At 40.0% G+C, this 288,358-nt stretch overlaps 8 protein-coding genes and 2 long non-coding RNA genes across 14 annotated transcripts; 5 read left to right on the forward strand and 5 right to left on the reverse strand.

Moving 5' to 3' along the window:
* Window positions 1–1,672: 1,672 nt before the first annotated feature.
* On the reverse strand, window positions 1,673–28,384 carry LOC128484567 (guanylate cyclase soluble subunit beta-2-like). The gene is made up of 17 exons (XM_053461010.1): window positions 28,281–28,384; window positions 27,536–27,704; window positions 27,077–27,150; window positions 23,122–23,216; window positions 20,966–21,126; window positions 19,447–19,546; window positions 16,852–17,033; window positions 10,780–10,891; window positions 10,494–10,597; window positions 9,605–9,821; window positions 9,088–9,408; window positions 7,277–7,425; window positions 6,770–6,916; window positions 5,381–5,535; window positions 4,125–4,342; window positions 3,924–4,034; window positions 1,673–2,222 (listed from the first exon to the last, which is right to left on the reverse strand). Exons 2-17 carry the CDS (start codon window positions 27,536–27,538, stop codon window positions 2,080–2,082), a joined length of 2,292 nt encoding a protein of 763 aa, XP_053316985.1. The 5' UTR covers window positions 27,539–27,704; window positions 28,281–28,384; the 3' UTR covers window positions 1,673–2,079.
* Window positions 28,385–34,089: 5,705 nt separating this feature from the next.
* On the reverse strand, window positions 34,090–61,640 carry XRN1 (5'-3' exoribonuclease 1). 3 transcript variants are annotated; one of them, XM_053459475.1, is made up of 43 exons: window positions 61,442–61,640; window positions 57,960–58,192; window positions 57,116–57,213; window positions 56,601–56,710; window positions 56,388–56,498; window positions 55,754–55,839; window positions 55,430–55,517; window positions 55,168–55,336; window positions 54,356–54,423; window positions 53,497–53,631; window positions 52,732–52,792; window positions 51,725–51,827; window positions 51,305–51,394; window positions 50,226–50,382; window positions 50,006–50,125; window positions 49,384–49,553; window positions 49,070–49,190; window positions 48,514–48,609; window positions 48,255–48,358; window positions 47,387–47,518; window positions 46,967–47,129; window positions 46,366–46,479; window positions 45,102–45,200; window positions 44,393–44,508; window positions 44,102–44,248; window positions 43,933–44,022; window positions 43,711–43,846; window positions 42,700–42,756; window positions 42,128–42,260; window positions 41,830–41,899; window positions 41,499–41,724; window positions 40,982–41,062; window positions 40,357–40,428; window positions 40,015–40,129; window positions 39,729–39,778; window positions 39,195–39,296; window positions 38,784–38,912; window positions 37,445–37,568; window positions 37,028–37,209; window positions 36,669–36,782; window positions 36,011–36,125; window positions 35,255–35,415; window positions 34,090–34,692 (listed from the first exon to the last, which is right to left on the reverse strand). In XM_053459475.1, the coding sequence occupies exons 1-43, from the start codon at window positions 61,514–61,516 to the stop codon at window positions 34,405–34,407; spliced, it is 5,211 nt and encodes a 1,736-aa protein (XP_053315450.1). In that variant the 5' UTR covers window positions 61,517–61,640; the 3' UTR covers window positions 34,090–34,404. The 3 variants fall into 3 exon arrangements, with proteins under 3 accessions (XP_053315450.1, XP_053315449.1, XP_053315451.1); XM_053459474.1 differs by having other exon boundaries at window positions 40,982–41,065; window positions 61,442–61,639; XM_053459476.1 differs by lacking the exon at window positions 35,255–35,415 and having other exon boundaries at window positions 34,521–34,692; window positions 40,982–41,065.
* A 2,196-nt stretch (window positions 61,641–63,836) lies between these two features.
* LOC128483486 (uncharacterized) lies at window positions 63,837–64,382 on the forward strand. Its single transcript, XR_008351076.1, has 2 exons — window positions 63,837–63,968; window positions 64,027–64,382. It is a non-coding gene; the product is annotated as an uncharacterized LOC128483486 (long non-coding RNA).
* On the reverse strand, window positions 64,081–93,456 carry ATR (ATR serine/threonine kinase). The gene is made up of 47 exons (XM_053459696.1): window positions 93,344–93,456; window positions 92,002–92,093; window positions 91,351–91,500; window positions 90,078–90,961; window positions 89,452–89,639; window positions 89,061–89,246; window positions 88,710–88,918; window positions 87,223–87,375; window positions 86,241–86,439; window positions 85,670–85,923; window positions 85,348–85,535; window positions 85,036–85,136; window positions 84,382–84,553; window positions 83,836–84,006; window positions 83,384–83,578; window positions 82,474–82,659; window positions 81,837–81,929; window positions 80,795–80,925; window positions 80,384–80,527; window positions 80,144–80,237; window positions 79,718–79,843; window positions 78,866–79,072; window positions 78,626–78,739; window positions 78,185–78,300; window positions 77,279–77,399; window positions 76,349–76,486; window positions 75,637–75,841; window positions 74,804–74,982; window positions 74,450–74,614; window positions 73,985–74,076; window positions 73,621–73,712; window positions 72,984–73,161; window positions 72,387–72,563; window positions 71,905–72,064; window positions 71,596–71,769; window positions 71,153–71,295; window positions 70,695–70,792; window positions 70,360–70,592; window positions 69,561–69,695; window positions 68,622–68,828; window positions 67,880–68,023; window positions 66,978–67,128; window positions 66,230–66,386; window positions 65,815–65,968; window positions 65,067–65,218; window positions 64,474–64,579; window positions 64,081–64,254 (listed from the first exon to the last, which is right to left on the reverse strand). Exons 1-47 carry the CDS (start codon window positions 93,403–93,405, stop codon window positions 64,081–64,083), a joined length of 7,950 nt encoding a protein of 2,649 aa, XP_053315671.1. The 5' UTR covers window positions 93,406–93,456.
* Window positions 93,457–99,532: 6,076 nt separating this feature from the next.
* Window positions 99,533–130,556, forward strand: PLS1 (plastin 1). 2 transcript variants are annotated; one of them, XM_053460675.1, is made up of 16 exons: window positions 99,533–99,594; window positions 108,595–108,710; window positions 113,014–113,177; window positions 114,259–114,388; window positions 114,522–114,654; window positions 116,655–116,736; window positions 117,073–117,238; window positions 117,404–117,546; window positions 117,990–118,082; window positions 118,211–118,406; window positions 122,599–122,677; window positions 122,987–123,101; window positions 124,713–124,846; window positions 125,892–126,015; window positions 129,213–129,337; window positions 130,146–130,556. In XM_053460675.1, the coding sequence occupies exons 2-16, from the start codon at window positions 108,641–108,643 to the stop codon at window positions 130,279–130,281; spliced, it is 1,890 nt and encodes a 629-aa protein (XP_053316650.1). In that variant the 5' UTR covers window positions 99,533–99,594; window positions 108,595–108,640; the 3' UTR covers window positions 130,282–130,556. The 2 variants fall into 2 exon arrangements, with proteins under 2 accessions (XP_053316650.1, XP_053316651.1); XM_053460676.1 differs by lacking the exon at window positions 99,533–99,594 and adding an exon at window positions 102,803–102,929.
* A 57-nt stretch (window positions 130,557–130,613) lies between these two features.
* On the forward strand, window positions 130,614–132,140 carry LOC128484339 (uncharacterized). The gene is made up of 2 exons (XR_008351144.1): window positions 130,614–131,086; window positions 131,200–132,140. It is a non-coding gene; the product is annotated as an uncharacterized LOC128484339 (long non-coding RNA).
* A 9,812-nt stretch (window positions 132,141–141,952) lies between these two features.
* On the forward strand, window positions 141,953–165,067 carry TRPC1 (transient receptor potential cation channel subfamily C member 1). Its single transcript, XM_053460680.1, is given in 14 exon segments — window positions 141,953–142,017; window positions 142,019–142,203; window positions 144,809–144,966; window positions 145,458–145,559; window positions 145,768–145,970; window positions 146,311–146,442; window positions 146,787–146,982; window positions 150,025–150,361; window positions 153,365–153,504; window positions 154,170–154,313; window positions 157,477–157,652; window positions 161,712–161,913; window positions 162,880–163,074; window positions 164,496–165,067. Coding segments are annotated over 14 exon segments (2,454 nt in total). The 5' UTR covers window positions 141,953–141,961; the 3' UTR covers window positions 164,724–165,067.
* Window positions 165,068–169,741: 4,674 nt separating this feature from the next.
* PCOLCE2 (procollagen C-endopeptidase enhancer 2) lies at window positions 169,742–192,407 on the reverse strand. The gene is made up of 9 exons (XM_053460678.1): window positions 192,252–192,407; window positions 189,096–189,204; window positions 183,005–183,260; window positions 182,312–182,436; window positions 181,154–181,290; window positions 179,702–179,856; window positions 174,425–174,508; window positions 172,635–172,802; window positions 169,742–170,288 (listed from the first exon to the last, which is right to left on the reverse strand). Exons 1-9 carry the CDS (start codon window positions 192,326–192,328, stop codon window positions 170,158–170,160), a joined length of 1,242 nt encoding a protein of 413 aa, XP_053316653.1. The 5' UTR covers window positions 192,329–192,407; the 3' UTR covers window positions 169,742–170,157.
* Window positions 192,408–238,183: 45,776 nt separating this feature from the next.
* On the reverse strand, window positions 238,184–239,911 carry PAQR9 (progestin and adipoQ receptor family member 9). Its single transcript, XM_053460679.1, has one exon. The coding sequence runs from the start codon at window positions 239,611–239,613 to the stop codon at window positions 238,561–238,563; it is 1,053 nt and encodes a 350-aa protein (XP_053316654.1). The 5' UTR covers window positions 239,614–239,911; the 3' UTR covers window positions 238,184–238,560.
* Window positions 239,912–255,819: 15,908 nt separating this feature from the next.
* Window positions 255,820–276,732, forward strand: U2SURP (U2 snRNP associated SURP domain containing). 2 transcript variants are annotated; one of them, XM_053460672.1, is made up of 26 exons: window positions 255,820–255,926; window positions 259,973–260,074; window positions 260,790–260,904; window positions 261,367–261,503; window positions 262,533–262,600; window positions 262,757–262,851; window positions 263,361–263,393; window positions 263,485–263,567; window positions 263,738–263,903; window positions 264,197–264,408; window positions 265,409–265,452; window positions 267,264–267,368; window positions 268,276–268,346; window positions 268,860–269,019; window positions 269,411–269,573; window positions 269,801–269,880; window positions 270,219–270,306; window positions 270,480–270,611; window positions 271,087–271,243; window positions 271,376–271,471; window positions 271,575–271,641; window positions 272,190–272,349; window positions 272,689–272,799; window positions 274,249–274,361; window positions 275,040–275,225; window positions 276,339–276,732. In XM_053460672.1, the coding sequence occupies exons 1-26, from the start codon at window positions 255,882–255,884 to the stop codon at window positions 276,475–276,477; spliced, it is 2,928 nt and encodes a 975-aa protein (XP_053316647.1). In that variant the 5' UTR covers window positions 255,820–255,881; the 3' UTR covers window positions 276,478–276,732. The 2 variants fall into 2 exon arrangements, with proteins under 2 accessions (XP_053316647.1, XP_053316649.1); XM_053460674.1 differs by lacking the exons at window positions 255,820–255,926; window positions 259,973–260,074; window positions 260,790–260,904; ... (5 more) ...; window positions 263,738–263,903; window positions 265,409–265,452 and having other exon boundaries at window positions 264,202–264,408.
* The last annotated feature ends 11,626 nt before the right edge of the window (window positions 276,733–288,358 follow it).

The raw sequence follows: 288,358 nt of genomic DNA on the forward strand, positions 1-288,358 counted from the left end.
CTGTGCCTCTAATCTGTATTGTCTGCACCTCACGTCATGGCAAAATAATATCTTTTGTATTTGCCATCTCAATGCTCACAACACACCAATCTACATTTCATCTCTTGACCAACAGCCTTCAACACATCTAACTTACACTCTGACATTGCATTCTGGAAGGCATCGCACTTACCTGAACCCAGCCCCCCTCAACCCTTTTCAATTTTCTGACCCATTCTGAACACTTCTGTCAATTTAATCCTGAAACTCCATCTCCTATATCTCTGCCCTTATATCCAAATACCCTAATAACTGTCCTCTTCACAGGAATACAACTTGTGTCTGACTTGTTGCTTCTTCTCACTCCTGCTCCACATAGTTTTGGTCATATAGTGTAGCTATAGATACAAATAACGCCTAGATTTTGACTTAAAATTCTTTATTAGGAAACATTGAGCAGACAAAATCTACATATTTGATCCAGCTTGGAGTTCTGTGAAGAGCTTACATCTCTAGCTGCCTTTTTGGTTTGCATCCAAGGTTTTGCAGATGTTATATATAACATACACACACAAAATACATAATCCCTGGAATTAAACCAGGGACTGGGAAGTTTTATCAAATCTCAATGATACTTCAATATAAAATACTCCAAGACAAAATACACAGCCACCTTGTACATTGTAGGAAGAAGATTGAAACTTTTTACGCTAGAAAAAATATTTGAGAGCTCTTTACCCACATTTATTTACAAGTTAACAAACGATTCATAGGGCTACCTTATTGCCACTTACGCAGAACATCAGGAATTATCAAGTACTAACAAGAACAGATAAGGTTAGGAAACCCATAGAACATAGGTTAGTATAATACATAGAACATAGACCAAGGAATAATTACATTACAGTTCCAAAACATTACAACTACTTGTTGAATAGAAGAGCTTATTAAGTTGGCTAGGAGCAGGAGAACTTGGAATAAGTTCCCATGAAGCAGTAATGAACTTGCTTTCTCATTGTCATAATATATGTTGAGATAAGGCGTTATTACAATTGGCACATAACTCTGAACTCATCTTTTGTGTCCTGCTAGGATCAGAACTGAATATCTGGGTTACAAAATGTTACACGCAGTAATACAACAAGGGTAGTCGGTGTACACCGTGAGAGTTTCTACTTTCTGTATGTTGGATGTTGTATACAGGTGTCTGTTCCATCAGAAAGTCAAACATTTTGAATTTAAGACACTCTTTTTAGGTAAAAAGGTCCTAGCATATGTAACAACATAAATAAAGGAAACAAAGAGTTTTGCTATAATTTCCAGACAAGAGTAGATTACATGTTACAAAACATAAAGTAGGCACTTTCTATTGCTATGGGCTTCAATAGACAATAATACACTTTATAGGACATAATCAAACAGAATGACTTGTCTCGGTATATATTAGGAAATAGCTACAACATAACAGACATATAAACACAGGAGCAGCCGCTTATTTGGAAAACAAAATCCCCCCAAACTGCTTTTTGGTTTATTTGGTCATTTGGTCCTATTACCATTTATCACGATAATACTTTTTGTCTGTAGTCATTGTCTGCAGTAAAATATTAATACCCCATAGACATTTAACATGAAGATCAACAGTACATCACTAAACACAAAGACTGCAGACTGAGAGCTCTAGGCTTATCCGCCACGTAGTATTAATCATATCACACTGTGTGTTATATATTGACACAAAACAAAAGCATTTAGTTTAAGTGAGATACGTTTAGAAAACTGACACACCCAGATCCCATCTATTCGTTCTGTTCAAATTTTATTTTAGCTCATTCACCAGTAGCCTTTGGTCTAGGTGTGCTTTAGATGTATCTCCATTCCTATTCCAGGTGAGCTAAAGATGTTCCTTTAACTGAAATTAAAGTGCTTATTTCACTTCTTAATAATCTGGTAATTGGAAGCTGGCGTTCAGCCTGTGCTGGTGGTACATTTCTGTGTGAGATTCATGTGTGATGCGATGCTGGAATCGTGAGACCAGTGGCCATCTTGTATTTACATTGCTTACATGTGCTCCTAAATCCTGCCTGCTTAGGGAACAGGTTAAAGCAAAAGGCAGAAATGTGATCTAACATTCCCGCTCTGTATTCCTTTTCCTGTGACTACTCCGCTGTTAGAGTGATTGCCTTCCCTAAACTTCTGGTCACTTTGAGGGCTCCCATTTCTTCTAGAATCTTGCAGTTTCCCTGTAATGAAACATTGTCCAATCATTACTAAATGCACAGCAATAAAAAGTACAATACATAGACGTTGTCAAGATGTGTTCATGTATGAAGACACACAACACAATACAGAATAGACTTGTACATTCAGATTCATACAAACTTCATCTTTAGCAAGTGTGGCCTAATCTATGCATTTGTACGAGTATCTGAAAACGAGGAGGGACTCCCAACAAAACAAATAAGAAAGAATGTAAAACCTCTGAATATTCATTACCCATTGGATGATTCATTTGTCCATTTTGGTGCCATTGGAACCTGTTCTGCTGTTCTATCAGCAGGGAAAGTGTGAAGAGATTGTGTGCAGGATAGTACAGAATAAGTGATTGATAGAAGTAGCCAATACAATATCGCAATGGGAAAGGGAAGTCACATTGTTTATAGCTGTCACAATGGCTGTCCATCCTCGTTCTACTTACAACCTGGAACACAATGAGGCCTTACCATGCAATAGAATACACTTGAAACTGTTCGGGGGGCTGGTAGAGGAGCTGGCAGGCAGCATGCAAGCCACCATGGACACCTCAGTGTGGCTAACATCAGAAATGCTTATAGCCTGGGCCCCCATGCCACTCCGATCAGCTGACCCCATGTCAATACATGCGGATAATACCATACAGTAACATATACTGACTAAAACTTTATATACATACTTACTCTAGGACAACAGTAAAGTTCACATACATAAACATTTATACAACACTGCCTCTCTGCTTAGTGGTGTTACAAAAATGCCAAGGTCCCCTGCGAGACATATGGTTGGGATCCCCAAGCTCCTCCTAAACACACAGTAACATACTAATACACACACGTATATATATTTACACCTACTGGCTTACACACACATACAAATACATACGTAATGTGGTCATATGCAAAGATATACAGTAGTGCACGGCCAAGAAACAAAAAATCACCAAAATGAATTTTGTTCGTTGCGCACACATTTGATTTAGAATATATCAGAGTTATCCTCAGTACATATTGTCTTCTAAACTGATATTTCAGTAGATCACAAAAAATACTAAAACAGTGTACACAGATGTTACTTGGCATTCTGAACATAAAATAAACAAAGAACACAATACACATATTCATATCATACAGCTTTTGAATGAGGGAGCAAATGGACATTTTTCTAGTTAAATAAACAGCCATGATATTTATCTAAATGCATTTTCATTGATGCAGTAGGTTAGGGACCACACTGCTTATATTAAAATATTTGCCCCTTCCCAATTTCTTCATGCAGAAGATGTTTTTATGTATAGAAGGGAAAAGCTTTCCAACCCTACCCGGCCCTATGTTGAAAAGGAATCGCCCCCTTAGTTAAAAAATCAACCAAATAATCAAATTTAATTCATAGCTGGGTTCAAAAATTGCCTCCTAAGCTTCAATGCTGCCGCATCACTCTGGTCTTCGGTAATCCAAGTTTAAGTTTAAAAGGCAAAATGATCATTAAAAAAGTTACACAACTAGAAATGTCCGTCTTTCCCGTGAGAAAAGGTAAGTGAGGGCAAACTTTTGAACAGTAGTGTAAACCGTATATATTTATATATACAGTATACATATATATATATATACATATACACAATGTCATTGATTGGTCATAAAAATCATACACATACTTTCTTTGCAGGTCCATTGTAATGTAAAATAATGTACCTGTCAATACTTTCGTATTTGGATTGCTTTCCTTGTTGCTTATCTCTGGGCTATCGGCGTATTGCATTGGTACGGCAGGAAGCATTTCCTGGATAAAGTCTTCTTTTTCATCTGTATGGAAAAAAGATAGACTGCATTTACTGTACATAGACTGCAAATTTAATAACTGAGCATCACATTTGTCAATTTATCCAGGTTTACCTGGAGGGCAGCTCATTTGCAAGTTCTCCTTACTGAATTCATCTTGCAGTGGTTGAGAAGGTTCCCAGCCTGAATCCGTTACCTTTACTGGACGTCCTAAAATTTCACTTTCCTTTGCAGTTAAATTCCTTATCAAGAAATATGTGCGCATTTTCCCTTTCCCTTTCACATCAATCTCCCCCCGTTCAGTTATTTCAAATTCTTTATTTTTAAGGCACCTGCATTAAAAGAGATGGTGGTTTGTTAAACACATAGTAGATAAAGTGTATTACATGTAATTATTTATTAGCTTAAAACAGATATTGTCATATTTACTGATAAAAAGCTCAGAAGCCTGGGACACAGTACTATGATTAGACATATGGAATGGGGAAATGGGGCATATTGTGGATAATCTGGAATTCACACTATTCTAACTAGAAACCCACAATGAGATCCTGGACAGCAGTCGCATTTGATCATTCTCTCACTATTTTCATTTCACTATAGCACTGCAAACTCATTCTTGCACTGATGTGATTTTAACCTGCCCACAAAAACATGCTTGACAAGGAACTATATGACATGCTACAGTATGTTATGTCCCCTATGTTATGTGTCACTATGAGATGTATCACATCACTGTTGTATGATGTGGTACCAATGTATTGTCTTTAAAACAAACTCATTAAAACAATCACTAAATTAAGAAAAACTATGCACAACCACAACTCCTACCACCTACTGCAGGTAATAAAGACCCGAGAGAATATGGTCTACTACCTGTGCCTATGAGCCAAACCAAGGCCAGTGAAGAAGTTGCATTAACCTCATTTAGCGCCTGAAGGGAGTAATAATTTATCAGTAATTGTAACTGATTACGTGTATTATAAATGTATTTATTTATGTAATTATTAAGCAGCAAAGCATTCCTTAGAACTCCTTTAAATGATGACGCATCCATTATTTAGAGTGGTATCTATGTTTTTTTCTCCAGGTATTTCACGGCTGTTGCTACCTTCATCATGGCGGGGAGAACTGACAAGTGTAATGCGTGTGTAATGCTTTCTCTGCTAGCGGCACGGTTTTGGATTAAGCCCTGCTCGCCTTTTATACAAGTTAAAGTAACATGAAGTAAAGGGGGAATAGAGTAAACGGCTCTCCAGGGTGTTTCAAGAAAGACTGTAGAACAATCATCTTAAAAGGAATACTTTGAAAGGACTATTTCTTTAATGAAGGTTATAAAACAGTCAATAGTTCCAAGCAGTGTTTTTTACCTATAGGTGTATGGGCTGAGGTGAATTTTACTGGGAACCCCATGGCTTTCCATACGAGAAGCTGTATTCACGGTATCTCCAAACAAACAATATCGAGGCATCTTTTCTCCAACTACTCCGGCTAACACAGGACCAGTGTGCAGTCCAACTCGAATCTATGTGGAAAATAAAACAACCCCAAAAAGATTGTGTCCATTATATAAAATGATTCCGCCACCACTGAGCTGTTCATTCTACAGCAAAGTATATCCAGTCAAAATTGAGGCCTGCTGAAAACTCCCACGGGCTCCACTGTATTACATCATTCATTTTAATCGTGCAGAAACAACTAATTCCAGAAACGTTACATTATAAAAGATCGGAAAGTAGTAGACAGTGGATAGAAAACCATGTGTTTCTCTATGTTTTTTCTAACAGTGTCCCCATGATGTGGAAAAAGGGGCAGCTAATGCGATGATTAGTTATAATTGTAAAAAAAATAATGTACAGTTTGTACAACCCGGGGTTATTTTATTTAAAGATTAACCAAATACATGATTTTGTGTCTGAATGTATAATATCACCCGTCTTAAAATATAAATTATGAACTAGTATCGATTTGCCTGTTAGATGGATTTGCATATGGACTCTAAAGCGGACCTATCCCCCTTAAATCTGTAGATGACCATAACAGGTAAGTACGACGGTTTATAGATACACTGGGCTAGCAAAATTGCCAAGAAAGTGCTTAAATAAAAATATAAAACTTGAAGTCTGGGGCTGTCAGTGGACACTTATGGCTGCTAAAACGCATGCTCACGGAGCCAGAATCCTCTAAACGGTCACCAACACATACTGACTCCGTGCTGTGAAACTGTGAAGAGGATTGCCGCCACCTATACACTGACTGTAGTCCGCTGTGGTCGCAGCCTGTTTTATGCTAAATTATGCTAACATTGAATAATGAAATAATGAATAGCCATAATTTTGACAAACACGTCTAACAGTAGAACAATAAAGTTTGATTCCAGAATACAGTTAAGTAAAGATGAATACCAAGAGGCGGCATCATATATAAAGTATATCATTACATATCATAACATTTCTTTTACTGAAAAGTTCTGCAAGGATTCTTTTAGGTTAGTCCGAAGAGTGGCTAACTCAAAGTGCACTTGATATTTTGAGCACTATTAAACTATACATTGTCATTTTTCAAATACGATTGCACCTAAAGAAACTCCAAAGAGTAACATTAATCACCTTATTCTTTTCCAAACAATGCTCTTCAAAGTGCTAAGTGGCTAAAATTACTATTAGCCTTGGGATATTTTCTGTTGATTGACACATTAACATTAGAAGTACACAGTAGCCCAACAAAGATAATGAACTTAGCATGTTTAGTTAACTTACTTGAATGGGTGTTCCGGTGACTGGATTCCTTACTTCTGTCGCCATGAGTATCATTCCCAATGCAAAGTTTGCAACTCTTTCTGCGTGAGTAGAGACAGGTATGGGGACACCACCCACCACCATGTACGCATCTCCAATGGTCTCTACCTTTAAGACAATATCCATGACATCATTTAAGTTATTCAGCTTTATTTTATTGTAAGAACGCATTATCTGAATCCAAATCCAATATTTATTGCACATGTGCATATCTAAGTATAGCAAAGTAGTTTATTTTTTATATGAAACTGTGTTACGGATGCCACTGTTCATATGTCATTTAGAATTGAGTACATAGATACTTGGCGATACAGTCTACAGTAGCAGAGTTACAAAAATTGCATATTTTATATTCTATTCATCATATTTAGTTAATTCATATTATTCATTTTTTATAAGTTGATTCAACTTAAACTCTCTCTTGCTCTTAATAGCAACTTACGTGTAATAATGGCAAAGAACAAATACCTTGTACACATCATGAACGGTGGTTAATCGGTCAAAGCGAAGATACATAGAATTCAACATGGAGACAATCTGGATGGGCTCACACTGCGCACAAATGTTGGTAAACGTTACAACATCACTAAATAGTATTGTGCACTCCTTGAATTCCCCTGTGAAGAATTAAATATGTTTAAAACAGTGATGTATTGCCATCTTGAGTATGTAATTACATTTCTTTCACAAAATAATATACTTGCCTTCCATGCCACGTCATAGTTATCAATTATGTGAAACACAGTTATCATGCATGTACAGTATTTGATTCTGGTTTTGTACAAAGCATCAGGAAACATGGCAAAAGGGACTGTTTGTCCTGATGTGTGTCTGATCAAATTTAGATGAATGATCTTTAGAGTGTTTAGAGTCTTATGTCATGGGATGAAACATAAGAGGTTTCCAAAAAGTATACAGCAAGGGCCAAACAAGAATGTCAGAGGTCCACGTCAGACCATAGGTCAGACAACAATATAAACAGGCACATTTTATATGGACAGACTAAATGGTTCTTATTGGCTGTCACATTCATGTTTCTGTTTCTATTAACTCAATTCAAGTCTATTGAGTTCAAACTAACCAAAATATTGTAATTGCAATTGTCCAGATGTAGATGGAACTCTATGATCACTCCATGGATGACAGAGGCAGACTAGCATATGGGTTTGTTTTGACTTATTCAAACATGGCTGGACCTGACTGACCTGGAAGGTGAACACTGTTGGGGGTGCATAACACAATTATAGTTATATTGCCCTGCCATAGATGCCTGGCAGCACATACCATGTACAAGCAGGAGTGGAGCCAGGTAGCAGATAAGCTCACATATAGTGTGATGTCAGAGCAGTGTGAGAGAAAGTGAAAACAAAAGCATGTGTGTGTTTGTAATCAAATATAAGAATTAGAAGGCTTGGGGAGTACGTGGAAATGGAATAAGGGGCTGTGGGGCCATTTTACTGTAGATGAGCTCCCAACTGGCCTATTTACACTATGGACGCTGTGCGGGCTTAGCACAACCTCCATAGACTGTGTATCTTTAAGATACAGTGCACTGGGATATGACATCATATAACATTATTGTATTGGAGATGCCGACCATGGAGGTGGAGGGTTCTGGGGTGCTTTACTATTTCGAGCCTAGGGCATCCCCAAAAGGTAAATGCAGTCTCTAGTCCAGAAAGTGTCATCCCTCTCCAGGTACATGGAGCAGGCAGCCAATATGGCTGCTTGCTACCATGCTAACCAATAATGCTGGACAATGTTTTAAAAACATTGTTTTAAAAGCCAGCATGTTGGAAGCTGATCTATTATGAGATCAGCTGGCTGACATACTGATAAAAAAAACTATGATCCATGTTAAAAAGCTGGTAGAAAAATGATCCTTGTCGGCATGGTTCCCCCTCCCACTTTGCTTGCATCTCCCACTAAAATAGACATACACATTTATTTAAACACATTTGTTTATTTATTGATGTTTAATTAAAGCAATTCTGTTAATTACCTATTTTGAACCACAACGCTCTTTAACTATTGGCTAGATGATTTTTAGCAAAAAGAATATATAAGGGATATAATGAGTTAAAATTATATGATGAGCTCATTTATCCATTGAGACATCAGAAGATTTTATGATGTGTAATTCCAGTGTGATTTTGTTTATATTTATCTCACTCAATATATTTTGTAGTCAATATATACAAACGAAATTGAAAATAATCATCAGCTATTCAGAATCAATGCTTAGATGCTTCTTTGGAACAGCAAATCAGTTTGTTTACCTGCCTCCACTCTTTTGCCCTCCTTCAGTTGGTTGGCCACATGCCTTGGAAGCATAGCATAGAGCAGAGCTTCTGTTTTCTTCTTCTCTTCCTCTAAATGCTTGGACAAAATGCGTAGCTCCTCTTTCTTCCTCTCCAGCTGATTGGAAAGCTCCATCTCAGCCAGTCTCTGTTGGTTCAGCAGAATCAGGTCCCTTGTTACATCGTGTGGCGCTATGTCAGAGATATGCATCTGACGCTCCTCCAGCTCATGCAAAGAACGTAACAGAGGTGAGCACAGGTACAGCATACACTGAAGGCTTTCCATCCATATCATTTGTCCTAAGTACGAGAAAATATACAATATTACACATATGAATGACTGTGCGGGCTCTTCGATGCGGCATTGAAAGATGAAGTACTAGGGAGAGAGAGAATAGGTCTTTAGAAATTAAAACAAACAGAATGTTAAATATAAACTCTAAAAGAAGCATCTATTAGTTTTCATGTCTAAACTCTAGAAGTTTAGTAAACATACCTCTCAGCTCTAGCATTGGCCGATGTTTCCAGGACTCTGGCATCATCTCTCTCTTTGTCCGGAAGACAAACTGACTATTGATGAACTTTCGGATGTTAGATATTGTTAACGTGACTTCTGGATGCACTGTGCTGAAATACTGATCCAGTCTTATTCCCATTATCTGGATGCCTGGGACAATCCTTTGAATACTCACACCGGCTTGCTTTATCCTAAGCTTCAAATTTAAACATAAGGACATTAGAAAGTAAATAAACACACAAAAAAATCAATGGTAATTATTATACCTACTGTCTTTCACACAGAATGGTTTCTAATACATCATTTATAAGTTTTTTTCAAAACTTTCTAATTATAATGTCCACAATAATTGAGTCTGGGACTTAATGTTCTGATGACTGTGTTGTTTAGTGCTTGGTAAATTAGCCAAGCAAATTGTTTCTTTAATATACTTTTTCTGAAGCCACAGCAAATTAAGCAACCTCTTAACGATTTCTAGAAGCGTATTTTGTAAAAATTGCCAGGGGAATTTTAAGTACACCTGTGATCTATTTAACTAACAGTATCTTCTAACAGAGTATCTGGAATCGCCTGCAAAAGTGATACAAATGCCCAGATGCCCTCGGTACAACATGACACTGATATGAGAAAAATATTACCTTTACATGTATGTTAAAAACCCTACACAATGTTATATTAGATGGGTCATTGAACTGGAAACCAAATGTTATTCATCTCGTTAAAACCAATTAAGGTTTAGATGGGTTATTAAATTGGGCCCAATGTGTGTTAGCTCTTCTACAGGAAGAATACAATCACATAATGGATCCACTGTTCATATTATTCTAAACTAAAAGTCACTATTTTTGTTCAAATGAGAGCCTCTTACCTCCTCGTCGAACACTATATGAAAAGGGAGTCCATTGCAAAATGTTTTTACATCCACCCAGAGGTTATTTGGATAAACCGGTAAAAATCCCCTTAGCATTTTACCTAAAAACAAATGTGTAAAATTGTGAATTTACCTTACCAAAATACACGCAATGCAAAGAAAATTAAAGCAATATATCATATTTATTGTTCCCAATACATTGTATAACGCAAGGCCACAATTTAAATAGATAGATAGATAGATAGATAGAGCAATAGACAAGCAAATGCCTTAAAAATATTACCCTTTCCAAGCTGAACAATTCCTCGTAGTGTTCCCCAGTGATTCTTCTTTATAGGACATACTGAGACGTAGTTAGTTCTGTCTCTAAATTTGTTAAATGCCTTTTCAATGTCCTGTAAATGGATTTCAAGGATAGGAATACAAAAAAACTCAGTTCATCCACAGTCAAACATCATAAATATGACAAAGTCTGATCATAATTTGAAATCAATGGTATTGCGTCAACTATTGATTTCTCACCCACTATGCAAAGGTGTGTTATGTTTGTAGTGAGCTTGTTGGTGTAGTGTCCGCAATTATAAGTGTAAATTCTAACTATTACTCTAATTTACTGGAACTTGGTTATTATTTCATTTTTCTCTTAAATGATCACACCTGTATAAGAACTAGGACTGATGCAAGTAGAAATGTCCATAGAGACACGGGCGTAGGAACCGGGGGGGACGGGGGGGACAGATCCCCCCCAGGAAATCATGCGGGGGGGACCGATAATAGAGCAATCCCCCCCAGTGCCCTCGGTGCACAGCTGCCCGATCAGCAGCTGCAGCGTGCAGGACTGGTTGGGGATTTCCCTAACCAGTCCAACACTTACCGGTGTGCTGTCTGTCACTGAGTGCCGGGCGATGGGATATGACGTTTATATCCCAGCCCCGGCGCTCAGCAGAAACAGCTCTGCGCAGCTGCACTGCACTAGAGCGGCAAACCACCAGAAGGGGAGGAGGAAGAGCAAGCAGAAAGCAGAAGAGAAGAAGAGAAAGGTAAGAGATGTGCAAAACGAGGGGGGGGGGTCTGATGTGCAAAACGGAGGGGGGGGGGTCTGATGTGCAAAACGAGGGGGGGGGTCTGATGTGCAAAACGAGGGGGGGGTCTGATGTGCAAAACGAGGGGGGGGTCTGATGTGCAAAACGAGGGGGGTCTGATGTGCAAAACGAGGGGGGGTCTGATGTGCAAAACGAGGGGGGGTCTGATGTGCAAAACGAGGGGGGGGTCTGATGTGCAAAACGAGGGGGGGTCTGATGTGCAAAACGAGGGGGGGTCTGATGTGCAAAACGAGGGGGGGGTCTGATGTGCAAAACGAGGGGGCGGTCTGATGTGCAAAACGAGGGGGCGGTCTGATGTGCAAAACAGTGTATATGTGTATGGGCAGTGTATATGTGTATGGGCAGTGTATATGTGTACGTGTGTATTGGCAGTGTATACGTGTATGGGCAGTGTATACGTGTATGGGCAGTGTATACGTGTATGGGCAGTGTATATGTGTACGGGCAGTGTATATGTGTACGTGTGTATGGGCAGTGTATATGTGTATGGGCAGTGTATATGTGTACGTGTGTATGGGCAGTGTATATGTGTATGGGCAGTGTATATGTGTACGTGTGTATGGGCAGTGTATATGTGTATGGGCAGTGTATATGTGTACGTGTGTACGCGTGTATGGGCAGTGTATATGTGTACGTGTGTGTGGACAGTGTATATGTGTATGGGCAGTGTATATGTGTACGTGTGTATGGGCAGTGTATATGTGTGTGGACAGTGTATATGTGTATGGGCAGTGTATATGTGTACGTGTGTATGGGCAGTGTATATGTGTATGGGCAGTGTATATGTGTACGTGTGTGTGGACAGTGTATATGTGTATGGGCAGTGTATATGTGTACGTGTGTGTGGACAGTGTATATGTGTATGGGCAGTGTATATGTGTACGTGTGTGTGGACAGTGTATATGTGTATGGGCAGTGTATATGTGTACGTGTGTATGGGCAGTGTATATGTGTATGGGCAGTGTATATGTGTATGGGCAGTGTATATGTGTACGTGTGTGTGGGCAGTGTATATGTGTATGGGCAGTGTACGTGTGTATGGGCAGTGTATATGTGTATGTGTGTGTATGGGCAGTGTATATGTGTACGTGTGTATGGGCAGTGTATATGTGTATGTGTGTATGGGCAGTGTATGTGTGTATGGGCAGTGTATATGTGTACGTGTGTATGGGCAGTGTATATGTGTACGTGTGTATGGGCAGTGTATATGTGTATGTGTGTATGGGCAGTGTATGTGTGTATGGGCAGTGTATATGTGTACGTGTGTATGGGCAGTGTATATGTGTACGTGTGTATGGGCAGTGTATATGTGTACGTCTGTATGGGCAGTGTATATGTGTACGTCTGTATGGGCAGTGTATATGTGTGTGTATATAAGGAGTGTATTTGTCTTATAGTGTATACGTCTGTGTAAGTATGTGCAAAGGCAGTGTATATTTATGGGGAGGCGTGTGTGTGTGTGAGCAGTTTATGTATGTTTGGGCAGGCGTGTATAAGGGTAGTGCATATGTGTGAGTACTGGCAAGTGTGTATGTGCAGGCAATTGCAGTGTATGTGTGTGTTTTTGTGGGCAGGCATGCGTAAGGGCAGTGCATATGTGTGTATGGATAGTGTATATGTGTGTATGGATAGTGTATATGTGTGTATGGATAGTGTATATGTGTGTATGGATAGTGTATATGTGTGTATGGATAGTGTATATGTGTGTATGGATAGTGTATATGTGTGTATGGATAGTGTATATGTGTGTATGGATAGTGTATATGTGTGTATGGATAGTGTATATGTGTGTATGGATAGTGTATATGTGTGTATGAGCAGGCATGTCGTACTTAAAGGGAAGATTATGATTCCCTGTAACACATGTTTAACTCAGGGGCACCTAGGGTTAAATCCAGGCCTATTTCTGGTTAAAATGAGTATGTGTGTCACTGTATGTCACAGCATTCGGACACAAGAGAATATTTCGGGGTGCTACTTGGTCTGGGGCATCACTAATACAAAGCGCCACGTGTTAAATCTAGGGGTAGGCAGAGTAAGTGAATGATGTGTGTGAATGTGTGTCTGGGTGTGATAGTGTATGTTTGTGGGTTTGTTATTGTGCACATCTGTTTTTATGGGTATGATAGTATGTTTCCAGGTGTGTTATGGTGGGCATGTGTCTAGGTATATTAGGGTGGGAATGTTTTGGGGTGTATTATTGTGTGCGTGTGTATGTTATTCAAGTGTTTAAGTGTGTGGATATGTTCCTGTGTGCATGACGTGTTAGGAGTCTTAGATGGATCCTTCAATACATCATAGTAGTCTCTGTGGCCGTGTCCAGTGGGGTCCATCTGTGGTTGTAAGATTTTTCTGTTTCTGTGGGAATTTTCTCCCATTCATCCAGTAGAACGTTTTATGAGCTGTAGGTGATATACCTTTTTGGACAGCACTATGCTTCTAACTTTGTGGGGACAGTTTTGGGGAAGGTCCTTTTCTATTCCATCATGACTGCCCCAGTGTACAAAACAAGGCCCATAAAGGCATGGCTGCAAAAATTCCCCACAGAAACTCTCCAAAATCTTGTGGAAATCGTTCCCAGATGAGTGAAAGCCGTTATAGAGGCAAAGGGGGACCAACTTCATATTAATCTCTATGTATTTATAATGTGATGTCATAAAGTCCCTGTTGGTGAAATGGTCAGGTATACCCTACCAGAAAAAATGCTATCCCCCCCAGATTTTTAGGGGTTCCTACGCCCATGCATAGAGACCCCTGTCCAGTGGCATCACAATACCAGTCCCTTGGGAGCAGGACTTCAGCATGAAGAAGACATCTGCTGGGGTAAAAAGAGATTGTCCAAGCGTCTCTTCATGCTCAGAACTCTCCAAGGAACATTCTATTTATTTTAGTGAAAAATACAGCACTTTGTTCTTAATATCTGAAATCAGTGCTGAAAATAAATATTAAATCTATTCTTGTAATGCCGGGGGAATATTGTGCTTTTCATTTTGCACTTTTATAAATTGCTTTGCAAAAGTTAGGTACCATACCATAAGTGTATAAAAGGTAAAGTAAGAAAACCAATATGGCGGATTATGTGCATAGCTCCCAATATTTCAAATTAATACATTCTGACACATTTGTTTTAAGGGTGAAGGGGATACAAAGATGTTTTATGTCATCCCATGTATATTATATGGCTTATTGACACAATTTACACTGAATTTAATAAATTACAGTAATTATTCTTTCTAATGCTTAAGTAGACATCATTGGGACTTTGAAGACTGCAAAACACTATAACACACTAATATCCCCAAACATCTGTAGCTCCTAGAAAAATTCTATAAGCGGAGTCCCACACAGGTATGCGATGGAGGTATGTTAGTATATCTGTATACCTAGATGTTTGTGTTATGACAGTATTCATTAATAATGAACCCATTATTTTGTATAATAATGTTTTTTGGGGTTTTGGGGTGCAGGGTAACTTCCGTTTGTGTGCAAAAAATAGACAAGCCTCATCTCACTTGGTGAATATTCTTGTACTGTATGTTCAAGCTTAATCATTGTAACAAAATGCAGGCCATTTATCACTAATATTCAACATAAACATATCAGTACTCATTGCTACCATCTGGAGCTCCAAGCTACCCTATATCTTTCATCAATATCTTCCATATTAACCTGGGAAGGTTGGTGAGGCAAAAATGAAATATGTATTTAGCAGAATATATTCTGCATTTCTTTTCCATTTATGATGGCTTTGGGGTATTGCGCAATGTGTTTCTAGCTCACTCCATTTGATACACAAATGATTCACTATATTGAAATTCAAAGCCAAATCCGTACTCCAAATCAAATGGAAATAGTGCAGCAATGAGAAATAACAAAACACGCATTCTAAAAATATCTAATGTTAGGAGCCAATAATGCCAATAAATCTAAAAGGGACCCAGGTGTCACAAGTTTAATTATGCATTGTTGGGTGATTAGTTAGCCTACAATGTGTGTAAGAAGCGCGCTGAATGTGCAGCACATGGGATGCCCAGATTGCATCTGTTTACAATGTTTCAGAAACACTGATGTGAAACAGAGATGTCTGACATTTTTTCCCGATAATAATTTGTATGCCATGTCGTCTCTCCTGAAATAATAAACATTTTCACTGATCATCTTACAGTTTGAGTTGAGAGAGAGCAAACGAGATGTACACAAAAGAATTGGCACTACTCGGTCTTATTCATTAATTTATTGGCCAACATTTCCCTAAATCATTGTAGCCTTTCAAATGTCATCTGTACAAATGTTAATAGCACGCACCTCAATACTTTGGGCCTGAATTAGCATTTGCAGGTTTGTTATACACAAATGTATGTTTTTTAAGGCATTTGAAATTACTGTGTCATAGGTACTAAGAAATAAACTACAAAGCTTGTTGAATGTAAGCTCACAAAAGCGAGATATTATTTGTGATTTCAAATTTATCCTACAGCTCTGATTGTAAAGCTCTACAGATTCTGCTGGCGCTATATAAATCAATGTACTGTCATGAAGTATTACAGCTATTTTGAGCATGTTATAATATGAGACTTGTGTCTCTCTTTAAGAGGATCAGTCCCATTTTTGGCACTCAAATCCCTTTGTTCATCTTTCTTCACCTGATATCTCTGTTTTCTAGAATCCCACAGCTTTTGCTGGGTAAGAGTGGATCACAGTATTTTTCTGCCCTGATAATCTCCATAGTGCCCGGTATAAATAGCAGAAAATGTTCCTAGAAATGCTTAGCTCGGTTATATAAACAGCTATCCACAGGTAGCAAAGTGACATAAAAGTTCAGAAGGATCAGGTCATACAGTGTTGTCCAACCATAACCAAATCTAACCCAGGACCTTCTTCTTCTCCTGGTAACTGAGAGGAAAACGCATTGAAGGCGCACTGATTTTGCTAATAGCCGTGGCAGACCAGTCAGGTGTTATGGCTCTAGAGACAGTCCTTTCTGTATGTTTGGGTATTTTACCTAATAATTGCACACCTGAACTAATACAGCTATAGAAAAGAACTGATGAAGACCTTGCTAAGATTTCTGAATCCTCACAATAGATATTCAACAGATAAAATATATATATATATATATATATATATATAGAATCGATAAAAATCACAACTGAGGAGTGTAAGAATTTTCCAGCTTTATGCTCTGAAAATATGAAACATAACGGCATGGTATTTGGTAATAAACATGTACGTGGTTGCTTTTATTGGAATACCTGTTTGTTAACTTGATGGGAAGAAGGTATCTGCTTGGGTTTGGGTGGAAATGCTGGCCTCTGAGTGACCAGAAACACAATGTGTTCTTTCTTCCCTGTTCTCTCTTCTTCATCTATTTGACTAACTATTTCCATTGAAATTTCAGTTTTGAAAAAATCCATTGCTACTGCCCCCATGATACCTAGAAATAATGTACAAAACAGACATATTTAGTATCACTTGTTGTGACAAGGATTCTCTTGTGAGCCGTAAGGAAAATAATTATAGATATAATCAATGGAATCAAAGCGACCTCTTCAAACCCGCCATTGTGCTAGAAAGTTAAGGACCATATATATATATATGTATGTATATATATATACATAAAATCCATCATTATATAGAATCCACATAAATGCTCTGTAAATGCTTGAAAACAGGTTTTCTGGATTAATTGAACACAATTAATGTTGCCTGTGTCAACTTTTACTAAAACAAGTCACTTAGACAGTTAACAGAAATTGTAACTTTACATAATTTTAAAAATCTATATTATTACAGTGGTTCTATATTTGTGCTTTAACTATTGTTGGAATAGTTACCATCGACACTGCATTATTGTCAATAGCGCCATTAATCATTTTTGGAATAGTGGTGATGCATATAAATACATTTTTTTAATGATTTTATTTTAATATTTTGTCTGAAACATACAGCAGAAGGAAATAAACCCATGATTAAGGCTGGTTACGAAAATGATAATTTTCGCTGATGGAAATAATTAAATCATTACAAATTTTTACATTTAATTTAACTTTTTATCTTGAATAAACTTTTTGTGTTTAAGCCTATTTATTCCAACATTTCATACTTTGCCTAAGCTGTTTCGGCATTCCATATAATGCCCAGTAATTCTATGAAATGTTCAAGTTCCTATTCATACAATCTGCATGGAAATCTTCCTGTCAGTGACAAAACTGATAAATTTAAGTTAGTAATTATTTTGTCCTCTTTGCTTAAAACCTCGGAAGCCTCAACGATCTATTTTAGAGATAAACATATTTTCAGGACACGTCGTGAGTGATTCGTTCTGAGGAAGCTTTACAGTCCCTGTAAGGTGACCGTTCTAAAGCTTTGTATTGTGAAACTCTAATGAAGTTGTTAACATTAAAAAGTAAAATAAGTGACACAACAATGAGAACAACAACCCAGTAAATGCCTTACATGGCAGTTATTCTCCTAATTAAAGCAATAAATAATGAATATACCCCGTGTTGCCATGTGACTACCGCAGAGACAACAGCATGCCATAAAATATGAGCCATTCAAGGAGGAGAAATTAAGTGCATTAATATCATTTTTTTAATTGCGGATACAAAACAAGAATTAACTTAAAGAGGCCGTGTTCATGTGCTACCCCATATGCCCTTATGATATAATTTGGCCCTTGAGATCCCTACTTGGCAACTATACAGTTACTGAATCACTATTTATTATACATACTAGATATAAACTGACATAGATGACTCAGGAGGGGGCATTTTGGTACATTTTGGTGTTAGCCCTGGGGCATTTGTTAAGGTATTTTGTTCATCTGGGAGACTAATCATATATCAGAGTTCAGGGCTATTTAAGGTAATATTGAGACTGTATTTTCTATGCGCACGCACATTTTTAAGGAGTGTTGTTTTAAGTTCTACTCTTGGTAAAGGACAGCAGAATCCAGGAAAATATATGTTTTATGAATTATAGTCTAATTATCCCAGTGAGAATGTGCAGATTAATAGGTGTAAAAAATGTTAGTGTGCCAATGGAATAACACGTTATATGGCATGTCAAATACCACATTCAGTGCCATGTCCCCCTGGGTTTAAATTTTCTGACTTAAATTTCACCCTTTGATCAAAAAAAGACAGGGGCGTTTAGAATAATTAAATAGTTTATCCTACCGAGCAGAGATGGCACTGGGCAACGTGCACAACAGCAGGGGTAATCTATTTCAAGCTCCTCTGCCTACAATTTCATTTAAAAACCAGGTCCGCTGTGGCATGACCACACTGGCAGTGTGCTCCTAGATATGACGTGACATTGCGCTACTCTCAGGAGATCACCATCGAGCAGTACTATAATCCCAAACAAGGGTAGCCAGAGCAGGAATAATAGAATTATCTGTGTACTGTAAAGTGGGGCTACTACAGCATCAACAATGAATATGAACGACGGCAGTGCCAGTGATTTATATCATTCAGATGATACAATGTCCCATTGAGGGTAAGTATTTAGCACCCCCAGGAAGATTTTCGTGGATGCCCATGTGCAGTATGCAGTTCGGCGATATGACCTAAACCTCAACAGGTATACTGGCAGTAGAACTGGGACCTTCCTCTGTATACGGTCCCAGATGTCAAAACCTCCCTTTACATGATGTCATGAATGGCTAGCTTTCCACCAAGGTTGGTGGAGAAAATTTGGGGGAATGTAGAATAAGTCAATGAGAAGGCACTAAGTCAGCGGAACTGATTGGGATATGGTTTGCCTCCATGGCAAATCCAAAACACCGCCAAATAGGATTAGTAGAATATTATCACATGTATTGGAGTTAAAATGCATTGTACCTGGAACAATGTGGCATAAGCCTCTTCTGTCTGAATAATAATGTAAATGCATGGATCCATCATCATTCATCTCCACTCTAAAAGATGGGGCATTCATAGCCTGTAGATAAAACAAATTCACCATAGTAACCGTGAGCAAATGTTAGCTTTCCAGTCATGTGTGTCTGCCTACCCATCCATTAATCTATCACATCTATGTACAAGTGTGTGTTTGTAATGTTTATACTGTATAATATGACACCAGTGCCATGTTCATGTGTAAATGTGTAAATGTTGACTGGGTGACATGATAAAGTTTGACTAATCACATTTCAGCGTCTTTTGTTGGTTTTAGTAAAAATCTAACACTATGTTTTTTAATGTATCTAGAGCATGGTCATTTCTAGAACATACTCAGTGTCACTGTAACAGCCATGAAATATCTGGTAAAATATGTATAACCCACATATGAGTTATTTAAATACAATTATTTAGGCATATTGGGCATAAAATGGGACTGACGCCATTGATGTTCTCATGCTGGATTAACCGTATACTGTAGGTGGCCACCTCAGGTGCTACAATTAAGTTCTATTTTAGGTTTGTAACATGTTTTGCTACAAATAGGTCCTATTTTATGTTTGTAACATGTTTTGCTACAATTAGGTTCCATTTTATGTTTGTAAGCAAATTAATGCAGTAGGGGGCCACCACAGACGGTGCCTCAGGGTGCTAGAGACATTAGGTCTGGCCCTGGTTAAAGAGTCATACCCATCACTTGGGAAATCAGGATAATGCTCCTCATCTCTGATAAAAGGCACGACAATCACCTTGAGTAATCTAAGTTCAGAAATTGCTCAAAGCCGCGTTTAGGGTAAAGGATGGGGCCCTCATCCACATCGGCTCATAACAACCTAAAACTGGCTACGTGCAGGACGAGGAACTTTTAAGTCAACATTACAGTAAGCCATTTATTCTAGTTCAGAGGACTTATCTTTTTCATATAAATCATATTATACTATTAAGAAATGAGATGTCCAGGCCCAATGTTCTGGAAAGATGTAGTCTGGCAGATCAAAGGCGGATGCAATGTGCATTCTCATAAATATATTAACTATATTCAGAATTTTTTTGATCATGTATTCATGATGTCCCTTATGTGCCCTAGACTGGCTCTTTCTTGGCAAATGCTTGCAGGTTACAGGTAGTGCATAAATCACATGCACTATTTATGCTGACAAAAGAATGGCGCAGTATTCCCTTTCCATGATACAACCATAAAGGTATTGGTAGGTTCACACGAATAATTCATAATTGAACCGAGGAACAATATTGATTTGAGATGCAACAGGTAAAGAGATTGATCCCCTAGCTTCTCCAACACATTAGAAATTAATTAAAGTAAATTAATTAAGAAAGGTTACAGCGCTCACACACCATGAAATAAAAATGAGTTTGTGAAGCAAACGTTCGGGCCAAAATGGTCTTCGTCAGAGTAAACAGAAAGTAGGCCATACTGATCAGTAATCTCGTCACTTACCTGGTAGGAGAGAGACAGATAACTGTGCAGAGCATCGAGGTTTGCTATAAATTCATACAGGTTTCCACCTAATGTCCTCAGCATGTGGTCATATCCAGATTTTTTACAAAACTCAAAGAAATACTCGCCAAATTGCTTCAGCACAGCCTCTGGTGAAACACCTTTAGAAAAACATATTTATTTTACAGGTATAGCAGACAGACATACCATATGTCACTTTACCCAGCGTAAACAAGTATTTCTTCCCAGTGTATGTGTGATGTGAATAATACCGTACTGGACGTCATCTCCCAAAGGCTTCGATCACCAGCTACAGGTCTGTTTAGAGTTCTGGGTCAATGGTCCGAGACACCACATGGCCTGTCACGCTGTCAGCCTGAGCTGGGGTCAAGTAGACAGCTCTGGAGATGCTCAAGGTAAAAAATGTACATATATATATATATATATATATATATATATGCACTACCTTTCAAAATATTTGGGGCTACTTAGCTGTTTTCATGGAAAACAAGGACATTTCTATGTGTAACATATTTGCAAAAGGGTTTAATAATGATCAACTAGTCTTTTAAACTTGGATTAGTGAACACAATGTCCCATTGGAACACAGGAGCGTTCTAAAGGGTCTCTGATGGAATACGAAGATATTCCATTAAAAAAAACAGCCGTTTCCTGCTACAATAGTCATTTACAACATTAACAGTCTCTACACTGTAGTTCTGATCCATATCATGCTATTTTAATGGACATATTTTGCTTTTCTTTCAAAAGCCAAATCATTTCAATGTGACCCCAAACGATAGATGTTGGGGCTTTCTACTGTGATATCCTATAGATGGGAAAATTAGGTGAATGCAGACGAATGAGAGGAGGTAAAAAAAAATTAAACTTATAATGATAAACTTGTTAAAAATATAATTTTTCCCAAGAAGTGAGATTTAAACTATATTTGTGGAATTTCTGGCTTTAAAGTATACTTGTAGCTTTTCCAAATTCCAAGACATAATGATACTTTAAGATGAAAATAACCCCTATATTGTATTATTAGAAACTGCCTTTATTTCTATGCCCGCAAGAGCAGCCATCTTAACTGACTTCTACAGGATTTGCATGATTTTTCCTCCACATTAAGTAACTCTTTTTGTCTCCGACGAGGAAATAAAGAGAAGGAATGGCATTCAGGCACTTCATGTTATATTATTATTATAAAAGGTTCTTCCCCTACTGGCTACTGAACGTGCCGAGGTAAAATGACTTGGAACATTGAAATAATAAAACATGTTCTGCTTGTGAAATAAAAGTCATAAGATGGGCAGTTAAGACAAATACACTTCATGATGCTAAAATGTGTGCAGGCAGCTAGGCGGATGATTTAGCTGGGGCTACAAACACATTGCTATGAAGCTAAATACTCAATGAGAGAAATTAATGGGTACGCAACTCCCCATTTTAATGCATACTGGGGTCTTGTCCCATTTTCTTCCCCCTGCTTGTATCTACTTTGTATTGGACTAGGTAAGCCAAACCCATCTACTAGATACAGTGGGAGCATATTTATGTATGCTTTCTGCTTTCAGTAGAGACAGGCAGAAGGAGGAGATAACTAGACAGAAGGCCCATTTTCTAACTCCCATACAAACAGTGATTTGCATGCAGTTAAATGCATTGGACTATGCTTTTCACTTCTTGGGTGTCTATGGGGTATACAAGTGGTATGGCGGGTGTACTTTCCAGGGGCTTATAGAGTGTATAGAACAATTAAAGTTGCAGTGGGAGTAATATGAGTTTTAGGCCCTTAAATATTACTTGCGATGTTTCTGGCTGTGTATGTATACTTATACACACGATCCCCATGGGCTTCCCGAAAGCATTGTTACTCTACATGTACACACAGCGATAGTACATCACAGGAAAGGTCTGTCATACAGATTTACCGCACTTTTCAAATTAAGCGGTAAAATTATTTCTCTCCGGTGTTTGGTCCCATCGTTCAAAAAATTTCACACAACAGTGATTTATTGTACAAAACTACATGGCTATACATTTCCTTTGTTTGTGTTATTTTCTGTGTCATTAGACCATCATATTTTAGTAGCAATATCCAATTTACTAAGTCTTTCTTTCTAACATCATATCTGAGTAAGAGTCCGACTTACCCAACATCTGGCAGGCCTTGTCAACTAACTGCAATGTTATTTCATCTTTGTAGACTTCATATGTCATAAACGTGTCTTGCACTCCTGTTTTAATTCTGTACGAACAACATGAATCATTTATATGAACAAACATTTCTTTCAACAATCAGACACGGATAAGAAATGATGATGCCAAAATATGGAAATTTACTATCTTTCCACAACGACATTTTAATGGTTTCAACATTTATACAATCTTGTGCCTTAGAAGATAATGGAAAACAATAGTATCATATATTTAGAATGTATCCTTCATCCCCATTCCCTGTATACTTACAATATACTGGATGGAAGCCGCGACGCTTAGGATATATTGGTCTATTTACATAAGCTGTGCATTTGTTTCAAGGCTCTTTATATGTGAAATCTGAACAGTATTAAGTTTATTTAGTGAAATTAGTACTATTTATTCATAAAATGCACCAGAATGGCAATTAAGATGTTTCGAGGTTTTCCTAAGGTGTCATATTGACATATGGTTAGCTTAACATATAATTTAACAGCAGATAAGAACCATTCGCCCATCTAGTCTGCACAATTTTCCTAATATAAAGGCTCAAACCTTAATCAATCCTTCGCCTTGTGTTAGATTCAATATAGCTTTCTGCCTGTCCCCTGTATGTTTAAATCCCCTCACTGTAAAAGGCTCTACCACTTCTGCTAGGAGGTTTTTCTATCTATCTAACAGTCATGTAAAACTTCCTCACACTGCATTTTCCCCTCTGTGTTTCTTTTGCCGCATCTAATAATGCATGTTGCCTCCCTGCCCTTAGCTTTATATTTGCTGATTACAAGAATTCAGTAGTCACAAAGTATTTATTTATTAAGAGTTCTGTTCTAGGCACCCACCCTCCTCCTAAAAATCACGAAACTGGCAAAATAGGCTAGAAATGGCCATTAAGAAAGAGGACATATGGCATGAGGGGAATTCTGTTTCCAGGTCTTCTTCACCTTTTTTATGTAAGCCTAACAAAAAGTTTCACCTCCAACTGGGCTAATACTTGATTGATTGATTGATCCACCAGAGAAGTATCTTTAGGGTAACATCTGTGTTTCTGGTTTGCAACCATTCATTGTTTACCTGTATACGTTATTCTCTGATACTGAGTTTATTCTTTTACTTTTATTGCTGGTTTCCAGCCGATGTAAAAACACACCATTTCAGACAGGGGAGGCTAGCGCCTTCCTGCCGGGTGTCCCACACTAGCACATTCACACACACTATAATGCATACACACATTTACACATAAACACTCACTATAATGCATACACACATTCACACATACACACTCACTATAACGCATACACACATTCACACTCACTATAATGCATACACACATTCACACATACACACTCAGATTAATACACACATTCACACATACACACTCACTATAATGCATACACACATTCACACATACACACTCACTAAAATGCATACACACATTCACACATACACACTCACTATAATGCATACACACATTCACACATACTCACTCACTATAATGCATACACACATTCACACATACACACTCAGATTAATACACACATTCACACATACACACTCACTATAATGCATACACATTCACATATACACACTCAGATTAATACACACTAACACACACTCACTATAACACACAATAACACCTCATTACTCACACTCTTGGAGCTCTTCCTCATGGCTGCTCATACACTGCCACGTAATGTCAGGTTACGGGCCCCCACGGCACCCCTCACCTCCACGAGTTGGCAAGTCCAAAGCAGACTTTGAAGAATTTTGGACCAGCATTGGGGGGCAATTGGCACTCTGCCCTGTGGACCAGCCTTACCCAGATTTAAGATGTTAAATTTAGGCTAATATGTGTATATTTTATTGTGAAGACAGATTTTGGATAGTGTTTTAAAAGCTCACAAAAATATAAAATCAGTGAATGCAAACAGGTGTTATAGAAAAGATTCCTTATTGCATGTTAACAATAATTACTGATTGTGGCTATCAGTTGGTTGTAACCTTGTAACTTAATTGTTACTTATAACCATAAAAATCTTTGGTCACTGTGAGTCCCATAAAACTTGGGGTCCCTGACACTTGTTTACTCTTATTCTTGGGCTCCGTATTCACTTTCATGACCTGTGTCTCTAATGACTTGGAACGACTTCTGTTTCATTGATTGCCAATGAAATAATATGCTTCAAAAATTAAACGACAGGATTTGGGTCCACAACTCCAGAGTAAATGATATTCAGACTACGTATAGAAATACATGAATTTACCCTGTAGGTGAACGTTTTACGTGCTTCACCACCAAAAATGACGCTTAGTCATACACTAGGTTGCGTCTGTTCTTAAATAGCGTTTATCCAAAGTGCTCCATGATTTAAGGTGTCACATACATAATAAAAAAATTGCAATATGTATAATATATAACTCATGAAATGGCCTCCTATATCAGTTCCATAAGAGAGTTATAATCGATGAATACAGGTCACATAAATAGAATTAGTATCTAATTGGAATAATTATACAGTTCTAGCAGAAAAAAAAACCCAAAACAAATAACAATAAAAATGAATAAAAAGTGCAGAGTGGTCGGGCGATGCGGAGGCTTTGGATTACATGTGTTGCGAGCCGAGGAGAAATGGTTTTCAGTTTGGAATTTTAATGAAATAACATGGACGGAGTGCGGTGGGTTTGGTAGCTAAAGAACAGCAAGGTAGCAGACATAGGAACTTATCCCTTAAACAGCGAGTCTGTGGTTGAGTTGAGACCTTAGGTTGATACCATATTACATCAATGAGATGCCCTTTCAAGGTTTAACTTATTATTCAATGAGAAAACCTTTGGGCCTGTGTCTTCCTTAATATACCAGGAACTCTCCATATGTGATATGGAGTCTCCAGAAATGGCAGCTAGTTACCCTCTGCTCAGTTCCCCAGGGGTTCTTTCTACATTCCTTCATTTCTGTCCCTTTTCCTGTCAATCTATGAGTACTCATAGATTATCCTCCAGCCCTGCCTTTACTCCTTACACATCCTAAATGGAGACCTCCTAGATAACATACATGTGAATTTCCCAACTATGTTCATCATGTAAACCCTGTGATTTGAAAGCTCAAATTCAGTCCTTCTACAAACGCAGTGAATAGACAACATATAATGGGATTTATGTCATCTGAGACACAGCTACCCAATGCAAGGAGTGCGAAGCAGCCACATCCACCGGAGTCACATGGTGCTGTCTCTGCTGGGCCTCCTAACTCATTACATCAATGAAAATGTCATAGAATCTGTTATAAGATGATACGTAGCTGGTACTAACAGCACATTTTAAATTCCTTTACTGTATACCCACTGAACTCATCCATTGTTTCTGGGAATATGCATGTCACGCGTATATTCAATATCATACCTATCAAATCCCACAACAAAGAATAGTAATAGTCACTTTAGCCATGGGCACGTCTACCAAAATCCAATATGTCAGCATTCTGGCCATTTAAACTGGTAAAACAAGCGGATAGATTGTAAATGACAGGCGTGTTTTAAAACAGACTCTTGACAGCTTGAGGCATGGAGTGTTTTAAAATAGGCAACTCCAAACCATCGTTGCTACAGACATGCCTTCTGATATCAAAGGAGCATTTACAGCAACATCTACAATCAGAGTAGACCTGGCAATAAGTCCAGCCTAGTGGCCCAAGTATCCCTAACACATTTCGCAAACATCATTCGCAATATGAACCATTCAGTCCTCTCCAACAGTTTTACACAAAGGGAATCAGTGTGTGAAGAAGCAAATAAAGGATCCAATTATTGTTTAATCCTGTCTGACGTTCCCTGGTGGCTGTGTAAGGAACTGCATGTAAAAAACATTCAAAACATCAATAATATGTGTAATAAATATAAAATCACACATAACCTTAGTAATTCCCATGTTTCTTCACCATATTTCTCTATCACCAGAGACTTCAAGCAGGTGTTAATAAACCCATACTGAAAGAAAAGGACAAACCTTTGCTTAGAGATGAAACACTAACCTTAACATTGTGGATGCAATACATATATAATTTACAATGTATAAATCAGAATACATGCATTATGGGCAGGCACACAAAGGTTAAATGTTAAAAATCCCTAAATGAAACAGATTTTTATTAATGTATTCATTGGGATTGTAAATCAATAGAAATACCACTTTGTATAAAGCAACTCTATTTAGGCAACTGTCAGCATGCAGCATAAACACATTAACTGATGTGATTCTTTTACAGAATACAGTTCTTCTTTTATAGTTATGGGGCACCTGCTCCATTTGTCCTTTAACTTATCATTTATATGGGTCAACAACAACACACACTACGTCTTTTTTAAGACTTACCATTTTATGGTTATTTTGCTGTGTCCTCTTCTGCACATGAATACAAGATCCAGATTAATGTATTCCCCATACGTCCATCTCCCAATAAAGTAATCTTCAGGTTTGGGTCGTTCTCTTGCATTCTATCATTTTCATTCCACATAGTCGATTAAAGCCATCTCATTGTGACCTGAAAACAATCAAAATTGGTTGATCATACTTGAATTATTGGGATCAGACATGTTGTAGGTCAGGCATCAATGATCTCCCACGTGAACTTCTGGTAGGATCCCACAGCAATCCTGTAGCTATTGATTGGTTCCAAGGTAATCTATCAGTGAAGATTATGAAGATCCATGAGGTTCTGTCTAGGTGAGGAGCTCCTTCTCGCCGATTTGCGATGGGTGTGCAGGTCTCTGGAAGGCAATCAGTTGAAAGCATCTGTTGGGGTGGCTTTCTTTGATTTCAGTGTCTCTGTCCAGAGTTGGTGGTGCTGAAATTCTTCATTTGTCTTTAGACACTGACGCTGTCTGCACAAGCAGTCTGTGTTCCTACCAGGAGGAGATGGAATATCTCCTTCACGGTGATGCCTTTCATTCAATTCTAAGCCATTTATGCAGGTCACAGTCTGCTGGAGATCCTTTGACATGTGGATAATGCGTTCTTCTCCCCCATCTGCTTTCATTGGTAATAGTAATCAATGGGAACAATAATCATGCAATAGAACACAGTGACAATTTACAGTGATACATGTCACATTACCTACCTGTCTAAAGAGCTAGCTATTTAAAATCAGGGATTAGGAGGGGGAGGAAAACAGCAGAACTGTGCAATCCTTCCAAACACCTTGTCATATTGTGGATGGTTTAGGAATGTCCTCTCCCTGCAGCGTCACCCTGATCTCCTTGCTAGACTGTGATGCAGAAGCACTTTCTGCTATAAAGATATATTTCAGATTTGTAATAAAATCCATAAAATCTATAAAACCATTTCCAGACATCAGACAGGAGAAGCAGACACATTAGACTCCCATCTTGTCATTGTGTATAATTGTCTTCAGCAATGTCACTAGAGTCACAGCTGAAGATTGCATTCATTTATTTTTCCTTTATACCCTACAATGTAACTGATTGTGCATCTGAATCCACATCATGGGGGTATACAACGCAGACAATAGGAACAATGACTTTTATTTTCTCCGCTATTATAGCCCCTATGATAAAACTTTCAGCACTCTTATCCTATGTGTTTATCAAAACGACAACATCATCATTCTCATCATCGTCTCATTCTCCCCAGATGCAGTATTAAAAGATCTGAAATAAACAAGCTTTGTAAAACAAAAGATATTGCATGAAAAAGAACCAAAACAAAGCAAGGAAATATCTAGGAATTTAGTAATTTGTTTTGATCCCCTGGGTTTGGAGTCTATCACTGGAGATAATCTCCCGGATTTGAATAGCACTACCCATGTACATGACAGTTGACAATTCAGTATTGAATGTTATCTGGTAGATCAACCTGGCAGCTTTATATAGGCACATATTGTATGCCTAGGTTATTACACTATGCATTATTACAAAGGTATTGACTCTTTCAGTGACTGCAGGGAGGAAACTATTGAATGCAATGTGTTTGAGCTGATCATTCCTGGGGTACAATTGAATACATGTCAGGGGTAACTCCCTTGGATTTAGTAACTGAACCCAAGCACCCTGAACAGCGCCTGATGGTAACTTGCTGAATTCAGATGCGCTTAGTATGATTCCCATTAGCTTTGTGGCAAGATCCTAACCAGAAAACCTAGTCTCTCATGTGTGGTGACTCTGCTCAACTATGTTCTTCCAAGTTTCACTACCTGATTTTGGTTGTGAAACTTGGCACCATAGTCTGTGCTGGATTAGAATTAAACCCCCGGATTTCACATTACAATAAAAGGACTAGGGGACTCAAATGTACATAATTACTTCATGGCAACCAGGGCAGTGCAAGCCATAGGCTCGCATATCCATCAGGTACTGCCCTCATGGGCAGAAATAGCATTTTCCTACCCACCTCCCTGATATGTTATGCGATGCTTTGTGCCACTGTTCTGTGATGAACACAGAGGTCATATCTTTTTTCCAATTTAAGCATAAAAGGCAATATCGTGTGTCCTGAGTAATTCATAGGCATGTAGTAGCAGTCAGACATGATACCTTTGGAAAACGAGCAGTGAAGACATTTTGTCAACAGCCTTTGCAGCCTGTCTATGCGCTCTTCTTCGGGATTCTGGAAGCAGAGTCTGCTTTAAAGGGTCTTCTCTGCCCTGGCACAGGCCTCCCAACCTTATTTTTGCTATAAATGCCACGGGAGGAACTAATTCTCTTGTAAGAAAATTGGCCATGGATATATTACTGGCAACAAAGTCACTGATTGCCAGAAGTCAGAAAACACCTAAGACTCCTACAATAGGGCAAGTGGTGTAAAGGAACAGGACGAGAACGAGTATGTGGCCCATTTGGCTACTAACTCAGTGGCCAACTTAAGAGTGTGGCGTTTGTGGCACCTATATGTCAGACAGAAGGCATGAGGGAAGCAGAGGGGAGCATGGGGGGAGGAGCTCCTCCCGGGGACCCAAGGCCATCACCCCTCACACTAAATGGGGCAAAGAAGCCAATTCCAAACATCTTGGAGGGCTAACCACAGTTCTGTGGTTTAGGCAGCTTCTCCTCCCGTGTTTTTGTGAATAGTTGAGTCACTTACTTCCATGTGGGAGGTATGGATTTTTGGCTGCAAGTCCACTTCTGAGCAGACTTCTCTGGACAATAGATGGGTGTACCAGGGTCCCACTGGGTTCTACCGATGCACAGCTGATGGCACTGCCAGTTGTGACGGGAAGTAAGCATGAGGTGTCTTTCATCTGTTGCACTAAATTTACTTGACTGACCACTTCCTATTTCTTTGTGCTTCTTTCAAACAGCATGACAGAACAAATGGAAACCTTGTCTGCCTTGAAAGTTCTGCCTGGGTGAGACCTTGCTAGCACAGTATAGCTACGTTGTGTCTTATTGTTGTTGCTTCTTCTGCAGCCTCACTACAGAGTTTGTCTGTTCCTCACCCAGTTTTATTCCTCCTACACCACTGCTTCTGTTTCAGTTATTTATTGTGTTTCGAACAACGTATTGATGATTATTAGCACATGTTTGGAATAATTGTTTAGTCATATGCCTCACTATATGCCTACATAGAAGTGCAGGTGTACATAGAAGAATTGATGCTGTTTTGATGGCAGAGATGGTCACACCAAATATTGATTTGATTTAGATTTCTGAAAGCATTCTTACTTTACAGCACTTTTCTTCTGACCTGCCTAAAACATTTGCACAGTACTGTATAATAGAATATTTTATACAGCTTGGATTATTAAAAAATAAAAAATCTTGTATCTACCGAACAGCCAATGTTGAAAATAGAGAATGAACTCTTAGTCCTAGATAGGATGTGGCAGATCTCGGAAGGTTGACCCATAGATTTGCAGAGGAGACGACCAACTCGAATCATTGACTCCACTTTCCATTTTGAAGAGGCATGCTCTAACCAGCTTCTTCAGCAAACGAGAGTTGATCTGATTATTTATAACGCACAGTAGCAGCTAGAAGAAGCCGTTTTTCTGCAGTAGCCAATTTTTCTTAATGTGCATGTCAATTCTCCTCAACCTCAAAAAAAATGCCATTGAAAAGGGCAAATGTGACCAGATCATTCTAATTACCTAATAATGTTATGTTTTTGCGAGAGAATTGCTTTAATTACCCCAGCGCTATTTAATTTTTTCCAAATTCAAACGTTTTCAAATTCTGAGCACAGCAACAGAGTTTATTCGCTCATGTGTGCACTTGGCCTTCTTTCATTATCGCTGTATATCTAGGCAATGATGTCACTTAATTTGACTTTGCCTTTCATTAAATATTGTCCTTCAGATCTGGAAACCCATCCCTGCTAGAAAGCAATTATCTCATGATAGGGCTTGTTAGGGTATACAGTCCAAAAAGACAGCGCATGAATTATATTTATCATTTCTTCCTCCGAATGCTGTAGCAATGAGACGCTCAGAGGCGATATGTATACAAATCATGGATAATTATTAAAAACAGGTAAATGACATAGCTGCAGAGCATATTATAATATCCTAGTACATTGCAAAACATACAAATGTAGTTGATCAGGGGTATGTTGCATATAGAAACACAATATTTGATGGCAGATAAGAACCATTCGGCCCATCTAGTCTGCCCGTTTCTCCTGCTGTAAAGAATGAGACCTTAGTCAGTCCTTGGTCTCGTTTTCAGATTCAGCATAGGTTTACGTCTATCCTATGCACGTTTAAACGCAAGGTTTTGTTTACACAGTGCGTTATCTTCCTCTGCAAAGGATACACCACAAAAATGGAAAAATAAAGGAGAATAGGCAGGGGCATGCTAACTAAATCCAGTTCTATACATTGACATCTCTTGACACGTAATAAAGACAATATTACACTTCGTTATATTTTACCATATTTACAGTAACAACCTTGCAAAGCTCAGCTAATGTACATAAAACAGGGATTGGTGTAAATAGCACTATGCACAAGGATTTCTAAATACACACAAAGCCCATTGGAGTGCATTTAGGAGAAATCCGTTTTGACGCAGATCCTATACTCAGGAATATTTATAACCCCCCATCTCAAGCAAGCAGATTTTCAGGCTTTTGATCCTCCTCATTAGTATTTGCAAATTAATCCTATTCTTACCCGAATACACATGTAAGTAAAAGTTATTTGCCAGCAGTGAAACCTCCACCACTCCACATCATGCAACAGCACTTTGAATGACGTTACTAAAGCGCTGCGGCTAGGGTCCAAAATTATGTTAAAATGTGGGAATGCAACCCGTGGTGGGATAACGATTAGCATTCATGGCTTGATAACTTGTCTTAGAAACTTAGATTATATATAATTTAGCAGATCGATGGCGTAAGCGCCATGTGGCGAGTAAAGCAGCCAGATCTGACTAGCAGGGAAAGGACTGACCAGCCAGGGACACACTAAATAAATACAATTCAAAGTTATCCGCCAGCCACCTACCACTGTAACAAACATTGACATTAAAAGGGGGAACATGAAGCTATTGCCATACCTTATCTGGCCAACCAATTATAGAATGACTTCAATTCTAATCACTCATCTTTCTAAGGCTGTCTTCACATTTAATCTCTTCCCCGATATATTGTCGTTATTCACCATGCATGATCCAGCGCTATCAGAAGCAAGGCTCAGGACTGTAACACTAAGTTTAGGGACCAATGATGTTTATAGTAAAATAAAAGACATCTCTATTGGATGATGTATGTATATCAGACCTGTACTGGCAAGAGACGTTATAGTCCTACGGCTGTAACCACCGAATGTTTAGAATAGAAAATGAAAGGTACTTTTTTTAAAAAAAACAAAAAACATATAAAAGACATAAGTAGCAAATGTGTATAAATGAGATAAATGATCGTAAGACAGAAGAAAGGGTTATTTAAGTATTAGTACATAAAGGAGGCAGGGCTCGGTGCCATTGCATATACATTGACTTTAATTGTACAATTCGGCAGTAGACATTCTGTTTTGAAATGTTCAAAATGTTTTTTGGATGATTTTGGCTGCAGTTACATGCCATGCCTGAACCGCACTCTATATTTATTTATTTCAAACATAATAAATCGCCAGCACTTGCTACTTTGAAACATCTTTATAAAAAAAAAAAAAAAGAAAAAAAAAAAGTTGAAACCATAGAGAAATGGGCACATAAAAGTCTTCCGTTCTGTTATAATAAAATACTGTTCTGTATAAGATCCGATGAAAAATTCCAGTACTTAAAAAAGATCCCATTTGGGGGGGGGAAGCAATTCATAAAAGCATTTTGCAAACATAAATATTGGCAAAGTTGGTGGAATATGTGAGGAATACGCATGGATTCTAAACACAACGTAAGCCGGGCCAATTATGTACATTTTCTCAGGCAGAAGCACCAGGCAATGAAAAGCTGGACAACGTACGTTCTTCCAAATTCTGCTGAAAAACAACTCCCATAAGTGTAAGCCGATAACCCTTTAAACATGGGGATCATGGGAACTGTAGATCAACAACAGCTGAAGGGCTGTTTATTTGCCCTGTCTTGGTGTAGAATGCAATGGTCCATCATAAAGGGAGATAAACCATACACAAAATAAAAATAAAACATACGAATCTCGTTTACAATATTCCTCCACAGAATGGGTAGCCAACAGATAGCTTCTCCGGTTATTATGAGAATACAATTCCCATTGTGCAGCTCACACCTCCCAGCGGAGGATGCTTCTCGAGCATCATGGAAATTGTATCCCCACAGTAGCCAGAGAGCAATCCACAACATATACATCAGGTACGTTCCCTGCTTAAAAAACCTGTTGATTAAAAAAAAGGCAAATGAATGATTAACTTGATATTAATAGACGATACTTGAAGTTGTTCTTGGGAAACAACTCCATGTCCTCAGCGTCACGCATAATTCTCTTTTAAAGAAACAGACTGAGTGTACATTATACAAAGCTGAAGACTTGTCTTGCTTGAATATTAACACCGCAAACTGTACTGTTTTGGTATATATATGTATCATTTTCCTCCAGATGCATTCTAAAGTGACTCTAGTGCTCAAAGAGTTAATAAAATCCAATTGTGAAATGACTGTTCAAATGGGGCACAGGGGTCATTATTAACCTGTAGATCAAGAGCCACCGGACAAAATGACTTTAACATACTAGACAGAACCTCCTATCGTAGACAGCAATATTAAGGCAAGATTACACAGTTGGTGAGAACCGGGCACTAAAGACGGCCCTATTTATTGTCCCTTTGGAGCATTAAAATTGACGGCCAGTTTTCTTGGTTTTCGGCGGTTGCCCGAGCCTGGGGCGGATTTGCTGTGAGGAGACGCCGATGAAGCTCCTTTGTCCATAGCCGGGTTGTGAGTATTCTGGGGAGATGCCAGAGAGGACGAAGACATTTCCAAGACTGGCTGGCTGCCGACGTCAGGCACCGATTGTTGATCGTTGCTTAAAGGACCCTGGGCAGCATTTGAGGGCTCCCTGAAGTCAGAATGTTTATTGACTGCTACCCTTTGTTTGGTTACCTTTAAAGGGTAAAAATGCATGAGATGAAGTTGCAAAAAAAACAAAAAAAAAAACCAAAAAGATTTCTTAGCAGAATTACAAAGGACACGGAGTCTAAAGAACATCACTTATCAACTTCAGTCACCCAACAGACAACCCCACGCCTCTCCCAACAGACAACCCCACGCCTCTCCCAACAGACAACCCCACACCTATACCATTCATTCCAACACCCCACCAACACAAGCAAATCTGCTTAAGATTCCTTTACTGTTTTAGGTTTACGACAGTATATCGGTGTGAGTGTGTGAACCTGTAATGTACACTGTTACTAATTTAATGCATATTCAATGCATATTAAACATGGCCTATCACCCAATCAGGCTGCTGATCGGGCCACCTCTGAAATAATTCCTGTAGGGTTACAGGAAGGTAAGGCAGCTAGGATGATTATAGCTTCATATAAATAAATAATTTATTCCAGATCTTACCAAGTTCGCAGTGTGCCGCTAAAACCAATGACAAAAGCATTTGGCATAAAAGTCCCAGTTACAATATTTTATTGATATGAAATGCTCTTACCTGAAGTGGTATAAACTGGTTATGGCTGCCTGTCGGCAAATGCCCCACTATAGGTGCGTTACTAGGATAGGAGCCCGGGTAGAAAGATTTGTTTTGAACTGGCATTGTGGGTCTCCATGATGCTGCGCCATAGACATGGGGTGCAGAGGAGATTAAATTTGCTGCACAAACAAAAACAAAACAAATGATGTAAATATATAACACCGGTGACTTAACTCAAATATTTAGAACCGCAGGTTTTCAAATCCTAAAGACTCGCTAATACATATACCTGCCAAGGGGGAAAAATAATCTAGGGGAGGTGGGTGCAAAACTAGGGTCTTCTTTAGAAGCCCTGGAGGCTTTCCACCACCAGGACGAAGCCCGGGTTTACAAAAGAGCTCTACTTACGCTCAGGGTTAACCTGTAAAGCACACAGGCCCAAAGCTCTAGAAGCCTGAGGTTAAGGTAAAACATTGTTTTAGAGAACTTCTGGAAAGAATAAAATGCCAGAAACACGGAGTTTCTTTTGGAGAGTAAACTAAACCCACGTATGTCAAGGGTACCAAGTGGTTTAAAACAATTCTTAATCGCGGCTGACAGCAACTCTGGCCAAATGCAACGTGCTGCTGATATTACCCATGCCATGCACAATGGCTTAGAAAATAGTTTATTTTCCAAAACATCTTATATAGCAGAAAATGCAATAGTCTATTCTAGAACATATACATATCTATATACGCACATATACACATCTAACTTCTAACCATAACTTACCTGAAGGCTGAGGGAATACCGGAGGAATCGGTCCTGTTGGTAGAGCGCCCCCTAAAGCTTGGAAGCCGGGAAACAGCGGTGCTGGTGGTGCATACGGGAAGTTTATTCCAGTGCTCTGTACAAACCAAAAAACAAGACTTTACTGTGTGGAACACCAAACCGCAGATTCCATTGGGCCCATCTATTCTGCCCATATTCCCCGATGTAAAGACTCAGACCTTAATCAGTCCTTGGTCTCATCTTAGATTCAGGATAGCCAAATGCCTAAGCCATGCATTCTTATATTTCTACCACTTCTGCAGGTAGACCGTTCCACTTATCCACCACACTCTTAGTATAGTTAATTTGTGTCATGAAGGGTAAATCCTATCCGCTTCAATCATATTCTGTGCATATACACGATCGTCAGAGCATTATCGGAATAGAGCCCGACAACGTTTGTTTTGATCTGAATATCTCTAGTTTCAGAATCGTGCATTACTGGATTTCACACGGTGCTTAAAGTGTCACATGTGTGATCAGTACTTTTCAATACCAGCTAGTCACTAAAATTGTCAAGCGCTTTTGGCAGGTCAAATTGGGCCAATCATTTGGATCCTTCTCACTGCAGAGTATAAGACTGTGAATGAAACATACAAGAAATCACTTCTTCACTCACCAGTCTCTGCAAAGCAAACAAAGCCGCTTTCTCCTTGGCTTCATTCTCCGTATGGCATTGAGGGCCGTGTGTGGCAAAACCATTTGACAATTTCACTTGACAAACCGCCAAACCCTGGGGGGAAAAAAACAGAACACACCATCCACATTATAAATAAAAGCTAATACAATGAATGAAACGTGAAGGCAAGAAGAGGGCACTGAGAGGTTTGCTTTAACAGAAGCAAAATTGTTGAAGGTGTTTTTCCCACCTACTCTTTTAAACCTCAATTAAGCATTTGAAGCATTTCACTTAACACTACATACTGGTTGGATACAGAGGGAAATGGAAGCGTATCAGTCGTATGTATTACACTTCACCTGTGGGGTTCGTAGAAACGAGAACTCTGGTGGATGGATTCCAACTGCACCGCAGATACGCGTAAGCTCCGACACCGGCGTAGACAGAGGAGGTAGCGAAGGAAGAAGGGGCTGGCGTAACAGCTCTGGGTTAGGTGCGCTGAAACACGGCCCGGGTCCAACAGGCCTGGTCATGCGCACAGCTGTGAAGTAAGAGAATCATCATATTGATGCACATCTCTGCTCAGGCATAACACGAATGTGCCAGATTTTACATTCTCTATAAACACAGATAGGAATCTATATACTTCTACCATAAAACATCCCCTAAAATGTACTCCTTTACTTTAGCATGAAGCCAGTGGAGGATCACGTGAAATTACACTCAAACACACATGTAGGAGATGGTCATGTCTGACACATGCCACTAGTATGTACCTATCTGCTTGGCTTGCTTGCGCTGCACAGATGCTGAGGGGGGATTGTTCTTCGCCTCTTTGTGCTGCTCTGAAGAATCGGAACTATCGATTTTCAAAATCTCTTTCAACATTTGTGTTCCTTTCTAAACCATGATGTAAAGAAAAAAAAAAAAAAAAAAAACATGAGTGCGGGGGTGATGGATAATTATATATATTTTTTTTAACACACAGATATCCCAAGGGCTAAGAAAGTTATTTATGAACGGACCCGCTAGCCCAGAACTATTACACCTTCCCTTTGGTATTCTCTTCCGGCGATGGCACAAAATATCTGATCTGGGAAGGATTCGAGACACACACTTGCCTTTTTTTGCCACATACCTTGGCAGAAGAATGGATAGGGGGTAAAATAACCCTTGTGAATAAAACTTTGTGTCTACTTTTTGTGAGGTGACTTTGGAATCTGAAGACTTTAAGACATAAAAAGGACAGGGCATACTAGCTTAAAAATGCTTCAGCCCTTTAAACACTAAATATGCTTCTTTGAGCATTAAATACATTGCTGTGTTGTACATAGTAATGTTGTGTAGGTTTGAAGAAAACGGGAGAGGGTGAACATGATTTTGTTGCAATAAACCTGGACGCTGCCGTTGTTGTTGTCATTTGTGATATTTTGGATGGCTTTTGCTGCTCAAACATCACACTGAGCCGATTCTTTATGGCACAGCCAAATCTCGTTTATCTGATAAAGTCCTTCCCTTCATAGATCATCATTAGTCCTAGTGTCCGTCTGTGTGACCGAGCAATTCTATTGTTTACCACAGGCAGTATAAGCAGTCTTTGGAAACTTTTGTATCACGGCTTACCTTTAAACCGTTCAAAGTACCCTTTTGTTATGAAATGTTGGAAACGATGCAGACTCTTACCAATAATCAACTTTAATAAGTATGCATCAGTTTTGGTAATGCGATTCCATATGCAGGCAGCAGAAGTGTTAGAGCTGTGATAAGCTTGTGAAATTCATTATTAATGAAGCCTGTTTTACCCCACATCATATTATTAAATCTATTGATAAGCTGCTACAGAAGGTGGTTTGACCGACTTCAGAGGCCATCAGCGTATGGACAACCTGCACAACGTTATCTCAAGGGAACGCAGAGCTTTATAATCCATGCAAGTGTTTACGTGTACTTACCGTGAAACACACTTATAGCATATCTAGATCTATAAGCCTTAAAAACCCAGTCAGACACAACAAGTAGGACGCGGTATAATCATGAAATCATACAGAATGCTGCATCAGTATTGTCATACTAATTAGCAGTAAATTAATATTTCAGTTGGATATATATACAAACCAAAGCAAAAGACTGTGGGGACAAGTGCTCCTCCGTAGCCTCCTTTGTCTCCGCGGGGCATGTAGATGGCCTCTGTTCTTCTTCGCCAATCTTCAGGGATGCGATGAGGTTTTCAAATTCATTCTTTTGCTAATAAAAGATAAAATCAGAAGATCTCTGAAATACACGCTCTCCGTAAACTAAAATCTCCTTACATTACATCTACACAATAGCTTTAGACTATGACCTCGCTCTCCTTTCAAATCCCATACCTGATATAACAAGAAATTATAAATCAAAAAGGAGAATACAACCTGGTTTAAATATCCACCCCCCAAAAAAAACCCAAACATGTTATTTAAATAAAGAAACACAAGAACAAACGATAAAACGCATTTCCGAAGTTAATGTAGCAACAGCAGTGCTCATTACCTTCTCTTCCACGTGGCTAGGATTATCTCTTTCCGCCCGATTCTCAGCGGGTAGCTCGTTTCTCTTTAAAAGCTTCACCTGTTTAATAGGCTCAGAGGGATTCTGTAAGACGGAAGCACAACTCGCAAATGCACTCTTTCCAAAACATTAACTACTAGGAGCATGGCTGTATTTCTCACTTCACACATTTGTGTAATTTCAGGAGTTGCAAACTAGTAATTAAGGTGTTAAAGGCCCTTGGAAACACAGTAACAGACTTCCCCGCATTAATATAACAACTACAAACATGGCTGCTGTGCACATACCCACGATAGAACAGTATTTTGGGACTGAATAGGCGAGGGAGAATGTGTGAGCAGTGCATAAGCAGCCATATTAGAATGCAGTCGTAACCAGCAAGAGGTGGAAAGCTATTATACGACTACAATGGATTTTACTTATTGATCATTTTGATTACCAGCGGATATTCTATCTGACATACAAGTGCAACCTTGGATTTGGAACAGAACAACGTCTGTGATAAGAAGCACATACCTGCTTCTTTAGCGTCTCTTGCTGTTGGCTCTCGGTTTTTGTCCCGAAGGCTGTAACACATTAGATTAATCAGATATTGTGATTTCCACTATTGCTTTTCAAGTCACATACGTACAATGCATGCGAAACATATGTTTGTATCATGGTTTGGTAAATGTAGCAATTATACATGACTCTCACCAGAAGAAGCAGAGGCCATATTACGCTTCTCACCGTCTGCATATGCCACCATTAACACGTGATCAACATACTCTAAATAGAACGATGTGGGGGTCTTTCCACTTACCTTTTCTTCCAGACTCCTGCTTCCTTTGCTGGCACTTGGAAGTGTTCTCTGCATAGCCCGACTTGTGATATTGATTTGCTTGTCCAAATTTGTTTTCCTGAGGTAGATTTGCACCCTAAAAAAAAAAATAAAAAAAAATGCTTTTTTCTTTCCCAGTCACAGCTGCCATCCTGTCGCAGTAGGTCTATTGTGTGTTCACGGCATAGTTAATACTCTAGATCGTTGATATTGTTAATTGTCCCCCCTCTTGTATTATATCATCACCAGGGAATCATGTGCCATACTACAAACAAGTATATAGCCTTCTAGTGTTCCCTAAGACCAGGTGGGCAACATACAGACCTTGTTATGTGGGGACTTCCCAGTTGCTTGTAGCGATTGCCACACATTGCAGAACTCATCTTCTTGTTTATTCTAGAGAGAAATGATGTAGATGCATTACGATAAGATCAGATGTGCGCGTGAAGGAGGACCAAACGTAGTCTAAAATACTAATGGCATATAAGCAAATAAAAAGAATGCGCATGACATTTAAAATACGGTAAACAGGATCTCTTAATCTGATCAACTTCAGTTAAATTAAATGCACAATGATTTTGTTTTCCCCCCACAAAAACAAAAAGCAAATTGAAAGTGAACATGAATGAGGCATGAACTAATTCACAATATATCCGGATGAATGTAAGCTCCAAAGATCAGACATGACGATATCTGTGTTCTTTATCAAATACGGGGCATTTCTTAACAGCAAATTCTAAAAGTGTCCTTATGACCATTTCAACCAGTGTAACGGCCCAAATTGCCATAAGAAGCCATGGCTTGTCATGATGACATGTTTAATACTTTGGGGGTTCTTTAGAAAGAACGATTTCAGTTACATATAAATATCTGGATTCTATACTTCCATTTTTCTGAGAGAAATGAATAGATTCACTGGATACACAAAGGGGAATTGCAAATGACTTGCCTTTTGTTTCTGATTTCCAGGAGAAGCAAAGCCTTTATGCGGCGAGCTGGCATTTCCCTGAAAGTGTTGTTTTCCGTTTTGCTGCTAGATAATGGAGACAGATCAGTGAACTGGCAAATTCTGTTCAATAGGACTTTCAGTCTGGACTCGGATGTGTAAGAAGAAAAATACAGCTACATCGCAAGCCTACTTAGATGTCTTTACAGTGTCTCTCTGTGTTACTTCATCTGGAAGTCTATTCTGGGTATCTACTACCTCTCCACTTACCGAGTTATAACTAATTTATTTTTTAAGGTAAGCTAGACCCTATATGCCTTTTGGATTCATAAAGGACAGACACCTCCCCTCCATTGATGTACATCCTAACATGCTGCCTTGTATAGGTACAAATGTTGAAACTTTGCCAAATAAGTAATGCTCCACGTTAATGACCAAAGGAAATCTACAGACTACTTGTGTAGACAAGCGGCTATTCAGTACCCTGCGAAGTCAGACAACCTAATAAACACAAACTTACCCTTGTGGGAATAAACAGGGAGCGTGGAGAGTGGTTGAGGGCTCCCAGGTGGCCTTTTTGAGACACTCCTGCGGTTATTTCGGGGGAGTAATGGGCATGGTGATTAATCGCTGGCTGCGGCTTAACTATCGCCGTCAGCTTCTGCCCCCCACTTTCTATACGGTAACCGTGAGTGATGTTGATTAAGGCACTTGTTGGCAAGCGATAACCCCTAGATGGGGAACACCTACATTTAAAAAGTACAAGAAACAATGAGAAAAACAAAAAGATACAGATAAAATATTCTTACAAAAAAAAAATTTGCACAACTTTTATTTTGGGCACAAGCTACCTTATTGTTAGTCCCCCAAGGAATTCCTCGTCAAACAGTACCTCCAGCAACACGTCAGCATCCCGCTCGGCTACAGATATAAAAGCAATGACCATTAGATAGACAGACATTAGCCTCTCCATGTACAACGTCTACCGGTAACTCAGCGGGGGCCTTTTCATCTCATGGATTTATTTTTCCATAGTTTGTAATTTTAGGCGGGATTCCCAAATTTTGAAAAAAGTGAATATATAAGTGGGAAAACGAAAAATGTAATCGTGTGAAAATATTTCTTTAAGAAGGCAAAACAAATACTAACCTCCTTTTATTCCTATAACAGTGCCTCGGAGACCCAGTGGAACAGAGAAGCTCTCGCGCACGTTGACCACGCGATCAAACAGGCGGAATTCCGCATCGCGGTCGGGGGCCACGCCTTGCTGCTGCTCCAGGGGCTGCCGTGAGGAAACACAAAACAAAATGGCGGATTTAAACACATTACATATAACCACTTGTGAGAGACACAACCTGTTTGTTTAGTTTGCTGAGGTGAAAACATTTTTGTGCAACGTTAAAAAGTGGAATTATAACCATAGCAACCAATGGAATGTTCCATTCAGCAGGATAATTCCATCGGTTGCTATGGGATAACACATTAATGCTTATATTTATACTTTATCCTTTTTGCAACGTTTTAGACACATTTGGGTATCGATTAAAAGCAGAGAACGTCGGCCTGGAAAAGCAGCAGAAAACGCATTCTTAGAAGAAAAAATAAAACACCACCTTTTAACAAACAAAAAACTCAGAGAAAATGTCACACTGTATTGTGGGATGACCAAGTGGTGCAACATTACAAGAAAAGGGGTAAACATTAAAAACGACATGACTTACCCTGAACAGCAAGTGAGGTTTCACAGTGACTCGCACTTTCTTACTGCTCTTCTTGGACTATAGAGCAAAAAACACAATGAAAATACACCAATTACATACAGCCAGCGTACAACGTACATTATACCAGCGAAATCGAAAGATATCAATACTGGATTTGTTTCATAAAATGATTCTGTAAATGCATTTACAATGAATGAATTACATCACATCCAAGTCCCACTTCGAGACAGAACATTCCATACACATTAACTTGTTTCACTAAAATACAATAGAAATATATTCATAAAGCATTAAAGATTGAAGAGGAAATTCCCAGCAGCAGATATAAAACTAGATCTTTAACTTGAACCTCCAATTCAAGGTCTACTCTTATCTAGGAGACACATACGATACCTCATTTAAACCGTTTATTGGGTAAGATATTATGTTTCCAATTAAAGATTTACAATCCACCCAATTGCCCAGATATGTTACATGGTGTTTCGGCTTAACTACAAGTGATTCAGTATCAAAATAAATTAGATGAATCATACGGTGAGGGTCTTGAAGCTGGCAGATGACCCTACGTGCTTAGGCCTTTATATTGTAGTAGAATCTCAGTTATTCAGAGTGAGCAGGTTACTAGATATTATAATGCATGCATCTCAAATAAAACAATGTAATAGAATAGTGCAGGGTTGCAATTGTGCTCATTATATTATACACTCTCCATTCTTAACACAGTTGACAAGATAATGACCCATGAAAAAAAAAAAATATAAAATTATAAGATATCTATCTATCTATCTATCTATATACATATATCTATCTATCTATCTATACATCTATCTATCTATCTATCTATCTATCTATCTATATACATATATCTATCCATCCATCCATACACACACACACACACACACACACACACAAACACATACATATATATATACACACACATACATATACACAAACACACAGACGCATTTTTTTTTATTCTATTCTAATTAAGAAGGATTTTAGTCACCCAACCTTGCACTTTGCAACCTCTTCTTCGATCTTTTCAACTATGGCAGAATCCAAGATCTGCAGGTCACAGGATGATCGGGACAGCAGGCTGACTGGATGAGCCTTCAACCAAGAAACGATTTCCTGGACTTTCTCAGCCCTGAACATAAAGAGAGCAAGCATGGGTCATACAGTCAAGAAGGCTTCCATTGTGATGGCCCGTGTAATAATCAAGGTTGTGTTTACCCATTTTCATCCTCTCCTGGCCAGATGTCATCTTCATAGAACACATCATCCTGGCTGTTTTTAGAGATGTACGTAAATAGCTCAGGGTACCTAAAAGAAAAAAAAACACACATGGGTAATAGAAATTTAAAAAAAAACAAAAAAAAAACCCAGAAGGTTGATTCCATACCTTTCTATGCATTCACCAAGTAGCTGTTCAACAGCAGATGAATACATCCATTCAGTTCCAACTCTTTTGGTGTAACCAGGAACTTCCTCGTTTTTCTTATTGAACTTTAGATTCAGGCCCACGTTTGCCTTTTGTTCTCCATGGGGGCTACAAACACAATAGAATAATTAGTTTCCTATGTTCACATCAGGTTATAACTGTCGATATACGAATGAGCAAACAAGAAAAAAAAATCCAGGCAAGGATGGGAATCTTCCTTACATAAAGGGGTGTTTGTTTCTTACTACTTACTTTCGTTTGGATCCCCTGCCGATGAAGATACTTCCTGTGAATCTCGAAACAAGGTATCCATTTATGCCAAGGCGACTAGCCAGAACATAGCCAGGGTTATATTTTACTGCAAATTTCTAAAATTAAAGTACAAAAACAAATGAATAGTACCAAAGAAAACATACATTACATACATGACAATGGTGACATATTAGTAAAGTGATGGGAGAGGAAGATAAGTCTGGCAGCAGTGCTCATGGTGGATTTTTGAGCGGCGAGATGAGCTAACACATGGTTATAACGGTCAAGGCGGGAGATGGACAAGAGCCTTGGTGGCATTTTGTGTTAGAAAGGGACGAATGTGGGCAACATTCAAGAGTGACAGAAAGACAGCGGATTGCACCATTAACATTAATGAGGGAATGTTAGCATTGGAGGGAGGGAAGATGAGAAGTTCGGATGGAGTTTTAGGAAACTAGTTGTGCTTCTCCGATTCTCTCCTCCTCATCTTCCTCCTGACATCAAGACTTCTGTTCACAAAGTAGGGGTGCAGGTTGAAGACCCAGCCGCCCCTGTTTTTGTTATTTTAACAAATTGCAAGAAGAGATTTTTGGCATGATAGGTCAGCTCTAAATAGACCTTAAAACATTAGTTTGACAAATATATGTAAAATAAAACAAGAACAAAACTCTAAATATACATATATCACTGAAAAGAAGGGTTAACTTACATGCTGGTTCTGTATCAAGACATCCAGCAGAGGCTCAGTGGGGATGGTAAAAAGCACTCGAATTCTGTTCTCACCGAGAACGTCGGAAGAATCTTGAACCTGCAAATCGGGAAAGAAAATTACTAAAAAGCCTTGCGTCGGGCTAACAGGGGTTTGGCATAGGAAGGGTTAACCTAGCCAGGTGTATTTTACAGCCTACAGCTTGTCCTCTTATGCCACTCAGACTGACTGACCCTGTACATACCCGAAGCTCTGCCATAAATTCAGGTTATGAACTCAGTGAGGATTAGTGGTAACTCCCCTATGATATGGAATTTAGGGTGATGGTCTTCTATGCTGGGTTTGGGTCATGTTGAGGACACCATGGGATCTGTCAATCTTAACAGATGTATGTTAAGATGTAGTTTGATATGTGTGTGATACTGAAGGCTAGGCCTGGGGCGTCTCTCTGTGACACTGGAGGGGCGGAACGTCTCACCAGTGGATAAAAATGACTATTTTTTGTAAATTCACATAACGTCTCCTGGAAAGTTCTATGGATTTGGAACATCACTGAAAATCCTCAAACTCAACAAGGACATTGAGGTTCCCCCAGGTGACCTATATGGGTTTTGTATAATTAGCTTTTTCTGTGTTTCTTCTTGTTTTATTTTTACAAACTGTATTGTATACTCTGCGTCTAAATTGTTTATATTATTTATATTATTTTTGTACATAAACTCTGACATTTGTCAGATTAAACTATATGTGAAACCAGTTTCTTTCTCTGCGCTCTAACTGAACTCTATCTTCTGAGAAAGCCGGTATAAGCCACGTTACTTAATTGTTTTATACATTTTTGATCGGATCTGCGTGGTACTGGGCATTACCGAAGCGTCCATAAGCTGTAGTCAGCGTATAACATGGTGGTGGCAGCGTATTACCAGTCTGGCATAGTGTTTGGGGTTAAGTGAGTGACCAAAGGGCTGCTATCGTTAACCCTTGCACACCCACACCGATAGATAACCGTGACAATGTTAGTTACCAAATGTTTATCTCTCAGACTGCTAGAATGCATTGCACATCATTCTTGGACAGTCAGACTCGTCTAGTTTGCAGTTCCTCGCAAGGACTGCTGCAGCAAAAAGCAGCGGCCAAGATGTTCGACTATAGAATCTAGTGGCTCTTGGTAATATATTGATATGAATATTACTGAAACCAATTAAAATGAACTATGAAAATATAAAGCCTGTAATATAGTAAATCATGGAAGGCAATATCCTACCTCTCCCATGCATCCATAGTAGGGAGCCCCCAACATGAAGACAGAAATTCCAGGAGAGTACAGCTCACCCAACGTCTTGAAAACGGCAGAACCAGAATCAAACGTAGTGATATCCTGAAAACAAGCGACCGGCTCAGTCAGACCCTTATTTGATCACATAGAATATTTATATAAAAGCAACCTGTAAGCACAGACTAATGTTTTAGCTAAGCTTGGTAATTACTATGTGTTGATGTGGGGTGAAGATACAATTAGAATGAGTGATAGCAGGCTGTTGGTGATGAAACGGAGTGTTAGGCTAGGCCTGGTTACAACTGCGTTAGTTCTGATGGTTATCGTGGTCTGTGACTATGGCCTGTTGGTTTTAACAGCAAATGCAGGCCAAACTTCTCCATCTGTACCAGCATGCCTTTACGTTATAGTTCATTTTGTATATTGCCACTTTTGATGCCGTTCTCTCTTCCCTTTTGTAAAAGCGCTTCAGTGTAATAGCACATGTGGATCAACGAGCGATCTATCACAACCCACGCAAGAAGATATTCACAAAAAACTATTCAGAAAGACACACGACGGACATTAAAAGCATTCATTCCTTCCTCACCTTGACGATGGTTTGGTAAACAAAAGGAAGAACTTGCTTGGACCATTGTTTCTCAAAAATAATCTCCCCTTCTTGTGTTAACTTATATCGGCGGCCGGTGAGCAGCTGAGCATAAAGCACCACTGAAGTTTCGTTTATGACTACTCCCTTTCGCCTGTGGAAGCTGTAAAAAGCAGAAGTATAATGTTACTATACACCAAAATATGAAAAGATAGTCAATGGTCACACAGAAAAATGACACGTCTAGAAGAAGACAAACATGGTAGCCTTTATTTTGGCCATCAGTGTTACGTATTCATAAATGTTAAGTAACAGTAAAGAATCCAACAACTTCAGCAGCAAAACAGCATCAAAAATATCCTTACTTTTCTACTCAAGTTTATTTAAGACAGATTTTTTTTTCCCACAGCTCCAACTTACTGTTCTGAGATCCCTTGGACTTCCTTCACCCAGATATTTCGCTCCTTATCACCAACGCAAGCAACTTTAACAGGCGGCACTAAATCCCCAGTGTAAAGAGTCTGGGTCCCGTGAGGTTCTTCCAAATAGTATCTGAAACATAGAAAACAAGATGTCAAGAATACAGTCCACAGAGTATTGTAGCCACCACGATTCCATTGGTAATGTTAAGATTAGATTGACTTTTTATGAAATAGCCAACGGAAAGATGAAGAAAACCATAATTGTCATCACTTTCCGTTATCCACTCAGGATAAATGTAAACTATTATTTTCCCCTGGTGCTTCACCTAAACACACAGGACCAGCTAATGCTGCATGTCACTGATGAGAACTAATACATGTGTCATTATAGAGGTGAAATTGCAGAAGAAACGGAGCGGCGTTAAGCGAAAGTTCCTCAAATCTTTGACGACCTACTAAAAACATTTGTCTTAGTCTGTCAATTCTCGAATTCTCGTATTATCATACCCCTTGAATATATGTTAGGCGCTGCGTAAATTGTTGGCGCTATATAAATAAAGATAATAAAAAGGCAGCTTCTTTTAGCTAAACCTAGAAGCGCTCCAACACTATATCACTCAAGGACAAAAAAACCTTGAATATATAAAAAATAAAGCAGTAATGAACAAGTAGCAGCGATAAGATCATTGTTGTGTATGTTGAACATAAAGTGGGCATTATCTTGCCAGATGTAACACATAACGATGTGAGATAAACTTATGCTGTGCTCTCAGCAGTTTAAATTAAAGCAGATGAATTGCCTCAAGGAGGTTAAATATCAATGCAATATTATCATCACAGGCATCAAGACGCTGAAAGTTGCATACTTTGTTTCTCCATCTGACACCGCAATAACCCGCGCTTCTTCAAGGTGAGGCCAGTTCACAAAAACGGATTTTCCAAGCACAGCAGTGGCCACGCTTTCCACATCCTGAAACACAAAAGTGATCAATATGTAAATGCTCTCGATTTAGAAACTGCTCCCAATATCTCCATATGCTGTAATGTGAAACCACAAGAAGAAGCGCTATCACTGCATATAAGAGAAAACGCGCACTCATCAGCAGGAAGAGGACATGTTCTCACCTGTTGCATGTCTTCATCATATATGATCTCCAAGATCATGTTCTCGCCTCTGCTGCTCTGCTGGAAGACCTGTACGCCAGACTTCTTCAGAGAATACTTTGCGATAAAAACACAAACATGTTTCCCAGGATTAATATTGGTCATTTTTTGTATATATTACTGAAGATTGAGGTAGAATGATTCATGAAACACTGTTTCACACGGTCTACAATACCATGTGCATTGTGAAGCCCTAAAACACACAAGTAGGCCACATTTTTTTTCTTCTTGGGAAATGAGAGACTTAAAAAAAGGGGATATAAAATAAAGATACAACTTGTCTTTTTGTTAGCTTAATGATAGTTTACTGTATGTTACTTTGCAAATATTACACCTGTGTGGAACAAAGCTCCAAAAGAGGTTAAAATCGGGGGGGAAAAAAAAGAGGGAAAACACACAGAACAACCACAAAGTATAGTTTGGAAACTTAAGAGAGTTAAGTGCTGCAGAAGAGCAGAATGTTTGGCATTCTGGACAGAACTAAATAATGGAAATTATTAGGAGAAAAAGAACCTACCTTATGCTTAATGTGCTTCAAAGTAGGGAAGCCACAAAAATACAGCGCTCCCTTATCAACCTTGGTAATTTTATTATTAACCATGTCCACGTGCCAGGCATCCAAGGAAATGGCCTTGTACCTAGGAAGACAAATCGATATATTTAGAGATTCACTACCACAAAGTAGGGAAAATTGAACAAGCAAAGAGGACAACACGGACCATAAATAGTAGAGAGTATCTGAGGAGCTCAAGGTATCCAAAAGCTGTCCACATAATTGACAAATAACTCAGCTGAGTAGAATATTAACTAACGGTTGGCTAAATATTTTACCTTCCATGGCAGTGCTCGATATTCTGAAACTTTTCAGGCCAAGGCGAAGAGTACTGGAAGTCGGTGTCGCTGTCGTGCCAGTACATGAAGCACTCGCTGTGCTGGTTTCGGATCCTCTCGGCGTCGGTCAGGCACTTATTGCAGGTTTCCATAGCTTCCAGCAGCCGTTTCTAAAAGACCACCGTGGAAATCTTACACTATGATAGTTCACCTCACACCGACTGATCAAAGCGACCAACATAAACATCTACAAACAATACAATTTACTACTGTAACACCCTGCTTAACTAAATGGAGGCGTTAGCAAAAGAGGGGTAATTTATTTTCTGCCCTCAAGCACTGAGAATGGACTAGGATTTATAGTTATGTCTGCTTTATGACAGGTGAGGGCTCTTTTTTGACTGCAAACAGAGAGATCCAGAGTTCCCAACCCGTCTCCAGAGTTTAGGTTTGCAAATGGATCCCACGGGTCGTGCACAGACAGAAGTATAGAATGTCTATACATATGTCCGGGGTCTCCGCATGACTGCTTTGGTTTTTGTGCGATCCCTGGAGTATTTCACATATACCATGTTATTTATAGGTTGAGTAGCATAGGAGGGATATGGCACAGAGAACTTACCTCGTCAATAAAAGGAATCAGCACCACAGCTTCCCACTCCTGCTGCTTCCCGTTAAGGTCAGTTCTAAAATCTTGAGGGTAATAATCTATTATAGGGGAGTCGGCACTGGTCATCAAATTCTGGTTAAAAAAAAAGTATATAAAATTACACACACTCGCAAGAAGGAGATGCCCCGCATGAATATCAGAGGAAGCTCATCTTGGATGAAAAAGACGTTACCTGATAGGCCTTAGGCAGCAGATCTTTACTGGCGGCAGGGAGGACGGCCAGGAGCTGCTCGAACGGCATGAACGGTTTCCCCAAATTAAATTCCAGTTTCAGGTGGCTGATATTACAGATATCAGACAGGTACGGTGCATAATGGTAAGGATAGTACCTAAGATAACAGACACGGAGTGGGGTGGTTATTAAGCCATTATAAACATTTCAATGAAAGCACAGTTTCAATTGACAAAACAACTAATTACAGTAATCACTGTTCCCTATACCAAATAACAATAAATTGCGTACTTGGACATAATATTCTCATTTCAATATATCATGCTGTCCTGGATTTCTCGCTATTGGCTAATTATACCCAAAATCAAAACGTTTTCAGCTGTGCTCTTCAGATTTTTTATTTTTTTTGTTGAACAATTTACTTTTCTTAATTGATATGCATTTTATTGATATCTACTAGATTAGGCCTCCGATTAGTTTCATTTTATTTTCAAAACATACAGGTTATTTTGTCAAATAAATTAAATAAAGCATATCAAAAACGCAGAGCCATTTGAACTTTAAACCAAAACGTAATGATTTTTTTTGAAAAAATTTAATATTTAAGCCATTCTATGAGGATAAATTAGAATCCCTTTTGTCATGATAGGCTGGTTGTTCTATTATAATGTACTTTGAAATAACCATTCTTTACTTCAAAGCAAATATATTCCAGTAGTGGACTTCTAAATCCTTCTATATAACCTCCAGTAAGAAACATAAAAAGAGGACAGTTAATCCTTCATGGTTTTATGCTGGAGACGAACACGGCTGCCAAGGATAGGATTTGATTCTCTAGCAGTCGGAAGCCAGACCGTAAGATGCACTAGTGGCGTACATTGTGAATGCCAAGTAATCGCACAATGACAATAGGTCGCAAGTAGTTACAGGTAATATCTTTATACCTGGACGTATTTGGTAAAGGTCCAATTATAGATGGTATATTAGTTATATGACCGGTACATATGTGGGAAAGGTGGGACTTCCATTAAATAGAATACGATTTCGGTAAGAACTGGAAGGACAACATCTCCACTTACCAGCTCCAGGACTGGACTCCGTGATAATAGTAGTGCAAAATCCACTGGATTGCCCGCACATAACATTCAGCCTGTTCAGCCAAAAACTCACTAAAAGAAACAGGACAGAATTAAACACACTTAGTATATAACGTTCCAATCCACAGTAACCGGACCTTAAATATAAGGGGTATAATACATTATTCAAGGAATGGGTTTTACTGAAACAAAAATTATTATGTAACGGAGGGTGAGAAATAGCAAGCCAACAATAGGTTACTTATAGAAAGAGCGGATACACTGAACAGCTTTAATCACGGGGAGCTGGGGAAAGCGATAACAGATCTAAGGATGTGATTTAAGATACAGATGACAGCTACAGCTTAGGGGCGAACCATACTTCATCATGACACATGGAACAGGAATAAGGTGTGCTCTTACTCTGATACAACCTCCACTCCCATCTTAGACATGTAGTATGTCCGCTTGTACTGCCTAAATTCTGTCTCAAATAGGTCATCTTCCTCAGCGTCTTCATCTAAGCCTACAAGAGAAACGTGATGCAATACACACTTACAAAGCAAAACGAGAATACATAGCCAGCTCCACATTAGAACACACGGGCTTAAGAAAGGGAATACTGCCAGTATATATGAGCAGAGCAGAGCAGCTAGATGTTCAAGGTACGCATGTAGAATGAAAAATAAGACAGCCTGTATATGTGCTTTTGATCGCAATGAACCCAGTCAAGCAAATTATTTGGTTGGAGCTGGTGTACTTATGTAGTCGCTGTATCCATGAGGTGCACACACACACACACACACACACACACACACACACACTTGTTAGATATAACTAACCAGGGGTCGGGGTCAGGAGTCTGCCACCCTACCAGCTCTCCCCTAAAGCAAACTGGACTGCTCACCAATAGAGGAGATCACAAATCTTTAACAAGCACAAAACGAAGGGAGTGTGAGGTCTGTTCCACTGCAACCTCGCAATATGTGCTTAGATAATTAAAAAGGGGAGAAAGAGTGTGATCGTATGTTAGGGCACGTATTTCTGCAGGGAAGTAAGTGTAAGCCAGGATGTTTGTGTGTAAGGGTAAGCATGAATGTGTGTGCATGGGTAGGCATTTGTAAGGGTAGTGCATTTTGTAGGGGAATTTGGCAGCCTGTAAAAGTACTGGTCAGCAATTACCATTACTGTTTTGGGCCTAAAGGGTATAAGATGATTCACCCATTTTCCAGAGGGGAACTACTTTGTATTGTTTCAAAAATAAAATATATATTCCAGCAGCTATGAAAATGTCAGCTATGATTCATGTCCACGCCTATCCCTGCAACTAACCTTTCAAAAGTATCAAAGTAAAACATATGCAGAGAAATGGGTGCATGCGAAGACTAACAGTTTGAGTCTCACGATGAAGTAGGTAATAGTTTACTCACATTTGGCACTTTCCTCTCCGTCTTTCTCCAGTGCAACTAAACACAGAGATTCCTCAGACACCTGCTTAGAGAGAAAATTGGGGAATTCAATTTCAGTGATTCCACTTTGGAATTAATCTCAGCCATGCTGTGTCAGGTTAAACAATACACAATAATCCGACAACACGTCAGTCTGTAAAGACACAAAGTTGTGAGGGAATTCCAACGGCTTCAAGAATCCATGGAAAACCAAGTCGAATATCCGCGCCCCGGGCTGCAGAGTACCCGACCAGGTGCACAGCACTTACAACTTATGCAAATGTCACATTTGGGTTGGATACAGAAAGAAATCCAACATGAAACAAATTAAGAGATCAATAATTTAATTTATGGTGACAGAGACCACTGTCTGATACTATAGTGTTACTGAAGAAGCACCTTCCTCCACAACGAGGGCAAGAAAAGAGGGCTTGTGTGTCCAGCTACCTAATAATCCAGTCACTCTTCGGAAACAATGTAATTATGGAACAAGTAAAGACAATTTTAAGGCAAGACAGGAGGCTTCCTATTTTCTCCCCCTTCCCACCCGACCTCCGGGACTTCCCCGTTTTTTTCCCCGGTATCCCCCCCCCTCTCTCCCTTTATCCCTTTGTTTCCCTGCCGGTTTTTCTCTCGGCTTGCCCCTCTCTGCGCGTATAACTCATCGGGATACAGGAGGGACGACCCCGTAGCACCAAACGGGTGCTTCATGGAACTAAACCATAGGACGCAAAGAAAGCTGCTTACCTTGGCTTTCTTTTTCTTGTTGTTTCTGTCTTCCTCAGCAGCCTGGCCTGCAGCCTCATTGAGGTATTTATTGCCCACTTTGCTTTCAAACCATTTTAAGTCGACAAAGATGTCGTTGAAGTGCTCGCGGTCAAACTACAAATAAGAGGCGACAATGAATGGCTGGCAGCAGTGGACTTCTCCCACAACAGCCCAACACTCATGTGATGGAGATGCTATATATATATAAATTATATACAGCCCGCACTTGGCATAGGAGCAACAGTAATACAGCGCTGCTTCACAATAGGTCCCCTTATCTAGCTACAAATGGCATCAAATTCATAATAAACCCAATGAACAACAATGGGACTTTGGTTTAACTAACAATCTATAAGTATATATTTATCAACATCCACAGGCCAGTGAACCTTTATAATCCATCACAAAATCATCATTAATCTAATAAAATATAATTACAAAACAGTCAATAGATTGAACTAAAGCATCAGGCAGTAGAAACTCCGCAAAGAGACTATGTGCCAAGTTTGGTTTAGCAACGCTAGACCATATTGGTAAATCCACAATTCACATCAAAACGTTTCCTTTTCTGACTTCAGGGTCTAATTAAGAATGATACTGTTCATTTAATTCGCATAATAAATAAGGACAAGAAATTATAGACAAAATTAAATCTAACGCATGATTATTAAGATGTAGAGAGTCTAATGGGTGGACTGGCGACATTCACAATATTACCCGGTATCCTCCTTCACTAAACTCCCTGATACTGCTGGACCAAACCCAAGGATAAAGCCATATAATCACTGGTGTGACTTTATCAAAGATATAATGCTCCATTTTAAAATCAAATACTCACCGCGGAAAGTTTTATAAGATATTTCTCAAAATGAACCAGATTTAAATAGCCATTTTCATTTATGTAACCTAGAAATTGAAAAGAAAACTTAATAAAAACCTTTAAATTGATAAAAATACATGCCCTGGCAGAGAAAGGTGCCAAACGATGATAAATCTTTTCCGCAGATCCACCTGCCTTATTCCGGCCTTTTGGAGTATTCCCGCAGAAGGGCAGAGCCATGGCGTGGCCCCCTGGGGACAGCCTATCCACCAATTGAGGGAGAAAGCGTGCGTGAAGGACCCGCCATTCCAGGAGGCCAGAATAACGGAGTCGAGAAGCAGACCAAGAAAGAAGGAAGAACAAGAAGGGGAGCAGCGGAAGAGGAGACAGGGACACAGAAGTGGAGCAGCGGAGGAGGAGGAGACAGGGACACAGAAGGGGAGCAGCGGAGGAGGAGACAGGGACACAGAAGGGGAGCAGCGGAGGAGGAGACAGGGACACAGAAGCGGTTGGTGGTGAAGGCAGGTAGAGATTGAGAGGGAGAGAGAGTGTGAATGGGGGGGAGGGGCAACAAATTTCTTTTCTAAATGGAAAAAGCCCTCCAAACTGAAAGCATACAAAAACTAAATTGTATTGCCAAAAAACAAAATGATCCAAAAAGACAAAACAAATGTCAAAGTCTAATAATCATATGACTGTATTTTATGAGCAGTGTATTTATATCTGTAATACGCTGTATGAAGAGTACTCAACGACAGAGACATTCCTTCATGTAAAAGAATAATCATTTATAAACAGAATTATGGAAGATGTAATATTTGATAACATACCTCCGAGATCTGGTAAGACACTAATGTATGTTCTGTACAATAGAGGCAGTGCATCAGTATTAATATGCAAATGAGGTAGATGTGGAATAAAATCATTGCCTACAAGGAATCCCATTAAAATCCAATCATCGATTATTCGCTCTATATCGTATTCAAAGCAAATCTTGTTCTAGAAAAGAAAAATAAGAAAACCACATTAGCTATGTGTCTGTCACAGCATAGCGAACATTTAAATTCATCACCGCTGAAGGAATGAACTTACCTTTACCGATGAAAATTCATAGTCAATATACTCTCTCATTAAAGATAAGTGAAGAAGGTGAAACGTGGTTTCTTCGGGCGCAGAAACTCTACAACGTAATAAAATACAAGTCAGAGAAGTACCTGTACAATCTGTAAATAGTGCATGCGGTGTGTGAACCTATAAGACATCCCATACACATGCATTACAATCAATAGGTTGCACCATAATATAAAAGTAGCGGCATTTAAATACAGGCAGTATTTGTATGGTGGCAGGTAGAGACTGCCGGCTTGGTCTCACGCATACATTACATGAAAGCGAAGGTGATGTCCCAAGAGTTACCTTTTTTGATTCTTCTTTCCACCAAAGCGGACCTCTTCTCTTAGAAGAGAGAAGTGAACTTCATGGCTTGTTAAACCAAGCATTATCTGCAGAAAGAACAGGGCGGTATTTTAGCACCCCCCAATCGCTTTTCTTACATTTCCCTAATTTTTAATCAACTAACGTTGGAATAGGCTGAAAAATCCAGTTAATCTACAATACAGTGTAACACCTGCTTTTTTTTTAATTTTACGCATTGGTGAATTGTGCGGCTACCAATTGAGCGAGGCAACAAACTTGAGTCTGCTACGAAGCATGATAGCGTAACTTGCATGCACTTGGAAAATTCTATTTGCCAAGCTAGAAGCAAACTGAAAACCTGTGTTTACTTATGCCAGCAATTAGAAGTTTTTTTTTTTTTTAAATGAGTCGTAGGCACACTAATGTATGGCGAAACACTTAAATTCTAGTTTCAAATTCACCCTAATAGGTTGAATGCCATTCAAGAAAAAACAGGATTTTCAAAATTCCCAAAATAAAAAGTTTAAAGAATTCAAAACCATCCAACACACTTACCCTTGAAATAATTATTTTATTGAAAGCATAATTATAGCGGAGATATTTCAAACCTTATCTGGCTTTAACAGGTACCTACCAAGTCAGCATCTAACCCATACAGGCAGTGCCGGGTGTTTGGATCATGATCTGGCTTTGCTTTTTCAGATCGAATGAACTCCATAATTTTATGTTCGCCTTCACCTGGAGTCTGAAATAAAAATAACAAAAAAGTCACTTAAAAACAGAGAAACCCTATTTTGGGACAATTACCCACGAGAGGATTGAGGAACCTCGCTGCTCTTCTGCTTACCTCGTGACCAGATAAGTAGATGGACACTCCCTGCCATGCCTTGTCTGCGGAGATCTTCATATTTACAAAATACTTCAAATGCTCGTGCAAGCGCACCATAAACTCAGTTCCTATGAGAGAGAGAAATGAACAGCCAGCTGTTTTATACACATAAATTTCTTTATTCTTTGTCATAGTTTTTTGTCAGGGAATCATTTTCTGGGTGATTTCTTTGTTACAGGCGCAATGACCTAAAGGTATAATCTCATAAACCTCCAAGACATCAAGTCTTTCAATAGTACTTAAGTTAGTATCTGGTTCCAGTATAAATTTGAGGATTACTTGTTTATTTTCAGGTTTTTAATACCCCAAATTTAAATGCCTGGCAAGAATTCTTCTCGGTTCTATTCTTGGGACAATAACACCTTCAGCCCTTAAAAGATGTCCCATCTGGTCATATAAATTACTAAAATTTAGACCCAATACAGATACTCTTTGAACACACGAATACCTTAAAAATTAAAGAGAATGCTTACCAGGAGTAATACAGTTCGAGTCAAACCTAGCTTCTGTTGGCAAGACTTCACCTTTTTCTAAAGCTTTCTTTATTTTGTCTTCGGCTTCTTTTGCGGATCTAAAGCAAAAATATCAGAAACAAACCTTGTAGACTCAGTAACTACCGGTATGTATGTATGTATGATATATATATATAGATACAAAAAACAAAAACTGCCTAAAGTTAGGGTAAGAAGCGCAGACTGTATTGGCTGTACAATGTTTAGAAAAACAAAAACTGTCTGCGCTTCTTACCCTAACTTTAGGCAGTTTTTGTTTTTTTGTATACATTGTACAGCCAATACACTGTTTCTTGCAGCATGCTTACACCTGTTTGGTAGGCCTCGTATTATACATTTGTAGTATTTGAGCCTGAGACTAGCTTAGCGCACCGACATTTTTTCTTTTCCCTGTTTGCACATATTTGAGGTTGTTGGCTCCTCATCAGTCTGGTTGCAGCTTGCTGACCAGGGGTTAATGGGGAGGAGGTTTAATTGCACCTCCCCCAACACATTAATAAGGTTTTGGTAGCAGTATAAACTGCTTTGTGTGCCCACTATGTAGGAGGTGAGAGTAGGTTCTCACCCTATTGAGAGTGTGCCTTGAGCTTAATTATGCTTTGGCCAATTCATATAACCAAAACCTCTCATTTATATTATGTTTATATATTTGTTGCCTACTTTATTAGGGTAAGAATACCATCAATAAACAATAATTGCGTATGCGTATCGGGGCAGAGTCCACATGCCCCGGAGTTTGCCAGTTTAGTTAATTTAGATACCGGAAAACAATCCTCTTCTCCGTTACGGGATGTATTGCGCTCACCTGAAGCGCCTCCCTCGCTGCTGGTTCATCTTCGCCCTTGGAGCAACACCATCCACGGCCATGAAAAATACTTTCCTTGGCTTGATGATACGAAAGAGCACCTCGAGGTAATGAAATATGTCTGCAAATATCTTATCTTCTGTTATTCGGAAGTGCACGTCGTCATCGTTGGGATGGGAGCACTGGTGGATAATGCCGTTCATATCCAAATACAGATTGTCAAACTCTGGGATCTAAAACAGGTTAATTTAACAACAAAAAAAGATTATATCAGAACCCAGAATTAGCTACTACCTGAAAAACAAAAATGCATGTTTCACAAGCATGCGATTCACACTATCGGCCACAACGTTTCTAGGGGAGTCACGACTTCAACTCACTAGTTTCCTTATGCCAAGCCCTGTCCTGCAAACAAAGCTGAGCTGACTGCACAATACATATTATACTTTATACAGCGATCAGCCATAACATTATGACCACTGACAGGTGGCGTGAGTAACACGGATCATCATATCATGGCACCCGTCAGCGGGTGGGATATATTAGGCAGTAAGTAAACATTTCATCCTCAGTCGATGTGTTAGAAGCAGGAAAAACGGGCAAGTGTCAAGATCCGAGCGACTTTTACAAGGGCCAAATTGTGATGGCTAGACGCCTGGGTCAGAGCAAAGCTGCAGTGATAAGCCCCTACGAAAAGCTGTCCAAAGAAGGAAAAGCGGTAAACTGACCACAGGGTGATTAGTGGCCAAGGCTCATTGATGCACGTGGGGGGGAATAGCTAATTACTGAAAAAGTCAATGCTGGTTCTGATAGAAAGGTGTCAGAACACAGGTGTGCATCTCAGGTTGTTGTGTATGAGGCTGTGTAGCTGGAGACCAGTCAGGTTTCCCATGCTGAAAGTGCCTACAATGAGCACGTGAGCATAAAATTGGACCATGGAGGAATGGAAGAAGGTGGCCTGGTCTGATGAATCACGTTTTCTTTTACATCACGTGGATGGCCGGGCCCCGGCATCGCAATCTACAGAACTTAAAGCATCTGCTGCTAACGTCTTGGTGCCAGATACCACAGCACACACCTTCAGAGGTCTAATAGAGTCCATGCTTGGACAGGTCAGGGCTGTTTTGGTGGCAAAAGCTGGATCTACACAATATTACGCAGGCAGTCATAATGTCATGGCTGATTAGTGTATAGGGCCACCTAAGACCTTCTTGCAGTAGGAACCCATTAAGATAATCAACAGTTAAATCAGGAAGATAAAACGTTCAACTCTTCTGCAGTTCAGTGCACCTTGCCAAGCCTTATGCCTACGTAAGCGTCGCTGCTTGCCATAGGGCCATACACAGTTTATACCTTTATTCACATCAACGCTTAATAGTCATTGATCATTGAACTATATGTCATGATTCTCTAACGCCAACGATTCACCTACAGTAACTACAACCTAGAGTCTCCCAGGGTCTTTCGCTACAAACGAAGTGGATCCAATATTTCTGTTTGGTTTTTGAATCATTCAAAAAAAAAAAATCCCTTAGTTTTCTCTTAATGTTTGTATAATTTTATAGACTAGATCACACGTCACCTCCGATCCTTAAATAGCATTGTGTTTTACGAAACTTGGTAACAGATATAAAGAAACTTTTGCTGGGCATTTCTTTTTTTTTTCATGTCCATAGGTGGATAGATAGCTAATATATGGATCCGTTTTTTGTGCCTTGCTGTTAAAATAAACTAGAGAGATACGGGGTCAGGAAAAATCCCAAAGGACCACACATTGCCTATATGTTATTCAGCTGCCACACTGCTAATCACAAACTACAGGTCGTCTTTTCATTGTGTAAATCCACGTGACCCAATATGTATATATTTGATATAAATATTATATTGTTTAAAGCAAGTTGCTATAGCGATATTGTATTCTTACAATGTTAGATCAAAATGATGTATTTCCCCATACGATTTATTCCACCAAACACTTTATTAATAACTAACCGTACACAATAATAAAGTTTGTTGCTGCTTAGTCTTGTTTATTTGTCCATTAGTGGATGTCCCACCGGCTGCACGCTCCTCAGGTTATTTCTGCTAGCTTGGTGTAAAGAAGAACAGATGTGGTGCCAGAGATAAATGGTATCTCTAACCTTGCATATGGCACAGCAGGCAAGAATACTATGGGGCACCCCACCCCAATATTTATTTTCTACATCGCAATACATACGCACCTCGCCACACCATATGCCGTTTACCCTATATAAATACGAATGCCCTTGCTAACCGATGAACCCACCGCTAGAGTAACTGGGTGCCATGCATACTTTAGCCCAAGAGCTGACATATGAACTCCATATGTGTAGCTAACCTTTCCTAGCCTCTCTCAAGCCCAGCAATATTACTCATTTAACCCTTTCCTTTCTACCCATCAGTGCAATATGGACAGAGCTCCAGTTAATGATTTCTCATACATGTTAGGTTTGCCAGTGAAGTCACAATAAAACCTCTGAATCCAATGTATTGTTTATTGCCATTTTATTTCTCATTTTGTTATTTCTTTTTCCCTTTTGTGAGAAGAATTTGTGTTCCTCACACTCTTCCCACCTTTTGAGGATGTTCCTGCACATCCACAGGGTAAGGAAGGGGTTAACAGGTGTTCTTCCCAAGATATACTCTTATGTGACTGATCCATCGCCAAGATACGTTCATCCGACCTCCTCCCAGATTGTAAACTTGTCTGAGCAGAAGCCTCCATACACCTTTGTTTTCCGGAAGCCCACAGAGCCCAGTGATGCACTACATTTTATGCGCAGTTTACTCTTTGTACAACCCTGTGATAGAATCATTCCATTTAAAAACAAGATCTGAAGAAGCCTCTGGAGCTCCCAAAATCTTCTCCCAGACCAACTATATCCATGTCCCTTATACAATATGAGTGAGGGTCTATATCCGCACCCCTTATACTATCTAATGAGTGAGGGTCTATATCCATGTCCCTTATCCTATATAATGAGTGAGGGTCTATATCCATGTCCCTTATGCTATATAATGAGTGAGGGTCTATATCCATGTTCCTTATGCTATATAATGAGTGAGGGTCTATATCCATGCCCCTTATGCTATATAATGAGTGAGGGTCTATATCCGTGTCCCTTATACGATATAATGAGTGAGGATCTATACCCGCGCCCTTTATACAATATGAGTGCTGGTCTATATCCGTGTCCCTTATACAATATAATGAGTCAGGGTAACTCAGGGATAGGGAGACTTTGGAAGGAAGAGAACAGTTATAGGAACACGTTCTGGGGGCGGGATCTTTCGTCTTGATGGGCGGGGCACACAGGGCACCTGAGCCATGTATATATTAATAATCACACGCAGGACGGCGGTTGGAGCATTTACTAAAGGTATATGAAGGAGGCACCGGACTGACACGGGTGGCAGGGGGGCGGCCACGCACGCCAAACACGTCACCGGGCAAACCTTACCTGATGCTCCTTCACCACCTCGCTGAGGCAAGGGTACCGCTCCGAGATCCAGCGGTAAAACTTCGGGACGCCCATCTTGCTGCTTCTCGTTAGTACCGAGCACTAACAGCCAAAGGTAAACTGCGGTAGATTAAACAACCGTCACATCCGGCGCGATCCCAAGACGTCGTCACAAAGGAGGGGCGGGAACTATTAAGCCACTGGATTCTGACTTGTGATGTCACGAGCCTGGCAGCCATATTTGTACACCTTGCTGCCGGCAGGCCGCCATATTGGTGCTCCTAGCCTTGTACCGCTGGAGCGTAATGTGTCACCTATTGATTAATAACCCGGATTCAGCAGCTCGTTAGGACAGCCGGGTTCGGTGAGAAACGGTAATATGCACAGATCCCCGCCGGAAAAACTCACGTAATGGGGGATTTATTCTAATAGAACAGCAGGGACCCATCTCTTCATGGAGGGGACTGCAGGTTCACCGACACCCTTATTTAATACTCATGCATAAAATACAGTACTGTTGGTTAACGCTGACAGAAACCTGCTTTTGTCTTATTTCTTCCAATAAACGTTATTTATCTGGAGGCCGCCATTGTGCTCAGACGAGAAATATTAGGTGGCTTTTCCTGCTTAAACACCACACTGAGCTGATGCTTTATGGCAGTGCCAGTGAAGTCCGTTCCTCTATAGACTCTCATTAGCCCGTGTCCGACCGGGTGAGTCCCACAGGCAGTATTTATCTGACTAGAAAATTGGGCTTGCATAACAAAGTGTATTTTAATCTAATTAATAAAAACAATGTGTTTCATTGAAAAGCCGTGCGTTTTGGTTAGAAGGGGTCGGGCAACTCTGCTAGAAATAACCGAAAGCTCAATAGGATCTCTATGTGTTCAGCAACAAGTGAAATGCATGTGTTACGTACACCTCTGCGTGAACCGCTGCTTCTCCAGATCATCACGGGCCCACTTCCCCTCCAACCACGGTGATAGCCTGCGGGGCTAGCCCTTCACGCAATGTCAGGGAGACCACCCACCAACGCCAGTGGGACCGATTACCCGCATCCCCAAAACGGAAGCCCGGATGGCCCTAGGAATGGAGATACGACGCCGAAGAAAACAAGCACCACAGCAGACCTTGAACTGAGCAGTCATGGCATTTGTTTACTCCTTTGTAGTAAATGTCTTAGTGCGCGACATCAGACTGTGCGTCCAGCTAGAGGACCGCCACGCTAAATCCGATTCGTAGCCTGAAGCCTTTTGCACCAAGACATCAATAACTCCTTTCCGTGTAAGGCCATCAGCATTACATACACCAGACCAACGTTCAGCCGCTCTCCCTTCCATCTCCTGAGGCACATGGAGTAGAGTCGAGCCGCGCCGTGTTAGCCACAGAAAGCAAAACGGCAAATCTCATAAACATGATACCTTTATCGGCTAACAGACTGCAAGCATTAGAGACAAGGCCTCATTCAGGTAATGATCCGCAACACATCTTAACCCTCTCTCAGCACTGAGAATTGTATTAACCTTCTAGGGAATGGAGGGGTCTTGTCACTTGACTTTTAACATTAATGTAACAATATGTTTGTTTCCAGTTATTGCAGGTACCCCCTTTCCTCTGCCCCATAGCCATAACTCCTCTCTAATTTTACCCCCAAGAATATTCGAACACATTTTCTTTTACTCAAACTTCTACGACTGTATTCACTCCCTGGCACGGTAGCTGTTACTTGGCTTTTGCATTGATGTGCATGTATCCCGTGTACTGCCCACTACATATCATCTGTTTAACATGATGGATAACTCAGGAAGACGCGTCACTCGCAAGATTTATGAAAGATTTGTACCATATTTATTTGTTGCCATATCCAATACTTTAGCAGAACAAACATTCTAATATTTCTTTACCCAGACAACATATACGGGGGGGGGGGAATCACTCAAAACAAAAAGTGCAGTTCTGTTTAACTGAACCGATACGGGCTAGTAACAAGTTATCTGCTTACAACAGCAGGTAACAGGAAGACACCCCGTCCTAACAGTTGTATGCTGTAGTCTCTTAAATACAGTCAGAACGGCTTGTGAGATCAGAAAAGAACTTGGTCCGCTCAACAGATCCACAGACATCAACACAATAAACCATGTTCCGGATTAGCAGGCCTACACCGGTTTGGTGGCACCGAAAAGTGACTCTCCAAGGAGGTATATTGAAGCTCACCAAGGGTGGAAGATAACATGAATGCACATATGACTTCATTTCAACAGAAATTATCATATGATTTTTATCAGTTTAGTTTCAAGAAATCTTAACATCTTCCTTAGAAGATTAACAATTGAAATAGTAAGATACAGGAAAATATATCTTTAGTTCCAAGTTTACCTGTCTCCGCAAGACATAGGTACCGGCACACATATCACAATAGCCTTCCATCTTTTTTTCTTCTCAATGGAAGCTCAATGAAATAAGAAAGAAAATCTCATTTCTTGGTCCATACACCAGCTACCTTTGTAGTGAATATATATATATATATGTATATGTATTTATATATTATATATATATATATATATATATATGTATATCTCACTAAGTGACCAGAAATGAAAGGGTAACGAACATATGTACAGAAGACTGTTTTGAAAGGGTCACATATACGGTGCCCAGCCCAGGTACATCTGGCTCAGAAGGTTCTCGTCAGTAGCTTCTTGGATCAGGTAGTGAACGTGTCCTTCAATGGACAGCGGGAGTCCTTTCACACGATTCCGAGTCTTAATTACTCCCTGTAAGCGCTGTTCTATGTCCAGCACATGTGTTTTAGCCTGCAGATGGGGAAAAAAAAGCATTTAAAATATTCCACACGTTTCTAGAGAGACTGATTTATCTGTCATACGATTCCTTCTAATGTAATATCACAATAGCTTCTACCTCAATAAAAGTTTCTGCACGACTATGTTTAATAGATTTTAGCTTCAGTGAAGTAATATCGATAGTCAGACTGATAATCATACTCATTATTTAGGGGTATTTCAGATACCGACCTTTTCATTGATAACTTCTCCCGTTTCATTTGCTTGAACTTTGCTGCCACCCCTCGCCGGTTTACTCCATTCTACCAAAGGGTCGTGCAGAAAAGGCTTCAGGACGCTGCAAGACAATCCGCGGGGCGCTGTGATTAGCTGAAATCGCCTCATTATAACAAACCTCTAACATGCAAGTGTTATGCAGTTGGACTGCTTCATTTTAGCTATAGTTTATGAACATATAAATATATTTTCAACCCTTCTGGATTTATTAGGCTTCTCATTGTTTTAATTCAAACAGCTAACTGTGGAGGGGGGGCAGAGAGTGGGCACAGGCAGGCTGTTTCAGGGACAGAGTGGGCACAGGCAGGCTTGATATCCCTTATCAATGCATAAAGTCCATATAACTTTAAAGCATAGGTGAAATAAGCATGTTCCTCATCTTTATTATAGGAAGCTAAGTTCTGGTATGTTCCTGCAAACTTATTCATCTAATATCCCCCTGAACACCTAGGACTGGGGATGTAGCAAATCCACATTATACATTACTTTAGTTCATCTTTGCTTGATAATAAAAATATATTTTCAAAGCGTGGTAACATGTACATTACCTCATCAATGGTTCCCTCTGGTCTCTCATTAACCTCATGGTGACTTCACATGCTCGGCGAAAGAGACCTTCTGTCCCCATGGGGCCCATCCCGTTAACCATGTTATGAGTCAAGCGGAATGGGACAATTTCTGGAACTTCAAATGTTTCTCCCTGAAAATTATTTAAAAAAAAAACGCAAAAGCAAATCTACCAAAGATCTACCAAAGCAAATGAACACCTTAAAACTTTCATGGTGTGCTATGCCCCAAAACCTATACTGACTGCATAGATGTCTTGCATTAAGTGGCGATGCATGCTACGTGCTAGTTCCTGGGGCAGGGGACTGCCTTGTAACCAAATTTGGATTGTTTGCCCCCTTTTACAGCAACATCCGGCGTAAGTAGCCACATTATCACAAATGCCGTTTGACAGCTTGTTGGATCTTATAGATCTGTATGCCAGTCAGTATTTTGCCGGAACACACTAACTCACTTTATTCTAAACTCCATTCCTGGCATCCCACTGACCTGGTGGAAATTTAAAAACATTATAGTCTTAAACCTGTCGACGGTTAAAAAAACATCAAATCCCTAAAAATCCCTGCCCTAGGTACTCTTATTTTTCCAGCAGTGTTGACCAGATATAATCTGGTTTCTAATCGTATGACAAGTTTGAATACAAAAATAATAATAATGATGATGATAAAAAAGGACCAATTGCTAACCACCATTGACTGTATTGCTTACAGTTGATGTTGAAGCGTTTACCTTGTTAAAGAGACAATTGAAATCCACATGCACACATTCCCCAGTAAATGAATCAAATAGAATGTTCTCTCCATGTCGGTCCCCAAGACCCAGTATATAACCAACCATGGACATCACAGCAGTCGACCGACAGTAGGCTGACCTACTATTGTACCTAAAATGAAACCAAATCTTATGTATTGAAATATTACTTAAAACGGTTTGCATTATCTAGGAACAGACTGTACTGCATTGCATCTACTTTCCGTGCATCTGACTACTGCTAATACAATGGAGAATACTCGGTGCTTACACACAGCGTCCGGAAAACAATTACTAAAGGTGTAGGAAAAGGAAGACACATAAACAAAGACGTATGCATATGATGGCCGGAGTGTCTTTTTAACTATGGCTTTGTAATTCTGTGAACGCTTACCAAGAAATAGGATCAGGAAATGTTCTAAGAAACCATTCGTGGAATACTGGAGGATGACGAGGCAGAAGAGTCTCCTTAAACATCTTCAGCTTTTCCTGTAGATGGGCGCTCTTGGAAAGCATACACTGGCGAAGATCCTTTCCACCCATGTATATCCCTATAAAAAATATATATTATTGCTGATAAAGATTTAACGTACATACGTGTATTTTTTGTATATAAGATGTATCTGACTATAAAACACACAAACATTTTAGAAATGGTCAAAGAGCTGATTTGTACGGATTGGATATCAGAGAAGCAGGCTTGCGTGACACAGCCCTAATCTCTAGCACCCGACAGCGAGGTGATGGCCAGAGGACAGTCTTCCAAATGTATTGCTCATAGGAATGATCTAGCAAAAGAAGGAAGGGTAACAGACAGGGGGTCTGCCAGGGGGTAACCCAGGACATGAACGGCATTTGTCCTGCTTAGACTAGGCCACTAAAGAAATATTTTAATATGGTTATGCCATCCACCAGACTGATTTCACTTGTCTACATATAGCCAATGAGTTTATAACACATGCGACAACATATATCTAATATGTATCCGGCCGCCTCATCCCTGGGTAGGAACAAAGCAATTAGTAACGATGTTACAAACCTCATTCAATTCTATTAACATGGTTACAGGGTGAATACATACTCAAACTGTACTCTATATGTAGGCATGGTTCAGAATATAATGTTCATGTAAATTAACCCACCTTTCTCCTTGTACAATTTGATTAGTATGTTCCTGAAACCTGCTGTGTTATTAACCCATTCTATTATTCCACATTCGTCGTTCAATGGAATAACGGCATAGGTTCGGATATGAAGCTCTCTCCTCCGGGACTCTGCGTCTTTACGCAGACACTAGAACAGCAACAAAACATTACAAAATGTTCCACAACTCAGGTAAATGTTTGATGGTTTCAGGTAACAGTTACCATAACGTTAAAATATCTGATATTTAACCCCTTCACTCCCATGGATATTTGCATTTGAGAACCACAAAGACCACAGCATTCATTTGCATTCTTGCTGAATCGTCTAACATTCATATTTCACATTATTTACATTTTAAAAGCAGCATAAGCACGTTTCTAGTACTATTAAATATCCAGACCTTTCCCAGACATAATTCTTTAATCATGTAAATCATTCGTAATGAGACGAATTGTCATGGGACACAAAAGCAGACTGTCGCCATGGAAACAGAAAAATGATCCTACATGTGTCATTGTTGGTTTCTCAGTTATTAAACCATCATAGGAAATAATACCATTACAGGTCTCCTAAGGTTTATTTCTTTAACATACAAGGGAGCGCAATTAATGTTTTGTCTTTGTGTAGAAGTGCATTTAAGGACTATTCATCTGATGCAAAGGAACGTGATGCGTAAACTGGTTAATTAAAATGGTAAATGTCTTATACATGTGTTTACAAAACCCAAGATTAGAAAGGTAGCATGCCGAGTCAGCAATATTTCGAAAATTGTCTAGTTGTTCACAGTTTGCAGGGTGGACACATTAAAGGATTTTTAGGAATGTGCAATTTAAATGAACAGTTCTCCAGATTAAAATCCAAAAATTGTGTCAATTTACTTCATTTTTGGACAACTTACTTTGTTAATTAAGGAGTTGAACTCCATAAGTCTGCAATCTTTCCTCAAATCGTCTTTTGGTTTACACATCATAATGTAGGATTTTCCATCAGATCCTTTCAATGAGATCTTCTTCGGTTTCTGGAGAGATGGCAGGATCTCAACCTAGGAGGGACATAAATAATACGGGTTTAATTCAGTATTACACACTAATACGGCTATGGCATCTTCTGGCCCTAGCCTAACAGCCACACATTATTTTCCAACAGCAAACAGTATAATGTACCAGTCAAAGGTACACCAGTACTAACGGCAGCAACGCGTCACACTGAGATGGAAGGGGAACAGTGATGAGCAAAGAATACATATTAAATATTGTTCTCCAACATTGTCCCTCAAAGTGAACATCGCTGTAAATTTTGGCATATTTGAGGACATTTGAAGTACATATGTACTCTACATTTTCTTACAAGTTTGGTCTAATTATGAGTGCTTGCTTCTTAAAAATCTGCATGTTTTATTTCATCGGCTGCTGTTAAATCACATTAAACATTACAAATATGAATCAACGGTGTGGGGAAGGCCTCATATCCTATACCTTCACCACTAAACAGAGAATCTTTAGTAACAAATATATATATATATATATATATATATATATATATATATATATATATATAACATATAATAACATTATATTATATTATATTATATTATATATATATATATATATATATATATATATATATATATAAATACTCACAACATCATCAAAACCAGCGATGTATGCCCAGTGCCCCGGAAAAGGATCATGGTCAGCGTGGTCGCGCTTCCCTGCAGTAGACGGCAATGTTGGGATCATCACTGACTGTAACGGAATCAGGATCTCACTGAATGTTTGTTCCTCAACCAGTTTCTTGAGCAGCCTAAAGTGAACACTCATGCTCAGAGTGCCAGTGTTCCCGTCCACCTAAAAATAAAAATCAGATTGACGTGCGAATAAAAAAATATATATTTGATTCAAACTTAAGTGGCACCGAACTTAAAAGTAAGAAAGTAAAGAAACAAAAATGAAAAATATTTTGGAATATTTGAGAAAGCAGACTTCACTCATGAATTTACAGTTTACTCTCACACTTTATGAGCAGCTCCTCACATTCACGTACTACCCGGTGGCTGAGATGAGGATTGTCTGTAGACAATATGGCTCCATTAACATCATAGGAAAGCCTGCAGGTCTGAGGCCAACAGAATGTAAAAGCGGCAATTTCTGTTATAAAGTGCTTCATTTGGCAATGTAATATATATATACTTCCTACCTTTTGAATAAGAATACATAATCCTGCAATACATAGGCCTTTTATTTGAACTCCATAAATTTGGGATTTTGGGACTGTCCAGTTTGATTCATTAAAATCAAATAATTAAAAGAGTGTACAGAAGAACTGAACACAGACCTCCCCGATATCAGGGATATGCAAACCATGAACGATCCAGCGACCTTTCCGCTCAGGCCCTACGAGAGACTCAATAGGGTTTGCTGTCCATAATGCAGACGGCTATTTGGGAGTTGAAATGATTATCTCTCTTGCAAGCTCCCACTTTAGTAAATAGACAGCTTTGTCTTTTAATACAGATACCCATGAACCCAGGAGGGTTTCTCTGCTTGCGGACCGGCTTGCACACCGCTGACCGTACGTACCGGTTTATTGCACAGCTCTAGGAGTTTATCAGTGAGCCGCGTCGCGTCACCGATGAATTTCCCTAAAGCAGGCTTCATGTGAATAGCTTTCTCGAGTATTTCCTTGCATCTGTTCACACGCATTGGATACGATGACTGTGGGAGTAATTCACAGAATTAGTAGATCCTGCCTCGCAGGTGCCGACCAGCCCAGTTTAACAAGTTAACATGCAGCCGCAGAAATAAAAGCAGAATCTCTGTAAATGTAACATTTCGCCAAAAGTGCCAGCAGACTTATTGATGAAAAAAAGAATACATGACCCACATGCAAGTCCGCGCCTAAGTCAACTGACTCAAAGCATCAGCTCCATATTTGTTACAGAACGTGAACTCCCATGATTTTGCTAACCTACTGATCGACTTGTGACTTCTATATAATCAGCAGCTGTAGTCCTTCTGTTTATACGAAGTATAACATATTACCAGCTGCTAATACTCTCAACATTCCCACCATTAATGCTTTGCTAACCACTTGACTTTGATTGAGGTATAGAACTTTTTTATGCCAAAATACAAATATGAAGGTTGACAAATGTATGGCTGCCGATGTATGCATTCTGTGCTTTGTCATAGTCTGCTTTTATATGATATGTATGTTCTGTCCCTAAATAATCAGGTATGGTTGTTTTAAACCCTGCCAAGACCACATTTTATTGTATCTCTGTCTACTTTCAAAGAATATTTATTTCACAGAGTACTGATGTTATGTGTGATGGTTGAAAATCCAATCCAAAGTTAAAAATTGAGCTTGATATGCTACCTTGGATACGGCAGTCATCATCCACATGGCCTGCTGAGGATAAGCCACAAAGACCTTGGCCACAATTTCCATGAGCACCGCGAACACTTCGTCATGGGAGTGACAGATCCTGGAGATCAGCTGAGAGAAGGCTGTTAGGAACTGGTAAGGAGCCAGGTGATTTTTATGGTCTGTAATGACCTTGTTAATCTTCACCAAGTCATTTTTCATTTGCAGTCTGTCAGCCCGGCCAGCTGTAAAAGAATTCATGACCGGAGAATGAGAACGCAGCATAACAGGAGACTGGGACACAAAGGGTCAGTGTAAAGTAACTCATAGTTATTCAAAAGCCATACCTTTCTCCCATTCATATACTTTTGCTCCAAAGTCCAGCCATAACGAGAGCATGCGCGGCATTGACTGGTAGATGTACTGGTTCCCGTATTGCAGAGACCTTGGGATTTAAAAATACTACATTGCATTAAAACCGGGTGATAAACAAAAACCCTTTCCTAGGCCAACTCAGCCAGGCCTATTAGTTACACAGGAATGGAGGGACACTTCAAACAGCACTGTTGTTGAACTACAACATGTTCTCCATAAGGCCCCTTTCTATGCAGTGCTTCATGGGAGCTGTAGTTCATTTACAACTGGAGGGCGAAGTGCTGCAGAGCTGTTTCATGTTACTATTATCTATACAATAACTATTACCAATATAATAACTGAACCCAAAAGAAGTGATGCTCCAATCACACAACTTTTATGTAAGTTTCTATTTTCTTTTTTTATATAAAGGTGCATAAAATGCATTCACCTGCCAAAGTGAAATACTATGTATCGTATTAGGTCACCCTGTTTCTCCATCTTATTGTCTGTCACCATCGGCATCAGCTTGTCGTAATACTTGGCAAGATAGAAATGGCCGTCCTCCCATTCGGGCAGCAGACTGGTTACGTCCTGCAAAAGCGGCAAAAAGAGCGGAAATAAGGTTAGCAGACTGTGTGCAAAAATGTCACTTCTACGTACATGCGCCTGTGGCAACACACATACTAATACATGAAAACACTATTTGTCCTTGGCATTCTGAAGTTGTCAGCCTCTTTTTTTTTAATCCATAAGCTTGTTTTAGAAATTATGTTATGTACCATTTATTATGTTTTTTTTTTTTACCAATTGTACAGAGCTGCGGGATACGATGGCGCTATATAAATCAATAAATAACAACAACAACAATCAGGACCTCTGTGAGAGACTTACTTTATATTTTTTCATCACTGCGTTGCTCTCAAAGTTAGCGGTTTCCTCCATGAAACGTCCTACCAGTAACATAGCCCTGCCGTGGATGAGCTGCTGCTCTGGAGGGGCGCTGTTATCAGGCAAGAATAACTCCGCTCCCTTCTGAAGGACGATGAGAGCCTGGTGCACGTCACCCTGCGTCAGCGGGAACATAAGCGAGCGTTACTAGTCATTTATAACTACCAGTTACAGCAACTAACTATCAGTACATTGCTTTGCCCATGTGCGCGCTGGCCACAGATTGAGAAAACAAGCCAAGAAGCTGCTTACCTTGGACCAAAGCCACTTAGCACGTTCGACGTTAAGCTCAGACAGTCTGGAGTCCCCGGCGTTGAGCAGAGCGTTGTACGCTGCCTGGTGATGCCCCGCTTTGCGAGCGACTCTAGCGCTTTGGAGCCAGCACTCGCCAATCATATCAGTGTGATTAGGTCTGGGCGAAAGAAACCACAAAACATCTCAATGACTTTCTCAATACAATGAGTAATAAAGAACACAAAATCATTACCAGCCTCCTAAATGTATATTTCGAGTGCGATAAAAGATAAAAAATACTGCACATTAAATACTCCTTCTAGGAAGTAACGACAGACTCCTCCAGCGACATGCAGCGCCATGTTAAACTTTATAGGAAATTATAGGACGCCCCATTCACAGGATAACTACGTATAGAACAACGTTGTGGCTGTTACTCTCAGAATGATGTGAATGGTAATTTTGGTACGATTCAAACCAAGCAGAAGCAAGGGGATCACCTTTTGTCGATGGTTAACAACGCTCTGCGCAGCGCCAAGATGGGCTCCCTGGCCCTGTAGGAATTCTGGGTCATTTCTAGACGTGCCAGCCAGTTCAGCGTGTCCTTTGTAGGCTCCCCAGCAGGTTTCTGTAGCAACATCTTCACGCTGTGCTCAAGTTCACACAACATGTGTAACCTTCACAATTCAGGAAAAACGTACCGATCACTACATGAGTCAATAAACGTTCACAAGAACAGAATCCAGTAACTGGTACCAGATTGTATGATAGAAGATACATTACGCCTTTATTACAGATGGTTAGAACTTTTAAGTGGCTATACCAAAACAAAACCACAAAAGATACAGCAACGATATAAAGACCAAAGGGACATTTTGAAAAGGGGATCTAGACAAAATTCATGATAATAATATTTTATCAATAAATCACTCCCTAGATGCACCTCGCAACTAGTTTTCCACCTCAAACAGAAAACGAACATGCAACGGCTTAACAAGAAAGAAACCGCCAGTGTCGGCCCTTCATAATGAATTCCCTTTAGTGAATATACCTCTCTGCGGTTTGGAAGTAATTTGGAGTATTGGTTATAAGCGTACCTTACAATGTATTCATATCCACGTTGATAGGATCCTCTCTCAAAACTAGCAGCTGACAGAGGCACGATCTGCTCCGCTCGCACCACTTTGAGCGTATCATAGAACAATTCCCTCTCACTTTTCTTAGCATAGAGCAGGAGCTGCCCAAGTCTGATACTCCAAGCGGTGGATTTGTTATCTGTTATGGAGCAACCAAAATACAACAGTGAATGACCAGTGACTTATACAAATGTCAATAAAAAAATCAATTAAAAAAAATCAATTTAAGTATAATATATCAGAAAGAACCATCCCAGTAACGAATTATCAAAGCTGTTCACGGCAGACACTGTTCAAAGTCTGGAAATACCCAGCACAATATTTATCTTCAGTAAGACACAGTTTCCATATAGATAAGACCATCTGCCATTGTGTGAAGGTTTGTTCTTAGGGGATTTAAACACTGCCATATTAAGTGAAAAGGGTCCCTAGACTATACTCTACATTCAGAATGACAGAACCTGCATATGACGATAACATTGTTTTCCGGTCAAATAAAATATATCCCGGCCATGATTCCACTACCCATATGATCATGGCAATTAAGTACTTTAAAATGTTACAGATTTCTGTAAAATGTTACAGAATTAGTTAATACCTGCAGACAGGTAATCCTCCACCAAATCCCACTGTGACAGTTTCCATGCCGCCTCAATTCTATATGTATTCAATTCAGCTGTCCATTCGGGTCTAAGACACAAAATAGAAAGACAAATGGTGTTTAACACAATGGAGTCATTACCAAATAGATGCTTTTTTAATTGTTTTGGGTAAATGATGTTTCAATGCTTAAGTATGATGACATCAACAAGAGATCAACTTGCATACTTAACAACGGGTGCCACACAGCTCTTATGGTCCGCCATAATCTTCTACAAACGTGTGCTTTAATAAACAGAATCAGACGGTAAAAGGCTGGGCATAACCAATATTATTAGGTCTCCATGATTAGGTTTACTTACTTGCTGTTCAGTACTCCATTGACTTGCGTGATTACTGTAGATAACTGGCCAAGTCCCAGCATGGACTTCACAACTCCGTGATAATGAGTGATCTAAGGAAAGAGCAACATCATGAGAACATTGGCACGGCAATCGCAAGAGATATCTTCTATCTATAGACATGTTTAGTTTTATCTAATTGTATATTTTTTGTTATTTCAAGTTTTCACGGGCATCGCTGATGAATGTATCAAGAAAAAAGACATTTCTAACAGCACTCGAGCTGCATCAGATGTGTACATCTAGTAAGGGAAACTGACTGCTTTCAGTAATCTTATTTTACCGACTTCAAGTATGACTGAAAGTATGATGGAAGAAAAGGAGGAGGAGAATTTCCTGCATACTCCTATTGAGCATAGGTTGAATTTCTAGCATTTATCAGTCACTATTAGGTAGGTGACATTGCTTTTTATTCGGGATTGGTACCTCGTCTGGTTTCAGCTGAATGGCTCGGTCATAGCAGGCAGTGGCATCTCGCAACAAACCGATGCTTTCATGCTCTAAGATCTGCTCTTTCAAAGACGCCTCCTTTTTGCGAATGGCACTTACTCCAGCTACCCCGTCAGGCTCGTGCATAGCGGCATACAATTTCTATTTCCAGAATACAATAAAGCAAGCGTTACTTGGGGCACATTACCTGAGGGACCATCACAGTGCTGCAATACAGTAAAAGAAGGGTGCCATGCGTGGGGTAGAAGGGTTCCTCTCACTCCCTTTGCAGGTTTTAGTAGTTAATCATATACACAGACATGCGCCCAAATAAACGGGGGAACGGCTCACTTGTAAAAATCCAAGGTGCTCCTGAATCTCCTGCTTTTTCTCCATAATGAAGGACTCGAAGTACATGACAGCTCTGGTATAGGCTTTGGAGCGGAAAGAAGCTATGGCCAAAGTGTCTTGGGGTATAAGCTCTAAGAACCTGGTCACATTCTGATACTCTAGGTGGTCTTCTTGAGATACTGGCAGGAAATGCAGGAAAAATAAATATAATTAAAACACAAACACACTGTATTACTAAATAATACTAGTATCATGGAGCACACGTTAATGACACAATACATATTTCTAGCAGTAAAAAAAGGTAAGAATGACCATAGTTCTGCCCATTTTTCCTGGCCTTAATCAGTCCTTGATTTTGTCTTCAGGATTTATTTATTCCTATCCTGTGGATGTTTAAATTCCTTCACTGTACTAGCCTAAACCACTTCTTCAGGGAGGCCGTTCCATGTATCTAGCACACTCTCAGTAAAGTAAAATGTCCTTACATTACATCTAAGCCTCTAGTTTTAGATTAGGACCTATTGCTCTAATATTTCTCCTCCTTTGAAATAAACTTCCCCCCTGTATGATTCATATAGCCTTTCAATGTTGCATACATCATCTTATCTATAAAATGTTTCAAGATGAAGGGTCTAGAAAATGTTCTCAATTAAGTACATCTATTTGTAACTATAATTGCAATATCTGCTGTTTTTATTTGTATAGCAAACACATTGCATAGCAATGAACAATGACAGGGTGTGAAGAGGGCAGGGTGTGAAGGGTGTGTAAAGTAGGAACCTGATACAAAGGGGACATTGCTAGCACTTTGGGTATATTGATGTAACACTAACTCTTTGGGTCTAGTCGGTTCCCAGGCTTGGAGGAGGTTTTTTCCGCATTGAGCGCCTGAAACCTCTCCCGTGACCATTGAGTGAGATGATCCAGCATCGAGAAGACAGTCTGTGTACTGAGCTGACTCAGATCCGAGGCACTGTCTTGTAATCGCCGAACCCATGGGTCTTCGTGCTTCAAAACTGCCATAATCTCAGCATACACCTGAAACAAAGCAGAGACAAATGTGCTAAAATATGCCTTAAGGCAGGGGTGTCCAACCTGCGGCCTGCCAGCTGCTACAGGACTACATCTCCCATAATGCTCTTTCAGCTAAGGGGCTGACTGAGGAGTATGGGAGATGTAGTCTCCAGAGATTAAGGTCTTCATTGGAGAAAAGAAAAAAAAAAAAACACAGTATCTGCGCATCTTGATGACATCATATTTTTAAAGTGTCAGCGAATTCTGCTTCATTGAACTATAAACCGGGAGGTTTCTCTTGCAGCAACCAAGCTGCATCCGCTGAGAGTTGTGCTTATTTTATATACATGTCTGAGTCTATGTATGCTATGTTAATATACAATGTCCCCACTAATCCCCCGAACCCAAACCATGTTATTTTTATTGTAGTATCTGTATTGGTCCGCACGTACAGAAAGACAGAAAAGAGCTGAACTATGTGATATGCCATAAAGGGAGCAGTTATGACTTGCCTGCATTCTTAGAGCTCACCTCTTGCTGATCCTCGTTGTTACAGCCCAGCAAAACATAGACCAGAATATGCGGTAAAAGGTAAATGGTCACCTTGAAGTCGTGCTTCATCATTATGCTGCAAGAATTAAAGACTCTTCTTGCAAGTTCATGCCTGACCTGATGTACAAAAAACAAAACACATGTAAATGGCTCTTTGAGAGATAAGTAACTGAAGTCTTGGGAGTACACTTGGCAGCCATCAGGATTAACCAAACAGATTAAATCTGGATCTAAATTTAATCAAAAGCTTGATTCTTACTTCAGGGAGTTAAATGTGATGCAACATACAATACTTGGAACGTACAACAGTTTGAGAAACTCTTTCCGTAGTGAAACAGACTAACTTCTTATTTCTATTCAGAGAAAGAGTCTAGAATAAATCTTATGTTGGAAGCTAATATTTTTCTTCCATAGGACATAATGACGTATCAAGTATGGTTGATAGATGGCACTGAATATTAAGATTTATGTTACAATCTGCATAAAGTATGGCTGCTACATATTAGATGAATGTATTGTTCATGTAGTAAAAACACAGTTGTACGAAGATCACACATGGTTTTGAATGGACAGAGATTACTTTATTTGTGGGGATACAAACTGAGGGAGAATTTAATCTGTCCACAGAGATCTTGGGGTATTCTAGGTATGCAATTGTAAATGTGCTTTAATGCAACGCAAGTATTTTAGTGATGCAAAAAAAATAGTACTTTAATCCTAAACAGATTAAAACAAATGCTACTTAGTAAACGGGGGCCATAACAGCTAACCTGACTCGGACTTCACTTCACATTTAATATTTTAGCCCTCGTGAGCATCTATGAGGATTTTCATTATGTTTCCACGTCTGCTTGCGTCACACTACTGCTTGACACTTTAAAAGTTTGATTTCACAAAATCTTAAATTACCTTAGTTATAAGGTACCCTGCCCAGGTTGCCGACCAATCTGCAAAGTTACTCCCTAACTTGCTCAGGTAAATAGGCTTCTTCATTTTAGACCAGTTTACAGCTTTCCGGGAGCTTTTGTATCTGCAAATGAAAGTCATTTTATATTGAAATGATATCCTTATATTGAACAACGTAGTACATATCTCTAGCGAGCACCTGTAAATATGAATTTAAGCTGAAGAGTTATATTTTGCGTTTTTTATAGGAATCACCACTTTCAGAGATTTTGAAATCACTAAAAGTACTTATTAAAACCAACGATAGCCTGCAGGTTTTTCCCAATTAATTAAATTGTTTCAGAAACATCAGACTTACGTTATAGGAAAGTAGAAACTCTCACAAAAAGTGGCAAATCAGGAATTATAAGTACTTATTAAGTGCTCTGAACTTGATTCACACTTTCAAACGCTGCCATATGTAATCACAACAAAAGAAGGAATAATCACGCAGATCCGGGCAACAGGAAGAACAGCTTTTGAGGTGAACACAAATGGTGGGTTTCCAAAATGTACATATTGCATATTTTAATCAGTAAACGGCCTTAATTAGTATCGAACTAATTTGGGGGGAAAAGTCATGAATGCAGCTTAAGTGCTTCAGGCCACTCCATCCTCTCCCCGCAACTTGCACCAGACGTTAGAAGCTACCAACATGGCAGAAAACTCCTATTGGGGTGCTAATGGATTCATATATTTTATGCTGTATCTGTATGCTGTATCTTACTAAATAACCTTTGTATAACCATTAGCACATTGGTTTCAAAGGGTGGTAGATAAGTGTGAAAAATCCTGTTAAAATGTATAAAAGACATAGGCGTATGGACAGTATATAGACTTTGCCCTTTGCTACCGAGTGGAAAGGTATACCTTGTATTAAGATGAGGTTCCAGGACCTCTTGAACATGTTCTGGGAATCTCCTCCAGAGCCTTCGCCCCGGACAATCAATCCTTCCCTCTCTGCATTCATAGATTGACAGCAGCTCCTGGCAAACAAGCCATTAGACATTAGATTTGTGATCTTATAAAATCAGTAACCTGGGATGTCCTAAATTAATCACGCACCCTGCAAGACGGGACGGAGTACGCTTCTAGAAGGCCATGCCATTTTTTGCTGATATTATGAAATATTTCACTATACGTAAACTTTTGTTCTACTTATTGTCTCTTTATCTACTGTGAATGAATGCATTTGGTCATCTTTACAAATAAAACCGCTCTTGGCCTTCTCACTGGATGAAAAGATTATGGTTAGTGTAGAAAGTGTTCAGCGCGTAGTGGTGTATTCAATAAATGAAGAGGAGCGTTTACCTGTATGGCATAGGCAGCTGAATCCTGAGCACGGACATTATCTGCATGTGCAAGAAACGCTCTGGTTAGCTCCGTAAGTAACTCATAAGAGAAATTTGGATCTTCAACTCCTGTCTATGGAGAAGAATAAACAGGGTGTGTATTACAGACAGAAATTTTCCCAGCACGCACGCATCCTTATGCTTATTAATTATTTAACTTGGTGTTTAAACCAACAACTGCCTGGGAACATTTACTTACAACAAAAGTGAAACCCTTCCCTTGTGTATCGCTTGATGAGAAGTCCAGTCGACCTGGATCTATGGCGCCGAGTTGTCCAAGGCATTCACCACACAGCAGGCGGGCCTGCGGGTTAGCATCTTGGCACCCGATTAATAGGACGGTCACCAGCTGGGAAATAACTGGTTCTACAGTCTCGCTGTCTGTCGAATACTGTAATAGTTTAGCCTAGATGCACAGGGAAGACGTATTAGAAAAGACCACCCAAACACCTCGTGGATCTTCACCATACTGTAATCAAAAGCAAAACGCTTTTCATCAGAAAATCTCATTCACACATACATGGACTATACTAGTTAGATGGGAGAATACAAACATGTCACATTATTCTAGATAATCTGATAATTTTACCTTTAAAATCTCCCTAGAACTGCAATTTCTGGAAAAAGTTGTAAGTTACCAATTTGGTGAGGAATTGCAAAGGCTTTAATGGAATTCCTAAAGTTATTTTGTTCAGTTATTTCACTTAGTTGTAAGAAAGAGCAAATGAAATTAAGAATGTTTGTTGCATTCTACGCAGTAGCATCTAACAGACTTTTCTATACAATTTTTGGGTGGTGAACAATTTCCAGATCTGTGAGAATTTAAAGATTTTTTAAGAGGTTGTTGAGTGAAACCCTTCTAATTTCCTAAAATCTTTTGACTGTTTAAATTTTAAGCAGCTTATAAAGCTGTGGGGTCTGGTTTGCATGCACTCCGGAAGGGTACAGAAGTGTGCACATTGACCAAGTACAGGACAGACCATGCTTGCACACCTGGTGCTGTAACTGGAAGCATTAAGAAAAGCAATCAAACAGCCGCTATGAAGCAGACCTGGTGTTTATACAGGGTTTCAATCAGACTGGTGAGGGCGTGCATTCGGACATCCACATTCTCATGCTGAATTGCTTTGATGGATAATTGCATTGCGGTTTGGAGGTCGGTGCTTTTGTTTGTTTCCTATGGTGGGGAAAAAAAAAAAAGAAAAGAAACTCATTGCAAAGAGTGTCTGAACGATATGGACCACAGAGGGAGCAGACCGAGCCGGGGCCAAGGTCTCAACTAGATACGCTATGGGGCATAAAAGTGCCGTATTCACGGTCAGATCCATGCAGTGGGAAATGGATATCTCGGTTACCCTACACTAGGTCAAAGTGGTGATCCCTGCACACATGTAGAAACACACGGGTGGTGTTAACGACATTTAATGAGGCAAGTATGGGGACCTGCATCCCGCGTACAATACTGTTGGGAACCTACTTTTCTGTATTCCTGTAGAACCTTCTGGATTTCGCCAAGCTCTGGATGATCAGGTAGAAAATAGATTTCATGAAGAAAATCTTGAACAGCATCTCTATTGGGGTTTTAAAAGAAAACAAATATTATGTGCCGGTCTAGTTACATTCACCATGTTGTAGTAGTTGTAGCAGTGTTTGTCAGTTTCTTGTCAGCTAACGCGTATCACAGATTGCAGCACAGAATTTCCCGGTTCACGCCTACCTGTTCTCCACTATGAGATAGTGAAACACCGCCATGGTTTCTTTCGGCTGGATATGAAGCAAAGGCAGTAATGCAACAATGACGTGGCTGAGGAGGGAACCGAGATATGCTTGGTCCAGGCACCGGACAAACAAGTCCCAAGCTCTGTAGTGGACAAAAAACACACAATATGCCTGACTAAATGGACTGCCATAAACTTGCAAGTGATCTAAGATTAAAAACACTTGTGGCGGCCCCCTTACAGCTGGCAGGAAAAGACTAAAGGGCCTACAGCATGTAGAGAATTTTAGCCATCCTTGCCACCAGCAATCTCCTGACATTGGCTTTTAGAGCACGTTACGATGGCGCGGTGACAAAGCCACCTTACTCTTAAGGATGGCTCCATGTTTTGCAGCAGCCTCATTTGATTACCTGCAACAGAGCTCTGGAAAGTCCTCTTTGTATCGAAGGCCGGTCCTGAGAGTGGTCATCATCTTTACTCTAACTGAAGTGATATGCTTGGGTCCCATAAGTTTCATCAAGGACACCAAACTGTTTAAGGCCTGAAGGAAAAAATAAAATCATTATTCTGAAGTGCTTCGTTTCTTTTTTTGTAAGAGTGGCAAATTAGCAGATTCACAAAATCTGATGTCAGCTGGCAATGAGAAAGGTTTGAATAGACATTTGATTTTTACAAACTTGACTTCTACGATGGGCCAGCAGAGTTCATAACTAGTCAGATAGAGCCTAAAACGTGAATTAGCATCGAAAGAGAAGTACGGGCCAACTGAAACCACTCCTATCGTTCAGTATCGTTCCTTGTGAGCGTCTGTATGAAGTCATGGTGAGCTGGGTGCATGCTTACTAAAGTCTGGGGCCAAGTGCATGCCACATATGGGCCAGCTCACCTACCCGATACCATTCGAGCCTTTTGATCAATTAAGTATGATGATAGGTAATATATGAGCCCCTTTAGGCACTTGGTTTGCCATTTTATTTCTGCATTTATTTCATGCGGGTGTTCTAATGCTTTGTAAGGTCGGTTTCATAGAGACAGATCCCTCTCATGTTCTACAGTAATACAGAGCAAATATTAAGGCATCGTAATGTCAATGTCTCAAAACTAATCCTGGAAGCTGCCAGTGTCACTAACAGAGGAGACATACCAACAGTCCCTAATTTCTTTAAATCGTCTTAAAATTGCCCTAATTCTTCATGATTCACACCAGCAGATCCTCAAATATCTTCAAAGGACAGCATGGAGTTTGACCTAGCCGCTTTCAAAGCAACCGCAGATAGCTTACAAAAGAAATTCACTGTCAATTCAGTTTCTGTGCTACTGATTGTTTTAAAATGATGAATGCTTTTGTTTACAGAAAGCAAACAGAGCATTAAATATGTATGTGTTTACAACAGACTACCTAATCTGTGCCATGAAATAACTGCTAAGACTAAGAAGTCTTCATTCACTTACCATCTTTTTGTCTTCGATCCCAATACTGGAGCTCAATAAGTGCATATTAAAAAAAGCCAATATCCCTAATAGTTTGGGCTGCAAGTAATCTGCCTGTGGCAACGAAGAAACAGCACATTAATCAAAGTTAAGGGCATCCTTGTTCATGACGTAATGTTTACAGAATATTATAATATATATATATATATATATATATATATATATATATATATATATATATATATATATATATATATATACCAGGAACCCAAACAATGCAACACAAAGCAAGCAAAACATCACGCAAGCATAACAGTTCATCATTTACAAGTCCAACAAATTGATTTAACCATTTCTTTTTCTTACGCCATATGTTTGCAACTAGCTGCACAAACTTGGTGGTCTTAGACATTGCAGTTTTTTATTCTACGTATCATTAGTTTCAAAACTTAAGGAGGGGGCTATCATTCTTTCTGGGCGTAAGTAACGCTGCTGATGTAATGGCCACATAGGTGATGCGCAGGTAAGAGGGAACAGCCACACTACCTGTTTGACTATATATACTGAAGCAAAATCCTGTGCATTTATGCAGCAAACATGAGCGAGGTTGATAAATCAATTCCCTCTCATAGAAAACACAACATACAGATTCTCTCACCATTATCTCTGGTTTTGTAATGTTTCTTGGCCCCTGGTATGGATCATCATTTGATGCGAATGATGCTAAAATGGAGAGCCCGTTGAAGACTTGCTGATAATGTTCGCCCAGCCGCAAAAGCAATTCATTGTGCAACCCCTGGTAGTCCTGCCTCAGCAAGCTGCCCAATTCAATCTCAGTCTCATTCTGTTTAGTACAAATCAAAGCATTTCACAGATAATAAATGGGCAATCTTCATAATTTGCTTTTTTTTTTTGTTAAATAATCAATGTATTCAATGTGAAATTCAGGCATTTTTATTCTGGGTATAAAATGTGTGATTGGTAACTGAAATGACAAAGACATTGGAGATCTAATTCCAGTTTTTGGTTTCAAAAGGCCATGTGGGGGACAAATGAATTTGTCTGATGAAAAATGACATGGTGGGGTTGAATTAATCCATGATTCTCAAAGTTTACAAATCCACCACTAGTTTTCAGTTATTCCAGAATTTCATGGTTTGAATAGAATATGGCAGGGTTCTTTCAGGTTAAGATGGAGTATTCTCTCCACACAGAGACACACAGAGAGAGAAACGCAGCCATTAACCCCGCATTTCTGGGAGAGCAGCCACTATAAACTAGCTCTTGATGAATGTCTAGCCTCTGGGGCTGACACAGAATGTTTGTTTAATACACAATTTTAGTAAGACATCAATAGCATATTCAATAAAGAAAGCATGGATGCTATCCTGACCGGAGAATTCGCTGCATGAAAATTAAGAGATCACTTTAACAACATACAATGGAATGGAGTTTTATAACGTTTACACGCTCCTTTCAAATTCCCTTTTAGAATGGCATTTTGTGCTCCTCCAATGGTGCCGGTCTTGATTTGGCAAGCTGTTCTAGTAACACTTGCTCCTACATACCTTCAGATAATGAAGTGACTTTTCTAGTTCATCTTTTGTACATGAGCAGACTAGGTGGGAGAAGATGTACTTGAAGTTATTAATCAAGATCTCCCTTCGGTTTACGTGGAGTTGCTTGGCAATTGTCCTGATGAGAGCAGAGGCCGTAGGACTGGCTTTGGCCGCAAGGTATGGAAGCAACATTTGCAAGGTCCGCTAGGTAAAGAAAGAAAGCATGTTTTAGAAGAAAACAATATGAATGATTGGATGTGAAGCTCATTAATTCTGAAAAGCATTAACTGTGCTTTTGACTGGCAGCATCAATGGAGCAGGGAAGAGGTAGCTCTATGGTGTGCAGGGAGAATAATCCACTTCCCTCCAGATTTGTAAGGGATAAATGTCAAAGCTGTAAGCCACGACCAAAGCATACGACTGGCCTCAATCAGATAAATCAATAGAAAGGTATAACATACTGTCAAGAAGCGATTCAGGTCAGGGAAATCAAACACATTCGCGATTTCAGACATCATGTCAAGTGCCGCTTCCCTGTGATGGGCAGCCTCCTGATTCTGGACCTCAGTGCTCAGACCTGGGGTGCTGCAGAGAAAGGTCCTCTGGCTGGAGTGGAGGGATTCCACAAGAAACTGCCGAGAACATTTATACCATGTTATACCATCTCGTATGAGGAACTAATAAAATATCTTACTACCTTAATAATGTTAAAACATCAACTTCTTTTGGGAATTGCATGAATATACATCATTTAGCACATACGATCCACAGGGTTAATTACACTTCTCCAAAATGGATGTTGTGACGTATATTTAACCATAAAGTGCCATGGAAGTAATCAACAGCAGTAAAATGGTAAAAATAGTCAAGCCCATTTTGCTTTTTTCAGGGATCATCGAAACACCTTCTATAAAGCCAGTGTCCCTTTTGTAAAAATACAAACACTTTTGCATATGGAATTCCAGTTACTGATAGCCGAGGAGGCATTATGATAGAAAGTCTCCCACCTGGCAAATAGGCTTCTTATATTGACTGAAAAAATCCTGAAGCCGGATAGACTTTGCCGCTGCAAGGGATCGAATCTCTGTGTACGAAGCCCCGGACACAGATGTGGATTTGGACAAAAGACAGTGCAGCAAATGCAAAAGGGCAAATGGCACCATGTCACCTTTCGCTGCTCTGCAAGAAAAATAATGGACATTTACTTTGCCGGTATTACATTTACCAGCAATGGCGGAAATACCTCAAAGGTGTTATTGGGAAGAATTCTTATGTATAACATTTTCCCTGTAAAACGATCCCATCTCTTCTTGCCTGAGAGACTGGACTTTCACCGGCCATAACCACAAACATGGGAAGTCCAGGCTATTAAGCAACAAATTAATAGCAAGTTAATATACACTGAAGCTCTATCTTTCAGAAACCAAGCCAAGAAACAATGCGTGATTAAATTAGCACATTCTTTCAGTTTCCTTCTAAGGATTGTAAATGTTGCCTCCGAGCACCGGCCGCTGTTACATGGGAATCTATTTCATTTACCAGACTTAGGAAGCAGCAGGTGACCAGTCTTATGGGCATCGCAGCTTTGGGATGTACTTCCCAGAGATACACGGTTCAGCTGTAAACATCATTCCATAGCTCGTAAGAAAGAAACGCTTTACCTTCCTATATCTCCTGTTGTAAGAATCAGTGTGTCTTTCATCTCATTGTCCCGGGCAATCTTGGCATTTGTATAAGCCCTTTTCATCCGAGTAACAAGGAGCTGCACGTGTGAGAAGACAATATATTGCACAACAACAAATCCAATATAAAAACTAAGCCATGTTATACATTTTTGTACTTAAAAAAGATACATGGGTCATTTCAACCCAATTTAACTTCAACCCAAATTTCTTTTGATTTATATCAGCAGCATATTTGTTGAGAAAGGTTCATCTGTAAGTCACATTCCATGTCATATGCTTTTGGTTTACCTCTTTTAGATAGCCTTGCTCAGAGTCTGCTACCTCCAATATATATTTAATCTTCCCACTGAAAGCAATTCGGACTTCCTTGTCTGGATCTTCCATAAGATTCAGCAACGCCTCAACCACGGCCCTCAAATCCAATCCATCTTTAGTATCAAGGTGTGCAAAAAGTTCTGGGATATTCTCAATAAAGGCTACAAAAAGCAAACAAAGCATTTGATACCCAGCGGGACTTTACTTATTGTTATGCAAAACAAACTTTAGCAGGACATAAAAACAGCATAAAATCTACTTCCTAAAGCAGTCCCGATAACACTGAATAACTTACCCATTTTAACAGAACTTGGCGTGCTTCTGTCTAGTAGCGACAGGAAGGGTTTGAAAGCCGAGGCGCAAACACGAGAGGGTTCAGGAGTCGGTAATATCATCACCCTGAGGCTGCCGCAGAGGAGATCACATTCTGCAGACGGCTCCACGGGTGAATTCTTCAGATCAAAACCACATGCAAGGCCACAGGCTAACTTGCCTATAGCACCGGCAAACTCCCTCTTCACCAACTCGGACTCATCATCCAAGTGCTCTCTACATGCAAAATACACAAAGAAATGTCTTGACAGTCAACAGTGATCATAAGAAATATAGTATGAGGGCATACCTGCAAACGTGTAGATTACATATAGACTACTGGGTTTAGAATGTACAGTAGCGTATGCCTGCCCAACTTGCAGTCCCTCTGTGTCAGAGCTGCAGAACAAATACGCATCTCAATGTCTTTAGCCAAGATCTTTTACATTAGAAGAAGAAATATATCACTGTCGCTTTAACAGGAAATGCATCCAGAAAATACATTTGCACACACAGCTCTGGGGAAGAAAAATGCACTGCTGTAGAATACTTACAGGAAAATCTCTGGGATGGGACCATAAATTTGTTGGCCAACATGGCGAAGAAGAATAGGAAAGCCTTTAATACAGTAAGCACGCACCATATCATTTGGACTCTCCAGAGCCCAATGGTAAACCGCTAATCTCCATTCAGGAATTATCGTATTTGGGAACAGCGACAAGAGAAATACAAGGTGAGATTGGGTTTCAGGCGCTAAGAGAAAAATAAAAACATGTATTAATAAAAACAGCAACAGCTCAGACACATCATGCTGAACATTAAATCAAAGAGGTGATCATTCCCATGTTTTACTTTAGAAGCTGAGGTTCGCAATTGTATAGTAAGGCACTGAGAGCACACTTGCAAGAACTCCCAATGCATTTCCTCCTTGACGCTAAATCCAATGATGAACCCAGAAGTACCGTCCATACCAGCGGAACCGGAGTCAGAAGCCTCAGGAACAGACTAGACACAACTTTAGCAAGAGGAAGGACTTCTGGCAAGCACAATACAAGGGATCCAATCAATCTGCTCAGGTCCTTGGCCCACATCCCAATAGTAACAATGTTATGTTAGTTATTGTAGCTGCAGTGGCCTCATCCCAAGCGGACTCTTTATACATGAACAGACAGGAGTTACACTGGACTATCCAGACATCCACCCCTGGTCTTCATGCTTTCATCCAACTACTCACCTGAATCCGTATTAATCTCAACCATCTCCCTCTCTTATGGGTATTGTTATCTGATCTGCCTCTGAACCCCCCATCTCCTGCTGCAGCCCACCGTTACTCTGTGGACTCTTTATAAGTGAACAGATACAAGGGAAACAGGAGGTAAACTGCAACACCATCTTCCCATACAATCACAGGTAACCCTCCTAATCTCTTGTTCTATATAAAGAATATAAAATAGATGATGTAATGTAATATTTGTTAAATATATATTTCTTGTGCCTACAATAAGCAATAGACACAATCAAATGTGCAACACTTACTTGAAGTCTCACAGACCTGAAGACTTAATTTTACAAGCGCAGGGTCAAATGCGGCCACCTTAAAGGAAGGATGGTTGGAATGGCTGTGAATCCAGGGTAAAGAAGCCATTTCACACAGGCACCGGAGGATTGTGTCATTTAATTGCCTAGTCACTAAAGAAAAACAAAAAACACAAGAGACACAAGATACAGATGTGGTACTGTACGGCCATAAGGCAGAACAGTCCGAAGAGGAGTCTTACAATCTCATTTTGCTTTGTATACGAATGAGATGTTCTGGGCCTAATTTCCATGAAAATCTTTATTTAAACAATGTTGGGGAACGTTTTGTTCAGACCTCTCTGTGTGCATGTGTGTTGATTTCAATGGGAGGGCTTTCCTGGCATCGATTGGTTGCTTCAAGCTGCCAATCAGTGGCAAGAATAGTGGGACCATGACGGACTGTATCCTTTAATACGCATTCTTCTTCAGGATACATTCAACTGTCCCTTTAAACACAATAACTGCTTTAAAATGTAAAAGTTCCTCAAAATGTTGCCGATATTGGTGAGTAAACTTCACCTATTATGTGCCCACGAAAATATAGCAATTTCACTTATTTGTGGGTTTAAGCCGAAAAATATCAGAACAAGGTTGTCAGCACGTGCCTAGTAAATACTGTGTTCCAGTACTATATACTTGGGTTTATATCTGGATCTACGAGCAAGACATTTTTCTTGCCCGATAATGTTTTAATGTTCATTTATTACCTAAAACATTACACAAAACACTTTCTTCAGTGCTGCACCACTTTGTACAGGGTTAAGCCTTATTTTTCCATTTACACACATTAACACCATACAGTAACAGACATCCGCTAACTCAGAAACACCAACACCTTACAGTACACACACGCTAACATTCTACACTCATGTACACACACTAATACACACACACACTACATGCTGACATACACACTCATGCTAATGCCATACTGTTACATACACTACAGCATAAATGCCAGCACCACACTCAGTATGCACACACTACCCAACAACATACACACTCTGGCTAATACTATACATATATAAAAATACACACCCTAACACTGCATAGTTAAGGGCCCAGCGGAGTCACATACCCTGCTAGATTCACGACGACAGTCCTTGTCCCACAAAACCCTGGGTGCCAGCAAGTGGTTTCTAGTCGCCATGGGAAGCAGATGCCCTGGGTTTGTCGTGCCCTGATTGAATGCATTTAACGGCTGAGTGCCGCCTTTACATTTTTATGTTGTCCATCTTGCATGGAGGTAATCTGCAGAGTCCTCCCATATGCAATCGCCTGCCCCCCCGCCCCCCAAGCTCTTAGGCTTTTCAAGAAATGTATTCCACTGTTTAATGTCAAATAAATATAAGAGCGTGTTTTACAGTCCTACGATTTTTGTTAATAGACATCCAATTTTCATATTACTTTCTATAGATAGATATGTCAATATAACCACTTCTTACCATGTATATATAGTAAGGCGTCAAATATTTTCACCAACTTTATCCACACAATGCTCATGTTTGTTTTCGGACATCCAGAATCAAGTAGCATCCTGCATGTCGTAAGTATTCCCATGATGTCATCTACACTAAGCCAGATAAGCTGGGGTCTTACGTCTAGTGGTCGCGTACAACCAGTTTCACCCAAATTTGAATTTTTCTGGTTAATTCTGAGAAGAGAAAATTGTAGTAATAATGATGACTTATAAGATTTCCACGGGTGGATAGAGATAAAATGTGCATTCGCAAACCAAGGCGGTCTGTAAAAGCACAACAGCTATTTAACCAATAAAGCAAAAAAAGTGTACATACATTGCGGAGGAGAAATGACTGGTGCAAAGAGCAGCAACATGCAGAATGACTGCGACGCCTTCCAGCGAACCCAGCACATCCTCCTCGGTGATATCTTCACGCCGAAGGGTGTGCAGAAGAGAGGAGAGCTTCACGTCAATATCTCTCCAGAGAGCACTCTTTGATTTCATGTCCACTGGAACACTCCTAGGATTAATGGAAACCACTAGCAACTTCCCATACAATGTTCACACGTTGGCATACAACAATCAGGAAAATGACACAGCAAACTAGTAAAAAGTACGGGGAGGCGAAAAGAATAAAAGTGTCAAAATATCACAATTTATATTAAAGTCAGTAAACAGAAACCACATACGGAATACAAACAGATGGGAATCCGAGAAATAATTACCCTCCGGATGAAGAATGCTTTCTTGATTGTTTTGCGGTCAGACTCAAGCGAGGCCTTTTCTCGTGGACTTCATCGCTGCTGCTTCCGCCACATTCGGAGTCAGGACGCAGGGGCTGTACCTGCTGCGGGTGCTGGGTATACTCCAGGCCGTCCTTTCGCAGAGCCGCAGACAGGGAGCTCAGCAGGTACTGTTATATATATTCGAGTTATACGAGCCGATATAGAAAAGACAATGAAACAGATTGTGCATAAATCCTAACCAACAAGGTCCGAACATCATTTCTCTGTAATCGTATGTGGGGGAAGCATTTCCATCATCACAATACAAGTCATAAACTTAGACTACATGTCTCTACTAAATATGAATGATGTCATTGGCATTTCTTTGGTGCAGGAAGGACTCACAAGCAAATAACCAAAGATCTGCACAGGCAAGCAACAGCCGGCACATTTATATATTCCTGGTAAGTTTCTCATTCTTTTATTCTCCAGCTAACCTTAGATGTTTTTCCTAATATTACAGATCCTTTATGACTCGTATAAAACAAGAACAAAAGGAATGTGGATATTAACTCAAACATCACTAACGTATACAATATAACGGTGGCAGACTGTATAAGGCTCACCACTTGTTGACGCTGTGCTCCAAGGACCTCAACAAAGACTTTGGTAATGCGGCAAACAAGGCTCTCCCGAACTTCCACAGCAGATTCGTATCCCGGGGGAACAACATTTAGGAAATAGTGAAACGTGTAGCAGAGTGCTCTTCTTAATGGGTCAGAGGAAACATTCTGCAAGATACCAGCTTCAAATAGCGCCACAAGGTTCTCCAGCAGCATGTTTAGGTATATAGGTTGGATGCTTAAGTAAGAGTCAGACTCAACAGGGAATAAGACGGTCACCAACTCCAACAACGGCATCTCATAGACTGAACGTTCTTCAGGATCCATTTCTTTGATGTGTGCAAGCAACCCAAAAAACACAGTGAAGAAATAGTTTGCAGGTTGTTCAGGTGGCCCCCCGAGCTTGATCAGCTCTCTAATGAAATTCAAGGCAAGACTTTTAAGAAGGGGGCTTCCATGGTCCAACAAAGAGCACCCTATCCCCCACAGAATTAGATTCTGTCTTTGGAAATAAAAAGCGGAAACATCGTTATCATGGTCTGTCAATATCATCAGTAACGTGAGTTCTAGAGCTTCGACATGCTGCATGCTTGGCAGCTGGAAAGGAGCGGAACGCAGAGAGATGTGGCTTTCGCTGGCATTGGCTTGAAACCTGCATATAGACACTGGCCAGTCTACAGACGCTTCCATGTTTTGCTCATGTAAGTAAATAAGGTCTTCAAAGAGATCTAGTAAGTCTTTTGTAAAAACACCAAAAAGGGATGGCTTCTTACTCTTGAAAAGAAAGAGTAACGATCGGATGACACCAGCGATTTTGTTATGTAAAGCTTTACAGCTTGGCGTAGCCGCGATGCGCAGAAGCCTTGTGATGATCCAGTTGCTAAACTCTGTTATAAAATAAATATATTTAGGTTAGAGCAGGAGCATAGGATATGGATAACTGTATATTGCACAATACACTCTGGGACACTTTTTAAAAGATTTAGTAGAACTATTCTAGAAGGCAGCAGCAGAAAACGCTCCACTGCTTTTTCATTCATTTTCCTCACTTTTTCACTAGTTGTTCTTGGCTAATACGAGGCTCGACTGATGCAATGCAGACATCAGTAAAAACCTTGGTAGCCGTCCTTTGTACCCAAATCGTACTTTTTTTGTTTTACTGCACGTTGGCCTCAATATGTCTGTTGGGGCTGCTCCTTAAGCAGCTAAACGGGGAAGAAATGCCTTTTATGTCGTTACAAAAGCCAGTGTGGACAGCGATATAACAAACACTCACCGATGCAGCTGCGATCGGTTTCACCGGGCTGATTGCTCTCGCTGGCGCTGACAAACATGAGCGGGGAGGATTTCATGATGTGCTTAATGAAGTCCAGCAGCATCACAGAACTCGGAAGAGATTCCATCGTCTTAGACAGCTCCACGGCAACTGTAATTTCAAAGAGACAGCCAGTGAGCCCCAGAGGTCTGTCATTCAGACAGTTATTGTGGCACAGTTGCAGGGCAGCTGCTATTTCAAGTTCATGGCTTCACAAAAGCTTTATTAAGTGAAACCATTTGAGACTTTCCCCCGCAAGAAGAAATCACTGGGCCCTGTAATAGGCATATTTCAATTAGACATGTCACAGATTAAACAATGCATTACCCAGGGCCAGTCCAGCACTTTTCCAAAAAAAAATTATAATAATTAGTGAACTAAACCTATTTTGTCAATAACACAAGTGAATGGCAGCATCTCTTAAGAAGCATTAACATAGATTTAGAAGACAGAAGACAAAATCTGCAGGGATCCAGCCGTTGGAGTCCCACAAAGCGGCCACAGACGTAGAAACCACAATTATTTAACCGGCTGTCGCTTTCATAATCAATCTATAGACCGGGAGAGAAGAAATAATAAACACACAATGAACGCATGGTGAATGTTACTTACCGACATCTACATCAGTAAGAATCCGGTCTACAAACTGACAAAGAATTTGTCTCGGCTTCTGAACAATAGTATTGTACGCTTCGGGACTCGCACTAGAAAACGACAACGAAGGAAAAGACCGGCGTAAAGACTCAAGGCTTAGTCTGCCCGGCCAATCAGCATATATTCAGGACACCTTAATATAAATAAACCAGGCTACGACTTCAGAAAAGTCCCTTGTATCGCTTACATGGCAGAGGCGACTTCAATAAGATTTTATAAAGATGCGCGCTGCTCCTTTACAGACATTTCTCAGTGCGATGCTGTGCCGTTACCATACTATGGATCCTTCTAACACATACATAATTCATATGTTTTATAGCATAAATTCAAACGTGCACATATGTGTGTGTGTGTGTAAATAAGGCGGTAACCCCATTACTAGAACTTGGTAATGATTGTACTCCAAGAAAAAGCACGATGAATGGCATTAGCTAATTACCTACCTGTGTAATTGGAGGCTTACTTTCATTGAACATGTGAAAATATCACACACACATATATATATATATATATATATATATATATATACCGTATACACCATGTATATAAATATATATGTTATAAATAAAAATTTGGCCATGCAGCTGAATTAGATTAAATTATTGTAAGATATGTCATTCTGTTTAGAATGTATTACTTTATATACTTTATATTCTGTTTAGAAGTTATTACTTTATATTCTATTTAGAAGTTATTAATTTATATTCTATTTAGAAGTTATTACTTTATATTCTGTTTAGAAGTTATTATTCTGTAGCGTTGCGTACGTAACTATGTTAGTAAAAGAATACCTATTTGGTAGTTTTTTCCACTACTCAGGTATTTACAAAAATAAAAATAACATATTTTATTAACACAATCTGTTTAGATACACACTATTGTGACTTTTAGGGCTGTAACACACTGTGATGCTCTCATAGCACCAAACATTCTGCGCTGACAGGAAAGAGGGACATCAGGGGAGGAAAAACACAAGTAATTAAGGTTTCTGTCAGGGACTGCCCCTCCTGCAGAGGGACACTTGGGACATATGGCATATCTTAGCTCACGGTACGGTTGTATGGAGAATGTTTAACCCTTCGGATTACTGAAGTAGGGTTATTATGTAGGAAATATTTAGGGCAGTAGAATTCCTGCGTATGTTGCTTCAGTTTCCATAATGCTACCGCATTTATATGAATGTATGGCTGGCATTCAGCTCGGTGCTGAAGAGGGGATCTTCCCACACACACTCCGGGGCATCCTGACAGCTTTCCCTCCGTTCGCTGTCACTTCCTGCTGCCGCGCTGCACATATTTACCTGGCTAGCTCTCTCAAGGCTGGGATCATTGAGGCCATTTCTAGCCCGGGATCCGCCGCCATGATGGCTATTCTTGCACCGAGCGAGTGTCCGGTTCCGTGGTGCACGATCCAAAATTACCGGAATAGAGCGGGAGATTGTACGAGCTACGGTAACCACAATAGGCCAAACCTCCTCGGTCATTGCGAGAGCGCCTCAAGTGATGCGCATGGTGTATTCAACTGACACGACGGAGCTAGATGAAAACTATGCATATTACCGTGCCCATCGCCCTAAAAGATGCAATGATGTGTGCGTGATCAGCACAAATGGGTTAATAAATGAAATAATATACCTAATGTGTGCGTGATCAGCACAAATGGGTTAATAAATGAAATGGTATACCTAACGTGTGCATAAACAGCACAAATGGGTTAATAAATACAATAGTATACCTAATGTGTGCATAAACAGCACCAATGAGTTAAATGAAATAGTATACCTAATGTGTACAAATGAAATAGTATGGGTTAATGGTTTTTTATTTGTATAGCACCAACAATTACACAGTGCTTCTCGCAAAACATATATTCAAGGGGTCTGACAAGACAGAAATTGGCAGAAAAGCCGATACATTAGGTAAAGAGGGCCCTGCTATATATGTAGGAGACATCACAGCAGCTGCGCAAAATACCATCCGAGACTGTGACAGATGTAGCTCTTCCGAGAGAGCGTTAAGAGATAAGAGTCTTCTCACCTTCTTCATTCCTTCACCTTCCACAAGATTTTGGAGGGCTTCTGTGTGAATTTTTGCTCATTCATGCAGTAGAGCATTTGTAAAGTCAGGCACTGATGTTGGATGAGAAGGCCTGGCTCGCAATCTCCGTTCCAGTTCATCCTAAAGGTGTTTGATGGGTTTGAGATCAGGGCTCTGTGCGGCCGGTCAAGTCCTTCCACAACAAACTCCTCTAACCGTGTCCTCATGGACCTTGGTTTGTGTGCTGGGGCACAGTCATGCTGGAATAGAAAAGTGTCTTCCTCAAACTGTTCCCACAAAGTTGGAAGCATAGCATTGTCCACAAAGTCTCGGTATGCTGAGGGGGACACACCAGGTCATTTTGGACAATGCTATGCTTTATTACTTTATTGCTAGAGATGACCATTAATATACATAGAAATATTATTATTAATATCTTTAATTATGTAACAATTTACACGGCACGTCTTACAACACACATATTCAAAGGGAATGACAAAAGGAGGACTGAAAGTGTGCGACAAACCGACACATTGTGTAGCGAGGGCCCTGCTTCCTCTCTAGAGCAGTGGTTCTCAACCTTCCTAATGCCGTGGCCCTTTAACACAGTTCCTCATGTTGTGCTGACCCCCAACCATAAAATTATGTAATTATATATTGTGAAATATGTGTTTTCCGATGGTCTTAGGCGACCCCTGTGAAAGGGTCATTCAACCCCCGAAGTGGTCGCGACCCACAGGTTGAGAACCGCTGTTCTAGAGGGAATAGAGCGAGAAGAAATGTATACCAGGAACAATCCCTTGTAATCATTTTCTATCAAAACCGATTGCCTACAATATACCTGTTATCATTCTTAGAAGTCAGTAACTAATAATGGTTTGCTGCAATATTTCTGGGCGGGTAAATGTATGGAGAGAGGGAGGAATAAGAAGCAATATGTATTCACAGATGAGGATGAGCTGGGTAATGGAGTTACACTCGTGTTGCATGGTGTTTATCTTTTCACATTCTCTGATACAGGCAGACAAACAGCCACTATACTACATCCCTGGATTCTAGAGGGACAACCCTCTCACAGCGTCTACAGATCACCATGGTGACCGACTAGGACATTTGCACGTCACTGGAACCTGATCCTTGGCAACTGCCAATCAAGTGTAACCGTGCCTGACTAGTCCCACCTTGACATTTCCTACGCTGCCTACGATTGGGTGGCAGAGATGCCTCTCGGGTGGCAGGTAGCCTTCGGAGTGCAGATGCACAACAGTCTTGGGACCTGCAAATGTGACAAATATCAACATAACACTGGACTCCATGCAGAATCTGGAACACTGGGAGGTATGCTTTCTAAACTTCCATAAACACATAACGGAAAGTTCTAATAGACTAATGTATGTGACTGTCAGCATCATCTGTGTTACACGTACCCTGTAATATGGGTGTATCATTCTATGAGCCGTATAACATGCTGGTTAGAACGGCGTCACACAAACATTACAAATCGGGAAGAGCTTGGACAGTAGAAGAGGAAGTAGTTCTTGGCACCAAATGGCTATAAATGCTCATGAGAGCTTGCCTTCGAATCTGATTATTGGTGAAGTTGGTAAAACAGGTGCAAATACTCCGAGATTAGGAATTACAGCCAGTGTTAACGCCGGTATAGAAAATGTTTTGGTAGATAGAAGAATAACTCATATAGACCAGATGCTGTGCTCTGTCACTCAGGAGACCCCTATACCTAAACATTAAGGAATTATTTGCGTTATGTATAAAAATGAATTCTGCATCAAACTTCAAAGCAGTCACTATGGAAACCAGAGGACCATTCTTGCTAATGACATCACACATAGCATTTCATCCTCTGATTGTCCTTCATACATAAACTCACATGTTTCTTTTCATTTGCAGTGTTGGTACAAAGTTACACCGAGTTATTTCTTGTACTTGAGGGGGGGTGATCCTTAGCGCTAGTATTTTTGATTGGTCAGCTTGAATACCTATACTTGTGCTTTGACATTTCTTATTTACTGTACATTTACATTTATTTACTGTCGTATTTTGCTGAATGCTTTCCACTGGACATGACTGGCCGTTCATTCGTAGCTAGCGTTCACATTTTTTAAGTAATATTCAATGAGGTTCGGTGCGTTCATGATATGGAGATGTGATTATTTTCTTCTTGGCTGCTAAACCCAACAGGTAATAGTATACGGCCAGTGCATACTAACAGCTTCCAGAGTTTCTGATCTCAAGGGAATCTTGCAGACAATTTCAGTGAAGCAGATTGTATCCCTGTCCCCAGAGAAGGCAGCCAGGGAAGGCAGTGGGGGCTCAAGCCAGGTAACCTGTGCCCAGTATTACTAACGGAGAATGTATATTAAACTAAAAATAAAACACCTAGGGTAGATGCAGCAGCTGCCCTCCTTCTCCGTCATGGTCCTATGATTTTTGCCTCAATGAAATCAATGAGAGTGTTTCCCGCGCAAGCGCACAGGGGTCGCTTACACGAGCAAGCACTGGAGCTGACTGGCGGTAAATACATGGCATGCAAGAGATGGCGAACACATCTGCTTCATGAAAAGTTGTTGGAGGGGGGGAAAGGGGCAGATTTATATGGGATTCAAGTGCATATAATGGTTGGAGTGTCCCTTTAAATCTACCCAGCGCAAACTGTTAAGCCTGGTCTAAGCACTTTGGCAATTGGTAGCAAAAAAGAAGGTTTGATCATCCTTATTTGTCACCATTCATACTATGCTACAAGGCCAGATTAAGGCGCTTTGGGCGCTAAATCAATTATTCTCTGGATTTCCAGCCTTTAGCAAACCGGTCTCTGCTTTCTGTCTCTTGTGCTCTCTCTTTTTTCCACCTGACTTGCTGACATCTTTTCCTTACTTTTTTCAACATTCTTTCCCTTTTTTTTTCTTGTATCTTGCTTGTCTTGACTTTCTTGACTTGACTTCTATTCTGCACCCCCCCACACACATATATCTCATACATGCATGCATGCACACACACTCATATCTCATACACACACATATATCTCATACATGCACTCGCACATATATACAAATGTGAGTACACCCCTACCATTTTTGTAAATATTTTATTATATTTTTTCATGTGACAACACTGAAGAAATGACACTCTGCTACAATGTAAAGTAGTGAGTGAACAGCCTGTATAACAGTGTTTGCTGTCCCTCAAAATAACACACAGCCATTAATGTCTAAACCTTGGCAACAAAAGTGAGTACACCCTTAAGTGGAAATGTCCAAATCGGGCCCAATTAGCCATTTTCGCTTCCCGGAGTTATGTGACTTGTTAGTGTTACAAGGTCTCAGGTGTAAATGGCGAGCAGGTGTGTTAAATTTGGTGTTATCGCACTCACACTCTCTCATACTGGTCACTGGAAGTTCAACATGGCACCTCATGGCAAAGAACTCTGAGGATCTGAAAAAAGAATTGTTGCTCTACATAAAGATGGCCTAGGCTATAAGAAGATTGCCAAGAGCCTGAAACTGAGCTGCAGCACGGTGGTCAAGACCATACAGCGGTTTCACAGGGCAGGTTCCACTCAGAACAGCCCTCGCCATGGTCGACCAAAGAAGTTGAGTGCACGTGGTCAGTGTCATATCCAGAGGTTGTCTTTGGGAAATAGACGTATGAGTGCTGCCAGCATTGCTGCAGAGGTTGAAGGGGTGGGGTGGGTCAGCCTGTCAGTGCTTAGACCATTCGCGGCACACTGCATCAAATTGGTCCCAGAAGGAAGCCTCTTCTAAAGATGATGCACAAGAAAGCCCACAAACAGTTTGCTGAAGACAAGCAGACTAGAGACATGGATTACTGGAACCATGTCCTGTGGTCTGATGAGACCAAGATAAACTTATTTGGTTCAGATGGTGTCAAGCGTGTGTGGCAGCAACCAGGTGAGGAGTACAAAGACAAGTGTGTCTTGCCTACAGTCAAGCATGGTGGTGGAAGTCATGGTCTGGGCCTGCATGAGTGCTTCCGGCTCTGGGGAACTACAGTTCATTGAGGGAACCATGAATACCAACATGTACTGTGACATACTGAAGCAGAGCATGATCCCCTCTCTTCGGAGACTCGGCCGCAGGGCAGTATTCCAACATGATAACCCCAAACACACCTCCAAGACAACCACTGCCTTGCGAAAGAAGCTGAGGGTAAAGGTGATGGACTGGCCAAGCATGTCTCCAGACCTAAACCCTACTGAGCATCTGTGGGGCATCCTGAAACGGAAGGTGGTGGAGCGCAAGGTCTCTAACATCCACCAGCTCCGTAATGTCGTCATGGAGGAGTGGAAGAGAACTCCAGAGGCAACCTGTGAAGCTCTGGTGAACTCTATACCCAAGAGGGTTAAGGCAGTGGTGTACTCACTTTTGTTTCCGAGGTTTAGACATTAATAACTGTGTGTTGAGTTATATTTGAGGGGACAGCAAACACTGTTATGCAGGCTGTACACTCACTACTTTACATTGTAGCAGAGTGTCATTTCTTCAGTGTTGTCACATGAAAAGATATAATAAAATATTGACAAAAATTTGAGGGGTGTACTTTTCTCCTGTATGTTGCTTGAGGCCTGGAGCAATCAGATCGGGTCTGTCAACGTCCATCAATCATCCTCCTTCAATGATGCTGCATGCTGACAAAGTATGTCCGAGTGTCAGTGAGGGAGGACCTGATCGAATGGCCACTTCATGGGACAGGTGAGGGGTATGGAACTGTCAGAACCCGGGGGCCCTGGAACAATTGATGCAGGACCCCTCAGTATGCCGGGCCCTAGAGCAATTGCTCTGTGTGCTCCGCCATTAATCCAGCCCTATATTGCTACCACTTGCAGTGCAGTCAAAGTGCTTTGGCGATACAAATGTAGGCTGATGTCCTAAAATGTGGCTCTACCTCTTTTTTTATGTTTTGTCCTCAATTAAACACTCTATCACCAATAATCAAGAAAGTGATTCTCAAGGCATTTCTTTCCGTGACAAATACCCCACTCCTATTTACCAATTTTATTAGCAGCATGTAACACACGGCATATCTCCTTTGCCACCTACGCATTTTGGGTGGATCAGCGCTGAATATTACCGTAAATTCAACATTAGACACATCATTTCTTGTTCAATGCTTAAACTCATTCCAGAAAATACTTGTAACCATGTCTGCCTCATTCCTCATTTTTGCCAGGGCTACTTAATTGTCATGTGACACAAAGGCAGGTGCTCATAGGTTGCTGCCATAGAAACACAAAAATGTCCTCAACATTTTGTGTTGTTTTATGTGATTAAACCTTTAGAGAAAAGAATAAAAGGTCAGATCTGTTAAGACATATTTGCTAAACATACTAGCAAGTAACAATGAATGATTTATGGAAGAGGCACAGCACTTTTAGTCATAGAGTCATAGGCAGTACCTAGAAACGAATACACTTACTGCTTAATTACACACAAAGCATCACTGGCCTGCACTGAGGTGAAGAGAACCCGCAAAAGAGAAGGTATTAGTGCTCACAACATTATATACAGTATATATATATATAATATATGAAACACTATATACAGTAATATTTATTATATTATTATTATTTATCATTTTATATAGCGCTATCATGTGTAATTGGACTCATTTTGCTGCTCATTTGGCTAATTGACCCTAATTGTTTAATTACTTTGATCTCAATTTGCTGCCCTGTGCTTTCCTTTGATATGTTTTTTGTGCAAGCAGTTATGTTCGCTAAACCTGTGCGCACGGTTGAGCAGTTTGTGCTTGTTACCTGACTTTTATCCCCACCCTCTCTCTCTCTCCCCACCCTCTCTCTCTCTCCCCACTCTCTCTCTCCTTGTCGCTGTGGGAATGGTCATGGAACTCAATGACAATAACAGTGCACTTTTTTAAAACGTTTCAAGTCTCATTAGCTCTACAGTAACCAGCTCTCATTAGATTTGGCTCACACCTGCACCATCATCCCACTTAGTTACCGGAGACGTGGGCACGAGGCAGGGTGGATGTAATGTTAACGGAAAGGGTGGACATGGGATGCAGTGATGCAGTTAAGGGTGAGGGCAGACATGGGTTAGGACAGATCTCATGATGTTAATGAAGGGGAACGCATCGGGTAGGACAAGTGTTGTGATTTTAAGGGAGAGGCGGCTATGGGTGGGAGTAGGGTCACAGCTGTATATTTGGGTGGTCCACAATGGCAGATACTAAATATCTATCATTGTCTCCATGCGCTCTGTGAACAAACAAGATGCGTGAAGGGAATTATTCCCAGAGCAGCTAATTGCCCCTTCTACTGTAAAGTTGTTTAGTACTTTGTCGATTGCCGTTCCCTGGACTTGAGGTTGGACTTTCTTCCATTCCATACAATTGAGACTGTACTGTAGTTAAGAAATGTAACAACCTTTTGCTTATCTGATTGAGGTTATTCAGAAATAACTTTTCCTTGACATTTACCAAACTAGTAATACCATGGGAGGCTTCATTGTAGATTTGGGGCAATATTGAAAACTATGTAGTAGCATCAAGATAAAAGGTCGCTCTCATATTTTAGAAGGTGGAGAGCTTACATTCTCCTTTCTCAGTCCTCAGTTAAAACTAATAATGTGTCAACCTAGCTGATTCAAGCTAATCAAGAATGTAAACCGGATGTAAAGTAAAGATTTCCGTAAAGTTTCTGTAATTATTTCAAAGGAAATGTGCTTCTTTAACGAATGTTCTAGACGTAGTAAAGGTTATATATAAAAAAAGTGATTGTGGTTTATTTATAGTGTCAGCAGATTCCATAGCACTATTACAGGAGAGAATACATAAAAAGTAACATGAAAATAGACAATATGCAACATTAACAGTACTATGAAGATATTCTGTTACAGAAGGAGAAGAAGGCCTTTTCCATCGTCTATTATGACAACTGATCATAGATGTTTGTCGAAGCACACATAGTCGCCCCCGTTCGTTCCTCTAATTTTAGACTGTAGCCACGGAGTCCTGCAGATATCCTTCCCCACTCAGACCTATATATGTGACCAGATGTATCCTGCAAATAGATAACTTGGTTATATCATCGGATATAGATAACTTGGTTATATCATCTTGTGAGCTGGGCCCTCTTTAGCTAATGTGTCGGTTTGTCTATCAATTCTAGTTCTGTCAGACCCTTGGAATTTACGGTATGGACTGTAAGAAGCGCTGCCTTAATTGTTGGCGCTATATAAAGAATATCATATACAATACTCAGAATTCTGCATTCTGTGTTCAATAATTGTGTCGGCAAATGCATTAGTTGGAGTGAATATGGGCGACGTTCTTCACATACACCGCACCCTTTTTTATGGCTGTGAATATACTTTGTTCCTTATGTCATATGGTGAACATTAATGGACATATCAACTAAGTCTAACTTCACTTTACTATTTATTATGAAAGTCCATCCCCAGCAAAGGTGATATAATTCAATGATTCAGGAGACCGAAGGGCTGAACTAGCCCTGTATTATGCATAATTTAAAGGGCGAGTTTGAAGGCGTCTCACTGATTTTACTATAGCCAATAAAGAACTTTCTGCAGCTCACTAGAGTTGGGCCTTTTTTAATGTCTATTAACTCTGCTAGCAGCTCTCCCTTTAGTGAATAGACTAGTTAGTTAGCCCCACGTGGATCCAGTCCCACATATACCTGCTGTAGTTTTGGATGTGGCTGAAGTGCTGAATCGGCACATATCTCTCTATGTATGACTCCTTGCGTTCTGTCACACATGCCCAATGCTTTGTCTACAGTATATGCTTTAAATCACAAGTGTTCTGCGACTCAGAGATAAGATTACTTTGGTTTCGCTGCATATGGAAACTGATTAATGGACTTATTATGTTTACGGAAAATATTTTATTGTGCCTTCACGTTTGCAGCAAGAGTTTACATTGTAGGTGTGATATTGAGCCTCGTATTATCTCATTGTAGATTATCTCATCATGCCCACCATATTACCGAAATGTATTGTGCTATGTTATGTATGTTATAGTATGTTATGTATGTTATGTGTAGTGCACATGGTAGTTACAGTGACTTAAAGTTGTGAGTTGTGATCTCAGGCCATCTGAAGTATTCCTGCTCCTAACCTTCGATGACCATTTAGCCCCTTTAACCGTGGACCATGATGATTATACAAGTCCTGTAGGCACCTCAGGAAATCGGGCTGTTCTCTCCTAAATACTTTTTCTCTCCTGAGCTCACTCTTACTCGCCCACAACGTATTATTAACGTATAAACTGGCGACTACTCATACAGAAGGTAAAAGTTACAAATGTTACAAAATGAAAAAAGAGAAAAATAATTTTTTTTTCATTAAATATTTGACACAATAAAATGTTATCTTCATTGTACAAATGACATTTAATTGCCAAATTGGTTTGGGATGAATATTGTGCATGAATCACAGGGTGGTCATTGAGTGAATCCTGAATGTGGCAGAATATCACAGATTGTGCTGCATGTACTATGTTGAATTTCAATGATATTCAAGTTTTCTGTAAGATATTTTGAAGTGGGTTTCATAAATCCGCACCTGGCCGGACCTGGTCCTTTATTCCTGTATATGTCCGCTCCTAGATAACACAACGTTGTCGGATTTGAAGCAACTCTCCAGATGCCACCCACTAAGTGCCGAGAATGAGCGGTAGGACAAAGTCCTCGTGTAGCATAATTTGCGTGCTTCTCTTGGCTGCACCTTTCTGTGCCTGTCTGCAGGCGGGGGGGAGATGTTCATTTGTCTGCCTAATGCATGATTTCCATACACCGCTGCCTTTTTCACCATACTGCCACCGCTTTATACTCAGGTAGGCTAACAGATTCAGCCAGTTACTTCTTTACTCTCCTGTGTGGTGGCCAAACACGGTCTAGAAGTTTTAAAAGGTATGAATGAATGGATGGGATGAATGAACCCTGTATGGCATTCACGGATAGAGATCGCAGAAGCCTGTTTTTCCATTGATTTCGGGTACCTTAGGATCACTTAGCAATTCAGTTATTTTTGGTGTTATAAGTGTGAAAAATGTTATTATTTGCATGGCTCAGAATGTAATCTTTGTATGCGCACAGATAACACACAAGCTCTTAAAATACAATGTGCATAGATTATAACAATTTACCACTACTTTGTTCAGTATGTAACACTCTTATATACTTGCTTTCACACACACACACACACACACATATACACACACTGACACACACACATATATACACACACACAGACACACGCACACCTTGAGTTTAACATTTCATTTTTAATGTTGCATTATGATAGTTGAGCGATGTATTCCCACTTCTCTGCTGGCTTTAATGAACTTAAATCTTTGCTTTCCTGCTTTTAATGCTCATTCTATTTTGGAAACATTGTCAGGACGGTCTTTAATAATAATAATAATAATAATGAGGTCCTGGGTAAGGTGTTGTCCCCTCCTGCCATTTTTGTGTCATCATCGTTGAGTGTGCACTTGGACAGGTCTAGGCCAGCAGCTCTATAGACCTCCATTGTGCTGAAGGCTGTAGAGATGTTCCAAGGAGGGATAGCTAACGTTGGCCTCTAAGGCAAGTCTGGGTGTGGAGCAGATGCCCCTTTTGCCCTTTAATAGCGCTATGCTAATGTTAAAATGTTTTATTTTCTGGGAAATGCATAATTTATCACACACGTGATTCTAAACAAATGCTACTATGCATTGATTGAGTGGCTGGGGTCATTTAATACAAATAAAATACAAACATTTGTCAGGCTTGGTGTTTGTTGGTTTTTTGTTTTGTTCTCTTTTTTTGGGATATGTTGTTAAAAACGTCAAATGAAGAATTTAAATATAAAGAGCTGGGATATTCTCAGGCAATCATAGGAATCATTGGCTCCAGTGTCCCATATTAAATCTCCTTAGACTTAGACGGATGGAGCTGTCTGGTGGCAAGTATATAACGGGGCAGGAGATGTGCTCACCCGGACACAGATTCTGGATGCCAGATAGCCAGGGGGGCAGGAAAGGGCCAAGTGTACATTGTGGGGTTCGCATAATCTCTCCTGTGCATTTGGAAGGGACGCTACGTAAAAATGTAAAGGGACCACTCTGCTATCGTGTGCATTAAAGTGCATAATATGGCTGTAGTGTCCCTTTACGGAAAGTCTAGTAAACTGGCCAAGCTAGAGTTTCAGTCTAAGAGGTTAAAAAAGATGGACATTTAAAGACAAACGGAGAGATAGTGATTCAGTCTGCTATCACTTGCTATCACCAGCATAAAAACATTCATGAGAATCTTAGAGTTGTTCTGTGCATAGTCTAATCTAGCAATGAGAGACAAGAATGACTTTTGCCAAAGGCGGCTTTAATCATTGCCGAAGAGAGCCGGATGTGTGTAGCGTGCAGTACAAAGTGTAATCGTCTTCTCTTGCAGCTAATGGAGATGCTTTGGAGATTTTTGTAACAGTGCCTGTATTTTGCATCACATGACAATTAAGCGTTCCCTGCTAAATTATGAAGCGGGCAGAACTGTACTTGATTAAATCATTGTTTATGGGAATGGTATTAAGAATGTTTCGAATGAGTTAATAAATTATAAAACTGTTAAATCCAACAGAATAGGCAGAAGAATACCTTTAATTTACATTCATTTTTACTATAATAAACACTCTGGGAACCCTTTTATCATTGTGGCATAATTTATACATAGAATATTTAAAATAGAAACAAATTACTGCCGGTGTTAATCATTAATTGTTTAGCTAGCTCTTCTTATTGGATTATATAGCATCTGGACATCAGACCTGTTATCAACAAATTGCTGAGACGCCACATTTTGCATTTTCTGCCTTGTTGTCTCTGTGTTGCATTGTATCCAAGATATTATCTTCGAGAGCAACTCTTCCTGTTTTCCACTTAGAACAAAGTAACATTTTATTTCAACCGAGCTAAATTCTGACTACATATTTTATTTCTAAAGCAATATGCGTCAGGTGATTAGAGTTAAACAGCTAAAAACAATACACAACTAGCTTATTTCAAAATGTACAGGAACAATCGAGTGCTCAGCGTTGTATTTTTTTTAATGCATATTAGAATCTATTTTGCCTAAAAAATTGGAGCATGCACCCTTTGGTTATCGAGTTAGAAGATGGGACTTACATTATTACTCCCCTTTCACGGCTCCCTGTACTAAAATCAGGATACGTTAGCATTTAAACTTCTTGGGCATGTAACACTGCCATTGAAACCGAACCCAAGCACTTGTGTTTAGATAGTAGACGTGCAAATGGGCCAAAAACATTTTGGATGTATTTTTCGGTTAGTTTTTGGCCTATTCCTTTTCGGGCACCGATTTTCTTCCTGCCTAACCGGTTTGACTGAAAATTTGGGGGAATTTTTAATTCAGGTATGAAATTTGTTGCCTGGTGCCCACATTCACTCTCATTCATTCTCTCACACTCTCACTCACTCTCTCTCACTCTCATTCACTCTCTCTCTCACACTCTCTAAATGTTTTCTTACCTTCTCTGACGACCACTTCTCCTACATCTTCTTCTTCAATCTTCACTCCTTAATCTTCTTTCTTCATCCGCATCTCTGTGGACATAGCCTGACAATTTCCGCCAAACTGGCGGTACTGGGGTGAATTCCTCTGTAATCCTCTGATCAAGGGAGAGGACGTCACCGCAGGCATCGTCATTTTGCCCTCACAAGAACTGAGGGCAAGGTGGTGGTGCTTGTAGTGATGTCCTCTGCCCCAATTGTATGATCAGGATCCTCTTCTCGGTTTGAATGATCACTGCAGCACCGCCATATAGATAAAAATAGGGCTGGAGAACTCCTTTAACCTACAATAATGCCTCATTTTAACCAGGGGAACTATTGACACAGTAGCTTGCTAGACAAGTTGGGGTTCTGGTGAATGGGAATAGGCAAAAAGCACAGTGCTTATCATAGAATGACTTTACTATAGAATGGCAGTGCTTCAATATAATATAAAAAAGTAAAATATCCCTTTATATACTCATAATGTTTTGCCCTGCTTGCAGGATATTTTATGCTGTATATTTTATGTCAAAACTGTTAAATATGACTTTCCTCTCATTTCAATGGTAACTATAGAGCACAACAAATTATTGGGGATGATACACTTAATCTATTGAGTACCATGAATAATACAATGGAGCATAATTGAGCATTGAGGGCATTATGAACTTTTACACTCTGTGATAATAAAAAAACAAATGTAGGGAACATCTGGGTGTTTGGAGCAGATGGTACAGAGAGGACTTTTTATTGAATAATAAAAGATCAGTAGCATGTGGGCCTCCTGGACTAGAGCAGGGAGTCAATCTTAAGAGTTCAACATAAATAAAAGTCAGTATCAGCTGCGTTTGCATGCAAAAGTAAAATTCAACGGCCGCCAGTCAGTAGGATTTCCTAAATGAACACGAGTAGACTATATCCATATATATTAAAAGATAACTAAATACAACATTTGAATAGAATTTGCAGACAAGCAATATATGCTTGTAGTATATGACATCGTAGGAAAAGCACTGAGCACTGTATGACAAATAACAGAGATCAATGCATGACATAGTAACCTGGATGGCTCACCCCCAGAGTAATTAGTACTCCTTTATTAACTTTGTGAAACAAAAAAAACATTTATTTACTTAGTATGTGTTTTATTTAAACACAATATAGGTGAGATAATAAAGGTTTTATCAAAAAGATAAGTGAAGGTCTTTAAACAAATCCGATTGCCTCTTGGAGTCAAGAAGGAATTTTTTTCCCTTGATTGCACAATTTGAAGTAGCTTGATTAGGAGGTTTTTTGCCTTCTTTTGGATCAAGGATAGGAAGGTTAGGTAGAAGGGTTGAACTTGGTGGACTTTGGTCTTTTTTCAACCTTCTGAACTATGTAACATGATCTTTAAATGTACACATATTTATATCTAATACGCAGATTGTGAAGTTAAAGGGACAGTTTACTGTTCTGACAGTCCTTCTAAAGAAGAATGTGTATTAAAGCCATAGGGATGAAGGAGGTAATATGTCCCTGCAAAACCATCCCTTAAGGACAGGAACGTAATAGTACGTCCTCCGCTTCTTTCAATGAGAATTTGTCTTGATCGGGTGGGGATAGCTGCTGCCGTCTGCCATGAAGTCCTGTAACAGCCCCCCCCCTTAAAACACATGAGAATTCATCCACTATGTTAAACAGTTCTTTCCTCTGCTCCATCAAAAATACTTTTGCCTTCACAATACTCCCAACGATTGCAGAGAATTCCCAATGCCCCCTTCCGATCGCAGCAGACAATCTAAGCCTTTTTTCCTTCCTGTGTTTATTAAGCTATTAAACTATTTGTTTTTTACTCCCCTGAGAAGATACATTACACTGTGACTCCCTGTAGTCCTTGTCGACGGTAATGGGAAAACCAATTTCTTACCCATGGTACCCAGCTGTAGTATTAGAAACAGTATGACAAGGCTGGTCACAAGGGGTTTCATTCATTTTTCAAACTTAATGGTAGGTTACGTCATGCACTTTTAAGCCATCTTAGAAGGTATAATTATCATTCTTCAAAGCAATAAAGGGAAATTATGATCAGCGAAATGATTCATCAGAGAGTTGCCTTTGAGTTCAATGTTTTGCACACTGCTAATAACAACCAGATTCCTTGGTCGCTATCTTAGTTATTTGTCACACCTTTAACGCGTCCGTCTTTTCTTATTGCATTCGCACAAATACAGCTAGAATCCCGGGTGCTTGCAACATGGGGATGAGTATCCCTGTGTGCCTAGAGAATCCATCAGAGCGGCGTAAAGCCTACTATAGAATGAGTGACTATAGAAGGGGATTCCGCGAGTAATGCAGCGTATATATGTTAGTTTCATATAGTCGGATTCATCTTTTTATTGTATCTCCCCACAGTTCACAAATATTACCTCGCAAATACTTTCCAACTGACTTCTTTAGAAGCTCGTTATCTGGAGACCTTCGTTAGTCAAAAGGCCATCTTTAGTGGCGTAACCAGTATCGAGTAAGATAATGAGCGTTTAGTATTATCTAGCAGGTAGATGAGAACGTTATACATTTAAAGGGAACCCCCCCGCCAATGCAGCCCATGCTGTGGTGCCCACGCGGTTTACGGCCAGTCAGTTCAAAGGAAGTACTTTATTGTCACTGATTGGCTGCTTCAAGTAGCCAATCAGTGACTTGAAACCAGAACCATTGAGAGACATTGCACTGCAAGTCTGGAGCTGCAGCTTCGCTTAAAGGAAGTCATTGATTCTATTTTTAAACAGAACTCATGTTCAGGTACTTACAAAGTACATACTTACACAGGGTGTGTTTTCCAAGGCTGTTCTTTGACTGCTTAGTCATTGTTTCAAAAGAGGGCAGAGTAGTATACTATACTATTAATACATGTACATGCGTGTGGCCATGTATCTGGAGTTTTCTTTTAATGCCCAGTATTATCCATATTCAGGACCGCAGTATAACCGCATGAAATCCCTACCTACGAGCTCTTGGAAATGGCTAACAATACAATCATCGTATCGAAAGATGAACTAGCAGACCTGAAGGAGGCTTTCGACAAAGTCGGTAAGTGTTTTATTGTTATTATTTTGTAAAATAACGTATTAATAAGGAAGATGTATGCTGCTATAAGAATTATTTGCTGAAAATAAGACTTGCATAGCAGATCAGCAAGTCATCACTTCCGGTCACCGGATCTTATATCAGTGTCTTAAAACGTATTATGTTTGGTAAATAAAAGGTGTAAAATACATAAAAATGTATCCATTTATTCTGCAAATGTTCCAATTAACAGTTTCAGAGGGTTGTCCTTGTGGGCCCAGTGCCTATTTAAAACAATAAATAATAATGAGTAATACACTAAATCTGCCCAACCTGCCGTACGTGGTGGTATAAGATATCTCAGAAACCAATATGTCACACAATAATAAGAAAGTGCCAAAACACAACAATAACAATGTAAATGGAATAGAAATATCTATATAGCATCACCTCTTCCTCAATGAATCTGCGGATATGATCACAGCATAGTGTGCAGGTTTAGGTACATGCTGCGTGTATTTGGTGATTAAATGGATTCCTGGATCCTAAATGTTCAATAATCCCGTAATCATAATTTAATCATCTCCCCCTTTATCTACCGTATTCTTTTTGTGTTAACCAAATAAGTGCTGTCTGCAGAGTTTCCCAAGTGGTATTATCACTATAGAAATGATGCTGATGATTGGACCCAGAATGCTATGGTGGTAGGACCAATTTTCACGCATTGTCCCTGAACTATTTTAGGCATCGTGCCATGGAATAGCCTTCCAGCAGAAGCAGTAAAAGTTAATACAGTGAATGAGTTCAAGCAACCATGGGATCGGCAGAAGGCTAAGCTAGATACAGGATAAGGCCAGGGAAAGTATCCAGAGGTTGGGCAGACTGGATTTATATCTGCTATCTATGTTTCTGTGTTATTTATTAACCGTACAGAAAATGATTACGATGGTGTATCATACGTGATACATTCTTCTTAACATAGTGACAAGTGCAGCTCTTTGCTGTGGTAGTGAATGAATACGGGAAACAGATTGTGTGTTGGTGGTGATCTATGGCATGCTAAAAGACTCTTGGCACCGTATGCCGTCTCATCGATAACAACCATCGCCTCACTTGGTATATTTCCTATTACACTTCACCCGCTGCCTGTTTCTGACTCAATGCAACAACCTCTGGGTGCTGTTGGGGGAAGCAATCGGGCAATTACCGGAAGACTTTACTGTTCAACTTGCAGTTCCACATATAGCCCCCACGATGTCTATACTAACAAGGGCTTTAGACCGCATTTGCATCTTGACTGCATCCTTTCTGTGCTTCCTTTCAGTGCTGTCCACTTTGGCAAATGTGTTGTGTTACGGGACAGGATTGAACCCATTCAGCATGGTTGCATTGTTATTTTTAGACAAAACATTTCAGACATTGTATTATGGAGCCCCTTCCTTGGGTTTGCCCCATGGGCTGAATCGTAACAGTCCTGCCCCGGAGCTATTCCTTTACCAAGTGGTAAAAGTGGAGTAATCATCTTTCACAAAGGGTGGTCTGCTGACTCCACCACATATAACCCGGCTAGATCTCTGCTTCCTGCACCACACATCCCCTCTGCTGCCCTAGTAGCCCTTCTCTATATGACATAGCCATCATGTTAATCCCTGAATCCTCTTTATTACTGAGCCCACATCACCACAATACACACAGTTTGTTCAGCCGATGAGATGTCTCCCGTAGACCCTGTCAATGTACGCCGTTGATCAGATTCGCAATATCCAAGGAGAGTCTACCAGTTGGCTGCATGATGGCGATGCTTTGGTTCCTCCCAACTGCTGACATTACATCGATGTTACGGATCACCTTTTGTAAGACTGTTCCCAAGTCAAGGCAAAAGTCATCTCCATGGTCGACATGAACAACACATAATAAACATTAATTCTGACACACACACCCATTGCACTTTATTCCGAGCGGGATGAACTTCAGCTGAGAGTTAAGGACAGCGTTCCGAATTAGATGAAGTCAATGACCAGCTGTCATTAAGATAAGCCTTTGTCATTGTGAGGATTGTAGAAACATCAGCCGGTGAGATAGCCCAGTTGGTAAATTCCCAGTTTAATGAATGCACATTACAGTACAGCAGGCTCTAATAAAACATCTTAAGACACAAACAAGTGGTTGCAATTGTGCAGATAAACACTTTTTTACTCTGACCTCTTCTAGACTATGGAGTGTTGGGTATGGGTGCCAGGAAATTATTAAAAAGGAATGTATGTAAATGTGTTTGTCTGGCGAATCCCCACTTCATTCTACATTTAAACCAGATGAGCCATTTTACCCAAATACTACAAAAACAGGTTCTTATCTCTTATCGGATTAAATGTGTTTATTGTGCAAATTAGTAACAGTCAGGTTTGTTCACTACATGGTTCAGTTGCGGTAAGGGTGCTGATTGACTTTTCAATGCATAATGAAGGGCCGGTCCATGAGTTCCGACTTCAAATAGTTAATTTGCTGAAATGACGGTTAAGAAATATAAGCAATTTAACTATGCATTATACAGGGCTAACCTGTTCATTCCCAGACAAGAATCTCCATAGGGTTAGATTGTTAGGGGGTTAAAATGTTACTCATCTGCAAGTTCACTGTTAAGTTAACCTGCCCCCAAATCATTACAACAGTTGACATTGTTTAACACAATTTATAGAACAAGATCTAACACTGACCAGGATGAAACCACTGAATATTCGACAACGGCAGAGAAAAAAAATTGTGACGCTGGAGGCAGGGAAGTTTATAACGCGTTACCGTGTTGACACGCAAAGTAGATAACATATAAAAAGGGTATTTGTTAAAGGTGGAATACACGTTTCATGCCGTTACTATAAATAATAGAATAAGGATTTAGGAGCAAATACTTTCCCATGGTTCTGCTTCTGTATAGCTGGTAATGTCGTTGATGTTGAGTTTTTGCTTGATGTTGTACGTTAATAAATTGGAAATATGTTATATCATTAAACGCAAGGAAAGGGAAGCGGGTAAGGTGCGTATAACACCGAGATATTGCTAATAAGTCACAATGCCAGTCGCAGGACTCTTTAATAATGCAGCGGACTTGTCGGAGCCGGTATTGTTAGGGATCTGCAGAGTTTTGTGAGGGTTTGTGGTGGTTCCGTCTGGCTGCACACAATCTAGCCTTTATTCATTCATATTTTATAGACACTTACTTTGCTGCAATGATTCAAAAGAAAACTCATTTTCTAGGAATAAAACTACTTACATGCATTTGTTTTAATTGAAGAATTGATGTAAATGGTGGTGTATTTTGGTTAGGCGCTGCCCCCCCCACCACTCACCTTCGTGGCTGATGTCCTCTATGCTTACAGCAGGGATTTGACGTTATATCCAGGCACGCTCCGTATATAAGACTGAAGATACAGAGCTCTCTCTGGGGCCTGTGATGGCTGGGCACAGTGCTCAATGGGGTATATGGACCTGTTACAAGAGAGATCTCCCCAACTCGCCCATGGAACCATGGTGCACCTGGGAGCCAGCTTGCCCAATAGAGTCATCTTCCCTGGTTATGTGGTTAAGGGGCTGCCACCTCATTGGGACTTCTGCAAAACCTACACTAGTATATGCCGCTGGGTGTAAATTATAGGTTGCAGATTAAAGAAGATCCATCACTTTCCCTAATCTTGGATTTTATAGTTCTGTACGCAAAATAACTCAAATCTAATGGTCTTTACAAACAAGAGGAGCAACGATATTACTCCACGGACTGAACACTGCTGATCCATCCATGACTAACCATACGTGGAAACTGTCAGGGTTTGACCCTCAGTGTTTTTGCTCCAATCTCAGGGTGACGGGGCAAAATCTCAGGGCTGACTCATTCATACTCTACACTGATCTAAAAAGAGATCTAAGACTTCTAATTAGTGTTTTTGGTACCAGTATATTATGGTTGATATCCATGCTTGAATGCAGGAGTTCATTGAATTTAATGTATCTTTAAATAAGTCAAGGTTTCCATGAGAACTGGTGTTACAGCAGTTAGGTTAAGTAAGACTGTGAGTCACTACTTAGAATCTTCATAAAGGTTTAATATTTAAAGAATCTTATTTAGAACGTTCCCATGACACTTTGTCAGGGCTAAGAGGCAGCATTTGGAAGGGTAGCTGTGTCCCCTTTTGCTGCCGATCTCAGCTTTATTGCTTGGAATTTATAAAATAAGTATCTCCAAAACAATTACACCGACTAGCCCAAAAAACACAAACCTATAGGTAAAATATAGCTGGCCTGTGTTATCAACACAAATAATATTTTCCTCCTGCAGACCTTGACAATAGCGGATATGTGAATGATTATGAGCTCCAGGAGTTGTTTAAGGAAGCCAACCTCCCGCAGCCTGGATACCGTGTTCGAGAAATAATTGAGAAAATATTCTCAGCTGCCGACCGCAACAAGGATGGAAAGATAGACTTTGGAGAATTTGTGTCGGTGAGTTGTGAAGGAGTGGGGTAAATGTATACTCATCTATTACTCTTGGTCTATTGCCCTTAGAATAGTATGGTGGCCTCATGAATGACTGGCAATGATGGTCTTCTCTGGACAATGCTTCGTTTTAAATGCAGATCAGTTTTCAGGTACATCTCCGCTCACATTTATATCTCAGTGGTTCTGATGGGCACTTTGAGGACTCACCTTCGCACTGACATTCAGTTCCTGGAAGACGTCGAAGCATACCAAATAATTCTGTGCTATGCCATTGAAACAACTCAACTGTCCGTGGCAATATGAGCTCCATAAGGAGGATGGAGTGTAGTCGCAGAGGTGTTTTAAAACTGCTGGATTGTGTTATGCGCCGTTCCTTAATGAAAATGGGGTGTTGGTGCGAGATTCATTCCAAGCAGTGTGCTGGTTGGATAACATTTAAAATAGATCACTTTAATGCACAGCAATTTAAATACCTACAGCTTAACATTGATAAGGATTGTAATCTAACTTTTAATGGTTTATGAGCTGCCAGTAGTGGCAAATATTTAACATACCTTTTATTGAGTAGTCATTCTTTTTATCTAGCTCTATAATCCAAAACTTTATAACCTGAGCTATACTTTACTGTATATACTGTACTGCTATACGGTATATACAGCATGTAGTAGTATGTCTCATGTGCTGTGTAGTTTTATGTATCACAGAAATGTCCCTGTCCTCCTTATTCAATTCCAATGCCAAACAACTGCTTTCTGTGATTTTCAACATTTTGATCACCTGATCATAACAACTGAAACGCTGATAAATGTGCCAATATAAATAAATGTGTGTAAAATCCTTTAACTGGGAAAAGTGTAAACTGTAGGTCTGCGTTTAAATAATCATTGTACGAAATATAGTTACATACTGAAAACATAAGACTTCTTGCAACGTTTGTATATCTACTCAGTATTCTTTCACTCATATAAAATCATTGTATATTAAGGCATTATTGACCCTTGGGGGATCGGATTTGTACGTGTGCAGTATAGGTGTAGACATTCTTTCAGTGTTCATCTTCTGTATCATTGCTCTCCAACGACAGCTGGTTCAAGAGCTGAAAAGCAAAGATGTGAGCAGAACATTCCGAAGATCAATCAACAGGAGGCTAGGCATAACGGCAATAGGTGGGACATCTCCCATTTCCAGCCAAGGCACACAGCATTCTTATTCAGGTAAGAGATCCTCATCTCGGCATAGCTCCATTCGTGAAAAGGTAGTCTAGTCTTTATCCAGCTATGCCCTTTCATGTCTTACAGTAGTCGCTGATCTGTCATAAATTAACCATATAGTTGTTGTCTATTTCAGACGAAGAGAGGGTTGCTTTTGTGAACTGGATAAATGGCGCATTAAAAGATGACCCGGACTGTAAACATCTCCTGCCCATGAACCCATCCAATAACAGTCTCTTCGCATCGCTCAGGGATGGCATTTTGCTTTGGTAAACTCATACAGATTATATGTTACATGTTTGATGTAAATAATACTTCTTCTTTCTTATTACTCATACCAACCAAATCCCACAATTCCATCATAACAGATACATAAATATCACACTATTGATTTTAATGTATGCATCTCATATAAAATAGACAATACACAAAGAAGAGATCAGAACCACCCAAAAGAGCTGAGACATGAAGATGAGACCAGAGGCTCACAGGCTAAAAGGCCTAAATGTATTGATTTGTCCCAGGGGGGCCAGATATCTTTTCCTGTTAGAAAAAACTTCCAGAGCGATTGATTTGAGTTCTTTCCAGGATGGAATTTGTTTTCCAGAATCTTGCCAAACAAATCTTAGCTGCTAATAAAATTTAATGGCTAAAACACTATTGGCTTGATTCTGGAAGAGTAAGTCTAAATAAAAAAGAAATCTGACGGGGGAATTAAAAAATGAAGATGAAAAATACCTTGGAACTCTTAGGAGATCTTATTTTAAAGTGGGTTCAGCGGATCACAGGACCAGCACACATGGAGTTGTTAGGACAGAATCTGCTGTATTAACTGAGGTCAAAATGGCGACGCTTGCGGTGACGTCATCTTCCAGATTGGAGGATCGGGAGATGACGTCACTGCAGCGCTGCCATTTTGGTCGAAGTTGCTGGGTTATGTCCCCAGAGATGGTAATGTTTTGCCAACAACTTTAAGTTGAGGAAATGTAATCTCACTACAAACTCATGGGCTTGGTAAATAAATCGCACAGTATCCATACAGACCTCCCTTCCTTGTTAATATTATAGTCTTTATAAAGTGGAAACATATTCCATGGCGCTATTACTAGACATTCACTTAATGCATATACATACACAGCGGTATATGATAATGTAGCACAAGCAAGTAGATGATAGCTGCTGACATGCTTTCTGTATTGTCTGATGTGTCTGAAGCTGTCTGTATGTTTCTCTATAGATCAGAGATGTAGACGTATGTTATACGTTGGCGTCCGCAGTATGTTTTATCCTCCAATGTCTTTTAGCCACTATATGAGACCAAATCTGAATTTTCTCCTGGGAAATCAAAAGGGTCACAATTGCAGCCCATTATCTTAGCACGTGTCTTGCTTGGCCATTTGCTCGTTGTGCTCTGATACGGCACAGAAAAAACTTCAAAGAATCTGTGCTACACTCTGAAAATTGTTTGATGTGCAGGAACTATCTATGTATTGTATGTTTGATAATATTATTTTCATGACACAGAGAAGGTATCAGCCATTCCTCATTCTAGAACCGCTGTGAAAAGGAAGTCCCGCAATCCATAGCCAACGGACATCAGCCCCCCTTAATAAAAAGAGATATGGGAGGTGTAGGATGCACATGATTTACGCCAGACCATGTCAGTGCCTCTGAACAATGACATTTATGCATAGCGTGTATCACACAGCATAGACACGTGCAAATATTTCTCAGACACGCGATGATTTTCTGGCTTTGGTCTATACTTTTTACAACTGGAGTCATCAATGCAAACTTGTCCCAGCTATAAATACCATGGAATCTAGATACTGGAATATGAAAGTTATCAGCAGGCTTAATCATTTACAGGTCATCTAAAATTTAGAAACTTAACTCCTTTTAGCAAATGCCCCTGTGGTTCTCAGAAATGAAATTATTAAAAAATATATATATTTATGTCACTTTTTTAATGTCCCTGACACCCTCATTATACATATTAAAGTACTCCGTGAGCTGATGCAGTCGCCAAAAATCACTATTATTAAAATCAATGGGAAATTTTTCTGCAAATACGGATGGTAGGGGTCTTTAACATATCTGGGAACTCTGGGTTTCCCCCACCGACGTCAACGGGTGACTAGCGTTATTTTACCATATACAGTATAACTTGAAATAGGCTGACTCTCACACTTGATGGACGGTAATCCATTATGATCGAATACAATTTATCATATGTATAATGTTCACTGCCTTTCTTCTTTTAATACAGCAAAATGATCAACTTGTCCCAACCAGACACTATTGATGAAAGGGCCATTAATAAAACCAAGCTGACGCCATTCACCATCTCAGTAAGTAGATTGTATGGAATAAATGGTAAGGATAGGAAAGAATCACACTGCTTGTATTTCCATCTTTGGTGAGTGACACTGGAAATAAAGATGTTCCCTGTAATACCGGATACTGATCCGGCTCTACCTATGACATTCCTCCCAACTGTCCCATATTGTGCAGGACAGTCCCGACTTTGCCACTGAATCCCTCTGTCCCACCATCATGCTTTTCGGCAATCCCGCTGTCCCAATTCCATTTTCCGTATAATAAATGAAATAGAATATATGAATGAATAGAAACTACAGCGTTCATGTTGTAATATTTGGCATGTATGACCTGTTTTTTTTCTCCAGGAAAACATAAACCTAGCCCTGAATTCAGCCTCGGCCATTGGGTGTACGGTAGTCAATATCGGAGCTCAGGATTTACAAGAAGGAAAGCCGCATCTAGTGCTTGGGTTGCTGTGGCAGATTATTAAAGCTGGACTGTTTGCAGACATTGAAATATCCAAGAATGAAGGTGATGAGAAAACACTAATACTATAATAAAATGTACTATTATATATTATTATTATATACTTTTAATATAATAATATTAGACTAATAGATAATATATAATAATGTTCATTAGCACATAAAATGATAAGCACGGAGCTAACAGTGTGATATTTTTGTTATCTCTCAGCGCTTATTGCCCTACTTAAGGATGGGGAGACATTGGAAGCATTAATGAAACTTTCTCCTGAAGAACTCTTGCTTCGCTGGGTGAACTTCCATCTGACAAATGCAAATTGGCCAAACATACAAAACTTTAGTAGTGACATTAAGGTTTGTACAAAGTTCAAACAAATGGTGTTTACGCGCTATACAAACGACAGCAATGCTTAAAGAGGAAGTCCCACGGACTGAGCCGATTCTTTACGGCAATGCTAATGAAGTCTGCTCCTCCATAGACTTTCTTTCGTCACTCTGTCTGGCTGGGTGATTAAAATAGAGCCATTCTGTTTACGATTTATGATAAGGAGTTACGGCGTTTGTCTAGTACTTTAGGTCCAAATAACAGAGCTAGAACACATACAGATGGCTAATATGCAGCCGTCTGAAGGCATTGTAGTATGCATGCAGACTTTTGGTCTGATAATATCAATTAAAAAATCCATGGGGATTTCCCTATAAACGTCAACATTTTTTACGGCAATTCTGTTTACAGCGAATACCAGGACATCGAGTTGTTAGCATAAAGATTATTTTCATCATCTTTTTTTTAACAGGATTCCAGAGCTTACTACCAGTTGCTGAGACAAATTGCCCCAAAGGAAGGTGTCGGGGGTGTCGAGATTTTCATTGACTTTTCTGGATTTAACGTAAGATGACACAGTTTGACCCACTAATTTGTTTATTAGCTGGTACACGAAAAGCGTCTGAAAACAAGGCAGTGGTCCTTTGTAATGATCTTCACATAAATGTGTAATTGTCTTCACTTTTTTCGCAGGAAGCGAATGATTTGAAGAGGGCTCATTACATGCTCCAACAGGCTGACAAGCTGGGTTGCAAGCAATTTGTGACTCCAAATGATGTGGTTTCGGGCAACCCCAAACTGAACATGGCCTTCGTTGCAAATTTGTTTAACATGCACCCAGCTCTCAACAAAGCCAACGGGTGTGATTTTGATACAAATCTAATTGAAGGTAACCCCTTCTAGAAGGCAACCATGGTAATAGTGCCTTAGAACAACCAGGACATCTGCTTCACTGCTTTCCCATGATCACTTACATCTAAAGGAGTACCTCCCTGAGCACAACCTCACAAGCGTATTTGACAGGACAAGTAATTGTCCTTTTCATTTTATTTTATTAACTTGACGAATATGGTTAACATTTTCACTGCAATTGTATGTTAAGGGACAGAAAAGAGTTTAGGAATACAGAGACTTAAAGAGTTTAGAAAATAGACTAAGTTACCTAGAATTAATAAGCGCAGAATATGTTTTTTATTAAAACAAAATCTATATTTCCACTTCATACTTAGTTAGTTATAGTTATCTACCTGGATACCCTGACCAGCCATTGCAGCTGAGAGGGGTCCTAAAAATGTTACCAGAACACAAAACACATTTTGCTCAATGTGTGAAATCTGTACAAGTTTGGGCCGCATGGGCACCCTGAATATCTAATACAAAGGTCAAGTTAACCATTTGTCAGGAAAGAGGTGATGAGAGTTTCCTCTACTATAGGAATTTGGGCGTTTTAAACATCCTTAACTTAATGTTAATCACCAAATGTCATTCCCTTTAACCGTTCCCCAAGGAAGCACCAAACATGACGTCTCTACATGTAAACCAACATGGCAGCCACACAGCTCATGCATGGCTTTGGTGACCCAAGATATTTGTGTCTTGGGCAGCAGGGGCATTCTTCCATGTTACCATAATGACCAAAGTAGGACAACCAGAAATAAAAGCTTGAATGCAGGGTTGGGTAAAGGGGAGATGCTGCACTGTATTGTTCCCAGCTACACCTTGGTACAAAACTAATCCTCGGGAATGGGACCTTTTTACACCTTTCAACTCATTGGGTGCCTCCTTCCTAAAGATTCATGGCTCCCATTAAGAGTTAAAAAAAAACCAAATTATTGAACATTTAACACTTATATTAATCCCACCTTCAACTAGTACATTTATACAGTGGATTAGTTCTGTTTTTAATGCAGTAGACTAATTCAATTTAAAGCCTGCACAATTTGTACGTACAATGTCATTCCTGATATACAATTTGTAAAAAATGTGACTTTTTCCTCTTTCCTATGTGAATGCCAGATTTTACCCCTGCGTATATAGGTACTGTACAGTATACGGTTACTGCGTGAATGTTTTTTCAGTTTGAGTGGGTCTGCTATTGGGTTTGATTTTGTGCTTTGTGCATGTAAGTTTAGTGGGGTGTCCTATTATTTTGTAAATAACATTATATATATATATATATATATATATATATACACACACCCACACATACATACACACAAACATATGGGAGTTTTTTGGGTTTGTTTGCGTGTTTCCTTTCAGTATATATACCGTATTGGCTCGGATATAGGCCGCCCCCGTATATAGGCCGCACCCTAAAAGTTTGGTGCTTTTTTAAAGAAAAAGTTTTTTTTCTTTAAAAAAGCACCAAAAAAAACATGCTGCCACTCTGTCCCCCCCCCGAGATATGCTGCCACTGTCCTCCCTCCCCGAGATACGTTGCCGCTGTCCTCCCTCCCCGCGATACGCTGCCGCTGTCCTCCCTCCCCGAGATACGCTGCCGCTGTCCTCCCTCCTCGACATACGCTGCCGCTGTCCTCCCTCCCCGCGATACGCTGCCGCTGTCCTCCCTCCCCGCGATACGCTGCCGCTGTCCTCCCTCCCCGCGATACGCTGCCGCTGTCCTCCCTCCCCGCGATACGCTGCCGCTGTCCTCCTCTGCCCCCCCCCCTCGACTTACCGGAGCAGACTCCCGGGTGTCTTGCGGGGCCGGCGAGGGACATCTACGCAATACGCGTATGCAACTTCCGGTACCGGAAGTTGCATGCGCGTATTGCGTAGATGTCTCCCGCCGGCCCCGCAAGACACCCGGGAGTCTGCTCCGGTAAGTCGGGGGTGGGCAGAGGTAAAACGCTTAGATAACCTCCCGTGCCGGCACCCCCCCCCCGTGGGAAGTGCTGGCAGGGGAGGCTGTCTGAGCGTATCGGGGAGAAGGATGCAGGTCCCCTGCACCGCTGCGGGGGATCTGTATCTTAACCCCGCTGCCTGCCCGGCGCCCGGGACTGCATGTCCCGGGCGTCGGGCGCTAGACCCCGAATATAGGCCGCACCCCCACTTTAAAAACTTAAAGTGGGGGAAAAAAGTGCGGCCTATATTCGAGCCAATACGGTATATATATATATATATATATATATTCAATAAATCAATGCACAGGGGCAGCAACTTTTCATTTCTAGGAAGCAGATAGAAAGTTCCAGAAACATAGGCATCATTAATGTCACTTACATCATATTTATGTTACTTATTATTAATGAACATAAATCTAATTTCCAGCTTCTGATGATAGTTTCCAACGTTCCTCAATAATTGTCTTCTATAAACCCCTGATATCAATCCTGATATTTTATTTCAAATGAGCTTTTCCGGCTATAAATGGCCCAATTAATACCGCTTCACTTACATCAGAAAAAAACAGGAGCCTAGATTTGCCAGATTGTTCAGGCCCGGAAATATTTGGACACTGACGCAAGTTTTTTATCTTGTCTGTTTACCAAAATAAATTTAAGTTACAGTTAAAAAATGAATATGGACTTAAAGTGCAGTCTCTCAGCTTTAATTTGAGGGTATTCACAAATAAATTGGTTTAGGAATTACAGCATTTTTATATGTAGCCCCCTTTTTTTTCAAGGGGCCAAAAATAATTGGACAGTTGACTCAAAAGCTGTTTCATGGACAGATGTGGGCTATTCCTTCGCTATTTCTAGATTAATATAGCAGGTAAAAGGTCTGGAGTGGATTAGAAGTGTGGCATTCACATTTGGAAGCTGTTGCTGTGAACCCACAACATGCGGTCAAAGGAGCTCTCAATGCAAGTGAAACAGACCATTCCTAGGCTGCAAAAGAAGAAAAACCATCAGGGAGATGAAAGGAACATTAGGAGCCATATCAACAGTTATAGAACCAACTGGTGAGCTCCGCAACACAAAAAGGCCTGGATGTCCACAGAAGACAACAATGGTGGATGATCATAGGATCCTTTCCATGGTAAGGAAAAACCCCCTCACAACATCCAGCCAAGTGAATAACACTATCTAGGAGGTAAGCATATCATTATCCATGTCTACCAAAGAGAAGACTTTACAAGCGCAAATAAAGAGGGTTCACCACAAGGTACAAACCTTGAAACTAAGATCAACCTGTACCAGAATGATGGGAAGAAAAAAGCATCATCTGTAAAATATGGTAGAGGCAGTGTGACTGAGTCACTTGTGTTTATTGATGATGTGACAGAAGCAGCCAGATGAGTTCTGAAATGTATGCATGTATTTCACTTGCTGAAGACAAAACTTAAGGCAGAAAGACCCACAAACAAACAACAACTGAAGACAGCTGCAGTGAAACCCTCGCAAAGCATCATAAAGGAACAAACCCAGTGTTTGGTGATGTTCATGCGTTCCAGACTTCAAGCAGTCATTGTATGCAAAGGATTCTCGACAAAGTTTTAAAAATGAACATATTATTTATGGTTATGTTGATTTGTCCAATTACACTTGAGCCCCTGAAATGAAAGGACTGTGTATGAAAACTGCTGCAATTCCTAAATGTTTCATATGATATTTTTGTTCAACCCCTTGAATTAAAGCTGAAAGTCTACACTTAGCATTTCAGGTGTTTCTTCTCAAATCCATTGTGGTGGCTTACTGAGCCAAAATATGAAAATTCTGTCAGTGTCCAAATATTACCGGGCCTAACTGTATTTATACATAATATACATAATTAGGAGAGCTTTTCACCTCGGCTTTGCATGTCTTCTTGGAGATTATGTGCATGTTTACTTTAAGTGAAGCAATGTTGAAAATAAAGTGAAGAAAAGACATTACGCATCTGGGAAGCAGCAGATTCAATAGGGGGCTCCATAAAATGCTCTGCTGGCAATAAAACATTTACAACATAGTTTCTTATTAAAATAATGAGGTTTATGTATAAAGAGCGTTGTGATGCTAAAACTATGCAATCTCCATAGCAACCATTGGGATTTTCCTGCTCATTGCCATGGAGTAAGGCAGATTTGTCGAGAACCTTTTCTTATATTTAATAATGTTCACTTTGTCTTTTCTAATGCGTTTCTTCCATTCACCCAGGAGAAACAAATGAGGAGAGAACGTTCCGAAACTGGATGAATTCTCTAGGAGTAAGCCCATACGTCAACCACATATATAGGTAAAGCAGATAGATTGTGGATGCCCATGTGCTATAAAACCCTAGGAGACTAGAAATGTGCTTTATGGTTAGCACCATGACAGCAATCTGAGTAATTCAGCTACAAATAATGAATACCTCTAATATCCTTAACTTGTGCCAAAAATGTATTTTAGCACAAATGTTTTAAACCAATCATGGTTGACTTTTTTCCCCCGCTTATAATAATGCCATTCAGTCAGTTATGTTCTAGTCCAGTTGAATGCTAATATATAAATGAAAATATGTATTGTATACCCACACTCACTCTTTGCTATACCCCCTTCTCAGCGACATGACTGACGCGCTAGTGATCTTCCAGTTGTATGAGAGGATCAGACAGCCAGTGGACTGGGGCCGCGTCAACAAGCCTCCATTTTCAAACCTTGGCGGACACATGAAAAAGGTCTGTACTGAAAATACTTCGCTATCATGCCTGTAGTTGGCAATAAAATTATCCAAATGGGCAGATTTGATCATACAGGACTTTGATTTTATTTGCAACACAAAAACCGCAACCCTTCACTGCCATATAGAATGCAGAACAACACGTGAAAGATGTCTCATGCGTTGCTTTGCACTCAGCATAATGAGAATTGTAGTTCAGCAAATTTTGCCTGATACTTGATACTTTACTTGTCAGTCTAAAGCAACTAGAGATATAGTAATGGTATTGAAAGAATACACACAGTAATGGACATTTTACCAAATAGGAAGAATATTACGTTAAAAAGGAAAGAGTAAAGTTCTGGGTGCTTTTCATGTGAGACAGAAATAAACCGAATAGAAGGATCCAAATCACTGATCACCTCCTAAATACCCTTTTCAGGGAAATTCAACAACTAAGCAACGTCTTTTATTATTGTTTTCTGGAAATACCCCCCCCCCATCCACCATTATTTGAATTCACATATTTGTCATCTTGTTACAAAATGTCCAAACAACCAAAAACAAAGCCTCAGGGGTAACATGGTTACTTCTTGGCAGACAGTCCGCATAGTGCGATTGCTGCGGCTGGATTGGGATTTGGAGTAGTTCATCAAAATCAATAGAATCTCAATTAAAGTGTTTATCTCGAAAAAAAGAAAATTGCACTCGGGGTACTTTGGCTTTCGTGTGCAATAAGAATTACACTGGAAGTGTTGTCCAGAGACGAGTATTACATTATCTTCCAGCTACAAACAAGATTTCTTAATGCATTTCTCTGCAAGTGATATCAGGGCGTAATAACTGGGCGACCACTGATCGTTTCAAGCACACATTTCACATTTTTTCCCAGAATATTTACAGAAGTAAGGAAATAGTTGATTATAAACATTGAATTTCATAGCAGATGAGGACCACTCGGCCCATCTGTTCTGCCCGCTTTTCCTGATGTAAGGACTCAGACCTTAATCAGTCCTTGGTCTTGTCCCAGGATAACCATGCTTCTGCTGGGAAGCTGTTCCACTTATCTACCACCCACAAAGTAAAGCTTTAGCTGTTGTTGAAATCCAAGTGCAATGATCTGTAGCAAAGCAAAGGCTGGCTGAGAGACATCTCCCGGCTACCCCTATTCCAGAGAGACTAATTATTCATGACAGACCCCAGAGAATTGCCTGACCATACTGCTATCAGAATCTATTAGTCAGAATGCCTTTCGGAACGGACAAAAATAGAATTTTCACTCACAACAACATATTGTTTTGTTTTATTAGAACAAAACCAGAGCACTTCGGCACATGGGAGATTGACGCTGTGCTTAATATATTGTCGGGGAACAGAGTATTTTATCTTTCCTCTATACTGTACATTATAAATGAGATTTTTGCCTTTTTCACATGATCACATAAATATGTAAATAAGCAGAGAATGATATAATCATAGAAACAGTGAAATACAGAATTTGAGGGCAGATAAGCACTATTCTGCCCCGTTGTCTGTTCACAATGTTGGCAAATCGGTGCATTGCTGATGGTTTCATTTTCTTTGGTTTTTTTTATATGTTTTATCTTTTATTTGTGTATTCGTTTTGTAGATAGAGAACTGTAATTACGCTGTGGACATTGGAAGGAACAGAGCCAGGTTTTCTTTAGTGGGTATCTGTGGGCATGATCTGCACGAAGGTAACCGCACACTGACACTGGCATTGTTGTGGCAGCTAATGAGAAGGTAAGCAAGCCCAGAGTCATCCCACCGACCAAGTAGCCCGAAATCCGTTTCCACTGGAAATAAGGCGATGACATTGAAAGAGAAACAAAAGCTACTATGGCTCACTGTATGCAACCACGACTAGTAGGTGCAAGTGCTCTGGGGATGAGGTTATATTCCAGGCAACTTTAATTTATACAGAGGCAAAAGCTTTTAATGGTAGGACAATCCTGGACAAACAGGGCCAGCACATGAGCTGCTTTACAACTAGTACAGATGGGCTGAAACTTGAAGAAACTTGGATTTTTGGGGGAGGGGGAGTGTGTTTCTGCTTTAAATTGTGTGGAATTATGTTATGTGGAAAAGTCCCCTTTTTCCTTAAAATGTTGATTGAAAGACGCCCTTTGAGAAAACTGTTTATTAAATCTGAGGGTGCTTTATGTTAAGCTGTTTTGCATGGAATATAAATCACATTGGCAGGGGTTAAAGTTAACACAGTTTTATTATAGCCCTCTACTCCCTGCTCACACACCATATGGGCTAGATATACAATACATTGCTGCTGACTCCAGCTTTGCCTTTTTGAATTCTCGTCTGGACGGCAAGAAAGCCACCAGGGGGCGCCGTAGACTTGTGGGAGGTTTTTAATCAGATATTTGGAAGTCAGGATGTTAGTTGTGATTCTTCCCAAATGAACTCTATTTCAGTTAATCTGTGACACCTGTCATTCCGATATGAAGTTGCCTGAATCCAGATACTTCTTGTCACCCTCAGTTCCGAAATAATATGCTTTTTAGGAATGTTACCCTAGAATTCCTAAGTGAATTTATAAATGTATACACGTGGGGACGCCTAAACAAAATGTCCTGTTCTGAATCCTACATTAAAGCGATTTACGGATTCACAGCACGTGACATGCAAACAAGAAGACGTGCTATGTAACTATAAAAAGGCACTGTGTATATGTATATATTATATATATGTGTATGTATATATATATATATATATATATATACAGTGTTGTTGTAATAAAGACATAATTCAGTTCATTTTTGTTCTCCTTTAGATACACGTTATGTGTTTTATCCGACCTGGGAGAGGGTGCAAAAATTGATGACCGAACAATCTTAAAGTGGGTTAACGAAACACTTGCTGATGCAAAGAAGACCACCTTTATCACCAGTTTCAGGGTAATGAAAACTCGATTCCACGCGAATGAATACAGATGATGTTGGTTAATAGTGCAATGTTAAAAGTTATATCAGAAATATCAGAAATAATACTCCCATGCAATGTTCCCTCTAATTTTTCTTAGGTGGTGTGCGCAGAAAATGTCTCTTGTGCAAAAATGTCCCCAGAGCCAAAATTTTGTGCGCACAATATGCTTCTGCAAATGTTACATTTAAATTGTTATTCTATATTTTTGGTACAGCTGGCTCATGGTTAATAACAGTACATTATAGTGTGATAATGTAGTAGTAGTTACACAACAGTATTACTTACTGTAATGTTTTTTTAAAGGTGAAATTCTCACTGCATAAGTAAATTATGAGCGAATCACGAGCGGAGGCTCCAGGCCGCATAAAGGATAAAAAAAAAATTGGGAAAAACTGTTGTCCACAGGGGCGTACCTAGAGTATTTGGCAGCTGGGGCGGATCTTGTACGTGGGACCCCCCCTCACACACACACTTTAAAACTGCATAGCTTCTATCATTAGGCAAACATTGACAGGGGTACAACATAACACCTATCACTATATACTGAGGCAGACATTGACGGTGTTACGGCATAACTGCTATCATTATACAGTGAGACAAACATTGACGGTGGTACAGCATAACTGCTATCATTATATACTGAGGCAAACATTGACGGTGGTACAGCATAACTGCTAACATTATATAGTGAGGCAAACATTGACAGTGGTACAGCATAACTGCTATCACTATATACTGAAGCAAACATTGACGGTGTTACAGCATAACTGCTATCATTATATACTGAGGCAAACATTGACAGTGGTACAACATAACACCTATCACTATACATTGAGCCAGACATTGACAATAATGCAGCATAACCCCAATCACTATATACTAAGCCAAACATTGATGTGGTGTAGGCTTACCACTTTAGTGTCTGGTCTAGTATCTATCTATCTATATATATATCTATATAGGAATGCACCGAAATGAAAATTCTGGACCTGAAAATTTAGCATTCATTTGACTGAAACCGAAAATGACCCCCCCACACACCTTTAAAAACAAAAATTAAAAAAAAAACATTTTGATTAAAAGTAAAACCAAAATTAGACAAAAAAATCTATAACAATATATATATATATTTATATATATATATATATATAATTAACAGCAATCACACTCCTATCATGCCCAGTGTCTAGCATGTACTGGTTGCTTGGGCATGATAGGAGTGGGATTTATATATAAATGGATATTGTTATCCAATTTTTCTGTCCAATTTTGGTGTGTTACTTACTTTTAATAAAGGTGTGGTTAACACACCAAAATTGAAAAAAATATATATAATTGCTACCAGCAATCTCACTCCTATCATGCCCAGGCAGCCAGTACATGCTGGAACCTGAGCATGATAGGAATATGATTACAGCCTCCCTATGCCATGCTATCCCCCCCACACACTTACACGTCCATGCTATCACACACACACACTCATTCACAAACATTCAGTTTAAACTACAACATAACACCCATCACTCTCACACACTTACTAATTCACTCTCACAGAGTGTTTTCCTACCTTTTCTCTGTCACTTTTCCTCCTCTTCGTTCTTCCTCTTCTGTGTCCTCTCCTTCCGGTGCAGTAAAGACGGTGGGTGTGGCTTCAGTGCTGTGCGCCGGGATCTGACATCAAATCCCGACGCACAGCATCAGTTGCCACACGCATCGCAAGGGAGGAGGATCGGAGGTCTGTAAGAACAGACCTCCCGCTCCCTTGATTGATTTTAAGCCGGTTGGAGGGAGATCCTTGATCTGCCCAACCGAGCTTGCTCCTCTAGCGGCAGACATTACTGTCCGTCTCTGGAGGGGTGCTGTGCACACAACCGGTAGTGGACCGCCCCCCCTTCGGTACGCTACTGGTTGTGCGCACAGTTTTTGTTTGTGTGCGCTCCCTCTGAAAGCTATGTGCGCGCGCACAAGCGCACAGCTTAGAGGGAACACTGCTCCCATGCTTTCAAAAACGTATACTCTATGTGGCCAATAGGAAATGGAATCAGCTCTGATTAATACCCATTGGCTACATAGTGTTGTAAATCGTTTTGCTGATGGGTATGCATCACTGCGCAGTGTCATGGAAGTGTAACGTAAAGCAGTGTGTAGGTATTTACTAAAGGCAGACAATTAGAAAGTTGTTACAACACAAGCAGAGGTTTTATTTCACAAAACGTAAATCATTTTGTTGCGTAATACTTTTTTGTGGAAAACATCAAAAGTATTCCATCGCCTTGTTTGGGCTGGAATTGCTTAAATTTGTCTGGAATTTAAGCACAAAATGTAAACAATTGTAATAAATACATAAATACATTTTAGTAATAGTAAACACGGTAGGTGCGTCAACAAGTAGATGCGGTACCACATGATAAATGGACAGTGCTTTTAGGTGAAGTTTAGGCCCTATACTTGAAGGTTAATTAGTTTTGCACCCTAGTGATATATTTTGCAGCTTTGTCGAATGGGAATGGGGAGGAAAGAGAAGGCATATTCACCAGAGAATGCCCAAATATTTTAAGTATGTGACCTTGTAAATCTAAATGTTTAAGGTGTATGCACAATGCAGCTGCTGGTACACAGGTAACAAATGAGTGCTGCTCCTATCTGTTGCATTAAGTGTGTATCAGGCCTAAGAAGTAGTAGCATCATATACACTACCATTCAAAAGTTTGGGGTCACTTAGAAATATCCTTAATTTTGAAAGAAACACAAATTCTATCTATTAAAATAACATGAAATGGATCACAAATACAGTGTAGACGTTAATGTTGTAAATGACTATTACAGCTCGAAACGGCTGATTTTGTATGGAATATCTGCACAGTCATATAGAGGCTCTTTATCACTCCCATCACTTTTGTGTTCCAATGGCACATTGTGTTGGCTAATCCAAGTTGAAAAGGCTAACTGATCATTAGAAAACCATTTTGCAATTATGTTACAGCTAGAAATGTTCTTATTTTCCATGAAAACAGCTAAGTGACTCCAAACGTTTGAATGGTACCGTATGACACATCTGAAATTTACCTTCAGTAAATATTTCTTAGAAAACTTTTATATATTATATAGTGCTTTCCATTTCCATCGGGCCGTGAGACGCATTAATGCTGTTGTGTTTGTGTCTCCTTAGGATCATTCCATTAGTACAAGTTTACCTGTGTTAGATTTAATTGATGCTATTGCACCGAAAGCACTTAATCCAGACATGGTGAAAAGGGAGAAGCTTTCCGATGAGGACAAGATGAACAATGCAAAGTGAGTTTTTGTCATTGTAAAAATGTGTCTGTTTATGATATTTATATTATATTTATAGGTGCTGTTTCTCTGAATACAGCTCTTTAATTAAATATATTAAAAACATGGTTCCTAGTACTATTAATAGGGCATTCTCTCCCAAGAAATAAAAAAAAATATATAGCTATATAATTAAAATAAAAATATATCATTTAATACAATAAGAAATCTCAACAAAATATCTACCAAATACATCTCATTTTATGCATCATATAAAAAACAAAATTGACTGAAACATTCATAGAAAGACATGATAACAGTTTTCACTATAATGTGATATTTGTGCCCCTTACTGGATTCTGTGATTAATTGCCAAATTTCAGAAATATCACAGATGCCGAAATATTACATTATAATAAAAACTGTTATTATGTCATTCTATGAATGTTTCAGTCTATTTTATTTTAGATGATGCATAAAATGTTACGTATTTTGTATGTTGAGCTTTTTTATTATATTACATCATATCTTTTTATTTTTGACAATAAGTCTGGTTCCTGCAGTTTTATCTCGCAGAGGCGCTCATACCCATTTATTACTGTATTACTGATTGTGGTATGTGCCTTGAGGAAGTTCCAGGGCTGTTATTAGCAGCGATAATAATCTTTTGGGAAGGTACATTATTAGGTGTTTAGCTTTGTACCCAAGCCTCCCTTTTCCTAAACATGAATGCCGTTCACTCTGTGCCAGTAATGAGGAATTTGGCAAATAATTATAACGCGATCACAATAACCTATGTTTACTTATGTTCTTTTGCACTCATTTAAAGGTATGCCATTTCCATTGCTCGGAAGATTGGAGCCCGGATATATGCCCTGCCTGAAGATCTGGTAGATGTTAAACCAAAGATGGTGATGACAGTATTTGCGTGCCTTATGGGAAAAGGATTGAACAAGTTCAAATAATGCAATTCCTCAATACCCGAATTGTTTTACTGCCACGTTTCGTATGCCGAATGCCTTAAGGGTGGGTGGTTTTCAGCCCCAGTGTTTAAGTACCATGGAAAGGACAGATTGTTTCGGATTTTCCTATACGAGCACAGTGAGTTAGATGAGTAAACCTGTGCGTATAGGGATTCTGGCCTGTTTGTGGTCTTGAAGTCTTGGGCTACGAAAAGCTGATAATGAATTGCTCTCTAGAGATAAAAATGATGTGAAATATATGTAATGAAAAATAAAAATGGATATAATTTTTGTACATATCTGATAAAAAAAATATATATGTGATAAGTATCATTCTTCAATTATACCTTGTCAACAACACACTGCAGATGGGATGTTTTATACTATCATGTTTCTTAGCTGAATTCGTTTAGATTGCAAGCTTTTGAGACTACTCGCATCCCTCATCCAGGCATGTTATACAGGCATAAATGGATTTTGCTCTTGCAGATAGTCACAGCAAGATACAAAGATGGCGAATTCCTATCATATTAGCCCAGTGATGTCAGGGGGAAATTTAAAGCTATGATTACTTTAGAGAATGAACTGCAAGCAGTCTTGAAAACAATCTAATGCAATGCAGCTATCCAATGAAGGTACCTTGACCAAATATCTGGGGTAGCGGAAGATCGATGGACTGCAGTAGCACTGAAGTGGTTATGTGTGTCATAATGCGATCACAGAGAAAAAGGTTATATTAAAACATTTAAAGAGGGTTTTCTTGTTACTGTATGTTTGAAGGGGTTAACATTGTGTATTACTGTGCAATGTACTTAGCAGTCTCTTCATATCAAAGAGAAATACTAGGTTTCCTTAATAATTTATGGTCAGCATTATCAAAGAACCAGATGTAGAGTCATATAAGAATTCAGTAGCCCAGAGAGTCTAGTGCATAGTGTAGTGACAGTGTAGTCAGTGTCTCTTACAAACATATCATCCCTGACACCGTTATTATAACACGCTTGTTGAAAGCTTGGCAGACTAGCCAGTAAACAGTTAAAAGGGTCTTTTTTAAGAAAGACTGTTATTAGAACCTCTTTACACGTTAACTGTTGCGGGTCTGGACCTTTTAGAACACTTTCAGTGGGGGAGCCGCTGAAGATCATGCATATGAATAGGTTTGTAAGGTGAAGCAGCCTTGAACACATCAACATATTGAACAATATGGCAGATTTGACATTTGCGGCATAGGAAAGTACTCGGGTGAAGCACACAGGACTTTGTATACCTCAAACGCATGGTCCCTTTGACATACACATATGCATGGTTTATAGTAGCAACTACTTACATACTGTAGAAGTTATAATCGTATCAGACAGTGCTCTACAACATGTCATAAGTCAGATTTCCTACCCTAGTTTATATGTACATTTTCCTTATCACAATGTATATTGTAAGCGCATGCATGAGAAAACATTGGCTAGAAATAGACATAATGAATTTTTACAGATAAAGAAATCCCTTATTTTAGGTGCTATTGTGTCTCCAACTAGCGCTGGACACACAGTGTGACATTTCTTATGAACCCTTTGATCACGCTGTGTGTTGTATCTTGATTTAAGTGTATCATTTGGTCAAATTGTTTCTCCACATCCTGTTTGCGATTATATAGAAATGGCACAGACAGCAACAAAAAAGTTTAAAGAAGGTGTATGCAGAGCATGGGTAAAATGGGAATGGGGGGGATTACTGGTGACCAAGCCTTCTTTTCTCCTGTAGAGGCTCTTAAAAAGGTTTTTGCTGAACATAGCTGATTTTCCTTGTTTTTACATGATTTTATGGATTTTTCTTGTATTTTCATAAAATTTGTCATCTGAAATCTATTTTTTGAGGGAATTCCCACATATTGTGGAAAGTACTGTTTTTTATAGTAAGCAATATCATGTACTGCATACATTCTATTCTGATTAAAAGTTTTCTGGTAGTAAGTAAATCACCTGCAAAGAGACGTGTTCAGCTGAACACATGTCCTGAAAAATTAGTAGGGTGGTGGGCAAAGGGGCAACTTGGTGAAATTATGTATATGCACTGGCCATTTTCAGACAACATGATGATGACCTGAAATAGTGTGGTTCACTTAGAAGCCATTGCACCACTAGTTGACTCATTTGTCTTTTTGTCAGATTAAAGCTTCGACATGTTGATGCACTTTGATAGAATTTTGGTTTTTAGCACAGTTTCGTTTGTCATAGTGTACAATTCATTCTGATGAGTATAGACCCCCGTGTTGAGTCTGAGAAAAGGGCCTGTTGAAAACACTGTAAACTGAAATCATAGTTTCCCTTCATCCTCACGGTGCCATCCCTTGCCATAAGCAAAGTGATCCCTTTTATGCTTGGATAGTTTCTTAATAAAACCACATGTGAGTCGCTGAGTAATACACCTATGTGATCATACCTGCCCAGTTTCATTTCTTTCCCCGTATCTCCTGAATACACCCTTATAGACATTCCTGCCTAAACCAAATGTTTTGAAATTGCACAATGGGGGTTCGCTGGAGTGCACAAACAGACGTGGGGGCTGGCAGCATCAATACACAAGGGGGGCAGCTGGGGCCATCACATAAATCAGTACCAAAGGGAGGGGCAGGCTGGGGGCAGAACTGCACATAGAGCTGGTTGGTGGTGATACACAAGGGGGCAGGAACACAAAAGACATAAGCAGTGTGGGAAAAAAAATATTGTTAGCTTAGCACATCAGGATGCAGATGTCGGTGTGGCAGAGCCTGTCCTGGTGTGTGTGTGTGTGACAGAAAAATAAAACAAAGTGATAGGTGTGCACAGTGTATAAAATAAAATTAGGTTACTAAATTGTTGAGCTGCAAGTCAACCAAAGAAACAAAACCCCACGATTGTTCCAATAAACATAAAAACATACAATTAACACCAGGTGACTGCGCTTAATTAAATCAGTAAAAAAAATATTTGTAAATAAATGAGTACTACCTAATAGGTGTGTTGAACAATGTGTGAATCTCACATGAAAAATATAAAGCAGAAACAAAAAATAGTACAGTATATAATTATTCTGAAATAATTATTTAAAAGATCAGTGGACTCTTACATTTGATGGGGCATCCCCATCCCATATAATGCGCCTGTTCCAGAATCAAGGTGCTGCCTTTCATCCTGACTTTATCTCATCAAAATCAAGAGATAATAATGAAGGTTAGTGATCTTGAACAAGATGTTGTGGTTCAGCTTCTTTGTAAATACAATCCGCAATGTGAGAGTAGGTAGAGAGTAAAAAGGTTCACTTGTTCCTTTCTCCGCGGTCTGGGGTTCAGATTCAAATTCACGGCTTCCCGCGTCCTGCTGTAGTTGAATCTGTCTTGCACACGGGATCTGTATGAGGAAGCCTTAAGGCGAAACGCGTAATACGTGCTGACGTTTACAACAGGAGGAGATTTTCTCTATTGTCCCGTGTGCAGGACAGATTCAACTACAGCAGGACGTGGGATGCCACGAATTTGAATCCTCCCATGTTATTCTGCAAAGGTTCATCAAGAAACGATGGAAACATTAGAAACCCTATTATATATAGTAGCATAGAATAACTTCTCGGAAGAATGTGTACTTTATATGTATAACTTTCTTTTGTTAACCCTTAATATTACCTCTATTGGCAATTAATGGATCATCTGGGAACATTTACTGCATGAGCCCAAATGATAATCTTTTTTAGGCTAAAAACAAGGATGTTAAATGGCAAAACATCACATGTGCACAGAGAGCCTTGTGTTAACTGTATTATACTGCAAATGGGAAAAAACACAACTTGTATTTTTCTATTACACTCATTTGTTCTGTTGACTAAAGGAAAAATCCACCTGTGTGCCTTTCTAATTATTACATATGATAAATAAACCTTAAGCAGAAACCCAATGCATCTCCTTGTATTTCATGTATTATTTTTGCAGCTTCGGTAATTCAGAGCATCTACAAACAGAGGGCATTTTCTCAAAGTGCTAAAAAATAAAGAATTTTTTCTCCTTCAAATATTTTGTTGTGTTTTGGGCTCAGGTCTTACTTTTCTGCAGCAGTTTTGCAGGTATGCTGTATACCAGGTTGCTAGAGGTGTCAGTATATAGAAATCACATACATATCCTATAAGTCTTAATAAAAAAGGCTTGTACTTTACTGAGAGGGTGTTAGATACATGGAACAGTCTCCCAGCAGAAGTGGTAAAAGCTAATATGTTGAGGACTAGTAAAGGTCTGAGTCTTTACAGCAGATATAACGGGAAGACTAAATGGATTGAATGGCTCTGATTAGCCGTCCATTTCTGTGTTTCTATTAGGAAAAGTCCTTCGTATTAACCTATGATGCTTGTGATATCATCGGCACACAAGCCTGTTAATAAATAAGCACATGGAATAGTGTTTACAGGATAAGTATTATGTGTAAATCATAGGATTCCGTTCTATGGATCTGCAGGAATATCCCTCCCCATTAATTTCTCCTTCTGTTGTTAAATTGCTGATTGTTGTTGATTGATTCAGACAGAATTTGTAAATGGGAGGAAAGGAAAACCGAGAGAGGCAGATTTTAGCTTCTGTGAAGTAGACGTTAATATCTTTAAAGCACCTGGATTGGGAAAAAGAAAGTACAACCTATAGGTAGTTTTAACCAATGACTCTATTATACTGTAACCGCAACAGCTCTCCTTTAATGAACAGTGGGGGTGGGGAGAATGGAAAAATGTGGCTGAAAAAGGCTACATCTATCATGTATTTTGTCAGAATCTGTCCTTAATATACCCCAATAAGCATGTTTTCTGGACACACCAGCGCACTGGATCAGCCCATCGGCTCAGCTGGAGGTAATCAATAATCAGACATCGTCCTTCTTCCCGGCTACCGGCAACTGAATCAACCTCGTGTAATCAGTATGGAGTCATCGATAATTCAAGATTTTCATAGCCCCTTGTGCCTGAAAATATAGATTTTATAAAAGACAGGAGGCGAGTATTATGCAATAGTCTTTCTTTACTACTGGACAGCAGCAAGGGTTAACCAAACAATATATGTTGAGAAAAAAACAAAGAATCAATCAAACATGCTGGGTATGCAGGTAAAAACCAATCAGAGAATATCACAGGTAATATAACAGGTAACTTCCTCAGACTCCTCCTCTTTCGAGCTGTAGAAGTCATAAAACATAAGTCCAATATAAGGAACAGAAGAAACGTTCAGGAATAATAACTTGGGAAACTGTGTCAAGATGAGACCGAAGATGAGGAATCCGTGGAGATTCAAACTGAAAAATATGAGAGAAGAACCAAAGGGAGGGTTAAATGGGTGGGATAATACTCGCCTCCTGTCTTTTATAAAATCTATATTTTCAGGCACAAGGGGCTATGAAAATCTTGAATTTTATGGCAGACAGGAGGCTCGTATTATGCAAGTTTAAAGCTAAATAAGCATAATAGTTATAATATTACTGAGGAGACATGAGGTTCTGGTCTAAAATAGAAAGTTTTGAACGTGGATTCCGATGACCAGTCGGCCGCCTTAAGAACGTCTGCCAGAGAGCCACCAGATTGCAGTACTTTAGTAGACATTGCTCCCCTGGTGGAATGGGCCCCAAATTTTGAGATGTCAATGTTAGCCATGGACATGGGGAGTTTAACCCATCTCGCCAAAGTGGGTGAAGAGACAGGAAGATGGGGTTTACGAAATGAAATGAGTAATTGATGATAGGACGGGTTTCTAAAATCCGATGTCTGGAGTTCATAAGCTTTAAGGCAACAAACTACGCATAGGGAGGGATTATGAGGGAAAGGATAGAAAATAGACTTCAAATTGGTTTTTGTACGTCTATGAACAGTGAAGAGGACACCCCGTGGGGTGTATTGTCTTTGCGTCAAGTCTAGGGCTCTAACATCTGAGACCCGTTTAAAGGATATGAGACATAAGAGCATAGTAAGCTTAAAACTTTAGAGCTTGAGAGAGAGAGAATCATAATCATCCCATGAATCAAGTAGTTGTAAAACTAAATTAACATCCCAGGTAGACACGTATTTGGGTAGGGGAGGACGTTTAAAACGAATGCCCCTAAGGAGCCTGCAAACTAGGGGGTGTTTGCCTATAGGTAAGGCATCAATGGGAGAATGCTGAGCTGAAATGGCTGAACGATAGAGATTTAATGTACGGTAAGCTTTACCAGAATCAAATTCAGAGGACAAGTAATTAAGGATGCAGGCTACAGGTGCATGAATGGGATCCAGGTCCCTTTGTGTGCACCAATTAAGCCAAAGTTTCCAGGCAGATCTGTAATTAGATCTGGTACCTGGAGCCCACGCTTCTGAGAGGATGTCTCTAGTAGATTGAGAAAACGGGACGTCTGGTTCGGGAGCCCCGAGATCAGCCAAGCTACTAGAGAAAGATTCCCCGACAGGATCAGAGGATGAGGTTCCCCTGACGGATTGGTTAATAAATCCTGAGACAAGGGAAGAATTCTCGGGACATCTGTCAGCATTCCCAGGATTTGGGGAAACCACGACTGGGTAGGCCACCAGGGGGTTATGATGGCTACAGTGGCCTTTTCTGAGAGTGTCTGGAGTAGAACCCTGGGAATCATCATGAATGGAGGGAACGCATATAGGGTCCCTGATGGCCATATCTGGGTGAATGCGTCTGAACCCAAAGCGTCTGGATCCGGACGCCAACTGTAGAAATCGGTGACTTGCCGATTGAGACGTGACGCGAACAGGTCTAGCGTTAGAGGTCCCCAGAGATGACTCAATTGATGGAAGACAGCTGGATCTAGCATCCAATCGCTGGAGTCGGCCAGGTAACGGGAGTTCCAGTCTGCAATTGTGTTTGAGAGGCAGGAAGGTACTCTGCCTTTAGGACAATATGTCTGTCTAGACAAAAGTGCCAAAATCCCTTGACAAGGTTGGTCAGTTCTTTTGATTTGGTGCCCCCCAACTTGTTGACATACTGGACCGCAGATATGTTGTCCATCCGCAGGAGTACGCAGCAATGGGTTCTGTCTTTCACAAAACTCTTTAGAGCGAAAGAACCTGCCAAAAGCTCCAAACAATTTATGTGCAAGAGAGATTCTTGAGGGGACCATTTTCCTCCCGTGGAACGGGGGCCGCATCTCGCGCCCCAGCCAGCTAGACTTGCATCGGATTCTATGGTAATATCTGGGAAGGATGCGAAGATAGTCTTCCCATTCCAGGATTGGACATGGTGAAGCCACTATAGAAGTTCTTCCCTGGTTTCTGGAGTCAAAGAGATTTCGTCTGAATAACCTAAGCCTTCTCTCAAGTGTTGGGCCTTGAGGCGTTGAAGTGCTCGGTAATGCAGAGGAGCAGGAAAAATTGCTTGAATAGAGGCCGAGAGAAGGCCTACTACCCTGGCAAGGGAGCGTAAGGATATTAGATTCTTGTTTAGGATCGAATAGATTTCCCTCCGAATAGTTTTCAATTTCCGTGAGGGTAGGCTGAGAGTGGCATCCAGGGAGTTCACTAGGAAACCCAGGAACTCTATACCCTGAGAAGGGGTCAGAATAGATTTCTTGGAGTTTATAATGAATCCAAGATTGGACAACAAAGATAAGGTCCAATAGGTATGAGTGTGGATAGATTCTAGGGATTGAGACATGATCAAGATGTCGTCTAGATAGATGATTAGACGAACACCCCGGCTCCTGAGGAGGGCCACCACAGGTTTGAGAATTTTTGTAAAGCACCATAGTGCTGATGAGAGGCCAAAGGGAAGACAGGTGAACTGCCATAATTTCTGATTCCAAAGGAATTGGAGGTATTGTTGGTGAGAACGGTGTACAGGCACGGTTAGATATGCATCTTTGACATCTATTTTTACGAGCCAATCGTTTATTAGTAAAAGATCTCTTAACAGATGGATGCCCTCCATCTTGAAATGTTGATAACGTATGAAATTGTTTAAATCTCTCAGATTTATTACAGGTCTGTGACCCCCTTCTCATTTGTTTACGAGGAATAGATTGCTTACAAAACTGTGAGGGGATAGAAAAGCTGGGATAATAGCTCCTTTTTTCTTCAAATCTAATATCTCTAGATTTATGAGATCGTGATGAATTTGGTCGAAGACCAAAGGTTTCGGGATTTGGGTTTGGATTGGAGTGGAAAGAAATTCTATCTTGTAACCCCTGATGGCGTCTAGAACCCATTTGTCTGAGGTAATTTGGGCCCAAACATGGAAAAAATGTGAGAGTCTGCCCCCCCAACTTTGTGTGGGAAGAAGGGAGAATAAACGGACTTACCAGCCGATGGTCTGGATCGTGGGTAGCCACGTTGGCCTCTAGCCCTCCAAGGTCTTCCTCGGGAAGGGAAGAAAGGATTGGCTTGATATGAACCAGAGTATTGAATTCTGTCATATTGTGAAGGGCCTTGTTGGTGTTGTCTAGATTGAAATTTGCGGCTGGGAAAGCGGCCCCTGCCTTTCCCAGCCCTGCCGAAAACCTTCGGAGTAAACACCTTTTTAAGTGAATTCTCTGCCTTGTTGAGCGTAGAGAATAGTCCCACATATTTCCCTATCTCCTTAATGAAGGGTTCTCCGAATAGTATCTCCGCCGCTCACTATTCAGGGCGGAATTAACATTGCCGAAAAGGCATATAGATCTTTGAATCCAACCCCTAAGATTTTCAGTGTCAACCGGTGTACCGGATAGGCACGCTTCTTCGGCCATATCGAAGATTTTGGCAAGTGGACCCAACAGGTCGAGAAGCTTGTCTTGACAAGCCTTACAAGACCTGTCCAGGCCTTTTTTGGGGTTCTTACCAGTTTTATTGAGGTACTGAATAATTATGGGGTCCAATTCAGGGGTAGCGGCAGCTTTATTAGGGATAGAAGGTCTTGGGCATTCCGCCCGTAATTTGTTCCTGGCTGACTTGTCGAGTGGCTTGCGCAGCCATAATTCCATGTACTGAGAAACATGAGTGGCTGGGATCCACTCAGAGGATCTCGGGTGTTTAATATTACCCGGGTCAAAAAGGGGGTTGCCTTTTTTGTCGAGGACCAAATCCTCCGTAGCGGTAGTAGCCGCCTGATCTTGTGACTCCTGAGAGGAGACACTAAGAGGGGGTTCAACCTCCGAATCTGAATCCTTGGAGGTGTCCGAGGATGAATTGTCACTATGGGACGTGTCAAATGAGTCTGGTTTACCCCTGTAAGGAGTTATCCGAGCCCGTTTTGATATGTCGTCCTCTCGGGCGGAGGGTATGTGGTGTCTTTTGGATACACCATGTTTTGAACTGCGGTGTGAGCGCAGAGTGTCATGAGAGTCTTGATCCATTTCCCTCTGCATAGAGGTTGGATCGTCAATACAGAAGTGTCTTTTGCGGGACACTTTACCAGACTTTTTGAGTCCCTTTGATAGGTGTCTAGTGGACTCTTCAGTGGACCAGAATAGGTCTGAAGGAGTAGAGGGACCTTGAGTTTTACGCTCATGTGTATTGTGAGCAATGGCAGCCGCCACAGATTGGGCAAATGACTCTTGCATCGAAGTCATGGCCATGATAATTGCCGAAGAAATTGACTTATTAGTAGAGTCTTCCTGAACCCTCTTATAACTGTCCTCATTTGAGGAATCCGCCTCACCTGCCGGCCCCATAAGGCTAGCGTCTGTGATAGCCTTCTTAGAATGGTCCTTAGAAGACATAGTAGGAAATAAGTAACAAGCACTTTAAATATGAATAAAATGCTGAGGGTTCAGAGGGTTGAAAGGCTGCCAGGAAAACAAATATAAATATGTAGAAATGTATATATATATATATATAGATATATAGTTACAGTAACGAATTCAGGATGCACGGCAAACAGTGTTTCAATTCTGAGGTAAATCCTCAGACTGAAATATTCCCGCCCACACAAACAGCTGAGCACCAGCTGGCGGAGCCTCGTGGGCAGCGAAGGGAAGCCACGTCCCACAAGGCGGGGCAGGGGAAAGGCTTCCACAAAGGGAGACCTCTCAAAATGTCTGCCGTGCAAAATGCACAAGCGACTCCAGTGTCCATTTGAACCAAAGAAACAAACAACAGAGTGCACAGGAGGGCTGAATAAGGTTTCAGGTGAGCGAAACCACAGCCCTAGAAACAAACATCTGAAAGGAAAGCGGTCCAAACGTTGAAAATCCGGCCGCAGAGATAAAATAAAATGTATGTAAAATTAGTTAATGAAACCCCTGGAAAGGGGTAGGAAGGTGAAAGAAATGAACACACAAAGGTGTATGTAACTTTGCAGTATATGTAAAAGGTATATATATTAACGATAAGCAACAATAAATCTGCTACTGTGAGAGAGAAAAATATATAGGTGTATACTTAACTGTCGCAGCAGCGAGAAAGAGGAGGAGTCTGAGGAAGTTACCTGTTATATTACCTGTGATATGCTCTGATTGTTTTTTATCTGCATACCTAGCATGTTTGATTGATTCTTTGTTTTTTTCTCAACATATATTGTTTGGTTAACCCTTGCTGCTGTCCAGTAGTAAAGAAACACTATTGCATAATACGAGCCTCCTGTCTGCCATAAAATTAGAGCTTCTCCGGCCATTAGCAGAGGATGGTGTTTGGTGTGTGCACTACTCTCTGATTTACATTCGGCTTTTGTTAGATACTTTGGAGAAAAATGTGCAAATCTATTTCATTTATTTACATAGTGAATCTTTTAATTTGTTTATTTTACTATTTTTTATTTATTTTTTAAGAATCTGCAGATTGAATAGTAATTTATAACATTTGATGCAGCATTTACAAATATTTGGGTTCCCTAGGCTCCAATTCGTAACTGTATCTGTCTTTCATTAGATACCTGACACTTAGCACTGATGACTTCCTTTTTGTTATGTCGGCATTCACATTCATCATGTTCGAAGGACTATGTATCTGTATTTATGTGTGCTTGCAGACATCTGGCTCATTGTATAATGTTTAGATACACAGTATACAACCAGATGTATCTTGGAAGGATTGCAGGCAGATGTATGGTTCAGTAATACATTCTGTTGGTAGCTTGTAATCACACACACTCTCTTGCACACACGCACACTCTTACACACACACTCTCTCTCGCACACACACAATCTCTCGCACATGCACATACACTCTTGCACACGCACACACACACTCTGTTGTACATGCACACTCTCGCGCGCACACACACACACAATCGCTTGCACACGCACACACACTCTCCCACACACACACTCTCTCGCACACACACTCTTTCGCACACACACTTTCTCGCACACACACACTGGATTTATTGAGAGTGATGTAGCTAAAGAGTATTTTCTCTCTCTGCTTAATACTAGTGTGGTGTGCAGCATGTGTACAGAGCAGCAAACGGAATAGTTTTGAAGGGGTTAAGCTTGTAACCAGTGACCTAATTAAGCTGGATGGAAGCAATAGGTATTGTCCTGTGACAGCTGATGAAAAGCAAACTCCTGAGGGAAGCGGAACGCACTGAACATCATTAAGCATTCGGCAGAGAAAACCAATGAAAACAACAGCAAAAAAATACAAGAGCCAATGAAAACATAATATGCACCGACTAATGGGAAAAAAGCAACCAATTGGCTCCTGGGTTACATCTGAGCATCACAGACCCTTTTACAGCTGTAGATTGTCAGAAGGGAGCAGGAGAAATCATATGTATATGGGAGAGAAGAACCAAAAGGAGCAGCAACGAGAAATACTCTCGCAGCCAGCAAACCCTAAAGGGAAGCACAGAGGGTGACGGGGTGTCCGATGGGATTTCTCTCATCATGGCTGCTCTATATCAGAGCACAGACTCTTCCTCGCCAAATAAATTTTTGGCTCTCAAGGACGTCAGAGAAGTGAAAGAAGAGACCACCTTGGATGAAAAGCTGTTCTTGCTGGCCTGTGAAAAAGGTACGAAGGTGACAAAGCTGTGATATATTTCCATATATTAACCCTTTGAGCGCCACGGGCAATAAGTGCACCGGCCCTTTGAAATTTAAAGGGTTAAGGGAGCAGGTTCAGGCAAATGGCCTTGATCTGTCGCCGTCCCCATGTGTCCATTTATGTACCGGCTATGAATTTGGGTGCAAGGCTCTCAGTAGAATGTTTGGATGCACAGTACGCAAGGTCAGTGTGTTCTGAAGCCTTGTGTATCTGGGATGTCATGAATGCGTAAATAAAAGGGAATGGCCCTAAATCTCTTCCGCTGCAGGGCCAACAAGTGATTGTAGCTTCGTAGAAATGGGATGCATGCTGTAATCATGCGCTTTGTTCTTCAGAAGATAATCTGCACAGTTGCCGGATAGTTTAACTGGACACCAGTAATGGGGATAGTCCTGTTCCCCACAACCAGTGTACCTGGTGTAGCGAAAAAGGTAAACTGTCTTGGCACTACCATGTGGATGCCTGTGGAAGAAACACAATTCAGGCTTGTATTTTAAACTCTAGCTCCACTGTGTCTGTTTATTCACATATCTGGGACGTGGCTGGGGTTGACCACAAGCCTGCTGGATGTTAGGCTGACGGCTGACAGCTGGTTATGATAGGCTGCACATTACGTTTTTATGATCATGTAGCCTGGTCTAAAGCGGATCATGTAAAGAGCGGGCAGCAGTCCACAGGTCATTTACCCAGTGTGCCACGTGGCCATTCGACGCTTGTTTACCAGTTATCAGGAACAATAAAAGCGCCCATGCATGCTTCCTATAGTGAGGGGCCTGTATCCCCCATTATATGTGCAGATATGCCTTTGGGAAGAAATGTTTTCATTATTTATAAACATACAGTTACATACCATCATACTTACAAATACTAACGCACACACGCACACAGTAACACACATACTAACATACTTACACACAGTAACATACTTACACACAAACTGACACACACAGTAACATAATTATATATGCACACAGTAACACACGTATTAACACACTACATACTTTCACAGGCACATACTTACACATACACAGTATCATACTTATACATACATTATGACACACACACACACTAACATATTTACACACACACATAGTAACATATTTACACACAAACTGACACACATAGTAACATACTTATATGCACACTAACACAGTAGCACACGTACTAACACACTACATACTTTCACAGACACACACTAACATACTAACATACTTACACATACACAGCATCATACTTATACATACACCGTGACACTTACACACACTGTAACATATTTACACACAAACTGACACATATAGTAACATACTTTCACCCATGCTAACATAGTTACTTAAAAACACTAACATGCTAACACACACACAGTAATATACTCACACCGACACACAACCTAGTTATACACACCTTTGGTTGTCCGCTGGCCAGTGAAAGCTCTCCTGCTCCTTCATGGTCCTCCCTTGCTGTCTAGGTCTGAGCTCTGGAAATTACATAATATCCCGGCACTCACACTCAGTGTGCGGGGACTGAGGGAGTGCGGCACGGCCTGGAGTGGGGAGAGGTTTGGCAGGACCACGTAACAGCTGAATGCAATGCTATGCATGTATACAAAGGTGTAATTTACAACAATGCATATTATCACTGCCTTCAATGGCTGTGTGTAGTACTGGAGCTACATAGGCTGTGTGTGTCTTCTGCTGCTGCTGGTTTAAATATCCCTGATGCACCACCGGTTATGGTTTAGTGAAGAAGTACAGTAGATGATGAAAATCTCAATGTTGAAAGACTCCCTACGGCTGAACTGGAAGTACATTTCTTTCTCGTAGGACAGTTCTCTGAGGCCTTCAATGTCTGACTTTACATTTTGTTCAATGAATATGCCAGTCCAGGCTCAAACTGGCCAGCTGACATACCAGGTAACTGGCCAGTGGGCTGGCGACTGAGAAGGCCATACATTTTAGTGCAAAGTTTGAAAATTCTTGTAACCATAACAACCAATGAATTAGTCTGATCAGCAGATCACTCGAATTTTGCACCAGAAACAATGTATCCATAATGCCTATTGAGACTCTTCTGAGATTTACAGCCCTCTATGGACAGCATGAATAAGACAGCTGTGTGAAGTGGCCTATCCCTCTGGGGCGGCAGCAGCCCCTCTGCTTCATAACAGGGAGCCAAAAGCCCTCTCAGGCAATCATTTTTTCTGTAATGATGTTTTCCCTGTAAATGTTGCCTATGACAGTCCCTATAAAGTGCTTATAGGGACTGTCATAGGCAACATTTACAGGTCAGAGGCCTGTAAATATGAGGGAACAGGAGTGCTCACTCATTGCACTATGTATTTAGCAAGAGTTCTTCTGTGACTGATGTACCCTCGATATCAGGTCCAGGCCCGAACCCAAGTTACCTACCCAATAACAACATGACACCAAGAGTGGGGTTAAAAGGCCACAGCCGATGTATTTAATACACATTTAATTGTTTTATATGTAATAACACAAGTAAAATTAAGTCTAAATGACCAATATGTGCAGAGTATCCTTGGAAATAATCACTGACATCCGGCCTCTTCCCAAAGGCGATTATTACATGGTCAAAAAACTTCTGGAAGAAAACAGCTGCACAGATGAACTGAACATTAACTCAGTGGACGTCTTGGGGAGAAATGCAATTACAATATCCATTGAAAACGAGAACTTGGACATACTGCAGCTTCTTCTGGATCATGGCTGTCAGGTATGTCCACTCAGTGGAAAGTGAGTGATACTTAGAGCCTCTTCCTATGTTAGCAATACTTTTTTGTTAATCTTGGAGGAAAGGAGGTGGAAATAGAAATGTTTCAATATTTAAAGGGATTTAACAAAGTACAGGGGAGAACATAGAAAGACATTTCAGGAGGAGAATGTTAGAACAAGAGGTCATAAAGTAGAGGGTTAGAGGTGTAAATTTAATTTAAGGAAGTTTAACTTTACCGATAGGGTGGTAGATAAATGGAACAGACTCCCATCGGAAGTAGTAGAGGCTTATAAAGGGAGTTAAACATGTATGGGATAGGCATAAAGCTAAATCTCAGACAAGGCCAGGAACTGATTAAGATCTGAGTCTTCACATCTGGAGAAATAGTTCTTATCTGCCATCAAATTCTATGTTTCTAATACCTGAAGATGATTATTTGTCTACATTAGTATTTGCTAAATCACTAGTGGTTACCGTCATTATTTTTTAAGTCTACAGATGCGCTTCTGGTGGCAATTGACTCTGAAGTGGTGGGAGCCGTGGACATCTTGTTGAACCACCGACCAAAATGGACCACAAGGCCAACTATTGTAGTGAGTAGCTGTCACACTGAAGGGTTTTCCGTTTAGTGCAATAAGGCTGCATTGACTAGGTATAGAAAGCATTGATCTTACTATACACTTCACTCACCAAACATTGGTAGGGTTGTTTTGGCCTAATATTCGCTAATCCTGTCGTTTCTTTTACGTATATATCACATAAACTTTTGGAACTCTTCTTTCTAAAAACACGTGGTTTCAGAAACTCATGGAGCGTATACAGAACCCAGAGTACTCTACAACTATGGATGTGGCCCCGGTTATTCTAGCCGCTCATCGGAACAACTATGAAATTCTTACTATGCTCTTGAAGCAGGATGTGTCTCTCCCCAAGCCCCATGCTGTTGGCTGTGAGTGTACTCTATGTACAGCCAAGAACAAAAAGGACAGTTTAAGACACTCAAGGCAAGTATTTTTATAACAGCAACAAGTTCACCCATGCAGGTAAACTCAAATCACAGATAAATACAAAAAGGACCACACCTGCACGCTCACAGTGACTGGAACCCAACTCACACTATTGTTTAAATCACAGTTGTTTGCATTGTACAAAGGTGTACAACACAATTGCCAATTATTACACAGGTCATATGGCCTCCGCTGGAGTCTTTGGTTATTGTGTGTAGACAGAAAGTATATAGGTTTGAGATCCACTGCTCTGTGGTACTTGTCAAACATTTATAATGATGCTGTCCCTTTAATTCTCATGCCTAATGTAAAGATCCTTGACATCTTGCCTTTATAGATTTCGACTTGATATTTATCGATGTTTAGCCAGTCCAGCCCTGATCATGCTTACAGAAGAGGATCCAATTTTACGAGCTTTTGAACTGAGCGCAGATTTGAAGGAACTCAGTCTTGTAGAAGTAGAATTCCGGTGAGAAAAACTGACCATGTAAAAAAAATTACAAAAATTGACATTATTATTATTATAATTTAATATAACATTTTATACTGAAATACCTCCACTGGGAAATATTAAAATAATAATAAAATACAAATGATAGATGTATATTGGGACTAGAAATAGTCTATTATCTCAGATATAAACATGTTTTATATTTTTTGGTTTCTTTTTAATGAAATCTGACATCAAATTAGAAGTCACTCCCTAACTTTTTTGCTTAACCCTACTGCCACCCAATATATTGTATTATTGTATATGGCCTGGTAAACAATAGTCTCAAAAACATGTCTTTCATTAAACTATGTACTCTACAGGAACGATTATGAAGAACTTGCTCAGAAATGTAAGACCTTTGCCAAAGATTTACTGGCCCAGGCTAGGAACTCACGGGAACTTGAAGTCATCTTAAACCATCAGTCCAGCGATGAACCTGTGGACAAGCGAGGGCTATTAGAGGAACGCATGAACCTCAGCCGTTTGAAGCTGGCAATCAAGTACAACCAAAAAGAGGTGGGGATGCGGTGTTAATTATGTACAAAAATATAAATTTCTTCGTAATACTACTGCAAAATGAAAAATCAAACCCAATCTGATGATGTACTGATGACCATAACATTAAATCCTAATGAGTAAAGCATCTCATCCAACAGATTGGTGGTCAATACATATATTTGCAAAGCATCCAATAATACATTATTTAATTTAAAAACATTAGTGGTGCCTATGTAGCACTTTGAATGGTTTCAAGAATATTATGTCTATAGACTTAGACCATGTTTAAACCGTTAGACGTAACATAAGGATGTTTTACTTCACTGAGTGGATGGTAGATAAGTGGAGCAGGCTTCCTACATGGGATGGGCATTAAGGCTATCTTTAACAAAACACATAACCAAAGACACCATAAGATTTGGTGTGATTAAGGTAGACTCTGTTGGCTGCATGATTCTTATCTGCCGTCTAATTCTATGTTTCTATAAGTGTTGTCCCTATGAGTTCCCTGAACAGCCCCGTTTATATAGGAGACAGAACGGCACCGTGAGTGTGCTTGTTGGAGAGTTGCTTTGCTAATAGTATTTCAGGATTAAATCTGTTGGCTGGGTCGGTGCCATGTGCCGAACGTTGGCAGCCTTCCCCCCTGCTGCATCAAAGCACAAAGAAGCCTGATAAAGGAATGGACATATGGCATCAGCCAAAGGTAGCCAAGGGGGTGCAGATTAAAGATGCAAGAATTTGAGAACTTTGATGTTGCTTGAAAATCATAAAAGAAGAAGAAAACATTACTTGCATTGGAATTCAGTGCTGGTTGATGTATCCGAGTCGGAGGTTGCCTTGACATTTTCTGAGATGGTTCTTTAGATACACAGCGATATGGAATAAAATCGTTTTTGTGCAGAATTCTTCTGTGAGACCAGAGCTCTAAAGTGCAGCTTCTCTGATAACATACACAAAACGCCTGCCAAAAACTGAGCATGGCAAAGGGTCTGGGGCCTCTGGAAATGGATGACTTTAATTTCAAAGTATTAGACATTTTGAAATAAAATTGAAATAACACCCTTTCTGATCTGGATCCAGGTGCATGGCAAGGTTTAGTTTATTTTAGGCCCTAAGCAAAACGATTTACTGGGGCCCCATCTTTAAAACAGTGAAAAGTAGCAGTGTATAACCAAAGAAACACAAAGGTACCACAATTGTTTCCTAAATAAAATGTATTACAATAATTGGCTTGAGAACACCCCTGCTGTGCACGTGGACCCTCAGGTCTTACGGGCACCCCAAAGACCCAATGGCTCTACTATCCAGTTAAGGACATTTGTAATTTTGTTTATGCTTTTTGATGTTTGTAAACACATTTTGAGCAAAGTTCCATTTATTTGCTCCATAATATTTAGATTAATTTATGTTAAAAAAGAATGCATGTATGGTGATGGTGCAGAACTCAGCAGAACTTTTGGAGGGGGCAGCATCTTGTATAACGTCATTGCTTGAGAATAGAGGAATTGGTGTAACACTTATGTATGTATCACCTTCTTGGACTAAACAACTACTCAATTGGCCCCATCCTGGGGTATCACGGTGCCAACAGGAGTCCTGGACCTCTTCTATGTGAGGGATTAGCTGGTTCTGGCAGTATCAGTTCCTGATGGGGACATCACAGTTGAAAACAAGTTAATAGCACATATTAAACATCATGAAATTCAAGAGGTGTTCTCATAACGGAAATAATTTAGTCAGCTAACAGAACTATCAGTCAATATGGACAAGGCTGGGACAAATATCAGAATGCCCCACAGTTTAACTCTTCTATGGAACTGTATTACTACAACAGGGTAAATTCAACCTCCAGGAGGGTGAATCTGGATTGGGCCAAGTGATATCTCCACACATTGCTGTTCTGGATACTTGATGGTAAAGCAAATAAACCAAACAAGAAAATGCTAAATAACACGCTGCCTAATGTCAGAAACAATTGGGATTTGGTGGGACAGGTCAGGAAATGTTTTGGCCAATGGCCCGTCCCACCTGAGTCATCTTTGCTGGTACTTGAGGTGTTGCAACTGTTAAATAATTAGAAGTATTTTTTGACATTGGCACCTACCCTCTTATTTTTCCCCTTTTTTTTCCAGAGAAAATAGCTGCCATTGCATGCATACAGAATTTTTACAAAAAATGTCACCATACTTTAAATGTCTTTCTTGTTTATTTGCTTGGCTAACCAGTAGTGGTAATGTGTGGAGAGAACTTTGGCTAACTTAAAGGAAATCATTTTGGAAAACAACTTGGATGAGGTAACAGGGTGGAGTCGTTTTAGTTAACAAAGCTTAAAATAATCGATTATTTTCCGAATGTGAGCTCTGTACTGGTTCCAGTAAAATGCTGGGTTCTGGACAGTACTCCCTATCTTCCAAAGGACACCCCTCATCTGTCCCATAAACTGAACTCTATCCCGTGGTAGGCAAAATGTTTCCATCTCCTGCAACCCTTGAATGTGTGTTCAATAATTAAAAGCAGATGGCAGCTTGGCCACTCATGGGAAAGGCTGGGTCACGGACAGTCCTTCCAACATTGGGTCATACCTCTCTAATCATATCCTTACTCAGAAGAGATTTTAATATGGAGTACATATTAACTATTTAGAAAAATAAATATTAAAAAACAAACTTTAGTTATGACCATAGCTGGCTAGCCTGCTCTGCTTTCAGAATGGCTTGTGAAGGGGGCCACTTTTTATAATGGATGCTAAAATTGAATAGTGTGATACTCTGCGCAGCTTGCACCGTGAGTTTCTTCTGAGTTGAACAACTTCAATAGAGCTTCAATTAGATTTGCTTTGACCTACACACAATAGGAGAAATCCTATGTTGAGCAGGTATAAAGAAGCACTTTTGTACAGAACATGGATCATGAAAACGGTTTGTTAAACATCTGCCCAGGAGCTCCATGAGAACTTTGGCCAGTAAGAGCATTGAGCATTGTAACATAGAAATAGAATGGTATACGTGTTGTGTGTTAATATGGGAAATCATTGAATTTCACTCTTTGTGTTTTTAGTTTGTGTCACAGTCCAACTGCCAACAGTTCCTCAACACAGTCTGGTTTGGACAAATGGCGGGCTACAGAAGGAAGCACACTTGCAAGAAGATTTTGATTGTTCTCACTGTTGGCATATTTTGGCCTGTCCTCTCCATCTGCTACTTAGTCGCCCCGAAGTCACAAGTGGGACGTATCATTCACACCCCTTTCATGAAGTTTATAATACATGGAGCTTCCTACTTTACATTCCTTTTGCTTCTCAACCTGTATTCTTTGGTTTACAATGAAGACAAGAAGAACACGATGGGACCAGCGCTGGAGAGAATAGACTTCCTTCTCATTATGTGGCTGATAGGTATGTTTTATAGTATTGCTCAAAGTGTTGGTCCCCACTGTAATGCCATGGTGTCTGATTATCTATTAATGTTTTTTTGTGTGTATTACTTTGTTTCTGTGGGGTAATAACTAATCATAGAGTTGTAGGTTAATAGAGATGAGTTTATACTTTTCTTCTAATAGTCCTAACAATGCATTACCATCATTTTAAATTATTCAATTCCCAGGGCATATATTCAAGTAACATGAGCGAATGGTTCAACCACACAAACACATTTAGTGCATGTATTGCCTCAATTTGCATGCTGTTTTCAATTAAAAAGCAGATTGCGGCCAACCTCTCAGCAGCCAATAAAGATCGAAGTAATTGAACAAGGTTCGATGAATCTAAACTAGCCATAAAGAAGCTAGCCTTCTTTTTTTTTTAACAATGTGTTCATTGACTTTAGTCCTGACTCCATATTGATAGGCTTGATTTTTGATTTTTCGGGGAAATCTGATGAAAGATCTTTAGATACAAGGTTTAGATGCTTAATTGAATCGGACTACGTATGTGATTATGTTTGTTGCTGTTTAACCAGCGGAATACACATTGGTGATCCCAGATATAAACAGCTGATATAATCCTAAAATAATCTGAAAACACTTATTGCAGATCAGGCATCAGAGACACTTTAAGGAACAACGTGGCAGATGACTACTAGTGAGCAACCCATTGATTTTTGTTATCTGAAGATGTTGGGCCATACCACCCCTGCACAATGCACATTAATAATTAATAATGAATTAATAATTGAATCCTTTGTGCACCAGAGGATGAGCGACATCTTGCTTTGCTTTTCATTGCACCATGGTGGCCCACAAAGGAATAAAAATAAATGCAATGGAATAGTACCATGTTCTGGATTATGGAGCCTGGTCGTGTAAAATGTGTTTTTATATTATCAAACTCCCCTAAGAGTGGATTTACTGTCTCAGGACACCTTTCCATGACTGCTGTGTCCTAAGGGATTTGGTTTGGTCAGCCACCTACATAGCAGACACCCGCCGCTGCCAAGCACTACCTCACTTTACGCCTTCATACGTACTCCTTCTCAATGATCTCAGCTGTTTGCTAAGCTGTGGTTGGCGTAGGAGCTAAACCGGGCTGTTTACAAAAATCTGTGTACCGAGAAACTAGCATGAAAGAAAAGGATCCTTTTACTAAATGCTCCTCTGATCTCTTTATTGGATCTCCTGCTAAAAATGTCAGGTTTTAAGACATGTAGTACATAATTAGACCATAACATGCTTTTTCTTCTTATATAGGGCATTGGATGTTGTCTGTGTACTATATATAATTATAATATATATATAATAAGTGAAACATTGGGGAGTAAAAAACTCAAAAAATATGTTTAAAAGTGTCTGAACCCATCCCTAATGGAACATCACTTTGAGTTCTGTTGCATATCCAGGCCTAGGGTGGCGGGTTTGCCACGTAGCATGGAGCCAGTTGGCTTTTTGGGCTATCTGTCTCCCTGTAGCACCATTGCTAAATGGGACAGTTAACAGGTAAATCAGTGATCTCCCCAACCAGCCCGCCATCACTATGGAGGACTCTGCTAAGTCAGCTCAGTCTCGTAGGCCACTTCTGCCCGCCGCTGCCGTACATCTTTAAAATACGAGGTGCAGGGATATGACGTCCTATTCCAGCGCTTAGCAGAAGGTGGTGCATAGAAAGAGATTTGCAGCAGCCTTGGGCGAAATACAATCCATATGACTGCCACACTCTTTATGATTATCATATGCAGATAATTTGTGAAATTCAGGACTGCATATTTCATGCAGATGATCACAAGAGGATTAGAGCTTGCTTTCAGTAGCATTATATCACTCCTTACCTTCTAGATTGTAAGCTTGTTTTAACAGAGTCCTCCCTACCTTTTGTTTCTGTAATTCCAAATTAGTGTGCACTACTTATGTCTAGTTTACCCGTTGTACAATGCTCCGAAATATGATGGTGCTATATAAATCAATAAATAATAATAATAATAATAATAATAATAATAATAATCTTGCCCCTCAGTTGGGTATGTAGTAGAATCGAGCTATGGCACTGGAATATGACTATTTTGTCATTGCCAGAAAGAGAGTTGACACGATGTATACTGCAAAGCACTTATCTAGCTGCATAAGGAATTGGCACATAGGTTTACTTGGATTCAAACCGAATGTGATATAACATGTTATATGTGAACCTTGCATTAGATTAGATAAGATGGACCTTAAGCCTCTGCTGCCCACATATGGTCTTAATAACCTATATAGTGAAACATAGTACAGGTCCCAGCCGCTGTAGCATCCTCTGCCCCCTTAAAATAGCATAAGCTGGCCTGCCTTCAATCAGTTCCGAGATTTATTCATAATTCTCTGAAAGCCTGGTTTGGTTAAATCCTGGGATTTTGGATTGCTTTATAGATTTGTGGCCTTGAGCCGTCATACTGTTTGTTCCTACATGTAGGCTACTTTCATTTATACCAGGGCCTGAGAACAAGACCAAAGTACTCGCTTCGACCTGCCCGTTCTCCTTGTAAACGCTAGCTTTACTGATACAGCTGGTTTTATTTTGGCTTTGTGTAGACCCTGAATTTTAGAGAATTACCTTATGTATATGTAGCTGAATCTTCTAAATAAAGAAGCTTTGTGATATTCTCCACTTTTAGTGAATATGCTGGATAGGTTCTGATTCTTACACACATACAAGAATAATAACTTGGCATTAATCAGTACATCATAACTAATTTAATGGGAATTAATTACTAAATAGTGAGCAGTGACTAAAATTATGCATTCTACAGAGAAAACAAAGCTCTCATTAAAGGAGATCCTCACTGGTGCTTGCATAATACAAGTTTTTGGAAAATGCTCAAAATATTGTATAACTTCTTTGGCATTAAAAATGACTCCGGAATCTACATAAGACACCATAAGAAACGCTATCTCTGCTCTGTGATATGAAACAATGTATGTCTCTTTCCAGGAATGGTTTGGTCTGACGTCAAACGGCTTTGGTATGACGGATTGGAGGACTTTTTAGAGGAATCACGAAACCAGCTAAGTTTTGTAATGAATTCCTTGTACTTGGCAACCTTTGCTCTAAAGGTGGTGGCTCACAGCAAGGTGAATATTTTCCTATTTCTAAATGTTCATCAATGACCGTACTCATCAATGGCCGTACTCATCAATGGCCGTACTCATCAATGGCCGTACTCATCAATGACCGCACTCATCAATGACCGCACTCATCAATGGTCGTACTGTTTGTTATTTTAAAGTGCGGCCAGAAAGCATAATACTGAATTTTAAACATATTGCATCAGAGCGCTGCTGATTTCCAAAGCAACTGCTCCCCATTAATTATATATTCTAGAAATTATCTTTATTTATACACTGCCGTTCAAAAGTTTAGGGTCGCTTAGAAATTTATTTATTGTTATTTGGTCTATTAAAATAACATGACACGAATCAGAAATACAGTGTAGACATTGTTAATGTTGTAAATGACTATTGTAGCTGTAAACATGTATTATTTGACCCAGCTAATGTCCTTGGATAAACGTCTGTAAAATTGTATTAATAGAGTTTATAGCTGAAGTTGATAATTTGTATTGGGTCAACACAGACAAACCATGTAAAGTGTTATAACCTGGGACCTCGGGGGTCCATTTCTTAATCAAGAATAATTTCTATGAAACCAGTCATTGATTGTATATGTTAAGTCTTATTGATTGAGGGGTGGCAAGCTATGAAATTAGATGACCTTGATGTGTATCTTCTGTCACTAGTTCCACTCCATTGCAGAGAGGAAGGACTGGGATGCTTTCCATCCTACGCTGGTGGCCGAAGGTCTTTTTGCTTTTGGAAATGTGCTTAGTTACCTCCGTCTCTTCTTCATGTACACAACCAGCTCTATCTTGGGTCCTCTCCAGGTAAATAACTGACCATCCCCACCCATAAAATGAGTTTATGATGAATGGAAATATTTTGTGTGAGGAAAAGGTAACATACAATACAAGAAATGCGGTCTCAGCCACACAACAATAGGCAACTAGACTCGCAACGTTGAAAGCTTACCCCCAAAGCAAATATAGAATCAACTATCATTGGAACATCAGCATTCTTTGAAAAATAAGGGACTATCTGTTACGTTACAGAGCATTGACCTTGCTTTGTACACTGGGGAACAGTCATGCTGGAGCAGGAGAGGGCCTTCCCTAAGCTGATGCCACACACTGGGAAACATGCAAATGTATTTGGTATGTTGCAGCATTAACATTACACTTCACTGAAACTATGGGACGCAAACCCTGAAAGACGGCCCCGGAACATTATCCCTTCTCCACCAAATTTTTCAGTAGAGACTATGCGTACCAGTAGGTAGCCATCACCTGGCATCCGCCAAAGCCAGATTCATCGATCAGACTTTCACTTCTAATATTATGACTCCATTCATTATATTCTTGCTACCTACGTTACTACACAACACATACACTGAATTACACAGATATAACATATTATTATCATGAATCCGAAATATTGACAGATTAATGTCACATCTGGTATACATAAAAACTCCAATAAAGGTGGAACTAGGAGACCAGAGCACTAGCTTGTTAAATGAACCCCATATGCATAGTGCATGCCTTTTTATGTAATATGTGATTTTATACAGAAGCTGTTTGTGTAAAATTGTTGGCGTTTCTTATGAATATGGTAAACAGCCCCTCCATTCACACACACAAACACTGCAGGCTATATGCTACCTGGTGTGGTTTAATACATTATAGTTCCTTTCCGTTCGTCGGCACATTTGGCACGGCTGTTTATGCATTTGTGGACACTGAACTTGGTATTACAATGTAAGTGCCCTTTCTTTTACAGGTTACACAATTTAGGAGGAAAAGTGTGTTTATAACATTAACCTATTCAGCAAACATTGATTTAGAATCTTAGAAACAAGTAAAAACATAACAAATAGATCAATTAGATATTATCCAAAATAATAATAATATATTCTTACATCTGAAACTAGCAAATCAATATACAGTTGTGACAGTCAGTGAGTAAGTAAGTCCTAGGAGGACTATAGGCACAGTGCTGTCACTCTAATTAAGACCTCCCAAGGCAGTCTCGGAGGTCCCTAATGCTTCTGGATTAGGGGATTTCTGTAATTAGCTTATAGCATATTCATTACCATTCCTGATCTTTGCGCATTATGAAAAGTACCCAATTTTCTCCGGTGCTAAAGGATTTGTTTTGGACAGCACTGGCTGATGACTTTAAGTGCTCATTATGTATGCTGTGTATTTCATGGAGACTCTAAATCCCCATTCATATCGGGGGACCAATAAATCTGCTATAATGGAGACATTTTCTATCATTAACTCTTACTGCTTTACATTATGGGTGCACAAATGTTAATGTACGGCAAGGGAGAGGCTCAAGATAATATAGAACAAATATAGAAAATAATATGGCTATAGTCAGTGACTATTAAAACTCTAGAGCTATTATAGGTTACCACACATTTAGAGAGACTTGGTTTTGTTGTCATTTGAAGGAATATTTTCTGCCCCCACAGTAATTAGCATATTTTAGATTTTGGCTTGTTGGCTTAATATCCACAGAATTAGTATGATAAATATTAACCCCTTCAATCCCCTATGGACGTACCGGTACGTCCAAAAAACGCATCCCAAGAATCCCCTATGGATATACCGGTACGTCCAGCCCTTCTTGCAGCGTCAGGGACACATCCCTGTCATTTCTTCACCTTAGATGTCAAGTTCACAGGCCTAGCTTACCAGGCTGGGCCTCTCCTAAACTTTTATAAATTTCGTAAGATAAGGGAATAAATCTGAGATATATTATATATAGATGAGGAGGATTCAAAAAAACAATGTTGCAAATAGTGTGGGATTGAAAACGTGGTACTAGCGTCATATTCCACATTACTACTTTTGTTACTGGTAGAACTATTGTCCAGAATGCTGACAGTCCTTTCTAGACCAGGACTATCTAACTGATTTCAGGGAGGCATAAGGTGAATAAGAACAGATTTAATATGAGTTCTAGTAAGGTTCTCTGCCTTTTACAGATTGGAAACATAGTTTTTACCCTCCTTATCTATATAGAATATATCATAGATATATTCCCTTTTTTTTAAGAGATGACTAAAAGTTAAGTATCCAGGGGGAAGCAATGACCTTTAGTTTGGCTTTTAATTTTTTTTTTCCTTCAGAATGCCATGACCTCAACATTTGAGGTGCACAAAATGGCTTTGTTGGGGGTTTGGTAGATGTGGGCGGTATATGGTAAGCAGAGTTGTGACTGGTTAGGGCCATATACTTAACTTACCATTCGGCAACACATTGAAGCAGAAAGCCGAGATTTGATTGTAGTCTGTGCTACAAAAGCACAGATCTCAATTTCATAGCTCTTTGGGCCGGTCGGGGGAAATCCCATTATCTTCCAAACCAGTCCATGATCCTTACATCCTGCAGACACAGGACATCTTGGGGCAGTGCCTTAAAATCGTGACTGTTCTATTTAAATTGGGATGGTTGAAAAGTCTGGAACATTCCCCTCTTTAGTTATTTAGATTTTTTTCCAGGTGTCTATTGAGATAAAATACAAGAATCATGTTCTCACAGTAATTCCAGCTGCAGTCAATGGGTTTTAGGGTGTCAACATTAGCTTTTTTCTTTCAGGGTGCATACACATTTGCTAACCTGCACGTGTAAAGTACTGCTCTTCATTTTTTGGCATGTAATTGCATCTGTGAGTTTGTAAGTCATGCATACTACATATGTCCTATATGTCTGCTGTGGTCATGTTATCCGTTCTTTGGTTCCATTCAAAATCCACCCACCCCCAATTACACTGGGCTTCAGATTTCATCTATTTTTTCATTTGTTTGTCTTCCTTAAAGGTCCATTGGAAATTCATTTTCATATTAAATACTTATTGGAGTCCATTTTGTTGGCCTCCAGTGCAACTCAAATTGCAACCTCTGTTGGTGACTGTACAGTAGGAAGATTGTGTGTAATAGAATAAAACCATCAGCTCAACAGTATGTATGTGTTCTTGCAGATATCAATGGGCCAAATGTTGCAAGACTTTGGGAAGTTCCTGGGTATGTTTCTCCTTGTGCTCTTCTCGTTCACCATTGGCCTGACCCAGCTGTATGACAAACGTTATCCCACTAGTGAACAGAAAGACTGCGTGGGGATTTTCTGTGAGCAGCAAAGCAATGACACCTTCCACTCGTAAGTTCAATACTAATGCTTTATTTTCCATACAACACTTGCGATTTAACGCTAGAGTGATCTAACGGACAAAGTATTATAGGTTATGTAGTTTAATGCCACAAGTGACTTATATAATGCATTTTTTTAGCACACATAGCTATATATTTAAATGATTGAAAAATATTTTATATTTTTGCATGTATAAAATCAACTTGTGATGTCAAATACACAGCCTTTTGTGAACAATTTTGGACCGGCATTCGCCAGCCTTCCCCTAACAGCCAGAAATCGGGATGTATGGTCTCAGCAAGGGTTGCCTGATCCACTTCTAGTGACGGGCCCAGTCGCAATTATGACCCAGGGCCAGACTGGGACTGAAAAGCAGCCCTGGAAACATTTGGAGACCAGCCCCATATAGTTTATCTCGCGGTCGAGCTCTTGTACCCACACGCACCCCTTACACATACCCGAGTCACACTATTTGCCGTACAAATAACTATAAAACATTCTTTTTATCACATTATTTGTATTAAAATACCAGAAAGCAAAATTGTTAAAAGGCCCTAATAAATTAAATACATTACACATAATGGAATCAAAACATTTGCTACTGCAAACATTTTTAGATGAAAAAGTGAAAAAGCTGCCCCAGGCTTGCCACTCTGCCCCCTTTTAACCCCCTATATGCCCCTCTGCCTCCAGAAATGCCTTATACCCCCTATATGCCACTCTGCCATATAGGGGGTTAAAAGGCATATCACAGGACAGAGTGGCATATAGGGGGGTATAAGGCAATTCTGGAGGCAGAGTGGCATAAAGGGGGTTAAAAGGCATATCATGGGGCACTCTGCCTCCAGAAAAGCCTTTTGCCCCCTATATGCCATTCTGCCTCCCTGATTTGCCTTATACCCTCCTATACAGGGCCGGCCTTTGGGGTGTGCGACCTGTGCGACCGCACAGGGCGCCACACTCCAGGGGGCGCCGCCGCGGGGTCCGCTGCCGCCAGTAGCGTACCTAGCGGGGGAGGGGGGGCGGTCCGCACCGGGTGCCGCTCATCAGGGGGGCACCCGGCACCCCTCCAGAGACGGACAGTAATGTCCGCCGCTGGAGGAGCAGGCTCGCAAGGGAGCGGTATCGGAGGTCTTTAACAGACCTCCGGCTCCCTTGAGTGATTTTAAGCCGGTTCAAGGATCTCCCTGTTAAAGACCTCCGATACCGCTCCCTTGTGATCCGCGCGGCAACAGCTGCTGTGCGCCAAGGTTTGTTGTCAGATCCCGGCACACAGCACTGAAGCCGCGCCCACCGCTGTCCGTGCCCTCTGACCCGGAAGAAGACAGAGAGGACAGAAGAACTGAAGAAGAGGAGGAAAAGAAGCTGCAAGGAGAAAAGAGGAAAGGTAGGAAAGCATTCAGTGAGAGTGAGAGTGAGAGTAAGAGTGGATTGGTATGTGTGGATTGGTATATGTGAGCATGAGTATATGTGTGGATTGGTATATGTGTGTGGATTGGTATATATGTGTGGATTGGTATATATGTGTGTGGATTGGTATATGTGTGTGAATTGGTATATATGTGTGGATTGGTATATTTGTGGATTGGTATATGTGTGTGAATTGGTATATATGTGTGGATTTGTATATGTGTGGATTAGTGTACGTGTGGATTGGTATACGTGTGGATTGGTGTATGTGTGGATTGGTATGTGTGTGGATTGGTATATATGTGTGGATTAGTGTATATGTGTGGATTAGTGTATACGTGTGGATTGGTATGTGTGTGGATTGGTATGTGTGTGGGTTGGTATACGTGTGGGTTGGTATACGTGTGGATTGGTATGTGTGTGGATTGGTATACGTGTGGATTGGTATACATGTGGATTGGTGTATGTGTGGATTGGTATATGTGTGGATTAGTATATGTGTGGATTGGTATATATGTGTGGATTAGTATATATGTGTGGATTGGTATATATGTGTGGATTGGTATATGTGTGTGGATTGGTATGTGTGTGGATTGGTAAGTGTGTGAGAGTGATGGGTGTTATGCTGTACCATTTCCAATGTCTTTTTCATGATCTAATTATGCTCTAAAAGTACATCATAACTCCTATAACTCTATACTGTTCCATACAGTGGCAGAGCTGGGAGGCAGAGGCCTTGCACCCCCACCGTAGGACTCCTGAAAGGTAAGTGAACTTCAAAGAGGAAAAGGGTAGATAGTTAGGAGGGGGTAGATAGGGAGAAGGGAGTGAGGCAGGGGAAAGGGGGTAGATAGGGAGAAGGGAGTGAGAAGGGGTAGATAGGGCAGAAGGGAGTGAGAAGGGGTAGATAGGGCAATCATACTCCTATCATGCCGAGTACATCCTGGAATCTGGGTATGCCTGGGCATGATAGGAATGTGATTGCTGTTAATCATATATATATATATATATATATATATATATATATAATTGTTATTTAATTGTTTTGTCCTATTTTGGTGTGTTACTTACTTTAAATAAAAGTGTTAGATTTTTTTATGGTGTGGGGGGGTCATATTCGGTTTTGGCCAGGTAAATGCTGCACTTTCGGTTTCAGTCCAGAATTCGTTTCGGTGCATCCCTACTACTAAGCCAGACAATGAAGTGGTAGGCCTACACCACATCAATGTTTGGCATAGTATATAGTGATTGGGGTTTTGTTACAAGTTTTTATTCCTTTCTTTTTTTGGGATGGGGGGGGCGCCAGAGGAGTAGTCCGCACAGGGCGCCAGAACACCTAAGGCCGGCTCTGCTCCTATATGCCACTCTGCCCCATGATATGCATTTTAACCCCCTATTTGCCACTCTGCCTCCAGAAATGCCTTGTAGCCCCTATATGCTACTCTGCCTCCAGAAATGCCTTATACCCCTATATGACACTCTGGTATATAGGGGGTTAAAAGGCATATCATGCGACAGAGTGGCATATAGGGGCTATAAGGCATTTCTGGAGGCAGAGTGGCATATAGGAGGGTATAAGGCATATCAGGGAGGCAGAGTGGCATATAGGGGGGCATAAGGCTTTTACATAAAAAATATTATACAGTTTGTTCAAAAAATAAATCAGTTTACTGACCTTCTACTTCTTCCACTCTGGGGCTTTTTCATCCTGGCCTCCGTCGTCTGGTAGCTGCAGGCCGCCGTTTTCTATGTTGACAGGATGTCAGTGACCCGACATCCGGTGCTCCAGCAATCTGAGTGCGAGGGGGCGGAGCTTTCACCCCTCACGCTCCTCCCATCACTATGCGGCCATCAGATTAATGGAAATTTAATCTAAACGGCCGCTGCGTGCTGATCCCGCCGGCCGGCGCTACTTTAATTCTTTTTTTTTTTATTTAATATGCCGAATCGGCTTGCCATATTAAGTAAAAAAAATATATTAAAGTAGCTCCAGCCGGCGGCATCAGCACGCATCGGCCGTTTAGATTAAATTTCCATTAATCTGATGGCCACATAGCGATTGGAGCAACGTGAGGGGTGAAAGGTCCGTGCGAGGGGGCGGAGCTTTCACCCCTCACGCTGCTCCCATCACTAGGCGGTCATCGCACACGGTCGCTGGGTGCTGATGCCACCGGCCGGCGCTGCTTTAATACTTTAATAAAAAAGAATTGAAGTAGTGCCGGACGGCCGCAGCGGCCATTTAGATTTCGAGCGGCCACCCAGCCTACGGATCTGCCGGCCCACCGTGAAATTTCCCGGTATCCCGGTGGGCCAGTCCGGCCCTGTGACCATGGTAGTTACGCCACTCCTGCCACCCTCTCAGTAAAGTAAAACTTTCTTACACATACCTCTGACCTCCTGGTGTTAGACTATGGCCTTTTGTTAACATGACTTGTTTTAACATACAAGTTATTGTATGAACCATCAAACCTGTAATATTTTTACAAATGATTAAGTTTCTTTCAAAAGTACAGGCCTATAGAGAGCCGATGCTCTTTGGTACAACATAGGCTGGAGTGTTACAAACGTTCCTCGGGTAACACATACAGTAGGTTATGGTCCCTTGTGCTGTAGATCACTGAATGAAGCATGTGATCCGTCTCTTCTCTCTTGTTACAGTTTCACTGGGACATGTTATGCTCTGTTCTGGTACATCTTTTCTCTGGCGCATGTCGCCCTCTATGTGACCAGATTTACTTACAGTGAGGAGCTTCAGTCGTTTGTGGGAGCAGTTATTGTTGGCACATACAACGTTGTGGTTGTGATCGTCCTCACCAAGCTTCTAGTGGCCATGCTGCACAAAAGCTTCCAACTCATAGCTGTAAGTTGTTAAATCTATGTGTGCAATATTATCATTGTGAATATCACTCCTCTGTATGTGATATCGCAGTGTGAATGTCAGTCTCCCAAATGCCATATCACAATGTCAATCTCAGTCTCCTAAGACCCACATTACAGTGTGGGTGTCCGTCTCCTATACATTGTAATAGGTTCCTTTGCTATCTTGTGCTCTGGTTAAGGCTGTATCCCTTCTGATTTATAATAATACTGTTTTTACATTTAATGGTGTGATCAGAAATAGTCATCATTTTATGACATTTTGTTATTCAACAGTGCATATTTGACTGAATTATCAATTGTTAAAATGAATCCTATTGCATCTTTTACATCCATTTAGCCATTTGCCATAGAACATTTTTAATAGAATTATGAATGTATTAAAGTAGCATTAATTAAGAAGTATATAATCGGGACAGGCTTTTAGTACCTTACAGCTATTTCCTCTGAGCACTCATGTCAGGCCTGTTCACTGCCCAGACTTTCTTTTCAATTTCCATCGTGTGGTTTGTCAGGTTCAGTACTGGCCAAATTTGACACAAAAAGCAGACTTAGACACAGATGATTTAGCCAGAAATTTAAAAAAATTGATATCAAAAGCATTTGTGTGACATTTTTGGTACATCTTTGTTGCTCTGGAAATAAACATTACCTCTGCTGCACTAATTATCACACACGTGATAATTGAGTGATACATTTGTAAGAATGGGATTACCACCAGCTTAATAATCATTGAAAAGATGGCCACAAACAATTCATGATATTGACATCACTAAACAGTAAGCACCATGTGCGATTCCTCTGTTCATCATTTAAAGCCTAGAGGAACATTGGATCCCTACAGATAGAGCCAAGGTTAAAATGTTCTAACAGATGCCCTTGAGTGATCAGCTTCTATGAGCCATGCATTCTTTCAGTGTCTCGTATCTGTTTATCTTTGATGTCCTAGAATCATGAGGATAAAGAGTGGAAATTTGCAAGGGCTAAGCTTTGGCTGAGCTATTTTGACGACAAATGCACTCTGCCCCCTCCTTTCAACATTGTTCCTTCTCCCAAGACTATCTGCTACTTATTGAACAGTATGAGCAAATGGATCTGTTCCCATACACCTAGAGGAAGGGTAAGGAGGCAGAACAGCTTGAAGGTAAGAAAGGCCATTTGAGAAAATGACTGCTAATTCATGATCATGTATTATGTGCATGGAGCCTTCCGTCCTACATGTATGTAAATGTTATTACGACATAAGTGATTAATTCATCAACGATGGCCCTACACAGTTGCGTAAGTTGGCTTTTGTACATTATTTCTTTTCAAGTGTACCTACTAGGTAATTTTATTTTTCAAAACATTTTAATGAGGACCACACACAAGGTCATCAGGCACACCAGGCAAATGGCCAGTGGGCTGGTCCTGACAGGGCTTCCACCCAAAGCTGAATATTTCTGCCACATATGTAAAAAGATAGATGCTCTGAAGTCAACTGGCTTGGTGCCCCATTTTTAAAACCTGCCTGGGTACCTTCTTTGATGGCTGTATGACCAGTATTTAAAAGGAGCTTCACCATCCTGGGCTGACATGACCGCCTATATATGAGGGAAACTGATTACTAGCATCATAAACTATTGACATCTTGTGCTTACATTACCCAACTTACATTTACTTGCTTAGGAGGCCACTCTCTATGGAAGTCACCAGCAGAGGTTGTACGGTTGGAAAGTATTTGTCATGTCTAAAATTAGAACATCAGAGATTGAAATGCTGTTTTAGAAAGCATTATTTACTTGAGCAAAAAAGACCACTCCTTCTCTATGTTTTAAAAATAATACAGAATAAAAGGCTTTGTAGGGTATTTGGGTCAAATGAGCAAGTCATAAGAGTTAAATGGGTAAGTGGGCAGCACGTGGTCGCACTGGATGGAGCATAAACTGGTTGGGCTTTCCAGTGCACCCCTAAAATGTACCGCTGTAGACATGTGACAAATTGGAAATACCAAATTGGAATACTTAAGAGTTTTCAGCTCCTGTCAAGTTTGAAGTGTATTTGATTAAAATTTTTAAAGTATGGAAAAATATGTTTTTGAGATGTTACACGATCGTGTTAATTAGCCACTAGTTAGTTTTCCATCAGGCGTAACGGGGTAAAACCAGCTATACACACTTTACTGTGTCCTCTTTCAATAAGAACTTGAATTTATTAAAATATAATTGGAAAATTTTTCATGGTCACAAAGCAGGACGGATGTGGATGAGTAAGTCTCTATGTTCAGCTGTGTTACACAAACAGCTTTTGTGTGCAGCTTACAGTACATATTATACCAAATATAGACATATTGCACACTTTTTGATATTAAAAGCTTTAGTGTGTGGTTTTGATATCTGAGCTGGTTGGTTGCGAATAAAACTATCTTTTGGGAGTCCTAAAGAACTAGACTTTGCTGAATTTATCGTTGGGAATGCCCCTATATTTGAATGAACATTGAACTTGCAAGTAATATTTCCGTGTGACAAAAATTGTCATAAAACAATAACAGAGAAGATTGTCCATGTGGTGGTTTGTCATTTTTAGGAGTGGAAGAGCCTGAGGCAGAAACGAGATGCGAATTACCAGAAAGTCATGTGCTGCCTGGTGCACCGTTACCTGACATCCATGAGGCAGAAAATGCAAAGCACAGACCAGGCCACGGTGGAGAACTTAAACGAACTCCGGCAAGATCTGTCAAAATTCAGAAACGAGATGAGGGATCTTCTGGGGTTCCGCACCTCAAAATATGCAATGTTCTATCCACGGAACTAGGAGTTGTTTCCTGAACAGTATTTTGTTTATAAGGCCTTTCCTCACACTCAGTTAATGGCAGCATTAATTTACCGTATTTGGTTCTTCACATTCATCCTAAATAACATTGCTTGCTCACATTTAATCGGTGGACTTCATGATCATTTTCTTTCTTCCTTAGAAAGGTTTACCTTTTTTTGCAAATTCTTTCACTTGAATGCAACCAGTGGAACCAAAACATTCCCTCAAAGTGTATCTGACACCAAAAATAACCTTGACTTCAAACACTAGACATTGTTGTGTTTGCATTGTTAACAGAATATATGGCAGTTTCCAAGATATTTGTAATAAAATATTTCAGTCTACTTGCTATGACGCTCCTTTTTCTGTATGCACGGTGGGTACCCATCTCACTGTGCTATTTATTTATGGACTGCAAGCAGATTCCGTAGCACTGACCACTGATATTTAAAATTGACAATATTCAAATTAAATATGAACACTAAAGGCTCTGATCTTACAAATATATAGGGTAAAGAGTGATTCAAAAAGCTATTAAATGAACAGCTTATTTGGATCGGATAGGTCAGTTTCATGCTGTCTCTGCAGATGGGACAGAACATGCATATGGAGATGGCTTGAAAACTGCCAAAAGGTTTGTTAAAATGTTCAGATCTGGGCAGTTTATTTTACCGTACCTATTGGTTGTGTTTTTGTGGATAGAACCACTAAAATAGTCTCTAATTACAACAGTTTATAGTTAGGAGAGCTTCATATACTAGGGACAGGATCATGCCCAATGCCTGGTTCAACATGAACCTCTTGACAACTGGAGAGCTTATAAATTATTGCTAATAACTCAAGCATGTAATGCAGATGTAATCTTTCAATTAATTTGCAGGGCAAATTGTTTTTTTTTCATTCTGTTTTCCACTGAAGGCAAATTTAATTTGAGTACACAAGACAACACTATCATCGACAGTGAAGATATGTAAGAATATTTTGCTTTTATTAAACCATATTCTGTGTATCCAAGTTTATTCTTGAATGATTATTTATTCATTCAACCTGGTTTGGTAGAGTATGCCAGTTATAGAGAAGATTAATGACATTTTATGAGTATGACACAAGATGGAGGTTAAACATTCTTATAGCGCTGTGAGAACAGTCATGGCCTATTATGGGTAGAATATTTTTTTAAAAAAAAACCTCAAAGAAGCAGTAATGTCTTCTTAATGTGATATGAGCTATAAATTTAGTTTTTACACTATTATCTTTTATTTCTCTATAGCCAACAATTTAGGCAGCACTTCTTATAGTACATACATTCAAAGGCTCTGACAAAACTAAAAGTGACAGACTAAGAGAAACCGAGACAATAAACCCAGTTCTATCTCCATTTTTGAAATATAACCCGTAGATATGGATAGATAAAGTACATTGGCTCATCATTAGAGTCTAAGGGGCAGTTGGCAACCCATACTTCAAGGCATACCACCAGGTCATGATGTATGGAAGACCCAGTTATGTGCTGATCTATAACAAGACCCTAAAACCAAAGTTCCTGTTATGATAATCTATCTGCAATTTATAATCCGACAGTACTACTGAGTGGGGTCTATCTGTATTGTGGATGCCGCTTACAATTTAGACAGAGACCCGCTAGTAGAGTGACAGGTCAGAAACTGGATACATATGAGGGTTTGCATAGGGGTGTACACCAGAGATCCAGAACAGGAAACCATGTCATTGTCCATCTACAAAAAATATATATTACATCCACATAAAATAGATTATCTTTGGTTATAACGACAATACTTACAGCGTAAATAAAAGCATTAGCTTAGCATCACTTTTGTAGTTGTGGCATATTAATGTCCATTTTTTATGTGTAAAATATGTATATATGGAAAAGGTTTTTATGTTTGTATTGTTGGTGCCAAACAACACTACTGACAACTGAATGTTAGCGCATTTCATGTCATGGATGAATGCGTTGGGCAGGATCCAGTAAACGGAGTTTCCTGATCAGTGACCTGAATACAGTATTACAGACTCACAGTTTATGCAATCCAGACACGTTTCATTCTGTATACTTCTGCACAATAAATCAATCCTTATATTTCAGAGGGTGTCCTTTCCCTGTGTATTCAAAATCATTCTTAATAACTATTTTGCATCCACTTCAGGTTTAAAAAAATATTTAAGAAAAATGTGGTTTATGTGGATACATCTAAGTGGGGGCATTTGCCAAATCATAATGCCCCTTTGGGTGTAGCCTGCAGAATTCCCACAATATATGTGTATTTTATACATTACTTTTCCAGCATAGCTGTGCATTATTTTAAATTTGTGCTAAAAAGGGGTAATGCAGTATCGCCACCACATCATCACAGCCCCACGGAGGCACGCATTCGCTCCCAAATGTTGCTCATATAAATATTGCCTAAAGACATTATAAAGGTTCTTGCATTTGACTTGTGTATAGCAAACTGAATATTAATGTGTGAATCATGCAAGTGGGCAGCAAAACAGCAATGTGGAAAAGTGAAAACGGTGGGAGGTAGAGAAAGGAGGAGGAAAGAGAAAGAACTTGGAAGCTGGGGGGAAAAATCTATCCTATGAAACGATGCTTTAAAAATTCCAGTCTCAGGAATTCAGATCGGCTGCCTGTATATCTGATCAAGAGAAATATAAAACCAATCTAACGGTTATGTTACGGGAATGGAAAAAATGCCATTCTGATTTTCCATTTTAGTGTGGAGCTTAGGTGGAAATGGTGTGTTCGTATCACCCATAATGTAATTTACAGAAGGACAGATAATAATTTAACTGTTTCGCTGTTAATGGGTTTGGAATATATATATAGGAAGATCGAGGTAAGTAGGGCTGCGTATGTTCGAGAACTAAGTACGTTCCTGTAGCAGCCTCTTGAAGAGGAGTATACAGGTAAGAGTTGGGTTAAACTATGTCCGTTGCACAATAAACTGGGATTCAGACTGCAGTAGAGGCATCATTATTATGGATCCTCCTCCCTCAAATAATTTAAAAAAAGAAATGCTTGGAAATCAATTAAGCAGACAGAAATTCTCGCAAACCTCCCAACATACCAAATATGTAATATGATGAGGGTCACGGGTGAAGGGAAAGGGGCAGAGGATGCTGGTTCCCAAAGAGGGTTCCTTTGGAGGTTTTATCCACTAAACAGTGAGTTGCTAAGGTGAGAAGCATTCCATGTCATGTTTTATGTACAGACATTAAGAACATGTAGACCCAGGCCAGGCTGAATCTGTATACCGCACAGCTTAATCTTTAAAGAAATCAGTATTTTTAGGAGGCATTGTGCAGTACGTGTGCGGGGAAATATGGGTTTTGACCTTTCATTCTGCACAGACTGATAAACAATAACTAGTAGTTCTGCAGGATAGGTTTAACACTGACCACCTGAAAAGATTTTATTTTCCTGCTCATTGAACCATTTCATTAATAGCTATGATAAGACTATTTCTAGAACATTGTTAAAAAAATCTATTTTTATGCATAGTTATGCATATTGTTCTTTTTTATTATTGCAGATCAGTTCTTGATAAATCAGCACAAAAAAGTTCTCATGGATTCTATTCCGTCTATTTCCTAGCTTTCCTTTTTTACAGATGAATGAGGGGTTAACTGCAAACCTTGTGGTTTAACACTATTCAAGGAATGTGTAAACTATGGAGTTCGGAGCCTTGAGCTTGGCTTCTTGTCTGCACAGAACAGCTATAATAGGTACAGTCTTTTCAAATCTCCAAACCAACTACCTATTATTTTCCAGACCATACTGGTGTGCCACATGGCTAGTTCACATACTTCGAAAATAATCTATAAAAATACAGGGTCAAATAGAAATGTCGTAAAAACACTGTACATATTTTTGGAGTTCTTGAGAAATAACAGACTTAGCAGGGGGTTAGGGGATCTGTTTCTCCAATGGTTCAAACCTCATTGTGGCATAAATCAAAGTATTTTTTACTACTGTCTCAAACCATTTGTTATGCTAACATTGATGCTTCTAGCCATAAAGATTTATTTAAAGATTTTACTGCTAGTCCCACGTTCATTTTGATATAAATAAATCCTTTTTTTATTTTTATAAACTAGGATATTATAATAATTTTGAACATTTTACAGAATATCCTAGACCTTCATATTGTGGCACTGATTAAAATAATAATAATAATAAAAAAATATATTTGTGCCTTGGTAGAGATCTTCTGACTCCATTAGGGTTATATTAAAAGTAAGTCAGCGATAAGTAGGGTGAGACTATAACATACCAATTACAGCTATATATCTCCAAAACAGGACGGAGAGTGAGGTCAAAGCAGCTTGATGCCACAGAGACAACACAAACATTTAATTTTTACTTCAAATGTTGGTAAAAAAGCAAAACTTTGGGAAACTACTGTATATTGAGGTCGGATAAAGGCCTGCCATAGATGTACCGTAAATGAAAATGTAGCCTGTTATATTTCTAGCCTGCTCACTGTTCACTTATGTTTGTATTGTGCTCCACCGATGATAACCCTCATCTGTCTATGATGTTCCTGTCCAACAGAACTACGTTTCATGTCATTTTGCTAGATCTGCCACAAACACCATTGTATACCATTCTGGTGTCACTTTGTGGGTGCACGTGGGCCAACGTGCCATCTACTGACTAATAAGTAAAGTTTGCGAGGTACTAGAGTGGTGTTTAACTATGTTAGTTGCACTATAAACTGGGATTTAGACTGCAGTAGAGGCATTATTATTATTATGCCCCCCCCTCAAATTATTTAAATTAGATTATGCTGTGGTAACTTTAAGAAGTAACATTATTAAGGTCGAATTCAGCTCCCAGAAAACACTGGCACCATTTCTTTTCTAGAACTTTGTTTTCTGTGATGCTCAGTTGGCCAAGAGGATGGCTGAATATGGGAACTGGCAGTTCAACAACAGATTAGAAGCCTAAGGTCTCATCACAACTTTGCTAGATTGTACAAAGGCGAAATACATAGTTTACTTTCTCATGTATATATTTAGATTTTATTTAAGCATACGTATGGTGCCAAAACCAGCATCAAAATGTCTTCCACTTCATTTTAGCAAACATAAAAAGGACAAAAACATAATATAAATATTGCACTTAAAATTTTGTTACATCACCACATTAGCCATTACTAAAAAAATATTATTTTTTCCATGATTTTAAGAAACATAAATAAACAGCTTTAAAGTAGTCAGAACCTAAAACAGTTCAGTTTACATTCTCAGTGGGAGAAGCTTATATGTGAAATATTCCTTGCGGATTGTAGGAACCTGTGTTATAACATAGTCCTTCCACAATATTGGATATAAACGTCTGAGCCTGGGTCTGCGCCTTCCCAAATATTTACAGTCACTTTTGCTGCTTTAATAGAGGAAGGGTCGTGCATTAGCATCTCTTGGATTTTAAAGTGTTCAGTATCTTCTGATTCTTTGTTTTGAAACTCATGACAAAACTGCTGGGTAGAATCTTGGCGCGGCCATCTTCATCGACTTGTCCCATGATGATGTAATTTAATCCTGTTAAAAGAGACACACACCGGGGAGATTGTAATCAGTTGTGCTTCATTGTTCTGTTCAGGGCCATGATCATTACAATGTCTTTCAATATGGATTTCAATAGATAGGGCCACAAGGCCACCAAATGTAAGAACATATGCATAATATAAAAAATGCATCCATACATCACATTACATCATTTTATGAAATACCACAATAGTCGCTAAAATTTGTAGGGCTGGATACTGCAAAGTGGAAGAAGAGAGATGTATTTTATTTACAGATTTAATACTCTGAGTTTGAGTTATACCTCTTTTACCTATAAATGTAAAGCGTAGGAATGAGTGGGTTTATAACGTTGGCATATCAATATGCTTTTGATTATTTTTATGTGGATTAGAAATACAGAAATATATAAAACTTTGAATTGTATTATTGTTGTGTATGAAGCTCAAGGCTCAGCAATAAAAGGTGTATTCAATGGCAGCATTTTTACTATTACTATTTTTACTATTGACCAATTAAAAGACGCGGCTTGTACAAGGAGAAACCATACATTATCCTTCTACATTGTACCTCCTAACCTCTTTCGCTTTGCCATGTTGCAATTTTTGTTGCAATGTGATGCCACGCACCTACTACAGCAGGGGTGGGCAATTAATTTTCCCATGGGGCCACATGAGAAATTGGAATGGTTTTAGAGGGCCAGACCTCTACAAACTACAAACTCCGAAGCCTTGTCCATTTTGTTAACTTATGTGCTGTTTAATAAAGTTATTCAAGCCTACGTCATTGGTAGAGGTGCTTGAATAAGTAAGGCCTGAATAACTATTAGCACAGCACAGAAGTGAACAAAATGAACAAGGCTTCGGAGTGCATACCGTATTTTTCGCTCTATAAGACGCACCTGCTGATAAGACGCACCTAGATTTTAGAGGAGAAAAAAAAGGAAAAAATATTTTGAGCTAAAAAATGGGCTAAAATATTTATTACAATAACTGAATAAGCTATGAACACAGTAAGACACACGCAGTAAGACACACACAGACACAGTAAGACACACACAGACACAGTGAGACACACACAGACACAGTGAGACACACACAGACACAGTAAGACACACACAGACACAGTAAGACACACACAGACACAGTGAGACACACACAGACACAGTAAGATACACACAGACACAGTGAGACACACACAGACACAGTAGGACACACACAGACACAGTAAGACACACACAGACACAGTGAGACACACACAGACACAGTAAGACACACACAGACACAGTAAGACACACACAGACACAGTGAGACACACACAGACACAGTAAGACACACACAGACACAGTAAGACACACACAGACACAGTAAGATACACACACACAAACACAGTAAGACACACACACACAGTAAGACCTCCCTCCCTAACCCCCCTTCTCAGTATCTCCCCTCTAACTCCCTAACCCCCCCTTCTCAGTATCTCCCCTCTAACTCCCTAACCCCCCCTTCTCAGGATCTCCCCCCCCCGCCCCGGTCACTTACCTTAAACTCCTGTGTTGGAAGCGTGAGGCGTTTGTCTCGGGTGCCGGCGCTTCACTGCTGATCGCCGGCGTCTGACGTCATATGCCGGCGCCCAGCGTAAAGCGCCGGCACCCGAGACAAACGCTTCCAACACAGGAGTTTAAGGTAAGTGACCGGGGCGGGGGGGGACACCGGACTCATTGGTGAGTCACCAGGACACTCTTTGCGGGCCGGTCCGAGCTATTCAGCGGGCCGGATGTGGCCCGCGGGCCGTGCTTTGCCCAGGTCTGTACTACAGACTATAATTTTTCCAATTTTTGTAATTTTATTATTGTTTGGAATCACAAAAAATTGTGGAAAATGTATGGGGAAAAAAACTTTAAAAGCTAAAAGAGTTAAACTGTCGGGTATTGCGTTTACAATAACAACATTGGAGCTAAATTGTTAATAATATATTGGATCCGTTTCTGTATGATATGCCTAAATTGGGACTGATACATTGAACTGGTATTATCTATTGGTCATAATCCACATTGAGATGTGGTTTAGAATCAAGTGCTGGTACATTGTCCATACCATTTTAGTGAAATTAATAGCAGATTTAAGGAGCTATAAGGAGGTTCTATTTAATCAGGCAGCTGAAAAATTTTAATAAGTGTCCTCAGAGTATTATTGAAATAAGTAAGGCTCTGATGGAACATTTATTCTTTTTGTACCCTTCTTGAAGATGGTTTTGTCCTGTAAACATGTGCTAAACTGAACCAAATTTAAAATAGACACACTTTATATACAAACTCATATTATTCAACAAAACAGAACTGAAAGTTTTGGTGATACTAACCTCTCCGGATGATTGGACACTGCTTGCAAACCACCATGATTTTGGCACTCATCGTTTTCCCAGCCTGTTGAATTGCCAACGTTCCTTCCTTGTAAACATTGATGATGGACACTGTTGCATACACGCTCCCTCCTCTACTAACCGTTGTGATAATAGTACCAGTTATCACTACAGGAACAAAACATGGAATGAACTTCATCATCATTCTGTACATACACAAAATGCTTTCTTTTTTGTTTCATAAAGAAGAAATTACTGAAATGCTACAATTATTTGATGTGGCATTTGGATCAGGTGTGTACTATGATTTCACAGGTAACAGCATACTCTATGGCTTGTCCACATCATTTGCTTAATACCAAAAGACAACTTTTAGTGTACTTGCTCTCGTTTGTCCAGGCCATAAATGTTTGTATGATGATACCTTCATAGCCTTACTTGGTGAAGCAATGTTTAGGTCCTTCAAACAGAGCCAATGGCCAAGATTTAACCTTAGATCACTTCGGCTTCATATATGAATCTTTCAAAGATGAACTGGTTCTGGTTTCTGGAGCTGTTGAAGATTTGGGTCATTGTCTCTAGGAAAGACATCTAAAATGCCCCTCTGTTTGTACTGCAGGAAGGCTGAACATTTGCTTCACCAGTATTTTGTGAAGCCCATTCCCACTAAACAATCTAGGTGCAGACTACGGTATATGCAGCCTATCTGGGCCTGATTGGGGACTTGAGGCAATTTTATCCTTTTGCTCCCACAGCACAATCACCTATATAACCAGTGCAGTCTGGGACGGCTTGCATGTCAGAGGTCTGGCCTGCCTTTTCTGGTTGTGACATCCTATTTACTAATGATGTGTCTTAGTGGTTGTTAGTGGAATCATCCTTTCTTTTCCTTAGGCTTTTTAACATTTGTTTTGATCTTGACCTACTCTCTACTACCAGCCATGACTTTTGGCCAGTCTGGCATCACTTTTGTCTCACCCACAAGTAAAAAGTCAGGTCTAGTTAATTGGCCAATTATGGTACCAATGCCTAATTGGTTATTCTATATATATATATAGGTCAGGTTCAATTGCTGAATCCCCATATAGTACAACCAAAATTAAATATGTTTTCTATATAAAATAACATTCTAAAAACATAATATACCATATCAGATATAAAACGTCTAGGTAGCTCATTTAGGTTTATATGAATAATTGCGTTCAACGAGCTTTAGCTAGAAAGCCTGAATTATTTGTTAATTAGTAATACCCCTTGCAATGGCTGGATATCTTGCTAGTGAAGTGAAGACAATCAGCGAGAACATATTTTGTTAATGTGGCACTTTAGGTCAACCTAGAAACGGACATATTTTTACATGCAGTTGCTCCCCAGCCCCCACTGCATTTAGCAGCCTTTAGCATCCATGGCCAAACATATTATCAGCGGTCTGAATTATGGTACTATGAGGATTGAATCCCAAAGTGACAGACCTGTGCTTGTAGGCCAGAAATGTACATGGTGTTCCAGCAACACAACACTCCAAGTCTAGGAGTCTGAATAAAGACTTTTATATAGCACACATCACTTTCTGTTTGGCCAGTTGTGCTTGGTCTGTCTGCCTCGGACACATGTTTACAGTTTTTTTTTCTGTGAACAACTCAAGGACGCTTTTGATTAGGCAAGAGGTAGACCACTATCGAACATTGCCCTGTACACAAACTACATTTTCTGTTATTTCTTGCTGTTTAAGTACACAACCTCAAGTTACTGATTAAGGGGTAAAATGTAGAGTCATTTTATTGCCATACCAAAGTTACTTGAGCAGAAATTGTTCTCCAGAGTTCCAGTTCTTTTGCATTTTTGTTGGCAAAGGGCAACTGTTGGTTTTGAACCTAAAAAAAAAACAAAACATTTTGATATATTCATATTTTTTGCACATGAACATTTTATAAGAAAAGCCAAAAAACGTTAACAACCCATGAACAGGGGAGGGGGCTCTGACCACACGTGACTCTCAAGATTCTGCTGTAAAATGACATTGTAGAAGGGAAGACATAGAACACTAATCCCACTAAATAACGAGCTTTCCTTTATCATATCGACTTAGAGATAAGGAGTGTTGGATGAGGCATTCTTCCTTGAGAAGAAAATACTGTCTAAGTCTTTGCCCAAAGGTTTAATAAGTCCAGACACAACTCTGTTATGTTACTTTTCAGAACATCATCGTCATACACAATAGCTTAGTTGTTTAAAATCAACACAGCAGAGGAGTTAAAAAAACGCCATTCATGCCATTCATATGCCTTATTTAAAAATATATATATATATATATCAGAATATTAGATGAGCTTTATGACCACCGGCCATAAACCTTTATATTACTGTTTATTATAACTTTTGAATGTGTGTGTTTGAATGTGTGTGGCAAACAATATCGGCTTTTGCTTTAAATATTGTGCAGTGAAGACACTCTGTGTATAGCCTCGCACTGTATGCACTACTTCCACTTGTGCTTTAGGGGGAAATTGACTAAACATGATAGCAGTTATTAATTAACTACAATAATACCATACTATAATCCTATAATATTTGTTTTCATGTGCATTGCGCCAATTGTGCCCGATTGGGTCTGGACATCCACCGTCCTGGTAGCACTTGTGGGCAGTAATAGAAGCACACAGCACAGCTCTAAATACCCTCATTACCAGTGTATGTATTCTCCAGCGACTTCTTGGTAAGGATACATATATCTGTGCTTAATTAGCAATTCTCCGGTTTCACAAACATATATACTGACGGTCTAGGCACCTGTTCACTTCTCCGAAGGCCCCGCTCTTTGCTTTGTAATTAACTGTCATGTCATTTTGCAGCTCGAGGGCCCTTCACTTCCTAATCAGTAGCAGTCAGCAATGCGACGGACAGGGGTCACATTTGCCAGGGCTTATTTCCATCCATTAATAAGGCCTGCCATACTTTTCTGAAATGGATTATTAAGTAAAGCTACAATCCCATAAACAAGTGAAAGGTTGCTGCTTTGACTTATTATTATCATACATGTGTGCTAAATGTTAGGTTTTTCTGCTTGGCAACATGTTATTGCTCTAAAAACTGTATACACACTATAAAGCTGGGCTAATCAGTGGAACATCCTTGGGTCAGACCATCTGGTAGGTAGATAGAAAGGTAGTTATCATGTTGGGTATGTATTTGATATGTATCGTAGAAACCTCTGGTTCGCCATACATGTGTGAGGTGGATGTGGCAGGAGAAATGCAGAACTGTTATCATGACTGTCTTTAAGGTGGGGTAAAAAAGGGTAGCTGCCCTTGGCACCCTAAACTACCACCATAGTGAGAAGAACCTGAGTGCAAGGTGGAGATATGTGCAACCACCGCCACACGCTCCTTCTCTAACACTTCCTTGTGGTCTGGACATAATCTGCTGATCCAGAGCAGGGGGGGTTTCACATCATATCCTGGCATCCATCGGGTAGCAACACCCCAACGTAGAAGCAGCATAAAGGTTTATGTCAGCAGTTGCATAAACCTTCACCTCACACTGTTAGGTACTATTGGATTGGGGGGGCACCAGCCTGGTCTTGACTCCATTAGTTATAACTCCCTAACTATGATTTGGTAACTGCACATCTGCCAGGAGAAATCACTTCTATAACATATACGGCATATATCGAAAGGGGAATTTTTAAACAGTTTTCTTTTACCAAACACCAAGCTACGTGGCCAGCCGCTGTGGAATGTGTGAATAATAGGGCACTCCTAGAAGATTACTGCCCTGTAATTCACCCAATCCAGCAAGCAGTATTTTTAGTATTCTTCAGATTTTTCAATGCCACTCTCAGCCCCAAATGAAATAAAATTAAAGTAACAGATCTTACATTTAACAACTGACAGTAGTTATTTAACCTGTCAGCTGTTGGATCATATACAAAATACCGGTATATATATATATATATATATATATATATATATAGTAGTGCTAGACTGTTTCAGAAGTGGGATAGTCTGCAGAACATATTTACATGACCACAGTTTAAATTAACAAAAGTGTTGTACGGCTATCCCATTGGAGCTATTGTAAACATCTTGTGACGGTTCGGCTAAAGGGAAATCTAGACACAAATAAGTAATGAAGGTACATGTCTACTAGGGTGCTTAGAACCTGAGAGTAAAGAACTATCTGTAACATCATTTTACAATCCTGATACAGGAATTCCAGAGAATTGCTTGCATTGCGTGGATTTGCAGACAGCACTGGAGCCAGCATCAAAACAATGTAACAATGTGATGTTTTGGCTATTGTGGCTCTTTGCCACAATAGTGTTCGTTGCATGTTCAAGCAACAAAGTTAGGATGATTGTTTAAAAGCTATTTTTTCAGTACCATGGAAGAATCTCTATATATTCAACTACAGAAGCAGAGTTCATTTTGTAGGCACCCAACCATCTTAACAACCACGCTTTTTAAAAAAAGTTCTTTGTCTTTATTACCATGTATAACCCATGTTGAAGTTTTCATGTCAATAGTATGCTAAGATTTAAAGCGGTAATGCTGACTATATACTCATTTTTAAGTCATGTTAATTTCAGTTATGCAGAAAAAGAAAATCAAGACTACAGAAGTAGATTCAATACTATTGCTGTTCTAAAGAGCAGCATGCAGACGAATTATGAATTAGGAGAAAGAACGTGTGTATGTAAGTGTACAGTGTGAGCTTGCGTGTTCCTATGTATGTGTGTTATGGGGGGCTCAAAAAATACTGTACCCAGGCACCATTAACCCTAGGATCGCCTCTTCTCTCACAAGGTGTGCTTATGGAAAGAATGTAAGGGTGGCGCAATGGGATGAAAATGCTGATAGGTGGGCTATAGGGGCCCAGAAAATGCACCCCAAGATTTCTAATGGTGGCCCTATGAAGGACCAACACTGGCAAGTTCCTTCATCAAGAAGGGCTGAGCTGGACCTTTATAATGCATAGAAGACATCGAAATATACTTTATATTGGACCAACCAAGCTCTTCCTGCAGCAGAGGCTCACTGGTGCTGGCATTCTATAATGTATAAAGTAAAGCCTCAGCTCCCAACTCTATGGCCGGTGGATGATAAATGGATCTTTGGTTCAATGACAGATAAAATGAATGTTATCTACTGTAGCTGATAAGAATATGAAGAACAGCATGTTTCAGACCCCAATAAAACCCTCCCCATTCCATGTAACTCTCAACAGGACAAGTAAATATTTACAACAATTCTAAACAGGAATTGTTTTAGTTAGCAGTGCTATCTAATGTAAGACTTTTTAAAAACAACAAAAATAGTAATCCTGCCACCCACCATGCGCCCAGTAATATTGGCTGTAAGACTTTAAACAATATATTCCTTAATATACAGGATTGGCAGACGTACCAGGCCTCAGAGGTGGCCAGATAGAACCCATCATTATTTTTGCAGAGTGGCTTGTTACGGTTTTACAGGGTTACCAGTCGGCAAAACACTCCACTTTAATAACTACTTCAAACAGGTAAACATTTATCTAACAAAACCAGATGCTATATATATATTTCTAATATTCTACAGCCACATAAATATATCCAGATGAAAACACGTATAACATTTCTATAATATAGTGTCTTTTGCCCATTTCGCACATTTCTTTGCATGAGAAATAATAGAGTGAAGTAACACAGACTGGAAACGTTGAGACGAACACAACGCATGTACTCACAGTCCCAGAAACTGCTGCTCTGTCCAAACAGTAGCTTTTTTTGGGGGGTGTTTGGATAATATCAGTCAGCACCTGGTTTTACCAATATTAGACTTGTGCATTTGGATTCATACAAACTTTTTTTAACCAAAACGTACAAATCACTGATAAAAAGGGTGAATCTTAGACGGAACCACTGACAACGAAATTGCAAAAGTGCCGAAGTTTCATTAGGATTCCTCCATTTGTTGCCAAGTGTAGCCGCCATTACAAGCCGTTTTGGTGAGGTAACGTGGGAAGGGACTGTGTGTGGCGGGTACATATCAATAGCTGGTAGGTAGAAGCAGCCATTGGTGGTTATGGCTGTGATTGGTGGGTTCGACAACCTGTGGGGGTTTTCCTTACTTTGCTGTCCAATCAGCATTTACAAGAGGAGGGACAAGCATTAGATCTATAAGTGTGCGGACATCATTTTAACTCATCAATAGCAGCAGTTACAGACTGATGAGAGTTAAAGTGTGACACAGTGACAGGTTAGCAGAGGCTGAGATTAATGCTCATTAGTCCCCTACCATTCTGCAAGTTAATTAATCGTTTATTTTAGTGCAGAAAATTGAGTGGTATAGGGTGGATTGGAGAAGCTGTAGTGACTACTGTAGTGTATATACATAACTTATAGATACCACTTACACGGACTGCATCAGACATGAGCAAGTACTAAATGGTGAAAAGGGGCTCGCTACCCTAATCAAACACTGGCTCCCTAAGGTACCTCGTGGGGAAGTATATTGTTGATCTCACTGCCAGTCTAGTCTGGCTGCATCATAACCCCAACCCCTCTATGTCTTAGGACCTACGCTCCCTATCCATAGTTCCAAACAGTGCCCTCAGAGGGATGAGAAAAAATAAAATCAAAAACATGCGTTTCGCTGAGACTTAACCCTTTAAGTTCTGGTGAAGGTCATGACACGTTTACACACATGTATGCAAAACATATTCCCCAAAAATTCCATCTTTCTTCCACAGAAGCTAGTAAACTATACAGTTGGCCCTGTACAGCTGACTTTTCTATAACCTTCATCAATAACACAAGAAGCTGTAAGAGAGACAATCTGCATTCAACATGTATTTCAGAAAGCCTTTTGATACTTACTCTGCTGCATTGTTTCTTGGGCGTTTTGCCTCTAGCCCATTTTAGAAAATGAGTTTGACTAATGGTGCACCTACCTATTATTTGGCAACCATTTAACAAAACCTAAAAATTCGGGGGTGTTACGCTTTAAAAAAAAAAAAAACTTTTTCCTCCCCCAGTACATTTTCCAATGCCACAAAAATACAAAACGTCAAACAGAATTAAGACCTACTTGTGGTTGTGGGGGCAGCTGTTGTGACGGGGGAGGCAGTCGTTGTGGGTAACTTTTTAGGCCTGAACTTATAATGCGCGATAAAACCATCGGCAGTTAAACTTAAATCAGACAAGAACTGAATGACAAGTTCATTTCGCTCGGATACAATAGGCCTTAAGAGAGAACAGAAAAAAAAAATCAGTGAGACACCATATAAATGCATATATTTAATAAATAATAATAACAATACATAATAACACAATGCATATTATCACATGCCACCCGGGAAAAAAAATCTTACCAACGGGCATATAGACTCACGTCACTGATTTAATGCACTTTATAGACCCATCTAGGGATACGTCTCCCAAAGTTTCATTAATGCTTCTCTATAGTGAGAGGCACCAACCTGTGACCCCTGCATTCATGACCAAGAATAATGCCATTGCAGTTATAACTTCCTGGTTTCTAACAAGTCCATAGCCCTATATATTCCTGGATTACATTGTGAAGCTGCTTTTTAATTTAAAAAAATCCTGACATCCGAGTTCATTATACTGTTCCACAAACACACAAAACCTTCATCGCACTCTTAAATATGTGAAGCAAATACGCCTTCTGACTATCTGTCATTTTATTCCGCCTGCTAAAGGTTTCATAAACATGAGAATGAGACAAAAAACTTTACGATGCTTTCTGAGATTCTATGGCAGCAACCTATCAGTGACAGCTTTTGCGGAAAATGAGAAAAATGTGTCATTATTATAGATTGTTTTATATAGCGGCATCATATTCTATAGCACTGTACAATGGGGTTATTAAGAAAATTATTTCTGAGAAGCTTTTGAAAGTTTTAAATTCAGTAGAGTAGATGGAACAGTACCTTTAATAAAAAAAATATATATATAATTAATAATTTATACTTTTACAAATTCATTTGAAGTTTTAATGATTAGATTACAGCATACTGGCCAAATAGCAATAATCCATTGAAATTCTATAAATGATTTCCTCTGTAAAGACCCAGACCGTAGCCAATCATTCTCCTACTTATGTTGAAATTCTTTTGCATTATTAAGATCTACCATTTCTGCTGGGAACAACCACGTCTAGACTAGACGGTCTAGTGCGCACTTACACAGCATAAGGGAGGAAGTTACGCGTACAAAATGAGTACAGAGACTGAGTGGAGGATCACTCTTGCGGTAACCACAAGGAAATACCTTTCTCAGCTATTTTATGTAAGACCTGTTTTTTTTTTTTTTTAATGTTAAAGCAGATTTATTTTTCGCTTCTTGATTCGGGTTGGTTGGTTACCTCTCTAGAGGAGGCTGACGCAGAGGGACCCTTCTACACACTTTTATATGGGCATATCGATGCCCTTAATATTGTAAGGGGATTTCTTGGTATTTTACCATTACTATTAAGTTATTGGTTTATTATTTCATTAATTTATATATATATACTCACGCAGGTGGGCTGTCACCACAGAATTTCCCGATTCTTTTGGCATCATTTATTTCTCCTCCATTGAACACGGCCACATAGTCATATCGGCAGTAATTGTCCCTTTCAACATCAAATTTTTCGAACCGTAGCTCTATCAACTTTACAGAAGGGAGAACAGAATTATTATTTTAGAGCAAAAGATTACAGGACGTTTAGTAAATGGTAAACTAATTTATGGAGGTTCTCACAGAGTAGGCATGTGATGCCACTGTTGGATTATATGATGCGCCATACAGAAGACAGAAGGAAACTCTGACCACAAGGTACAAAAAGGGAAAGGTACAAAGTCAGAAACGTAGCAGGTGAAACAGATTGAGAAATGAAGAAGCAGTTCCTGGACTGGCCATGCCAGGTAAAATTAAGAAAACTTCCTACAGTAGCAAAGAAAAGGTCAATAAGCGAACTCAGGAAAAAACAGCAGAGCACAATAACAGACAAGTATACATGAGAGTCGAGGGTTTGCATTTTTAAAAGTTCACTAAAAACACTACTTTTCGGGGAAACCTACCACATAACTACCCTTGAACCATTTCATACCTTGAATATCAGACCTTCCATTTCTCAAAGCAGATCCTATAATTTACATATTAAAATAAGCAAAATATAAATATTAACAAAAATATCTTATGTGTATAGCATTAGCCATCCCAACTTTCTATTCTCATGTATATGCATGATCATTCCTCCTCTTTTCTCCCCTGTTAGGTTTCTGATTCTTGTTGATTTGTGAGGGTGGTTGAGGATAAAGGAGAGCACCTCAGGGTAGGAAATCAATTAGAAAATTATCTCAGATCTCAGGTTCAATGCAATAAACCTTTCAATTAAAAGTCTTCAAAACAATTCCATATAAGACAATAAAACAACCAATGGGAATGAGAAGAATCGCCATCCTTTCCGAGTCCTGCCTGTTCCATTGTACACTAACGGTGCCGCACGTATTGAGTACAGTGACAATGCGGCTAGAACAACTGGAATCATGTGCATGTCCTTTCTATATTGTTTGGGTGAGCAAGTATTACATGATGGCTACTAAAGAGACCATATTGTAGAAAAAATATTTTTCATCCTTGAATATATAAAAATATATATAAAATATATATAAAAATACATATATCTCACCTGATGCTTTGGAGCAACAATATGCCATGCGCAAGTGACCCCAGCAGGATAATCCCGATCTGGCCAGTTGGGGGTTTTAAAAGATCCTGAAGGTTTGTCCAGTCGCCCCCCACAGTACTGTTCTCCTGTAATTACATAATCACATAAGAAAGTATGGCCTGACCTGAAAGATGGAAACATATATACCTAGGAGGCGGACATGCAGTCATTCATCAAAAAATCACATTCGACTAGAGATACAGTACACATAGTATCCAAATCTGCCTCTTTTCCTTCCTTCAAGCTATACATATCGTAATTCTTTACTCTTTCCTGATCATTTTAATTCAGGTTCATTCAGAAATATGCACCACGACAGTTGTGTTAGCTATAATATACTATAAATTGTACTTTTAGCTTCTGAGTATTAGAGTAGAACACAATACTATATTTTCCAACAGTCCCAAATTTGCCAGGAGAGTCCCAGTTTTTTATTCCTTTCCTGTCAATTACGAGTCTGTCCCGGCAAAAACTCTGAGAAACATACACAACCTGAACGATGGCAAATGAGCTCCAGACACCCAGTACCTGTACCGGGTAGCCTGGAGCTCAATGCTCCCGGGTCACGCAGCTCTGTGTAACTCCGCCTAGTTTAGGCCCCACCCCTTTTTTATCCCAGGACTCTTGAAGCATAAATTGGCAAGTACGCAATACCTCTTTGATTTGGTTCTGCTGCAGAGAACATCGCTATGAAGCCATTTCCAGCTGTGTTGGCATCTGAAATCATTTGGACCAGCATCTTATTACTGTTAGAAACAAGAGCACCGGGTCTAAACGTCCCACAGAAGCGTCCAATTCGCTGGCCATTGGAATGACCATTATACACATCCACAAAGTCGTATCTGCACAAGTTATCACTTTCCAAGTCGATGAAGCGGAAAGACAGAACAACCACCTTACCCTCTGGCACCTAAAAGACAAACAAAAAATATAAAGCGTCCATAGAAACCTTCAACAGAAATGTAAAGATTTTCCCAAAACTTTGACTATGAACGCCTCACACAATATGGCAGCCATGCATCTATAACTCCACTCAGATCCAATTAACACACAGTTTGTTCCCCTTTAGATATTCTTGATATGTACATGGAAATTTGGGGGAAAAAACTCTAATAACAATTACTGCCTTTTAGTGCTAATTGTATAGTTGACAACAAAACATATTTAACTTTCAAGAAGAAGTTCACACAAGCAGTATTTTAGTTATTAAAATGCTTAGAGCATAAAAAATATTCATTAAGTTTAAGCCTAAATATAGGACCATGTTATATGTTATTTTACAATGTGCCAGATAATTACTCTGAGAGAAATAATCAAGTCATGTACAATTTATTTGCGACTGGAATTTGAAGGCTAACATAGGCAGAACATGGATGAGAAGAAACTGACCCAAGGTAACAGGGCTTTACCTGGAGACCCCGGGTCAAGCCTGCAGAGTTCACAAGTATACTTAAAAATATACTCAAATATTCATCATTATATGCAGTAGAGGTGATGAGATCCTGATTCTTTTATTTTCTATTCATGGAAAAGGCATGCAACAGGTTAAATAGGACAGATAAGCCTGATAAGGATCACATGTCCGTCATCAAGACATTGGTGTTGATTTACTGAGATGCTATTTTGAAACTGATAAACAGATTCCTTAGAATAACCTTCACAAAAAGACTTTTCACTTGGAGGATGGGGTTGCAGTGGCACCTTTGGGGTATTTGATGTTTCTATTTTCCCAAAAAGAAAAATAAATAAAAATAGAGGATGTGTTTTTAAGTGTTATATGTGGCTACCAGATGTTGGAATCATGATTAAGATGAATGTATAGTGCAGAGGTACCCTCGTTCCAATGTTACTTTTGTACTAAAGTGATTTTTTGCTATTTTGTAAAGATCCTCATGAAAAGCTTAACAATATATATATATATATATACACACGGTATATAATATATAAATATATATATATACAGACAAAAAACAACTAAACAGAATTTAAAGGAAAGCCATAAATCTACTGACTTGCCACATGTGCTGTCCTCTTCATGACATCCAATGGCATCTGTTGCTAATGACTTCTGTTTTATTGTTATTATCATTATTACCGTATTACGATTATGATTATCTTTTATTTATATAGCGACAACAAGTTAAGCAGCACTTCTTACAATACATATATTCAAAGAGTCTAACAAGACTACAATTAACAGACTAAGACAAACCCATAGGTTCCTCTGCCCGCAAAATTACAATCTAGAAGAAATGGGACAAAGAGAGACATAAGATATAAAGAAAGGGAGAGATAGTGCCATAGATGGATGTGGGGTCAGAGAGAAACATGTGGGGGGTCAGGATTAGGAGAGATGTCATCAGAAGTGAAAAACAGGAAAATTAAAATACAAAAAACAGTTATAGAGGAATATGGAGATGTCCTGGTCCAGCATGTATACTTTTTGCAGAGGTGTAGCAGTTTTCTTGGGGTTCAGGTGCTGGGTTGTGGAAAGATGGAGGTACGTGTTGCAGGGACACAAAAAGTGTCTGGAATCATATATTTATCCAATGCAGAATAACATTTTGCTCTTAAGCACCAACACCTCCAAGGGGTGGCTGGTATATTGTGTGTAGGCCAATGAGGCCAATGACTCAATTTGCAGCCTGGTTGGAGCACTTCGCAACCAGACACAGAATCAGCAGCATTATATAGGATGGGCGTGCATCACAATAGTGTAATTGTGTATCGCAAAATGTATCCATTGCCTGAACGACCACTTCAATAGTCTCACAGAGCAAGCAGTGTCCCGTCAAAGCATGGTTTAGATAAGGGATAAGATGATTTAGTGACACCTAACAACATGTGCAAGTAGTTCTTGTAACATGCTATTTTTGGGGTAATAGGTAATGGACATTATTAAATGTGCTGTTCCACCTATGCTGTTGAATTTAAGGCTTTTGTAAATGTAGCATTCTAGTACTGCATGTTCAAACATTTCTCATAACCAATTCTTTAATCATGCAAAAGTTTATCTCATTCATAAAATATACTGGGAACACCTAATTGTCACGTGACACCAAAGCAGGAGCCATAGAAACTGAAAAAAATGTTTCTTCAACATATCTATGTAGTTTTGTGTGATTAAACCTTCAAGGGGATTCCAGATCTGTTATAGTTTATTTGCTTAACACACTAAAAAGTTCAATTAATGTATTGACTAAGGGGAACAGCACCCTTGGGATGGTAGGTAAACACAAACTCCCATTTATCTGTCCTGCATACAGAAGAGATTTATAGAGAGCTAAACTGATACATAAAACAACCAACTACTGCATTCCAGTACAAACACAAGACAGGAGGATTTATGGTTCAGTGATCCAATAGATGATGTCACAAACTATATATGTCCATATCTGTTGACGGTAAGATTAGTTCTGTTATGCTGTTAATGTATACCCGGCTTACAGCTGCCCCCACACCAGTATTACACTTATATTCCATGTTCCTTTTCATAGAGCGATTAAATCACTCAGCAATCTCAGGGAACACCCTGGCCTGCAGTCCAAATTTCACACTAATAAATCATTTGGGAATATGTGAGTTCCACAAAGACATAGTTTCATTATTTCTCAGTTAGCGTTACTTTCCAACATGATTTTTAGTGTGATTGCATGCCACGACATTTGCTGGCTGTGAAATCTAAATAATGTGTAATATAATATCTACTTTATCGCAGAGTCTACGTGGAGCAATCAGCAGGAGCATTCTTTTGACCGTTTTGGTGATTACTCCAATGTTACCACTCTTTACTAGAACTGCTCTTTAAACACAACCAAGTAGTATATAAACATTAGGATGGTCACGTCCTCCACTCTTCGAGCACAAGTTTGCATTTCATATGTCACTGACCAGCCGATGTAAAGTGAAGCCTTGCGGTCTGTGGGATGTTTAAACTAACAGAACGGATTCAGCTACTCAGCTATACACCCCATGTACTGCATGGCACTGGTCAGCCAAGTCAGTTGATGTTTCACCCTAACAAACACAGGGGTATTTGCAACTTTGATCAAACCTTGATATAGGTTTGGCTTAGTGGACCATCTTCTGAAGACTTTTTTTCCCTGTTGTCTTCCACCTAGTCATATTAAGCCCTGTCCATTAATGCAATCCACCTCCACTTCTTGCCAGGTTTACCTAAAAACTGCTAACTCTCAGATACAACAAATACCCATATTTATACTGCATGATCTCCATGGATAGGCAAAGTGTCCGTACAAAGAGTCAAGTGTCTGTGGCAGGGTTTCCATAGAACATCATTCAATTATCCACCACAGACCAATGTCCACCATGAGCAAATGTTGGTGCCTACCCCTGATAATCTCTCATTGTGAATAATTCAACCTTCTGATAATCAAAATTTCCATCATCCTATCATGCCTCAGTCTATATTCCTAAAATCTTCGTCAAAGTACCAGGTTCAACCCTCCAGACATTCCCCATTTGTGAAGGAAAAATGGGCAGACTAGATGGGCCATAAGGTTTGTTTCTGCTGTCAAATTTCCTATGTAACTCTTGTTGCTTTTGATATCCTGATATCCCAAGCATTTAAATCGGAGGATTTTATCATCTGTATTATAACATATAATACATATAATACTTTTGTTTGGTGTCTACTTAGTGTAATTTTTTGTGCACACTGATCGACACGGCTGTTCTTATGATACTATCCACTGCACTTCACACACACACACACACATACATATATATAATCAGTATATAATAAATACCCATATATATTTTGTTAATAGCAATACAAGAGAAACAAACAGAGAAATAGTTTGTCAAGATCATTTTCCCATGATGTATACTGCACTGGACATACAATACTCTTGGTGAGAAGTAAAATTGCTTCCTATTAAGCAGTGTGGCCTCTGAAACTGATGTCAAGTGTATCGCCACAGTTAATTTTAGTAATGGTTGTAGGTTTCCCCTAGAGTGGAAGCACGTTTGCCCAATTAGCAGTCCAGCTCATAACAGGAAGGTTAGTTTAACGTCTCTGAAATCAATATGAAATAATAGTAGGGAATTCCACGGAGACCATTGGATGCAGAGTTCTTTTACTAGCAGTGAGCATTCTGCTATGAAATGTGTTATTCATACTTATAACAAAATCTATATTCCAGATCAGTAGGATCAGTAATTTGGGGGTGTTTGCTATATAACTGGCACTGTTGGAGATTCTTGAGATGCATTCCAGATAGAAGGTTGGATTACAAATGATCTGGAAGCTGGTATGCATGCCGGATGAACCCCTGTCAGCTTAACCAATGCCGAACAGACGTGCTGCACATTTCAAGCACAGCATAAATGTACTAGGGAATAATTTAGAATGACTAGAGTTCTAGAAACACAGCTGCAGATAATGGTAGCATTATACCTTTCGCCACCAATGTTATACCCTGTATAAAGAGAATTAAAGGTTAAACAGAAAGTACCTACACCAAGCTATACAAACAGAGACATCATAGCCTGACTTTTATTTTTAATTATCAGCCAAACGGGTTGAGAAAGAAATATAAAAAAGACAATTGTATTGGGAGATAATAATGACCAATAAGGACTCAAAACTAAGGAAGAACTCAGCACCTACCCAGTAAATTCAATCAAAAAACATCGTCTAAAGCATAGAGAGTGGGTATTCTATCAACAGAACAACAAATTGTGAATATATAAGTGCTGCTCAAATTGGCTTTGTTGAGAGTTGTTGAGAGTTGTTGAGTAGTTTTGAGTAAATCTTCTATAACACAACTAACACAAATTGGTAAAAAAAAAAGGCAAGTTTCTCCTCTGTACGGGGTTAACTTGCCCTTTTATATATATATATATATATGCAGCAATATTATTTTTCTCACAAATTGAAACAATGTAGGCCATAGACTTTTTTATTTCATCCACATGGATAGTTGGATATAAGTACCATCACTATGTGAAGGCGTCCTGTAAGAATAAAAACAGGATGGGGCAGCATGAAACAATGTATCTGTTTCGAGTTAAAGTCACAAAACCTACACATTTGCTAGTAATTTGCTACCACAACGCAGATAAAAAGGAAGCCCCAAACATTTTATTTTTGCCATGACAGGTGCACTTTGAAGAGCATGGCCAAAGTCAAAGATCCTGCAATGATATATTGATGATGTGCACATGCATAATCCATATATATTTATAAGACCGCCCTGCATTAATACTTGTTTGTTCTACAATTACGCATTGCTCCTAACTTTATAGCTGCATCCTCAAAAAATATATTAAACATCAAAAGGCATTTATATTTTGAAATGCAAAAAGGAAAGTCCATTCAAATAGGCTGGTCCTGAGTTTCATTAAGTTTCATTAAGTTATTCTAGAGAAGGCAAAATAAAACAGTCCAGCTGACCAGAAAGTCAAGAGGATAATAGGTCAGTTATGGTCGTGAATTATAGACAACATTTTTAATCTGAGGTTTTCCAAGACTAATATAGAGGTCCCTGAGAAGGCCAAGTTAGCCCTTTGGCTCTTAGACAGTATTTGTTTTGTAAAATCTGAATATGTTTAGATTGTAAGCTCATTTGAGCAGGGCCCTCTTTACCTTTTCTGCTATTTGTCCTGTTTACCCACTGTATGCGGCTGCAGAATATGACGGCACTTTATAAATCAATACATAATAATGCAGACTTACCTAGTGGTTTGGAATTCAATAAATAAGAAAATAAAATCCACCTACTGTAATTTTCCAAGTGCATTTGCTGTTTGGGGGGTAAACACCAGGAAACCCTTCACTTCCCAGAACTCCTGATTCTCCGGTGAGATTCCCTCCACATGTGAAGGTGTGCCTAAAACAGAAAGAGGAAAATCACCGTCATGGAGCGGTCAACACAACATAATTATATTACATGTGGACTGGCCAGGAGTGATCACAGCTTCCTGGTTTCAGCATTTGCATTATTATCTCTGTACCTTTAGTTTGCCCTTTTGTTGAATATGGTTCTTCCAGCCTAATGAGTAGAGCGGTTGGGCATCAGTTTCATCAGTTCCAGTTAATCAGTCTGTAGTTCGTGGAAGCTAAGTTTCTATGTTTCTATGTTAGCGGGAACCCCCAGATAAACCTAAATATGGCACAGGGTAGACTCTGTGCTTTGTGAACAGACCACGATATTTCATCCCTTATCTGTACTCAAAAAAAGTACAGAAAAACCCTAAAAAGAAGGGCCAAGACAGCCAAGGTGTGACTCATGTAAGTAGGAGGTTGGAATAGAGGTAGGGGTTTAGTTGCCATGAAGAGTAGTAGTGCCGTAGTAGTAGTGAGCAATACCGAAGCATGCGAGCCTATAACATCTGAGTCAAAAATAGAAAGACTGGAAAAATAAATATGACAAGGTATAAGTTCTGATGTTTATGTATAATGAAGATTAACTTAATTAATTAGATAGGGAAAAGGATTGGAAATAAATGGGTTCATTTTCATTGCTATTCATCGACAGTATAATAAATGATAATGACGATTCATTGATGGCAAGTGATAAATACCCTGCTCTTTGTAATGTTCTCATAACGTTCCCATTTAACTGAGGAACCCCTGAAGTGATTCATGGTTGAGTTTATAAATGATTCTGAGATATAAATGGAGTTACGTCCATTAACCTTGGAGAATACGACACATCTGGCTGTTTTTGAATTGTTACCCTGTTTGGCAGCTGAACCTACTAGGTGTCATAGGTGTATAGAACCATATAATTCACTGTTGCAAAGACCCAAATTAAGACCAACTGAAGGTGGGACTTGTGTGGGTCGTTTACTAAGAGCTGGCTCAAGTAGACTCCCAGTATGAAATCCCCAAAGAATATGCCCCCTAAATAGCTGACATACCCAAAATGCATTTCCACTTCGGCACATCCATTTGAATGTACACTGGCACACTCATAAATTTGCATGCTGAAATGGATATCAATGTGGAGATACATTGAAAAGGGTGTTTTCATTTCAAAAATAAAATCACGCGATTTAAAAAACAACCTATGACCTCAGCTATTATTGGGCTACAGTACAGCCTCTCACGTCAAAGGTGATGGAATTTAAATCCAGCAGCAGATATATGATCTTCGATGCAACATTGGGTGTTATAAACATATAACATGGTTTGAGATCTCATGGTACATGGTATGTCACAGAATCAGTAAATCTGCAGAATGTAAATTAAAGGATAGTTTTCTAGATACACTGTAGTAGCACGTGTGGGGTATTACATCAAATCTTTCCATCATTAGTGAATATATGGTTTGCAGCAGAGGCGCAATTATATACCTTGTCTATAAACTCATCAATAATCAGATGCAGCTGACAAGACCAAGGGCTGTGGTGTGGAATCTATATGATATTCTGAATACACAGTTCCTAACAGTATCTGTTTTCCATAAATTAGGTGTCTGAGTAGGAGTACAAGTACAAATTTACCAAGTTGTTCAGGGAAATACCCTACAGATTTTCTGCAGTAAACTCAGTAGCTCCAACTTCTGATGAAGGGCTACTCCACAGTAGCTCTCCAATGGTGCTTCAATCTCACAAGTTTAAATACACAAATATATATATATATATATATATATATATATATATATATATATATATATATAAAGGGGTAGAGAATCTATCAGTTTGACCTGGGTATGATGTTTAGAGACCCATCGTGTACACAAGGCAGGCAGAATACCTTTCACATGTTTGAGTACCACAGATGGAGAGCTGTCAATCAATGTTCTACTTCAAGAAGTACAGAAGTGACTGACAGCTGGGTGTCAGAGGTCTGGCAGCAGCTGAGTATATAGACATATACTGGGGGGCAACACACGTTAATGTTCCTTCCCAGATAAAAATAAAGTAAGTAACCCTGGCACTGACCATTTGGAATAACATACCTTCTCAGAGAGCCTACAATGGGACATGATCAAGAAATCCAGTACTTCTGAATTACAGAGCACACAGAGACAGTGAACATCTGCCACCACAGCTACTATGAACTACAGCTCCCATTAATCTCAGGCATTGTATCCCAGGGAGCTGTATGCAGCTTAGCTCTATCAAGGCTGAAACTATAAGTTTTAGCTGGATCAGTAGAGCATCTGGGACGTGGTGGAGTATAGGACCAGTCTAGTCCATTACACCATCCATGAACAGAACAGGGAAATGGCAATAAAAGCAGGAGCAGAGAGAGATCATGTAAATAAAGTATTACTGATCCCGATGTATGGAAGCAGTAAGAATCTAGAGTTTTAGGAAGCACATGACAGGGAGCTGTAAATTATGGACTTCTTATCATCATGTCAACAGATGAGATACACCTTTACAAGCAGAAAAAACGGGCTATATCGTATTAAATGCATATTTAGGGTGATATGTTCTGTTAAAAAGATGCATGTAATGGTAACCCGAGCACAGTCTAGATTTTTTTGGAATGTAGTCTACTAGACAGAATGCGTCATCTCCATAGGTGACGCAATCAGACGATAATGTACAAATGTGCAACAGGAAGAAATTACTACATGTCTACACAAAAAAACAACATAAAATAAGCTTCTGTTCAACTAGCAGTTACATGGTAAAGTAAAAGTTTTAAAATCCGTTTACTAGAACCCTGAATACTTTTAAAACAGTCCATTGACATAGACATTCTTCTTCTAGAACTTCAGATATGTGGAACTCCAGCTCCTGTAGTATCCTACCACTCTTGATCCCAGTTGGAATGCTCAGCAGCAGAAATGCTAGCTTTATACCTTTCCTTCAGGGTTTCTCATAGACTGTGTCACTGGAGCACCTTTAAGGTGGGAAGAAGAGGTAGCAGAAGAAGCCCCCACCCCAGTGGCTGAGGATGTCCCCTGTCCCACCTTACCTCTCAGTGAGCTGCTGAGCAGTGGAGCGCACTGCCAGGAGCAGGGAAATCAGCAGCACGTTCACTCCTTTACTCATGTCTCTGACACTGATCAGCAACAAGCACAAGCTATGAGTTGGAGAACTGCAGGAGCTTTATAAAGAGGAGCGACACTATAGTCTGAGGCTCCACTCATTTCCCTTTGGGAGGTACTTTGGCTCAGGCAGACTCCTGATGAATATCCCATTTGTTCCTGCAGACCAGAGGAGGAGGGGATCCAGTTCTCCCTAAAATCTGATCCTCCCCTCTCCTCCTTCTTTCCTTTTCTCTCAAAGGTTCTCATTAACCCATTCACACCTGAGAGCATCTGCTTTTGAAACCATAAGAAGTTGCTGCTGTGATGCTTTGTAATGGGGATGAAGTCACTCATTTAAAGACTGTGCTTATTTTTTGTTACAGATGCATAGCTTTTATTTTCCCCTTATACACTTCTTATCAACATGTCTAATGTCCTAGAGGGGGAGGAGTAGGGGTAAAAAGTGACTCAGATTTTGTTAGCACTGAAAACCACCAAAAAAATATTTCTGGGAACTGATCTGAGACTTATTCTAAGGTATGTTCTTATGTATGATAAGTAGGAGCTTTCTTTTGAGTAAGAGGATTCTATGCAGTCAAAGATTGTATTGTATGGAACTTAAGCAATATTATAATATGCACATCTTTATCAGAATAAAAATGAACCACTTTAACATTGGAGTTAAAAGAGACAAATGTAAAATATTTGACATTTTAAGAACTGCCTTAGTCTCTCCGTCCTTCACACTTTTGTCTAAGGTCATATGCCTGACCTGCATGAAATCTGTTGTTTCAGCTATTTTGCAAGAACATAGGTAAGAACGAGGTTAACAAACAGAAATATTCCTTGCAGAATAGTTTATGGGGATGGGGAGGTATCTATATAAAGTTTAAGTAGGTGCTTATAGGCCTAGACTGGCAAAAATTCTCCATTGGGTCTAGGACTATTTCTCAATGGCAGAAAGCATATAATCTCTGTTCCTGTGCTTGTCAATTAAAATGCCAGCAATGGTTTTGGGTTAAGGTCCTACGCTGGTTTTAGGTATAATGACACCGTAAATCTCTTCCTGTAGGATCAATAAAACCTAGACCTGTCTTTTTTGGAGAGGCATACATTAGGTTTGGGTTATTTCCATGATGTCTGAATAACTATTATAGAGTAATTTGTCTTTTATTAAGAACAAAAAGTCCACACCCTATGTTTCAGCTCCAAATTTGAGCTCTTTAAGGTCATATAAATATGTTTTGACAATATTCCCATCAGCAAAACAATTTTCTGATATAATGACATTGTGTACAAAAACTGGCTTACTTTAGTAACCTAAAAACGTTGGTTGTTGAAATCACTTGAATAGGAATACATACTAATAAAAGGCTAAAAAGATCCTAATAACCAGAAATCCACCCATAGATGTCATGCCATGCTAGTTCTTGCATCCTAGACATACAGAGTGTATAGAATATATAAAAAAAACAATTACCAAGTATAATACAGTATATTGAGGTATAATAATGGGTTTTAGTCAATATTGTTTACCAATGCTTTTTAGATTATTTAGTAATAAAAAGCAATCAATAGTATATGTTATATAGGTTAAGAAACACCCATTATCTAGTTTCACAGTTCCACATCTAGATAATGCTTTCCCATCAGAGTTTGGATCCAGAGAAGGTCCCAAGTCTGCTTGAAGGCTAGGCCTTTGTATGTCAATATTATTATTTCACCCCTAGAAAAACTCACCATTAAAGTGTTTTTTCTCTACACTCAAGTTTGCAATTCCTGCAGGTTATGTTAAGAAATTCCATACTCTTTTTTACAGACTGTGAAAGACTGTGAGACTTGATTACTCCAACCCAGTTTTGTTCTTGTCCTGGTCGTATTGTATTCTATTACATGTTTTCCTTCTTGTTGTGCAACTGTGGGTCTGCTTGTCCCAAAAGCAGAGTATCCGTACAGCAGCACTTTTTATGGGTATGATGGGAGAAATACACCAACTCATTTTGGACATTGCCCACGTATTTATTATATAATCATCGTGTGATGATCATAACAAAGGACTACCTCATGTGCATAGGAGAAGTATGCCCGGGCTACTTCTAGGAGCAGGGTGACCTCTCTGGTCTGTAGTAGTCTGAAAATGATGTAAGAAATAGTACAACATATAGAGTACTTACGCCAAACTTCTGCCTGCGCAGAATATCTCTGCTCATATGACTCCAGGCTGCTGGGGTATCTTGACACAGTAACTCTGAGCCAAATGCCCTTTCTGCCCCAATGTTAATCTTTGCATGAAGAGGTCTATCAGTACCCATCTGATCTAAAACATTGCCGTAAACCAGCATAGTAATAAATTGTTATAAAGAGAAAGATATTTTCAGAATTTACCAGTGACTGTATTAATAAAGAGATATTTTGAGAATTTACCAGTGACTGTATTAATAAAGAGATATTTTGAGAATTTACCAGTGACTGTATTAATAAAGAGATATTTTGAGAATTTACCAGTGACTGTATTTATGTTACAGGCAGACATTTTTGTGACATTGTAACTTTTTTGTGTAACTAATTTTGTCTCAGTTGTAATAGCTATGTCTTTGTGTTATCATACAATTAACAGTTGCCAGTGTTTTTTGACTGGTACAATGTAGGCTGCCTTCAAAAGGGATTCTGACGCGATGCCTGCAAAGTGATATAAAGTCATATCGCCATAGCAACCAATAGAATTCTTCCTCTGGTTGGGCTATGCTACTTGTTTCTATAGCGATAAGCATCCTTTACAAACTTTGCATTAGAACTACTTTATATATATAAGACTCATTGTACGTAAACTAGCACTTGCCTGCTGTTTTTTATATATATTATTAAGAGTTGTGTTAATTGTTTTGTTTATTTTTTTTCCATTATTCCCAGATAACATTTAAATGTATTTTCAAATCACACCTTCAGTGAATCATTCATAAAGCTAGGATGAATCAGCAGTAATTAAGGGCTGACAATGAATCCTCCATATTAACCTGTACAGTGATATGATCAACATTATGGTTACACATATAAGTTACAGATTTCTAGCATAATTATGGTATATGTTTGCCAAGAAAAAATAATGTGATGGTTTCAAAATATATATTTTGTATATGTTGTATTTCCTTATTTATTTTTTCTTTGGTACTTTTAGACATAACACAAGCTTTAGTGTCTTTCTTATATATTTTGTAAGAAAAATGTATTTTCTCTTAAACATGACTATGCAATATTATTCTGCATAGTTAAGCACAAACAAAAAATATTTTTACATTCTAAACATATGAAATGGTTCACAATCACATTAAGTACTTTATAATACTATAACATCAAACTATGGTCCAAAATCATGTGTTATAGATTGACAAATAAATAAAAAAGCTATTTTGTGCTCAAGGAGCATATACTTAGCATATATGCTTCTTAAAGAAATTCAAGTTAGGTGTGTATATTAACTAATTTCCTAAATTAAAGTAATTAACAAATTTCCTCTCTTCAAACTCCATGCTTGACCTTCTACAATCTGGTTTCTGAGACTGCACTCACTAAAATTTCTAATGATCTTCTCGCAGCTAAAACAAAAGGCCACTTCTCACTACTTATTCTTTTGGACCTCTCTGCAGCCTTTGACACAGTTGACCACCCCGTTCTCCTACAAACCCTCCATGCTTTTAGCATCCGTGACACAGCTCGTTCCTGGCTCAAATCTTACCTCTCTGACTGTACTTTTAGTGTCTCACACACTGGAACCTGCTCCTCTCCTCTACCACTATCTCTACTCTTCTTCATCTACACCTCTTCCCTCAGACAACTGGTATCTTCCATTGGCTTCACCAAATACCACTGCAAAACATCTCCCGAATTTGCCTATTCCTTACATAAGAGACAACAAAAATATTAATCCACTCCCTTGTGTATCCCATCTGGATTATTGCAACTCCCTATTAACTGGTCTCCCCCTCTCACGGCTTTCACCGCTCTAATCCATCCTCAATACTGCAGCTAGAGTAATCTTTCTCTGTCATCATTTCTCATCTGCTGCTCAACTGTGTAAATCACCCCATTGGCTCCCCATACCCTCTAGAATCAAATTCCAACTTCTGACCCTGACCAACTCTGCACCCCCTATATCTCTACCCTCCAATCCAAATACACCTTTGAGCGCCCTCTTCATTCCTCTAACGACCTGCGTCTATCTTCTACTGTCATTGTCTCTTCCCACTCCCGTATTCAAGATTCTACCCGTGCTGTACCCCTTCTCTGGAATTCCGTTCCTGTTCAGTGAGACCTTCTCTGAAAACCCACCTTTTTTGAGAAACGTAAACCTTTCCTCCTTACACTCTCTGACATTATTCTAATCAAACCATCTGAATGATCAACAACCTCTACAGATCATCTGGACCCTGTCAACTCATCTTCATCCAAGCAGTCCAATCCTATTTTTTCAACTCCCCCTAAACCATTGACTAGATTGTAAACTCGCAAAAGCGCAGGGTCCGCTTCCCCTTTTGTACCAGTTTGTTATTGTGTGTGCCTTTAAATTATTCCACAAATTCTAACAGCGCTACGGAACCTGCTGGCGCTATATAAACAAATATAATGTAAATCAGGTTGGCACCTGAGGGAGCCATGCAGCTCTGTACTGTCCTCTTGTGGTACAGTCAGTAACTGCAGAATAATGAAACATTTATCATTCCATGTAATTCCTAACAGATCATGCGTATGCCAATCAATTAAATATATAATTAAAATTTTAATGCATCAGTATCTGGAATGAGACTAATAGAAAATATAAGGACAGGAAATGTGATTTTGCAAAGTAAGCTTGCACGCGCTATCCACAAAAAATTGGATTAAGGAAAATGCATTATATCAACGACTGTGCTATTAGAATATCAAGTGAATTGTATAACAAAAAACTCCCTTTGCCAAGCCAAAACTTCCAATTGGCAAAAGAAAAGTAGTATTACCAATGTACCCAATTCTATTTAATTTAATGTTAACATTTTCTTCTCAAAGGAGGTCTACTAACTTACAAAAAAATTGGCGTGAAGGATAGCTCACATCCATTGGGTGCACAAGAACATTTGCTTTATTAGATAAGCAGCATTACTATGGCTCCTGGGAAATAATGAACATTAGACTAGGACAGAATCCTGAGATAGATGTGTTTCCATCTGGCTTTGTAGATATAGAATCCATGGCTTTCCTCAAACTCTTTATTGACATATTCTCTCCCTGTAACAAGGCTGGATTCATATATACGGTATATATATATATATATATATATATATACCGTATATATATATATAGCCTTCAGCCTTCCCACCACTCTAGCAACGCCAGACCACAAGGTTCTATTCTAAATCAACTCTAATTGCTACAGGGACATCTCTCCTGCTCGTAGCTAATCCATAAATTTCACTCAATCATCACTCACGTTATTATCTTTAATTTTATGTTAACAAGGCAGCTTTCTAGTTATCGTAAGAACTTCAGGGAACTCTATTGTCATTACTGCAAAAGGAAAAAAAAATTTAAGTTATTGCTTAAAATGAACATATCCCACTGGACAACTGCCAAGGATACACGCTGTTTTATTCCATTTAACCTTGTAACTAATTGTTTTGACAGTAAAAAAAGAAATGAATATTCCCTGCAGTTTTTGCTGATGAAGTCTTTATCTAAATTGTTCAGACCGAGCCTTGTATAATAAATGCGTAAACTAGTGTTTATAAAGTTAAACACTTCCAGTGAATATAATCTCAAAAAGATTACAATGAATGAGAAACTCCCATATGGACATGAAATCACTTTTAGAGTGTAACATTTTTCCAGGCTGAAATTGGATATCACTTGTACCTTGAACAGTACCACTCAGCAGCACAATGCCATTATTTTCATGAGCGTACTCTTTAGTAAAGAAAAAGGCAAAAAGCTAAAGTATATTAACCAGACGAATTGAAAGCCCCCTTTTAGAGTCCCATTGAATTATGTTCAATTGTTTTTCAGCCAAACAACTCCTGTCATGGTTTAAAACAGAATGTAATTTATCAATAGGCTCATAGTAGAAAGAACTCTGAATTGAGGTTCTGGGAAATATCTGCGCTCTGTTATGTCAATGTCAATGTCAAGTAAAGTGGAAACATATTCCCAACATATTTATCAGCAGCTGGGACTTTGAACTATGCTGGCTCTTTTCAAGATGGTGATCGTTGAATCTTTGAAGGACTGCACGGCATCCGATCAGAAGCAGGGTTACCTTGAAGAAGTGGAAAGACACTGATACATCTGTGCTTAGACACACAAGCTGATGTTTGGTTTTAGATTTCTGACCAGCACAATAATAAACCGTTGTTATACGACAGAATGCTGGGATCCTCCTGAAAACTCTGCTGAAGGACCAACTCCCCGTGTAAATTTCCGGTTTTGGATTAAAATGGCTTTATCTTGAACCATATTATATGGGTGTGAATTTAACACATGATTTTGCACTTATATAAAACAGTGATCATGCCCAAACTGGCCAACGGACAAAACAGGCAAATGCCTCCCATGTACTTTTAATGTCACTCGTGTGTGCTGTGGCGTAGCGTGCATCCTCATGTATTCAGCAGATGGCCATATGTACGTCATTTTATCGGCCAACAGCCTTAAAATGCATGGCCAATAGAATGATATGATAACAATTGTTTTATCCATGCCTGGTGATACATAATTACAGTCAGAAACAGTAGATATTATTAGTCCCAGCTTCAAAGGCCCGCTCGTGCTCCAAAAGGACCCCTTAAGATGTAAGAACTGTATTTACATCCTAGGTTATCCCAACATCAGATAATATACTGTAAGTGCAATAATTCTCCCAACTACCTGGAGAATATTAAAGGTGTTTCATAGAAAACAGAGGAACATTGTTAGGACTAGATGGGCTTATATTTAGCTTGGCCCTTTGCGTTTGTGATAACCATTAAATTGGTGCGGTTGACATTTTTCCAATGTACCTCAAGGAAAGTCTGTCAATCCTCACAGAAGCTTTCACTTCATTGTACCTGAAGCTTTCTCCTTAAAGTTAGTTGCATTATTGCCAGGCTTAGTACGTTTAAAGATTTTCAAATCAATACCATTCCGCAATATTATACTTAATTGCATGGGTTCCTAACTCAGCATTTCAACGTCTCCCGACAGTGGCGGCCTGCAAGATATCCTTCCGAAAATACAACAAAACAAGGAATCAGTGCTTGCTCAGCAGTTACAGAACATATTGCAAATGCTATTCAAAACATCCATCTCAAGGATTCCATCACACTATACAGACATAAATTGCCATTATTATTATATTATCTTTTATTTATATATTACCAATAATTTATGCAGTGCATATATACAAAGTGTATGACAAAACTAGAATTGAAAGACTAAGACAAACAAATACATTAATAGGTAAATAGGGTCTGCAAAGCCTTATTTTAGCGAGTCCTGTCTAATTTTATTGTATTGCTGTCCATGCTGAGCTAAATCACTGGTACCGCATTACTTTTAAACCCACAGAGACTCTCCTGCAAATTATTACCTTCTTTGGGCTCACCCCTTGGTGTGACTCAATAACCAATATTTATCCTTGACATTGTTTTTTTAAAATACCATGTTCAGCAGTTCAGACTAAGGGGCAAGTCCAGCCATGTGGCTCAGTAATAATCAGAAGAATATCTATAATAAGATGCACTCAAAGTCTAATGACCAGTCCCGTCTAGAACACACTTAAGGAGTTTACAAAAAAGAAACAGAGCATACAAATGATCCAGTCAGGATTTAAATACTGCCTAAAGTCCTCATTATGCTAGCTCCTCTGCTGGCAGTATGTGGAACTGCATGTAAATGTTTCTGGTGGTGGCCAAAGTTGTTTAAATCAGAGCAGGCTTGGAGGTAACGACCCTCTTGTCCTCTTGCCAGACCTCTCCTGATTTTCTGCTAGGTGTGCACTTCATTCATTTGCTGTAAGTGCATCTTGGTCACCAGAATGATCTGCATGGATATTTTGACACAGACTTGACTCCAGCATTCTTTTGGGGCATGCAACATTGTAGGGTGCACAATAGATAAAGCAGACAGAGACACAAGGCAGGCCAGGAGGAAACATAGTAACATAGTAACATAGTAACATAGTAATTTAGCTTGAAAACAGACATTTCTGTTGAGCCATAAGAAGGGAAAAAAAACCCCCAATTTCGGCTTGCACCTCATTTAGTTTACCAGGGATGCTTTTCTCACCGCTCAAGAGACATGTATAGTGTAATAATTGTATTTTTATTTTAAAGGACAGCTGTATAGTATAATAACTTTCCTTGTCATAGTCTATATTGTCTCCAACAATCTCAAATTATATTTCAAATGACAAGAATAAGAAGCCTGTATAATCTAATTTTGACTTCACATTTCCCATTTTGGATAGGTTCCCTACTGGCTGAAGTAGGCAGCCACCCACGCAAACCATACCATTTTAGCAATTATTCTGTTCCAATTCTTTTTTAACTTCTCTATTTAAGAAATATAAGTATAATAAGAGTTTGTTGGTTACAATACATGTCACCCCAGAGCACAGCACAGTCTTTGAAATTGCCATGGTTACCGACACACTAGAACAAAAATAGCCAATCATTTGTAATTCAGAAATGAGTATTAATGATAAAAGCATAGCAGGACATGCTCATAGAGAAACATAGCAACACTTTAACACTGAATTCAGATGTGCTCCTGGTATTATCTGGTATTATACCGCACAGCACATTTACAAGACAACAAATAATATGAATAATTTCATAAATTATTCATTATAAAACATTCTGCTAAAGAGCAGAGACATATAGACTTTGGGTGCTGCCCTAGACCAGATCCAGCACCCCTCCATAGCCGCCATCTTCACTTAAAGACTCAAAGCCTTTCTTAAAACATCGGCACAGCCTCCATAATATAAATGGGCCGTTTGGGGAGATCAAAGATATCTGAGTTGATAATTTGGTCAACTCAGCATCAGGACACCGGAGTCTTACAGGTCTGACCGAAGTCCTTCATAGTATGAGATGAAGGTGAGATGTTCTACAGCTTTTTATATATTCTAGTTAGTTAAAGTAAATATTAGCTGATGATTAATACCATGTATCAACAAACAGATCTTTCTATACAAAACAAGTAAGTGAAACAAGCAAACATCAATTATTATTTTCATTAAAAAAAACTTATCTTACAACAAGCACATTTAAAACAGACTAACCTTTAAAAGAACAGATAGTATTTTACAGGAATAAACATACAACCAGTGGCAATGTAATTGAATGAAAGTTTTTAGACATCTCAAGGTCTCCAAGGTCCTGAGAGTTGGTGAAGTCAAGTTTCAATGATGCAAAGAAATGAGTACCAATTTTTATCTCTAAAACATACTGAGGTGAGCACCTTGTTAAGAAAAATAGAGTTCTAGATTCATCAAAAATCCATTTTTAATCTAAATTAGATTTTTGATGAATTTTGCAATTTTATTTTTGCAATTCACATGTGCATGTGCTGCTATGGAGGAGCGTCCACTGATGTAAAGTCTGTTACTTATATTTAAAAAGGCTCTCTTAAAGAGATGGTTTACAGTACCTGACACCCCTGCTAAAGAGGAATACATTTTGAAGGACTCTCTGAGTACTTTAATATGCATTCTTTAAAAGCTCCAATCATTGTGACAGCTTCCTGCGCATGTGCATAGGGGGGGGTCTTTTAGTCCGCTCCCTCTTGACGTTCGCTGATCACGCGCTGGAGACGGTTGGTGGTTAGTATATCGTGCAAGGAGATGTTTTTGGCCCCACACAGCTCCTGCGTGGAAAATAGTTGGGGTGGGCAAAGGGGCAAATAGGAGGATTCTGCATACGAACATGCCGGCAGCAAAACGTATACGAAGATGAAGAAAAAGAGCACGAAGAATCTTCGTCTTTGTCTACTAATCTCCCTGATCCCTTCCCAATCTAGCCTACCTTATCTACGCAGCATAGCAGGGGTTAACGGGATCGGAAATCTGTAGGTTCGCTGTCAGGAGTTAAATGCCAAAGGAGGACAATAGAGTCGCCCGCACTACCCTTTAACTCCTGACGGAGGTCGTTCGTACAGACCTTCAACTCCTGGAGTGGGGAGACCAGTGGTCTCCCCCGGCCAAGTTGTGGCACCAGGATTTTAAAAGTCTGTACGAGCGACTCTATTGGTCGCCAGCAGGGGCTCACATTTGCACTTCATTGGTTGATGGCAGAGGAGGCCCCTGTCGGCGACCAATAGAGTCCCTCATACGGACCTTTAAAATCCTGGCACCAAAGCTGCTGCGTAGTGCGTACCGCGTTATCCCCGTATTAACCCCTTCTACAAAATTGAAGAAAAAAAACAACACAAAGAATGTACGTGAATATTCGCCCGAACAGAACACAGGAACGGGTGAATATTTGTGGAATACGAAGATTCCCCCCCCCACACACGAATACGAAGATGAACACGAAGTGTTGGCTAGTGTCCAAGTCTAGTTTATATACATATACACATGATGGATTTATTATTGGATTTTATTATTATACAACCTAAGCTAATTGATTACATATTGAGGTCAAATGCATTTATATAGATATATATATGTATATATATATATATATATATATATATATATATCACAGTGATCAATGTCACACTTCACCGGTTCTCCCTTTATTCTTTTATAGGAGGCCAGTGAATTATTGGGGCCAAACTGGTTGCTTTATCTGCATAAACGATATCCCTGCCTGTGAGATGACATGCTGATAAAGTGGTGGTAAACAGCAATTATCTTCAATTTGTGCGCAAAAATGAAATCATTCAAGCATCCGTCAAGCATTTTATAATGTATTGCCTCATCAGTGGCCACTAGAAGGCGCCGTACGTACTGTATGCTTCGTGAATACATTTACATGAGTGAAAATCTTCATTTCCTACTTTGTTTCCAAAGCAACCATACAATTAAACTCACAGCTTTTCCAAATTCCTCACCGGAACACCTGCATTCAAAATGTTCTTAGAAGATTTCCATGGACGCACAGTCGGTTAAAGCCCTTGTAGCACGTTGCTTTGCATATTTCCTCTAGCGTCCTCAGTAGTTGACAATAGGTTTGCCTTGGAAGTCAAAGAATGAGTCAAAGCCGCGCAGCTGGTCCCGCATTCGGCACACATTTGCTTGTTGTGTTTTGCATGACTGAGTTTCTTTTGTGAGGCCGTAAGAAAATGTAAATGCAGACAGTGAGATGCGGTACAAAGAAGTCTAATGCTGTCTTCGACACAATAGCACAGTAACTGCACACTTTCTACACTGCCAGGGACTCTCTTCCCGAGACCGATAAAAGTGGGCCTCTCATTTTCTCAGATACATGTAATAAATATGTGTAACTGTCCAAATGCCACAATAACCAATATATTTAAAAATGCTGCTTCTTGTACACAGCTCTGCCAGCATTTCATCATTTTTCCCTGCGTCAGGTTCCTTGTAGGGAGTATTATTGTGACAAATCATGGGAGATTCTCCAGTTTTCCAAACCATGTAACCGAGACCCACTGGAAGAGCCTCTGGACATATTTATTGTTAATCCATATGACTGCTTAGGCCCTTCGACCACTCTTTCATGCCTTTGCCCCACCAAATGATACCGTGTTTCCCCGATAGTAAGACACCCCCGATAGTAAGACGTATCGGGGGTTTCAGAGGGGTCGGCTAATATAAGCCGTACCCCGAAAGTAAGACATATGTCTTACTTTCGGGGAAACACGGGGGATTTGCTGGGTCCGCCACTCTAAGGGGCCGGGAAGTCCCCACCAAGGCCGGCCTTACGTGTCTGCGGCCGCACAGGATTTAAATTAAAACATCGGGGTTTTTTTTTAACTTTATTTAACATCCTCCATGTTAAATAAAGTTTTTTTAACTTTATTTAACATGGAGGATGTTAAATAAAGTTGAAAAAAACCCCCGATGTTTTTATTTAAACCCTGTGCGGCCGCAGACCCCTAAGGCCGGCCCTGGTGGGGGCTTCCCGGCCTCTTAGAGCAGGGCGCCACACTCCAGGGGGCGCGACGGGGGGCGGTCCGCACCGGGTGCCGCTCATCAGGGGCTGCCAACTTGCGGCACCCGGCACTCCTCCAGAGACGGACAGTAATGTCCGCCGCTGGAGGAGCAGGCTCGCAAGGGAGCGGTATCGGAGGTCTTTAACAGACCTCCGGCTCCCTTGAGTGATTTTAAGCCGGGTTCAACCCGGCTTAAAATCACTCAAGGGAGCCGGAGGTCTGTTAATGACCTCCGATACCGCTCCCTTGTGATCTGCGCGGCAACAGCTGTTGTGCGCCGGGGTTTCTTGTCAGATCCCGGCGCACAACACTGAAGCCGCGCCCACCGCTGTCCGTGCCCTCTGAACCAGGAAGAAGACAGAACTGAAGAAGAGGAGCGAAGAGGAGGAAAAGAAGCTGAAAGAAGAAAGGAAAGGTAGGAAAGCATTAAGTGAGAGTGGATTGGTGTATATGTGTGTGTGGATTGGTGTATGTGTGTGTGGATTGGTGTATATGTGTGTGTGGATTGGTGTATGTGTGTGTGGATTGGTGTATATGTGTGTGGATTGGTGTATATGTGTGTGGATTGGTATATGTGTGTGGATTAGTGTATATGTGTGTGGATTTGTGTATACGTGTGTGGATTTGTGTATATGTGTGTGGATTGGTATACGTGTGGATTGGTAGGTGTGTTGATTGGTAAGTGTGTGAGAGTGATGGGTGTTATGCTGTACCATTTCCAATGTCTTTTTCATGATCTAATTATGCTCTAAAAGTACATCATAACTCCCATCACTCTCAATTTTTTCCCAATATAAGACATACCCCGAAAGTAAGACATAGTGGGGCTTTTAGGGATAAAAAGAAAGTAAGACACTGTCTTACTTTCGGGGAAACACGGTAACAACTGAGCACCGGCCAGCTTTATTTACGTTATACACAGCAGTCTCCATATAACCAATCTTTAAATGGCCCTCCAGCGGTTGGGTTCTGGGAGGCAAATTACCATGAGCTCTCTGGCAAGCAAAAACATGGCAGGAAGCCGGAATGTTTCTTTTTGCTTTATCTTTTCAAATGCTTTTCTTCCTGCTGAGCCCAGCCCTTTTTCTTGCAGCCAGAACTCCGCTTTACATTAAAATCTACTCTGTTTCACCTTTCTTTTCCCCTTCTAGCTTCTCTTGTAACTTCTCAAGCATCTGCAAGTAACCATCTGCTAACCCACCCTTCATTTTTATTCTATTGTACATCCAGCAACCACGTCCTGCTAATTACTTATTTAGATGGCTAACACTGCCTCTTTTAACTCTCTTCTTTTGTCTTTGTCACCCATATAATTCATTTTATTAAGCTCACAAGAAAAGCATTTATAAGCCCACCATTCTTGACAGACACTTTGTAGAAAAGGCTAGTTGGAAGCTTAAGCAGGGTCCTCAATTCATGTTGTATCTGTATGTGTGATTGTAGCAAGAGTAGGAAGGTTAGATAGAAGGGTAGAACTTGAAGTACTATGTAACTGTGTATCTTTGTACAGAATAGAGTAGAATTGTGAGTGCTGGGAGTTGTCCAGAACCTGGTAAACGTGCATTTCAGTCCAGGATCACATGGATGTATGGCATATCAGGGAGCCAGAGTGGCATATAGGGGTATAAGGCATTTCTGGAGGCAGAGTGGCATATAGATGGTTAAAAGGCATATCATGGGGCACAGTGGCATATAGGGGGTATAAGGCATTTCTGGGGCAGAGTGGCAAGCCTGGGGGCAGATGTGCATAACTGGGGGGGGGGGCAGGTTGACAAATAAAAGGAAATAAAAGCAATCATAGCTTTTATTAAATATGAAAAAATAGTTTACATGAATTAATATTTACTAGTAAAACTTTTTTCCTATAGGGTCATCTTACATTCAGGTTTTTTTCCCTAAATTAATATTCAGATTTTGGAGGTCGTCTTATAATCGAGCGAATATGATATATATATATATATATATATATATATATATATATACACTAAAGCACAAATCTCATAAATAGATTACATAAATATGCAATAGTTGTGTTTATTTTTGGTAGAAAAACAGATGGTTGTTAAATGATTCATTACCATTTCTAATGGCATGTCCCAGCTTTTCTGTTAAATGCAATATCTGAATCCGTTGGACCTTCCGCAGTCTCGGTGAAGAATAGGCAGGTGCCCCCTGTTGTCCGTGTTTTGTTTAATGACATTTCTAAAACAAAAGGGAACCTCATAGTCACGTGTAGACCGTGTAAAGCTGCTTTATATCCTAAAGGAAATAAGGGAAAACTCCAATAGAAAAATAGAACAAAATGCAAAGATAACCCTGTGCAAAGTGACATATGAAATACGTAAAAACACCCAAATGTGCTTAAAATGTAAAAGCAAAAAAAAAAAATCAATAGCACAAAAAATACCGTCCTCTAACCTACATATGAAGATCCTAAAATATAAAAGAACGCATATAGTGTAACATAGTATGGCAAATCTGTAAAAAATAAATAGTAAGAGTAACATGAAGCCACGTTATATCCAGATGTAATAATCCTAATAGAATTAAACAAAAACTCAATACGGAAAGTACAACAAACGGGAACTTTTTTACTCTCCACCAAAGCCGATACAGACGCCAGGGGCTCAAAATGAAAATGTTCGCAACTAGGTGGTATTAATCATCGTATTTCTTGTTAGCGCAAGGGTTAACTATTTTTGTTCCGTATAGAAATGTAACTGCTAGCACACTACCCCGAGGAAACGCGTGAGTAGCCGGTTACCTGCAGTTACCCTTTGAAAACTGGGATTAACTATTTATTAGAAACATACACCAATCATTTCCAGTGGATTAGGGTTCAGTGGAAACTGGTGGCTACTGGCACAGGGATGTATTTAGACTGTAGCTGTGGCACATGGATATTTAAATATTAGTGTAGAATAAAACATAATGGTGACCATGTAGCCAGGCAGCAATCTGCACTGACAGCTAGTATTCAAACAGACATAAGTAACTGAGCATGTGGTCTTCCAAATAGATAGATAGACAGATAGATAGATAGATAGATAGATAGATAGATAGATAGATAGATAGATAGATAGATAGATAGATATTTAAAGTGTGAATGAAAACTATTGATGATCTGTAACATAATCCTGTATACTTAAATATACTAAATACACTATGCCTGTATGCATAAAGGTTGTTGCCTGTACACTGTCCAGCGGGGTGAATTCCGTATACACTGTAGGTTCATTGACACTCAGGTCATTCATTTTTTCTCTTGTTAATCCAACATTCAGTTAGGTTATTGTAATCTTACAGGATATGTCTTTTGGAGTTTCCATGGAATCTGAAAAAAGGGCTCTTTATTGTATTAAAGCCCTCTGAAGCATTTTCTTAGATTCTGCCCATCATCAAGTAAAATGTAGAGACACATAAGCTTTCAAGACGTAAGAAATAAACACATCAGTCTATAAATGCTGCTAGTAAAAGATTGTAAGCTCACCAGAGCAGGGCCCTCTTCTGCTTCTGGAGCGGTATGTCTATGTGTGTTAACGTTATATTTACATTTGTATAAAGTCAGTGTCCGCATTCCCTGATTGTAATGGCCCTACAGAATCTGCGGAGGAGCTATAAATAAAATGCAATGGAATACAAAATGTATTACACATTTCTTTAAATAATCTCATTTGGGACTAGTACTAAAACATGGGTTTTTGTGTTAAGAGTATATTTGTACATGCACCAACTTGGTTAAAATTCTAAGCAGTATACCGTATACATATGGAATATATGATATATCATTAATGTTTAAGGAAGATGGTATAAAGACTGTAATACCAGCAATGGAAAACCGAAAGGTTGCAAAGCAGATGTGAAGAATAATTGTGTATTATGTGTGCATGTTAACAAATTCAGGATTGGATGTTTTTATTTAATACTTTTCCCGAAATAGCTGCCCAATGTATACAGTTTATATAGCTTGACATCTTGTATATAAGTTACCGGTGTTATATGTAAGAAAAATATCAATGAGTATTAAAGTAAAACGTCTGTGATTTTAGTTATATTTGATATTGTGTTTGGCTCTGCTACACGTTATATACTCTCTGTCTCTTTTTCTGACACCAGAGGCTGGCATTGATATCACACTGGGTGTGTGTTCATGCGCGTTATCATTTTTCATTTGCTTAAGCAAGACCCTCCATTGTAACATGTATGTGTATCCAGCGATGCAGGTCCAAATTGAAAGGGACAGTTCAGTCTCCCTACTAAAGAAGAATGCATATTAAAGAACCCCTTGAGTACTTTTTATATGCATTCTTAAGAAAGGGAAATAAAAAAGCACTTAAATGACACAGAAGTGGCAGCTCTGCAGCAGCAGCTGCCCTTCTTCTCTGACATTTTTTGCCGACGTCAGTTGCTTGAAATCAATGTGAGCTCCTTCCATGCATGAGCATGTGCTTTTGTACCCCCCCACATATAGGGGTATTCTGTAGACTCTCCCCATGCATTGGCAAGGGGGACAAGTACCAAAATTTACAGGGACCACTCACCTATCACATGCATTTTATGATGGCCTTTAATTAGAAGTAGACTGTTTTCCAAGATAATTTCCATCCTGTTAAATTACATGGAACTTCAACTCCCATTTTCCCGCAGGAACGGTGTTAAGGAGAGTCAACAAAATACATTTCTCTGTGTGTCCTGCATAGACACGTGACATGACATGTTTTATATGCATTTGCACGTATGAAATGTATTATATTAGGCACATGCACAATGTTTATGAAAATGAAATGTATTATCTTATTAAAAGAACGAAAAGCTATATTTTTTTTTTTGGGGGGGGGGGGCGTTTTTCCCAACGCCATTTATTACATTTTTTCTCCAGATATGTGAAAAAGTTAAAGCTGCAAACCCCCCACTGATTCTGTATATGCCTTTTCTGTTTTTGTCTGCAGCACGCTGTGAATGTGGAAAAAGAGTGAATGGATACAAAAGGAAGGTTACATACCTGCAATGTTCTTAACACCCTTTTCATCTGCTACTTAAATCAACTTTAAAAGCAATATAATGGCATTTACACAATAACAATAAACAATATATGCATGTATTAGAATCCTACCTATGTATATACCATGGGAAGAGATATCTTAAATTCCTTCTGTTAGGATCTGCATAGTTATAATATTATATAATAATAATACGTATACTGTACATATGTGTGTATCCTTTCTTTTTATCAACCTTGCTACAGTTGCTGTTGTCCACTGTTGTGACCCTGGGGGGTAGACATCTGTTCAAGGATTATGCTTGCCTTTTAATCCCATTCTAGAATTCATCCAATCATTATTTCATGCAGTGGAAAGCTGCAGACATCATGCATGACCCCATGCCGCTGAATAATGCATTTATTGGCCCTGGGTTTCTGTGTCACCTGAATTTTCCATTTCATACACCTTTAATGACATCAAGCCGGCTCATCTGTTCACTAAGAGTTTAGTTCAAGTTCATCAAAATTGAAATGAGATTAAATTAGTAAAGTCAAGAAGCTGAAACACAACCCTCCTACTAACCTCCCAATTAGTGAATAGAGCTCATTAAATGGGAAGGAGCAGGACACAGGTCCCATCTTCAATATTAATCTCCAACCATACACAGATTGAGTGAAAAGAGGGAGATCAGCTGACTTCTTGCTATTTAACAGTGGAAACCATTTACATTCAAATATTAAGGTATAGGATATAAGCTTCTACAAGTTGTTTTTGTATAGGTTCCATTTTGGTCTTAGTACTGAAATTTATGAGCAAATCACACATTTCTCAGGTTAGCTGAAATGAAATGAGTTGAACTACCCTGGGCATCTCCTCTCTGTTAGACGCTGACGTTCTGCTAATATACAAGATGTTCGGTGGCAACGTTCAAACTTTCGTTCTGACAGCTAAGGATTAAGACTTTCCAGGGCTCTAGGTGTATGCGCCTATAGAACAAATCTCTTTGCCTTCTAAGCCTGTGGCTTCCCTCCATATTTCATATGGTGAAAGATGCGGCACTTGTACCATGGGGTCGCATAAAATAAGCTGCTTCGGGAAACTGGGCTGTGACATATTCTTCCTTGAAAGAAAGGCTCAAAGTGGTGGCAGCCCCTGGGCCATTTTACCAGTAACAGAGCACCCAATTAAAATCCCTGCGCCCCTCTTTCCTTGTCTGATGTCTATCTTTTCATAAAACAGCAAGGCAAAGCAGAAAAGCGTGTAAAAATAAACACACAATAATTGTCTAAAAAATAATTCTACTTAAATGGAAAAAAAATGGTGGTGGGGCAGTAATCTTGCCTGGAGTGCCGATTTGTCTAAGACCAGTCTTGTACATTTATGTTGCCCTATATATGTATATATTATTTTTAATGGGTATTGCTTTGCACAAGTGATGTGCAGGTAAGTGTGCTGCACAGTTTCAACTCACAGACTTTATTACTTTTATTACCGTTACTATCTTATGACACGCCAATCCAGGAAAGCTTCTCGAACAAGAACGTATGTATAGTGCAACCAGTGGGCTTTAAGGAAATATTGTTGATTTATTTATCCATTATATGGGGTAAAGCAAGCTGTTCCTACAAGAGAAACGTATTAGGGTTGACTTTTTTAACAGCAACTCACCTTTGTACTATGGTTAGATGTATTATTAAGGCACAGGTCTTTACGGATAGTTTTTTAGGCGGCTTTGTGACATACTAATATCCAAGTAAGGCATTTAGGAACAAATATATTTTACTTTATTTACAAAGTTGAATATTGACTCATTTTCCACTGTTTCTATATACATTATTGTGTGTTTTGTGATTAGAATGTTCTGAGCTCCTAAAAAAGAAAGTCAGCGGCAGAGTAAAGACAGATGGATTTGAACTCCAAAGAGGCACTGTTCTTCAAGAAAAGTTTTTAAATATGAATGAAAATGTTAAATTCATGTTAAAATGGGTGTCTGCATTTCTTTGGAGATGTAAGCTGTACTGAAATAGGAACATACCGTGTAGGTGAAGATTCCTGATAAATACATACCAGTGGATTATTCATGAAAGCGAATAGTAGTGCCTTACATGATCTTGATAAGTGCTTTATTTTAATTGTTTAAGCCAGTAATTTAAGATTAAAGTGTGCTGGATACCCCACGCTAGTCTCTTTATGCAGGGAAATCTATAAGCATTGATTATTTATGCCTGTCCGTTACCGACTTGGTTTTGCTATACTTTTTTGAGCAGAATATCTCAGGTCAGTGAAATGAATCAACTATTTAATTATTCAGAGCAACATGGATTATTCATGCCAGCTGGTGAGAGAATAAATAATTAAACCAGGTATACTGGTCTTATTCACAAACCTTAAAATACAAATAATTGTACACGACCGGCTATGTATTTGCTTTGGACACTGCATTAGGCTCGGCCCAAGGTAGTTCCCCCAGCCCACCCCTGGACTCACCTCCATCTTTTCCTATTAATTCCAATCCTAGGGAAGAGGGGCTGCCGCGCCTGGGCCTAATCAGCCTATGCCTAAATATTCTGCTTTACACAATTAACATTAAATCAACATTTTGTGTGAATGGCTGGGACATGCTGGAAAAATAATGGCCTTGATCACGCATCATCAAGCCAAAATAGTTACAAATAATGAATCATTTTACACACAATAAACCGAGATGTCAAATTTCAGTACTCAAAGCACAGAGCAAACCAGGCTTTAGCATGTTGTTCACTGATTATATATTATTGATTCATGATTATTAATTACATATTATTGCTAGTGATTTCATCCAATCTGAAATTCTAAAGCTCTGGCCGTTGAACGCTATGAGTGACATCATCATGAGTTAGTTTGTAGGCATGTATTGGCAGACATATGTATTGTATTTTAAATTAAATATTTATTGTTTAATACAATGCTGTAGAGAACCAAACGTAACCACTGGAAGACCAGCCTTGAATAAAAATATCCAAGTAAATATCTAAAAGAATTATTGGAGAGGACATATTGTTTTTATAGACCGTGTCACACTTAATTAAATATCAGGATGCTGACACTGAATAAAAATAGTAAATGCAAAAGGATGGAGAAAATGCTGAGCAGCTAGGTAGTCGTCAATGTTTTTTTACTCATTTTAATGCATTTTAGCCAAGAGATTTTTTGCGCCTAAGGGCGAATAGAGTGTATTGAATTTAAGGTTTGCTCAACATAAAGGGACTCTGGCATACAAACGCACCTGCGGTGTATTGTATATCAGAAACGTGTGTGTATTGTGGACATCAATGTGAAGATCGATGATCTTTTTGTTCCACAGTGATTTAGATTTTTAACCTGACACACTGAATAGATCATGTTCTAAGCTGCATATGTGAGGCTTTGGTCATACTTTTTACTAAAATAGCATAAAATATTGTGTAAACGATATAACTAATCTTTTGTTTTGTTGACCAAAATAAAAAGGTTTCATTATTTAGCCGTTTAATACAGTTATGATTAGTTGAGTAAATGTATCCTTTAAAAATAACTGTCTATGTTGAGAGATGACCACGTGGACTAAAAGGGATATTTATCAAATACATTACAACTTATAAAGCTGTTTGATATCTTCTCTGATCCTAGCGGCGCTGCTATGAACTATGCAACAAGGCCCTTTAACGTGAGATTCTTAGAGCTTGCAGTGATCTTATAATGCAGGTCATCAAAACTAAAGTATGGATCTCCTGTCCCTCTTTATAACGTATAACCAGTATGGCTGCCTTCTATAATGAACTCCGGCCAGGTATCCATATAACTGTGACCTTTCTTTGTATTAGTAATGCACGAGTAAATAGGTTATATGCTGCTGAATCATCAAAAACCAGGAAATATATAGGCAGATGTCATATATATTATGAGAACCAAATCAAATGTATTGATCCACAATAATTTCTTATGAACATGGCTTTGCCTACGTCAGTATAAATCAATACAATTGCCTATTGTGTCTATAGAGAAAACAGGAACAGGGGGAAAACATGACTACTAGTTCTTCCTTTTATCAAATAAATCAAAATAAAGATATATAGATTGACGTTTTTAATCTATGCTTCTGTAGAGTTTTTACACAAAGTGCAATAATATACGGAGATTTTTCTGGGCTTTCTATTGTTTTTGGTAATGCAGTCATAGATTTGAATGGCCTCTCCTACCAGAGTGAAAGAGATCTAAAAAATAAGCACTTCTTTAAAGAAACAATTGGATTTATTCCATTACTAGTACCAACAAATAAAGCTGTTGATGTCCTCAAAGGCTCTGCTTGCAATTATGTTGTGTATGAAAGCAATTCAAGATAAAATAACACTTTGTAGATAACGTTTACAGCTATAGAAAGCAGTGCATAGATCCAACAGATCCAACAATAATAATACCCAGACCCGGGGGAAAAAAAAGCGACACAGCTATCGTCACGTGTTAAAATGCCCAAGGATCACGCACACACACGCATGCAGTTCCATTTCCAAATGAATACCTCTACATGCAATCACAAGCGTAACTGAGAACTTGACAAGCTGACTCTAAGATTCCTTGAAATTTTATTAATAGCCCATCACACTAATTCTGTATAAGTGACTTGCAAATAGTAATAACCAAACCGTTCTAGCAAAGGAAAAGAGTAACGATATTCTCAATTAGGTCACCTATATTCAAGCAGGGATTTTAGCTGTGATACACCAGCGTCAAAATTACTATATGGGACGACCAGATATCATTATATCAAAGCAAAGTATCAAGGAGTCATCTCCATGATGTTCTACCCTGAGAACGTGCCCCTTCACTGTGTTACCTCCAGATTAGACTAAACAGAAGCTTTGTGATTGACTCTTAAAGGGTTAACTTTTTAATTAATCCTTGCATTTTTAAAGTTAGCAAATATCACAAACATACGAAACCTGGCATCCAGATGAAATACAATTTTATATAAATGATACTGTAATTTAGGATATTTCCATCATAAAACATGATATTTGAAATTCGAATATATAAAAAAAAAAAAAAATCTTGGTACTAAAGCCAAATACTTGTCTTAAGCAACAGCGAAATATTTAATTACAAAAGGATTACCTATAGGCAAAGATCTCCAACAGGGCTTTTATAAAAGCGTGCGCACTCACGCAGCACTTAGTGACTCAAGCAATAAGCATATCGAAGTGAAACAGAAGCAAATGTCAAATCTATAAAAGGTATTACAAGAATCAGATGAAATGTATTGATTCACAGTAGTTTCTAGTAAAGGTTCTTTGCTATATCAGTATATATATATATATATATAATATGATGGCAGTTTGCTTTACATTCATATGTTGCACAATGCAAAGTGCTGCCAAGGTCAACAGACACAAGAAGAAAGAGAAGTTAAATTTAAATGACCCTAGATTACGCCTCTCATGCGTTATAAATAGCTAGTTGGAAGACACGGGATTAGATCCGGAATGCTCTGGATTCTTGGGCTGTCCTCTTACCACCAGAATATAACTGCAGCATGTACAATGGGCCTGCGGAAATTCCATTACGCTCCGTGCTTACGGTTTACCATTCTGATAAAGAGGAAATCACGGCCCTTTCATATATAAGAATGGTCAGATTCAATTTTTGTAAATTATATGTAGTAAGTAAAGGAATAATGTCTTGGAAATGTACAGAACAATACTTATGTTTTGATTTCCTAAGCTTCTTTATAACGAGCAAAACATCCTACAGAACTGCTGTAGTTCTAGAAATAGCTAGTGGTGGGAGCAGACGTTGCAATGAGATTTTGACAGAAGCAGCTGCGTAGAAGATTTTCCTGGATTTCCATTCCTACAATGAGACATTGAAAGGAGAAATTACCTATAAAATGTACCCATAGATGATCACTCATGCAAGTGATGAAAATATAATTTTTTTTTAAAGTTAGCCTATAAATATACCGTATTCCCCGCAGCGCAGGATCCTCCTCTCTAGCGGCCGGTGAACGTTTGTGCGATGCGCGTAGACAACCTCCGCTGCCGGCACTTCCACTGGGGCTTCGATGGTGGAGCAAAGGAAGGTTATCCAGGATCCAGGTCCCCTGCTCTCCCTGCCGTCCACGGGCGTCTTCGCCAGGCGGGGACTCCACCGGACACCCGCATCTTCAGCCGCGTACCATGCGGTCACAGATCGCGTCCACTACCTGCAGGCCACATCCCCGACCTCTGTTGCGGCGCCAGCCGGGAAGAGTGGGATGATGGGGGGGCGTGTCCTGCGGTCCAACACTGCTGTGGGCAGCCAGGGAGGCGGGGTTAGGATGTGATGGACAGTCACCAGTACTGGAGGGGGGAAGGAGGGGTTTTGGGAGGCGTTACAGCTTGACGGGCTATTTAAACCTGCCGCCCTGTACATTCAGTACTTGGTTGTTCAAGTTCCTTGCCGTATCCCCTAACCCTTGCTGCTCAACATTGCTATTTTGGATTTCACGGATTTTGACCCTTGGCTGGCTTTCTGGACTTTGCTTATTCGATTAACCCTTTCAGTACTGCGTTGTACATGGTGTCTCTCTGCACTGTGCTCCGCCCCCGACATACCTGACAATTACTATTAAAATTGGTTGTTTTTCCTTCCTTTTTGAAAATACATAATAGCAAGATAAATAAAATTCTTCACATTATCGATTGATTGGCCGCTGACGCATTCATATTTGATGTACTGTGCTGTAGATTCACTTGTTGAGACCAATTGTTTTCAGCGCTCTCCATGGTGCTTCCTGTTCCTTTGTTGGCTTACAATGTTCCTTGAAAAATAAAGCCTGCAAACAATGATGATGCTATTCTATTTGGTAAATAAAAGGGTCATAAAGCACATGTGCTGCCTACACCCCTTCTCTGATATAAAGCCAGGGGAATATCTAAAATGTAATATTCCCTATATTAGTACACTTTAAGGATGGTTGTGCATTACTGGTATTAGCTCTACAGAGGTTAAAGGAGAAGGGCTGAGGAACCTTGTTCTGTTTCTCACCTCGTGGCTTCCTCCTGGCATGAGGAATAGTTGTTTGCTCATGCATGCACACAGGCACCAGGAACATGGTTTAGTAGGTGGGGTCTTTTTGGATACTATAAATGGGCAGACATTTTAGATGAGTGTTACATTTAATTTAAGCTGCTTACCTGTTTTTGTCCCACCCTTCCTCCCTGAATTTTGGGTTGTTTGTTTTTGGCTTCGCTTTGTCACAGCGGTGGGGCTGGGTTGGTAAGGTGGGGGTAGAATTCATATTTTTTTACGTAAAAATCACCTGTCCTCTGTAGCATCACTCACTACAGACTTCCAAACTGCCTCTGGAAACAACATCAGCACAAGCAGTGTGCGTCAAAGGCTTAAAAAAAGGTTTCCATGGCTAGCAGCTCCACACAAGCTGAAGATTATTTTGTGCAATGCCAAGCGTCGGCTGGAGTGGTGTAAAGACTGGAGTCTTGAGCAGTGGAACCGTGTTCTGTGAAGTGATGAATGACGCTTCACTTTCTGGTATTCTAATGGATAACTCTGGGTTTGGTGGATGCCAAAAGAAAGCTACCTACTGGAATGCATAACCCCTACTGTAAAGTTTGGTGGGGGAGGGATAATGGTCTAGGGCTCATGGTTTGGGCCCCTTAGTTTAAGTAAGGGTAATGTTAATGTTACAGCATACAAAGATATTTTAGACAGTTGTATGCTTCCAACTTTGTGGCACCAGTTGGCGAAGGCCCTTCTCTGTTCCAGCATAACTATGCCCCTGTACACAAAGCATGTTCTATAAGGACAAGTTTGGTGTGGAGGAACTTGAGTGGCTTGTACATTGGGATGCTGATTGTGAGCCAGGCCTTCTCGTCCAACATCAGTGCCTGACCTCACAAATGCTCTACGAACGGGCAAAAATTCCCACAGAAACACTTCAAAATCTTGTGGGGGGCAATTTCACATTAGTGTTCATGGTTTTGGAATGGGATGTCCAAAAAGGCTAATATAGGTGTGATGGTCAGGTGTCCACATACTTTTGGCCATATAGTGTAGTAGAATGCCTCATCAACATCATATTAACTAATGAAAGCCCTCGCTCTAACACTCTTATTTTCAACCTTGCACATCTGCTCCTAAATTTCTTGATTTATAAGACTGATACTTTCTTTTAACCTAAGGTAACATAAAATAATTAGATTAAGAAAACTGCAGAGGTGCATCAAGAGGGGTCAGGGAATTATATTGAAAGGTATGGGTCTGCAAAAAAGGGTTTGAGGATTATATTAAAAGAGATAGTTAAGAATGGGGGAATGGCAGGTGAAAGCTGTGTAAGGTGTATTGAGCAATGGATAGAGGCTCCTTTCACAGAAATGCAGGGAGCGCCAATAATTTGTGTTATGACCATGTTTCTGAATTACTTAACCCCTTACTAACACCCCTTAAACTCACTAGACTGTAATTTCCATGTAGGGATCTTGATAGACTTTTGAACAATGGTACTGCATCTGTTCTATGCTAATCCTCAGAATGCTGACAAACAAAAAAGTGTCATGAAAGGCCTGGCAATTTTAAGTCAAGACACGGAGGCTCATATTGTGCATTAACCCTTTCTTTACTCCCACACAGCAGCAAAGAAAAATACAACAGTAAACAAGAAAAACCAGTAGGAGTGTACACATAATAACCCCTCCCACATAACATGCATCCCATAAAAGGGACACACATCCCAAAATCCTCCTCTTTCTTTGCTGCTCCCAGACAGCAGATAAGTATTCCCTGATTTTGCTATATTTTCATTACTGTGATTATTCCATTATTTTTGCCTGGTTCCGGACTGTGGGTTTCTCCCTTGTGGAGTTTCCCGTGTCCGGACATTTATATTCTTTTCCACATTCGTTTATATTATCTTTGTTTAGTATTTTATTTCTTGTTTTTTCCCTACCTGGTCTTTGCGTTTTCCTGTGTTCTCTGTCTGGCCGTGTGCTCGGAGGATCTCCCTTGTATTGCCTCCCTCATCTCTCCCCCCCCCCTCCTTTTGGTGCTTTTTCTTTTTGCAGACTTCTGCCTGTTTGTGTGCTCGCCGGCGTCTTTCCTTAGGTTCGCCGGCGTCTTATTGCGGCGGTCTGCTGGCATTTTTCTCTGCGGCGGTCCGCCGACGTTTTCAGTGCGGCGGTCCGGCGAGGTTTTCGCTGCGGCGATCCGCCGGGTTTTCGCTGCGGCGGTCCGCCTGCGTTTTCGCTGCGGCGGTCCGCCTGCTTTTTCGCTGCGGCGGTCCGCCTGCGTTTTCGCTGCGGCGGTCCGCCGGTGCTTTCGTCGCTGCGGTCCGCAGCTCTGTGGTTCTCTGGCAGATCCCCTTTGGCGGTCGCGTGTGCTTCCGCCGCTCGGGTTCTGCCGTCCATTTTAGTGCGTCGCTGACGTTTTTCTTGGCTCGTTTCCCTACGCTCCTGCCCCTGGCTCCTCCCACGCTGTTCGCGGGCTTTTCTCATCTGAGTCCTTGGACGTGCGGTGGATAGAGCCTCGGGTCGAGCGTCTGGTGGTTTTTGTGGCATCATCTTTTCTTTTCTTGGGCCGTTTTTTCCCTTACAGGTGCTTATTTTTTCTTGCTTTCATTTGCCATATTTTCTTAAAGGGGCATATCCCTATTTCGTTTTCCCATACACTATAGTACTCCTATATATATATTGATATGGCTGGACACCAATCCCCATCCAGGGATATATCTGATGTTGATTCCTCTCCCAGAGGGGATCATCCTGCTGAATTACCTTCTATTGACCCTTTGCAGGATTTGAACAGCTCTGTTTCAATGGCTATTGCTTCTGCAATGTCTTCTATGACTACGGCCTTGTCAGCTTCTCTGACTCAGGCCATTAAGAAATCTCTACCTATGCCTGTGCAAAGCACGGATCCCCCCTCTGATTCTTCCCATAGACCCTCTGGGGGAAAGAAGGTGTCCTTTAAGTCTCACCATACTAATATGTCTGCCTCCAGAACCTCTAAGAATGATGATGATTTTGCCATCCAAGATAGCGTTCCACCAAAACGCAAAAGAGCCCTTACCCGCCGGGCAGAACAGGCGAGGAAGTGGAAGAGTGCCAGAGCACTTTCCTCTAGCTCTTCTGATTCTGATCTAGAATCCGTTGAGGAGGCTTGGAATTCATCTGACTCCAGTTTGGGGGATCAGTTCACTAATGATTCGGCACCACCTTCTGAGGTTGCTGCGCAGGCTAGTTCCTCGCAGACTGGTTGCCATTCTAAGTCCCCGGACGCTGCTGTCCTTGATCAATTTGGTGAGCCATATTTTGATCCTGAGGATCTTCACCATCCCCGTTCTGCTGAGTGGGTCCCTTCTGACCATGTGGCCCGCTATTTACAGGCCAGGGTGCGTAAGCCCCTAAGCAAAAGCTCGCGCAGCAAGCTTCGCGCGGAATGCCCACGGCCTATTGTCCCAGGCAAGGTCTGTGAAACTCCCATTGTTGACCCTAAGATGGTCCAATATTTGGCAAAGGCTGGTTGGAACCCCCGTAAAGGCCTGGAATCAGCCCTCAGGGCCACGCAGGATAAGCTCCTGGATATCTTTGGTCCCTTGACCAAGATGTTCCAAATGATTGAGGAATGGGTGGCTTCCGGTTCCCCTCCAGACCCTGTAGTTCTCCGTGGCTGGATGCAACGGGCCATATGCATTGCCGGCAACACAAATACCTCCCTCTCTATTGAGCGGCGTAAGGCCATTTTGTTTAAGATCGAGCCGAAGTTGTCAAATCTGGCTCTCACGGAGATGGGCAGCGAGGCTCAGGGCCTGTTGTTTGGGGACTCCTTTATTAAGGATCTCGGGCGCTATGTGGGGGCCTTCACGGCTCTGGATAAGGCTCAGTCCTCTATGAGGAAAGTCTTTAACCCTCGGGTTTCTCCCAGGGCCGGCAGAGGTAGGAGCCGTCTGTCCGGCCGTTCCTTCACGGGCTCAGTTCGCTCGAGCCGAGGCTCCTATTCTCCTTTCCATGCTCAGCGACCTCAGTTCCAGGGCAACTATTCCGGCAGGCAGCCTTTCTTCCCGCAACGCGGACGCCCGTGGCGGGCCAGAGGTCATCGTGGATCCCAGTTTACCCGCCGTCCCTCCGGTAAGTCTCCTTCCGTCTCACCCTTTTTCCCGTTATCCTGTCGGGGGCAGACTCACCCATTTTTTACAGGTTTGGCAAGCTGTCACTTCCGACGCTTGGGTGCTGCAGACGGTCAGAGGTTATGTCATCGAACTGGTTGGTTCTCCCCAGATGTTTTCTGCCCCGCGCCCGTTTCGTTTCTCCCAACAGGAAGCAGAGCTGGTGGATGCCGAGATATTTTCCCTGGCCGAGAAGAACGCCATAGAACGGGTTCCCCCGGGCACCCCGGGTTTCCTCAGCAATATCTTCCTGGTCCACAAAAAAGGAGGTGGCCTCCGGCCGGTGATCAACCTGCGGCACCTCAACGGTTATGTCCGCTACCGCCACTTCAAGATGGAGGGCATCCATCTTCTTCGAGATCTCCTTCTGTCAAACGATTGGATGGTCAAAATCGATCTCAAAGACGCGTACCTCACGGTTCCGGTGGCGGAGGAGTCCAGGAATCTCCTTCATTTTCACTGGCGCAGCGTCTCCTGGCGCTTCACTTGTCTCCCTTTTGGACTTTCGTCAGCTCCTTGGTGCTTCACCAAGCTTCTCAAGCCGGTGGTGGCGCTTCTGCGGTCTCGGGGTGTTCGGCTGATTATTTATCTGGACGATATGCTCCTCATGGCTCAGGACAAGGAGGTCTTGCGCATGCACACCCAGTGGACACTGGACTTGGTCCAGCAGTTGGGTTTCCTCGTCAACAAAGACAAGTCCCACCTTATCCCGTCCAGGAGGCTGGAGTTCCTGGGTTTCATCGTGGACTCCGTGGACAGTGTTCTTCGCCTTCCGACCTCCAAGATCCACTCCATCAAAAAGGAGATCCGGAGGGTTCTACGTTTGCGGGCGGTCTCGATACGCCAGTTAGCCCGCATCATCGGCCTCCTAGCAGCCTCCATTCAGGCGATTTTTCCGGCTCCTCTGCATTACAGGGCTCTTCAACGCCTCAAGATTCACCACCTCCGCACGGGGGCGTCCTATGCGGATCTCATCACCTTGGATGCTCCCACCATAGCGGAGTTACGTTGGTGGTTGGCCAACATGTCCGCTTGGAACGGCAAGGCGATTTTCGGCACTGCACCGGATCTCTCAATAGATTCCGACGCCAGCCTCCACGGCTGGGGCGCGAGATGTGGCGAGATTTCCACGGGCGGTCCTTGGTCCCAGGAGGAGACGGGTTTGCACATCAATTGCCTGGAACTCCTGGCGGGCTCGTTTGCCATACGGAGTTTCTCCAGGGATCGCATCAACTCTTGCATCCGTCTGCGCATGGACAATGTCTCTGCAGTGCGCTATATCAACTGCCTGGGGGGCACCCAGTCAGCCATTCTGGCGGACCTGGCCAAGGATCTGTGGTCCTTCTGCTTGGAGCGCAACATCACGGTGCAAGCGGAATATATTCCTGGGCTTTCCAACGTGGTGGCGGATTGGAATTCACGCTACCTCGCGGACGCCAGCGATTGGACCCTGGACTGGGGTGTGTTTTCATCTATTATGGAACTCTGGGGTCCGCTCCGCATCGATCTCTTCGCTTCCCGGTTGAATTCCCGTCTCCCTCTCTTCTACAGCTGGAGGCCAGACCCGGACGCGTTGGCAGTGGACGCCTTCCTGCAAGAGTGGTCCGGAGGACGTCACTACGCTTTCCCTCCGTTCGCTATGATCCCCAGGACGCTCCTTCAAGTCCGCCGGCAGCAAGTCACAGTGGTGCTAGTGGTACCGTTCTGGCCCTCCCAGGCGTGGTTCCCCAGTCTTCTGGATCTTTTGGTGGAGGTTCCTCGGTTGCTCCGTTCTCCCAACCCTCTGCTTCTGGATCCTGCAGGGGCTCCTCATCCTTTGATTCAGGAAGGCAGTCTTTCTCTCCTGGCTTGTTTGGTCTCCGGGAGTCCGGGCAATCCTCCGGCCTTTCGGTCTCGGCTCAGCAGCTCCTGGCCGGAGCTTGGGCTCCAGGTACCCACAAGTCTTATGGTGCAGCCTGGCAAGCTTGGTCTTCTTGGTGCTTGGAACGGGGTTTGGATCCCTTTTCAGCTCCTCTGACCTCTGTCATCCTTTTCCTTACCTCTTTGTTTGATTTAGGGCGTGCTTACAGAACCGTGAATCTGTATCGCTCTGCGATCTCTGCGGCTCATGTTGGTTTTGACGGGGTCCCTCTGGGCAAACACCCGCTGATTTGCCGTCTCCTTAAGGGTATCCGGCTTGCTCGACCACCTCGTCCCAGGTATTCCTCTACTTGGGATGTGTCTCTGGTTCTGCGCCTTTTTCTATCTTGGCCCCCTAATTCTGATTTGTCCTTGCGGCAGCTGTCGGCTAAGTTGGTTATGTTGTTCTGCCTCATTTCATGTAAACGCGTCTCTGACGTTCGGGCTCTCGACTGGGACGCTCGATCTTTTATTCCCGAGGGAGTTCGTTTCGACATCTCGCGTCGCACTAAAACCGCCATCAGGTCGGTCACTTACCCGGCTTTCCCGGCTAATGCCGCTCTGTGCCCCGTGGCTTGCCTCCGGGAATATGAGGCTCGCACTTTGGGTTTCCGTTCTGCTCTTTCGCCTCAGTTGTTTCTTTCTTTTCGCTCTCCTTATTCTCCTGTGTCGTCGGCAACTTTATCTCGTTGGATCAGGTGGGTTATGTCCCTTGCTGGCGTGGATATTTCCAAGTTTGGGGCGCATTCTACTAGGAGCGCTGCTGCGTCCAAATCCCTGGCATTGGGGGGCCGCCTGGAGGATATTCTGCGTGCGGCGGATTGGTCCAGGGAATCCACCTTTCGGGACTTCTATTTTAAACCTATTGATCATGTTTTTTCATCGGTGGTATCCTAGCTTTGAACTTGCACAATATGAGCCTCCGTGTCTTGACTTAAAATTGGTGGATTTTACTAAAATATGACGTAAAGTCATGATTTTATGAAAGACACGGAGGCGAATATTGTTCCCTGCCCATTTGTCTAGCCCCCCCTTGTTCTTGGCTTGGGGTGGTTTTTTCTTGGCAGGTTGCTGGTTCCCGTGGTCTGGTAGGTTCTTGTACCTGGTGATGTATCTTTGTTATGTTTTTCTCATGGGTTTTTATGCGTACTCTTCATGGCTGTTATATATTTTTTGGTCTGCCTTTTTCGATGTTTGGGAACTGACTCACTAATTTGTGTCCACAATTTCTTCTCCCCTTCTGTTTTCTTAGGTTCCTCCTTTTAATCCTCGCCTCCATGGTGGAGGTTGAAGTGTGATGCGGCCATCTCCTTGCCTTCGGTGTTCCGTTGGTCGTTCGTATGGTGGTGGCGATTCCTGTTTGGCTCAAGTTGCCGGTTGTTCCTGTTTGGAGAGTTCAGTCTTCGTCGCAGCCTAGAAAGAGGAGGATTTTGGGATGTGTGTCCCTTTTATGGGATGCATGTTATGTGGGAGGGGTTATTATGTGTACACTCCTACTGTTTTTTCTTGTTTACTGTTGTATTTTTCTTTGCTGCTGTGTGGGAGTAAAGAAAGGGTTAATGCACAATATTCGCCTCCGTGTCTTTCATAAAATCATGACTTTACGTCATATTTTAGTAAAATCCACCAATTATTGAGCTAAGCTCCCTAAATGCCCCTCAGAGCACTCCATCTGGTGCAGCTCTTTCATAGTCTTATCCAGTTGACCTTTCGAAAATGACTTGGGGGGGGGGAAAGGTTGGAAACATGTAATTTGGCACCATTTGTCCATCTAGTCTTCTGTTTTTCCTGCTGTAAAGACTCCTTAATCAGTCGTTGGTCTCATCTTAGATTCCGGCTAGTCATGTGCATACATATTTAAATTATCTTACTGTATTTACCTCTATAACGTCTGTAAGAAGGATGTCCCAGTTTCAAAGAATAACAGGTTGAAAAAAATGGATTACATTTTTAAGAATTGCCATTGGCTCCTGATGGTATAGAATAGCCATTTATATTAAGTCTTATAATGCTGTATTATTTCAGGTTATCCATGCCTATTTATCATACCAAATATTATGTTTAAAACAGAAGGACCGGCATTGCCGAGGCTTTCATTCTATAGCCCCATCATCTATATGAAACACAAAGGTCACAATATTGTATTATAGAGATTGAAGAATAATCCTCAAAGTACTTTATTTTTCTGTTTGTGCACAATGTTCATCTCACTTATGGTTGTGCTGATTTTTTTTTTATCAATTTCATTGCCTACGTAAAAAAGACATGGAGTTTTCAACCTAGATTTAAATAACGTTGTACTTCTTTATATAGTCTAAGCCATGGATGGTGAATTGTATGTGTTATACCCATAATGTTCTAGTCAAACAAAAGGACTTTGACCTAGCCCTTTGTCTGATTTAACACTTTGGGGTAGATGCACTAAAGTGAGACATCAAAGAAGAGGGATGGAGTGAACATCTCCTCACTGCATGCAATAACATTAATTATACATCAGAAGGATGAATGCCGGTAAATGAGGACTGGCAAGTTGGGCAATAGCTCACTGGTGACATAAAGTATAATAATTATTTAATGATGGATTTTATACATAATTTGTACCCAAAGATTTTTTTAAATAAAAAGCAATCAGAAAAGGCCATCTAAATGAACAGTGTATACGTGAGTTGCTTTGCAAGCTTTAGCATGTGAGTGTGACGCGATAACAAAACCATTAACTTGACTTTTTAGTGGTATTTAAATGGGAAGTCCCACCTCTCGGCCCTTTTTTATTTCAAAAAGGCATTAAGTACGTAGGTAGAACATAATCTATATTTGCCTTTACCCATGATCCACTCTTCAGCATCTTTGCTTACCACTCCTAGAAGCCTCCTGGAATTCACTGCAAGATAACATACATCTTATTTTCAGCAATATGTAGCTTGACGCAAGGGGCATCAGATGTTGTCGCAAATTGTCACCATCCTGTTTGTTCCATAGGCCTGCCAAAAAATCTAAAGCCAACGTTTTGGGACAAAACCAGGTTTTCATTATACAAAAGAAAAAAAAACTCCCCCAAAACACCCCAGGGACCTGAAAATGAGTTCCTAAACATTTAGCCAATAACGGCAATATCAAGTATAAGCGCTGGTATCAACTGCGTCCCCTTCGTTTGTGTTGACTTTTTAAATACTTAAGAATTAATAAAACTGCCTTAGAAAATGAAATCCATAGAAATATGTTGGCTTTGCTTATTCTGACTCACACATTGGAGCTTATTAAAAGATCACAGCACTAAGCACCTGTTTATTGGAAACGTGGGCCAACAAATTGTGCATTTTTTGGCTGCTTTTAAATCAAAGCATTGCTTAGCACAGACAATCTCAACTAGATCAGTGCAACGGAGCATGTGTTTTAACCTCAAGATACAGATGTTTATTAGAGGAAATGGGGCATCACGCACATGTTTGAAACATTAGTAACACTGGAGAGACTTTAAGCTTTAATGGAGCTCAAAATCCTCTCTTCTGCCACCTAGAAGTGACCTTAAAAAACAATCCTTTGCAGGTGATGTTCCATCTTTACCCTAATGCTTTTATCACAAAATAGAGCATCACCCTATTACTGTCAGGTGCTCAGTCCCTAGCCAAAAATAATTGTTTAATCTCTAAGTTTCTTCCCATTCATATCCTGCTGCTTGTACCTAAAAAACATCTCTTACATCTGCCCATTCCTCACCCAAGAATTCACAAAAACTCTGGTTCATTCCCTTATCATTTCCCGTCTTGGCTATTGCAACACTCTTCTAGTTGGCATTCCACTCTTTCGACTCTCCTCTGCACGCCGCTCTACTTCTGGCTCCCTATTACCTTAAGAATTACATTTAAAATCCTTGTATTAACATTTAACTCCTCCATACATTTCTGCCCTCATAAAAAATGCTACTCAATCTTGACAATCCTCCCATGGGCTAAGGCTCTCCTCCTCAATTATCACCTCTTCCTTTTCCCGTCTACAAGACTTCGCTCGAGCTGCCCATATCTCTGGAATCTACTTCCACCGAACCTTCAGCTTTCACCCTCCCTCCCAACATACAAGAAACATCTCAAAACCCACTTCTTTAGAGAAGCTGCACCAGCCTTCGTTTATCTCAAGCCTTAGAAAGACCTGTGAGTCGAAACGTTGCCTGTGTGAAATAAACTCACCTTATCATTTGAGTGCTGAGCTTCTTTATTTTGGATTTATTGAGGGACTTGGTGGTACCCTGGCTCGTGCACCATTTCACTGCTGAGTGCTGCATTCCAACCTTTCTTTTTGTGTATGGAACAACTATATTGTCGCCATCCAATTATGGATGTATGAACCATGGTACAAAACATTAAACTCTGTTCGAATACTAACCTTCCAAGACCTTGGAAATAATTAATTTCTACCCCATATAGACACTCAATGGGTTAAGCCTCAACAATAACCAGATTGGTGAACATCATCATATGCAACTATGTAGTACAACAATCAGCAGTATTTTTAATTGTTTGAGTCACCATGAAACAAATAAACAAACCAAAGATAAAAAGACTTTTGTCCGAGGGATAATAGAAGACAAGACCAGAGAGCAGGTCCAGACTTCAAACACCAATCTGATGAAAAATGTACAATACGTTCAAAAAATCTCTCTACATATTGATTTGAGCACCATCCAAACCACACAATACAACTACTAAGTGCATGTTCTATGGCAGTTGCCAGCTGGTCTCTTCTCAGAAAAGTGTATTAAGAAATAATATGTTTCTGAGCTAGAACCCTTACTTGTCTAAGAAACCTTAATGATACATTTGAATAGCTTAAGTATTTGTTGTGACGAATTGGTTTATTCACTAAACTTTATGAGCCCCGTATATGAGGCTTCACTGTATAAATGGACATTTGCCAAAGAGGTTGAACCTCAAGTTTGGGTTGGTGCCAAACTTCAGCCAATGTCCAAAAAGATGTATTATTAACAAAGCAGATGTGTTAATATTTTATAAAAGCAGTAAGTGAATGGGTTCAGCTTCCCACAAGCTGCATCAGAAAACTTTAAACAAAATATCTCCTAACAGATTACACAGGTTGACACCAAAAGCTTTGGGTAGTTTTTTTTTCCAAATTAATTATTTCTAGAGTTTGTGATGGTGGCAGTTCCCTTTGATTTAAAACCATCATCAAAACTCTTATGTGTACTGTATTACCTTTGTTTTAATTTGGATCCAAACTAAATAAAACATACAATTTTATAATTGGATGAAGTACCAATTAAATGCCTTCAACCCAGGGAGTTTATAGATCTAGTAGGTTCCTGGAAGAATATGATCATGTTATGTGTTGCTTTTTTTCAATGGCACGTGCCACAAATTGCAGCAAACACTGTGACCTGGCAATCGATCAGGGGGATATCTTCCCCTTTGGTGCTGGTATATAGATGATATAGGTGAACAAACCACTCTGCTCATTGTTGTTTGCGACATCCTAGGTGTAACTGTACTGTTTTGTGTATTTCGTCATGCCTTACCTTTGACTGAACTTGTTCAATCTCTGGATATGTTTCATCAAAAAAAGCAATTTATATTAAATTTGTATTCTTCACCTGAATAATGACCATTGACCAATGCAGAGACGCCTCGACTGTTGGGAGTCAGCTGGAGCACACCTCAAATATCACAAACACAATCTCTGGAAAGGAAATGCATATTGCTTTAGCAAAAAAGGCAGATTTTCTTGACTTGACTGAAAAGCGTCTGGACATTCTGAGAATATTTTTGCATGAGATAGTTGTCTGGAGGTATCTCTGGACATTCTGCAACTTGTTCTGTGCATATTCTAAGTAGAAAGCTTCCGGGGGCCTTAGGGACCTGCTGACTGGAATATTTTGCTAGTGTCTTGTACAGTAATAGGTCATACATTTATTCGTACAAAGTGTGTTGGATAAAATCATATTGTAGTCATACTAGGTTTAGAATATGATCACTAGATACCATAGCGTGTGCGTGGGATTTAAACAAAAATATTACGTTTACTAAATGGTAAATGTCAGTTTTCAGAAAAGTTACCGTTTGCATTGCCTACAACTAATTTTGACATACGGCGTATTGCATCAGGGGTGAGCTTATAGTTAGTGGCACCTGGTTGCAGTATTTCTCCAGGGCACATCTCTCTTAACACAAACTCACTCTAACGCCCACTCACTCATACATACATACACACACTTCCTCCCCTCTGCCAGGCCCTGATACCCTCCCCCATTATTACCTGCTCCCCTGCATCACGTGCCTCGTGCGTCGCACTACACTGTAGGGTTCTAGGCTGCTTCTTGATTGGTAATTCAGCGCTGATCCCTCTAATGGTAGGTAGGGATGGCTGTGGGGGTGGGGCATTGTCCTTTGACCCTATATAACCCCTGCTCTCACCTCGGTTAGTGCTTGCCTGTTCCAAGCCATGGTGCCTGTCTTGGTACAGGCCCCATTCATTAGCTCGCTAGTTCGACTCTGTTAACCCGGTTTCACCTCCCTGCTTCTCACCTTGGCTTGCGTCTGGCTCTCTCCCGTCCCACCACCTCAGATTGAGAGGATTCAACAGTCCAACAACATATATTTGCCTATCATTTGGTGGGATTTAATCATGTAAACAAGCTGGTTACTATGTTATTCGTATCTCTGCTGCTTTTGGATGATCCTGTTCTGGCTTCACTATCTTCCAAAATGTCACCATCGGTAGAGCACCATATTTAATAGACAAGAGGTATAGTCCAGTATCTTTATCTTCAAAGTTAAGATAAATTAAAACTAATAGTGTTGATCTATTCATTCCACCTGCAGATGATGAGTCTTGATTTTCTTTCTTCCATTACTCAACTAGAAATTATGTTACATTTTAAATAATCCCACATATTACCCTAAACTGCCTGCAAACGTAAAATAACGGGTTTGGTTCACTAATTACTCTTCTATCAAACAAAGGTACAAATGTAATATTTTATAAATAACAATCAAGCTCAGAGCCACAAAGATCTATCCATCTCATTATGACGAAGCTTGGAGATAGTGGGTTACCAGAATGCCCATTTTATTTTAAACTATTCTGGCTAGGCTTTGCTGAGTGCTACTCACCAATATATACAATTTAGAGATAGAATTAAATTTAACTATGCCGGCATGTGAAAATTACATACTGTCAGACTTTAAATGCCAAAGTCTACCCAACAGTACATATAATTGCTATCTAAACTGATTCTGCAGCAAACACATTGTACCAGTAACAAGCTGGGCGAAAAATATGCTAAAGGATCATGATTGAAACACATCCTATATAATATCAGTGAAAACAGACACTATGATGATGATATAATGTTCTTGTGTGTAGTAGTGAATAGCTGTGATGTGAATGATCTTAATGGCAAATTAGCACCTTATAAATTCAGGACTGTCTTAGCCGCACCGCCGACCCATGATGTATACTAAAAAATGCACATTATGTAAAAGGAAAATATGTTACCAAATACATTTTTATTTTTTCTGTTATCTTTATTTTTTATGAGAACCGAAAAATAAAAATAAACATATATATCTAACATACTTAACAGTTTAAATCGTCCACCTACATAAAGACTGGTAGCTTTGTACACTTACAAGATTTTGTATGTTCTAATATAATAATCTCATACAATTATGCACATTTCAAACCTGAAACTGAGTAAATATATGCCTCTCACGCGAATTATCCAGTAAACAATACTTGTCAGCAGTAGCACAGAATGAACAAATGCATATGCCTTAAATGAGACATTATCAAAAAGGACTATAATCTACTTGTAAAAAGTAAGTCCCTCTCTCATGTCATTTCTGAAGATATCAATTTATATCTGTGTTAAGAACATATTGTATAGATATGGTAAACTCCATTTGGAAGTTTGAAATTGAGGATTTACTAATTTGTTGAAATTATGTGATTGCCGCAAATTATTTATCTTTAATTGGAATATCTAGAGACGGCACCATTGAACAAACCAATTTACCGCTATCGTTTCCTTTATTTAGCTGATAGTTGTGTTTTTTCCGGTATACTTCTTTTGTTGCTGATTTAACCATCTGTTATGTCGGATTCTGGTGACTTCATACTGACCGAAGGGCAGCACACAAGGTCTGTTTAACAGAAAATCAATAGTTTGTCCAAAGCATTACTGCTATTAAGGAGAGTGACCCCCTATCACTCTAACAAAGCAAAGTACAATATTGATCTGCTGGGAAAGAGTAGGCTATATTCTATAAAAGACGCTGCCTGGTCCTCATTTTTGAAGCCAAATGAAAAAAAATTGAGCTACTAAAGTCCAGTGGAGTTAGCTTCTGTTAGTTAGTCAATCATTTAGAATTAAAAACATCAGATTCAGTTAGCAATGAAAATTTGAGCTGCAACTTCTATCTAATGACATTAACAAAATAGTTGAACATACATAAAAACAATGTTACCTTCCTATGTATATACCATGAGAACAGCAATTTTAACATCCTGGTCCATCAGTATGGACATAATTGCTGTTTTTGATTATGATAGCCAAACCTCACTGCTAAGATGAATTTGTATGTGAGTGAGAATTGGTGTGTATGTGTGAGCTTGCATGTGAATGTATGTGTAAGCATGGATGTGGATGTGTGTGTGAGCATGGATGTGTATGTGTGTTTGAGCATGGATGTGTATGTGTGTGTGAACATGAAGGTGTGTGAGAGAATGGATGTGTATGTGTGTGTGAGCATGGATGTGTATGTGTGTGTGAACATGAAGGTGTGTGAGAGAATGGATGTGTATGTGTAACTGTGTCAGCGTGGATGTGTTGGAAACACAGTTGGGTATTGGGGGGACACTTTGACCCATACAGTGTAAACTAAATATGGAATGTGTGAATGAAGTAGACCCCAGGAGCCAACCACATTTTAAAAAAATTGCTGTAATGTATTGAGGCTTCTAAGTGGTTGCTAAGCTGATCAGTAGCCATCTCATACCTCCACATGTGGATGGCTCGTGTTTAAATGTGAAAAACTGGAGCCTTGCATTTACACATTAGCATGTAGGCTCTGCTAAGGCAGCTGATACATCAATTTCTTGGTAAGTACCAGTATTTTTTTTTAAATAAAGGTTTTATTATATCCTAACATGGCTGCCTGCTACTATAGCAAAAGTGTTGTTAAAGTTTAAAGTGCTTTAAACCTATACACCAGGGGTGTCCAACCTGCGCCCCTCCAGCTGCTGCAGGACTACATCTCCCATACGCCTCAGCCAGCCCTTTAGCTGAAAGAGCATTATGGGAGATGTAGTACTGCAGCAGCTGGAGGGCTGCAGGTTGGACATCCCTGCTATACAGGTTTTGTATAAGCCCAGTGATGCCTGTGAATGGCACTGTACGGTACGGCTGTGTCCTGACACTGTTTAGCTCTGATAGTCTGTGGTCCCATCCCCCAACAAATTTAGATACTCCTTTTTCTTTCTTACTTTGTGCATTTCAAGATGAGCTTTCAGTTTGTGGCCCCTGCTTTCCCTCTGCCCTGGAACCAGCCCAATAAGTGGGTTATTCCGAAAGGTTTGAGAACAGCTATTACTAAGGATCACCGTGGATGTATACCGCTGGTGGTGTTGGGTGTTGTCAGGACAGAGATATGAAAGCATATGTGGGAGTCTGGTATTTAATAGCTACATGTTTTGTCACAGAAACAGTTTCTGGAACTAACATCTGCATTCACATCACTCTCAGCCATAATGATCCACAAGAATCAGAAAGGTGTGTTTCCCTCCAGGTAATAATAGAGGTTTCCTCCCAATGGGTTAAGCAAGAAAGACATAGGAAAAATTGCCTCCCAGACAGATAAATGCTGCATGTTCATAAAATATATCAGCTGCCTGTTGCATGTAATCACCAGTTTTGGTGATCCCTGGAGAGCTTCTTGTTCCATTACACATTGTTTGGCTGACTTCTAGCTTACCCCCAGGGGATGGAAAGCCAAATGTGGCAAGAGCTTGGCAATGCGGGGAGAGATCTAAAATATGAGATACTATTTACTGTATTTCCAAAAATGCAGGCGGCACACAGTTAGAAGAGTCCTTACAGACGCATTGCCAGTTTCTTACTATAGTCAGTCTCATAGAAGCACAACTATGACTCTTACACATAAACTGTACATAAACTGAGAAATTAGAAATACAATACAAAACGCAGTTATACATAAATATAATTTGACATCAAAATGTGCTTTCCAGGCTGCCCATTTAGGTTGTGTGCAGGGCCACCATTAGACAGGGCCCCATGCCTTGTCCCACCCCATGCTCCTTCCACCACCCACCACACATGCTTCTACCAATACCCTGCATCATGCTCCTTCCACCACACATGCTTGTACCGCTACCCTGCTCCATGCTCCTTCCACCCACCACATGCTTGTACCACTACCCTGCATCATGCTCCTTCTACCATCCACCAAATGCTTGTACCGCTACCCTGCCCCATGCTCCTTCCACCACCCACCACATGCTTGTACCGCAACCCTGCCCCACGCTCCTTCCACCACCCACCACACATGCTTCTACCAATACCCTGCATCATGCTCCTTCTTCCATCCACCAAATGCATCTACCCTGCCCTCTGCTCTTCCCACTGCCTGGCAACAAAGGGCCACTAGGCCTCAAAGTCCAGAAATGGCCCTCCAGGCCCCAATCCTCACAAAGGGGCCTATCTGAACCAAAGCAAGAGCCCAGATACAGGTAGCAACCCCATGCCTCTGATGGTAAAAGGCAAAATAAATGCTAAAATGTGGTGGGCATATCAGTCCTTGCAACATGAAACCACTTATATATTATTCACATTAACAGTCCTGCTAATAATGGTGCATTTGTTTGTCTTCATTTTAATACATTTCCAAAGAATTATATTCATTTATTTATTGCTTGTTAACACTTTACAAAGCAAATAAAATCCAATTAAGATCCTAATGATACAAACACTAACACTATTTGGGTTTTTGTGCAATTTTTATTTTCAGCTCTACATTCACCATTATAATAAGATAACAGATAATAAAGTATGCCGTTATTAGTAGTGCATCTGTTTAATAGCTGACTCCCGCATGCACTAGATAAAGAAACCAAAGGTCAGAAAGCGAGAGACTCACAGAAAGAGTGAAAAGCAGGTTAGTAGGCAAGTTCTACAGGTAACAGAACAGTTCTGCATGGACTTCTTGCCCAGGTTGGGTAATATAGCATAGACCCCAACATTTCTGGTGCCCAAATGTCTTTAGAGGTGGGACAGGGGTGAGGGCCTATTTTACCCATGTGGCTACCACATCCCGCTCAGATGAAATGCACAGTGAGATAGCCACCCTCATACCTACCATGGTGGGGGGTGAGGTTCCCCCGTTGTCACTCAGGGTCTTCTTACTGCAGAGCGCTGGCATTAGTTTACCGACAAAAGATGCTATTAAGTTCTACAAAGACCTCCATAGTAGAATGGGCTGGTTTCAAAGGCAATATTTGATCTCCTCAACTGGCCCATAAGAGCAACAGCATACTAGGGGGCCAAATTGCCCCAATAGGGTAATTGGCCCCAGTGAAGTAGCACTGGTGGTGCTGCCACCCCCCCAGAAAATGCCACTAGCCAGGATATAAGCACAGTTACTGGAATTGAGGCAGCTAAACTGAAATATCCATTGAACTAAAAGCTGCATATTGACTTTGTGTGGTCTTCTGTAACGATTACATGTGTCCCCCCATTATACGGTTCCAGCTTTAGGCCGAAAAACCCGAAACCCAATTAGTGATCATGTTTTTATACACATGGTAACGTGACCAAGCTGTACAGCGTACAAAATACTAAAAGCAATAAATGTTAAAGAAGAATTAGTGGATTTTGATTATCACCGATTTGCACATGTCTGGGCTTCAAGCAGAAAGCAATTAAGCTTCCACGTCTTTAAGCTGAATTCTGTTTGAACTAATCACCACCCTGTCACTTGTGTAGAAATGCAGTATATGTACCAAAAAACTCAGTGAAGAAAAACCAAGCTAGACTGATTATACATTTGCATTAACATGATTAACATAACGTGATTAACGCCTTCACGACCGTGACTCCTATTATTCAAATGGAGAGAACCCTATACATTTTCCTTGACATCTCACGATTTAAATCTACTTCCTTCCATCTCTTCATTGAAAGAGTTAAAGATTTGCCTTCTAGAGGGTATAGCAGCTTTTTGGCCCTTCAGGATTTAAACAAATTTAAACAAATGTGGCTGTGTACAAATAACATTTCCGCTGGGTCAGGGTGAACCTTTGCAGTGGTTTATGATGCAGGGTTCTGCCCTGCTTGAGGTTAAACCAGTACACCATACCGGCGTATCCCAGGACATGCACACTATGGCTAAACCATATACTGCTCTAGTATTACGCCTTAACCCCTTAATGACAAAGCCCGTACATGTACGGGCTCAAAATGCATTGTTTTCAGTGGGTTTAGGGACCACCCATTGTCCTTAAGGGGTTAATGAAGCCTATTGCATTAGTCGAGTGTCCATTACTACCATATTATTTCATCTGCTGTTGCGGAATCGAGAGGCAGAGTATAATCGATATGGCTGAGCTCTCACTGAACAAGCTTAACGATTGACGTTGCAAGACAAGGGCAAAATCCGTTAATAACTGTGTGTCCCAACACGACCTTTAATCTATCTTTCATCTATTTTTTTCTGTGTACAAAAATCCAAAGGTGTCTGCTGTGTTCTTTTATTGATATTTCACATTTTTATTTTGCATCCACACAGTCTGTTTAAAACGATTGACTGTAAAATGGAATGAAACGGACTATGCTGAATAAGAACACTGCAACATCTCAAACAACCGCTACATTGTTTGCTGAATCTCTTCAGTAAATGTTTTGATGTTAGTATTAGTAACTATTGATTTTGCTTTATGTTTTCTTTTATGTAGTATGGATTATGATTGGAGAATTTTTGATTTTAAAGTGTGAAATAAATTATTCTTTCTTTTGTTATGTGTATTTCTTGTGCTTCTCCAAGCCTCCAGTATTAAGCCAGTATCACAACCTCATGCTGACGACACCCATAAAGGACCAAACAGCTGTCCACGCGTGGTGATCTGGTTACTGAACCTCTTTCCCGAGCCTTGTGTAAAGTGGATGTAGAGGAGAAAGGTGATCATTGTAAACCCTATCTGCATACCCAGAATCCCTTGTGGTTGTGTGAGCCTTCTGGCTTGTCTGGTGGCTGTAGATAAGTGTTTAATGATGCTTCTGCTGCCCTCTTTCTGGATTAGGCATCAAGCCTACTCTAACACTTCAACTGCATGTAGGCTTTGGAAAACCACAAGTCATCATCTATGGCTGAACTTTTTATTGTACTTAGATTCAGAATTATTATTTATTGATTTTTTAGCACCATCATATTCCGACATTCTTCTCAAGATTCCAGACGGCCAAAGAAGAGACTTTGTTTGAGAAGTGTGGTTAGGGATGTGACAATGTTTAATTGAATTGTGGTATATGACTTCGAGGAATAATAATGCGTTCGTTTGAATACATTTTAATCAAATTTTCTGCTTTTTGTATTCAGAGTATTTAGACATTTAGGATTGTAGAACACCAAGGTGCATGCACACTCTGCAAACATTGTGAATTACTTAAATTGAGGGAGGAAAGAGGGACTTGTACCCCAAAGAGGGACTCTTGCTTCTAAAGAAGGTCATTTTTATGCCTGAAAAGTCTTCCTTCAAAGAACAATGTAGAACCACAAAATACTGTAGTTCTTGAAACCTTTGGTCTCTGTCTAGAAAGGTCTGTAGTAGGCAATGGTTTTGTACACTGACACGCTATTGTAAATGACCAAGGAGGGTCAATTCACTCAAAATACAGCAGCCAAGGTAGTAGATACCAGGAAGATGGGGACATCAGACCCAATCCATTCATACATTTACTACAAAAGCAACCAACAGCAGGACAGCCAAGTCAAGAGCATCTCACACTGTAGGATTCCCCAGTCATAAATTCGAGGTTCCAACACTCCAGCCACCAGCTCCACATATTTCCACTTTGTCCCATCCAAGAGCCATATCAGTGTGTGGCACATTTGGCTGTTAATTTAGATACTTGCTACTAAGCAAAGCAAGCTAACAAGACTGACCCAAGATATAACCACGTAGATCCACTCTCAGATTAGCATTCAACCAGAAGCAGCGAAACACGCATTACCGAAAGAAATAGACAAAAGCCAGAAATTAAAAATTAAATAACTGCTTATTATTTAAAGACAATGTATGTATCTGGAAGTTGGTGACATTGAGTACTATATACTTCCATTAACATCTGTAATTGCAAGTAGCAGCCTGTTTGACATCCTGTGTGATGAATAGGTTAACAGTACATTACCTTCAGAGACCATAAAGATTTTTTTATGAAACAAGTTGCAATTGGGCATTATGGTCTTGCACCAATTGGAGAAATCTCAGTCCATATACTGTAACATTTTTGTTCCTAGTAAAAATACATTAGAAATAAATGAAAATCTAATAAAGGAAATAAAATACAGGCACAGCCCAGCAATGGGGTGGTTAAAAAAAAAATCATACAAGACACATACATTGCCAAAGGGACCCGCTAAGCAGGACACTGGAATGTGATGCTCAATCCTCGGGCAGTGTATGTGTCAAGTGTATCGAGAATTCAGCACAAATACCTCGAAAGGGTTAAAGTGGTAACACCATCTCCATACATGCAAAGAAACTCCAGTTCCAGCGCTGCTGAGGTTAACCGCTCTTTGCAGTTGGATCACATTGTGCGCTAGCAGCTGGCCTAGAAAGGATAATCTATTTATGAATGAGAACAAGAGGCCAGGCATAATTGAAGACTTGTCTGGCTCTAGCAGCCCATGCTGTGTGTTGAATCTGGAATCTAGGTATTGCACAGTACAGAACGCATTAGCAGGCAGATAATGCAGCTGCCAACCTATTTACATCGAAAGAACTAAATCCCAGTGCAGATGACCTAGAAAAAGACAAATCTAAAATTCATGTAAGCATTTCTAAAATAATACTAATAATAATAACAGTAATAATAATAATTTACTAGTTTGTGTCCCGTGTTTTATTTTAAAATATCCTAATTAAATATAGCTATTAATGCCCCTTAGGGATTGCACTTAAACCAATTAAAGATACAATCGCTCATTTGAAAATACATGGATTATTTAGGGGGGGGGGGATGATTCTTTTGTTAACATTATTTTTCTGACATGGCTGTGATTGAAGGTAGGTATGTCATGCTAATGGCTTTGATTGAGCCCTTTGTATGTTGGGGGGATACAGAATAATCAAGAATAGAGGTCTTTATGCAGTTCAATGGACAGGAACCATACAGCACTTTGTTTTTATTGCACTCAGTAAGCTGTCATGGACCGAACATCTGGTACCATTTGATACCCACACAATGTTTGGTATTTCTGGTCACTTGCTAAATACAGTGTAACCTTTAAGAAAATAATAATGTACATTGTGATTTTGTAGGCTGTGTAATGGTATTTTCATTCTAAAGCTGTCCTGAGGTTTTGGAAGCCCTGTATGGGTTCCAGAACTGCAAAAAGAAGACTAGTCTTTTGGTATCTGTCTCCAGAAACATAAGCAGTAGTACAGAGTGCTCAGGCTGAGATTTCTGATCCCACATAGGGGATGCAGCCACCTTGGAGAGAGAGTAAAGGAAATCAGGCCAAGGCTACCAATGGGTTCTGCAGAGCCACAAACAGTGTGCTGCAGCCATCATTGGTGTGTTCAAGGTTCATATGAATGAACAGCTATCTGCTGCACATCACAATCACCAAGAATGGTGTGGGGTATTTAACACTGATATGGTGAACCCTTTACACCCTACTGAAACAAAGGGTAGAGAGTATCCCTCTGTTTTGCAGGGTTGTGAAAGTGCATCCCAGGTGAATGGTGTAGTTACCCTGCCCTGCTAGGGGGACATCGGATAAAGGATGGTGAAGATCCTTGGTGGTTGCACCCTGTCACATGCAGCTTTGGTTAATCCTGTTTGGAGCTGGCCAGTCCCTTTAGATAGGTCCTCACTACCAGCCCTAAGCAGAGGGTTAGGAGCAGCATGTATCCGATGGTTCCATAGAAGGTTGGGAAGGTTGGAGAGGTCGGGGGAGCTTTCAGGAACTGCTCTAAACCCTGCTCCACGTAGTGCATCTGATCATAGATACTGAGGAAGGTGAAGACATGGAAGAGCTGGTGGCTGTGCCCTATGATGTCAAAGAGCCCCGGATGGATCCTTTCTGGGATCTTACTGACATTGAAGAAAGCGGCCACCAGCAGCCAGAAATACCTCCGGTAAAAATACACAAAGAGAATGGGGTTCTTCCTTCTGAGGTCGAACAGGAGGCTCTCGATCATCACGGGGCACGCCATGCTCAGGGGCATCGCGAACACGAAGGTGCGGATGGCGAACGGGTACGAGCAGTCCTCTGCCCGGCTCTTACAGCACGCCACCGTGCATGTCACCGCCAGGACAAAGGCCACCGGCAGCACCAGCTCCCCGTACAGCCCCATCAGCATGCTGTAATCCACCCGGTGCCAGCCCAGGCTCTGCAAGTAAGGGGTCATCACGGCGGGGTCGAGCAGGCTCAGCCTGGGCAGCAGGTAGTAGGAGTACGCCACGGTGCTGGCGAAGCCGTAGTAGCTGATGGATGCATAGTCCAGAAAGAAGAAGGCTGCACGCAGGCGCAAGGAGCGGCAGCTGAACACATGGGCTGTGCAACTCATGGCAAATGTCAGCAGCACTCCCGACGCGTAGCACCACAGGGGCAGCAGGGCAGGGTGGTGGAAGGGCAGGTCCGTGGTCAAGAAGAAGATCTGGTAAAACTTGCTAACGAACAGCACCAGGGGGATGAAGTGGGTCCAGAAATTCAGAGTCTCGTTGGTGGGCTGGAAGATCGAGGCCAGGCACTCCTGAGCGGTGAGGTGCAACCGCCTGTAGCCGGATAATATAAAGCACTCCACGAAATCATCGGGCACCTCGTCCCAGCGGAGGAGGGAGGACTTCTCCTTGTCTCTGGTGTAGGGCTGCAGGGGCATCCCGGCGATCTGACCAGGGGTATGTTGTTAGCGGTAGAGGGGCAGGGGGTGGCTGTCCGATCTGTGCTGCAGAGGCTGGAGTCACAATGCTGCTCTGTCTGCTGCAAGGAGGTCCTCTGCTCCTTCAGCATCAATGCAGCAGCCGCAGCAGCAAGTGATCTTAGTAATGCAGAGGCTGCACAACTGAGCAGTTCAAAGCCCGGAGGATCTGATCGTCCTTTGGATCATATAGCAGAGCTCTATCGATTCCTCCAACCCCCTCAAGGGCAGCAGGCAGGAGATCTTTCAGGAGCTGGACCCCATTATTCCTGCAGAGTGGGTGTTAGTTCTGACCTTGAGGCTCATGCTAGATAAGAGGCTGACACTATAGGAGAGTATGGGGGGGAGGAGTGATCAGTGCAGTACGGGGTGGGGGCAATTTAGGTGGCTGATTTCTCTTTTCCATTGTAGGTAATTGATATATGTAATGGAACGATCCTGATGAAACGAAGAAGGCTTGTATGTAGAAAGGAGAGAAGCTTGACGCTATACCATTCTAATGATAGAGGTGGGAAATAGTCTAAAGCGCAGACTTTTCAAGAAAATGCAGATCTCACCTTAAAATCATACTCGCAAGTAAAACTATCCAACTCCCAGTGCACTAATCCACAAAATGATGGCTAGCCCCTTAGATGTGCTCAGATTAAAGCAAAACACTGCGCATCCGATGAAATGAATTAAATATCCATAGGAAGTTCAGTAATGTACTGGTGAGACGGAAATGTGTGGAAATCTCAGTAGAGTTGTATTATAACTACACGGACTTAACATTTCCACCTATCGCCCTAAAGCCCAAGTAAGTCTTTAAAATGTGCAAGATTATTCAATTATAAAAATGAATTAAGTAGCATGCTGTAACCGTATTAGGTGCTGATATAGCGTGGTCATGTTATAAAAGCTGAAGGGACACTGAAGGGGTTAAATTGTCACTTTCAGACTGTGCTTTTAACCCCCCTCTGCGTACAGGCGGAGCGTCTGTCTCAGCTTGCTACGGTGCATTACATTTCTTTGGACGTGTCTAAACAGTTCTAGTTGGTTGCGATCTCGAATATATGTGTAAAAATATATCCAATCGTAGGCGTGCAGAGACCCCGCGCAGCCCATCCTATCTCTGGGTACAAAGGGTTTTCTATTGCAATCAATACCGAATTTTTCAGCAATCGCCACTTAGAATCTTTACTATAACAATGGAAATCATATCTGAGCAGAGTCAGGTAAGTGAATCACAAGCCACCTCCATCAACATCAGTCAAGGTTTCGATGGGTCAGTGAATCGAGCCCCTGGTCTTTATTACCCTGGTCTCACTGCACCCCGAAGCTATAAAGTTGCTGTTAATGATTTCATAGCTCCGGGCAAAGGTTTTTTCTCTTTATCATTTTTATACCTGCACATATCTCCTTATTCTTCTCCTCCGACGGACATTGAGTATCTCATTTCTTAGAAGTAAGGGTTGTAGTAATGCCTATTTAGTAGTAAGATACATTCAACTAGGGTTTCCGCCAGCGTATCGTGAACTTACTTGGCAGCGACTTAATGATTTCATCTTGTCCTGAGCCCTGTTCTCTGGATTATATTTCCCCGTCCAAGGTCATGCTTGGGACATATGGGGCAGACATTTTGATTATATCGGTTCACTAATAAACTCATTCTGCACTTTGGTTAATTGTATCTCAGATCTGCTCGCATTTATCAATGGAGGAGCCATGAAGGCAACTGCCCAGTTTAGAATTCTTTTAACCACTTCAGCACCAAATATTCCTCTAATGACTCGAATGCTTTAATCCTTTCCACGCCAGATGCTTTTAGTAGTGATTATCTTTCGGTTAAAAGCACGGCGTGATGTGTATGGCTGATACATCATTTAGAACACTTTGAAAGACCTTTTCAAAGTGTATAAACATGGGTGTCCGCAGACATTTTTTCAAGGAGGGGGGCATAATTTTAATGTCATACATGCTCTGGACCCTTTTTACCATGTCATGAAGGGGAGGGGCATAGTAATTATCACATTAAGCGCAGGCATGTAAAGGGTTGGAAAACCTGATGCAAAAGCCGAATAGAAGTATCAAGCTGCCATTGTGTGATTTGAGCGTTAAAATGTTTTTCTGATGTTTTTTATGTAACACAGTTGAATGCTCCACCGGAATTATAAAAAAAAACACGTCAAATCTGCATTTAGTGTTACTGTGTTAATTATATTCCACGGATGAATATAAGATATAATGGGGGGAAGCGGTGGCAGGCATGGAAGAATATAAAACCACACCAGATATAAACCTACAGTACAAGATATAAACCCAGGGCTCCAGATATAAACCCACAGCTCCAGATACAAACCCACAGTACAAGATATAAACCCACAGTACAAGATATAAACCCACGGCTCAAGATATAAACCCACGGCTCCAGATACAAACCCACAGTACAAGATATAAACCCAAGGCTCCACATAAAGATCCAGATCACTAGACATAATGCCACAGCACCAGATACAACACCATAGCAATCGATATAAACCCACAGCAACAAACTGCACCCAAATTCCCTACATTTATTCCATCTCTTTCTCCTCTTTATGTCTTTTCCCCTTTATGTCTTTTCTTCATCAACCCCTGCAATCTCTTCACCCTTTTCGTCCTCCATGCCTACCATCTCTTTCCATCTGACATAAAGGGGGAAAGAGATGGAAGGCATTGAGGAATATAAGGCAAGGGAGAAAGAGATGGCAGGCATGGACGAATGTGAGATAAATCGGGGAAAGGAGACAGCAGGCATGGAGGAATATAAGGTAAACAGGGGAAAGGAGATACCAGGAATGGAGGAATATAAGACAACAAAATCGGGAAAGAGATGGCAGCCCCCTTGCCCCCCAGCAGATGCCCATGGGTATCAATGAATTGATGGGCGGTGTCTCCTTTGCTTCCCAAGAGTCGTACTGAGATGAAAATTTTAATCTCTTCACATTATACTTGCAGCAGAAACGTGTCTTGATTTAAAGTGAATAAAGCCCTCTGATATTGGACTGTCCGTGATGCGTTATTATCCTGAGCCATAAACAGTGTGTATCGTAGATTTCACCTATGACAGCATTAGCTCTATTGATAATGTTGGACGGAGCTCTAATATATACTCCATGCTGAAAAAATCCATCATGTCCTGACAAGTACATTTCCAGTCTCTATGCTGTGTGATGGAGTAAATTCTTTGAATGTGTGACAGGCAAGAATGTAGACAAAACTATAAAAAAAAATTGCTAAAAAGGTGACCAAAGCACCTCTCATACCAGAGAGTTCATAGTCGTGTTTACTGAGCACACTAGCGGTTTGTTCAGTTTGCTATCATGGAATAACAAACAGATAAGATAAAATACTCTTCAACCGACCAGTGGAAATATTTCTGAGCAACCAATTCAGTTTTACTTGGAAATCTAGGCTATGGTGACCCCAACACGAGAGTAACCTGAAATCAGAGCCAAGCTCAGGAGATAAATGAAACCTAGTAAGGATGACCTTTACCTTTTACAATAAAACAGTAATCTATTTACTAAAATAAACAAAAATAAAGTCTTTTTGTTTTTGGAGTATCTGGGGTTTACATCCATTGACCTACCACAATATTTAACCATAAGGTACTTGGTGTCCTTCCAAAAGTGAGCAGAAACTGCCACTTAGCACCTTCTGACATCCTACTGCATGGCCAAAAAAAACCAGATAACAGTTTGCATATTTCTCATAAATGTGACAATGGCTGGGATCTTAGGTAATTTCAAAATCTGCTGTTCACAACGTTAAGGCAGGAAACACATTTATGGGAAATAAAAAAAAACAAAAAACCTACTACAATGCTAAAGGAGAATCATCCTTAGAATACTTGAGTGACCTGAAATAACCGTATGTCATCTAGCCTTCTAATAAGGGACCTGATGTCATCTCCGAAGCATGAGCTGTGCTCACATACGAGATAGTTAAGAGTAAAAGAACCTGCTGTTTTATTAACACTCTGCTAGTGCAATGAAAATCCCAGAAGCTGAACTTGTAATTGTTATTTATAAATGGCATCACAAGCCAAAACAAGGAATGTTCTGACACATTCGTCTATCTTTGTACCGGCGTTATAGCTGATGTTGGCTAGTAGATCTTCTATGCCCCCATGGGTTCATGTGCAGAATGCAAGTTGCAGATGTGTGCTAGACACACTGATTGGTCAGTTTTAAGAGAAACTATCTATCTATCAATCCATCCATCTATCGATATATCAAAAACAATTTCTCCTTAGGGCCACAGTGTTGCTAGTTTCAGAGAACGTCTAGGCTTGAGCCTTTAGGCCAAATGGCTTCAGCATGACTTTGAAAAAGGTCAAACCCCCAACAAAGGTCCCGCTATGGACTCGTGGATGTTGGGTGACATGTTCTAAGTTTATCTTCCTCTATTTTATATTCCCTGTATTCCGGATCCTGAAGAGTTAGTAGCCCCTAGCAACACATCTGCATGTGTGTAGTTAGGTCCCAAAGTTACAATGACATTTTCATGAGCTTATCCAGTATTTAACTAAAATATACCTACTGAGGACACATTTAATTTGGTTGAAGTGATATTATTAAATAATTCCTTACTTTAAACACCAGTATTGCTCTGCATATTATGTAAGTGCTTGTGCTGTTGCTTAGCAACGTATAAACACACTCAATGTCACAGTGACAAAAGGCAGTTGGCGCACTTGGATCCTGTGTGAGTCTGTAACACGGTGTTTAAAGCATTCCACCAACACCACAAGCCATATTAAAACTTTCTTTAGCTATGCATCCTAACTGCAACAGGCATTCAGAAAATTCACGCTCTCCAGTTTAGAGCGGAACGGCCATATTCCTAAATATCCCCATGCTTAATCCCCTTTGGTTCTGTAAAAGAATGTTTAGAACATTTCACAGACACAATATTTCATTTTAAAACTAACATTGATCAATTAAATTCAGTGTCTCCAAACTGGCAATTTTCCATGGCTGGACTTTTCATATAGTCAAAGTACTATTACTACTACTACTTCTTACTACTATTAACTATAACTACTAGTACTGTTACTATTACTACTGCTAACTACTACTACTTCTACTTACTACTACTAATTAGTACTACTAAGTAATATAACTACTTACAGATATTAACTATAACTACCTGTACTGTTACTATTACTACTGCTAACTACTACAACTTCTACTTACTACTACTAATTACTGCTACTAATTACTACCACTAAGTAATACTACTACTATTAACTAGAACTAGTACTATTACAATTACTACTACTAAGTACTAGTATTAACTATAACAACTAGTACTATTACTACTACTACTACTTCTACTTCCTACTACTAATTACTACTACTACTTACTACTACTACTACATACTACTTCTACTATTACTACTACTAATTATCATTACTAATTATTACTTCTACTACTTACTACCACTACCATGTTCTTCCTTGTGTTAGAATGCAAGGACAGAATCTCTCTGATTCAAGCAGGATAGTGCTCTGCCGATCACCCCATCTGTCCTGCTTTTGCAAACCATGGGCCAGCTGGAGAGATCCTCTGATACCCTGAGCAAACAACAGATTGTGAAATCGATCAGGATCTGTAATGTTGCAGAACAGACCTTAATCCCAGCTCAGTAATGACAATCTGGTGAACCATGGAAGCTGAGAGTCACAAGTTGGACAGATAGGGCAGTCCTGCTTCAAGCACACCTCATCCCCACCTCTCAATAAAGTTGCCCTGCTTTGGACAAAGGAAATGTTGGGGCTATGCAAGTGTAAGCACTGCGGGAGACATAGGTTTTTATTCACTAAAGAGAGGGTTGGCAGGAGAGTTGCCGTTTCAGCTCATTGACTTAACATTATAAATGGCCAAACACACTCTCAAATGCTTTATCATAACTAAATTTATTAAAGCTAACTACAGCTAGCATTCTGTCTTTGGTCACCAAGTTGTTTTTGATACATTTGATTTGTGTAGCTATACTGAAGCACGGAAAGGTTGTAGACAGTTGCTGGAGTTGAATGTGGAGTCTGCAAAACAAAGGGGTATGCATGACGGTTGTGCAATTGTCTTTAAGTATTCAAATTTGTCGATATTTTGTGATTTTGCTTGGCCATATCATCCACATCCTATGTCACGATATTGCAGATGTAGAAAGGTTGTTTATGTAAACCATAATACAAGAGTGATTAGGATAACGGAGGAACATTTACATTAAATGCCCTGGCCATAGTCTTGGGGAAGATGAATAGAGTGTCAGATATGGAGTACTTCCATTTTACGAGTAAACACAAAAGGTTGAAGTCCAAAACTTATCTTGTTTTCTTGGTACAAATCAATATTTTTTAACTTGACACACAGCTGACTCAAGGATTTTTTTAATGATACCTTTTATTTTCTGTTGTGCTGAGTGCTACTATCTTGCTTCTCCATCCTGTTTTAAGTTCCATCACAACAAGTAAGCAAGAAAACATAATGCATTTGTATGCTTGAGGAATATCATACACTTTTTCATTATTATACCTTTCCTACTAATCTTTGTAGCCTTGATCAGATGATGTAAATTGATCCAGAAAATGTTATCCTCCTTTCTTCTGTTTTGGTCTATCTATGCCATTGGGAAACATAATGTACACCTGCCACTCGTAGTGTGCAAAAATGGCTTTGCTTTTCTGAGACTTGTCCATGAACCATCTGTGGACACGTGGGATTTCATTATGTAGGTGGATAATGGTCTTCTACAGTTAAATGGCCTTCAGGGAATTAGACATTTTGCAAGCTGATCCATTAAATTGATCATTTGCCTTGTGCAGACAGCTGGTGACGGACTGTACTGATTAATTAAGGTTTGGTTCAACACTACAAATCACCCAGAATCCCAGCTAATTATGTGTTTTTTCATAGCTTCCATTCTGTCCAACAAGCAGTACATTTACATTTTTTGAATTTCAACCCATTGGTTATTGAATAAGTTAAGTATTTGGGGTAGTTACATATTTTTCCCTCACTTTAGTGATGTGTGTACCAATACAACCCAAGTAGTCAAACATGAAGAGGGTGGCAGATGCCTCATTGAAAAAAATATATCTTCAATACAACAAATAACGGGTTGGCATCTTACCCAATAAACAAAACATACAGATCCATACATACAAAACATACACAAATTTTAATGCCCCTATCATGAATATAACTTTTGGGAAATTGTTCAAATGGGAGAGGGATTTGGATGACAATTAAACATTAATAGAAAAGTGGGAAATTACATTCATTCCTATTTGTATATTTGTTATCATTTGTAAGCGATCCCTAAATGTAATAATGTATCTTGTACCCTCTCCAACCTCAATCTGTATGTTGCAGCAACTGGCAATATGGGTATTTAATTTTAGCTTGTGCTTTGTATGACTGGGCAATGGAACCTAATAAATGATTTAATATTTAAAATCACTGAGGCAAAATCTGGAATGCCCCATGGTGTCTTTGAGCTCATTTCTAATGGCTGGTGTTTCAAGGCAGGGGACAACTAGCAAGAGGGACAATTGCTCCCTTGGCTGCTCTCATTTGAACATTCTAGGCCACTCAGATGCTTTCTTGTGTGACATTTAGCACAAATATTTTATGCAGCACTTACATGATATCCGGATACGAGTACTAATGTGCAGGGGAGGGCTGGCAGCCTAAGGCCTGGGAGGCAAGTCTAGTCAAGTGGCCCATTGCGCCACCAAAGCGGCTGCGAGCGACATTGATAGCAGTCACTCCACTGGCGCCTAATGAAATTAAAGCGTTATTGAATTATTGGACGAAAAAAATAAACAATTGATAACAGCAATCACACTCCTATCATGCCTAGACAGCCTCCCTATGCCATGCTATCCCCCACACTTCCATGCAATCTGAAGCCCTCATTCACAAACATTCATCATAAACTACAGCATAACACCCATCACTCTCACACACTTACTAATATTTTCCTACCTTTCCTCTGGCACTGGCACTTTTTCCTCCTCCTCTTCATTCTTCCTCTTCTTTTTCCTCTTCTGTGTCCTGTCCTTCCGGTGCGCGGAAGACGGTGGGCGTGGCTTCAGTGTTGTGCGCCGGGATTTGACATCAAGTCCCGACGCACAGCCACAGTTGCCGCGCGCATCGTTTTTGGAGGTCCCGGTGGCAGCCGCTTAGTTTTTAACTTTGCGGCTGCCATGAATGTTCGTCTGCCGGCTGCCTGGCCAGCCCGCCGGCCCGGATTCAGGGCGGCCTGGGGGGCAATTGCCCCCCGGCCCAGCATGCCCCTGCTAATGTGTGAATTATTCAGTTTAGAGCCTAATAAACCAGACACCCCTGTAAAGGAGGTGCTCAGCCAGGTCACATAACACAGCGCTATGTGGTCCTCCGTTAGTAGCGCGGCAGAGTAATGTGCTATGTGCAAGGTAAGAGTGGGTGTGTGGTGTTAAAATTGTGTAAGAGTGAGTAGTCATATGTTATTAGAGTGTGTTGGCATATGGTGTTGGCATAAGGGGTCAGTGTGAACGGGTGTGTATTAGCATATAGTTTAAGTATATGATGTTAGAGTGAGTTTGTGTGTTAATGTATTGTGTTAGTGTGGGTGGGTGTTAGAATGAGTTTACATGTTAGTATGTTTTAGTTTGTGTGTAATTATGTGTGATACTTGCCTTGGGGAGAAGGTGCCAAAGAAGTCCTGCACCCAGGCACCCTAGGCTCACCCGTGTGATCTGTTGTGCTAATGGGCAACCTGGCTTAGCTCTCCTCAGGCCAGATCATGCCCAGGCCCTCACCTGGTTCAAGTATGTTAGCTGTATGTTTACTGCAATTTAATATGTCTGTGCGTAAGGCTTTTGGTGTTACATGATGGTAAACCAGCATCCAGTTAGATTTCCAAAGGGTGAACACCCAGTTACCTCTACTTTTCACCATTTGCCTAAGACACATAGACAATTGATTAATCATATCACCATCTGTTTTGGTTCTAGTACTGGTTGGGGTGCAGTTCTCTGTACATAGTGTTGGTTGTTCATTTCCAGAATGATTTTAAGATAATAAACAGTTACATAAGGACTCAACCGTGCTTCCTACCTAACATTGCCTATACCATTATATATTTCAGCCACACATTTTTCTAGAACATACATAACTGGCATTTTACTTTTGGTCTAGATTTCTTTGTAGCCAAAGGAATTGATGCCACGTGATGACTTTGAAATTACACAGTGGATGATCTGAAGCTTCTGGTGAGTAAATGTTGCGTATTATAATAGCATTCATGCTCTGATGCACAAACACTGCTTTAACACATGGTCAGCTTCTCATTATGGCTGCTGATTGCCACTTTAGATTGTGTTTATGAAAATTTCCCAGCTGTAAAATTACAAAAAATGCAGCAACACAGTTATCTTTATTAACACTATAGAGGTTAATTAGAAGTCCAGCCAAAAGTCCATCTTTGGGGAGTTTTTGATGGGTTTAGTGGGGGTTGTCAGTTTGTCAATTAGAATAATGTACATAATCATTGTGGCATTTTGGTGCCTTTCCTTGAAACATTTTAAAAGGATGCCGTTTCATCAACTCTGCTGACTATAATTATTTGATACAACATAGGAACATAGAATTTGACAGCAGATAAGAATCATTTGGCTCATCTAATTTGCCCATTTTATTGTGCTGTAAGTAAAGTAGAAGTTTGTCATTCCACATTTTTTGCCAGGAACCTAAATTATCATGTGACACAAAAGCAGACCCTTTTAGTTGTTGCCACAGAAACTAATTTGCATAATTATTAATATTTGTGTATTTTTATCACTTGTAAGAAATCCTCAAATCTAATAACTTATTATGGACTGAATGTTCTGCATGTCTTTATCGATACGTAATTATATCCAACATCGGCTGCAGACATTGTCATAGTGATACATTTGTTGGATTATACTCCGTTATAATAAACTATAATATATGTTCTATCTAAAACCTTCGAAGTTCCTCACGGGTGGGAAGGTCACGTTAAAACCATCTACATTGAAATATTTCGTTTCTTGAGGAATCAGTTGCTGTAAATCAGTATTCTTCATATATCATATGTTTAGCTACATGTATTATACTCTGTAGAGACCAGACCTTATCTGACCAAGAAATAGATGAGTTTTAGTCCAAAATAAGCACAATTGGTGATGCAGCTTAGAAAGACAAATGTTCTATGTTTTCATTATGAGGTAAAACAGTATTGATTGATTGGTATGGCACACAAAGGACTTAACGAGTCTAACTAGCTGTTCAATTATGTATTTAAGACATCGATCTAGAGATGAGCATCTCTTGTGGATGACCCTACAGATCAGTGCTTTGACGAAAATCGATCCAAACCAAGATGGAGTAAAACGTGTCTTCTCTGTATGCTCTGGGTTTGCTTTCTCTAAGTACTAGTCTTTACAGAGTTAAAGGTTCCTTGACCAAAATGACAGCTGTTGTCTCAGATCTCCAGGTACTAACAATAGATGTGCACACCAAGTAAACGTGCAGAACAATACTAGTATTGCATCATAAAACACACACACAGACAACATAACATTAATAGACAATATAACATAAATGGTCTTTGTCGTACTCTTCTTGTTGAATGCCCTGACAAAGACCCTTCATGAGCCGAAACATTGGCTCAGATCTTGAAGAATAGTCTTGAGTTACGTCTCATTGAATTAAGTAGCACCGAGCAACTAGGTTGTTTTTTCTGCTTATTGTTCTACATAATAGTAAGACGTCCATTGTTTAAATTTGATATTAAGAAACAGCCAAGTGTTGCTTTAGTTTAAATCTATTAAGTTACGCTTAAGCTGATTAAACATACCATCCAAGTCTCTTTATTTAGACTCAGCCAGAAACATTTACCTCAGTGGAGACAGGAGATTTTGTTGTTATTAAAAAAATGCCAGTGTATATGATATATACATATTATACACCCCACCTCAGACACTGTGTGTAGTTCTGCAATGTAATTAATAAGAGAAAAATCACAAAACCGCTATGGAAAATATCTTAAAATGTATGTTGATGTGTATATGTTCCAAATTCCTGGGGCACGGATTGGCTCAAATATTCCATAGGGGTTTTTTTACTTCAATTTCCAGAGCTCCCAATCATATCGAAGAGAGTAGCAGCAGCCAATCGCATGCGTGCTAACTAAACATCAAAGCAGCCACTTAGGTATGCTTCCTGCTTGCACTTCCTGTTTTTAGGAAGACCGCTAGGAGAGGAAGAAATGAAAAAGGTGGTCAATTTCCAATATTTCTGAAAACGTTCATTTGTTCTGCATAAATTCTATGTTACTGAAAAGCACGCACCTCTCGTGTTCATATTAAAGGTGCTGTTCCACAAATACCCCCCCCAACTTTCTCACTTTATTATGTGCTACTATGGTATGGATTTTAAATAAGTTTATTCCTTTTTTTTAAATACCTTTTTTTCAGTATTTTCTGTGATGTAATACATAGGAGAGGACTTTGAAGGAATGACAGCACTCTGTTTCAAGGCAACTGTAGTTTGCCAATAATCTTTTCAACCCAGGTCTTAAGAGACAAAATGACCTATAGCTTTCTTTTACTTCTCTTTACAGGATGCACGACTTTATTGATGCAGATTATTGTATTTCACCTAGTTCTTCACCTAGTTCTTCACTTATAAATACGAGAGCCCTGCTGAATAAACCTGTACCTTGTTTTCACCCTTCAGGTTTTGACTGATGTTTGGATGAGGAGTTATATAAGAGATCCCTTAAGTGGCACAGGCATAATATGAAGATAACAAAAAAGTATATAATTATTGTATACAACCCAAAAAAGTATAGCAGAATCCAGCACAGAATATTACAATTATGTGCCATTTTAAAGTTTATCAAAATTATATTTTTCAAATCTAAAATTTCCGACAGGGTTAGTAGCCCTATATCGTGGCAGAAAGTTAGTGTATGATGTAGGTGCCAGGAAAGCAGGTGCAAAGGGCAGCGATTTTGAAGAATTCTCACCACTTCTTTAATGGTACTGTCACACTCACAAGCTGCTGTTGAGTGTTGAGCAGAACTCAGAAACAATTGGCATGAAGGACAACCTGCAAGCTGCTGAATTAGTCCATATCTCTCAGATAATTGACTTTAAGACCAACTGACAAGCTGCCAAAAGCAATCAAGAAGAAATTGATGTGAGAACAGGCAGGAGCAGAATGTCTGCAAGCAAGAAGGCATTGTGCAAATTGTCATTCACTTCCCATCATCCCTATGTGAAGATTGTATTGGAATCCTACTATCTACCCAACCAATAACGAGTAACATGTTTGATGTGCTTAATCAGCATGGTTTATACATTGTATCTACATGTATGTATAGCACTAGAGACCGCCTAGTGGCTACATCCTCACAGATACTTTGTAAAGTTATTCTCATGATCAGCAACTTTAACAACAACATAGCTGTCACAGCACAAGTGAAAAATAACCAAGGCAGTTATTTATGGATACCTAATGGGACACTCTCTAGCCTAAATAAGCAACATTTTTTGCACCTTCAAGCAGTCATAAGTGGTGAAAGTATGGTACCACAGAGAGGGTGCTTGCTCCGCAGCGCTGGAGCTGCAGTTTCTTGTAAAGTATTTTTTTTTGTTAACAGGTTGAAGAATTCTTATTTAAGTACTTACAAAGCACTTTAATATGCACTCTTTGTCTCCTGAAGTGAAAATAAATACAGATCATATATCTTTCAGTGGAAGTGAAGACAATTTCACTTAAGGTTATCAAATACGAGAATTCCATTAAATGTGTTTGTAGTTATTATGTAACGCGGCTGGACAGGGCCACCATTAGTGGGTGCAACCTTTACAGTTGTAAAGGGTCTGGCTGTCCTTGGGGTCCTTTGGGGAGAAAAAGCTCTTAACTTTTTCTCCCCAAAGGGGAGGGGGCTGGAAGAGGTGCCCTTACTAAGGTGAGGGAGGTCTGAGAGTTCAGAAGCTTCTCCTGATTGGCTGAGTCTCTCCCTTAAGGGTAAGCTGCAGCCAGCACCAGGTAAGAAAACCCACTGTGTGTGTGATATGTGTCTGTTTGTGTGACTGTGTGTAATATATGGTAATAGAGTTAATTGTCTGAGACAGCTCACGACTGGTAATGGAGGTAGTTGATTGTCTGAGACAGCTCGTGTCTGGTAATGGAGGGGGTTAATTGTCTGAGACTGTTCATGTCTGAGACTGTTTTGTCTGCACCCAAATGGCTTGTCATAAGCTAAACCAAAAATAAAACTGTAAAAAATGAAACGTTATGTGTACAAATGTTCAAAAGCAACTGTTAAATGGTGAAAAGTTCATTGTATGCAGCAATATTTACAAAATGATGAGCATATAATAACAAAGGAAATTTTTAATTTCATATTTAGAGATTTGAGATACAATTTTTCATTTATGTTTTTTCATCATTTTCATCCACATTTATATCATTGGAGTCAGGCTAATACATAAAATGAAACCATCCTGGTGTTAGTCTGCCCTCTCGTGGTAAATCAGAATACTGCACCATATATTAGATCACAATTAAACACAATTAAAGGGACACTCCAGCCATTAGATGCACTTTAATGCATAACATAACTGCATGGTCTCTTTAAGTTTTCATGTTGTCTGTTTTGAAAATGTAGAATCCTTCATACCCCACCCCCCAGATATGTGCCCTGCAGGAGATGTGATCCTCAAAATACATCTCACTGCACCTGATATAATTACCTCCAGAAAAAAAATGAAATGACCCCTGTTCTTAATACTATCATTGCCCCCTTTAGCATCAATGCCAGCATGCAGTCTTTTGTAATAGTTGTCTATGAGGCCCTAAATTCTTGCACGTGGGATAGCTGCCCATTCTTCAGTCTTTGGTCGTCTTATACGAACCGCACATTTGAGATCTCCCCATAGTGGCACGGTGATGTTAAGGTCAGGACACTGTGATGGTTACTTCAGAACCTTCACCTTTTTTCTGCTGTTATTACTAGGGGGTCAACCTGGCCTTGTGTTTAGGGTCATTGTCATGCTGGAAAGTCCAAGAGCGCCCATGCGCAGCTTTCGTGTGGAAGAATGCAAATTGTCTGCCAGTATTTTCTGATAACATGCTGCATTCACCTTGCCACAAGATTCCCTGTGCCGTTAGAGCCCCCCCCCAAAAAAAAACATCAGTGAGCCACCACCATGCTTCACAGTGGGGATGATATCCTTGTTGACCCCTCTCCAAACGCAGCGCTTATAGCTGTGACCATAAAGCTCTATTTTGGTCTTGCCACTTCTTGTTATCGTGTGCCAGAAGCATGTCAAGGTGTTGTCGGGCATATCGTAACCGGGCTTTTTTGTGGCGTTGGCGCAGTAAAGGCTTCTTTCTGGCAACTCGACCATGCTGCTCTTTTTGTTCAAGTATCGTCGCATTGTGCTCCTTGAAAAAAACACACCATCTTTTTCCAGAGCAGCCTGTATTTCTCCTGAGGTTACCTGTGGGTTTTTCTTTGTATCCCGAACAATTCTTCCCCAAATTCTCCACTTCTTTATAAGTGATTGCCATTTTAACCTGTGTGCGTGTCACCTTGTGTGTTAGTAACAAGGTCAAACATTCAAGGGTATGTAAACTTTTGATCATTATGATTTAAAAAGGAGCCAGACAACTATGTGATAATAAATGGCTTCATAAGGTCACTAGCCTTAAATAAAAGACAGTTCTGTGCATGATCAGTCATATTTTCAAAGCCAATGCCAACATTTCGCAATTTCTACCAGGGTATGCAAACTTTTGAGTACAACAGTATATGCCGTTATAGAGCGGTATATAGCTCTCGAAGAAGTGAAACCCAGTCTACTACACAAACACACTGACTCTGTATGATACTGCCCGTGGAAAAAAATAGAATTGCTAGGTCCTAATCACTCAGCTGGACATTCTAATGAAAGTCTATGGGGGTTATTAGCTTTGCCATGAAGAGCATGAGACACCTGAAGAGCATGGGACATGGAGAATGCATACTGCGCAGTTTGAGTGACACTCTACCTTCACATATCTGCCCCCTGGGGTCCCAATTCGCCAGGGGTAGAAGTTTGGGGGTGTTAAACACTAACCCACATACACTTATTGTGACGCTCACTTACCTGCGCTACTAATCACATAATGTTAAGTGACTTGACTTGGGCCTCGGGCCAGCCATATTTAGAGAAATAGGACCAGCCCCAAGGGGGCAATTGCTTCCCCGGCTAGCCTGCCCTCTGCTTTATCAACAATTTATGTGATAAACAGCATATCGATAGTTATTGTTGATACCGGGCAAGACTTTTAGAAGAAGCCCAAAGTGTTTTAATTACAAAGTTCAATTAGCAAATACATCTTCGGCCGTTTCTATACCTATTATTGTGAATCTAGGACTCTAGTACACTCAGCAAACATCCAGAACGCCTAGAAAAGAGGGAGACCAATTGAACCATTCGGCCCTTGTAGACAACAAATATTTCCTGATATGAAGACTCAGCTCTCAATGGGTCCTTGGTCTTGTCTGAGACTCGATGCTTTATGCATCGTATGACTGTAGGTATCTCACACTGGTTTAGGAAGACCCCCCAAAAAAAGGGAGTGTGGTAGATTTCCAAGAGACTTGTTTTTTTTTTATTTATGGAAACGTGTGTAATTGTGTCAGAAAGTATGGATATGCGTGCAATACAGAATATGTATATCCCCCCAGCCGCTCACAGTACCCCAACAGCCACACTCACCACTTCCTATTTAAACAGCGCAAAATGTGCTCCTAAATGGCTTACTACAGTATACAGCGTGTCATAACCTAATGCATAAAATGTCTGCAATCATTTTAAATTCCTGGAATGGGTGCCAAAATACAAGACAGCCACATTCCGAGCAATGTGTTCCTATCAGTTTATTTTCCTGGCTAGTGCCCATGTACTGGAATGTATAACTGGGAACAGGCAATGCTAATCCACTCGTGTAACTGAGGTATTTAACTTTGCAGGAAGTGGAGAAATCCCAGCCAATAGTGTGCCATGTTGGCCACATCCCAAAGAGCGCTCAGCTGATCGGTTATCAATTTCCTGACCTGCCCGCTGCCGCTAAGGCTCCTTCTGCGCTTTCCGCTCGGTTCTCGATTAACTAGCCTTCAGTGGGAGAGACGCAAGATGGCGGACAAGATGTCTAGCAGTTCGCAGAGAGCGGGATCTAAGGTGAGCTCCCCGTTCAGCCGCAGGGTCCGGCCTCATGTAACGTGGTGTCGCTGCTGACTTGATGATATGGAGGCAACGACTGTTTAGCGTTTGTTGGTGAGAGGCTGCCTGGAACGGCCTTTACATAGGTGCGCAGGAGCCTGGGCCTGCTCTGCCGATGCTCCACCACACGGTGTCCCGGGTCTGAAAGGGCCCGAGCAGGCCAGCCATTACAATCAATAAAGGCACCGTAAGCTTGTACGAGTGTATGGGACACCGCTGCACGTTCATGGAGTCACCCCCATGAAGCATTCGCGTATAACCCGCAGTAGAAGCGGTAACCGGTTCGGTTAACCTTTTATTCACCATATTTGTGAACGACCGTGCTCATAACAGTCAAAGCGCATCTAAGGGGCGTTCGCCTTCACTCTGCTTCATGGTTTCGACACTGAGCACACTACACGGTTTCACCTTTGGTCAAGCAGGGATGTTATATAAATATATGCACTGTGCATGAGCCCTGCATTAAAGCCCACCTATGTCAGTTGAAAGCCCCGGAAGCATCCATTACTTTCGCTCCTCGGATGTATTGTATGGTTAGAACTGTATTACGGGGGCAGATTATTATATATGTTGTAACGCTGCAGTATAATGGCTGATCAAGGTATAACAAATATAGTTATCGCATAATAGTTTAGACATAAAAGGTGATGTGGGCCCTGCTCAAAGGAGTTTACAATCTAGATTATACCTCTCTGTATACAAAGTCATTGTGACCATGATCTGGGACACTAAAGTACACCTTTTCACAATCCTATTTTGTAATGGAAATGTATAGTATATGTATAATCTAATGCCATGTATAATTCTTACCACCTGCAGGCATCCACTGTATTGTGCGTTTTCCTTCTAATTGAGATTCCTGCATATATTTTGGGTTAAATCCCTATATTATTGGGCAAGCGAGAATAATCGGTATTAGACGGCCGGTGCGTTAACATAAAGGACTCTCTACGCCTAATACATTGCAGAGCGGAGTCCGTAAAACTTTTCCTCCGCCGGTTGGATTGCTTTTATGTTTTACAGAGATAAATCCAGCAATCTTTTTATTTTTCGGTGAGATGGACGCTGAGGTCGGAGTGAAACGCGTTTGGGCATTTTCTTGTAGCCGATGCGTAACTCCACACGCGAGGATATATTCTGCGCTGCTATTTCCGTATGCCTGGTGCTGGTTTCCATTTACAGGGATGTCCGAGGGCATCGTGTTGGCCGCTCGTCACCCAAGAAGCTCCTGAGATGGGTTGCGATTTTAGAAAGTGATGGAGTGGCTTGAAATGTAGGCGCAGTTTACTTGCAGTATAGTCTGTGCTGTAATCGTGGGAAGCTCTGTGCTTCTGGTATTGGGTACCTCTGGGGCTAATGATTGTATGCATAGGTTACACTTTGGGATCTATTCACTAAGGGGAGTGTTTGTAGGACTGTGGTGTTCCAGCTCATTGATCTATCTCTTTATGACTGCACACACCAATGAGCTTCTGCTACGTGTCCGGCCCTGTATAAAGCATAGTAAAGTGAGATTTACACATTATGCGATATACGGGGCCAGCTCAGCCCTTCTTGTCTAATATTCTTGTGTTTCAGCGAGCATTGTTTACAGGCCCTGTATAATACATAATTACCCCCCCCCCCCCATTGAATCATTCATACTGCTGAGCCAGCCCGGCCCTCTGAGCGGTGGATACTCTCCGTTGTCGTCCCTTTATAAGGAGTAGTGAAGTGAGTGTTGAAACAATCAGTGCTTTTGGTGAATCCACTTCAAAGAGAGTTGTGCCAAACAGCAAGTCTTATGCATAGTAGACGGCGCTGTTGCTATGGCAACTGCAGTAATTTAATGTTGAGTTTCACCACTTATGTTATTTACTAGTTAGATATCCTAAAGGAAATCATTCTAGTGGTTATATATAATGTCTTGTGTTTGCCACGTCTTATGGTTGGGTGCCTCCATTGCCTTTGCAGAATACATATATATAATGTGTGTGTGTGTGTGCAAGAAAGGAACACACCAATGTTTTTGAAGAGTTGTTGTGTTTTAAGATGTCAGCGGTACATTGCATCTCCACATTTCAGTGCAGGGCGACGTATCCACGCTTTTCTCTCTCCTTCCTTGCACGTGTCCGTTGGATGATGCACTCACTCGTGTGCAGGGTTACTTAATATGTTCTTTACTGTTTTTATATAGCGCCATCATATATTGCAGCGCTGTACAATGGGCAAACGAGACATTGCAAGTCGTATATAACGTAAAAATTAGACTTACAGAAAAAAGTGAGGAGGGCCCTGCTCAAACAAGCTGTCTGTCATCTCCCATATGTGAAAAGGATAGACAGCGGCCGTGTACTTTTCACAGCCGTGACCCTGACTGTTGGGAATACCGAGTTTCCCTCTTACCAGGTATTTGGCATTCGTTTATATAAAGCACCGTATTCCACGGCTCTGTGCATGGAGTTGTACATCACATAACAGTCTTGGCTCAGAATCCAAACATAGGGTAGGTCCTGGTCAAATGAGTAAAAAGATTTTTATTTTTAGAAACCAAATACAAATCATGCTAATAGTTTCTCAAGTGATATTTGTCAGTCACGATTCACTTTCATACAAATTCCGTTTCCTCAAGTAGCTGCACAAGGATACCAAGCATGCACAAGAAGCATTCCTCTGTATGCTCCGTGCTCTCAGTGGAGGCAGCTGGGGGAGGGGCTAAATGAGGGGAGGGGCTAAATGAGACTGAACTTCAGTGACAGAATTCCTGCGTAGAGTTTCATGAAGTAAAATGCGTTGGAGTCCATGAACAATTAGCTCCAGTACTTATCAGGAACGCAGGGCTGCTTATGTATGACTTATAAAGCTGTTGGTGTTTAAATCAGTGAAGCGTAGCTATATCTGGGGCAAAGGACTGCTAGCAAACAGTGTGCAGTTAAAGCCGTGTCCTATGCTGGTTTAGTTCTGTAGATTGTTTCCTGTTTTGTACTTAACTATCTCACAAAAGCCCATGGGTGGATTCTGTCTGGGAATGCACCGGGGGAACTTCAGTTATCCGGCTGCGTAAGATAAAAGTAAGGGGCCGTTGAAGATACGATCCACTGTTCTTTTCCCAGCCATGATGTGCACATCCCCTGACAAAAGCTATGCTAAACGTCAAAACACGTCGCCGTATCCCCGGCCATGGATAGGCTCAGCAATAATTTGTTTCTAGTGGCCGTCAACGCCGTATAGATTAGTTTTACAGCTAGGTGAAGGGCACAGAATCACTTTTTTAGACAACGCCAACTAAAGCATAGGATGCCTACATCATTTAAATATATATTTGTGAATGATATCATTTCCATTTAGGTTGATGTCTAACTTTTTAAGAACATCCCTATGTTTGGGATAAGGAGGAGAGGTGTCCTGTGCTGAAATGTTTCCTTGAGAGCCGCATTTATACTACTTCTATCTCCGTACATACATTCTCATTCAAGGGGCCGCAGTGAATCGTCGAATTCCTGCTGTAAACCAGAATAAAACCTATCACGTTTGCTGTTGCTATTTTTGTCATCTATGTCTATAGGCCGCCGATAGCTTTTATGTTATATTACCATAAATTCATGCCTTTTGGTTTCCATGGAATCCACGCTTGCCTTTTCAGTAATAATCGCTGTAAATAGTCGGTTCATTTTTAGTCTTCACATACACACACTGCTGTTCTTTATATACATTTCGTATCCCCTATATGACACTAGGTGCATATATTTTTTTATTTGTATGTTATGCTACATAGTCAACAAATGAGAATCCACGATAAATTGTCATTCCGCTAGCCTTATGTTGTTTTTGTGGCACTGGCCGTTTTTACAGTAGGAATACAGGTTTCTTTTTTTATTGTGGACAATCACTGCTATTGTAGTGAAAAGCACTATTTGGCCTTTTGCATAGCTGAATTCAGTGCCTCCGGGGCATTTATAATATGCACTCTTGTATCAACATTTCAATGACCGTAATGATTTTTATTTACATTGTTTCCTCCACAGCAACCGCTCTTGGAAAGTAAACTGAAAGCCTTTAGTATTGGCAAGATGAGCACTGCAAAAAGAACTTTAAGTAAAAAGGAGCAAGAAGAACTCAAAAAGAAGGTAAATAAATATTATTTGAAACTAAATTCCCTCCTTCTTGTGTTTTGATGCTAAGACATACACTAAATCAAGCAATCGGTGCACACCCAGGAAATACTTGCCTATCTGCATAAATATTAAGGATTCGGTCCCATTATTCGGCCACATATTGCTTAGCTCCCCGCTATGTCAAAGTATCTCAAGTTACGCGAGTCATGGTTAGATTTCCTACCAAGGAGCTGGATCAGTGGGATTGCACCACATTTTAATCCGTGAGACTCAAGCGATTGAAAGCCTTTTGTGGACAATATAAATAAGGCACCTGAAGGTGTTTGGTCAGAACCTGCAGAAATGTACGTACAATAAAGCAAGATGTCAGGGCACACCCAGTAAACGCTATTTAAAGGCAATCGGGGTATTGGTCCTGTTAGTATGGTGAAACTGTAAAACATATAGGCAGAGAATGTTGGCCCATGGCTAATGAAAATGAGAACTATTTTACACAGTTATACTTACAAAACATTATATCTACATCCCGTGCCCCGGTTTAGGCGGTTTTACAGCTCTGGAATTTAATGGCACGATTCACTTCGAAATAATGATTTTGGCAATATGATCAGTGTTATGATTTTTTTTTGGCAGTATGATTAGAACATTGTGATTGGGAGTTAACTGTAGAGTTGTTTGGCCTGAATTCTGGTCTCCAGTATTAAACAGGTTTGTTTTTAATGCACAGGAAGATGAGAAAGCAGCTGCAGAGATATATGAAGAATTCCTAGCGGCCTTCGAGGGAGGTGATGTCAGCAAAGTGAAAACGTTTGTCAGAGGAGGAATTGTCAACGCCACGAAAGGTAACTGCTTCTGACTTTCCTTCTGTTACCACTAAGTCACAATAACATACTTTCCACGTAGTCAATAGTCGTTTGTAAGAGAACACACTAGAGGTGTTTTATCGTGCGCCTCTCTGTTTGCCAGCCACGGGAAAGCAACTTTAAACACTTTGAAACATACATGGTTTTCTCATTTACTTTTTTGTGTTCATTTAAAAGTATATGTGCACAATGGACATTTTATGCAAATGTAAGCGTTACCTAGTCTGTCTGTGATTTTACCCCAAAAATCACCTTTAATATCTGTGGTTTGGTGGAGTTTTTATTCTTGTCTCTGTTTGAGAAACACTACATCGATTTACCTATGTATAAAAGGTCATTAATATTACGCAAAATGTCTAAATTATATTAAGCTACCGGTTTCAATTATTACATCTTGCTATTATTCCAATATTGCATATTTTTATTTCATTCTTTTAACAGAGGAGAGTGAAGCAGATGAAAAGAAAGGCAAACTGTACAAGCCTGCAAAGTTTATTGAGCCAAAAACTCCGCAGCCTAGCAGTGAAAGACCGCAACCCCCTCCCCAACCTCTGCTACTCGTGGAGCCTAAAAAACCGGTAAGCCATAAAAGGCAGCCTTTCTTTCCTAAAGATGCGTATTCTACATTCAGGTTGGAGGGTTTCTGTATATGTATGTGTATAATTATATATATAAATTCCAAAAGAGGTTGCCGCCACTCATGGGACTTGTTTTTAAATAACTTCACGGAACTCCATATTCCAAGTCATATATCTTAATCTATTTTAAGGGGTCTTTAGAAAGTGGGTAAAATGCAAAATTTAATAGACACCATATTTATGTTGATTCTTTGGATATTTCTGAAAAGTCTATTCACGTGCAAACTAACACTATCCCCTCTAAACCTCCAGAAATAAAGTTGCAATAAAAGATTAACTATTTCTTGGGACAGGTGATCGAGAAGTTAATGTTTGGAAAGACACTTATTTTATATTAAAAAAAAAAAAAAAATTTGTACCATCCAAACCATCTGTTTCTCCATGAGCATGAGTCAGGGAGAGAAGTAAATCTATAGGCAAAGCAAATGCATATAAGCTTTTAATTGGTTGATTACAATGATCATGTGACTGCCACCCACCTATCTGGATCCTACACTGGAAAAGACGACACCGTGGAGAAGTGGTCACAACATTCTGCAGTGGTCCTTAACAGCCTTTGTGTACACATCAGTGTGCTACTAAAAGCCCCCCCCCCCAAAGTTTGCCATTAAATATCCTAGTGTGTGTTTTTACATTCTGTACATTGAGCCATTTGCCGTATTACTATAATATAGAGTTTAATGAAGTCTTAAAGAGAAAAAATGAAAAGGCTTCTCAAATCACCCAAGTCTAGTTGTTCAATGAATGCTGAAATAATTGAAAACTGTCATTATTCTTTAAAAAGGAGCAGTTTTTTTTTTTAGATGAAAAGCTCATGCTTCATTTTTGTATTTTTTGGGACTTCATATTACTGAAAAGCCCCAGCAGATATTGCCCAGATCACAACCAGTTTCTTTGGAATTTGCTTTATGTGGGTGCATGTACATAGATATGTGTGTGATATTCTGTTTCTCTGTCTGTAAATGTCAGCCTTTGAAAAAAGGGGAGAAAGAAAAGAAGAAAAGCAACTTGGAACTTTTCAAAGAAGAGCTGAAACAGTAAGTATAATGATTTTCAAATATATAAAGGGAGCGTATCGGGTCTAGCGTGCGTTTTTATTTCACTGCACGTTGTAAATAGCTATCACAAACGTGTTCTTTTTATTCAGTATTAATCTGTGAAGCACGTGTTAACATTTGACATGCTCCTTGTAGAATACAGGAGGAGAGGGATGAACGGCACAAAACGAAAGGCAGAATGAGTAGATTTGAACCCCCTCAAGCAGAGGGGGATGGTCAGCGACGCACAAGTAAGTAATATATTTCTCTAGTTCACATGCATGTGTTTATATGGCTATGAATACAGGTGTATGTTTACACATGTATACAATTCATATTCATGTTTTTCTGTGTGTGTGTGTGTATATATATATATATATATATATATATATATATATATATATATATAATTAGTGTGTGTAATTGCACACAAATATATTTAATGCAGAAATCCAAATTGTAAGATGGAAATGTAGAGGTTTGTTACTTTAAAACTACCCCTGCTTAAAATCATTTCCTGCATTGATCTATAAACTTTGTGCTCTTGTATTGTATAAGAGCCATAAAATTAAATGCAGGATAACCATGCTGGTGTTGGCGACTATCTTTCCACACCAGTTATCGGCTCAGCGTTTAATTTAGCATTTCATGAATATAAGACTACCAGTACAGACATTAATGCTGCATTGTATCAAGAAGCTTCCATTGAAGTTACAGCTTTCAACTAACACATTTTTTTTCTTCTTCCCTTTCATTCTAGCGGATACTCCGTCAAGACGGAACAGATCCTCTGGTAACAAATGTTCTTGTTTGTTTTTCTCGACAACATATAAAGACCCGTCTTTGGATTGTGGCCCGTTAACATTTTGGTTTCCTTTGTTTAGCTCTTGACGATTATGCTCCTGGGTCACATGATGTTGGTGATCCAAGCACTACAAACTTGTACCTTGGGAACATCAACCCTCAGGTAATCATCAATGTTAAATAGGATTGCTTTTCCAATGATTTCTCGTTCCGTTTCTCGCTCTCCATTGTAACTCATAAAGATCACGGGTATTCTTGTGCCACTGCCTTATAATGATGTTAATTGTCTTTAAATGCCCAGCGGATCTCATGTTTTCAATTTCCTCTCCTCAGATGAACGAAGAAATGCTGTGCCAGGAATTTGGTCGATTTGGGCCACTGGCCAGTGTCAAAATTATGTGGCCACGAACAGATGAGGAGAGGGCACGCGAGAGGAATTGTGGTTTTGTTGCGTTTATGAACAGAAGAGACGCAGAACGAGCTTTGAAAAACCTAAATGGTAAAAATAAAGTGTTCTGTAGTTTTGGGTTTTTTTTTCTCCCCAGTCATGGTTTATGTGTCTGATAGTTCATTGTATGTAACACTTTTTTTTGTGAAACTCTAAGCATTTGGCTTGACACCCCTGCTAGAGAAGAATGTATGTTCGTGTACTCTGTATGTCTGATCCTTTTCTGATTGTCTGCTCTTGTTCTATATTGTTGGATTGTTAGAGGTGACATTTATCTCTAAATTTAATACGGACCGTATCTCAAGTCTTTACGTTTACACATTTTGATTTTTTTCCCCCCCAAGGAAAAATGGTTATGTCATTTGAAATGAAGTTGGGATGGGGAAAAGCTGTCCCTATCCCTCCTCACCCAATATATATTCCTCCGTCTATGATGGAACACACTTTGCCACCCCCTCCTTCTGGTCTTCCTTTTAATGCCCAACCAAGAGAACGACTCAAGAACCCTAATGCTCCTATGCTGCCACCGCCAAAAAATAAGGAGGATTTTGAGAAGGTAATTAAAGAAACTGAACCTAGTTCTGTGGTGGAGTATTTCAGCGGGATTATAGCCCAATTTCTGTCAATGTGAACTGTATAATTCATACATAGGACGAGGCTATCCTCATTTAATTTTAATGCATGCACATTCACATGTATTACTGTGTAATTCAGGGCCTTGAGTGTTTTTTGTTTTATGCCCGCATAACAATCTTGGGATAGCTATGTATATACACATTGTTAATATAATGTTATGATATATTAGTAAAGCAGGGCTTTGGGCCTACCTTGGCAGTTGACATATTAGAAAACGTTACTAGCTTTCTTTACATTTTTAATAGCCTCTTGAGTTGCACACCCCTCTGGCACTTAGTTAACTTTAATTCAATCACTATACAAAACTATATAACGGGTATGCCCCAAATGTTGTATCTGAGAATGAGAAGACCCCTGTGGTGCATTCAGTATGAATACATGATTGAACGCAAAATGTCTGTCTGTAGATAATGCTGACTTTTAAAGGGGATATGTTGTGGTAAACTGAAACTTCTCCTTGACAATCAGTAGTAAGCCTCTGCTTATGTTTAAGCTGAACGTTTGTTTTTTAACCCCGTCAGTCATCTATTTTCCCAAAAACCCCAACATGTCTCCTTTAAAATTCCTACTTAGCGCAAGGCATTAGTTTTATAATTCATTCATATTAGACCTTGCGGGGGCGCCGAGCTAGAGCTCAGTAAATCCGGCGTACCGTATTCATTTCCGGTGTAGTACCTAATCGGTGCCTTGATGTGCATTATGATTTTTATATATTTTTTTTTTATTTTTATATATCACTCAGTAAATATCCTATTACACGCACTTTATACACTGTTCAGTTTTTTTGTGTATGACATGACAGAAAAAACAAACTTGTGCCAGATGTTTAGTGTTTTTATGCTTATGTATATTTTTGCTTGTTATTTGTTAACAATACTCACATATTCTATGTTTATTATCTGATGTGACTTCATATACAGACTCTGTCGCAAGCCATAGTCAAAGTGGTTATCCCAACAGAAAGGTACATTTTTTTTTCTTTATTATTACTCATATGAATTTAGAAAATATCCCCTTCGGAACTTTGAACAATTGGCTGGTGGTCTTGAAGGGGTGGCTGCAGCTTTTCTGAGCAACTGTTCAGCAGATTCTCTACTAGTTATTAGCCCCGAATTCGAGGTACACTTATTAAAAGGCCGAGGTTGTGGTTCTACTTCTTCTTTGCTTGAATACGGGTAACATCTCCATTTTTCTCTGTGTGGGCTTCTTCCCTCTCATCGACCTGTTCCTCACCTCTACGACACTGTATGGTTAGGACTAAGGGTGGGAGGAGGTCTTCTGGATTCTGAACAGATATGTTTGCATTTTAATCATCCAAGTGCAGAAATTGTGCTTATTAAGCAACACATCCACTTGTATCAAATATGGGCCCTTGCTTTAAACTGTAGGGCCATCCTTAATAGCAGATCTGTTAACGTGTGCTTGGCAACCGGTTTATCGCCTGCTTAAGTTATGAAAGTATTCATGTGTGTGTGTTTAGATGGATAAGGTCATGTATTGCTCAGTCAAGCACAGACTTTTCTTCAAGACAAAGACAGCCTTTCTTTAAAACAAAAAACCCCCAAAAACTAAAATTCCCATTGAGCTTTGACATTGGCCTTGGTGAGCAGCACCACAGCTGAACTGTCTGCGGCAGCGGGGGACCAGGAAAACATCAAGGGATGGATTGGGAAAGTATTTTGACCAGACATTGGTACGATCGGCTCCAATAAATGTAGTTGTTGTTATAATTCAAACATAATTTCTGGCCAATTTTTCACTTATATATATATTTTTTTTGTAAACTAATGCACTTTTGATGAACATCCATTTGTACTACACTGAATTCTTGCATTTAAATGCCCCCTAAAAAAAAGGAAGCTATTTATCAGTGTAGAACTCCCGGAAATTCCATAACTTAGTTGTGCAAGTACATATATAACTGTGCAGCACGATTAGTTAGATTATATTAATATACACCTAAAGGTTCTGTTATAGGATATTTTTGTTTCTATTAACTGTATAGTTCCATAATTAAGCCAGAAGCTCACAAGGGTGTAATTACTGGGTTAGTCGTATTTGTGATGATATCGTCTTGACTTTTTGTTACAAGAATCCCACGATCTGGTACAATCAACACCAAAGTTTTAGTTTGTGATTAAACTTCTGATTCTGTTGGCCTTCTGCTGTTATACTTCTCGTAACATGTAAAACAGTTTTTTAACTACTTGTTCATACACCAGACTTAACTACCCAAGAAAAATGATGCTCTTAAGATTTCATAACATAGACCAGTTTGTAGATGTTGGTTCTTAATACCATTACTACCTCCTGTTTAGCCGAGGAAATCGCGGTGTTAAGAGTTCTTAAGGACCACCGTTAAACTCTGGTCTGCAGCCTTCAAAATCTTGATTCCTTTATAATCTCACTTAGCCGCAGTTGTAAATTTTAAAGCAGATGGCATGGCATCATTTGGCTTCTGTTTTAAATCCCCCACCCCATTTTAAAGTATAGTGTTAAATTATTTTATTACAGATTTGCAAACCATGCTATACATCCCTGTTAGAGGACACATTGGTCTGTTTGCTATGACCTAATTTTGTCAATCCCTTTAATTCTGTAGGAACATCACATTTTGTCTGGTTTTACATTTTTTTTTTTTTTATATAAATATAAGCAGTAGTTTCATACTGCCGTGCAGCATTTCCACTAGTGATCAGTATAGGTGTGTTAAGAGGAAGACCGCTAAGTAGGTAGGGTCTGAATACATTTTCTTTAACTGTATTGTCGTTGTAGGAATTTACTTGCTCTGATCCATCGAATGATCGAATTTGTGGTGCGTGAAGGCCCAATGTTTGAAGCTATGATTATGAACCGAGAAATCAACAATCCGATGTTCCGGTAAGTACTGCGCAAATTAAATTTTTTAAAAAAAACTACGTTTTCTTGAAGGTCAGGTGTTTTTTGTGGTGTCTTTTGTTTTTTGTTTTTTTTTTGTAATTTTTACCACGTTGGTCTGTAAATCCAGAATACCCCTTTTCCGTATTTTTACTAGCACTAATAGGGCCTGTAAATTTTATTTATTTATATATATATATATATATATATATATATATATATATATATATATATATATATATATATATATATATATATATATATATATTCACATTCACAAAATTCTGCCCTGCTCCTAGAACATGACTAGAGGAACCACTGGGGATATCTTGTGTAACCCATGATCTTATGGGCTGCACTCCCTATACTTTTGATATAGGATCCAGGTAGGGTCTGGACAGACACTCCCGCTCCTCTACTCTTCATCTTCTCTTTGCATTTAGCAGTGTCAACAGTGACATCTATCATTTGGTTAGGGAATTAAAAAATGAAGATGAATTGGCGCTCGCTCTGAGCATCATTACTCCAGAGCTGACGCAGGAAAATTCAGATGCTGGACATGCTTTTACATTGAAAGGGTGAACTTGATGCTTTTGTGGGTGTAATATTAAGTCTATAGGGTTGTGGGGGGTTCATTTCGGGTTCTGCTCGTTTTTACGTACAGATTATTGAGGTGGAGTGCAAAATGAAGTAGAATCCGGGTGCGTCGTGTAATTTTCATTTGCGATTAGATGGCCTTCAGTGGGTTGAATTTAAACCAGGCTGCAAAATCCATGAATCTGATGAAAAAGAAATGGCATTTTGCAGAATCAGACCCAAGTGTCAATATGTATTTTCACTAACTCACTATCCTTAGCTTGAGCTATCTATCGATACTTTTAATATAATTGTGGTGTTTTTTTCCCCCCAGGTTTTTATTTGAAAATCAAACACCAGCTCACGTATATTACAGATGGAAACTGTACTCGATATTACAGGCAAGTATTCTGTATAAAAATTGTGTGGGGTTTGTCTCCTAACGTAGCTTGTTTATTTTAAGGCAAGGCTCAATGAATACCTTACACAAGCAGTTGCCACAAAACACAGGAGTTGCTCTACTTACTACTGTGAACTCCTGCCTTCTGCGTTTTCTGGGCACGAGCCCCCCGTTTAGAGCTGGTTCACGTACCCCCCAGGTGGGACCCCGGCTGTGGTGACCTGGGTTTTGTTGAGCGATGGAGTAAGCTGCCCCACTGAATAGACAGCAATGCTCATCTCTCCAATATGGAAATCTAGACCCATTATTTATTACATGAGATTTAATAATACTTGAATGGGTTATCTAATATGTTTTTCTTCACTTTGCATTTTCATGTGCTTGAACTTCATAACAAATATACGTATTCCTTTAAATCATGGTAATCCCTTGCAAAGTTTTTTTTATTTTTCAAAAGCGTATTTTGCCATCATTACCTACATTGTCATTTACACATTCGCTATTTACCATGCAGGGAGATTCCCCAACAAAATGGCGAACTGAAGATTTCCGAATGTTCAAGAATGGCTCCTTTTGGAGGCCTCCGCCATTGAATCCTTATTTGCACGGTATGACTGAGGAGCAGGAAACAGAGACTTTTGTAGAAGAGCCAATTAAAAAAGGATCCCTTAAAGAAGAGTAAGTGGATAATAGTGCACTTCAGGAAACTGGTAATTTAGCTATTACATCTGCCTTTGAAGCATCTTACCATCTTATTTGTAATGGCCTACGTAACAAGATGTTTTATGTATTTCTAGGCCAACTAACAAAAGCCAAGTCCTCTTCTAGAATTAGCAGAACATACATTGGCAAGCTGACACAATTAGTGGGCTGTTCATATTGACATTACCAAACTCTGCTTGAGAGGCAGCATCGAGCCAAATGCTAATTAATATTTTATTACAATTCTTGAAGATATAATAATCTGTAATGCTTGTCAAACTGTACAATAAGTCAATATTTTTCTCATTAAACCAAAAAGCAGCTGGGTAGCATTAAACTGGGTAAATGTTGTCTCTCTCTTCTTTAGACAGAGGGACAAATTGGAGGAGATCTTACGGGGGTTAACGCCAAGGAAGAACGACATTGGGGATGCGATGGTGTTCTGCCTCAACCATGCCGAGGCTGCAGAAGAGATCGTAGACTGCATTACAGAGTCACTGTCTATCTTAAAAACCCCTCTACCTAAAAAAGTAAGATTACATAGTGTGTACAGTCGTGATGAGTGATGTTTATTCCAGTTACTTAGATTTATATCTAAAATGTGTGTTAGGATTTAGATTACTGTAAATGTACAGTAGTAAGTGTATTTTTCTTTGCCATGATAAAAGCTGCTGACTGTGTTGAGTCTGAATGAAAGTATAGTCCTTATACAAAGTCGTCAGTTTAGTGAATGCCTGCCTGATACTCTGTTTTGTAGATTGCCAGGCTGTATCTGGTGTCAGACGTGTTGTACAACTCTTCAGCTAAGGTTGCAAATGCATCGTACTACAGGAAATTGTAAGTATTTGTGAAATAAAGTATTCTAGGCAAGTTAAGATTCTCCATAATTGTTTCCACAGGACTCCTTAAAACAATGTGCTGTTAATTCAATTTATTGCCTGAATTAGTTTGTGTTTTTTTGTGCCCATAAACATGCCCATAATACATTTTCTACCAGCACCAAAGCCCAGGCATAACCCTATGTGTACCAGCAGAGTGTTTCATGCGGAAACGTTCCGTCAGACATGGGCTTGGCCGCAGGCTCTTTTGCGAACTTGTTCTCTTGCAACTTTCTTTTATGCAACATGTCTCTAGAAAAAGCAATTAATGAGTTAATATCCTGTTCTCTTATACAGCTTTGAATCAAAGTTATGCCAAATATTTGCTGATCTCAATGCAGCCTATAGAGCTATACAAGGCCACTTACAGTCCGAAAACTTTAAGGTAAGTCGGTGCATCCCTTGTTTAGTAGAAGATAAATGTCATGCAGCCATGGTGTTTGCTAACTACCGTATTGCAGTTTGTTTTTTCCTTTTATATTTTTAATGCTTAGAGTTATAATAATGTAAATATTTAGCCATTTCCTAAGGAATATCCTGTTCGATTTTTCTCTTTAGCAACGTGTTATGACGTGTTTCCGAGCGTGGGAAGACTGGACAATTTATCCAGAACCTTATCTCATCAAGTTACAGAATATTTTCCTTGGACTTGTTAATGTTGAAGAAAAAGAACCGGAAGTGAGACTAATGGTAGAGTAATGGAAACAGAATGCTACTGAAATGTTAGATCATGCCAGTTTGGTGTTTTTTTTGCGCAAGAACTTTTCAAAGTTGGTAATTTTCACGGTTTAAGATTACAGCTGTGGCACCAGCTAGAGAGCGCCTAGCAGTGTCCCTTGTGGACTTGCAGATTGTCTTATGTGCTTTAAACTCCTCAGGTTTTATTTAGCTCATTAGAAACAACCAGTGTCTGTTGATAAAATACTAGAGAATCAGAGCTATTTTTTTATTCAATAAAGTGTTAATTCTCAGAATTGTAAGTACAAACTTCAGAGTTTGTTATAATTGAAATGTAATATAAAAAAAAACCCTGTATTATATCAGGGGATAACTTAAGTCACTGGGTACCCCCAATAGTTGCGTTAAGAGGGGTTCCTCAGTTACTGCTAAATGATCCACGTGTGGATGAACATACTTTGGTCAAATCACGCCTCACTCCACCTAGGAAGTACCAGATGACCTGGATGGCGCTCCTATTGAGGAAGAATTGGATGGGGCTCTGTTGGAGGATGTTGATGGGATTCCAATTGATTGCGCTCCTCTCGATGACCTCGATGGTGTTCCCATAAAGACACTTGACGATGATTTGGATGGAGTGCCATGTAAGATGAATAAGTAAATTACAATGTGTACTTTTAAGCGGGCAACACGTGTAATGATCTTTTAGCCCTTTTTTAGTTTCTTATACAGATTTCATTGGCATTGTATTCAATCTTCTGTTTTCTTTCATATAGTGGACATCTCAGAAGACTCCAAGAAGAATGAGCCCATATTTAAAGTGGCCCCCTCTAAATGGGAAGCAGTAGATGAGGCTGAGCTGGAATCACAAGGTTTGCTAGAGATAAAACGCAGTTTGCTGTTTCTTCTTTTTCTTACAAAATATCTAAAAATAAATTAAAAAAAAAATCTTACAAAGTCCTATTGTTTCTTTAGCTGTGACCACTTCAAAGTGGGAAGCTTTTGACCAACGAGAGGAGTCTGAGGAAGATGAAAACCCAAAGTAAGACATTTCATATTTTTCATTTATTTCTGAACTATGAGCATAGTTTTATGCATATCCTATGTGTTTTTAAATTCCCATCACTGTATTGGTCTCTACCACTTCTGCTGGGATATTGTCACACTTATCTACCACCCTCTCAGTAAGGTAAAACATCCTTACATCACATCTAAAACCCTGACCCTCCAGTTTTAAATTGTTCTAACATTTCTTCTCTTGAAATAATGTTGCTCATATGTCCACTATGACACAACTTGTAATGATGTGCTTCTTATTACATTATTGGCGCCACTGCTTGGACGCCCCTTGACAGCATTGTTGTTTAGTTAAGTTCATCAACTCTGTAAGTTCATCAATGGCTTCTGTTATCTGACAAATCGCTGCTACTACAGCCCCATCTTGTCCAGGTGCAGATTGCTGCTTACTTACACACGACTATAAAAGTCATATGGGCTACGGCGGCAATGGCATTCAGTGAAACTTGGGGGGAAAATACATGCTCTCAATGAGGAATATGTATTTCTAATATCTGCATGGTTTTTCGACAGCCAAGGGGAAGAAAGCGATGAGGAGGATGATACACAGAGCTCAAAGTCAGAGGATCAGCATTATTACTCCAACCCAATCCGAGACGACCTCTCTGATTCAAAGTCCATGAAGTACTCCGAAATGAGCGAAGAGAAGCGTGCAAAACTTAGGGAAATTGAGGTAAAGTATGAAATAACTGTGTTACATTTTCCTAAACCTCAGTGTTTTCCCATCGAACCTACACCGATATGTTTCCAAGCAAGAGAATGTTTACAAATATAAGCAGTTAACCAGAAGGGAGTTGCTGTGCATTCGTAGTTACACTATAACGTTGTGGGATTGTCTTCATGCTGCATTTAAATTCATGTCACTTATTCTAATGCGAAAAAATACTTACGAATATTAGTTTGGCTCGATATTCAATCAGAAATTCAAAGAATGTTATGTAGACCATCTGGCAGTGCATGTCTGGGAGAAAAAAATGAAATAAAGAATTGTATTTGCTCCTTTTTTCATCAGCTTAAAGTAATGAAATTCCAAGATGAAATTGAGTCTGGAAAAAGGCCAAAGAAACCTGGGCAAAGCATACAAGAGCAAGTAGAACACTATCGGGACAAGCTGCTTCAAAGGGTATGGTGACCAAATAAAAAAATAAATACGTTTGTGTTACCCTCGATAATCAAAGATCTTGTGACACGTATTTTAGTGGCAGGTGTTTAATTCCTGCAAAAGGGGGCCTACACAATGTTAGGCAGGCGGTCATAATGTCATGGCTGATCTGTGTATGTTGCTTCATACAAGGGACTCGACAAATGGAAAAGTGTAAACTTAATTAGTTTATTGGAGCATCAGATTATTTTAGATGTGAAACGTTCAAGGCAAGGGGAAAGTGTAGGCTATCTGTAACAAAAGCTCACTTGTAGGTTGATGATTTATCTGATAACCACCTGGATCTGGGTCCCTTATGTCTTTCCACTAATAGTAACGATCTGTGAAACCAGAGCCTCTTTCTGTAGTTTCCAGATGATCCCTCAAGATAGACATGCTCTGTTATGGAAATGTGTTCGTAGAGTAAACTGCCCGGTGGTGATTACAGAGCTGATTTGCTATGAAATGCTCATTGCTTGTTGAAATTTCAAAACAACTCAAATTTTGTGCAATGGTTCCTTTGTTTCATGGCAACCAACAAATGTTTCTCTCGTAATTGATGTAATATTACCACGTTGTTGCAAATTATTTATACATAATCACCAATGTGTTGAAAGACTTACTTTAGCTTGATAAGCAACGATGTTTGCGTGATAGTTTTCCCAGATGTTTATCAGTATGTTCGCAATGGGGTATATTCATTACTTTACTATTCGCTATAAAGAGCCAACACTACCATGTTTGCCCAGCAGGTAGGTCTGAGCTGACCATGTATAATGCACAATTCAATGTGTAAAGAGACTTTCGCAGACTTCACTATACGTTATACAGGGTGTGCCGAGATCTCACTGGGGTTGGCTGTTCATAATGTACAGAAAAATAACTCGTGTTAACTGTCCCTTTAGTGAATAAACCCCATTGAATGTGTTTGGGCAAGTCAGCCACTGCTTGAATTTATATGCTAATTCTTGCTTTCAGCAGATCTGCTCCATCCTAGATTTTAAGCTCTGTGTGGTTAATATAGTTTTAAAATGAATTAAACTATTACATTTGTGCATTAGAAATTCTCCTTTGGTGATTGCTTGGGGGGTCCTGCATTTCAGCTCCCTTTCGTTAGCGTTAAGTCCCCTCTTTTACTAACGTAAACGTAATGTCAGACGTAATGTCAGAGAGTCTTTGCTTAAACATCACCTGAAGAGGGCAGCGTTGAGCTAAGTTTCATGCATACTCTACTGCAATTATTATTATTACTATTATGATGTTTCTGTTCTTTAACCCTTACGACTCTGTTCGCTTACCCATCTGGTGTGTGGCACATTACTTACCGTGTAGGGTGTAGATATGAGGCCTGGGATAAACATTACTTTTGTGTAATGTGCTTTACGACAATCTCCAGGTTTATTTACATTTATTTACTAATGTCCCTTGCAGGAAAGAGAGAAAGAACAAGAAAGAGACAGAGATAAGAAAGAGAAGGACAAGTTTGACTATCGTTCAAAGGACAAGAAAGAAAAAGAGGATGTAACTCCAACCAGAAAAGAGAGGTACCTAATTTTACAAACGTTTGTGGCCTCCATTTGTTTATATTTGACTTTTTTTAATTTACGTTGCCCTCTGTAAGCCCAACAGAATATCCCGAGGTAAATGGATCAGGTACTACGTGTGATTAGTGTCGTACACATTCAGGAGTCGTGCCTTTAGCATGTTGTCTGTTCTCAGCCGAGGGCATGTGTGTACAGTAAAATGTTTTATGTGTTTACTAGCAAACCAGTGTTTGTTTGTTTTTTTTCGTATCAGCAGCTGTAATGCAAATAAGACTTCCTTTCCCCGGGACAAACCTAATGCATGCGTGTTTTATTTTCTCACTGTGTGTTCTTGCTCGGTTACCATTGATCTGTTGGTAAACTAAAAAAAAAAAAAAAAAAAATTCAGGAAGTGCTCAAACTGGTTAATATACATTAAATACTGAAGGACAGTAGCTTAATTTCAACTTTCCTTTAAACTATTAGGTGTGCATCACAGTCAACATTTTTGAAAACTTAGAATCTTTAGTATTTCTTGCACAAGTTATGCATCTGTTCATTAACTCTTCCCCCCATGAATTGGTCTGTCTTGCTGATGCGTTGTTACAGCACCAAATTTGGGTGATTCATCTGCTAACCCTTTGTTCATGATTGAAAGTTTTGGCGTTCCTTGTGCTAATTTGTATTCTTCCCTTATAGAAAAAGACGTCACAGTGGGTCTGTTAGTCCATCACGCAGCAGCAGCAGCAGACGGGCGAAGTCTCCTTCACCAAAGTCAGAGAGGTCAGAGAGATCAGAGAGATCAGAAAGGTCCCATAAAGAGAGCTCTCGATCTAGATCATCTCATAAAGACTCTCCCAGGGACATTACTAAAAAGGCCAAAAGGTAAGCTTGTACATTAAAAAAACATATATCCTAATCTCCACTAGCAATTAAATAACTAATATGAAAAATGTACGTTGAAGAAAAACCTGAATTGATGAAGGTAGTATATTGGTACAGTATAAACGGGCCCCGTTGTAACACTGGAAGGTGCCTTAATTGTCATCACGCTAATATTTCATGTAAATACTTTTTTGCAAGAATTTACAAATATCTTCAGTGGAATGTTATTGGGAGCGTTATATACGCAGCTTGTTTCATTTATCATACCTTAAAGCACTTAAGTAGGAGAAATTATACGATTTTGAGCCCTCAAGCGCTAACAGGCAGGAAATCGTCTTGACATCCCTTGATAAACTATCTCCTGAGCAGAATTTTCACATAACTGTTGGATGTTATTAAGTCTTCAGGCTATTTTCCAGTAGAAGAAGAAAAATGGGAGTTTAAAAAGCCTTAAGAGACATATGGGGTGCTGTCTGTAGAGGAAAGGGGGTAATCGGGGTTATGTTCAGTTATTTAGCTGCAACAAAGATGATGCTGTTTTGAAAATGTATTGTCTGCATGCGGTTAGAGGTAATGTGCACTGGTTCTGTTGTCTTCAGGGATTTAGTTTTGTGTTCAGTATGTATCTCGAAGAATCCACGTTTAGTGCCTAGGATATAAGTTTGTATTGTAACCATTAATAAAAAGCGTTTAAACTTCAGAACTTTATAATGCTAATAATTTGTGGGTTTAAATGTTTCCAGATTTTCTTTTTAAGTCAAGAGTTCACACAAGAGCATAGTTAGACATTCTTAATTAACTTCTGAGTATTTTTTAAAACGTAATCAGCCATTGTATTGAAAAGGATTATTTTTAATATGGACTTTGACAGTTGCAAAGATCATTTGATTTAAATAAATATCTGCATCAGATTGACCAAAACTGGCATCCTTTGAACAGTTCAGGAATTACCATTTTCTTATTTTGATATGCCAGTCAACAGAACAGTAATCGATGCTTTCAGTGTCATTGCTCTTTGTAGAAAGGGAAACAAATCAGAACCTAAGTGCAGCTGTTATCAGGCTGAAATATTCAGTTGCATAAATCTGAACTGGGATTTATTTTTTCAATTAGGTCGCCATCTGGGTCAAGAACACCTAAAAGATCTCGAAGGTCACGGTCTAGGTCTCCAAAAAAGTCGGTGAAAAAATCAAGGTCACAGTCCAGATCCCCTCACAGGTCTCACAAGAAGTCAAAGAAAAACAAACACTGACAGAACGTTCCATTTTTTTTTTTTTTATTTTTTTTTTGCTATTTTAATTGTCATTTCCTGAAAATTTATTTTTTTTTCTTTCCGTGCCTGAACAATGTTTAAAAAAAAAATGGAAAAAAATAAGTAAAAGTTTAAAAAAATCCTAAAAAACAGCATTCCAAATTTTTTTTTTCTGTGAATGCATGTGTATACAAAACAGTAACTGTAGAGCTGTCTGTTTTATATTGTACAAAATACAAACTTGTCCAGTGTGGCTTATCTCCTTTTCCAAACAATTTTGTGCTGGGAGACCCATCACGGCTGTGTCTGATCTGCTGACCGTAATGTATTTTTATTTTTTTTCCTTTCACATGGCTTTGGTTTTTATGATGTGGCGAAGTCGTGTTTTGGTTTTTTTTTGTTTTAATTTTTGGTTTTTTTTTTTTTTTTTTTTTTGTAGCTTTGAAATTTGCGTTAGATTTCAAATAAAATCTGAACTGATTATTAAGGACTGGATTTTGACAATTTGTCTCCCAAAATTCAAGCAAACATCCTTTTCATACAGGGCACACAAATACCTAAACATCAGCACCCCAGTATTGGATTATTACTGGGTTTAGTAACCCTGAAGTGACTTTAAAACCAGTTGCAGTTTAATGTTCATCACCGAACCTTCAGCATTCACCCTCCCTTCAAATATTCAAGAAACATCTCAAAACCCACTTCTTCAGAGAAGCCGCACCAGCTTAGCTGCTAGATCCTCCTTGTCATCGATACAACCACCACACTACCTCTCACCCTTTCTCTGGTCCTTATGTTTGTCACCCCATTCCCTCAAGATTGTAAGCTTGCGAGCAGGGCCCTCTCCACCTAATGTATCAGTTTGTCTTAGTCTGCCAATTCTTCTCTTGTCATTTCCCTTGAATTTATGTATTGTATTAAGCGCTGCATAGATTGTTGGCGCTATATAAATAAAAGATGAATAATAGTAATCATATTTCAAAGCAGTGCGCAGGCATTCAAATAATGAGCTTTGTTAATGGGTAGATGAAACTAGCACTGCCATTCCTATTGATCGTCCTGTCTGTGGATAGTGGATTCCATCCCTCTGCACACTAGGGGTGATTTGTGTGTTTAGGAAGTGGTTATTTCTATTGTATTACCTGCTGTCCCTGGTGACGCATGAAAGGGTCCTCCTTTGTACCTGAGATAGGACAGAACTCTGTAAAGAATTAAACCCCTCCCTTCATGGTTACCTTTTAGTCTTTCTGTCCTACCTCAGGAAGGAAGGACTCATCGTTGGTTTTCTGGGCTCTAGCCCCCAGGACAGGTCTTGATGATCTCACATCAGTTAAGTTGGTGGCTCTGCCTCCTAACAATCAATGACACCTCATGGTCCTAAGGTCCTCATCTGGTCTCCAGACACTTTCCAGCTCCATCCGGAGGTAGTGCCCATCATCCCACTAAAGTGTTTGTTGGGACAGGGTGGGCAATGTATCCAGGGGCACTGTTGGGGCTTTTGAAGCTTTTGTGGCATCAGGGGGATTGCGTCTGGCAATGGATCAGCGCTGGGATTTGGAGGGAAAGAAGATCACTTCTCCTTCCCAAAAACATAACAAGGCCCTAAGAACTCAGCATGATGCCACAAGTCTACCTGTAGGTGGCAGGCTCCGATTCTTGAAAAACTTGGTAACTTGTAAAAATAATTCTTCACTGATGTCACTATATCTTCCCAAGCATTCTCAGATGAAAAGAGTTAAAATACTGGCATTGGGTGTCTAGTTTAAAAAAAAAAATAAAAAAAATATTTATATATATATATATATATATATATATATAGTAGAGAGAGAGAGAGATTTGATGGGGTTAATCAAATTGGCCGGGTTCAAGATTTGCGGAAAATAGGGCACGGACTGTCGAAATTCCCAGAAAAAAATGCGCACCTCCCAAATAACCTGACAAACCCACGCAAGGGGAGTGTCACGGTACTCTGGAGATGTTGCTCAGACAGATAGTAAGAGCTGTTGGTTTATACGTAAAGTAGAATGTGTGTGGTAAAAAACATCCATCAGCTTTGGGTTCTGTGCAGCTGTCATAGCTGGGAACTATCCCGCTGAAGGGCAGCATCCCTGGATGTCACTTTGCTTTTTCTCTGAGTACACATTAGTTTTGTTTAGCTACACCCACTGCCCAACTCCCATCACACTCGAATATAAATGTATACCGCACTAAGCCACACTCCCAGAGAAGTGAGAGCTTTGGGAAGTTCCCAGGTATGTAAGCTGCCCCTTTTTACCTGGCTGAAAATGTGGCCCGGTATACTTCGTCATATTAAATATGCAGTTTGGAGATGAAGGAATCCTGGATGGCTGGAGCACAGTGTCAAGTGAACATAACGGGTTTCGGGTGACACTTTATCATAAGCAGTAAGCGCAATAAAATCATATTTCATGATGACCATTAGTGCCAGCCTCGATTGTATTGTATATACAGATTTATTATGTATATATTAAGCAACTAAACTGTTTTCATTTGTCTCTTTTAGAACATGTTAAAACCATATCCAGGCTACACTACTTCTCAAACGGTTTCCAGCAGAGCCCTACATATTACATGTATCTGATAAAAAATAAATCATGAAATTAGCAGGTACAGCTATCACCCCCCTATCCTTATCAGACACCACCCCTTACTTGAAACCTAATACAACAGGCACAGATGCTTAAGTAAATGGAACCTGACATCTGCAAAGAGTTTGAATTTCCTTTACAAATTCATCCGTTGGAAATAACGCTAGGGACAGGAGGTAGATTTTTGACATCTGGTATATGGTAGATGGCACCTGTGACTCTGAGTGAGTCCCCATTATATTTTTTCAGGTATTTCAGACATGGAATGGATCAGCATGCTTCTGTTTTATACTTTTGATCCTTCTACATCACAGAAACACCTGAACATACACTGTCACTATTAGCTAGTGTCAGCGGAGCTTCAAACAATTTGAAATAATGCGATTTTAAACCAAAAGTCAACAATCAGAATGTGAACATTTCAGTCAATTGTCGTCTTGTTCTATCATGCAAGAATAATGCTTCAGATCTTTAGAAAAAAATGACTTTCATGTTTTTTGTCCCAATACCCTACTTCTCTTTAACCAGTTGGATGGTATGGGTCTGGACACATTTTCCCACAAGCTGGTTTTCTTAATGTTTCTACAGGTATATTTAGGTTGTCACCTCATAAAACAGCATACACATTTATTTTTTTCTAGGACAAGTTACCGTATTTCCCCATGTATAAGACGCACCTTAATTTTGGGGCCCGAAGTTTCAAAAAAAATGTATTACATAAAGTTATTGTACTGGCTGCCTGGGCATGATATGAGTGTGATGTTAGCTGCTAGCAATTGTTAGCAATCACACTCCTATCATGCTCAGGCATCCAGATCATGCACTTTCAGTCTCCCTGTGCCCTGCCCCCCTACTTACATATCCATGCTATCACGCACACAAATATTCATTCATTTACTCATTCATTCCCTCATTCACACATACTAGTTCATACAGCCTCCCCCACCCTTACCTGAACTGCAGATCTTCTGGTGCTGCTCGCAGACTTCTGTGGGAGCCGCTGTTTCCTCTGCGTTGTTCGACCTCTGAGTGAACTCCTCTTGTCCCGCCCAGGGGAACAGGAACGGAGCAGAGTCATGTGATATGTATGTTCACGTGACTCCACTGGGTTCCTGTGTCGCCTCAACGGAACAAGAGGCGTTGCTGAGCAACACAGAGGTAAGCAGCAGGGCCCATGTGGAGGATTATTTCCGGTAAAAGAAAAGAAAAAAATCTACAACCACTGTATAAGACCCCAGTTTTTAGACCCCACATTTTTTTTTAAAAGGGTGCATCTTATACATGGGGAAATGCGGTAAACTATACTATATGACCAAAAGTATGTGGACACCCATCCCAATTACTGAATTCAGCCATCATTTTAGATAATTGTATATTTCCAATTTTTCTGGCTCCTATTTCAGCATGACGGTGCACAATGCAGGGTCCATAATGACCAGTCTGGTGTGGAGGAACTCAAGTGGCCTGCGCAGACATGTGGAAAACAATAAAACTTTTCTCTAGTATTTCCCAGTATATGATACCCCATATAAGCAATGGATCCTTGTTCCTATTTAGTAAATGTATCCAATAGATATTACTTACAATAGTGTAAGCGCTCTGGGAAGCAAGGTGGCCTAGTGTAAGCAACAATTGAGGTCTGGTCAGCTAATAAAGATAGGTGAACAGGTTCTTCAAGACGAGGATAAAGCAAGTAGAGGTAGATGATAGATTGACGTGCAGCATGGCATCTATTTCAGCAATATGATTCACATGTTATTTGAGAAAACTTATCCAAAAAAACCCTGGGCTCTGCATGTGACTTGATGATTAGATGCATTAGTCAGGTCTGCTGCCCAGTCCCATTTATGCCTGAATTCTTGCACTTTTGTTTATGGATCTTGTTTAAGAATGTACGAAGTCTATAGTTAAACTATTTTCCTTCTGACTGATTTCATTTCCTTGGAACTTCTTGGTATGGAGAAGAGAAGTGCTTATGCTTTGTGATTGGACTTTACTTTATCTGATTTCCCATGGTGCACCTGGATCGTTGCCCGGTGTTATATCTTCAATTCAGCTTTAATATGCTTTAAGTTAAAGGAGCATCTCTTAGAGGTCCTACACAAAAATAACAGTTTTAAGTCCCTAGCTGCCCCAAAAAGGAATAGTTGTACACAAACACATTTTAACCACAAAGTAGTTTCAAAGAAAAATACTTTACAGCACTATAACTTTCTGAGTGTCACATTCACTCCCCCCCCCCCCATGGAGGTCTGTGCTTTTGCAGCTCCTACTTGGCCTCCTCAAGACACCCTGCAGTTGAGCACTGGTAAGGTCAGGCGGTCCCACTGCTGGTCCTGTCCCCATCTCATGCCTCAGACCTCACCACCTCCCACTTCTAGTGACATCCCCAGCAAAGGTATCCCACCTGTAATATTGGGGATATGCATTTGTACAGGTCCCTTCCTTTCATTTCTGAAGGGACCAAGCAGCTACTTAATCTTCTTATATTCTTACCACCATACCTAAGAGCGCCCATAGGCATAACTGCCAATGCTTTGTCAACATCGGCGTGATGGGAGTTGGTTTTCTATGGCTCCTTGTTGCTAGCCCTGTCAGAGTAATTAAAGCCCGGTTGTACAGTTAAGCTCTGCTTGAACATCGTTGAGTCCAGTTATTGTGTGTATGTGGTGTACTCTCAATCATGGGTGTTGGCTGAGGCGAGCTTTCCCACATTACTCAAGTAACCTGAAGCTAAGTATATGACCTTTTCTTGTCTTTGATTTAATAAACTGCATTTCTTCTTGAAGAGCGCGTGCTGGTGTTATGCTATTTCGTGATCTGAACGAGTTTGCTGGCGTAAGGTATTTCCCGTCAACGTACAGGTGGTTGGGACAAAATGCTATGTTGACGCCACAAATATCCCATGTAATGTCCTGGTTCTGGCCACTTTGTGCATCTAGTGCAAAACTTAATTTATTATTATTTTTTTTTTTTACTAACATTTCTATCCCGCTGCACTCTTTTGCCAAATTTAACCCTTTTAATTAGGGTGTGACCAATTATTGAGAGATTTGTGGATGCTAAGGAGTAATCAGGGTAGGGGAATTCTGATTTTACAAAATTAAACTTTTTTTAAGGATATCTGTGCTGTTAATAACACTGTCAAAAATCACAATTCTTTACAATTTATCCGGATTAACAAAATTGTGTGTTTTAGATAAACACTACATTTTTTGTTAAATCTTCCCCCCTGGGTGGATTCTAAAATAAATGTCCTTTTTACAGACACATTAATGGTCTTGAGCTATTATATTTATTTTGTGCTTATAATATGTCAAGATGCTAGCAGGAGACGTATACAATTTAAAGACGTGGTTTATAAGGAATAGATGAAAGCTGGAGCTGAAAGATAAGTAACTTCAAAGCCCTGTTTTCACGAGTGACTTTATATCAGGCAAGATTTGTCAACATCCCACCTGCAGGTCACTGCTTTGACTGCAAAAGTATTGAAGACAATGAAATGCTGGGTGAACAGGTATGAATATTGTATGTGATCCCGCCGAGTTCCTGCCTCCGCAAGTTTTTAAGAAGTTTGGAGTGGGCCACCTCGCTCCTGTTATTACGGCTTCTTGGTAAATAGCCCTATTCTGGCTGGGTAAAGTCTATCTAAATGCTCATCTCCCTTTTTTCATACACATATATAGGAAAAAGGCCTTGAGATATTATATCCATGTCCGCCTGCCTGTCTCTGTGTACCAATCTTTCTATGCTATTATATTAACCATCAATGGAACTGGAAGAAGCAGAAAAAGACAAGGTCTAGAATGGGATCATCGCTTGTTATTCATACTCTTTGTACTCTCTCTTTGCCTGTTCGTAGTAGCTTTTCATAACTGGGTTCTACGTCACAACTACAGATAGCATTTCAAGCATTCGTTGAATCTATAACTCCCCGTATTGTGAATGCTAGCACGCCTGCATATAGTATTTCGAAACTGTCATTGTCACACGGAATTCCCAAGCTTTTAAAGAGTCGGCTGGGCTCTTGATCCAGGTAACCCCTTGCAGTTTTTGTGCTTTTTCTATGTCATTATACAACTCTGATTGCCCATTAACCCATTTAGTGCACCCCACACATTATACATTGTTTTTTTTTCAGTAGGGCTTTCTTTTGAAATAATAATTATATATATATATAAACCATCATTTAGTATAAAAAAAGATCTAAAAATTATAAAACTATATATAACCGGTGCAAATGGAAAAAAAACCTCCAAAGGTGTATTTAGGTATTTGTCCTGTTTTTGGAAACACCTCATATGCCTAGTATTTTCATTTATTTTGGCACTTACAGGGTTAAATATGAATGACACGCATCTCTGTTTCTAAACAAGATTTTTTTTAAATGTGGTATCCTGGGAGTTGGGCCCCAATAGCGGCCAGAAAAAGAAAAACTGCTCAACAAAAGTATATATTTTTTAACATCCCAAATAATTTTACTTGTGGAATTTTAACACTTTTTATTTAACCATTTGAGTGCCAGTCTGTGCTAAATATTGCAGTAAAATTTACTTTACATTTAGAACCCCCCCCCCGAGTATATGAATACCCCATATGCATGCGTAGGGTATGTCTCTTTGGTGCTGTGGGTTCAAAATTTTAACATACACATTGCAGTCTCATGTGAAGACCGATGAAACCTTGGACCCTGCTCCTGAAGCTGGCTCTGCAGCAGGGACACAATTGCCGGTTAACCCGTAGGACTGATCAAAAGACTTGTGGAGGCTATTTTTTTGTTGTTGCTGGTCGGCCTGGGCTTCCAGAAAGACCAGCAGCAAAAGAGCCTCGTACAAAATGGGTATTAACTCCTAAAATGCTGGGATCGCAGAATATTGATCCATACGTATAGTGGGCAAATCACAGTGATCGTTCCTATGTTCTGTGATGCATGCCAACGTATACACACAACCTACATATTTTCATATTTTGAGCTTTGTGAATGCAGTACTTTGAACATCCATCCCCTGAAGGAATATCGGTATTTATGCAAACAATGGTTCTATGTAGACATAAGTAATATTTCATACCTGGGTTTTATCTAGAGTTTCTTACCTGGGACTATGACCCCGCCATACCCACTCACTGTCCAGGTTGTGCCCACTCCTGCCTATTCTCTGCCCACTCCATGCACCTTTCAAGTCCAACGAGGGTGAACCTTGCCCCCTTATTGTAGCCACACTCACAGGAGAGGGGGCTCTGGGCAGGTAACCCATGGACTTTCGACTAAATGCCCATAGGCACAGGTAAGTTCTGCAAGCCGTGTCGAGAGCTCAGGCACTGCTGGTAGATTTTTCATTAGTATTAAGAATTACTGCCGACGTGACCTTCTTAAGGCCCTGATTGTACTCTATAAGAATAAACCCTTCAAAGCGGTGATTTCAAAGTTTTATTTCTATTGTTTTCATTCAAGTAAATGTCTTTTGTATGTCCTAGGCAAAGATTCACGTAGGTTTGCGAGCCTTCATTATCATCGCGAGCCCCTTACTGGGTTGAGACAGGACAAGTCACAAAAGGCTTTCTGTGAACGAACAATTCTCAGTGGTTCCCTCTAAGAAATGTGACATTGTAAGCCGTTCGCTTTTCCATGGCTCATAGTTGTTGTTCTTGCTTATCTGCCCCATTCTCTTGTTTTCTGTTAGTTTTAGGCAATCTATACTTGTCACGGCTGCTGGGCGGATGTTTATGCTGAGCGGAGCTTTGTTTATGGCTTGAAGAGACGCTTTAAAATTAAAACTGCACCGAATTAAGCCAGCTGTCAAGAAACGATCGGTTGAATTCTTTCTCACAGCCACAAGCATTACTCCGATATAAACAGCCCTTCCACTCAACTTTGGGGTCTCCAGACCTTCCACTCAACTTTGGAGTGGAGAGACCATGGAGTTACATCAAAAATGGGAACAAGCTTATTATTATGTATACAAACAGAACGCAAAGAATATTTACTTATTTTACAAGCTTCTTCTAAAGAAATGAGAAGCCTAATGCTTGCAAGGGGCCCTAATGTATACCCATTGTACAGCGCTACGGAATTTGATGGCGATATATAAAACAATAAATAATAATTGTCAATTCTCGTTTTGTTGTACACATTGAATGTATGGACCGTAAGAAGCACTGCTTAAATTGTCGTAGCTGTATAAATAAAACTATATGTATATATATATCTAATACATCTATTAACCTGTACTACTTCTGCTGGGAGGCTGCTCCACTTATCTACCACCCTCTCAAATTAGATTAAGGCCTTTCAGGAGTTATTGAGGAGCATAATGTAACCAAAATAAATGTCATTCAATGTAGTGAATGACAGCGTGGAATATTGGTGTGTCACTGGTTTACAGCAACCTGGATCACAAACAGTTTAGCAAATGAAGGTATATAAAGAAATGATCTGTGTCAGGACCAGGCCGCTAACCAGCTGAGAAAAATTGCCAGGGGTGACTATATTTACCCCTGCCAAGTAGAGGGCAGCTTGGGGTACAAATCCAGAGAAATCGCTCAGTAATACAGTAGTACACAACCAATGCAGAATACCAAGCCCTGTCCAACACACGTTCATAAACAGAACTGCACCGAATGCTCATGAAATGAGCACAGAAAGGATCCAGTAGTGTCTAATTGCTATGCCGCCTTTGCACCTCTCTTCCCTTTGCATCTCTCTTTCCCTGCTCTCAGTTTTCTCTCGGTTTCCCCATTTCTTTAAATCCCTGTCTTCCCGGGAAAGCAAAATGGTTAGCACTTTCGCTTCCCAGCTGTCCCACGCTCTCTATTCCTTAACCCTTTTCCTCTTCCTTTCTCTCTTCCTCGACTTCCTGCCTCTGTGTCCTCTATCATCATCAGAAACAAACATCAGACTAATCATTAATAATTACACATTCATACACATTCATATTGATGCAGCATTTCATTCAAGCGAAAATCCCATCATTATCTAATTTGGAAATATTATATTAATAATAATGGTGACACTCGAGGCTGTCATTTATCCTTATTGAATTCTTCATGATTTTTTTGAAGTAGTTGAAGGGTTACTTTTCACTTCTTGATACAAATATTTGTGGTAAGATCTTTCTTTCAACGTGGGAACAGTAGCATCCAGATATTGGAAACACATTTGAAATTGTAACCGAAATAAAATTTGTCATGGAAAACTGGAAGTGAATTTCACAATTATCCAACGATTCGATGTTTTGTTTTAAGTAACCTTCATATCCATGTACTTTGTTTTTGAATTTTTTGACATAAATGCTAAAAGGCTCATTAAAATAATAACTAATGAAACTATTTTGAATAATAATTCATTTTCTAGCAAATATAATGGCATCCAAAATAAATATATCAAAGATGCCAAACCGGTAGGTCCTTGATAAATGAAACATAAATTCATATGATTTTGTTCAGCGGCTTCAAAATAGCCTCGGAAATAGTAATAGACTTGTCCGTTTGCACAATGAGCATACTCTTTTAACCCAAGGAAATATACAATGTTAAAGAAACATTAAACGGTTTCATGCGACTTACGGAATCCGTAAGAGAACGTTTATCAGGCACCTGTGATGAAGTAGGAGCAAAGATGAGGATCAGCCCTGTTAAGAGTTTGATGAACATTGAAAGGCAGGAGAGATGAAATTATGAAAATGGATAATCTTCGTCCATGATAATAGGCTCGTGGAAAGGTCTGGCATTATATTTGTACTAGGTATATGTGTCTATGGTAATGACTCGCAGAAGAGAAGTGCAGTGAGTGCACATCAGGCCCAGATTGGCCATCTGGCCCACCGGGTAAATATTCACCCGATCTGTGTAGTGAGCGTGCCTGGGAAACCTCCAGGTTTGGCTTGGAGAACTCCAGGAGAAGCGTCGCTCCGCTGGTTCTCCGGGCCAACACTCAAATCCTCCGGGTAGTGGGAAGGGGGTCCTGACCCACCCCATTCCCCACCCATTTCCCCTTTAAATGGGGGTCAGTGGGCAGTTCTGGCCGTGTCCCGCAAGGGTAGGCTCCGGGTAGCCGGAGCCCACAAGTTCCCAGGTATGGCAATGAGTGGCCAGCGACTGGATATACCCAGCCACGCATTAGATTAGCAAGAAAATGTAAAAGTACCAGAGCCACCTCGTCATCGCCAGTCTGGCCCTGGTGCACACAGGCATTTATGGGCATGTACCTGTCATATATGTCATACAGTATATCTGTCACTCCTGAATGTGAATGGATTCTATCACTGCCTGAATTGTAGACACTCAGGGAAAAAAAAAAGGATTCTTACTATTCTTTTTTTCATCACTACGGAAATGAAAAGGAGGAGACGGGAGAAGACCCTCATAAATGAATATCTAGTGAAGGCAGACATGATGGCGTAGAGCTTGAGAGGTGTAGCATTGGTGGACTTTGTAATATTTCCATGCTTTCTATGAAAAGTGAAAGCCAGCCTGTGAGAGCGTGCTAGCAACACCCAAACTTATACCTTTGATATGTGATAATGAGAATCAGAAATATAACAACAAGTTGTAACAAACCCCCTAATTTCTCAAACGCTGCATGTTTAGAACTGAAGCTAAATATCAGGAAATATCTGAACACATCTTAATATATATATATATATATATATGTAAAATAACTGGAAGAAAGCGGCATTTTTTCTTCTGTAAGCAGTGTATGCATAAAGCAGATTAATACAAAACCACAAATCTATATTAAATCTTCCCAAATATAATGCAATACAGCTACCGTGCTGACTTTAGATTTATAACATCCATTCATTCTTTATCACACGTTGTGCTGCAATGCCAGTTTATCCACAGACCGGATCTGGGTAAAACACTAGCACCGTTAGGTAAGTCCTCAACGTGCTCTAAACTTAGTTTCTTTTAGATTGTAAGCTTTTTGGAACAGGGGCTTTTGTTTCTGTTAGTTCAACATGTTATATGATGTTCTGTCGGCTCATTGTGCGGATTATGGAGGGTTCCATATAAATCAAAAAACTAATAATAACTTTCAGAATCTATTTGATGTATCAGTCTGTTTACCTTTAATTACACGTTACGCTTAGTGTATGTGGTATGCTGGGAATCATAATCAATAAGCTATTGTTCCTGGCTTGCCTTGTCACACATACTCCGTTTTACTCTTAAATGCCTCATTGTAATTCTTGTTGAATAAAATTAGTTTTCAAATTTACAAAGACTTACGTTTTACACAATATGCAATCACTAAACATTAGACATGGGAGAAA

Source organism: Spea bombifrons, chromosome 3, assembly GCF_027358695.1.
Source record: "Spea bombifrons isolate aSpeBom1 chromosome 3, aSpeBom1.2.pri, whole genome shotgun sequence".
Taxonomy (NCBI): Eukaryota; Metazoa; Chordata; class Amphibia; order Anura; family Pelobatidae; genus Spea; species Spea bombifrons.

Excerpts from the sequence above, each read along its gene's own strand:
- ATR (XM_053459696.1), bottom strand. The coding sequence starts at position 93,405 with ATGGCGGCGGATCCCGGGCTAGAAATGGCCTCAATGATCCCAGCCTTG. Across the intron at positions 75,842-76,348 it reads ACAACGAGGATCAGCAAGAG|GTGTATGCTGAGATTATGGC; the intron begins GTGAGCTCTAAG and ends GCTTTGTTTCAG. Across the intron at positions 65,969-66,229 it reads TTTCCTGATCCTATTTCTTG|GTACAATAGTAGGTCAGCCT; the intron begins GTAAGCGTTCAC and ends GTTTCATTTTAG.
- XRN1 (XM_053459474.1), bottom strand. The coding sequence starts at position 61,516 with ATGGGCGTCCCGAAGTTTTACCGCTGGATCTCGGAGCGGTACCCTTGC. Across the intron at positions 46,480-46,966 it reads TTTACCAAACCATCGTCAAG|GATATCACTACGTTTGATTC; the intron begins GTGAGGAAGGAA and ends GCTTGTTTTCAG. Across the intron at positions 35,416-36,010 it reads GGTATTCCCTCAGCCTTCAG|CAAATTTAATCTCCTCTGCA; the intron begins GTAAGTTATGGT and ends TTGTTTGTGCAG.
- U2SURP (XM_053460672.1), top strand. The coding sequence starts at position 255,882 with ATGGCGGACAAGATGTCTAGCAGTTCGCAGAGAGCGGGATCTAAG. Across the intron at positions 263,568-263,737 it reads TTGGGAACATCAACCCTCAG|ATGAACGAAGAAATGCTGTG; the intron begins GTAATCATCAAT and ends TCCTCTCCTCAG. Across the intron at positions 270,612-271,086 it reads AACCGGAAGTGAGACTAATG|GAAGTACCAGATGACCTGGA; the intron begins GTAGAGTAATGG and ends CACTCCACCTAG.
- PLS1 (XM_053460675.1), top strand. The coding sequence starts at position 108,641 with ATGGCTAACAATACAATCATCGTATCGAAAGATGAACTAGCAGACCTG. Across the intron at positions 118,407-122,598 it reads TGATACAAATCTAATTGAAG|GAGAAACAAATGAGGAGAGA; the intron begins GTAACCCCTTCT and ends CCATTCACCCAG. Across the intron at positions 124,847-125,891 it reads TTGTGGCAGCTAATGAGAAG|ATACACGTTATGTGTTTTAT; the intron begins GTAAGCAAGCCC and ends GTTCTCCTTTAG.
- PCOLCE2 (XM_053460678.1), bottom strand. The coding sequence starts at position 192,328 with ATGAGTAAAGGAGTGAACGTGCTGCTGATTTCCCTGCTCCTGGCAGTG. Across the intron at positions 182,437-183,004 it reads AGCAGAACCAAATCAAAGAG|GAGAACAGTACTGTGGGGGG; the intron begins GTATTGCGTACT and ends ATGTAATTACAG. Across the intron at positions 170,289-172,634 it reads GTGTCCAATCATCCGGAGAG|GATTAAATTACATCATCATG; the intron begins GTTAGTATCACC and ends CTCTTTTAACAG.
- LOC128484567 (XM_053461010.1), bottom strand. Across the intron at positions 17,034-19,446 it reads CTTATGCCACATTGTTCCAG|GTATCATGGGGGCAGTAGCA; the intron begins GTACAATGCATT and ends CATTATTTCTAG. Across the intron at positions 9,409-9,604 it reads GCCAATGCTAGAGCTGAGAG|GACAAATGATATGGATGGAA; the intron begins GTATGTTTACTA and ends TCTCGTACTTAG.
- PAQR9 (XM_053460679.1), bottom strand. The coding sequence starts at position 239,613 with ATGCCCCTGCAGCCCTACACCAGAGACAAGGAGAAGTCCTCCCTCCTC.